The sequence below is a fragment of the Vipera berus genome (assembly GCF_964194415.1).
Source record: "Vipera berus genome assembly, chromosome: 2".
Classification (NCBI taxonomy): Eukaryota; Metazoa; Chordata; class Lepidosauria; order Squamata; family Viperidae; genus Vipera; species Vipera berus.
Window position 1 is genome coordinate 57,540,853 of NC_138203.1, and position 254,319 is coordinate 57,795,171.

General features: G+C 37.6%; 2 protein-coding genes and 1 long non-coding RNA gene across 11 annotated transcripts; 1 reads left to right on the top strand and 2 right to left on the bottom strand.

The window, feature by feature from the left end:
- Positions 1-10,605: 10,605 nt before the first annotated feature.
- On the bottom strand, positions 10,606-12,061 carry LOC308663675. Its single transcript, XR_014025464.1, has 3 exons — positions 11,528-12,061; positions 11,166-11,227; positions 10,606-10,670 (listed from the first exon to the last, which is right to left on the bottom strand). It is a non-coding gene; the product is annotated as an uncharacterized lncRNA (long non-coding RNA).
- A 3,998-nt stretch (positions 12,062-16,059) lies between these two features.
- On the top strand, positions 16,060-73,874 carry SLC12A2 (solute carrier family 12 member 2). Of its 9 annotated transcripts, XR_014025264.1 has the most exons (31): positions 16,065-16,966; positions 17,319-18,133; positions 31,133-31,252; positions 33,270-33,345; positions 35,416-35,511; positions 36,255-36,394; positions 37,251-37,361; positions 38,218-38,326; positions 40,060-40,187; positions 40,266-40,350; positions 42,887-43,038; positions 45,757-45,864; positions 47,610-47,733; positions 48,790-48,891; positions 49,254-49,409; positions 50,581-50,680; positions 51,631-51,742; positions 52,782-52,922; positions 54,495-54,601; positions 55,066-55,145; positions 59,658-59,783; positions 60,778-60,825; positions 61,528-61,650; positions 61,759-61,870; positions 63,269-63,355; positions 64,636-64,771; positions 64,874-64,941; positions 67,517-71,347; positions 72,905-73,029; positions 73,292-73,389; positions 73,539-73,874. XR_014025264.1 is itself a non-coding variant. In XM_081318743.1 (28 exons), exons 2-28 carry the CDS (start codon positions 17,408-17,410, stop codon positions 67,650-67,652), a joined length of 3,609 nt encoding a protein of 1,202 aa, XP_081174869.1. In that variant the 5' UTR covers positions 16,065-16,966; positions 17,319-17,407; the 3' UTR covers positions 67,653-73,874. The 9 variants fall into 9 exon arrangements, 2 of the variants coding, with proteins under 2 accessions (XP_081174870.1, XP_081174869.1); XR_014025262.1 differs by having other exon boundaries at positions 72,905-73,389; XR_014025263.1 differs by having other exon boundaries at positions 73,292-73,874.
- Positions 73,875-80,588: 6,714 nt separating this feature from the next.
- Positions 80,589-223,127, bottom strand: FBN2 (fibrillin 2). Its single transcript, XM_081320291.1, has 65 exons — positions 222,873-223,127; positions 220,392-220,474; positions 214,274-214,372; positions 211,943-212,038; positions 207,443-207,538; positions 199,307-199,504; positions 194,220-194,345; positions 186,934-187,059; positions 180,775-180,927; positions 177,970-178,176; positions 176,606-176,743; positions 169,637-169,756; positions 168,097-168,222; positions 167,610-167,732; positions 166,474-166,596; positions 165,832-165,984; positions 164,492-164,545; positions 163,632-163,757; positions 159,393-159,518; positions 154,322-154,441; positions 149,459-149,596; positions 146,915-146,965; positions 144,661-144,786; positions 142,050-142,277; positions 139,863-139,988; positions 136,969-137,097; positions 135,787-135,912; positions 126,651-126,776; positions 126,149-126,271; positions 123,183-123,308; positions 121,853-121,978; positions 120,510-120,632; positions 119,154-119,276; positions 118,725-118,850; positions 117,142-117,264; positions 116,177-116,299; positions 114,929-115,090; positions 114,638-114,706; positions 113,660-113,785; positions 112,275-112,400; positions 109,908-110,060; positions 108,089-108,157; positions 107,542-107,667; positions 106,420-106,545; positions 105,935-106,060; positions 104,590-104,706; positions 102,798-102,926; positions 101,963-102,082; positions 101,206-101,331; positions 100,508-100,660; positions 100,028-100,093; positions 99,172-99,297; positions 98,933-99,052; positions 98,191-98,313; positions 97,672-97,803; positions 96,378-96,503; positions 95,728-95,934; positions 94,066-94,191; positions 92,702-92,824; positions 91,591-91,707; positions 91,291-91,419; positions 90,130-90,249; positions 89,649-89,880; positions 84,004-84,169; positions 80,589-82,506 (listed from the first exon to the last, which is right to left on the bottom strand). Exons 1-65 carry the CDS (start codon positions 223,088-223,090, stop codon positions 82,141-82,143), a joined length of 8,661 nt encoding a protein of 2,886 aa, XP_081176417.1. The 5' UTR covers positions 223,091-223,127; the 3' UTR covers positions 80,589-82,140.
- Between the last annotated feature and the right edge of the window lie 31,192 nt (positions 223,128-254,319).

Below are 254,319 nucleotides of genomic sequence, written 5' to 3' on the forward strand. Positions count from 1 at the left end.
TCTCACTATAGTTTTATAAAGCGGTACTAATACTTCACATGATCTTGATTCTATGCCTCTGTTTATACAACCCAGGATTATATTAGCTTTTTTGGTTGCTGCTGCATACTGCTGGCTCATAGTCAAGTGATTGTCTACTAGGACTCCAAGGTCCCTCTCAGTGTTACTGTTTTTAAGCCAGGTCTCACCCAATCTGTACTTGTACCTTTGATTTTTCCTGCCCAAGTGTAAAATTTTGCTTTTCTCCTCATTTTGTTGGATAGGGCCCATTGTTCAAGTTTGTCTAGATCTTTTTGGATCCTGAGTTTGTCTTCTGGGGTGTTGGCTACTCCTGTCAGTTTGGTGTCATCTGCAAATTTGATAAGTTCCCCTTCAATTCCCTCATCTAAGTCATTGATGAAGATATTGAAGAGTACTGGGCCCAAGATGGAACCTTGTGGTACCCCACTGCTTACTTCGCTCCATGTGGATGTAGTGCCATTGAGGACTACTCGTTGAGTACAGTTTGTCAGCCAGCTACAGATCCATCTGGTGGTGATGTTGTCTATTCCACCTTTTTCTAGTTTACCAAGGAGTAGGTTGTGGTCTACTTTATCAGATGCCTTACTGAAATCTAAGTATACTACATCCACAACATTTCGCTGGTCTACTAGTTTAGTCACTTTATCAAAGAATGAAATAAGATTGGTTTAGCGTGATCTGTTTTTAACAAACCCATGCTGGCTACTGGTTATGACTTTGTTTGATTCTAGTTGTTCGCAGATCTGTTTTTTGATTATCTTTTCTAGAATCTTCCCAGGTATTAATGTTAGACTGATTGGTCTGTAGTTTCCTGGGTCTGTTTTTTTTTCTCCCTTTCTTGAAGATGGGAACCAAATCATCCCTTTTCCAATCCTCAGGTATTTCCCCGGTGCTCCAGGATTTTTTTTTTTAATTCCATTTATATCCCGCCCTTCTCCGAAGACTCAGGGCGGCTTACAATTTAAGCACAAACCAATGTGCTTAGCAATAGCCTTCATTCTATGTATATGCCTGCTTATTAGGGCTTTCGGGGGCCCCCAAGCAGCATTATTACAAAGTCAGCTTATTGCCCCCAACAATCTGGGTCATTTTACCTACCTCGGAAGGATGGAAGGCTGAGTCAACCTTGAGCCTGGTGGGATGCCAACCTGCACTAATTGCAGGCAGCTGGTGTTACTTAAGGAGGCATTAGCCCACTGCTCCACCAAGGCTTGAAATATATGGTGCAATGGTTCTGAGATAACATCTGCCAGCTCCTTCAGAACTCTGATATATAATCTGTCAGGTCCCAGTGATTTATATTCGTCAAGGTTGGATAGGTGTTCTCTTACCATTTTCTTGCTTATTTTTTGTTTCTAGTATGTCTTTCACAGTGGGTTTTTTTGGTATGTTGGGCTATAGTTTCTTTTTGTGTGAAGACTGATACAAAGTATGAGTTAAGCAGCTCTGCTTTCTCCCTGTTGCCTGTTATTTCCTTGCCATCTCTCTTTAGTGGGCCTACAGTTTCCTTGACTTTTTTCTTGTTGTTAATGTGTTGGAAGAAACTGTTTTTTATTGTCCTTGATTTCTGTTGCAACTCTTTGTTCGTTCTGAGCCTTTGCTTTCCTGACATCATCTTGGCATGTTCTGGCTGTCTGCTGATAATAGGCCTTAGTTATGTGCCCCTCTTTCTATTTTTTGTATTTGTCCTTTTTGTCTTTCAGTTTGTCGGAGAGATCTTTGTGCAGCCATGCTGGTTTCTTCTTGAATTTCTTGTTTTTCTTTCTCAATGGTATTGTGCTGGTCTGGGCTTTTATGATCACATTTTTCAGGGTTTCCCACACTTCTTGGATTGTTTTCCCCTGTAGGATTTTCGTCCATGGAATCTTTCCTAGGTTCTCTCTGAGTTTGTTAAAGTCAGCTCTTTTGAAATTTAAGACACTGGTTGGATTATTTTCTATTGCGGTGTTTGCATTATACTAAATTCCAGTATGATGTGGTCACTTTCACCCAAAGTTCTGGCAATTTCAATTCCCTCTATCATTTCTTCTCTATTTGTAAGAATTAAGTCTAGTATAGTATAAGCCACATTGAAATGAAGTGTTTAAACATGGAATATAGGCTGATAGTTTTTTAAAAATAAAGCTTCTGAATACTTTTTGCACATGCAATTCTAGCTAAAGTCTACTAATAATTTATGTGCATATATAAAATTCATTTTAATCTTACATGTATGATTATATTAATATGATAGCAAAAAAACCCTCTTAACAATTCAGGGCATATGCTTTGTTTCAGAATAGTGATAAGGATATAGAAATAACCTTGTTTAATTAGGTTCAAGATCCACCTTATTATTCTCTTTCCAGCAATGGTCAGAACAATACTTTTGGGAGCTCTTTAACAAAGTATGAAGGCAATAGTGCTCTGTTGTTGTTTGCCTGCAATGTTCCCTCATTTGAAATGACAGGAAGAATTTTGGAACTATAATTGCAGTACATGGAAATGAGAAAGATAAATTATAAAAAAGCTGTTCATCCTCAAAGACTTAATCTAAGTCAGGTTATTTTTTCTGCAAATCCCCCCCCTCCCCAGTCAACAACATGGTGAACTAAACCTCTTACAACTTTAATCAGAAATATTTAGAAATCAGAAAACTGAGGCAGTACCCAATATCTAGAACATATCTAAATTAATGAACATAATCTATAAATCTACAAATCATCAACCCCCTGCCAAAAAAATCAGTGACATAATCAAAACAAATAATATTGGAGTTTTCTCCTCTGACATGCTTCATCAACTAGACAATTTGACTAGTAAAACACAAATAGATGTACACATGAAAGTTACTAACAGTAAATTTTACCAGTAATAAAATTGGAACAATTTTAAGATTGTTTATCTTTGTTATTCGCATTGTGTGTAACTCAAACCTCTAGGATTGGCCCTATTGTGAAAAGTAAAGCATATTTTGGGTGATAAATTGTCCCAACAAATAGTTTCTGAATAGATAATTCTTTTGAAGAAACAGTATATTTATGTGAGGACCCATTATTCTATTAAATAAACATTATAGTGTTTATGATATACAAACCTAATTATTTAATCTTCAACTTCTCAGCATAAGAAAGAATTAGTAAATGCCTTTGTGATGGCATTTTCCAGTATGTTGTCTTGAATACATATTGGATTACTCTGGGCTACTATTCAGAATCTCTATGTTAAGAGCTTTCTTTTCCTTTAAAATGCCATTGATAATGAGGGAAGAAGGTCAAACATTGTAAGTTGCCATCCACTACTGAACATATTGCCCCAGTGAAACTTGTTTCTTGCTGTAACAAGTTCCCAGTTTTTCTAAGATGACTGGACCATGTTTACAACATTGTCTCATTCAGCATAAAACTTAAGAATTTGGTCCATGTCCTAAGTTCTCCTATTTGATGATACTAGGAATGTGAAATAAGACACACAGCAGAATAAAAACAGATGTAGAAGAGCTTTTGAATCGATAAAGATCAGCAAAAAATTGATTCCTATGTTGTACAGTTGCAGTTCTGTACAACAGTTGTATAGTTCTTCACGCTATTCCATACTGAAATTAGAAAAGTTCAAGCAGAAAATCAAGGGTGTGTTTTTGTATGGAAGACTGAATTCTGTTCAGCTGTAAAATTTCTGGGCTCAAAATTCATTTCCAAGTGTACCTTTTTACACCAGTTTTTCACAAGACAAGCTTAAGGGTTATTTTTAAAAAAGAGAAGTAGATTCCACAAGCTTGAAATCTGCTATTCCTGACTGAAGCTGCATCTTCTGCGAGTTCACCAAAACTTACTTCAGTCATGTCTCATGTGCCATTTTGTCCATGTGTGCTGACCCTAATCAAACTGACAAATTTTACATTATGGATTTAATTTATAAGACTGATTGCAGTTTCATCTCTGGATTTTATTTTTTCATTTTTTTTTGGGGGGGGGGGGAACCACCAGACTGAAAACTGTGAAAAGGAGTTTTTTGTTTTTGAAAATTCTCAGTCAAAAATAACATGAATCTCAGACCAGTAGTAAGGAAATATGCAAGACTTCTATTTATAAATCTTAGGGAAATTAATCAACAGAGGTTATAAGATATATGTCCTCCAGCATTCCAATTCTGAAGTTCTTGTTTTCAGAAAACAGTTGTCAACATTCCGAGGCATGGGCTTTTCAAGTGACTCTCAGGCATTGTTTACCTTAAAAGTCGTTTATTAGCCTAGTACACCGGCAAATGCTTACTCGAAGGAATCTGGAATCTGAAATCTCCTCCCCTTGCACAATATATTAAAACACAATTCTCCACCTTTCTAATTTTGTCATTAATCATATTCTCCAATTAATTTAAAGAATCAGCTTCCCTTCCGTTAGAAAACCCGCCAAGGTCTTATCTTCTCTAGTTAGAGATGGCCTTGAAAGGTGGAATCCTACTCGTCCCCCCTCCCAACCTTAAACTTAATTTCTTAAAGCAATACACAAGTTTAACATATGAAATGGCTACTTCTTCATCTTTTGTCAAGCAATAACATTAGATGTTAGCGGCGTTGACAACAGTTGTGTGTATTAAATATAATTGCCAGAATCTGGTGCTGCCTATTCAGCAACTGGTTGTTTACATCAACGTCTCAGGTAGGTGTGTAATATTTTAAATCCCTACAATAGAAGTGCATAACCCATGGCTTTCAGGGTAGCACTGAACAATAACTTTCAGCAATCCTGATAACTGACTGTGCTAAATGGTCTGGGAGGGAGTCAGTAATCCCTGAGGGTTATGATGTTCATATTCCTATAGACTTAATAGTTGATAAAACTTTTTTATTTTATAAAATAAGTGTTTTGAATTAACTACTCTCACATCACTGGAATTGCTATTGAATAAGATTCACCTCTCTCTCCTAGTTCTGATGTGCATATATACATTAAATATGTTTGCAATGCCATTAAAGAATCTTTTGTCAACTGAAAGTTGCTAAGTGTTTCTGCAGTTATGAAATTATCTTAAGTGCCAAACAAACCAACTTAATTTCAAATCCAAACTGTCCTTATAGGAAAACAGATTTCATCTTATAACTGAAAGGGGGACCAGAGAAAATCTTACCAAAGGGCGAAGTAAGAAAGAGACCCAGTGTTGGTGACTTAAAACTAAGAACATGCTGTTCCTGCTCCCTAGCCAAGCAAATTTAGGGAGCATTACTGTGAGCTGGTTTAATGAGAAGTACAGAAGTAAATATTTGAGGTTTATTTAAAACACAAATTATATTTCAAGGAAAATACAGGAAACATACTGTAGAGATACAGAACTGTTTTCTCCTCATAGAATAATAAATAAGTTTGTTTGGCACTTTAGTATTTTTGCATAGAAATCAGAACTTTAGTAAGAAAAGCTGAAGGTATTAGATGTCAGTTGTATAGGTCCAAAATTCAATCTAAATAGATAGTTGACATTATGGAGTTTCCATCTGATACCAATATTTTATAGCATTAAAAGCTGGAGTTGACACTGTTTTGAATGGAAGCCAATTTGCATTCATTAAAACAGGCGAAGCATCTATAGCTTTATTATAGGAAAAATCTATAAATAGAAGATGAAGAGGTACCAATTGAAAAATAATGTGAGACAGTACATTTGAATCAGGAAGGCCTAAATTTAAATCCCCCTCAGTGCTTATGTAATCACTTCATTTTTCAGAATAGACAATTTTAGAGGAAAGGAAGAAAGGAAGGAGGAAGGGTAAGATTTGGACAGCACTGGACATTAGCTTCATATAGTCATAACACAGAAGAAACAAATGTGTATACTACCGGTATCTATCCTCACCCATTAAACACACACACACACACACACACACACACACACACACACACAGAGAGAGAGAGAGAGAGAGAGAGAGAGAGAGAGAGAGAGAGAGGGAAGGAGGGAGGGAGGGAGGATACTGAAGATGCAATGGCATCACAGAAGAGCAGAAAATACCTACAAAATGCTTGCTCTTCTCCATGTTCTCGGGAATCAGCAATATCGAATCAGGCTCTTATTTCCAATATTTTCATGTTCCTGTTTCTGTGCTACTGAATATATGAATCAGAATTATAATGATAACAGTTAATAAGCCCTAATTATAGTTATTTATTAATTGCCAGATTTATACATTTTTCTTTTACCATGTTTTGTTTAATTGCTTTTGTATTTTTACAGTAATTGCTATAATGATTTCTATGCAAACTTCACTACAGAATATAATAGATATTTTGATGTAGTTTCTTTTGCAGTTATCGAATACTGCCTTGCATATTATATCATTATTATTTTTAAGAATGGGAACTCTATGGTCCAAAGGTAATGACTGCCAGTGAATCAAAATACACAATGGGGTTATTAGCTGCTTTCAATAAATTAGCAATGAGTATCATTACAGTCATCATCCATGTTTTATGATACTGTTGCTCATGATATTCCACTTATGGAAATCATATGTCAATATTAAGCGCTCTATGTTCCATCCAAAGAATGCACTTGCTGTCCTTATAATCTTACTTAACATAGCTAAACCCATATTGTGAAAGCATGGACAGATATTTTTAATTTCAAGTACCAAAGATACAGTAGGTAAGATTCAATAGATAAGTAGACACAGTCAACCTCTACATTCACTTTTATGAACCCCATTTCCTTGCAAGCATGGATTTTACTATCCCCATGTGGTATCTTATAACGAAAGGCATGAGATTGTGATTGTAGGAAATATCTCTGTGGAGAAATTTCTGAGAAAGCATAGGATGCCACTTGCACACCACAATTCCCCTGCAATACTTAATTTTACTCCTTGCGTTACTGGTTTCTGTCATTCACAGGCCAAGTTGCCTATTACTGATGCTATGCCAAGATTTATTCGGACTTTACCAACATAATGAAATTTTGTAGCAATCGTGTCCACACCCAGCAGGTTTAATTCAAGGATAGGATTAATAAAAGCTTTGTTAATGCTTATGAAAAAAAAACTCAGCACAAAGCACAATATTTAGCATTGTTCAAGGTTATTATAATTCTTATCTGTCTCCATGTCTTCAGAAATTATGCAAAAGATAAAGACATTAACACCAGCTATATGAGTATGTGAGATAAGGATTGAAAGTAATAAGAAACCATTTCCCCACATACTTTCAGATTTACCTTCTGTTGCGGGCAGCCAGGGATTTTACAGAATCTGACATAGCTAGAACCAGTGATAGGCTGCCAGGCCTCTGACCTTCTCCAACAAGAACTCACATATTTCCTCATCTTTTTGGAATGAGGCAGAAATATTCTTGTCAGTATTCTCCAGCTTTGGGGAATACAGTTTAGGCAGAGGTCCTCAAACCTTTGGGCGCCAGGGACTGGTTACCTGGAGACACATTTTCCACAGACTGGAGGGGGAATGGTTTTGTGTGCTGCCTGCATCCTGCGGATGAGGATTTGCTTGTTTGTCTGGACCAGTTGCTGGCATGGGGGGTTGGGGACCCCTGGTCTAAGGTGTTCTGTTTGGTAGATAGTATTAGGTTATTATGTGTTTTATAATTCTGTAACCCAGTAGTTCTCTTTTCTTCACCATGGACTCCCTTTAATTAACCTTTTGTGGTCACGTACCATGGTCACAGACTACCAAGACTTAACTCAAGATTTAAATCATAACATTTCTTCAAGCCTTCATGGACCCCGTGATGTCATGCAGACCACAGGTTGAGTTTCTGCCTTAGTATTACCTCCCCATGGAAAAACCTAATTAACTAGTTTTGATATTTATTCAGATTTTTTTCCTGTATTTCCAGGGGAGAAGTGAATACCCTGGTTTCGTGAGTACCAGTTTGAAATAATCACTGAGTTTAAGGCATGGAAACATGAATAAGCCCAGACATTAAAGATGTCATTGTTTTCAACTCAAAAGTGGCTGGAAAGCAATCCCATTCATTTGTTGAGTCAACAATAAAGAACTTGAGGCAGGAGATAAATTAATTTGGTAGGACTAATTCTGTAATTGAAAACTAAGCAGTTTGCTACTGAAGAGAAAGAGGAAGGATATAAATACCAAGGTGGGAACTTCTGGTGTATTCTCTGAAATATCTTCAGAGACAAACAACAGAATGGCAACTTGTAATAATACTTATGTGGCATAGCTTGGATTCTTGGCAACAGCTGCAGATTATATCCATTCAACACATTCTAGATTTTTGTTTTACATTTTGTAAAAATGTAGTTTATATTGATCAAAACTTTGTAACATAAATACAGCTCTCCAGATGTGGTGTTATTAAATTCCTAGAATCTTGGGTGGTTAATGGTAAGTTTATGTAAACTCCTGGAACTTTATCATGAATCTGCCGCCTTTTGGGGGGCTCATTTGGTGGTGTTTTTTTTAGACAGGTGGGTTTTGGGGTGGGTGGTTGCAGGTGTGTTTACCATGGAGGGGCCTCTTTTGCACGTGTTTTTCCTCCTGCTGGCTTCTGGGGGAGGGGGAGGCGGCAGGCAGCTGCTGGGGAAGCTGTGCTACCTCCCGCTGGAGAGGCCTGAGGCCCAAATGATGCAAGAGGGGACATGATAGCAGTGTTCCAATATCTCAGGGGCTGCTACAAAGAAGAGGGAGTCAACCTATTCTCCAAAGCACCTGAAAGCAGGACAAGAAGCAAGGGATGGAAACTAATCAAGGAGAGAAGCAACCTAGAACTAAGGAAAAACTTCCTGACAGTTAGAACAATTAACCAGTGGAACAACCTGCCTCCAGAAGTGGTGAATGCTCCAACACTGGAAGCTTTTAAGAAGAGACTGGACAGCCATTTATCTGAGCAGGGGGTTGGACTAGATGACCTCCAAGGTTCCTTCCAACTTTTTTATATGATGATGATGATGTATTCAGGCAGTGGTGGGATTCAAATATGTGAACAACCGGTTCTCTGAGTGGATGCTGCTACTGGAAGTCCATTCTGGGCTTGGGTAAGAAAAAAATTAGCTACTGGTTCTGCCAAACTGGCCGAATCCCACCATTGCATTCAGGACTATCTTCATGTAGATATAGGCTGGATTTACATTATAATTCCTGTATTACCTCAACAAATAGGCTTATGGCTGTAGTTTATCAGGTATTCCAGCCAAAGTTTTGACATTTACTTTAGATGCAGGAAAGCAGGCAATAGAGTGATAACCTTCTTAGAAGCAATTTTCCCACCCGAAGACTGAACTACTGTAGTAAGTTTAATAATAATAATAATAATAATAATAATAATAATAATAATAATAATAATAATAATAATAATAATAATAATGATGATGATGATGATGATGATGATGTTGGAAGGGAACTTGGAGGTCATCTAGTCCACCCCCCTGCTCAGGCAGGAAACCCTATACCATTTCAGACAAATGGCTGTCCAGTTTCTTCTTAAAAACTTCCAGTGTTGGAGCATTCACCACTTCTGGAGGCAGGTTGTTCCACTGGTTAATTGTTCTAACTGTCAGGAAGTTTCTCCTTAATTCTAGGTTGCTTCTCTCCTTGACTAGTTTCCATCCGTTGCTTCTTGTCCTGCTTTCAGGTGCTTTGGAGAATAGCTTGACTCCCTCTTCTTTGTGGCAGCCCCTGAGATATTGGAACACTGCTATCATGTCACCCCTCACCCTTCTCTTCGTTAAACTACACATACCCAATTCCAGCAACCGTTCCCTATATGTTTTAGCCTCCAGTCCCTTAATCATCGTTGTTGCTCTTCTCTGTACTCTTTCTAGAGTCTCAACATCTTTTTTACATCGTGGTGGATGCAGTATTCCAGGTGTGGCCTTACCAAGGCATTGTAAAGTGGTATTAGTACTTCACGTGATCTTGATTCTATCCCTCTGTTAATGCAGCCTAGCACTGTGTTGGCTTTTTTGGCAGCTGCAGCACACTGCTGGCTCATATTGAAGTGATTGCCCACTTCACAGTTTGTAGATTTTATATCATTTATTAGCATAGGTTTGGAGCATCAATATTTCCTTATTTTCCAGGACAGGAGGTTTCTTACAAATTGTAAGTTTTTCAATTTTATAAAGCTATCATGCTTTCCTCTAATTAGATGCCAGCTTACAAAGTCATGGACCAAACCTAGGTACGTGGCATTCCTGATTCATGTATGACAAAACTAGTTGCACCCATCTAAGCATTAATAATTAAGCTTGCAAGGAATATTTGATGTGAGAAAATATTACGTATAAACATCATGTTCTACAAAGATATTTTAAACAACAGTCTTTATTTAATAATTGTGTTCCTGATTCAAAACGTCAGCATAGATTTGGAAAGCAGAAGACACAGCAGCAAATATAAATATCACATCAGTACACTGAAAAAAGCTTTTTGGCCTCTGACTTAAAGTGTAAGTTGCTTTAAAAATTTTTGGCCAGAAAGGATTGATCATGGAATTTTCCTGGCAAAATTTCAGAAATCTACATCACTAAAAAACAACAACAAAATTGTGTTTTACTATACAAATGCATTCCATTAATGCACAATATTTACGGTACCTAATAATTTACCGTATCCATTATTCAAGAATAAACATAGCAGTTTCTAATGCAGACCTTTTGCTCAGCTCACATTGAGACAATGACAGTTCAGTGCCCATCCATGTACATTAATTGTGCTACAAAAGAGAAAAAAGTCATCAAAACTGAGTGAACATTTGAATGGAAAATATAAGCCTGGAATTATTTTTATATAAGTTTCACACAATTTTCTCAAGTCATAAAAGTTTTATGAAAAGAAATTCAAATTTTGAATATGACCTAAATACATGGTTTGTCATAATTTTTTATCTTAGGTAATGCAAAAGTCTCATAATATGACCAAATATATTGACTTTGAAGGTTACATTCTTATTCACATTTGTACAAAAGGGAACCCCATTATCCTTACTTGAATTATCTTCAAAAAAGCATAAAATTGTGTGGCTAGTATCACAATTAATGTCACTGTCCATATTATAGTATAGAAGTGCAATAAGACTACTTGTTGCTTATTATAAAAACAGGAATTACTATAAAAATTGCATTTATATTAAGTTTAATTTGAATTAAATTTCAATTAGTTTTTTAAAAAGGCATGTACCTTTGGTGTTTTCAGATACATAGATACATACTAGTTTGCAGACAAATGCACTCCCAGGTGAGATATACTTTCTCTCCAGCCTTTCCCTCATTGCTATAAAAAAATGTTTTTTCCATATTAGCCAGAAACAAGTGAAAATGGAAAATTCTGCATAAATATTTAATATTACTCAGTGTTATTCAGTGATAATTTTCTCCCAATGATTTATCTATTTATTTTCATTTAGAAAATGAATAGATTCATAAGATATTTTATAATATATATCCCATAAATTTGTTGAACATGCAAAACAACAGAAAAGCCTTGCAACTTTGTTGGAAACTTTCTGTCTTCATGGCAAATCGTGATAGCAATAAAAACACTTACAAGTGTTTACAAGTGCAAAACACTTACTATTACCACAGTCAACTTGTATTCACGTGTCTGTCTCTTCCTTAGATTCTAGTCCAAATATTCTGGTTTATATTTTCCATCTTCTTCACTTCTTGCTGTTGTTTTAACTTAATCCACATTATTTCTTCAGATTTGGCTTCTCAGATATATGATATATTTCATGTTCGGGAATCTTCAATGCAAGATATAGGTATATAATATGTGATTATATATTATATTAAATAGCTACATGTCTATGGAGATTCTCAGTCATCCAGATCATGGTTGTCCCAAAGGAGCTTTTTCAGACATTCTGAAGTGAAGAAGCTTCTTGGATGAGAGGTGAAACATCTTCAAGGAAAAACAAAATCCATTTGCCTTTTGAAAAAGCACCTTTGGGACATTATATTAAATAGTTACAGAGATCACAGATTAATTTACCAATCCAAATATCAGGAAACACAGTAGCAATGTAAAATAAAGTTTTAACAAATTTAGAACAAAACGTAATTTGTGATATTGTCCTAACAAATGTTACATGGATCTCATGCTGGCATTTTGTTAGATATGCCAGCTCATATTGTTACTAAGGAAGAACATTCTCCATGTCTGTAGGGAGCTTAGCATTGCCAGAAACAATCCAAGCCTTATGATTGCTTGTTGTTTCAATAAAGGCAAAGAGTTTCTTGAATTGTGATGCCCTTGTCAACTCTGTAGTCTGAGCTGAGGCATCTTTTGTTTATATACAAACCTGAACCTTGATTTTGTAGTGAAGAAGGTACTGAAATGCCTTGGCATAAAAAATAAGAACCATTAGAATAATATAAGAAAACATTTGGTATTTATATTAGCTGAATAAATATTAACAAAAGATGAAAGTATGCAATTAGTAATGGATTACATACAAATGTGCATGCAGGCAAGTTGACACAATATGTTGCAAATAAGCTTATATGACTGAAATCATGTTACACCCAGTTACATAGACCACACATCAACATTTCACACCCAAAAACATAAGCTCCCACAGTTCTTTCCTCATTGCATACACGTATAGCCTGGTTCACAAAATGTCTGGTTTATTTGGTTTTGGTTTGTTGTAAAAATCCATATTGTGATTTATAAAACAAACCATGGTTTAGCATGATCATGCTTATTATAATTTCATCAGTAAATGCCAATATGCTTTCTTAATACCATTTTGTAAAGAGAAAGCAGATTCTGCCATCAAATCTCAAATCTATCAAAAAATTATATGAATTGTTTCCAGATGACAGGTTTCTAATTCTACAAATAAAAAAAGTGCAAATACTCCTTTTACATGAATGTTCTGGAGAAACAGAAAAAAGAAAATCAAAGCAACCTTTGGGTCCCTAAAAATTATGTAAATAATGTATACTAATTACACATTAAAGTTTCTGTTCAATGAATGCAATATTTTCTATGTGTATTTTAGAAAGAAATATTGACTATATGTAGAAATACACAACATACTTTTACCAGTCAGATATTGTTTGCAATGTTTTTCCATTTTGCCATAACATCAGATGTATAAATATTATCAAATGCAGGACAACTAGTAATATGCTAGATTTTGTTAAAAAGCTATAAAACAGTCAGCTTTTAGGAAAATTTTATGAATTTCAATCTGAATATTCCTTACATGGTTGAGTCTTCTTGCCAAAGTTCCTACTTAAACAAACTGTTTTTCTCTTATAATAAACAGATTCAAATTGATAGCAGTTATGGATTGTTAGGTGCCTATCAATTTGGAAATCTTTTCCTGCATACTTGTTCAATTCACTCTTGTATAACTAAGCTATTTTGAAACTATTTACATGTACATATTGTTGATTACCTTTCCTTGAACCCACCTCAATTGTCCAATATTGGTAGAGTCCTTGATACTTCCTAAACTGAATGGGCACGTGACAAATGACCAAAAATAAAAATAAAGGACCCCAAAACAACAACAAAGTCAGTCAAAATCTTTATTAGAAGCAATCCAATTGGGAGCTGTTCAGGGGCTGCTCCAAGGCGTCAAAGCAGTAGACAAGAATCTCCTGCCTTTCAACAGATGCCACTAAAAAATACAAAAAATAATCCAGCTGTTTTAGCTACAGGATTTGCAAGTTAACACTGGTTGCAAGAGTGTAAACTATACACTGAATCATTAACTAGAGTAGGTATTACTGGTATTAATACCATAACAGACTACATCTCCCATTCAGGGACAAAATATATAACTGAATCACCCATTTCAGGAAACATAAAAGCAGGTAATTCTGAATCAGTATTTTGTACAATATATAGGATATATAAACTGGCTTAGCTTTACCACAAGACTCGCAGGAGTCTTCTCCAGAACCAGAGTTCAAAGGCCTCAATTCTTTGGTGCTCAGCCTTTCTTATGGTCCAACTTTCACTGCCATACATTGCAACTGGGAAGACCATAGCCTTGACTATACGCACTTTTGTTGACAGGGTGATGTCTCTGCTTTTTAGTGTGCTGTCTAGATTTGCCAAGACTTTCCTCCCAAGGAGCAAGCGTCTTTTAATTTCTTGGCTACAGTCCCCATCTGCAGTCCAAGGGACTTGCAGGAGTCTTCTCCAGCACCATAGTTCAAAGGCTTCAATTCTTAACAACCACAATTGGGACCAGAATTTCCACTGCTAAGCGAGGCAGTTGTTAAGTAAGCTGAGCCCAATTTACGATCTTTTGCCATAGTTAAGCGAATCACTGCAGTTGTTAAGTAAGTCATGCAGTGAATCTGCCATAACCCATTGACTTTGCTTGTCAGATTTCAGTCGGGAAGGTCCATATATGGCAATCACAGGACCCTACAATGCTGCAACCATCATAAATAGATGCTGGTTGCCAAGCTCTTGAATTTTTATCACATGAGGGCGGGGGATACTGCAATGGTCCTAAGCGTGGGATGTCATAAATCACCTTTCCAGTGCTATGGCAACTGTTCAGGTTTTCCAAGTTTACCTAAATTTACAAGTAATTTTATTGCTGTTGATATAGAGCAGGGGTCTTCAAACCTGGCCCTTTTATGACTTGTGGACTTCCCCTCCCAGAATTCCTCAGCTAGGCACGCTGAGGAATTCTGGGAGTTGAAGTCCACAAGTCATAAAAGGACCAAGTTTGAAAACCTCTGATAAAGAGATTGTCTTTTTTTTCTTTTACCCACAATTTGTACAAAGGGAACTTTATATATATTTTTAAGTCCCCTCAAAAAAACTACATGAATGTTTTTTGTCTTTGTAGGTAATTTAGAATCTTTGGAGAATGCTCATACTATGCCAGTCTGCAAATTTAATAATTATCCACCTTACCTAAAAAGGGAATCTATTACAGACATGGCTTCAACCTCATGGCTACACATTTATTGTATTAAAACAATACAACACAATAAAACCAAACCAGATGATATGCAAACCCATTCAACATCTCCTCCTGATTCCTTGGATGTCTTTTTAAGGTTTAGAAACAACTCCCATTCATGGTAAAGGAGTAACATCCTGGCTTCTAGCTTTCTACCACAATACTATTTGTGTAAGAGCATACTGTTTCCTACTAGAACAAAGTTGTTGGAAAATCCATGATGGCCCAGCTAAAAATGCCAGAGACAGGTGTGGGGACTTAGCCATTTCCCACCATTTTTATGCTACATGTAGGTGCAGAGACTAGAAGAGTCTTGGTTTTGTAGAGCTGCTCCACGTGTTATCTATTTCAGCAGGAAAAGAGTTAACTCGGAATAGATTCCTTCCATGTTCACGTGACACGGTTGATTTAGAGATACCCCCTCTGCTAAATAGGTTACAGAATTCACATGACATCAGCTAACCTTCCTTGACTCGGTTGAAAGTGCAAAAACAGGGCCCTTAACATAAATAGCGTCATAGCAGAAACTTCCTTAGATGCAAGGATATTACTCTTTTTCCCTGAACGGGAGTTGTTTCTAAACCTCGGGCTTTGAGGGAATAACTTCCACATCGTTTAGTCTGCCCAGGAATCCTTGTGCGCCCTTGGGATTCAGGGGAATTTTGGAGGATGCTCAATCCAAAGCAAGTATTCACTGCTACACACCACAAATGTTAAGTATTTGTGGTGTATAGCCGTGAATACTTGCTTTGAACTGAGCATCCTCCAAACTGAATTGAGCTCCTGTGCAGCAACTGCCACCAACTTACTTCTCAAGAGTTGTGGTAAGAGCAATAAGAACGGCTACGTTCATTAGGTTTTACATTATCACGGGTGGGCTGCTTTTGCGTAGGGAAGGTGTACTGTTTTTTTTCCTAACGTAGGACCATCTTCGACATCACAGGAAAGCAAGGGCATTATCTTTTAGCAATTTTTCTGGGAAGCGAACGGATATACTACCACCATCCCTTCCCCCCTCCCCCCCCCCGGAGCATGAGGAGATTGCTCCTTCCTTTTATAAACCGCCCGCCTCAACGTAAAGCTTGCCGGGCTTCTTGCAAGCTCAGTCGCGTCTGCGCGCCTGCTCGCGAGATCTCGGAAGCTTGGTTTTCTTCCTCCACAGCTGAAGAGTCGGGGAACTTTCCTAGCCGTCCACCTATCCGTCCGCCCACGGAGGAGCAGTGGCTTCGTAGGCCCGCCCATCCTCGCTTTGAGCCGAGCGTCAGTTTTATAACCCGCCATCTGCCTCAAAGCGCTTCTCCGTCGCGAGGAGGCGGAGGCAGCAGCAGCCCGCCGGGCGGATGCCTTCTTCTTCTTCTTCCTCTCCCTCCTCCCTGTAGACGACGCGAGGAGGACGCTGCTTCTGGCTGGGTCGCCCTGCAGGGGAAAGCGGCCTCGCTCTTTCTCTGAAAAGGCGCTTTAGCCAGCCGAGGCTCCCGGCTGCAACGCGGCAGACAACCTCTACCCCCGAAGCACGCCGGAGCCGAGCCAGCATCCGCGAGCTCCAGAAGCAGCGCCCGAACACTGCTCCGCCCTCGCCGGGCCAGATCCCTCCCTGCTCGGGCTTTCCTCCGCCTCCCCGCTCCCCTCGCAGCGGATGCTTTAAAGACTCGTCCCCGAGCCGCGCGGCTGTTAGGCGATTGGCTGCCGCCGGTCGGCTCTCGTTCGCTCCTCGGCACCCGGCTTTCGCTTGCCTCAGGGGAGCCCGGGGCGGGCGGGCGGGCGGGGGGGGGGGGAGAGAGGCATAAACGGAGGGCCCGGCGGTAGCTTTGCGCCTGACCGGCCCGAGAGCAGCAAGGCGTTACACACGTGTCGCGACCGCGTTGGCTTCTTCAGAAAGAGAAAGTGTAGTTCTGTGTAGGCTCGCTCAGCCGGCTTCCTCCTCCTCCTCCTCCTCCCCTCCGCGGTCCCCCAGGGAGCGCTGTCGCCTTGGCGGCAGAGATAACGAAGCGTGTGGCGTTGCTGCTTCCAGCCGTCCCTCAGACTTCGGGAGACGGACCGAGGGTGGTCCTTGTCTGTGGGGACGTGAGGTAAGAGAAAGCGGGAAGCGAGGGGACGGGGGGAGTAGCGGAGATGGAGACCCTCCCCGCCCGTGGCTCTTCCCTTGTCTCGGGTTTCGAGGAGCGGGACCCCGTAGGCGGAGGGGCCGGTAGCTGCGGAGCATCACCTGGTGCTGCGGAGGGGCTATAAGGACTGGGGCGGGGTGACCGGCAGGGAGGGGCAGGGCAGGGCCGCGCGGTTATCTGCCTAGAAAGTGCGGCGTGGTGCTGGCTTGCTTTTTCTCGAGGGCGGCGGAGTCGAGCCCTGCAGCGGCGGGGCGCCATTTGGTGGTTTAAAGCGCCCCGAGCGGCAGCCGACTGTCTTTCTTTGCTTGGTTCCCAGAAACCAAGGGACTTCGTCGAACCAAGCCAGAGCCGCAAGAAGGATCTATTCCGGCCCGCATTGTCGCCACGCGAGGAGAAGCGGAAGCCATGGAAGCAAAGCTTTCGCAGCAACCTTCCCGCGCTTCGTCGCCGCCGCCGCCACCCCGCTCTGGCTCGCCGAAGCTCCAAGCTGCAGCGGCAGGAGGAGGAGGCGGAGCCGCCGATGCAGCAGCATCCACGGGCGCGGAGGAAGTATCTCGTCTGCCGGCGAGTGACGGGGATGCGACGGCTGGCACGGGCGGCCCCTCGTCGGAGCCCGGGAGCGGATTGGCTCCTGCTTCTGCAGCCGCTGGAGATGGGCTCTGCAGACCTCTGGGTCCCACGCCCAGCCAGAGCCGCTTTCAGGTGGACCTGGTGGCAGAAAACCTGAGCCGTGCGGCTGGGGCAGAAGAGGCGAAGACCACTCCCGGTGATGGGCATAAGAAAAGCAGTGAGGAAGCAAAAGGTCGGTTCCGGGTGAATTTCGTGGACCCCTCCGCTGGAGATGACAGCTCTGATGAACTTGGAGGTGTGGGCCCAGAAGGCTGCGGCGTCAGCTTCCAGAATGGTGGTGACACAGTTCTGAGCGAAGGGAGCCTACATTCCGGGGGAGGCTCAGGAGGGCACCATCACTACTATTATGACACTCATACGAACACGTACTATCTGCGCACCTTCGGCCACAATACCATCGATGCCGTGCCAAGGATAGACTATTATCGGCATACCGCTTCTGGTCTAGGAGAGAAACTTATTCGACCCAGCCTTGCAGAGTTGCATGATGAGCTGGACAAGGTGAGTGATGGTGAGCAAGTAAAGAACATGTGGTAACCCCATTTGGAATTTTTTTTAAAAAAGGGGCATCAGGCTGACACAATGTTGTGCCGATAGTATAGAGGTAGAAAAAAATTGTGTTTTTTCTAAACTAGATGAGTTTTATCTAAAAACTATGAAAAGGCATGTTTTCTATGTTCTCTCTGCATGGACTTCAGCTTTATAGATATGCATTGCAAATATATTTGCTTTAGTCTGCCTTTCCTTATGTTGCATATTGTCTCATGTGAAGTAGCCGAAGGACCGTTCGGGACGACAGGCTAGTTTAACAACAAGTTTATTAGAGCAAGGCAAACAGAGAATAACTTGTCCGGCTTTAATAGCCGGCAGCTGGTAGCGAGGACCAATCAGATGTATTTATTTTGGCGCCGTGTCAGGCAGGGACCAATCGGCGTCGTCTTCTGTTGACAGCTCCGGCTTCCTCGTGGTGTGGTGTTTTGACAGCCGCGAGCTGTCAGTGGCTGCGCCTGCGCAGTGTGGCGGACGCTTTGACAGCTCAGTCTTCTTCACGGTCCGGAGTTTGACAGCCGCGAGCTGTCAGTGGAGGCGCCTGCGCAGTACGGGGAACTTTGACAGCTGTCAAAGTTCCCGCGTGTATTCCTGTCAGGCGGCTTCCCTATATATATGCTTTGACGATACTTTTGTGCTGTTAACATATACACTCTAGGGAATGTTTACATCATGTTACATCATATATAATACACCCCTTACCCCTCCCCTGGTGCGTTTCTTTCCTCTTGGATGTTTGACCCTGCCCACTGATAGTCCTTTAGGTAGGTGGGTGGTCTTCGATTCCTGGATGATCGGCGAAGGGGTGGTGGATGGTCTGGTTCTGGTTCTTCGTTTTGGTGTTCAACTTCCTGGTTTGGGATAGGCAGCATTTCCGGAGGGGGTTGTAAGTCGGCGTTGGTTGGTTGCTCGGAATTGTGTGGCGGTTGTCTGGGTCTGAGCTGGTCAATATGGCGGCGTATGTTGCCCTGTGCCTGCGTAGCTATGAGGTATGAGATGGGCCCTGTTTGTTTTATTACTGTCCCTTGAACCCATTTGTTTTTATCTGTGTATGATCTTGCCCATATTAATTGACCAGGTTTGAGTGTGCGGCCGGGGTGGGGGTGCTGTTTTTCTTCTGGGTATGTGTCGGGGTGCAGTCTGTCGAGACGTGTTATTAGCCTCCTCCCCCATCTTAATTCCGCCGGTGATTTGCCCGTTGTGGAGCATGGCATTGTGTGTTGTGATAAGAGGAACTGGCTGAGTCGCCTCTGCCAGTTCCCTTTAACGAATTTTTTTAATGCTTCTTTCGTGGATCGTACCATAATTTCAGCCATTCCGTTCGACGACGGGTGGAACGGCGCCGACGTGACCAGCCTAATACAATTCTTCGTAGCGAAGATCTGAAATTCACGAGAGGTGAATTGAGGTCCATTGTCGGAAACTATGGTATCAGGTAGGCCGTGCGTTGCGAATATTTTTCTTAAGGCTTGAATAGTGGCTGCGGACGTTGTTTTTCTAAGGGGCGTGACTTCCAGCCATTTGGAATAGCTGTCTACTGCTATTAAGAAACTTTGGCCCTGGATGGGTCCTGCAAAATCTATATGTATACGTGACCAAGGGTTCCTTGTAGTCTCCCATTTATGGATCGGTGCCTGGGGGGGTTCGCTCCTGGTCTCCTGACAGGTATAACACCCACCCACATACTTTTCAATTTGTTTATCTATGCCAGGCCACCATACATAACTTCTAGCCATTGCCTTCATTTTTACAATTCCAGGGTGCCCCTCATGTAAAATGTGTAATGTTTGGTCTATGTTTTTCTCTGGTATGATGACCCTATTTCCCCATAGCAGACATCCTCTATGTGTTGAAATCTCGTTTTTCGTGTTATAATAAGGTTGGAATTGGGGTTGTGGGTTTTGAGCTGGCCACCCTGTTGTGGCCCATTTGAGGACTCTGGCAAGTATTTTATCTTTTGCTGAATTATTAGCTATAATGTTTGCCGTCAGGGGGCATTCTGGAAGCTGAGAGATTGCTAAAATTAGGCTGGCTGGGGCTGGATCTGAGTCCCTGGTTTGTATGGGCAGTCTGCTGAGGCAGTCAGCATGTCCCAATTCCTTACCTGGTTTATGTATTAGTTGATAAGAATAGGCTGCTAGGAACGTTGACCATCTTAAGATTCTCGGGGAGAGAATTTGTGGTGTAATTTTATTCCAAGTAAATATGCCTAGCAGGGGTTTGTGATCTGTAAATATCGTAAATGGTCTTCCATACAGATAATCATGAAATTTTTTGACCCCTGCTACTATCGCTAGGGCTTCCCTGTCAATTTGTGCATAGTTTCTTTCAGCTTTGGTCAGAGTGCGAGAATAGAAGGCTATGGGTCTTTGTGTGCCGTCCTCGAGTAGGTGACTTAAGACTGCCCCAATTCCGTAGGGAGAGGCATCGCAAGCGATGCATATTGGGGTGTCTTCTCTGAAAAGGGTGATGGTTGAGCTTTGACAGATGATCTTTTTTAACGATTGGAAACTATTTTCATGTTCCTTGGTCCAGGACCAAGTTGTACCCTTGTCGAGGAGCCTATGGAGAGGCTCTGCAATAGTGGCTTTGTGGGGAATGAAAGCATGGTAAAAGTTTAACAGTCCCAAAAAGGATTGAAGCTCTTGCTTATTCCTAGGGCTGGGTGCGGTTTGAATAGCCCTTAGTTTCTCAGAGGTGGGGTGGATGCCCTGGCTATCGATTTTATACCCTAGGAATTCTGTAGAAGTGACTCCAATGGAGCACTTTTCCCTCTTAAGTTTGAGACCGGCTTCTCTGAGCCGGCTCAGCACAGCTGACAGCCTGTCAGCTAAATTAGCTTCATTTTCTCCGGCGATGAGAACATCGTCGAAATAGGGGCAGACCCCGGGTATTCCTTTCAGGGTCTTTTCCATGATACCCTGGAAGATACCCGGGGCTGCAGATATGCCGAACTGAAGCCTCTTAACTTTAAAAGCACCGCGGTGGGTGACAATAGTTTGCGCTTCCGCGGTGTCGTCTGTGACAGGCAGCTGTAAATACGCCTGCGAGAGGTCAAGCTTGGCGAAAATGGTGCCAGAGCGGATGGAAGCAAATACGTCCCTTACCGCTGGCACCGGGTAAGCATGGGGGCTGAGGGCTAGGTTGACTGTCGCCTTATAGTCAGCGCATACTCTCACTTCGCCATTAGGTTTGATTGGGGTGACAATAGGGGTCTCCCAGGTTCCCCCATCTGTTGGCTCTAGCACCCCTAGACTCACGAGTCGGTCAAGCTCGTTTTCAATTTTTTCTTTGAGGGCGAAAGGTACCCTCCTAGCTCTTATTTTAATTGGTTGGATTGCTGGATTTAATTGCAGGGAAATGGGGGGACCTGTATATTTCCCTAAAGTGCCCTCGAAAACGTCGGCGTACTTTTCGCAAACGGCTTCCAGGCTGGGTGTTTGAATGGTATTAACCCCTGATAAGGCGATGCCTAGTGGAGTGAACCAGTTAAGCCCAATCAAGTTGGTACGGTTCCCTGGCGTAACTAAAACCTCTAGGGTGCCTTTGAACCCCTTATACTGTACAAGGACCTTGGCTTTCCCTTCCAACGGAATAGGGGTTTTCTGGAAGTCTGCAAGGTGAACCTGAGTTTGTTTCAGGGGAATTTGTCTTCGGCCTTTCTGACAGATCTCCTGATAAGTAGTTAGCGAAATTAAGGAGACCGCTGACCCTGAATCCACCTCCATGTGGCAAGGCACCCCCTGAATTCTGACCCAGACCTTAACCTTGGAACTTATGCAGTTTACCCTATCGATTGTCTCAACCCGGTTGCCTGGTGGGGTTTCCCTGTTGGCCTGGGCAGCTGGCCTACCTGGGGGGTTTGCCTCCACCTCATTGACGTTGTCCCGGCCCTTGCTGCGGCACACCGGCTTGATGTGGCCAGTCTTCCCGCAGTTGTGGCATTTTGCGTTCCTAAAGCGGCAGTTTCCACGGGCATGGTTGCCCCCGCAGCTGGCACAGGCGGCTCGTTGCACGTAACGTGGGGGTGGCGGTGGAGGGTCCCTGGATCCTCGGCGGTCCGACGTTTTTCCCCTCCTCGGCTGTCGGTGCTCCATCCTGCGCTGTAGGGCTTCTCCATCGGTGAAATCTACCGACTCTCCGCTGTCGCTGAAGGTTGCGCTTTCCTGGTAGACGGTCGCCGGGGACTCTGGGGTCGTGTTCGTCGGCTTCTTTTTGTGGCTGTGTTCGTATGCCATGATCTCCCTGGTCAGCTCAGCCAGATTCATGTCGGGTTTGGACGTCAGTTTTTTTTGTAGCTTCTCGTCCCTCAGACCGATCACCACCTGATCTCTGATGCGGTCTTCCAGGTCGGGGAAGCAGCAGTTCCGCGCGGCGTGTCTGACCCCAGCGATGAACTCGTTGGCGGGCTCGTCCTGCCGTTGTTTCTTTTGTGCGAATTGCACCCGCCAGTACAGTTCCGAGCGAGCCGGCATGTAATACTTGTTCAGCTGGTCCACCAGGTCCGCGTAGGAGACTTCCGTGATGGGCACTGGGCTGAACAGCCCGACGGCTGCGTCGTACACCGGGGGCCCGCTGATGTACAGCAGGGCGGCGGCCTTTGCTCGGTCGTCAGTGATCTTACTGACGAGAAGAAATCCTTCAACTTGGCCGAGGTGTGATTGCCATCTCTCGGGATGGCGGGTATCAAACTCCCTCACACGGCCGAAGTTTGCCATGTCGTCCGGTCCTGGGTTGCTCCGATGGAAGTTAAAACTTCCGTGTCAGCTCTTGCCGGGAACTCTCTTCCTCGGCCGTGACTTCAGCTCCGGAGCGATCCCACCTTCGTCGCCAGTGAAGTAGCCGAAGGACCGTTCGGGACGACAGGCTAGTTTAACAACAAGTTTATTAGAGCAAGGCAAACAGAGAATAACTTGTCCGGCTTTAATAGCCGGCAGCTGGTAGCGAGGACCAATCAGATGTATTTATTTTGGCGCCGTGTCAGGCAGGGACCAATCGGCGTCGTCTTCTGTTGACAGCTCCGGCTTCCTCGTGGTGTGGTGTTTTGACAGCCGCGAGCTGTCAGTGGCTGCGCCTGCGCAGTGTGGCGGACGCTTTGACAGCTCAGTCTTCTTCACGGTCCGGAGTTTGACAGCCGCGAGCTGTCAGTGGAGGCGCCTGCGCAGTACGGGGAACTTTGACAGCTGTCAAAGTTCCCGCGTGTATTCCTGTCAGGCGGCTTCCCTATATATATGCTTTGACGATACTTTTGTGCTGTTAACATATACACTCTAGGGAATGTTTACATCATGTTACATCATATATAATACATCATGTTTGTGAACCTTTTATATGGAGGCAATATACTTTATAGGTCTGTAAAAGTTAATGGAACATTAGAGCAGTACTTGTTGTCTGGTCTGAGGTAATATGACTCTTCATTTCCCCCTCTCCCAAATTTCTTAAGTTCATTTTAGGGTAGGACATGGGATTAAGTAGTTGCCTAGTCTGAAGAGTGAAACAGTATAAAAGTGTCTACATGGTGTAACAACAACCAAAGGCCATCTTGAGATATGCCAGAAGAAATCCTTTTTATCTCCATTTTATATCAAGCATCCATATTAATAGTCTTCCCTGGTTTTCTGTGTGCTTTGATTATTTACTGATGCAAAGTTCTTGGCCAGACTTACTGCAATGTTCATGGATTTATAAGCTGTTTATAGATATATAAACTATGTTTGAGAGACTTGTTTTCAGAATAACATAACTCTTCAACTTTTGCATAAATAATTTAATAATACAGTCTGCTTGCATCTTCCCAGTAGGTCAGAATTAAACATCCATCTGTTATAATATGATGAAAGGAATTTAAACTCAGTAGCTTAAGTACTTCCAACTATGTGTAGATCTGAAACATTTAAAGAGTTATAATTTATTATGCATTTTTAGTGTTATTTATATCGTATTTGAAAGTTTTAATAACTTTCTGAGCTCTGTCTTTCTGAAAAGTGCAACATACCAGTTATATGGTGATACTAGCATTTAAAAAAAGAATTCTTGGTAAATCTATGTTATGAGCCATTGTTAATATTTCTGATTTTATTAAAGAATTAAGATTTCTCAAACTAAATTGCATATTGAAGCTAAACTATTGAAAATCTGTTTGATAAATTAGTATAAAGATTAGATGGCTGGTTGAAGCAATGTGTTAAATGGTAACAGGTGAATATACAGTGGAAATCTGGTTTCAACTTAATGGCATCAACAGCCTTTTGAAGATACAAACATCTGTAGCTGACAAGGAAAAAATCTGGCATGATGAATTATACTACCTTATCCAATAAAAGTTTGCTCCAAAATCAACCTATTGCCTAGTATAGTATGGAAGAATTATATTAGTAGAATATAAATGTTCTTTTCCTGTAATAGTGCAACTCTGTTAACTTCAGAATTCATTGAGTTGGCTTGGAGCTTAGGGTAGACGTATTAAAATCTTGAGGATTGTCTAAATTAGATTTCAGTTTTTTTCAGGAAGTATATTCTAAGCATCACAGTTTGAATCTAAATGCATAGTGTGTATTTATGGAAGAAGTAGAGTCCTAGAGGAGATCAACCCTGACTGCTCTTTAGAAGGCCAGATCCTGAAGTTGAAACTCAAATACTTTGGCCACCTAATGAGAAGGAAGGACTCACTGGAGAAGAGCCTAATGCTAGGAAAGGTTGAGGGCAAGAGAAGAAGGGATGACAGAGAATGAGGTGGCTGGATGGAGTCACTGAAGCAGTAGGCATGAGCTTAAATGGACTCCAGAAGATGGTAGAGGACAGGAAGGCCTGGAGAAACATTGTCCATGGGGTCGCGATGGGTCGGACACGACTTCACAACTAACAACAACAGAGTAGTTTAACAGTCTTAGATAAATGAGTATTGTCCATTAAAAATATATGATTGCTTTTTAGCAGAAAAATTCCTACACATTTATAAACAGTCTTAAGATGGGCAGAATATTCTACAAGAATGTAAATGTTTATTAGTTTAAAAATTGAAGTTAATGTAAATCATCCTGCTTAGAAAATGGTTATTTTTTTATCTTTCTGTGTGAAAGATTCATGTAGCTTTCGCATCAAGATATCTTCCAGTATTAAGAAATATTCTGGAGTTGTTGGTTATGTTGGTTGTGCAAGGGCAGCCTGCCCTATAGAACTACGTGCAAATGTGGCATGTTTGAGGATTACTGTCAGGTCAAGTGCTGAAATGTTAGCTGGATGGTTCATTAAAACTTGCTTACTCACCTGGCTATCTAGTAACTTAACATTAAAAGTAACCAATAGAAAATGTTAAAGAGCAATAGATATCCAAAGAAATATATCTAATGAAATCTTATGCCAAGCTGAAGAGCACCAATTCAGTTGGTCACATGAATTCTGCGTTATTTTATATCTTTTTAGAAATTGATTAAAGTGAGGAATTCCTTCTGAAATTGGTTATTCATATAGCACTAGTTCAGGTGCTTTATGATATCAAATCAGCTGATGTTATAACAAGGCTCAGCCAAAACTACTACATTCCCATCTCCCAGTAGCGGATGTGTTAATCATTCTGGCTGTGCTGTATTGCACTGAGTGTGATCTTGTCAATAACATTTTATGTTAAAATTTGAATAAAATATCAATTTCTCATTTCTTAGAACATTTTAAAGTCAATCTATATTATTTGGGCAGATGAAGAGTGGTCTACTTTTTGATTCAGATAGTATTATTTTGGTTATGTATTGTGTAAAACTAGTGAGTCAGGATTAAGAATAGAATGGCTTAATGTGTTAACATATTTACGGGTTGTGAAAACTATTCTGAAAGATAGATGCAGTTTAAAGATGTCATCATGTTGATTGTAACAAATGTACTTGGACTGAAAATACTGGTGCATAAAGGCTGGTTTGATGAAAACCATGAGACTGTTTCAGCAGCTCTCCAGGTTAAGAACTAGGCCTACACAGACTGGCAGAATGAACTGACATCTATCTCAAAGAAAGAAAGGTAAGTTTAAGCACCTACAGAAATGCAGTATGAATGGTGGCAGAGAAAGGCTGAGCAAGTGGAACATTGCCACCGAAATTCTTCATCATAAAGTCAATTTATGGCCCTTGTAAATCAAGATACTTCCCCTTGCTGTCATCTGATGAGCTGAGCTTGATCAAAGATCAGGAAGAATTGAAAACTCAATAGGCTGAACAATTTTCTAACCTACTCAATAGGCCATCCACAATTGATCCTGATGTCTTATAACAGATTCCTCAGCTGACAGTTTTGAATGCCCTAGACCTGCTTCCCCCTGGACGCGGTGGCTCAGTGGGTTAGGATGCTGAGCTTGTCGATCGGAAGGTCGGCAGTTTGGCGGGTCAAATCCCGAGTGCCGCGTAGCAGAGTGAGCGCCTGTTACTCGTCCCAGCTTCTGCCAACCTAGCAGTTCGAAAGCATGTAAAAATGCAAGTAGAAAAATAGGGACCACTACGGTGGGAAGGTAACAGCGTTCCGTGCGCCTTTGGCGTCTAGTCATGCCGGCTACATGACCACGGAGACGTCCTCGGACAAGCGCTGGCTCTTCGGCTTTGGAACGGAGATGAGCACCGGCCCCTAGAGTCGGAAACGACTAGCACGCATGTGCGGAGGAACCTTTACCTTTACCTTTACCTAGACCTGCTTCCCCCTACTAATGAGATCAAAGTGATCTTGCAGATGAACTCAAATAAAGCAACAGGACAGATGATGGTATTCCTGTTGAAATCTATAAAGCTCTTCACCTAAATACCTTACAGGTGTTCCAAGGAAGACATTTAGTTGGAAGGTTTAGTTCAAGGAGGAGATGCCTGATGACTTCTGTGATGCCCTCCTCATAGCTCTCTATAAAAATACGGGAAGTTAAATCAAATCATGGAAATTATAGGGGTGTCTCACTGCTGTCCATTGCAAGATTTCCCCCCCCCCACATTCTCTTGAGTATACTGGGCACTGGTTTGGAAAGGAACCTCCTGGAGGCATAATGTGGCCTTTGGCCAGAATGAAGTATAGTAGACCTGATATTTGCTGTGAGGCAAGTCCAAGAGAATTTCGCTTAGCAGAACAAACCTCTGTTGTCATTAACTTGACAAAGTCATTTGACACTGTAAACAGGGAGACTCTGGATCATCTTGAAACATTAAGAATGCCCAAAGAAATTTGTGGAATTGATTCAGCTACTCCACATCAGAATGACAGCAGGTCCTTTACAATGCTTTTAAGTAAGCTGCATTTACCATTTCCAATGGGGGTGAAGCTGGTTTTGTACAAGCCCCAATCTGTTCAATCTGTCCTTTGCTTGCATGTTATCCTGCCCAAGGTCTGAAGGAGGGAGTTATATCAGGTACCCACTGGACAATACTCTTTGACCCTTGTCCCTTGAACACATGGGCAAAAGGCATCTATACATTCAAAAATAATGATTGCATATGATTGTGTGCACTTGACACACAAAGGCAGTGATCTATAATGCTCTTTAGCATGACTTATCAACCTGAGTAAGACTGAAGACTTTACTACCCTGTGTCAAATATCAACTCTATAGAAAATCACTGTTGATAGCAGCTGACAAATGTAAACAGCTTCAAATCCCTAGGAAGTATCTTTTTGATATATAGGTCTTTGGACAAAGAAAATGACCCCAGGATCAGTAAGGCAAACCAGACTTTAGGGCAGTTGTAAACTAGAGTGTCCAATCCACACAATGTGCATATCTTCACAAAGCTGGATATGGATTCCCTTCTCTCCTATATGGACATGAGTCCAGATGCAGTGGATGAGCATTTATGTCTTGTCACTAACTGTATGGTGAATTGGAGACCAGAAAGAGATCTCAAGATTGTCCATGCAAGTGCCACAAAGACGCTGCCACCAAACATTGATAGAATATTATGAGCAGCAGCACAGAATAGCACCCACAATTATTGTAATAATGGACTTTGAGTGCCCCTATTTTCTAGACACTGTGTTTCCAGACTGGGAGTGCAGAGCCACCTCCGTGTTCATAGATGAACTGCAGAACATTTGTCTCCTTTGAACCCAAAGGACTACCTGTTATTGTGTGAACAAAGCTTAAAATAGTTTGCTTTTAACTCTCCTGGGGAGACAGCAAGTTTATAGTGAAATAATCATTTATTCTGCCTTGTATTCTTGGCTACTACATTGGATTAATTCTATTTCCCTATGATACCTTATGATATTTGGTTACATGGGTAAAGGCATTTCTTCTACCAGAAAGCATGCTTGAAGAAACTTTTAATCTACTTACTAATCTTACATTATCTGAGAATTACTAGTCTATCACATCAGAAGGTTTAATGAAAAGTAATGACTTTGATGTTACAAGTATTAACAGATGGAATTTGTAATAGAATTTTAGCCTAATGAAGTTCACTGTTAAATGTGGATTATTGATTTATTTATTTAAAACATTTATATAGCCTCCCTTTATACCAAATTCTGGGCACAAGAATTAAACTCATATAAAACTCTTAAAAATATAACACTCAAAACAAAACAAAAAACCTGACACCCAAGTTAAGCTTCCAACATTTTGTCTCCTTAACCTATCCCAGCGCTTGATGGAAAACCCAGGTATTTAGTGTCTTTCTGGAAGATTAGAAATGCTAATAAAGTTGACGGTTTGGCATATTGTGCATTGCTGAGCCAAATATATATGTGTGTGTGTGTGTGTGTGTGTGTGTGTGAAAACAGTGAACCAAATAGTGCTGATTTGTTGATTGAGAATGAAATGGATGACTTGAGAATGAAATGGATGACTTGAAAGCGCAGTTGACAAGTTCACATGAAAAAGATTAATGAACCTTATTCAGAGGTAAATTGCTGTCAAGCTTGCATTTCATAGGAATGCATGGGTCATGTAATTGAAGTTCTTCAATTTTGGAAGATTGATGCAAGTCTTCCTTACATCAAGGGTCAAAAATTGCCAGCAATTATTGTTATACTACTAGAATGAATGTGAGGAATTTCTTCACAATGTGAGAAATTGTGACAACCAACAAAATAAGACCCAGAAACAATGTCAGTCCATGGAATATTATAGTGAGAATTCAAAACATAGGGTTTGGCAGGAAAACTCGTTTTTGAGATGCAGATAGTGTTGTTCGCACAGATTTTCTTGAATCTGTCACTACTATTAACTCAGAGCACTATACTGCAACACAACAAGGTTCAGAAGGAAAAGAAAGAAATTTTGATTGCAAGCAGACAGTGCTAGGTCTCATATCTCACAAGACATCCAAAAGATATTTGTGAAATTCAATTTCACAACCTCATTCCATCTATCATATATAGTCCAAACTTTCTACCATACAACTTTCACCCTTTGCCAAATTTATGAATACTTTTATGGATATCCGTTGGACTCAAATGAAGAGGTAGAAAGGTCTGTGAAGACCTGGTGGAAAGTATGGAGTTCTTTCACAATGGACTTGAAAAATAGCTTGTCCATCATTGGCAGAAATGTAACAAATGGTGGGCATATATAGAATACATAGAAAATAGGAGGAAGGTGTGTTGGATATGTTCATTGCCATGAGTTATTTATAAAAATAATAAAGACAGGATATAAATAATGTGGAGAAGTAAATAGAAGTTTAAAAAATAGAGCTCATTTCAAGGATTATTTTTCTGTTTCATTTATTAAAATATCCATATAGATATTATGGAGATTAAGGCATTAATTAAACATCTTATAATAATTTTCTGTGCTTTTTTAAACATTAAAATCTATAGCAGCCATTCTTAACTGGGGTACCATGACAAGTTGTTTGGGGTCTGCGAGAGATCATGATTGAAAAAAAAGTTATACACACACACACACACACACACACACACACACACACACACACCAACACACATGGTGGGAATTTTTACTCACCTGACTCAATCCTGGCCTGCTGTTTTGCCAATGTTTTAAACGTAGACATGTTTTGTATAAACTAGAACTGAATTCTATTGTAAACTTTGTAGAGTGTTTTGTGATTTTATATAGGGATTCGTGAAATCTGAAAATTATTTCAAAGGCTCTTTTAGGGTAAAAAGGTTTAGAAAATCTGGTCTAGAACATTGATCCTTTTGACTAAATGTAAAAGGAGCTATGAATTATGTATACAGATAGTTTTTGCTTTAACCACCATAAATGGGGCCAGCAACTCTGTCACTAAATGATATCATTAAGCAAGTTTATGTGATAACAACAAACTTAAGTCCTCACTTCCACCACAATTGTTAAGCAAGTCAACCATGGTTGTTAAGGGAGACATCAGTGACCAAAACTTGCAGTTTTACTGCTGGCTTCCGTATTGACTGCTTGTCAGAAGCCAGCTGTGAAATGTGCAAATGGCAATTGTGATCACAGGATATTGTGACAGTTATAGAATACCCACCAGTGGTGAAGTGCCCAAATCTCTTTCATGTTATTACAGGGACACACTGACAGTTGTAAGTACAAGGACTGGTTGTAAAGTTACTTTTTCAGTGCTGTCATAACTTTGAACAATTACTAAACATGGCAGTTATTTAGCAAAGAATATATATAATATAATACGTGCTTTATATAATTGCCATGGAACTTTCTGTACTCTTTTGTGGAAGTTACTAATTTAACTATATTTTGTATATCATGTAATGCATATCTACATTAAAATCCATGTATTTAATAAATACATATGGATCATATAAAACATACAAAGCTTCACTAGCTTTATAATAAAAGATGTTATCATACAGTGGTAGACTACTTTTCTACAAAGAAAACATTTCCTGGCTTTCTGATATTAGTCAAAGTATTCTGCCATTTAATCTGTGTTAGTTACAACACTATCAACATTAAACAGATTTATTAGAGAGTCTTTCTTGGCAACCTCCCTTTCCCTTCTGATTGTTACTGTGTCTTAGGAGCTATTTGAAGATGGCTATGCAAATGGAGAAGAAGGAACTCCTACTGGAGAAGCCACTGCAGCATATACTGCTGATAGTAAAGGGATTGTCAAATTTGGTTGGATTAAAGGTGTATTGGTGAGTATAACTTTGGTATTTCAAGTAATTCTTGACTTCTGTTTAATGTTTTAAATCATATGTGGGGTTCTGTTCAATGTTTTAAATCATGCGGGGTGAGATTCAACATTTCATGAATGGTAAAAAAAACAACCTTAAGATAGAACAAAGCTACTTGTAAAATAGAAATATTTCAATTTGGTCAGTTAGCTCGCAGTATTTTTTGTTCACTAGAATACCAATATTTAGTTGTATCACTGGTTTGATATGTAATATTTTTCAAGTTCATATATAGGGTGAGATAATTTAGGATATCCATGTACTAAAAACTATGCAGACCCTGCATTTTTTCTTGTCTTTCTTGTCTTCAGTCATTTTCATATTTGTTGTCACGTCACATCTCCATTTTTGCCTAGCAGAGTTTTTCCTTCTCTTTGCCTGGCAGCAATATCTTTGGTTTGCTTGTTGCCTTTCTTCCTGCATGGTAGAGAGAGTGTGAGAGCAGGTGGGGGTTCTCAGGGAAGGGTGCTGCTCATGATGATATTTGTGGGATTGATAGTGTTCCCTATGCCTGAAAAATATGCTAGGCTGGTGTATTAAGACAAGTTGTGAGACTACCAGTTCCAGACTGCTCCTATTCCAGGCCTTTTCCTGTGGCCCTGCGTTCATGTCTGTAGAGCACTCATTGCCCTGCCCTTGGTGTTTAACATCCATGAAGTATCATTATAGGCCATAAAAAATGGCCTGGAAAGCCAGCATTTTGAGACCCTTGTCTGCTGGCAGTTTCACAATCATTACCCCAAAGATTCTTTTTTTAAAAGAAGAAAAAAGTAAAGTATCACTGAATAGAGAAAAGTAAGCTATGAAAATGTTTTCATTTGTGTATTTTCATTCTTGATTTTTTTTTCTTTGTTGGTTGGATTACTGTAATCCAGAGAATAGTTAGAAAAAACCCAAATCCCCTATAATTTATTAGTTCATTCTACCACAGGAATATTCTAGAGCAGGCATGTCAAACTGCTGGCCCGCGGGCCGGATGCGTCATACCAAAACCGCACCCACCCCATTGCTGGCAATGGCAAAACAGTCCCAGTACATTGCGCGACGCCATGTGACATCGCAAGTTTGACATGTCTGTTCTAGAGCTATATGGTTAATAGTAAAAGGCATACTGTTCATATTGTTCACTTTAAATTTGTAATAAGCAATATTATGCTTAATTATATGTAATTAGCATCTTTCTAATTTATTTAATTTGAGATTTCTGCCTTTATTTTCCATTCACTTATGCTGCCTTCAAGGATAGTGTTGTATCTTTTCTATGGTTTAAACACCCCTTACAAAACAGTTTCCAGTTCGACATGTTGGGAAACTACAACTCATACTCTTCCTATAACCATACAAAGCAAATAGCTCCAAAAATGGCTCTTTCAATAATATTCAACTAGCTTTTAAAAATTGTCATCTTGCAATCTTGTTTTCTAACTAGCTTTTTATATATAAATTAGAAACATTTGCCTCTGTATTAAAAATATAAGATAATGAACAGTTATTATAATGAGCTTTACTTGCTGAGAAATTCATCTATGCGCCATTAAAATTAGATGGGTTCCAAGTTGCATCTTGAAAAGAGTGCTGGAAAGCCTGAAATACTTGGTTCTCTTGCAAGAAACATTTAACTTCACTCCTTTCGTCGCGATCTCAAGACGTTTTTGTTTGTACAAGCCGGCCTAGCCTGATGGGGGATTGGTGGTTTGTTTTTTTTTTTTGTTTTTTTTCTTGTATTCTTAATATTATCTTTGGGGTTTTATAATTGTAATATATTAATTGTTTTAAAATCGGGCAATTATTTAATTTCCTTTTAATATTTGTAACTCTGTATTTTATTCTTTCCCTGTGAACCGCCCTGAGTCCTCAGGGAGAAGGGCGGTATAGAAATATTATTAAATTAAATTAAAATTAAATTAAACTTGAACTGTTACAATCACTTCAAAAATCTAATTTTAATATAAATGTTTTTACTTTGATGTTGGAATAGGTACGATGTATGTTGAATATCTGGGGGGTGATGCTCTTCATTCGACTATCCTGGATTGTAGGACAAGCTGGTATAGGTAAGTACACCACATTTCTATATTATTTTGGCTGTTGCTAAAAGACCTGTGACTTCTAATATCTGACAAAACCTGGATTATAGAGTAGGATTACTGCTGAATGTCCATAGTTTCTCAAAAAGAAAGAATTGAATGGTTAAATAACTGGGGTTTTTTTTTGCAGAATTTTCTAATTTTGAGGGAGGGTTGTTTCCATAGTAAAAACATAGCATACCTGAATGATTAACCCTGTGTTTGATTCCGAGAATATTATGTAGGTGGCTTTACTATTAAAAATTAATATGGTTTTTTACAAAAGCTTCATTTGAAAAAAATATAAAGCAATTGCTTATCAGTTGCTGTGAATTATACTCCCTAAACATGTTTTCATATTTGATGTTTATACTACTTTTGTTACTTTTATATATTGCAATCAGTTGTTAACCATGATTGACCAGATAAATGGATTGGATCTTCAATTCTTCCAATAGCATATCTGTTGCTGCTATAATTAAATCCTGTCACCTTGCTGATAGTTATTGTTATCTTCTCTTTTCCTGTACCTTTGCCAGCATTATGGACTTCTCAAGGGACCTTGTCCAAAATATGATAATTTGAGCCTGGTTATTTGTACCTCAAGTCAGAACTCTTGATTTATTTTTTTCATTTGTTTTCTTGGCTATTCATGGTATTTTCAAGAACCTTCCTCAACACCTGAGTTCAAAAACATCAATACTTTTCTTATTGTGTTTCAGAGTCCAACTTTCATTTCCATGACTGTCACAGCAAAGAATTTCTTTCTACATGATTCTGATTTTTATAGGTATAAATGTGTCACAGTATTTGAGGCCTTCATTACTAGGCTGCCAAGTGCTAGTCTGCAGCATATTTATTGATTGCTGGATCCTATACTGCAGGGGTGTCAAACTGCCGGCCCGCGGGCCAGATAAATCATCTGGAAGCTGCACCCACCCCATTGCCAGCAATGGCAAAACCGCTCTGATACATTGCGCGACATCATGTGACGTCGTGATCTTGACATGTCTGCTATACTGCTTGATAATCGTAACATGCAGAAATTATTCACCACTTAAATGTATTCAGTTTTAAGGCTGGATTACTCTATCTGTTTTTACTAATTTGGTTTTCTTTAATTGTAGCCTCATTTTCTCACTAAAGTTTTTGACTTTGATTACTAGAGCTCTCTAGTCATTTGTATCTTCACCTTTCAGACTAATATCACCAACATAGCCCAGTTTGATGTTTATTTTTCCACTTTTAAAATTACATTCATCATCTTCTGATCAAACTTCTTTTAGTATATATTTGACCCATAGACTAAATAAATAAGACAGAGAATTTAGTCTTCGCTGACCTGATCTGATCTACTTTGCTCTGTTCCACCTGGACTGCAGATTTCTGTTCTGTGTTGCTTTTGCATTTGAGAATGATCTGAGAATATCATTTGCCTAAAGACATATCACAGCTTGACAGAATTACAGGCCTTCCTGTAATCAATGACATATATAGTGAATTATTTTTGGTATTCTTTGGCATTTTCAATTATCCACAGAGCAGTGTTGCCTCTTGTTTTTAAAACTAGCTTGAACATAGTATTTTTCTTTCTGTATAGGATAATCTATTCAGCTTTGGATGATTCTAAGAATTATTTTGCTAATGATGAAATTCGAGATAAGGTGCAACAGTTTGCAGAGTCTTCTTTCTTTGGCACTGGCATTAAACTCATCTATTCCAATCATTTGGCCACATGTCTTTCTTCAGATTTGTTATTATAGGATAGAATCATCAATTTTTATTTTGTTGCTTTGCCACATTTCTGTAAATCCATCAAATCCTGTAGCTTTTAAACTTGATAGTGGATTGTTGACTTAAAGTTATCATTCAGTACTAAAGGTTCTTGTAAATAGGGATTATCTTCTAAGGTAATTTGGATGTTGACATTGCTGTTATTAAGAATTCAGTACATTTTTTCCCATCTTTCTTTGAATCAGTATTTTTTATTAAATGATATGCATTGTTTTAGGAAACATATAATTCTTACAAATCCTAACAGTTCTGATTTCCTTACAGGACTTGCTGTCTTGGTTATTGCAATGGCCACTGTTGTAACTACTATCACAGGCTTGTCTACATCAGCTATAGCTACCAATGGTTTTGTGAGAGGAGGTAAAACTTCATTAATACTTCAAATGTAGCTGGTATAAATAATTTTTAACCCTACATATATAATAAAAATGTATGTATGTAAATTCTTTGATGGAAGCATTTTTCATATAATTTAAAGAAAAGTTAAAAGACCATGAAATATATGATTAATGTGCATCCAGCAGTAATTTGACACTACCTGCAACAGCAACAACAAAATTTAAGCTAGCTTGTCAGTGTCAGTGGGTTTCAAAAAACATGTTTATGGTGACTTGTTATAAAAATCCTCTATTCATCATGAATGTTTTGCTTAACAAGCAGGACAATTACTTGCATGCAGTTTTATAGTTCTTTGGTTGTAAGGAAAGTTCTAGAAAATACATCAGTGCTTTATCCCTTGATCTTTTTCCATACAATTAGTAGCTGTAATTCTCTCTATCTTTCTGTCTGTAGTAGTCAGTAGGACAGGCTGTCTGTTAGGTGGTGTTTACTTCAGTATTAAACAGATGCAAACATTTTCTTACAAGTGAATAATATTGATAAAGATATTAATACTGTACTTCTTGTGCACATGAATATCAGAATTGACCTCAAATAGAAAAAAAGGGAAAAATCATCTTAAAATGTTGCCGTATGTTGCATACATTCTGTCCTTGTCATAACAGTTGGGAATGATCCTCAGTGCTTGTAGGACATAAGTATAAATTCTGTGTATAAAAATATAATTTGTATCATAACTTACATCTTACACTCTTCTTCTTTAGGAGGTGCATATTATCTCATTTCCAGAAGCTTGGGGCCAGAATTTGGCGGTGCTATAGGCTTGATCTTTGCATTTGCTAATGCTGTTGCCGTAGCCATGTATGTAGTTGGTTTTGCAGAGACTTTTGTTGATCTACTTAAGGTAAACTCATTCTTCTGGTGTGCTGTTTGTTATCTTTATGTTTCATAATCTGAACTTTACCAAATTTTCCTCAGTACAGTTCTACTTTGGAATAATTTATAAAAACTTTTTTTAGGGAGATGTGAGACAACTTGGATTTAATGGTGGTAGTAGTTCAGTGGACAAATATTTGCTCAGAACAGCCCAATATCAAATGCATTATTTAATTATGCTTACTGGAAAACCTAAGGAGGTCTATGATTCATCAAAAGAGTTTGATACTTCCAGTAGAAATGAACCTGTGTAAAGCCTACAATTTTGTAAAGTATCGCTTTTAAGGTTTGTGCAACTCTAGGAATAATCATTATGTGGGATTTGATGCTGTGACGATTACTCAGTCATTTAACATCTTTAATTTACTAATTATTGATAACTATAGCTTGTGCCCTGTATAATGTGTTTTCCTTCCAAACCAGAATTTGAAAAAAAAATATGGAAATTTGGATTAGAGGGCCAGAAGCAAGTTATACTTCATTGATGACCAGCCTAAGGGGAAATTAGGGCAACATGAAAATATGTAGTATACATACTTGTCATGTATTTCTAAATCACAACTTGAGTTTTTAAAAACTTAGTAATCAATTCAAATACATTACAGTTAGAAGAGTTTAACATTAATCTTTATGATTAGAGATAGTTTTTATAAAATAGAGCAAAATAAACTTAAGCATTTGTACAATCAGAAGTTTCTAAATTTAATTGTATATAACAAACTAAAATGAAGTTCTGTTTTCAAATATTCTTCCTGTATTTGTTAAAATATGATTTTCACTTGTTGCAATATTAACTATCACAATTATCTCATTTTGTTTTGTAGGAACATGAATTGCTTATGCTGGATCCAAATAATGATATCAGAATTATAGGAGCAATTACAATTGTTGTTTTATTAGGCATCTCGTTAGCAGGAATGGAATGGGAAGCTAAAGTAAGTAACTATGATTTTAAAAATGCTTTTATAAAAATGTAAGTAATTATGAAAAAATGTGAAAATAAGCATATATTACAAAAACACAACTAATAATCAGACATCAACAAGGAACATTCTTGCAATAACTTTTCATCATATAGTTACAATATAGAGATTATTTACATTTTGTGTTAACATAGCTTTTCCATTAGGGTAATGGGAGGGAAGGGTTCTTCAAATATGACTGTTGCAGTCCTTAAGAGCACAATTATCAGACTTTCATTGTGAATAAATAATCCAAACCAGTAGTAAGATTTGTGACAGTTCTGTGCCCCCCAAAAGAAAATGTATAATCCTATTGAAGCTTTTTCAGAAGTAAAGACTATTATTTTAATGCTGATGAAACTACACATAGGACTGCAGCATTGTAATTTTTTAAAAAAATATTGTATTCCAGTATGAAGCAGTTAAAAATAAGGTAGTATTTATCCAAGCTTAAAAGAATGCCATGGCCCAAACAGACCCTAATAAGGTACTTTTTTATAAAGATATATTAGTTTCATTCTATATAAATCTAACATTACTACCCTTATATTCCTTTTTAAAATATTTAAGATCTTAATATGATTTAGTTCAAAGAATTGCTATGCTTAAATGCTTTCATCAAGTAGAGTAAATTTCTAGGTGAATTATCTCTGTTACAAAACATTTTCAAGCACAAGCATTCCTACTTTGGGCTCAATTGAAGAGAAGTTGACATATCTAAACTGTATTTATAATGCTTATTTGACTGAGAGAGAGAGTGAGTGTTGGTCTTAATTTGGAGAATTTTTTTATATAAATGATGTTGATATTATCCACTTGAAAATTATAGGCACAGATTGTTCTGCTGGTGATATTACTAGTAGCTATTGTTGACTTCATCATAGGAACATTTATTCCATTCGAGAACAAAAAGCCTGAAGGATTTTTTGGTTACAAAGGTAAGACAAAATGATAAAACAAAAATCTTCCCAAATGTAGTCTAAAACCTGTTATTTCACATACTAAAATTGGCTATATTAATGTCAATATATATATATATATATATATATATATATATATATATATATATATATATATATATATATATATATATATATATATATATATATATATATATATATATATATATATATATATATATATATATATATACATATATACACACACACACACACACATATATATAAACATACATACATACACACACACACATTACTAAAACATATTCTAAGTAATATATCAACTATTTCTAGTTTTGAAATATTGTTTGACTTCAATATGGTATCCTTTGATACAGTATGCAACCCAGTTAGGTTTTCTACAGACTATTGAAACAAAGCATTCCAGTTCCTTTCCTGCAGTCCATTTTACTGTTCCAGATGATCCCTTAAACTTGAGGACTTACTTTTTGTAAATGCCTTATGTGTGAGGAAAACTACAATCTAGCTTTAGTAATTAATTTCCATTTTATATCTTGCAAGATTTTCAGACCCCAAATGGGAATGTGTAGATTTTCCCCCCCCACACACACACAATAGAAAACATTCTAGAAATCTTGGACCACTCATCACTCACTTGAGGATTATGAACATAATGATGGCTTGCATAGAATATGTGAAAGTAGATCCATTTTCCTCCACTTTAGATATAAAAGGGATACAGTATGTCATTCAATTTCTCCAAAATATGAATGTCTTATGCTCCTTACTTTTGAGATAGTTCTAACCAACTTTATTATTAGAATAAAAGTAGTTCTTACTTAACAACCTAATTGGGACTGACAACTCCACCACTAAGCATAACAGTTGCTAAGTGAGAAATCAGATGATTGTGACTGTGCTTTCCAACTGGAAAGAGACAAGTCTATTTAGTTTCACGCATTCTGCTTTGGCTTGCCTCATATTCACTCCCATGTCCTTTGAAATGCTCAAGTGCTCGCTTACTATTTTAGTTACATCAAAAGCAATGTGATTGTGCCATAGCATAATATGCAAACGGCTTAGTCTCTTTAAATCCCTTCCTCTCCAGACTCTCAGCTCTGCTGGATAGGGGTGGAGGAAAAAAGCAAGTAATTTCTCTAAGTAATCTCTCCTTTGCCTTTCCTACTTTCAGCACAATCACATTGCTTTCGATGTATAGAAGAGCAAACAGCTTTCTCTCTTGCAATCCCATCTCTCTTCTGCAAGGTGGGGGAAAAAAGAAAAAAAACCCCAAAGGTCAGACATAGCATATATAATGTCTGTAATGTAACGATCATGTGACTGAGGGATACTGCAAAAGTTATAAATGATCTAAGTCTGCTGTAAAGGTATTTTTTCCAGCACTATTCTAATTTTAAACAGTCATTCAATGAGTGAGGACTACCTGTATGTTTTTTCTAGTCAGTATGTCTACTGTAATCCTACAGGAATGTTTAATTGATATCTGTGTTTTAGTTAATAATGGGAGAAATATTACAGGTAGTACAAGACTGATTTGGTGGAAGATTATATTTGTATTTGTTAAAAAAACAGCAAATTTTTAAATATCCACCTTACAGATTATTTTTATTTTTTAAGTATTATGTATTTTTTGTAGCTTCATGGTAGTTTCTTCAGTGGAATAATAAATGCAAAGTATATTGGACAACACAATGTTAAAATAATTCTTCTTTAACATTCTTATTTCATAGCTGAAATATTTTCAGAAAACTTTGGACCAGATTTCAGAAAAGATGAAACTTTCTTTTCAGTATTTGCTATATTTTTCCCAGCTGCAACAGGCATTTTAGCTGGTGCAAATATCTCAGGTGATCTTGCGGTGAGTGATGTTTAGTTATTTTGTTGCTATTCAGTTCTTTGGAGTGCTGTTGTGGTTCATAATTTCCATTTTTTCCAGGATCCTCAATCAGCCATACCTAAAGGGACACTGCTAGCCATCTTAATCACTACAGTGGTTTACATGGGAGTAGCAGTATCAGTAGGTAAGCAAATTTCAAATTGTTTGGATGTTTCTTGATGTTTGTGTGGATAATTTTTTCTAGGTTGATTTTTACAATTTAATTATTGCTTATCCTTCATATAGAGACAATCATCTTATAATTTGCCAAATACAAAATCTACATACTATGCACCATCTTAGGCCAACCTTCTGTACTGTAGTCCACTTGGTATTACCAAGTATTTATACCTTTATGTACGTAGAAAAAGGAAAGGCGAGAATATTATAAATATTGTATATACTCTTAAAGGAGAACAAAAAGAACAAGAAAATCCAAACTGTAGTACAGATAAATTAGTTGTTTAAAGTTTTGTAAAAAAAGATTATAGGTGTTTTGAAGTTATATTTGTTTCTTTACAAAATATAACAGCCATTTCAGTAGAAATTCTCCCCAAAGCCAGACACTGCTTTTGCTTGTTATGGTATTTATGTTTTATATTACTTAGATTTTTATACTGCCAGTATAAGTTTATAGTGTATGTCATCCACCTGGGTTTCTGAAAAATCATTAGCTTTCCAGAATATCAGATTAGCAGTATAGGATACTGGAGCCAAGCATACAGAACAAATGTTAAGGAAGTTATTAAAAAGTTGAATCAGAAAGAAAGAAGAAGAGTCATTGCTGAAGTCCTATTTTTCTCCCTGATAACATATAAGACAAACATATTTTTTAAAAAATACTGTGTTAGATAAAACTAATTTTACCAGAGTTTAGTCAACGTTTTTTTTTATACTTATGAGAGTTAGGTTTAGTGATGTTTATATGGCATTTAAGAATCATATCATTCAAGAATAAGGTATTTTCACAATTCTGTTTCCTCAGTAGCATAGGAATTTATTTTAATAAAATAAAATAATTAGTAAAAAAATCATAATTTACAAATGTGATTTTTTTCAGAAGCTAAATTTGTGTGCAGTGTAATGGGCTATTATTTTTCTTTTCCTGCTTTTCTGGCTATCAGATGTTTGGAATCTTTTACTCCCAGACCTCATTTGTTGTTCCTAGGAAAGAATCTGTACATCAGCACAAACTAATGCCTGAGCAACATAATTTATATTTCTTTGCCTAAATAACATTTATTGATAGCCAGAGGCTTTTCATAAATGTGCAAGGCTAACACCATTGAATTGCTACAGGAAGTCCTTGACTTAACAACTGTTCAGTTAGCGACTGTTCAAAGTTACAACGGCATTGAAAAAACTGACTTATGATTGTTTTTCACACTTATGACCATTGCAAGCATCCGCATGGTCACCTGATCAAAATTCAAACACTTGGCAACTGAGAACTGGGATCATGTGACAACCTTTTGGAGTCTTCTGACAAGGAACGTCAATGGGGAACCCAGATTCACTTAACAACCAGTTTATGGCAAAAAAGTAAAATGGGGCAAAATTCACTTGACAAATGTCTCACTTTAGCACAGAAATTTTGGGCTCAATTGTGGTCCTAAGTCAAGACCTACCAGTATTTGGATACAAATTCAGTGGTATAAGTTACCACTTCAGTAGCATTCCTATGTGCACTAAACTTGACTTCTTAAATCAAGGAATAACCTTGAACCACATGTTGAATTGAAGGGTTTCTTCAAGATACTTTCAACCATAACTGTTAAACATCAGCATGGTTTTCAGTCATTTGGAAGCAGGAAATATAACCCAAACAAATCCTCCTGAACTATCTTCCAAACTCCAGCGAATTGAAATAGATATGCCCAAAACATTCCCTTCTTCCTACAAATCATACCACATTCCAGCATATTTTATATATATATAAATTATTGAAAATCTTGGCTCCACCTATATTTGAGAAAATGAACAGATCCACTTTAGGCCATGACTACTATGACAATTGCAGCATCCCCATGGTCACATGATCAAAATTCAGACGCCTGACAACTGGTTCATATTTATGACTGTTATTATGTCCTGTGGTCATATGATCCCCTTTTGTGAACTTTTGATAAGCGGAAAGCAGAAGTTGATGAGAACAACCAAAAAGATCAAAGGAAAAAAACCAGATAGAGTCCAGCAGGGGGTTAAACTAAATCAGCATTCAGCCAGCCAATTAACGTTTAAAGATAAAGAACAAAACAAAACTTGAAAAAGTGAAATTAAAGCCCAGACTTGCTTATGACAATGTTCTGCTGGTAGGAAGAGGTAGAGAAAATAATAATTTTCCAGCTGCTCCTTACAGGGAGCTGGAATCTTCAAGTTTCCCCCTCCCAGGTGGGTCCATAGCTGTCTAAAAGTCATCTTGGGTCATTGTTAGATGGCCCCCATTCAAATTCAGGAAACAACACTGCTAAAGAATCAGCTTTGGCAACAAACACAGCAGATCATCAGCAGGGGAGAAAAATTTCTCTAGTGAGTAGCGACCACCCTGGGGGAGGAGTAGCTGTTGATATGATTTATGAAGATCTTTAACAAAATCTAAATGGACCTTCTTTATAGGAATGGTTTAAGATAGCTGTGCTTTTCTACTTGATAAGTAATCTCTTCTTTATCTGCTTTTCTAGGTTCCTGTGTTGTTCGGGATGCCACCGGGAGCCTTAATGACACAATTGTTAATGAACTGACAAACTGTACATCAGCAGCTTGTAAACTGAATTTTGATTTCTCTTCCTGTGAAATGACAAAATGTTCTTATGGGCTAATGAATGATTTCCAGGTAAAGCACTATTTCCAATCCTGGGAATTCTTTGAGGGAGGGAATTTTCCATATCGTACATCAGAGCTCCCCAACCATTTCTGGTTGGTGGCCCGATGGGAAAGGGAGGAGCAGGGAAAAGTGTGTGCACGCGCGCATATGCAAACAGGTGCATGCATAGTGGCAGTGCTAGTGCCTGCATGCATGCACAAATGGGTGACTAGCACCCATGCGCATGCGCAAATACCACTATTGCCCATGTGACACTGGCAGTGCTAGCACTCCCGTGCATGTGCAAACGGGGCCATTAGTGCCCATGCGCGCACTCGCCAGCCATTCCTGTGTCCAACCAGGCCATGGCCTGGTACCGGTTGGAGACCCCTGCCATACATGATTTTACAAATGTGTGTAAACTTATAAAAGTGGAGAAAGATCTTTTTGTGTTAAAAGGATGTGAAATCAAATACTTAAAATGGAAAATGTTTCTTTCATTGGATATTTGATTGAAAGCCAGTTTTTGTGTTAGTGGTTACTTTTTAACTTTATATTTCTTCCTTTTAGCTTTGAATCTTATTCTTTTGTCCATTAAAACAATGTCGCAGAATTTTATTTCATTTCTTCTTTGTCCCTTCTCACAAGATTCATGAAAGCTTTAATAAGCTTTTTTGTCAATCCAACGTAGAAGAATTACTGAGGTCACTCTCGTGGTTTATTATTTTTATTTTCCTTTTGATTATTAAAACATCAGTTGGTTTTACATGTCCAGAGAGACATCCTTTTCCATGTCATTTTAGTAATGGTCATTTGTAAATCCATTTCTATCCATATCTGTCTTGTTCTTCACTTACCATTTCTTTCATAACATTTTTTGTACACAGTCTGTTGATAGAAGCAAACCTTGCTATTGACATTGTTGATATTAATTTCTAATTCCATGTTTCCAAAAGTGCCCTTCAGTTATCTGTCCCAGTTAATTAACTGTTAATTAAGCGTGTGTAATTTTCTCCTTTTAACTAAAATCTTTAGTTCTCTCTAGTGCCCAATTTTTAAAATTGATTTATTTTCTCTTGCAAAAGTCCAAACAAATTTCCGACAGGAAAGATTCTTTATAATTAATTCCCAAATCTCATTCTAAATTTATATGAACCCTTAATCCATTTATAAATCTTATTTAGCTTTTTTGCTGTTTATTTCATTTTTAAAAAAATATTAAGCTATGATTAAAATATTATTTCATTAAGGATTGAAGGGAAAGGCCTGCAGGGACGTGGTGGAACGGCAAAAAGCCTGCAGGGACCCAGGAGACGGGAAATGGTTCACAGGATGTTTGGGGCGTGGGGGGAAGCCTTGAGAGGCTCAGGGCATACGGGCCTGGGCCTATGCTAGGTCTCTCAAGGGCTTCCCTCTTGCCTGAGGCACCACATGCACTGCTTAAAGACCTATTCATTTAATGACTGCATCAGGGGAAGCAGGGAGTGGGGTCATTAAGCGAAGTCATCTTGCTTAATGGCCATCACAACATGCAACTATAATGGGCAAACTCCATTATGGTCGTATCTTGAGTAATATCTTTACTCCTTACTCTTTTTTTTTTAATTCCATTTATATCCCGCCCTTCTCTGAAGACTCAAGGCGGCTTACAAGCTTAGCAGTAGCCTTCATTCTATGTATATGCCTGCTTATTAGGGCTTTCACACACACCCCAAGCGGCATTATTCCAAAGTCAGCTTAATTGCCCCCAACAATCTGGGTCCTCATTTTACCTACCTCGGAAGGATGGAAGGATGGAAGGCTGAGTCAACCTTGAGCCTGGTGGGATGCGAACCTGCACTAATTGCAGGCAGCTGGTGTTACTTAAGGAGGCATTAGCCCACTGCTCCACCAAGGCTCATTTTCCCCACAACAAGCCTATGAGGTAGATTGAGCTGAGGGAGTGACTGAATCAAAGTCATCCAGCCAACTTTATTTGTTTTTCTTTTCTTTCCTTTTTTTCTTTTCTGTAATAATAATTTTAGGTTTAACCTTGGCAAACACTTTTCTCGTCTTCAGGTTTTCAGAGATTATGAGGGCATTGAGGCCAAACAGAATATGTAACAAATATTTTAATTAGAAATATTGTCACTCAACCTTTTTAGGAAGTTGCATTTCTTTTGTAAAATTTAAAGTTTTAAAGCTATAATTACCTAGTAGTTCTTTGAGGATAATAATCTCATTGATAGCCCATATATTACCGCACTATCTTGCAGCTGATTCAAAATAATTGCTCCGCAGTATTATTTTTTTCATCAGAAAAAATAAATGCGTTTACATTTTCTGCCCAATAAAGCTCAAATAAGTTTAGCTATCTTCAGTGTTGGAAAGTCAGTATTGTAATTAGAACCAAGAATGTGCCAGGATTAAAAGTGTATTAAATAGAAACCCATAATAGTGACACCATACTATTCATAGTCCAGACAAATAGTGTTAACAACTAACACAAAAGTATTGCTTAAAATAATAAAATTAAAACCACTGTTTTAAATGGAATATTATCTGTATCTGCTATCTGAATAATCTAGGTAATTTGAGTTTAGGTCCTTCCATAAAAAATTAACATTTCATTACACTTCATTTCAGTTTAAATGCAAGCAGCATGGGCCTTGCTTTCAAAATATAGATATCAGTCTTAATTCATATATCATTTTCCCAATGTTAATTCTTCCCTGCAAATTATTTTCTTATTTTCTATTCAATATACAGGTAATGAGCATGGTATCAGGATTTGCCCCGCTAATAACAGCTGGTATATTTTCTGCAACTCTTTCTTCAGCATTAGCGTCCCTTGTCAGTGCACCTAAAATCTTTCAGGTAAGAAGGATTGTTTTCATTGTTTTCTTCAAACATGCTCCATATATAATAATAACAACAACAACAACAAAACAATAATAATACAGATAATATAACAAAAACATAATATAATAAAACATAATATAATAATCAAAACAGATAATATAATAATAAAAAACAGATCTGTGAACATCTAGAAACAAAGATATAACTAATAGCACGGGTTTGTTAAAAACAGATCATACCAAACCAATCTTATTTCATTATTTGACAAAGTGACTAAATTACTAGACCAGCAAAATGCTATAGACATAGTATACTTAGACTTCAGCAAGACATTCAACAAAGTAGACCACAACCTACTTCTTGGTAAACTAGAAAAATGTGGGCTAGACAGCTTCAACATCAGATGGATTTGTAACTGAGTCACAGACAATACTCAACGAATAGTCCTTAATGGTACTACATTTACATGGGTGGAAGTAAGCAGTGGGGTACCACAAGATTCCATCTTAGGCCCAGTACTCTTCAATATCTTCACAAATGACTTAGATGAGGGAATAGAAGGAATTCATCAGATTTGCAGATGACACTAAGCTGGCAGGAATAGCTAATCCCCAGAAGACAAGCTTAAGATCCAAAAAGATCTTGACAGACTTGAATAATGATCTCTATCCAACAGCATAAAATTTAATGTGGAGAAAAACAAGGTTTTACACCTACGCAGGAAAAACCAAACAGATTGGACAAAATCTGGCTCAAAAACAGTAACTGAGAGGGACCTTGGAGTCCTAGTAGACAATCATTTAAACATGAGCTAGTAGTGTGCGGCAGCAGCCAGAAAAGCTAATACAATCCTTGGTTGTATAAACAGAGGCATAAAATCAAATTAATGTGAAATATTAGTACCACTTTACAAATCCTTAGTAAGATCACACCTGGGGTACTGCATCCAGTTTGGGTTATTACATTACAAAAAAGATGCTGCAACTTTGGAAAAAGTGCAAAGAAGAGCAACTAAGATGATTAAAGAGGTGGAGACAAAAATATATGAAGAATGGTTGCAGGAATTGGGTATGGCCAGTCTAGAGAAAAGAAGGACTGGGGGTGACATGATAGGAGTATTCCAGTATTTAAGGGGTTACCATAAAGAAGAGTGGGTCAACTTATTTTCCAAAGCACCAGAAGGCAAGACAAGAAACATTGGATGGAAACTAACCAAGGAGAAGAGGCAACTTGGAATTAAGGAGAAACTTCCTAACAGCAAGGACAATTAACCAATGGAACAGCTTGCCTTCAGAAGTTGTGGGCGCTTCATCACTGGAGGTTTTCAAGAAGAGATTGGACAACCACTTATTTGAAATGGTATATGGTCTCCTGCTTGAGCAGAGGGTTGGACTAAAAGACCTCCAAGGTCCCTTCCAAGCAAGTCAATATCAATATTGGCAGTAATATCAATCAATCAGAATAGATTGATTGATTGATATTAAAAAAAACACTTTTCTCAAATTGCTCATAATTTATCTAATATGTTTTTTCATTTTTAAAAAAGACTACAATATATCTAATAATGCTGCCTCCTCCATGGTCTATCAACTATATCTTCTTGTGCAAATCAGGCTAGATTGAGTTGATGATTTGTATAGTTTTAATGTTACTGAATTTTTTCTTACTGCAAATCTGTGCTTGGCCCTTGTCTTTAAGATTTAATGCCTTGAGTATTTTTCTATATGTTCATATTTTAATTGGTCATCTCTTGATTCTAGGCATTGTGCAAAGACAATATTTATCCAGGTTTCCTGATGTTTGCTAAAGGCTATGGGAAAAATAATGAACCTTTACGAGGGTATCTTCTCACTTTTTTGATTGCTCTTGGATTCATATTAATTGGTTAGTTTAAATCATATATATTTTTTAAAAATCTGAATTATGTGGCATGATCTGTGGAAATAAGATATGACAATACAATACCTGAACTGAGCTTACAATTTGTATATAGACTAATATTGTCAATCACATTAACTATTTAGACTTCAGAGGCTTGTAGCTAGAATTTCTCATTCTCTAAATATTTGAAGAATCTTTCTGTGTTAATCCAGTGTTCAACGTTACCAAATGCAAAGTTGTAGTTCTACCTAGGAATTACACTATGATAAAGCAGATAAAGATTCTTGTGAAAATTAACCTGCTTAACTGTGATAGTATGCAAAATATTATATTATTAAAATAAATAAGTTATTGAAATGGCCAGGTCTAAGCTCAAATACTTTTGTCTTATGATCAGAAATATCCCACTTTGAATTCAGAGCAGCTGTACAAACACTTATCCCAATATTATTCTATCCATTATAAGAGAATTCTAGATGCATAAGTTCCGGCACCTTTTTTGGATGGAACTTTGTAGGGTAGGCAAGGCGGGTTGTATGACACATGTGAGTTCTGGCACCTTTTTCTTTTACAAAAAAAGCACTGTGTGTGTGTGTGTGTGTGTGTGTGTGTATACACATACACACACACACACACACACACACACACACACACACATATATATATACATACATACATACATATATATACATATACATATATATATATATTAGACATTCTGTGCAGTTCTACATCTCATTATATCCTTAATAAATATATTTCAGCTTCATTTCAATTCTAGAGTTGTCTCATCCAACTATCCCAATTAATGCAAGAAGCTTTAGCAGAAAAGCACTTTTGCCACCCTAATCCAGATTGTATTTTTCTCCATATATAAAGAAAGTAGTCCTTTTGATCTCCCATACCACTTTTGGAAGTTCTGTTTGTAGTTCGTGTAAAAGCCTCATTAAGGCTACAAAGAATACAAAATCAAAAGAACCACCAATTCAAGTAAGGAGCTGTTTTTCCAAAGCACTCTGCTCTAAAAATCAATATGATTATGTGTTTCTGTCTTTACAGCTGAATTGAATGTAATTGCTCCAATTATCTCCAATTTCTTCTTGGCTTCCTATGCTTTAATTAATTTTTCCGTGTTCCATGCTTCACTGGCAAAATCACCAGGTATGAATTTTATATTGATCCTATGGGGTCTTTTTAAAAATATTTTTGAACACTAATTGTACATCCATTTTTAAAATATAAACACCAACAGCAATAAAAAAATAACTTCAAGCTTAATCAAATTGCAAAAGTTAGGGTGGGGAGAAGGTATAGTATTACTATACTATTTTCCTTCATTTTTGCTATTAAGTATATAGCAATTGTGTATTAAAATGTTGGCAAATTTATGTAAAGTTTTTGTATACAATATATTAACGTGGCAATTGAAGGATAAGTTTTATATATGTTACGTAACATAAGATATATACATATACACATTGCATGTATGTATGTTTTTTTAATTTTTATTTGCTTTTAAATAGGCTGGCGTCCTGCTTTTAAATACTACAACATGTGGATATCTTTACTTGGAGCAATTCTCTGCTGCATAGTGATGTTTGTTATTAACTGGTGGGCAGCACTGCTCACATATGTTATTGTTCTGGGACTCTACATTTATGTAACTTACAAGAAGCCAGGTGGGTACATCTTTTTGAGCCAGTTGCATATGCATGGTTTTCCCCTTTACTACTATTTTACACCAAGTCTAATGTTAACTTTAGGTGAAGTAAATTAAAATCTGGATTTGGCAATATAAAATTCAAATCTTTATTTTTTTTTCAGAATAATAGTTTGTCAAGGGAATCAGTAACAAAAGGAAATAAAGCACTATTTTTCAAATAATAATTTTGAATAGTTCAATCATTTTATTATATTTTATGTTTACACAGCAGTCTTATTTTGCAAGACTTTCTTAGCTAATATGCTTTGAATAGCTTTTCGTTCAGACTAGATTCCTTTAAGCTCCATCTTAGCAAAATTCACACAGCTTTGAAGAGAGGCAGTAAAGATTTTCTTGGCTACATCTGGATTTTCGAATCAATTCATTATCCATACCTTTTTCTTTACGTTTCCTTAGGTTTCTTTCTTTAAGTTTCTTTAGTCATATATCTGATATCTGATGCTCTTGCTTCATGCCTTGAAATTTCACTATTATCTCACAGTATAGCTTCTTGGCTTCTCATTCAGTACTTCTTTCCTCTGTGACTTTTTCAAATAGGGTTCTCTTTTTCTTGAACTCAGATTACCTCATCACTTTCTGAAACTGTTATTATCAGTCATTTTAATTTTCAATATATATTGTCTAGTTTGGCCAGAAATGCCATTCTAATAGTTTTTACCAATGAATATTTTACTTTAATTTCTTATAGTCATGTCATAGTCATTAATCTAAGACTCTTAGAATTTTAAATAGAGCTTTTTTTCTAATAAACATACCCATGGCAACTATCAACTATCCTATTAAAAATATTTAGCTATAAAAATATAAAGGGACCCTTAAGTTTGAAAAATGTGCATTTCTGATTATTCTTGGAACTCCTCTGAACAGAACATACTATGCCTGCATAAGATACTTTATTTGATTATAAAAACAAATTTTAGAGTCAAGTAAATTGCTACCTATGTAGTTTATTATTTTTCTTAATGAAGTGCTGAGATAATTTATCTTAATTTATAAATCTTGAGTCGTGTTGGGATGTGGCTTACATGATTAAGTAGAAGTATGAGTATAACGTTCAGTTATGTTTCCTTGAAATTAAGGTTGCTATAGGGCATTTTCTGTTTCAGCATTAAAGTTGTTTTTTGCAGATGTGAACTGGGGTTCCTCAACTCAAGCTTTGACTTATCTGAATGCTTTGCAGCATGCTGTCCGCCTTACTGGTGTGGAAGACCATGTAAAAAACTTCAGGTAACTTGGAAAATATTAATCAGCATATTGCTAGACTTGAAGTATAAGAACAGCAGTCTGGGGAGAAAACAACTAATATTTTTGAAGTCAGATGTTTGGAAAATTAGGGTCAGTTGACTGACACTGAATTGGAATGCTCAAAATGTGTCACTGTTGGTATTGGATGGTTATAGAAATGATTATAGCCTTATTGATCTTGTATATTAGTGTGTTTTACCGTTCACCTTAAGATCTTTTAAAATGACTTGATTGTTGATATGGTAAATACAGTTTGAAATATGCATAGATTACAAAATTCATTTAATGTACTTCCCTATTGCTGATTTGGACTAAGTGTTCTGCTGACAAAACATATAAGTGGCTAGTTTCTAGCTTCTCTGTGTGGTATTTTTATGGATAGCAGAAGAATTTTGAAACTTATTGCTATGTTTTTATTAATTACAATCTCCTAGCGCTGGTAACACCATGTAGAATATGTAAAGCCAATATGCAGCAAAAGTTCATAAGTCAGTTTTTATATGCAGCTGGGAATGAGATATTTTTTCCATGGGGAACTTGCTTAAATAGTAGTTGATAGCTTAACGATAACATCAAAATATTATTTAGTTCTCCTATCACAATATGTCCTTGGGTTGTATTTGTCTCCTTAGTTTTGATGTTCTTCAGCCTAGTCCCTGACCAATAGATTAGGTCAGAATCCGTGTCTTTATTTTAGTAAATGTATATGCAGGCCATCTTTTCTTCATTGGGACAACATTATTCAAGGTCAGTATAAGGAAGTCTTGATATTACAAATGAATAACAAGTGGTGATTCCAGTCACATGAAAAACATGGTGCTAATTCCATATTGTTTTCATGTGCAGATACTGCTTAATGGCAACATTTTAACAACAGTTCAGATTGGATTGCAAAAATGTACATGTTAACTGTTGTTTGAATCTAAAATTAGGCCACAATGCCTTGTCATGAGTGGTGCTCCAAACTCACGTCCAGCTTTGCTTCATCTGGTCCATGCCTTCACCAAAAATGTAGGATTGATGATCTGTGGTCACGTACATATGGTAAGTTTCTAGATAATTGGCTATACTTTAAAAATATATATATTTCTGTCCTGTTGTGATTTTTCCCTTTCCCCCATTTATGTAGAAGTCTATCTTAAGATAATGCAAATTGCATGAAATAGAAGAAAACAGTGATACTTTAGTAACCAGTATCAAATAAATATTTATTTAATAGTTTTAACTTTAAAACTGATAGCAGATCCTGACTCTTAATAATCATAAAGGAAGTAAAGATAAAGATGAACAGATTATCTTCCTTTCAGATAATTGCTCTTTTTCATAATGTAATTACAATGAACAAAGAATACTATTAATATAAAGATCTTGTCAGTCAGTCAGTGTTACAATTAACATCTGTAATATGATACAAGTTTATAATATTCAGGATATGGGCTGAATTCAATTTTTATTAAGTTCCGTTGCTGCCGGAGGTTACAATTTAATAGTGTGTCATAAAACACTAAAATGTTATTAAAGTTTTGTGTGTTGCCTATTCTTATATTATTTTTGTAAAATCAGTTTTGCTTGTATAGGGAGCAATGTTTGTCTTATGTAAGTTTTAGAATGTGATTGGCTGAATAGAAGCATGCAGATAAGATGATGTGTTCTTGGAGAATGAATTTTGTTTTTTAGCTACTGAAGAATAATTTGTGACAAGCCTAGTCTATCTAATATTCAGATATCACAGTACACAGAAATACTTGAAATGCACAAGGTTTTAGGTATGCAGATTCTGCATGAATTATATAAAGATCACCATGTATATGTTACCCATTCATAGGGTATGTGAGATTTCTAAATTGTTTGAAAGTAATTATCAGTAAAGGGATTTTTTTGTAGTTTGGCTTCTGTGTTAAAAAGGAATACTAATTTATGGTTCATATTTTCTTCTGCAATACTCTGTTCTAAATAATTTGTTTAGGATATTTTGTATCTAAGCAATATCATACCTTTTGATAGAGCAGTACATGGTCTTCAATGAGGAATGCACTTTTAAATTTCTTCCAAAATTTTTGATAAGGGGTTATGTCTCTTTTAGGGTCCCCGCAGGCAAGCCATGAAGGAATTGTCAGCTGACTTGGCTAGGTACCAACGATGGCTTATTAAAAACAAAATGAAAGCATTTTATGCTCCGGTACATGCAGAAGACCTAAGAGATGGTGCACAGTACTTAATGCAAGTAGGTGGTCTTTCTAAAATGGAGTCTTCTCTTTTGTAATTCTTTTCTGAAAATATAATTTGTATTATATAACATACATCCTTTTAGATGGGAAAGCTTCATAAAAGTGTTAAATAAATAAATTCTGTTTATAAATAAATATTATCTAAACATGTTTTAGAATTACATTATAGGAAAATTGATGTCCAGAAAATAAAAATGGTCAAGAATAGGTGAATTCTGTTTCTCATACATCAGAAATTGAAGCTTGCCTGTTTTTCATGTATTGGAAATAGACATTCTTTTGGTTTTGACTATCAAAAAGTAGAGGGAAGGAAACTAACAGCTGGATTTCATGCATCATGAAGCTGGATCACAATTAACTGTCTCTCACTTGCTGGAGACCCTTCTAAAAATTGCTATAGTTTATAGAGCTCCTCCTTCTACTCTGGGATGTACAGGTATTCAAGAAATGTGTATTTGAATATTCTCTTCATTAGACAGACATGACAATAGATTTGAAGTAAGTCTTAAAGCTATAAAATTCTGTGTGCTTATAAGATGACAAGACCACTCTCCTTCCTTTCAGAAAGAATTTCATCCAGACTAGAATGAAAGATATTAGGTCTTTGAACAGAGATAATTCTGTTGGGTTCCTTCACCTTTATAATTTTTTGAATTTCATTAGAAAGATTTAGAGCAGGGGTGTCAAACTGCTGGCCCACGGACTGGTTGTATCATATAGAGGCTGCCTCCACCACAGCTCAGGCAATGCAAAAAAAGTTGCAATATGTCGTGACGCGTCATGTGACATGGCGAGTTTGACACCCGTGATTTACAGGGTGGCTGAGTGATATCAGGAAACAACTGCAAACCCTGCACCAAAAGTACATGATTTCAGTAGGAAGATAGGTGGCATTCTCAGAATCTCTTTACAGCCTATTCTGTTTGTGTTTACTGGAATTAAGTATGGGAGAAATACTACTGTTCTTATGCTACCCATAGCCACTCTCATGGAGTACCTTTGAGTGACAGCGACTTCAAAAAGTGTGAGAATGTGGAAAAAATATTGATTAAATGTAATGGTTCATTATATATAGGTAGACGGATTACTCATGATATTAAGAATTTTATACTGGTGTTCTATTAAAAATCTTGGAAGAGTTTTGAAGACATTAACCTAGGCTTTGAGGAGATATATGCTATCTAAGACCATAGATAGTACATATCAACATTAATATCATGTTGTAGATCTTCAGTAAAAAGCAACAAAACTGCTCAAATCAACAGTTGAGAAGGGTCCTTCGGTTCTAGCAGAGGACAATGGTGATCCAGATGCTAACCTAGTCAGTGCTATGAGATAGAAAGTCACATGTTTGAGCTTAAATCTGCTTACAAGATTAGTTTTTACTTCATTCCTCATTTTGAGGTATTTAGAAGGCTTCTAAATTTCAGCCAAAATTGTCAAATGATACCCAGGAAAACACAGGACTAGGTAGGGTAGAAAAATCCCACTGTTTTTTATCTAATCTAAATAAAGCAAAGTTTAAAGATAGGCATACCATTCCAAAATGTTTTATATACTTTCCCTAGGCTGCAGGTTTAGGAAGAATGAGGCCAAATATTCTTGTTGCTGGATTCAAGAAGGATTGGCAGTCAGCTGATATGAATGATGTTGACATCTACATCAATTTATTACAGTAAGTAGAAGTAATAGTAATTAAGATATTGTACTTGTACCTGAATATCTATACTTACCAATTTATCAAAGTTTTCAGGAGAATTATAAACATCATTTTTCTGCTAATATATTCTGAAGTTGTGGGTAGTAAGTCAGTACAATACTGCCTTATAAACTGATCTAGGCATATTAATGGTTCTGAAGTAGATCTCATATTTCATTCAGAGTCCTTTTGATCATATGTGGGGAGAGTAAGTGCTTTATTTCCACTCTCCTGTTGTGAATGTTCTGAGAGTTCAATAAAACAGGATCCTGGATTGTACTGACAACTGTACATACAGTTGCCATACAGCTTTTTTGTTTTATAGGATAACCCTTGGAGACATTTGCTTTATTGATGCAACTTGCTTATCCTTTCAGATTAATTGTACTAATTAGTCAATTATGAATGCTTATTATTTTACCCACTTCATTTTATTACAGTGATGCTTTCGACTTTCAGTATGGAGTAGTTGTCATCCGTCTGAGGGAAGGTTTGGATATATCTCATCTTCAGGGACAAGGTAATCCTTAATATGACTTGGGATTTTCATAGTATTAGATTTATATCCTTCGTTTACAACAACAACAAGAAGAACCACTCTTCTGATTTTCTCTGTACTGTAATAGGTCTCCTAGATATTATTGTAATGTCTGCATCAGACACTTGAAAACCTGAGGGGAAAAACAAACCCAGCTCCTTACAACACTCTGTTAGTAGCACTGTACTTAATCCTGTTCTCTGCCCACTATAGGCAGTTGAGTTGAGTTCAATTCTATTTCACTCTTGAACATTGTATCACAGCCTCTAATGGCGGCTTCTTGGGAGTTTTGCCTTTTCTTTTAGCTAAAAATGATAAGAATAAGAAACATTTTTAAAAAGATCTTCCTTTCCATAATCACACAATTTTGGCACTAGTGAGTTCATTACTTAATAGCCTGTAGCTTACTGTTTCTTCTGCTGCATCTTCTCCAGCTTTGTATTGGCAATTTCTATTAATTTCATTTCTGCCATCCATCATTGCTAGTTTGATAAACTTGGCTCCAAGAATTAGTGAAATTAGTGCTACCTTCCCCTCCCTCCCCCCAAAAAATCTCTCAGGTTGAAAATAAATTACCTCTGTCACAGTCACCCCATGTTCAGCATGAAGATTATTGTATCTCCAGTGATCAAATATTTCATCAGACTTTCTTTACACAATATTATTGAAATGTTTTGCATCAAGAAATGCATCAGTGGTGTTCCTCTTTTTTCCTGTCTTAGAATTGAGAGCAATAGCAGCTGGAACATAATAACGTACGTGTTGTGACCTCAAAATGTGTACCACTCCTGCTTCTATGAATATGTTGGTTGCCCTATGCAGTTTTTCATCTTTCCTTCACTAGAGTACAGATTTGTTTTTTTGTTAAATTTATTTGCTGCCTATCTCACAATGGGGCTACTCTAGGCAGCTTACAACAATAAAACAATGAAAAAAGTGTAAACATAACAGTAGCAAAATAATAGAACAGTAGGAAAAACTGAGAATATAGCAATATGAAAACAGAGGATGGGTGGGTAGGAAAGCAGGGAGTGTGGGGAGCGATGGGGTTTGCTATCAATCTAGTAGCCACCTCCACTGTGGATATAAGTTACTTATATATTGTGTATGATTAATCTTATATAAACATTATTGATTGCAAGAGTAATCTGCTTAATCTAGTCAGGACTCAGTTATTTCAGTCTTTGGTTGAGTGCCAGTGGACTATATCATGGAATGCTTACCAGTCATTAAAACCTTACTTACCCTAGATTATTAGTTGGATTCTGCTAATGAGCATACTCCTGTGGTATTCAGAAGCATAGACACCTGTGGCCATTTTGATCTTAGTAATGTTTCTAAGAGGAGTTAGAAATGCTTGACGAAAAGCCTTCACGAGTTTCACTACTATAAATTAATATAGGATTTAAGAAGAGGTCACTGCCGGTTCATAAGGAGTGCACAGTTTTGGGTGCCCTTAGTTTGTCCATATTACATTGTACTCGCTCCTAGTTCTCTTCTGTATGTATCTCGAAGTCCTGACTTAACACCTTTAAAGCGCTGCATGGCACAGGATCAAGTTATTTCGAAAACAGAATCTCCCCAATGGTATCTGCCTATTCCGCCAGATGCAGATTCCTCACCTTAAACATGGTCTCCCAGTGAATCCTAGAAACTGCCTTTTCTACAGTGGCATCAAACTTGACCCCATGATCCAGCATGCCCTAATTCTCTTAACTAAAGCCCTTAAAAAACTGGTTGTTCCCTCAAGAGCCTTGGTGGAGCAGTGGGCTAATGCCTCCTTAAGTAACACCAGCTGCCTGCAATTATTGCAGGTTCGCATCCCACCAGGCTCAAGGTTGACTCAGCCTTCCATCCTTCCGAGGTAGGTAAAATGAGGACCCAGATTATTGGGGGCAATTAAGCTGACTTTGTAATAATGCCGCTTGGGGTGTGTGTGTGTGAAAGCCCTAATAAGCAGGCATATACATAGAATGAAGGCTACTGCTAAGATTGTAAGCCGCCCTGAGTCTTCGGAGAAGGGCGGGATATAAATGGAATTAAAATAAATAAATAAAAAAGTGTTGGATAAGGTAAGACTGGAACACTAATTGTTAATGGATTGAAGAGCACTGTTTATGGTTCTCAAACTTATTTTTTGGAACATCAGTTTTATTGGTTTTGTGAGCCACCCAGAGCTGTGACACATAAAGTGGGCCGCCCTGCCATTCTTTTGAATTAAATAAATAAAATAAAAGACATAAGTCAGCAAACCATATCAAACTAAAATTTTGTCCACTGCATGTAAAGTTCCCTGAATGGGTATCCATAAAACTTTGATTTTGCTCTGCAGTAACAGCACTACACTATTATAATGGGTATCAGAAAAAGCAGTAAGGTGGATCTGATTTTCTGTACTTCAGAATACATTTCTAATAGAAGGGTACCCCTCTAGTTTTGACAAGAAATTCCTTCAGTTGAAACTCCTTCATATGAATTGATGCTTCACCTAACTATACTTGGTGATCTTTTTCTGTTTTTTGAGAATCTCAGCCATCATCTTAATTGTCTCAGCAATAAAAACTTAAAGTCCAGATTCTGTAGCAAAGTAGGCAATAAATAGATCATTCAGGGACATGGATCTGCACAACTGCAGTGGGCCACGCTCTTAATATGCTTTTCCTTTAGTGTTATTAAAAAACATTTTCAGAGTGTTCTTAGATACCTTAGCCCTTTGTATTTGGTCACACTGTCAAAGCTGAAGCAGCTGTGATTCTCAATCCACTTGTTATTTCTAAAGAACTCGTTGTGCTTTCCAGCTAGAGATAGTCTTCTGATACAGAGTCAGTCTGATTGCATAATTTAGCTCAGCATTCTCTTTTGTCTGATAACCTGGTACTTTTCTAGCAGATATTTTCAGTAGATTTGGGAAATTTCCTAGGAACTGTATATAAACCTTCACTTGAAAAACCTATGGTTATTAATTGAATTCCTTAAGTGGAATTATATACATGCTTGCTAACTATTATTGAGAAGTTTTTCTGTTTTTAGTTTAAAGTTCTATTCTTTGTTTCATTAAAGTATTTTTACTGCTATTTCTGGTGTACCAGTCTCAGATTGCAATTCAGTCTCTTTCTCCTCGTATCTGAAGTCTTTAAGGATTTTCTCCTTATCCTTTGTTTTTACATTTCTTACAGGTAGTCCTTGTTTAGCCACTACAGTTGGGATCAGCAACTTGGTTGTTAAGTGAAATGGTCACTAAATGAAAAACAACTGTGCTTAAGATATTACTTTCACTTTCCTTTGCTTTACAGACCTGAAGAGATTGTAAGCACAAGGATTGGTCATACATTTTTTTTCATCTCCCTCATAATTCTGGCTTCTTAATGAGGCAGTTGCTAAACGAGAACTACTTATATTTCAGGTTGATTATTATGATGCCCTTGTGGCAACCACCAGAAACATGGACAGTTGCCCCAGAGTTATAAGCAGAGCTTTAGTGCTGACTATCCTTTCTTTATCTATTCAGAAGACTAACATAACTGTGACTGATGCTTCCATTTTATCTAAGCTAGTTTACAGGTTCTACCTAGTTCATTGTCTTATCCACCTTTGGACTTCTGTAGGCCAGGGTTCCCCAATCCCCAGTCTGCAGACTGGTACTGGTCCACACCTGTTAGGAACGGTCCGTGCAAGTGAGCGAAGCTTCATCTGCGCATGTGTAGGATCTAGGTAGTGCACCAAACCCTGGTGCCCAGAAAGCTGCTCTAGGCTATCTTTTGGTAGGTCCAAAATCTTTTCTTTATTATGCAGATTCTGGTCGAAAGATTGGTAAGTCTCTAACTCTTGCCCAGAGGGCTAATACAATGTAGATTGTCTTTGGTCATGGGAAACCTTTACTGAAATCCTAATACAGTTCTCTGCAAAGTGATCAGTATCACTTTGCATAGATTATCCACTATTGTTGCTGTTATAATATTTTAAGTACTATTATTCAAAGTAGTGTTTATTATTTTCAGAAAAATGTTTTGGGATCTTGACAAAGAAGTTGATGTGGTGAAGAGTTGGGGACACCTCCTTGTCTAATGTGACATAACCATCTTTATATGCTTATATGCTTTATATACTCATAAATTGATGCTTCTGAAACCTTTGGAAAAATTATTTTACATCCATTCTTTTGTAGCCTAGACCATTTCCAGTTATAAGCTTGCTAAATAATTATGTACTTATGTAGAGACCTTGAAGAATGAGGACAGGTTATTTTCCTGTGATTTTAGCTCTTCAGTTATATCACATTTACACAACCATGTTTTCTTGTGCAGATGCTTTCTTGAAAATTATTACTGTGCATTCTGAGCATGAACATTGAAACTTTCTAGTTACAGAGTTATAGTGGAATACCTATGCAGAATCCCTTTGTGCAAAAACTGAGATTATTTCTGGAAAAATCATGGCTTCAAATAGAAACCTATTCTTGCATAAATATTCAGTCATATATTTTATTATTCACAGAAGAATTATTGTCATCCCAAGAGAAATCGCCAGTAACCAAAGACATTATAGTAAATGTGGACTACAACAAGAAGACTGATGTGGTAACCTCTAAACCTGTTAGTGAAAAAGGACCTGTTCATAAAGGTAACTATGTATTTAGTACATGTATACTTCTTTTTTTCCTAGGAACTCAAGGTAGCAGGTATAGTTCTTTTCACATAGATGTATGTGTGCATATAGATGTACATCCACATAATTACTATTATATACCAACCCTACAATACCAATTTGACTCCAAATAGTAACTGAGCACAATGTCATAATTGTGCGGGTATGTTATATAATTGAATAATTGTGCAGACTCCTTGTTATATAATTGAATAATTGTGCAGATCTTTTATTAGTCATATATCTGATGAAGGGAATATATTAAGTCTTTTCCTTCCTATTACATTTTGTTCCATATTGCAAAGTTTAAAACCGGTGAGAGTTTCAGAACCAGCAGTTCTCAGTTCAGTTGGTTCGGTGTGTTACTGAAGGTTATTCATTACAAATTATATGAATGAATAAAAGCACATGGTACATTGAGGTACTGCATCAAAAGGGCTTCTGATACAATTATGGCACACTTGTTGACTATAGTGTGGATTAAACTTAATAGATAAATACATTGGCTCTGCCAAATCTAAAATATGTCCTTGTAGTCACTTGTAAACTTAGCCCATTTTATATATTTGCCTAGTAGTAATGCTTGTCTTGGGTTAAATGTGAGACTGATCATGGATTTTACTCATCCTCTTTCCATCTTAAGCTAATGCAGAATTTTAAATTATATCAATATTTTCTCCCTGGATAAAAAGATTTTTGTGTGTATGTATGTTTGAATCCATGCGTGCATTAGTATGTCTAGTGCAAAGAGAGAGGGATATTGTGGACATTTCAGGTATTCACATGTTTCTTTTTTTAAATAGTGTAGTGGTATAAAGAAAATATGTGAATATGCTAATTAATAACATTCATGAGGGCATGTATTAATTCATATTCGATTTTTACCATTGAATGGTAAACAATTGTTCATTATCATTAATATTGCAAATAACCTTTTTTCATTTTTTGTTTACTTTTAAAACATGTCCAGAAGAAGAAGAAGATATCAAGACTCCAACACAGCCACTTTTGAAAAAAGGCAGGCCATTTTCCATCTTCTTTTGTTTAATCCATTTTCCCTTTCTGTCACTGTCCATTTATTATTTCTTTCATATCTTATTTTGTATATTGTTTATCACAAGTAGAAGTTAACAATTCAGACTTCCTGTAGAACGTGGGCGGATGTTTTGGCTATGACAGCTTTAGTATTTTTTAATGAATTTCAGTAACTTATTTACGTAAATCATTTTTATTACTGTGCTAAAAATATAAGGATAACATTACAGTGTACGTCTTTCATTGAACCAAAGAGCTGATAACAGTGATGCTAATTATTTCAAGCCCTGACCAATTCGATGAGTGTTTCTCAAGCTTGGCAGCTTTAAACTGGATGGACTCTTAACTGGCTGGTTGAGGAATTCTGCGAAGTCCACACAGGCTAACGGTGCCGACATCGAGAAGCATTTAGATAGTGGAATCAAAAAGTGGTTGACCGCTCATTTATACCCCCACTCCTCTTAGCAGCCACCTACCCTAAATATTGGGAGTTTCAAAGGCATGCAATGTGATGATACTAAAAAAAATTAAAGTGTGATATTAGGTCTGTATATTTTAGAACATATCTTCTTTATCTCTTATTTTTTTCTGTTCCTTGTAAACCAGCTTCTGCATTTGAATGGAGATGGCTGATCGGATATTTTGGACTTCATTTTCTTCCAAATGTCACTTCTCAATTTTACAGATCCTAAGGGCCCGTCTGTTCCTCTGAACTTGGCTGATCAAAAGCTGCTTGATGCAAGTTTCCAATTTCAGAAAAAACAAGGCAAAAATTACATTGATGTTTGGTGGCTCTTTGATGATGGGGGTAAGACATTTTTTTAAAAAAAATTACAAAAAAAATTAGAAATGTTATCTGGTATTTCCTTTTCCAACATTGGCTCTAAATTAAGATTGGGTTTTTTCTCCCCTGTAGGCTTAACACTTTTGATTCCATATCTTCTGACAACCAAGAAAAAATGGAAAGACTGCAAGATCAGGGTATTCATTGGCGGAAAAATAAACAGAATTGACCATGACAGAAGAGCGTGAGTTTAATGAATTACAATGTTTCTATGGCTAAGTTTATTTTTTCTATTTTAACCAAATCAATTAATCAAATCCAGTCAGTGCATTGATATATTTATTATATTATTTATATTAAAATTCATAAATTGCTTTAGAGCAGACATGTCAAACTAGGGACGTTGCTAGACGTATCAGGACTATTTTTTCATTGCCAGCAATGGGGTGGACTTGGCTCCCAGATGACGCGTTCGGCCCGCGAGCCGGCAGTTTGACACCCCTGATTTAGAGCAATCACTGACGGTGCTCCAATGGATGAAAAGTTTTTATTTGTATGTGACTCCTGTGTTTTGTTGATTGCCTTCAAAGCACTTCAGCATTTATGAGGAATTGTGTATGAAATTAAAGTGGAATGAAGAACTAATTCAAATTATCTATTCTTTTACTGAATCATTAAATTTCTGACATACTAAAAACATCTCATGCAAAATATTTTACCCTAAACATTTCATAGCATGTAAAACTGGAAGAAATAATTTAGTCTAATCTCTGCACAGTGCAGAAATCTGCTACAGGTAGCCCTTAAACACATGATTTGTTGCTTAGCAACTGTTCAGATTACAGTGGACCTCCCCAGAGCCATTTACAACCCAGATTCAAAGTTCTGATGGCTCCCCCAGTCACATATTGGGCGCTTGGCAACCATGCTTCATTTATGGCTGTTTACAGTGTCCTGTAGTCATGTGACTGTGATTAATGACGGGTTTTGCCAGTAGCTGGCAGTTACTGTCAGTTTACAGCAAAAAAATGCTCATTGTGAACAATGGATTTGTTGAACAACCATGGCTATGCTCACTTAATGACCATGATGTTTGCTTTACAAACTGCACTTAATGACCACAAAAAGGTCATAAAATTAGGTGGGGATCACATGATGACCCATTTAACAACCAGCACAACCATAATTCTGAGCTCAATTATAGTCATAAGATGAGGGCTACCTAAATCAACAATATCCTTAACAGGGGCCCATTCAGTTTCTGTTTAAATGCCTTCTGTGAAAGAGGATCCATTTCATTGTTGACTGTTCTACCATCAAGATTTTCTTCCTGATGTCCACCTGTGCCTTGTCATTTAAAGCCATTGCTGCTGCTTCTGTCTTCTAAAGCAGTTTTATTGTTCAGCCCTATTTCCTACAAGATAGCCTTTCAGAGACTTGTAAGCAACCATTAGAGTTCCCCATCGCCTGCTCTTCAGGCTACCTGTACCCAGTACCTCTTAGCCTGTCTCATAATTTTTTTTATTGTGGCTGCTATCCTCTGGAACCATTCCAGCTTATCAATATCCTTAAATTATGAAGTTCAGAATTGGATGCGTATTCTGAATTTCCACTATTAATTATGGTCTCCTTTAACTTTCAGGATGGCAACATTACTTAGCAAATTTCGGATAGACTTTTCAGATATCATGGTCCTTGGTGATATCAATACAAAACCAAAGAAAGAAAAGTAAGTTGCACAGTAATTTCCAATATTAATTTCTATGTAATTTAAATGAGTTATTACATTAATATTTAGATTCTACTGTAAAATGATTATACAATGAGGTTCCGTTTTTAAAAATAATTTCAAATAATTATTAAGAAAAGCATAGATACTGGGTAAGAAATAGCTTTTTACAGCTCATGGACTGAATTGCTATTAAAAACAGAATAGTTAAGCATGACGTGAATGACATGCTGCTATTTAAATAGAATTTCCATGTGATAATTTATTTTATAGTTTTAAGTGTAGTACCTCAGTAATGAAAATAATGTCTTAGCATGATTTCTTAATTACCAAATAACCAATGCCATTTTCTCAACCCACAATCTGAAAACATAGTCCTTGCTTAACAGCTGGAACTGGAACCGGCAACTCCACCACTGACACAGTCGTTAACTGAAGTATCACATGACCATGCCAAATTTACAATGTCAGATGCATTGCAATATTAAATAAATCATCGTGGTTTGTTAAGGCAATGTCACATGACCACAACGTACAACCTACCACTGAGTTTTGATGTTGGAAGCTGACACTGAAGGTTGCAAATGGTAACCACATGTCTGTAGGATGCTGCAACCATTGCAATTCAGGTTGCAGAGTGCCTGAATTGTATCACGTGACCATGTGGATGCTGCAACTGCTGTTATTTCAAGGAGCAATTGTAAATTTATTTTTTCAGCACTATCATAAGTCTAAACACACGCTGAAGGGGCAGTTGGTAAACAAGGGCTATCTGTGATAATAATCCCCTGCCCTCTAAAATATTAATTTGTGAATCTTGTCCAGATGTTAGAAAAACAGGATTACAGTTTCAGTTAATGAAAAACCGAACCATACAATATTTAACAAACAGCCCCTACACACTACTGGGAAGACTTAGTGTCTTTAAATAGAGGTATATTGCAAAAGAAATTTGTGGAGTCCTTACTGCTCTCTCAGCTTGATTGTTTGCTCAGGTGCTGCACTGGAGATGTTAACTAGTTGAGGTAACAAAACATCCAAACTCAGAGAGCACCAAGGACTCCATCATTTAGGCCCAAGCTACACATATTCTCTTCTCTTGGAAATTTTGGTTTGCTAGGAAACATGACACTTCTGTGCAGTGATAAAGGAACTGTTCAATTCCAGTTAATTAGGCCTGCACATATCATTAGGATATGTGACATGCTAGTTGCATGTCTTACTGCAGATATCGATAAAACTGTTGATGCATTCTAACTCTGTGATCAAATAACTTTCAGCATTGCAGCCTTTGAAGAAATGATTGAACCATTCAGACTTCATGAAGATGATAAAGAGCAAGATGTTGCAGACAAAATGAAGGAAGATGAACCTTGGAGAATCACAGATAACGAAATTGAGCTATATAAAACCAAGGTATGTATGTACAAATACTTGAACTTTACAGCACTATTCCAAATTAATTTTAAAATGGTTATTAGCCTTTCAGACATCAGTAACGCTTTCATTTTTTTACAGAGTTACCGTCAGATTAGATTAAATGAATTACTGAAAGAACATTCAAGCACAGCTAATCTAATCGTTATGTAAGTATTTCTTTCTGTCATTCTTGGCATCCTTTCCAGAAAATATCTGAAATAACAAATCAGTCAAAATGTTCTTTGTTTAATGTCCTTTCATTCAATAACTATTCAAAATTAACAACAGTGGTGAAAAAATGGACTTCTGACTGATTCTTGAAGATGTAAGTTACTGCTTACTAGCAATATTTATAGATCTCCTCAGACACCCCCCCCAAATTCTGTAGAAAGTTGTGAGACCCTCACATCCTCACTTAACTATGGCAAAAAAATTGTTGTGTTTGCCATCACTAAGCAAATGTCATGTGAAGTTATGTTTTATGACCATCTCACTTAGTGATGGAAATTCTGGTCCCATTGCCATTGTTAACCGAGAATTACCTGTATGCTTAAAAAGAATGCTTAAAAAGAAGCTGTATTCCCAAGAGGTCTGATGCAGTTTAGTGACCTACTGGGAGAGAATTTATATATCATGCATGGTGGGTCTTTAATTCCTAGAATTTAGTAAGTCTGCAACTTTCAGTTTTGTATTTTCTAAATAAAATTAATGTTAGAATTTTTAGTAACATTAATACAATGTATTTTTTTCATGAAAAAGTAGCTGGGTTCCTGTTTTCAGAAATCCCATTTCTTTAAATGGATTCTGATCCTGCACGAGCCAGAATCCTGCTTTTTTCTATAGGCAATTCACTTATTACAATAATTCAAGAACAAGTATTTCATTTTTAAATATTTTCTGTGAATAAAAGCTTGTATGCTCAAAAGTAAATGTAGATTAGTGACCTGAGTTTTGAGTATATTGTTAAAAAATGAAAAAGGCAAAGTCAGAGAATCTCAGATTGGAAAGCGAAGTTATTTTTTGGGAAAAGTTGAAATTTGACAATTCATAAGAATGGATCCTGATTACTAGAAAATTTGAAAACAGTATTTTCACAAATAATAGTCAATGTGTGAAGTAAATGATAACTATCACAATAATAACCAAGGTAGAATAAAATCAAGCAGTAAAACACTTTTCCTCTGACATACAGGAACATAATTCTGAAAATGTTGTCCTGATGATACTTGTACATTGAATTTGAAATGTCATTGAAAGCTTGTACAGTGTCTGGAGAGACTAAGTGGGAATAAACAAGTTTAGATTACATTCTACCTAGATTACAGTTCACTATTAGTTAACAATTATCAGCTTTTATTGATCATGATATTTATTCTTGACATGGTTGGGTTTCCCCAGAAAGAGATGGTTTGTTATTTGGGCATCTTTCAGAGTTGCTCTGTGCAAGCAGTAGACAGAAACACTGGACGGGAGTGTCAGAGTCCTTACCAGTCCTGGTTCCACAAATGATAAATGATGGTCAACAAGGTAGCTGGCTAGGCAGGAACGTTCTGACCAGTGTTTATTGATGGGAAATAACAGCAATAGAGCAATAACAGCAATAAAGTCAGCACTGGGAGTGACTTGCTCCCAGTGCCTTATATACAGGCAATCCCCTTAGCTCCACCCCCCATCCAACCAGCCAGCATCCAGCGTACGTCCCTAAAACCAGCATAGCTGGCCTCCACGTCCCCCCTCCAGCATCATCTCCAGCATGCAGGCAGTAGCCTCAGCTGTTCAGCGGCTGGAGATAGAGCTGTCAGCATGCAGCCGGGAGCTCAGCCTCTCGGAGGTCAGGCAGAGGGATTCCCAGGCAAAGGGGGATTCCCTGGTCGTCAGGCAATGACATCAGCAGCTCGCCGTCCAACCGCAGGCTCCCTCGGCTGTCTCCCTTTCCCTTCCCTGAAGTGGCAAGCCCATGAGGCTTGACAGGGAGAACATTCTCCCACCTCCATTGGGAAATTAGTTCCGATCTAATCTTGATCACTCCTTGAGTGGACTACTTTAGATGCTTTCTAAGATGACTCAGGCTGCATCTACTGCAAACATGATAACTATCTCATTGGTAAGACATCATTGTAGAATAATGCCAATTATGTGGTTGTTGCCCTGGTTGGCAGTAGGCTTCTGGGACCAATTCATTTCCTTTAAAGCCAATGTTGTACCAGTATACATGATCAGAGACTTTCCTAGCTTGAATCTGCCTATCAGAGATGCCTGCTGTGAGTCGTTTCCCCCGTCCTCGTCGCCTCCCCCATTCTCATGACGTTCCTATGGAACAGACTTCCTGTGGAATCTTCATTTTTATACCGGCCCTGTTTTTGCTTTCTTTTAAAAAGAACAAAATTTGTGGGGTTTGAAGAGATCTATAAAGATTGCTAGTAAGCAGTAAATAATTAAAATAACCTTGATCAAGGTGAGCTTAAATGCATAAGAATTGAGTGATAATGGAAAGAACATAGTATGGTGGATTGCAGTAAAATTAATTATTTAATTGGGGGAATTCCTTCTTGAATAGAGGTCTTGCTGCTAAATAACTTGGTGGGTGATTAGTAGAGCAGAATTGTTTGTCAATACTACTCAACGAACACCATTGAGTAAAACCATTTCATGTAAAAAAATACTTTGGATAGCAGATCAGTTTAAATTAGATTACATAATGCAATTTTAATCCTGTCCATTAATCCTCTCTGTTTTTTATAGGAGTTTACCAGTTGCACGAAAAAGTGCTGTATCGAGTGCATTGTACATGGCCTGGATAGAAGCTCTTTCAAAAGACCTACCACCCATTCTCCTTGTCCGTGGAAATCATCAAAGTGTTCTTACCTTCTATTCATAAACTCTCTTGTGCAAAAATGCAACGGGGAAGAAATGGTACTTCAGTGCCTAGAGGAAAGGGTCTGGGACGTATGATTAAAATATTAACCTCACACAGAGGCAGAAAGTGATAACTTTCTCACTATTCCCCTGACCCAAAAGCACATAAGGAAAGTCACTATTCTCCTAATTGTGGAAGTTCCATTTTTTTCTAATTCTTCTGTAATTTAATCTTGCTAAATGGGGGAGGATTCCTTAGTAAAGAATAAATAAACAGGTTTTTCTTTGCTACTTGAAAAGCAGCAATAAAAGTGTTTATTTTTGATCAATGAAAGGGTTATAGATTTATAAAAACATTTTAGCCTTGAGGTGCCTTCTGAAGTTAACCAAATTTCATCCATATATTGTTTTGTAAATTTATGAAGTCAGTCTGCCATTGGTTAAAACTTTAGATCAAACTTTCTCTAGTTTCTAGACTCTTCCATCTTACAATAATAAAGATGCTGCATTCTGGTCTTCCATGAAGGTATTAGTTTGGATTGTTATATGTTTCTTATTGTTTGGAATGGTGTATGTATGTGTCTGTTTAAGAGACTTGTTAGTCCTAAAAGAGGTAAGTGGGATGACTTGGCTATGATAAAAGTCAAATTCATTCAGTTAGCATTGAGGACTTTGTAAAGTTTAATTTTTACTACTGAAACATGTACTAATTGGGAACTACTAATGTTCTCCAATTCCATCCCGTCCTTCGTGTTCCTTGGACTCCTATGATGGAAGATTAACCTGACAGATTTTATTGTGCAGTTCTGTTAACAAAGGGTGCTTTTGTCACAGGTTGCCATCAGTGTTGGGGCTGATTCAGTGTGTGCCCTTTTGGGGGGCACCATATAGATAAAAAGTAGTTCTGTGGGACCATGTTTTGTCCAAGGCATCCAAGGACATTTTATTTAAAATCTGCTAAAACTCTTGCTAAACACTCAGGTTTGGTTCTCTTGAGCTTGCTTTTTAATTTGATAAGATGGTGTATTCAAGAATTGCCCATTTGTGTGCCCTCTGTTTCTGGAAGGGTATATATTTCAATTGCTTTATATTTTTTTATTCTATGAACTGCTTCCTGAAGAATCTCTTGAAGCTTTATCTGATACTTGGTAATAACACTTATACCTGTTACCTGTTAGTTGCCTAAAAATGCGTTTCAACTTTTGGCTTTAATACAGAGCACCAGGTTAGATCAAAGATCTATAATTTCAGAGTTTCTAAGTGAACCACAGCATATAAAAAAACAGCTTTCTTGCTAAGTGAAATCAAAATCTGTGAACAAATTGTTTCAGGAGATCTGGTTAATGGGACAACAGGATTCTTGCATATTGTAATTACTTTCAGTAACCTACTGCTCTAATGCTGATTGTTGTTTTTTTTCCCCAGAAGTGCAATACACGTTGGCTGCCAGATAGAGTAATTCATTGTCAGGATATATTTTTCAAACGAAATTGGAAGTTTATAATAAAATAGTTTATTGTTACTTTTTTTTTAAAAAAATCACATTGCAAATAGAGTGTTAATTACTACCAGATTGGTTGATTGTTGCTGTGATGAAAGAAGATGTAAAATTACTCAGTGAGGCTGAATTTCCTTTCCTTTCTCTTGTTAAGTGCAGACTTAGAGTAGGATAGAAAACAGCATCACCCATCTGGAAGAAATGCACTTGGACAGTTAGCAGTTTGGCCCATTCAGGGCAGCCATTATTTGTGATGTGCAAAAGAAAGGAATTGCATTTCTGTCAGTGTGTGGTGGCTGAAGTAATTATTTTAACATTTGGATCTATTGATGGATACCAAATGTAGCCTGTGACTTAAATGTTCTTTATCTAATGAGAATTTCCAATATTAGAAATGCAAAATGCCAAATCCTGATTATAACATTATTAAAACTCTCTAGGTCATATATACTATTAACCTGTTAGCAAATTTAGCCATTCCAGTTTCTATTTACTATAAATTTAAATTTCTTTTGGATGCTTTTTAAAATTTTCAATCAGTAATAACTTGAAATAGTTTTCCATTGACACTCAGCAATATCATTTTTATAAATTTATTTTGTGAAATTCGGAAGTGTTTAGGAAATAGTTGAAGAAATTGATTATTTATTGTTTCATTATGTTTGCCTTTCCTTTTTACACAATTATTTTATATGCTATTTTGTTTATTTAAAAATGAACTACGGTCTTAATTTAAAGCTTGAGCTTTGGTTGGTACTATCCACAATCCAAAAATGTTATGTCATATTTTGATAATGTATTGTAACTGTTATCTACAGTTACGACTTTTCTAATGTTTTAACGACGTCGAGTATTGCAGCTACTATACTGTACTGAAGAAGGATCACTGCAATAAATGGAAGTGAATTAAATAGTTTGGTCTAAATCGTTTTATTTTTATTGACAGTGTTTCCCCTGCACCCCCCACCTCCATCCCAGTGGAGTTCTGACCATTTTCCTTCCATGTCATCTGTTTTTGCTATTGCAGATTTAATATTTCAAGCGGTCTTTCTGTTGTCTCCAGATAAAAGAACTTATAAGAGAGATAAGAGATCCGTCAGAGTTGACCTACTTCCTTCTCCAGGAGAATCTGCCTAAACAGCAACTTGCTTCTAACAGTCTGCACAAAGGACAAATATGAATTACTTGGCAGGATCAGCTTAGCCCAGCAGTCTTGGTTGTCAGAGATAAGAAAAATGCACACTTTTTTCCTGTTTATCTGTGAATGAACTCATTCTTAAGTTTGAAACTTGTATATTTAAGTTCAGAAACATCTAGTCCCATCCAAAGGTTATTGTGCCATTCTTCCCAGTCAACCACCTAACCATCCTGGCCACAGATGGTGTCTTTTTCCCCTCTTCCAGGCTGTGTCCTGCCCCCTGTTCTGCAAATTTCAGCAGCAAAACCCTCATTTATCTCAGAGGCCTTACAGCTGTAATGTTTCCCGAAATATTTCCTTGGCTTGGCATTTGCTGTTCTTTCAGTGTTGCTAGCACTTATCCTTAAGAAAAGAGCCAAAAGGAGCCAGGTTATTTACAAGACTGGGGGGGGGGGAAGGGGAACACTGATTTTGGCTTAGTTGAATTATGCTAGGTTTATCAGAAATGTGGCAAGCTCACTAAATGGGAATACTTTTAAAATGATCCTGGAGGAGTTCATGAGCAAGTGGAATTGAATAGGCTATCTGTCTTGGTTCTTAAATGTACTATATATATATATATATATATACACACACACACATACACACACACACACACACACACACACTGCCTCTCGTGAGGAAATAATTTATGCATATAAGTTCTCTTTGATAGACCTGTCCATGATTTTATCTAAACATTACAGTCATTGCCACAATTTCATAAACTAAATAGAATATAATGTTCCATATTCCAGTGTATATAATGAATATTCTTTTTTCCCCACAGCTTTTCTCCTGCATCTGATGCAGAGGACTGTGGTCCATAAAAATGTATGCATTGCTATTAAGATGCCACAGAATTCATTGTTCCTGCATAGATCTTTCCAAATCTTATCCCACTCAGTATCGGTACCTTAAATATGAAAAATCAGCTGTCTTTGGTATTGGCTGTATACATTTGAACACCATCCCAGGAACTCCATTCAGGCTGTCCCTGCTTCAAAATGTCATCTGCGGTGGCAGCTCAGTTGCAAACAAGGTTATTCTTATCTGCGTTGTCAATACAGGCAAACCCAGTCATGGTTTTACAACATCTAGAAATTGCTTGAAGCACTTTTTTGGGAGGGGGGAAGGGGAGTAGTTTTAATGGTTCATGGGTTGTGCCATCTGTGCTGTTTTGTAACATTATGGATGAGTGTCAATTGTTAAGAATTCAAAATAACTGTCCACACACAAAAATGGGAATAAGAAGCACTTGAGTCTTCTAGAGTTTATTTACAAGCCTATAAAGAAGCACATTCTTCAGCAAGCAACCAGTCCCAGGAAAATATTTTTCCAGCCATTATTGCACTTGCATCCTTCAATTTTATTTAATTGCATTTAAAAATCCTTTTTTCCTGACCTTATTTGGAGCTCCGCTATTCTTCCATTGGAGGGCCTCAGTTCTCTTGAGATAAGAGCTGGATAGTTATCCTGGCTTGTCTTTGATACAGTGGTATTGCATTGCAACCACCCCTTCTTCAACTCCCATGTTCAGCTTCACTGAACTGGAACTGGTGGTTAATTATGCAGTTTCTATAAAATTTTAATGCTTTTTAAAAATTCAATTGTCTATAATCATGCTTTATTTTATTGCAATACTTCTTGTGAAAATGAAACTTGGGTTGCTTTACATTCATTTTTTGTGTTGATTTTTTTCCTTTGTGAGACTTAATGAAAGACAAAATTATCTCTGCTTTTTCCCATTGTTCGTCATCATCTTCAGCTGATGTACTTAGCAGTTTTACAAAAACCCAGTTCTATTCATTAAGATGCAAAAGAATTCTGCATTTAATTTGCCCCAGAAGGAGTTCAGGAAAATATTCCAATGATTCACAAATCTATGCAGAATTACGAATAAGTGCCTTTTTAGTTCTAGTCTGGTTAGTGTTTGGTTTAACAGGTTTCAAGATAGATATTTTTCTGGTCATGAGCTCGAACCTAAAATTGCAAATCCTCTCATCCAAATATTAAGCTGGGCCACAGGGAAAATAAGCTGCTATTTATTTTATTTTTTTCACCTGCTTAGCAACATTGGCTGTAACTACCTGTATCTTGTTAGACTAAGGCTGAAGCTTTCTCTGTGGACTTGTGAGCATTCCTGAGGGTGAAAATGTTATTCTGAGCAACAATTAGCAAGGCAGGTTTTTAATTGTAACAGAAAATGCATTGTAAAATAGGCAACTGAGCACTAAGCTAACTACATTCCATGCTCCATGTGATTTGAGAAGAGGCAGGAGGAAATAACCTCATATTAGCTACCTCTTATAGCAGGCAGATAGCCAGTTTGAACTGGTGGTTAAAGCATCAGCCTAGAAACCAGGACACACGGAAGTTTAGTCCCACCTTAGGCATGAAAACCAGCTGGGTGACTTTGGGACAGTCATTCTCTTTCAGCCCGACACAAGGTTGTTATTGTGAGGAAAATAGGAGGAAGGTGTGTTGGATATGTTTGCTATCTTGAGTTATTTATAAAAATAAAGGCAAGATATTTTTTTTAAAAAAAATTATTCTGTTTGTGTACTTTGTCTGATTCGTTATGTCTTGTGGCCAATAGATCATGAAAATACTGAAGCATCATGCCATTGGAGTTTGAATCTTCAACAGATATTGGCACCTTCATTTCCTAGACTGCCTGTGACCCCAAACGACAGCATTCACAGCAACCTGGACATTTAGAAGGTCATCTACTGAGTAGCATACCTAGAAATCACTGCAGGGCTGGTTTGTTAATCCAAAACCGGAACACGAGCTAGACCATTTTCCCTGGGGAGGGGAGAGATTGTATGTGATTGATGGCATACAACCATTGGCTGGATAACCACACTATGGATACCAAAGTGATTAGACCATGCTAGTCCTCCCCTGGTACCTTGCCTTAGAATAAGGAAGGAGAGAAAGATAGTAATGATGGCTGAACTCCAATGTCCTGGTTCAAACCTAGATTTCCCTTTGGAGGAAGCTAGACTTACATTGGATTGGAATGTAGGCTCTCAAGTTAGCCTTCCATTGCATTTACTTTCCTCCAGGAAAAAGGAGCAGGTATGAACTTGCTACCTTTTGTTTTGTTTTAAATATGCAAATATTGTTTTGTCAATTTTTTTTGCAGAATTAGAAAATGATTCAGAAAAATATTTGTGAAGAATGATAGGAAAAGTCCTTATCTCCCTCCAATTTGTTTTCCCTTCCAGCAAGGTTGCTAGAAGCATCTCTCCACTGGCCTATCCATTCCCATCTATGCAATTTAGCAGTTTGAACTAAACCAGATAGTATGTCAAGTGGGAAACAGAAATCAAGAATGGTCATATGGAAGTTGTCAAACGCCATCTTGTGGTCAGAGAAAAATCCTACAAATCCTCTTCAGCTTTGAAACGGAGATGAGCACCGGCCCCTAGAGTTGGAAATGACTAGCAGGCATGTGCGGGGGAGTCTTTACCTTTATCTTTTTATAGACACCCAAAATGACTGCTGTGACTCACATTTTGTACCCTCCATGCACTGAATAAAACCTCAATATATCAATGCAATGAACCTCTGTTGGTTCAATGCCTAGACTTGTATTATAGCTTGTGTAAGGTTTTCAGCAAAGTCATCAAACTGAAATTATTCCTTTAGTTCCAGCACTACCTGTACATATTCACAAAAATTTTGTTAATTCTAATTCGATAGAGCAGGCAAGAAAGACTTTTGTGGTGTTTTCAGCAAAACATATATTGAAATATAAGCATTTAAAGTGTGACGGTTGCCCCCAAATCTCAGTTTTTAAGGCAACTTTTTTGTTCTAGAAGCTCTTCCTGAACCCATATGCATGTTTAACAACCAAAAGCTACAATTGAACTAAAATTATCAATGTGTACAAATTCAGACTAAAAAAGGTCTGAGGTCATATTAGAGGAGTTTCTGCCAGTGTTTTTAGATTAAGCACTGGGGAGAAGGATCATTGAACTAATATTAATAAATATTAAATATTTAACACAAAGCAAACATTCTCTCAGAACAGAACTTTCAAGATTATTTGTAGTGTAGATAACTTTGCACTGGTCATCCCACCTTCTCCAGCATTTGCTGATGATTCTTTGCCCTTAAAATTCCAAAGCCAGCATTTTTTCAACCTTTTTGTGCTGCTTTCAAAAGCAAAGGAGGCAGACATTTAAATAAAGGTAGGGCCGAGTGCAGCCAACTATTTTAACAGTCTTTGAAGAAGAGAAGAATGAAGTAGAACCTGATTCTGTGCATTACCAGGTACAACTTGAAAACTGAATTGATTGTAAGGAATGCACTTCCACACAGGTTGGCCTACATTTCCCACAATTCTTAGCCACTATGATAATTTGCCAGGTTAGCTGGCAATAATGGGCCTGGAAGTGCTGCAGATACTGATAACTACAATCAATTTGCTACCCTTTCTCATTCAGGCTTACTCAGTTCAATAAGGACAGGTATAAGAGTTCCAGCATAAGTGCACAACAGGTGTGGTTGAAATCCGGGTTTAATTCTTACAATCATTCTCACTAGCTTTCCATTTACTTGGCATGCAGCAGGTGGTCTGGACCCTGCCAGTCTGGTTCCTGGGCTCTACAAATTCCACTTGTCATTTGCCAGAGTACCTGCACTAAAAGGGGAAGCATCTTTTTAACATGTAGCTAACATGCCATATGGGGGAAAGGCGAAAGAGGAGTGATACTAAATTTTCCTCCATATTAGTGTTCCTTGCAATTGGGCCCCAGTCAGAAGAGTTGATTGGGGGAGTAGAAGAAAGTTCAAGGATTAAAAGATTGTCATTTGCTTTGTCTCATTCTGATTTCTGGAAAAGACTAGTGATCCAGTAAAGGAGAATACCGGTAGTTGTAGCTCAGGGATGAAATGTGGGGTCCTTAGTGTCTGAGTTTGGTTGTTTTCTTGCAGACATTTCATTATCCAAACTAGGTAAGTCATCAATGCACTGATGATCTTATCTAGTTGGAGTAATGAAACATCTGGATGGAAACAACCAAAACTCAGAGAGCACCAAGGACCCCTTAAGACTAAGGACCGATTCCTTACATTGCTTTGCCTCCAGGTGATCAGTTCATCTGCATAATTTCTTATAAACCTCCCTTCTTTCCAAATTGGCCTTTCAATTTATTTGTCTCCAATTTGTTTTCTCTGCGCTACTCTCAGAGTCAGCATCTGGGATGAGGGCGGTGTGCAGGGGCAGAAAGATGGAAAACCACATCAGGCCTTTGTGACACAAGACACACATTGACAATTGCATTGCTTTGCATGTACCTATGAAGGGGGGGAGTTCACAGCACAACAGTGCCACACTACTTAGCCATTTTGACAAAAGCAGCAATCCTGTAAACATCCAGGAGCACAGCAACTTTGGTCATATTCTGTTCCAAACAATAAAGTTAGAAGATCTTCAAAAATAAATAAATCAGGTATTTATTTATTTATTATTTATTTATTTTATTTAATTTCTATACCGCCCTTCTCCCTAAGGGACTCAGGGCGGTTCACAGGGCATATAGAAATAAGTATACAAAAATTAAAAGAAAATTAAACCATGCCCAAATTAAAATATAACAATAGTGAAATAAAAACCAATTAAAAACCCAAATACCCCTTCAGGCCAGACCAGCTAACTCAAACAAATGGGTGTTCAACCCGCGACGGAAGGATCGGAGGTCCGATGCCATCCGGAGCTCAACCGGCAGTTGGTTCCATAGTGCCGGGGCACCCACAGAGAAGGCCCTCCCCCTGGGGGCCACCAGACGACATTCCCTGACTGGAGGCACCCTGAGGAGGCCCTCTCTGTGGGCACGCACAGGGCGGAGGGGAGTTGACGCCGGCAGCAGGTGGTCCTCGAGGTATCCCGGACCCATGCCATGTAAGGACTTAAAGATCATAACCAAGACCTTGAACCTCACCCGGAAGACAACTGGCAACCAATGCAGCTCGCGGAGCAAAGGTGTAACATGGGAGTACCGGGAAACTCCTAAGACAACTCTCGCGGCCGCATTCTGTACCAGTTGGAGCCTCCGAGTGGTCTTCAAGGGAAGCCCCATGTAGAGAGCATTACAGTAGTCTAGGCAAGAGGTCACGAGCGCATGAGTGACCGTACACAGGGCATCCCAGTCCAGATAGGGCCGCAACTGGCGCACCAGGCGAACCTGGGCGAAAGCCCCCCTAGTCACGGCTACTACATGATCTTCCAGGGTAAGTCGTGAATCTAGGAGGACTCCCAAGTTGCGAGCCCTATCCACGGGGGGTAACAGCTCACCCCCCATAGAAAGGGATGGAACATTTTGAATGTCCCGGGATGCCGGAATGTACAGCCACTCAGTCTTGTCAGGGTTGAGTTGAAGTCTGTTCCTCCCCATCCAGACCCGAACCGCCTCCAGGCAACGGGACATCACAGCGAGGGCATCACTGGGGTGGTTTGGGGTCGAAATAAAAAGTTGGGTATCATCAGCATATTGATGATACCCAACTCCAAAACCACGAATGATCTCACCCAGCGGTTTCATGTAGATGTTGAACAGGAGAGGCGAGAGAACCGACCCCTGAGGAACTCCACAAACGAGAGACCTAGGGGCCGATCTCTGCCCCCCTGCCAACACCGACTGCGAGCGTCCCAGGAGATAGGAGGAGAACCACTGAAGAACTGTGCCTCCCACTCCCAATCCCCTGAGACACCGCAGCAAGATACCATGGTCGATGGTATCGAAAGCCGCTGAGAGGTCTAATAGGACTAGGACAGAGGAATGTCCCCTATCCCGAGCCCTCCAGAGATCATTCACCAGAGCGACCAATGCCGTCTCCGTGCTGTACCCGGGCCTGAAACCCGATTGGTAAGGGTCCAGATAATCCGCTTCCTCCAGGACCAGAGGGAGCTGACGCGCCACCACACTCCCAACAACCTTCGCAAGAAAGCGAAGGTTGGAGACTGGACGAAAGTTGTTCAATACAGCTGGGTCCAAGGCAGGCTTCTTGAGGAGAGGTCTCACCACCGCCTCCTTCAAGACGGTGGGGAAATAACCCTCACTCAAAGAAGCAGATATGACCGCCTGGAGCCAGCCTCGTGTCCTCTCCCTAGCTGCATAAACCAGCCAGGAAGGGCACGGATCCAATAAACATGTGGTGGAGCTCAGCTTCCCCATAATCCTGTCCACTTCATCAGGGGTCACAGAATCAAACTCCTCCCAGATAACATCGACAAGACCGCCCATGTCCTGATCGCCAGACTCTGCCCAGCTGGAGTCCAAACCGGTCCGAATCCGAGCGATTTTATCCGACAGATGTTGACTAAATTCCTCGGCACGACCCTGCAAGGGATCCTCCCTCACCTCCTGATTAAGAAGGGAGCGAGTCACCCTAAACAGGGCGGCCGGGCGATTATCTGCGGACGCGATGAGGGTGGAGAAGTAATTACACCTCGCCACCCTCATCGCTGCGAGATAAGACCTAATATGGGTTCTTAACCGCAACCGGTCGGATTCAGATCGGCTAGACCTCCAGCAGCTCTCTAGGCCCCGTTTCCGACGCTTCATCTCCCGGAGCTCCGCGGAGAACCATGGAGCTCGCTGGGATCTGCACCGGGTCAGGGGCCGCAAGGGTACAACCTGGTCAAGTGCCTCAGTGGCTGCCCTTTCCCAGGCTTCCACTAAGGCATCCGCCGAGTTGTGAGCAATGGAGGCAGGTGGGGACCCCAGCGCTGCTTGGAATCTATCAGGATCCATTAAGCGTCTGGGGCGGAACCATCTGATTGGCTCCGTACCCCCACAGCGGGGGGTGGCAAAACGGAAGACCATCCGCAGGAGGTGATGATCGGTCCATGACAGGGGCATAATAAATGGAGAGCCCCCACCAAGATCATCCAACCACCGTCCAGATAAAAAAAATCAGGTCAAGGGTGTGGCCTCCCTCATGAGTTGGTTCAGAAATTACTTGCGTCAGGTCCATGGCCATCATGGAAGCCATGAACTCCCGAGCTAGCTCAGATGAACCTCCCAGGGATGGTAGATTGAAGTCTCCCAAAACTATAAGTTTGGGAAACTCAACCACCAACCCCGAGAGGATATCGAGCAGCTCGGGCAGGGCTGCTGCTGCGCGACTAGGCGAAATGTACACCAGCAGCAAGCCCAACTGCGCCCCAAAACCAAATCTCACAAAGAGAGACTCACACCCGACTATCTGAGGAACGGTGGTCTCCCGCGGACATAAGGTCTCCCTAATAGTCACCACTTTAAAAAGTATAGCTTAGTATAGGGGTCCCCAACCCCCGGTCTGTGGCATGCCAGCAACTGGGCTGCACAAACAAGTAAAGCCCCATCCATGGGATGCAGGCAGCACACAAAACCACACACTCTCCAGTCCATGGAAAAGCCTTTCTCCATGGAACCGGTCCCTGGTGCTCAAAAGGTTGGGGACCTCTGGCTTAGTAAATCTCCAGCAATAGTTTCTAGCAAGTTGAAATATGTTTTTAAAATGTACATAAATTGGAAGTGTTAAATCATTAAAAGCACATTAAATCTGTTGTTGATAATTAAGGAAATATTTCCCTGCCAAACAGAGAACATTGGTGCAAGAAGATAACTGACCTTGAAGCCTGCTTTGTCTTGCCTCCTTCTCCAGAATACAAAGAATGTTTTTGTTCAGGAGAAGGCAGGGCTGTTATCTGTTATCACCATTTTTTTGAAATAATAAACATGGGGCCCCACATGACTTACATCTTTCTACCTGATTTGCTAGCCATCAGAATAGATAAGTACTAGCAGAATTTTTATGAATTGTCTAAAAATGCTTTGCCAGAAATAGTGATGTACGTATCGTATGCACTGATTTCTACATGACCTATTTTTCATAGTGCTCAAGGTTTAGAATCCTATGTAATAAAACAGAAGTATTATAAGGAGACCATTGGCACCCTGAATGATCTCACAACAAAAATCTGCTTCCTTCTTAAAAATCAGGTTGTGAGGACAGCCACCAAGAAGCAATCATGGGATGGGAATCATCAACTTTCTGTATGGGTGTGAGGGGACCAGAGCTATCATGCCACTAAATGCTGTGACCAAGGCATATTGAAACCCAACCAAGGCAGTGGGTTTCCCGGGTCAAGGACAACTTGCCATGTCCAACTCGCCACGGCCAATTTGCCACGGTCAACTTGCCATGCCTAAGTTGGCCAGGGTCAACTTGCTGGACGACTTGCCATGGCCAACTCACAGCGGGACAACTTGCTGCAGGACAAGTATTACATATTGAAGAATTGGTGGAATAGAATCATTATAAAAAGCATGTAAAAGGAGGGACAAAATGAAATGTGAATTAAATTGAATTTATTTATTTAATCCCATTTATTTTATTTTAATCCCATTTATACCCCGCCCTTCTCCGAAGACTCAGGGCGGCTTACACTCTAAGCACAAATCAATGTGCTTAGCAATAGCCTTCATTCTATGTATATGCCTGCTTATTAGGGCTTTTGCCCCCCCAAGCGGCATTATTACAAAGTCAGCTTATTGCCCCCAACAATCTGGGTCCTCATTTTACCTACCTCGGAAGGATGGAAGGCTGAGTCAACCTTGAGCCTGGTGGGATGCGAACCTGCACTGTTGAATTGTCGCACAGCAAGTTGTCCCGTGGTGAGTTGGCCAAAGTGAGTTGTTCTGTTTCATTCCCTTCCTTAGCCCTACTCCTACTCCTCTGTGCTCTGCAGGGAAAGAAAAGTTTTGAGACCTGGAAATTATTGCTCTTTTTACCTGTGTGGATTAGATCTCATAAGTCAGGGATCCCCAATCCCTGGTCCGTTGACTGGTACTGGGCTGCGGCATGCCAGCAACCGGGCTGCACAAACAAGCAAAGCCCGATCCATGGGATGCAGGCAGCACACAAAACCACACACTGTCCGGTCCATGGAAAAGCCTCTGTCATAAGTGATTAATTTAGAGGCAGCACTTAACACAGCCTGTTAAATAAAATTACCAAGTCATTAACTGAATGTATTGTTTAGATTCCCAGGATACTTTGACCTGCAATGTACAAACCCTTTTTTATACTTTCTACCTGTCCTATTTTTCACAATAACATTTTCAGTTGTGTCTCAGGAAAAGTGCTACAAATCACTTAGGAAACAATAATAGTCCTGTGCAGTTTTTGCAAAATTGAACCTAAGGAAAGAAAACACATCCTGTCATCATCATTCACTCCTAATGTCATAAGGTTGACCATCTCACCATATAAAAACCAAATAATGTAGCTACCGGAAAATAAGTTTTATTTCAGAAAAAGTGATGATGTATTAGTACAAAAGCCAAAAAAATAATACTGCTTCTTTTCAAAATGCACTTTACAAGGTTTTCTCTTTTTCATAAAAGAAAATACACAGAAAATACAGAGTATGAACCAAAACAGTGAGCATAATTTCTGGTAATTTTTGATCAGTAAAGGTTTAAAAAAAAAACCAGGAAAAGCAGGCATGGAATGTACTTTTGTGTTGGTTCACGTGAGGCTTTTTTATATGACCTGTAAGAAGTACCAGTTTTTATTTATAGCACCATGGTGACATACATTTATTAAATGACAAATTAAAACAAAATTAAAGAACACACTAAACTAAATGCCAACACATTGTACAAGGGTAACTTATAAAATAGGCTATGATAAAATGAGACATATTGTGTATAACTACAGCATTAATGAACATTCTTATTTTTCAATATGTGTTTTTTTCCCATGCAGTATGAATAGTGTACACATACAACAATTTTGCAATAGCTCAGCCATGTTTACTTCAGGATGAATTCAAGCCAGCACCACTTAGAATAAAACATCAAGTGTTCACTTCTAAGAATACATGATTTGTAATCAGCTGCCTACAGTTATGCAAATACTTCAAGCACCTTTTGTTGTAGTTAATGAGGTTTGTGTGATATAGTGAGGTTACCTGAAGGAAATACAGTACGGATTGGCCTGTAATACTAAGGATATCACAAGCATTTCCAGGTATTTTGTTACAGTGGTTGTGCATCATTTCCATGGTCTTCTCTGATAGAAAAATCTAGTATTTATGACGTGTATGTTGAGTATCAGCACCAAGTTTAAAGTTGAAATTCTGATCATGGTTATTTAAAATAAGGCATTACTTAAATATGTTGCCTAAGGGAAAATAAAGCCCTTGCATAGAGTATTACAGTGCTCATTTGAACATATGACATTTTTAATGCTTTATGGACAATAGGCACAAGACTGAGAGGAAACTTTTTCAATCTATGAGTTTCTGTTCTTTTTTCTAAAATACTTAATACATGTAATAGTTCAAATTCATAAAATTGCAAAGAAAAACAAGTGTTTTCTTTTTTTTCCTTTTAACACAGATCGTTAATTTCTCCATATATTATTGCATTAAAAATAAATAAAATCTCTATTTTTAATTTAGGAACTACAGCAAAATCATCAATATGCTAGAGTGCTTATAGGAAAAAAAATAGCTCACATTTTGTGCCATTTAGTGCCATATATGATCTTTTAAGCACATTTTCTTTTTTAAAAAATATATATTTAAAATTGATATTATATAGACAATATAGTAATCATGATTGTTGGCATTGTAATCAAGGTTTGGTAATAGAAAGGTTGAGGTCTGTTCTTCAGTCTTGTTCAGGACAGGAGGATGCAGAGTCACTATTTGCAATTTGGGGTCTTCTGGAAAAGTAAGTTACTGACCCCTTTAAAGCTTTCAGAACCAAAGTATGTGACACGATATGTGAACAGAATCCTTCATGATGGGAGTGAGGAAGGAAGGTTTTAATAGAGTTCAATCCAAAGTCTCATTTTAAGAGCTTCTCCAAGTTCTCCTACGAGGTAGTTGTCCTCATTGCTTTCTTCCAATTTCTTTAGCTCTTCCTTTTGGTACAGAGGGACGCTAACTATTTCCAGTGTATAAATACCAGCTGTGGCTTTTTTCTTAGCAACCTGAAGATAAGTGAGCCCATCTTTCTGGTGAATCCGGAAGGTGCTGTTGTGATTACCAAAGGAGATAATGTAGCGGTTGTGATTTGTGAGGGTCTGTATTGCAGGCATGAGATCTAATATATGTTCTTTATTGCCAAGGCCAGTTACGCTGAATCTCATCTTCAATGGAAGATCAATGTCCAAACTTTCCAAACTGATCTGTTAAGCCAGAAATAAAAGGTAGGGCAAAAGGCATAAGCAAACCTCAATATTTCTGTTTGGATTTTTTTTTGTTACCACAGATGATTAATTATTCTAATTTTCCATCATTGCTGCTTCCTTGCTACTGGCTCTAGAATGGTATTGAGACCTCGGGGCCAGAAAATGCATTGCAAAGCATGTATACAAAGCCACTGGACATCTGTCATTCTCCCAGAATATTTAATCCATCATGAAATTTACAGAAATAAGGGTAAATGCCATCTTTTTGTGCTCTGCTAATTTACTGGGTAATTTATTCAATAGGAAAACGTAGAATTTGCATAGGACTTGATCAGAAATGCTGATCAACACAGAAGCTGAAGAAGCTTCTTGGATGAGAAGCAAAACATTTTCAAGGAAAAAACAAAGAAAGTCCACTTGACTTTTGAAAAAAGCACCTTTGGGACAACCATGACTTGGATGATTGACAATCTCCACAGATCAACAACATACTTTTATCATACCACCAAAGCAGCCTTCCTCACACATAGGCCTTCAGATATGTGAGATTTCATTTCCTATGTTTTGTTAGCTAGTAGGAACAAAGCACCCATGTGAGGAAGTCCAGTTTGTCTAGAGGAAGATCAGCATGGAGTAATTCCCACCCATGATGAGAAAATTCATTTCACTGTCCTTTCATTTTAATAAAACAATTATGGGGAAAGCGTGGATATATCAACAAATATCTGATAAATTGGAAAGCCTATCACCATGGAGGTTTACATCATATGTGTGATGGCATAATCAAATGGCACAAAAACTTACTTTGCATCATTTGTGTGATGACCTCTGCACACATGAAGACATTTGTATCGTTACCATAATCATAATTAGGCAAATTATATAAACTGCAGTGAACATTGATTCATTGCGTGCAATCATTCCATTACGCATTGAAATTTCATTGCAATTATAATGACTAATGGTTAGAATAACTGAAGCATGAAAAAGGCAAGAATTGAGAGTGGGATTCAGTAGACGGGAACAAAATCATAGATTGGATTTATTTTAATTTAATTTCTGAGTCTCACTTGCCATAATTCTAAAATGAATCTGAGTGGCTTACATCAAGTTTAGTAATCATATGAACATTTAATTTGATAAGAGTTTTTCCAGGATTCCTCAATATTCAGTAGTAGAGTCTTTTCCTCTTGATGACTGATTACTCATCAATCCAATTTCAATTATTCCAATCCAATTATTTTGTTCTGTTTTTACATACAAAAATCTCTTTGAAATTGGAAGGGCAAAATTACTATGCATAACGATTACACATTCTACACTAGCTCTACGCAAACTCATGTAAGTGGGCAAAAGAATATCGCTCTTGATGCTAATAATCCAAGATTATAGTAGTTTCTTTTTAAAGCCCCGTAAGATTCTGATAAATTCAGTGGATGATATTGCTTAGATCTGGAACAGCAAGTGCGAATCAGTTGTGCAGTTTTTGCTTACCTCTGCAGGCTCCAATTGATTAAGGCTTCTTTTCTTCCTGCTATCTTTTTGGGAGTATCCATTAATTTTACACTCATAACAAGCTTCTGGGGACAAAGCATTCTCTTCTCCTTGATCCGCTGGTAGATACTGGCCTTTGCTAAATCCCATACTGGAGACACAGTGCCTGATGAATAATGTCATAATATTATCACCTGGGGAAATAAGCCTTTTTGTTGCCATGTTGTTAGTTCATAAGAGAAATGAGTGATTTGTTATGCAGATAAAAACACAAGTTGTAATGATTTCGTATTAACAAAATGCATTTGTTAATGTGCATTTACTTCTCAATGTTTTGAATCTTTTACCTTTCACCTTTGTCAGTAGCTTAGTTTTAGAAGGGATTTATTCCTATATATATATATATATAGGAATAAATCCCTTCGGTTTGGTTTGACTCGGTTTGGTTTGACTCGGTTTGGTTTGACTCGGAGCCAAACCAAAGCTCTGGAGGCCACTACACAGCCCACTCCTCAGGACACCAAATCACAACACTCAGGATATTACAACACAACAAAGAACCCCACCCATTCGGAACACACCCCACCCAGTCGGAGGACGGCCACGCCTCCAACCAATCAGGGGACAGCCACGCATCCACCCAATCAGAAGACAGCCACGCCTCCACTCAATCAGAAGACAACCACGCCTCCACCCAGCCGGAGGACACCCCCACCCAATCAGAAAGCAGCCACGCCTCCTCCCAGTCAGAACACAGCCCCACCGGCAGTTGGAAGGAAAGGAACAGCCAGACCACGCATTGCTCCTGGTAGCAGCAGGAGAAACACACCGGCCTGATGATGACGGATGGGATTCCGTCGAAACGTCGCCACAACTTTCTGAAGATGAAAGGAACGCGGGAAGAAACCCGAGACTCTAGATCTACATATATATATATATATATATATATATATATATATATATATATATAACATACTGTATTAAAACAAAATACCAAAAACAGTGGCAATGGAACAAAAGTTTATAAGGCAAAGGAATAAATTTCCATTTTTTTCTGTAGAGTGGCAAGTCACTCATACACATATACTTAAAAAGCTAATATAAATGAAATTAAATATATTTTTATTGTTGAAGTTCTCAATATACATTACTGCTATTTTTCTATATGAAAATCAGAAATTGTAGCCTAGTGTCTTCATTTGATGGTACCCCTTCAAGGTGATGTGATGACATAAACACCTCACTGGAACTATTAATGATATATTCCACCATTAGCTCTGGAATTACGGTCATAGTTATGGCAGTCATAAAACGGGTCACCACATGATCTGACTCAACTTTATGACTGCACCCTGCCTTTCCCACTTGCGGTTGTTAAGCAGACGAAGGAAAAGAACTGCCTGATCAAGGAGGACAGATAGCTCCCCGCTGTGCACAGAAGGGAATTTGCAACCTTCTCTTTTTTCCAAACCAGTGCTGCAGTTCCGCTCCTGTTTGCCAAAGAGACTTTGCCCCAGATGGGGTGGCATTTCTCCAACAAGCAGCACCATCAAGGAGACTGGCTGAAAAAGGTCTGTCCTGAAACCCACTCTTAGATGTTTGGATGGACCTTTTCCAGCCAGGAACCAACCAGCCAGCAATGGCTTGTGACTTTGTAGACTTTCTGGAAAAGCCAACAGGGAAGATTGCCAAAGGCGATCGCGTGATTGCAGGGCACTTGGCAACCCACTGTACGTGTGAATGATCTGTCAAGTGCTGTTATGACTCAGGTGGTCAAGGCAAGGCAGGCCTTTATTGCCCTCAGGAAGTGTTCAACAAATGGCCTTCCAATGAGTGGTAAGGCTCCACCCCACGCTACCCTGAAGGCAGCCACTCTCAGTCTCCCAACAGCAGCCCACAGATTATCAGGAAAGTCCACAAGGCAAAGTCCAGGCATAAGAAAAATGGCAGTCCCCGGGGCAAAGACAAGGTACAAAGCAAAGACAGTTCTGAAGGTAAAGCAAAGCAAAGGGCAAAAGCATCCACAAGGCCAGGGCAAGAGAAACGGGAGTCCTCAAGCAAAGACAAAAGCAGTCCTTGAAGCAGGCAAAAGGCACGAGTCAAAGCCGGGGGAGTGTAATCCAAGACAATAGCTCTGGGCAAAGACTAACTCCTCATGGCTTCTCCTTAAGTCACTCCACTCCAGGTATTCCTGGTGAGGAGGAGTGGAGTGACCTCCCAAGTAGCCTTGCAACCCTTCTCTGGGCTTGCCTATGCTCTCCTCTCTGTGCCTTTGGATCGAGTGGCAGCTGTTCCTCATCGGAGGAGATCTGCTACCTGTCAGCAGCCAATCCTCCCCTGTGTCTGTGAAGGCAGGCAGCTCTCTTGACTGGTCAACCTCGTCCCACAAAGCCTGAGGGACCAGGGACAGCATCGTCCTCAGCACCTGGCCTCTCCAAACATGCCAACGGAGAAGTGCCATCCTGGTTGGATGGTCCCGGTTCCAACTCCTCCTCCTCCACCAAACCAGGCTCTGATGGGGTAATAACAAGTGCCCAGATCACAATCATGTGTCCGCTTGGATGCTGCAGCAACTGTAGGTTTGGGTGCTGCTTAAAACTCTCTTTTTTCAGCACCATAGTAATTTTGAATGGTCACTGAATGAATGGTCATTAAGCGAGGACTATCTGTAATTATAAGCCAATTGCTAAGCACCAAAGTACGATCAGTTCACTGTGGGCATGCTGTAAGGGAAACAACTTCTAGGACCAGATCAGAATGATTCAACTCATGGAAAAATGGTGGAGAGGAGACATAGGATACCACAGAAAATAAGCATACTCTTGCATAATTTAGGTAACTGAAAAACTCTACTGATTAAATCTACTCCTCCTGAAAAAGGCTATTCTGTCAATGGTGGTTTTACTATGGATCTGATCCACATATTTAATTTTCATCCAATCTGCATTGCACATTGTAAACTGTGTATTGTTGTAAACACTACGGCTGCCATATTATTCAGTTTCATAAATAAAGCTATTTCATGGTTAAGCAACAGGATTATGATTTGCCTAACAAAAACTTAACTAGAACAGCATGCATTCAGTTCAAGTTGGAGAACACTGCAGCAAATGAATCTGTAACTGTCTGGTAGTATTGTTTTAAAAAGCCCCCACCGAACCGGTAAAGAAACTATATTTAAACAGTGATTTAGTAAACCCTAGAACTCCCCCCTTTGGCCACCAGTCTCATAAAAGGAGATACAGTCCATCATTAAAAGCTTAAAGAGCAATAAAGCCCCAGGCGAGGATTTTTTACCAGCAGAATTATTTAAGAAATTTCCCAATTGGTGGGGCCCTGTATTAGCAGGTCTTTTTACACACATAAATAACACCTGCTATATACCAGATGGGTGGAAGATGGCAATAGTTGTCCCTATATATAAAAAAGGGAATAAAAAGGATCCTAGTAACTACAGGCCCATCAACCTGATTGACATTGTAGCAAAAATATATGCTAGGTACCTTTTGAACAGAATAGAAATCTGGGTAGAGGAAAACAAATTGCCAAATATGCCTATAAGAGGAGAGCCCTGTTTGCTGCTTTCATAGACCTTACAGCAGCATTTGATATGGTAAATAGAGAAGTACTATGGAGTAAATTGACATCCCTTAAAATAGAACCCAGACTCCTGGCTTTGATTAAAGCCCTTTACACAAGTACCTGTTTGAGGGTGCGGTATGGGGTTAATGGGGCCCTGACTAACAGGATTTACACAAATAAAGGGATAAGGCAAGGGTGTATCCTGGCCCCATTATTATTTAATTTATACATCAATGACTTGCCTGGGTTAATGAAGGATACCATGGTACACATGCTGATGATCCTAAATATTTACTGTAACAGCTTGCTTTATGCTGATGATATGATTTTATTATCATACTCACAAGTAGGATTATGTAGGCTATTAAGAAGATTCAGCTCTTATTGCCAGGATAACTCCCTAATCATTAGCAAATCTAAATCAAAAATAATGGTGTTTGGAAGAAACCATCAGAGACATGTGGCAATTAAATGCTGAACCAATTGAACAAGTTAACACCTTTGTATATTTGGGTGTAACTTTTTCCAAGACGGGATCTTGGGCCTGCCAACATCAACGGAGCACATTTAGAGCAAAACCCGTTTGAATTTACTGCTCAAACTAAAGAACCATAGTTACCCAGGGTCCCTAGCCCCATTAATCAAGGTTTATAAGGCTAAGGTTACCACAATGCTCTTGCATGGAGCAGAAATTTGGGATCTTTACTCAACCACAGTCCTAGAACAAACACAGTCCCAGCATTTGAGATGTATTTTGGGTGTAGATCCAAGAACATCTACTGCAGCAGTTAGAGCTGAATTGGGAATTCATACAATTCAGGCATTATCTAAAATTAGAGCTTATAACTACTGGTGCAAAGTTAATGAAATGGAGACTGATAGACTCCCCAAGTTATGCCTACTAGAGCAAATAAAACTACAATCACAAATCTCCTGGATCATCAAACTAACAAATTTTGTAAGAAGCTGTAGCCTTCCCATCTCTTGCGTAACAGGAGAACAATCCAAAAAAAGAGTTGCCCAAAGAATTAAGGATATAGAAGCACAAACTGATATAGCTATCCTTGGTAAGGTGGGTAACTTGAAATGGCTGAGTAAATACAAATGTACTTTTCAAGTAGACAGTTATTTGAAGTCACAACTCCCAAAACATGTCAGGGAGATATTTATGCGAGCGAGATTCGAACAATGGTCAGATATGGGAGATTTCATGCTATACCCTACTGTATAATGAACGTCTCTGCATTTGTGGAGCAGCAGAAGTAGAAGACCTGGCTCACATCCTATTTGACTGTTGCCTGTATAAGAGGGTGAGAGACAGGTACCTTGGTCTATATACCAAACGAATGACCCATTGGGATCCCTATATCAAAACAACTTACCTTATGTCCAGCCAGAACTTGAAAATAACATTTAACGTAGCACAGTACCTAAACAAAATGGTCCAGTTGAGATCTGCATATGTGGGGCTGATTGGGGTAGATTGCAAGGGTGACTCCGAAATATAATTTTATCATATTTTATCTATATCTTAAATTTTTGTACATTATTACAATTTCATTTTAGATTGTATTTTATTACCATTTCATTTTAAATTGTATTTTATTCTAATTCCATTTTAAATTGCATTTTATCAAATTCCATTTTAAACTGCTTTTATCAAATTTTAGTAACAATTTGTGCTGGAACTTTGCACTTTGATATGGCCCAAGGGCTAATCAATAAAGTTGTTGTTGTTGTTTAAAAAAGGGATGATAATCGGCATTGACTTGGACAGATGTTACACATACATTCCTTTTTTGTGGAGGAATAGATTGTAACAAAATGAATATAGTTTGTCTCTATTCTGTTTTAAACATTCAGTCTCTCATGAAAGCATAATATGAATTCAGAGATCACAAACCAGAGATCAGAGATTCCACTCGTAGAAAACATTAACTTCTTATTAATGAACTGAGAGTTGACTCTTCCAAGATAGTAGAAACTTCTTCATAGTAAAATTTGTTAGTCGTTCACGGTTTTGTAAAAGATGCAGGTAGAGTCTGTCACCATCAACTACTCACCCTTGTCCTGCTCTGTAATACCCCGGAGGGCAGCCACAGAGGTATCCGCCTTCAGTATTGGAACAGCCATAATTGCACGGATTCTTAGTAGAGGAACATTCATTGACATCATGGCATGCGCTATTGAGCTGATCATAAGAGAATCCAGAGGGACACGCGCATTTGTAGCTTCCAAGAGTGTTGTAGCATGAAGCTGAACCACAAATGCTAGGATTTGAGCATTCATTTTCATCTGTTGAAAAACATACTTTTTTAAGCATACAGATTTTATCAAGGGAGAGGCTTGTTACAACAGTGACTAATTTCTAATATTAATAAATGTATTTCCTGGTTTTCTTTTTTAAGATTGGCATAGAGAAATAGATGTTATTTTAAAGAACACAGAATAACAGAATAAATATATTTCATTTTAATAGCAGGAGTTGGTATAACAATTAGCATCATGAAGGAACAAATGATATAAAATAAACATATTTCTTACCCACACACTGATTCCACTGGTAATGCTGGATATATCCTTGTGGGCAGCTGCATCTGTAGCCACCAAGAATATTTTGGCAGCCATGCTGACATCTGTGATTTCCTTCACATTCATCCACATCTATAAATAAAGATATTAAAATAAAGGAAAAAAAATGCAAGAATAAAATAGTAAACAATTTGCTAATTTTTGTATATATGTATAGAAAAACAACTCATGACATTCATTGAGATTTTCTTTTGAGTTAATATGCAAGATAATTATTATTAAAGTTTTTATTAGTAGAAAAGTAGATTCAAGCTGTAAAAATCCTCTGCAACCATTACAAGCCAGGGAAAATAGCACTTCAGTTTTCTTTTGCCTCCCACTTAAAGATCATTATGAATCAAAGGCCAAGAGGGCAGCCCTACCCTTAGAAATTCAGTTAAGTACTATTTATGAGAAGCAGCTGCTTTATTGGAGGTTGGGGTGTGAGTAACAACTGCATATGGTTAGTTAGAAACTTCAGTTTACTTGTTGGTTGTTGAGAAGAGGACAAGACTCAGGTAAATGAAAGGATGAAAGATTTATGATATATTTTGTACATTTCAGCCACACTCTTTTATTTTCTCTCTATTATTCATTTATTTGTTGAATTTGTAGGCCATCCCCTTCCAGAGGACTCTGGAAAGCTTTATGAAATTAAAATAACAGTAAAATACAAAACAACTGAAGCAATCAAAATAGCATCCATTCAGGAAGCAAAAACACTCTATGTTCCTCACAGTGTTCGGACCAACAACAATGTGGATGGACTCAGTTACAGTGACAACGGGCATGCTGTTGGAAGACCTGAAGGACCAGGATAGGGATAGATTGTCATCTATCTAGGTGGCACAGAAAATCTATCAATGTGGTAACTAGGTGTTGAAAACAACTTGATGGCACATAATCAATCAAAAATTCAAAATTGCCCTCCAATCTATATTTTAGTAGCTCTGCCACACATAAATGACAATTACACTATGAATTAAAAGAGTTCCAGTGAATAATAAAGATGCCAATAAGTACATGAATAAGCCTAACAGATATAAATATGATTATTAAATAATGACTGGCGATTTCCGGAAATACCTCTTCGGTATGTAACTTATGACACTGACAGTTTTCACAACTTATTACCTTCACAGTTCAATCCAGTGGAATCTAAAGAGAAACCTCTTTGGCATTCACAGGCAAAACTTCCAGGAGTATTTTGACAGATTCCTTTTGATCCACAAAGTGAAGGCTGTGATCCACATTCATTGTTATCTACAAAATGACATTTCATTTTTTTTATAAATCAGATACCAGAAGAAAAATAAAGAATGCTATCTTCTTAATATGATTATTAATCTTATTACTAGCCCTGTTTGTTGCTAAAGAGATCTGAGAAATGTTACATGTTTTCATGAAACAAAAACAACAAAATTAACCCCTTACCTATACAGGCCGTATGATGTTGTGTGAAACCTGGTGGACATTTACATGTGAATCCCCCCAAGGTATTGACACAAAGGAATTGACAGTTATGTTGTTTAGTCTGACACTCATCAAGATCTAGGAGTAAAAAAAATAAGGTGCTTATTTCTTTAACAATTAAGGGAACATGTTTATTTAATCCAATATTTAATAACACTGTTAGAGCAATCAAAATTGCTTTTAATTGCACAATGCCATAGTGTAAGTGCCACCCCTTGCAATCATGCATGCAGAATCTCAATGGATATACCCAAAGGGTAGAGCTTGTATTTACAATGGTAAGGCACTCATTGTATCATTTGAGTAGCCACCCCAACCCCACCATGGACATCTGGCTGTTTTGCCTAGAAAAATCCAATCTCTCTGGCTTTCTCATAAATTATCCCTTTTTTTGGAATTCTCAAGATCCTGATTTTGTTAATATCCCATCATATTCTGTGTTGCCCTGTATTGTTTTCAGAGAAGTGGATGCTGGCAACTGGCCTGTCCCACTGTCATTTGGGCAGATAGTGACTTTGGTGAAGGTTTCCTTTATAATAGGTCTGGGGTGAAGGGAATGGCGTCCCTGTAAAAGCACAAAAGATGCAGGGCTCCCTGAGCAATGCTTCCATAAGGATTTTTGTATAGAGAAGCATCTTTAAAAACCCACAGAAATGCTCACTAACAACGGAATAATGGCACAGTCTTTACACATTTGCCCATGGAACTGGAATATGTCAACAATCCAATACAGGTGTAATTGAATTCTATGATGTTATTATTTTTCAATGAAAGTATATGGCCAGCACTTCCTATTTTACCCTACATGCCTTGTAATCAAGCAGAAATTGTATTGTACTTTTTGCCATACCATTTCTTTTTTTAACATCATTACTATGATGTTCCACAAAGACAGAACTCCAGTATTGATCACGTTTATTTCTTCCTTAATTGCAACACGGATAAATTCCCTTGTAAGAACACTGAATCCAATGGGCCACATTTAATATTATTGTTTTGATTAGCTGACATAAGAACATGGTTGTATTAAGAAAATTGGTTAGAAAATCTACTAAGTTACTCATTCTTTTACCTCTACAGGATTTTCCATCATCTTGGAGGATATAGCCACGTGGACATGAACACTGGAAGCTTCCTTCAGAATTCTTGCAGATAAAATTGCATGGTTTGGGAGACTGGGAGCATTCGTCAAGATCTAATTACAAGAATAATTTATATTCAGGTTTTATTTATTCCATAGCATTGGATTCAAAATGAAACCAGGGGACGATGTCTAATAGACTAAAATTTATTTAAAAAATGTTTCAGCTCTAACCAAAGACAAGATTCATCATAGTGCAAAAAGGCCAAACAAGTTGGCAGTAAGATTTTTGAAGTTCTCACTTAGTAAAAAAAATGAAGGAAAAAAATCCTTCAGCTCAGTTCAGAGTTCAGCATTTGCAATCAAATTTTTAAAACGATTGAGAAAAAATATTTCAAGAAAATTTAAATTCACAATATCAAGTTTACAGTTCACATAGGAAGCTATGCAAGTTTCAATCCCAAACTATAACATTATAAACTAGAGTGATATTACTACTTGCCAATCTTCATAAAAACAGTATTTCCAGAGGCACTGGAAAAAGAAATCTACCTTGCTTAAAGTAATTTATGATGCCAACTCTACTTCCGAATTCCAACTTCACGAGAATCTTTTCTATGTTCACCAAACTTAAATAGTGAGGGTAAGGGGAAGTTGAGCTAAGTTATATTCCTCAAAAAAATCTCTATTCTGCATCTCTTTTTAATTTGAGCTGTGATATAGAAGAGAAAGAGAGAGTGAATGAGAGTTAAAATGTAAGAAAAAATAAAATTAAAGGACTTTTGTTAGGGCTTTCGATCTCTACAGAACAAGAACACTATTTTTGATCCTACTATAGGGTCTAAGTTAAAAGGCATCAAATTACTATTCCTGTTGATATGACACTGTTTTGAATCAGGAATATGATTGTAGAGAACTTTCTAAATCTGGAGAAAAATCCTGAGACTTTATAATATAAGATTTTAAATCACCCACAAAATGTAAAATGTAACAGGTGGAGCAGTGGGCTAATGCCTCCTTAAGTAACACCAGCTGCCTGCAATTAGTGCAGGTTCGCATCCCACCAGGCTCAAGGTTGACTCAGCCTTCCATCCTTCCGAGGTAGGTAAAATGAGGACCCAGATTGTTGGGGGCAATTAAGCTGACTTTGTAATAATGCCGCTTGGGGGTGTGTGTGTGAAAAAGCCCTAATAAGCAGGCATATACATAGAATGAAGGCTACTGCTAAGTTTGTAAGCCGCCCTGAGTCTTCGGAGAAGGGCGGGATATAAATGGAATTAAAATAAAATAAATAAAATAAATATAACAATATGATACAATATAAAAGTAACAGTTAAGGCTATGATAAAACTTACCCACACAAGAAGTTCCACTTATGTCAGTAGTATAGCCAACTTTACAAAAACATCTGAAGGAACCCATGGTGTTTATGCATTGGCCATGTCTACATAAGTTTGGCATGACCGTACACTCATCAATATCTATGGAATAAAAAATAAGATGCATTTTTAAAATTTTTTGGCACATAGCCATTTACAGATAATAATGCCATCAAACAAATACAAATTAATTAAGTAGCCATAATTCTATGAGTTTCTGAGTTTTTTGTAGATGTCAAGATGTAATGCCTTTCTGTCCATGGACAAAAAGATTCACCAGTAGAGAAGCCAACAGTGTTATAGCCAGATTGGAAATGAGGGCATACTAAGAATTAAAAACCATGGAAAAATTTAGGTTAATTTTTTTATATAAATGAATAAATAAAGTGAATCTCACTGTAACTGTCCCAAGAGTTTTGGAAGGGTAGAAACTTTTGTAATCATTGTTCTACCCACTGTTCTGAAATGGGAGAATTTTTTCCCCCATAAAAAAAGAACCTTTGAACCACCACCCTTCCCCATAAACCTCAGCAGAACTTTGCTACTTCTGTCTCACTCACAGCACAATAGTTCGTCCTAAATTGTTTAAGAATTTCACTTTACAGTATTTCAAAATGGTGCCCACTAGTTTTAATCACAACAGTTAGTAACAATTATTTCAATGCTACTAAAATATCATACTTGGTAAAGGTAAAGGTTTCCCCGCACATGCGTGCTAGTCGTTTCCGACTCTAGGGGCTCATCTCCATTTCAAAGCCGAAGAGCCAGCGCTTGTCCAAGGACATCTCCGTGGTCATGTGGCTGGCATGACTAGACGCCAAAGGCGCACGGAACACTTTTACCTTCCCACCATAGTGGTCCCTATTTTTCTACTTGCATTTTTATGTGCTTTCGAACTGCTAGGTTGGCAGAAGCTGGGACGAGTAACAGGCGCTCACTCTGTTACGCGGCACTCGGGATTCGACCCGCCAAACTGCCGACCTTCTGATCGACAAGCTCAGCGTCCTAACCCACTGAGCCACCGCGTCCCTTTCATACTTGGTAGCGATGTGCAAAAGAAGCGCCAATTTTTGGATGGTTCACTTCTATACAGAAACAGCATGTTTTAGGCAGAAGTGATTGAAGGGAAGGAAAGTAGAAAAAAGGCAAGACCAGTAGCAGCAGTCTACTGTCTAACCCAGGGGTAGGAAACCTTCACTCTTTTCTGACTTGTGGACTTCAACTCCCAGAATTCCTGAGCCAGCCATGCTGGCTCAGGAATTCTGGGAGTTGAAGTCCATGAGTCATAAAAGAGCGAAGGTTGTCTACTCCTGGTCTAACCTATAAACAGAGACTATGTTGTACGTTCTCTTGAGATTGGGAAGGTTGGACAATTTATTAACAATGAATTTTCTTGCTGTTTATCAATGAATAATCCGTATAATCTAAATCGATAGAAACAATCCATTTTAATCATTAGCTGCATAGGAAAATTTCACTGCAAATTGTTTGGTAAGCAATACAGCTAAATTACAATATTCTTCTTTTTTTCAAAGTCAAGGGTATCCTTAGTTTTAAGGGCAATATTATACATCTTCAACTTCCTACCACCCGATAGTTAGAAAAAAGAAACTTGTCTGAGGGTTCCATGAAGAATACCTTTCCCATCGGTGGTATATCCTGGACCATGTGGGCACAGCTTCTTGTACTGAGTTGTTACTAGGAGTGGGCAAATTTCACACTGATTGCCCCACCCTCTTCCACCATCACAACAGCATTCTGATTTGGTGACAAGATTACGGCTACTGGAGGCCATTTGACACATTGTCTGCAAGACTTCAGCAAAGCAGAAACCTTGTCGGTTGTCTGTGTAATGAATGTGGAGAAATAACACACACGTTTAACTAAGAAGCATTTCATTCTGTTAAAATAATTTCTCATTTTTCAATCATGATTCCTAGAGTAACTGTATTTTTGGAAAAAAATATTCTCATAAAAACAGCATCTAAATATATATTTCATGAAATAAAATGAGGATTTTTAGCTACGGTAACAACTTAGCACTTCACATATAATAATTTTAACTCAAAACATTTGATTGTTTATCCCAACACATTAGGTAATTTATATCTCTTACATCAAAGTAAATTTTTAAAAATGATTTTAGCATCCTAATAATAATAAAGTTAGTATAGGCTGATTTTTGTGAAAAACCCCTATTTTATGTTTCAAACAGATATCTTTACTTTATTCTTGTCAGAAGCACCTACAAACAAGACATAGAAACTAAGGAATATAAATTTACTTGCCGATGCATTCAGTTCCAGATGGGCTTGACTGGAAACCTTCATTACATTCACATATGTAACTTCCAATAATGTTTATACAGCGACCATTTTCACAGATACCTGGCTTACTGTGGCATTCATTTTCATCTTGATCACAAGAAAACAAAACAAAACAAAAAAATGAAATAGGACAAAAGCAAAAAGAGTAATTCCCACAATTCAAAATGAAAGCTACGCTTCTGATGATAGCAGATTGAAAAAAACTTCTAAAGCTAAAAAGTCCTAACTTCAGAAAGTCAGTTATATTGAGCGCCAAGAAAATATGATATGATTTTAGTTGTTATAAACTTGTATTTCTAAAAACATTTCAATGGAAGGGGGGGTTGGAAGAAGGGAAAGATAAGAATTACTGCATGACGGATCTGCATCTGCTTTGATACAAAGATGTGTAAAATTGCTGAAAATTTGAAATGGTAAATAGCCCGAGATTAGAACGGAAGTATGCACTTATTTGAATAACTATTTGAAACTCTAGCTGGATTGAACAAGTATAAATTTTGTTTTAGAATGCTAAGATGATATAATTTCTAATAAATATATTTTAAAACTCTTATTTTGTCATTGACAATTCTTCATAATATTTACAGCTATGTAGTTACAGTAGTGCATTTTACATATTACAAAATTTTCAGGTTCATTTTTTCCAGCTGTCTGAAACTACAAAGGTGCAAATCTACTAAGAGCCAATAAAACAGCTCAGTTTGCCTTTTACCAGCTTGATAATGTAATTATTATCCATTCTCATGTGGCAATTTATAATGACTCAACACATTCTAAGCATAATGTATGCAAGTCTGTTATTATGAGATTCCTTTGTGAAATATAGATTATTTATTTTTATGATTCTAAATTGATTTGGCAATGTTCTCCTCCTCAGTAGTCGTGGGAACTAAAATGCCAGGGATTGCCAGGCAGAGTTATATAAGGTCTTGGCATGAAACTCTGTATCAATGTGTTCAGTTATATGTTATTAAGTCCTTAAGGTCTGGCCTTAGTTTCTGGGATGCGGAAGGTCCTGTATTACCTGTAGAAGTCCTGTTACCAGCTACTGTCCATGAACAAGCCTTTTTTGCATTTGTATTACAAACGCTTCTTTGGATTCTTTAGCTGCTTCTCTAATAATCTGATGACAACTGTATACAATTATAGTGCCTAGCAATAAAATACACAATATCACAAACTACCACTGTCTAAGAATGAATTATTAAATCAAATTGTTTGCTTTTAATTCAATTACAGAGACCAAAGTACCTACCAATACAACCTTCTCCATCTGGTCTTCGAGTCATCCCGGGGGGACATATGCACATGAAGGTTCCAATCAGATTTTTGCACATCATGCCTCTAGATTCACAGTCATGTAGACCTTCTGCACATTCATCGAGATCTTTTCAGAAAGCAAAATAATATGTTAGAAAACGTACCTATTTTTTCTTAATACCAGTTAATTAGAAATTGAATGGGATCCCAACTCTTGCAACCTTATCAAAAGCCAAACTGAAATATAATCTAGCAATTCAATAATTTATGAACAATATTTTTAATCAACAGTACAAAGAGAACTCCATGTTTTATTATTTTATACATTCTGGATTATGTTCTTTAATGCTCAGTTCCATCTTTCATAAAAGATGACATAATTATAGCAGTAGCCTTTTCTTCTACAGTAAATTGTCATGCTTCAGATTCAGAAACTTTACAGAATACATTGTTCTGTAAAAATTGTATTGGCAAAAGTACTGTTAAGGTGTCAACATACTAAAAAGGTCCTTACCCCTGCACATTTTCTGGTCCTCTCTTAATTCATATCCCACTGGACAGGTGCATTCATAGAAACCATAAGTATTTATACAGCGAAAAGCACAAAGCAAAGGATTTTGTGCACATTCATTTATATCTACACAAGACAAAACAGAATACATATGCATTTAATAGTATACTTATAATTTATAATTAATCACTTTTGCACATTTTTTAAGGCTGTGTGTGTGTGGTGCAGTTATGCGTGGAAAGAGATTGGGATAAGAATGAATGAAGTCCTTTCTCAACAAACAAAATTTAGCACACTGGTCATACGTGGATTTTTGATTTCTAAAATAATGAATACATTCCCAAAATGATTATCATTATTATCTAACAATGCTATTTAAAACATTAAAAGAATAAAATTTAATTAGAACAAAGAAATAGTAGGCAAAAGGATGTTAATAATAATGGTGAACACCTCACCATTTCACCAGTGCCCTGCGGTCCCTTGGCCACCAGATGCACGTATTTTAGTTTCTCAAGCCCACCCTACATGCAGGAATGCACAGACAGGAGAGTCATTGCTGCTATTTATGTTCCTGCTATATTGTGATGCTTCTGGCCATCTTACGCTGAACTGATTGATTCCAAGCAGTTAACAGTTAATGAGAAATCTGTTATAGTCCTATCATCTTCTTTTTCTCTTTTGAATATGCTGTAAGTACCCAGAGCAGGTTAGCTGGTGTATATAAAAACATACCGAAACTTACCCTCACAATTCATCATTGGTCCAGGTTCAAATCCATCCAGGCAATTGCATTCAAAACTGCCAATCACATTGGAACATGTGCCATTTCCACAAGGATTACCAATGGAACATTCATCAGTATCTAAAATAGAGTAAGCCGAACAAATATTTTAAAACTGAAATTCAAACCAGGTTTATAAACTTTAAGGGTTACAAAACATGCAATCTATAAACAACCTGCAGTACAGAATCAGCACACACCTACACATTGCACTCCAGTATAGTCAAGGTTGTATCCCAAGGGACATTCACAACGGAATGATCCATCAGTGTTTATGCAGTGTCCATTGGAACAAATACCAGGATTCTCCAGACATTCATTGACATCTAAAAGAAAAAGATACGCCATCAAGATTTCAGTGTACCATTACTGAATAATAGAATTTCAGTTTTTTCAGTTAAAACTAGTGAGTAAAAAAGAAAAAAAGCTTTAACATAATGCACATTTTAAAATATAATATCTGCTCATTGTTTTCATTAAAATTTTCTTCATACAGTAGTTTCAAGAGCATACAAGAATATCTTTTAAGTAATTCACCAGACTTATTCTCATTGGACATTGTTGAAAATATTTTAAATTTGATTGGATGTTAACACAGGATGTACATGTGATTAGGTAACTTTTGGTGCATTGTTTTTATAGGTTTATATTTTAAAATGTGGAGTGCTAACTGTTTAGCATTTTGGTATCAACATTTTAACTACTTTATATATTTAAGTATTTATTAAATTTGTTTTTATACATTTTATTACACTTTAATTTTTTGTTAAGCAACTTTAATTTTTAATGCAGTAAATGGGATATAACAATTTACTTATTTATGAATGATATAAACCAGCATTAGCTATAATAATATTAAACAAATTGTATTATCTTATGATAATTCTGCATTTAAAGGCAGAGCAGCTTTCTTGAAATAAAATTTATATTCACTTCCCTTGGTTAAGAATATAAATCATATTTTTAAAAAGTTCCATCCAATAAACAATTTCGTTTCACTATTATATAAAACAAGAGTTGAATATTTAGTGGAGTGATAATGAAGGAAATTAGTACCTTCTCGTGTATCATCTATTCCAGGTATAGTTCCATGGCCAAATGGACATAGATCCTGAAAAGCAACTGTTAAAGAGAATTTTTGAAACACAACTACTAAGGAGAGAATATACAAAGCAATATTTTAAACTCTCTACTGTAATTTAAATAAAATTTTCAATAAATTCTATCAAGGGAATTTTCCAATTGCTCTTGTGTAAGGAATTCAGCTAAGAAGAGAGTATGTCCAAAATGTAATCAGTAATTGTCGCTGTAATACTACTCAGCATCTAGTATAAGATGATAATAAAAACAGATGAAGGAAGTTTTTCTATGGTAGGTTCCAACTCATGTTTTTCTACTTCTAATTTCATATGATGACTTGATGAGTGAGATCCAATATTTTAATTTAGGATGTGGTTTTATAAATGGAGACACTATGTATTGATTTCATGTTTCATTTTCTGTTTTTCTTGAAAAGCTTTGCAATGTTTTTACTACCTTCTTCTTCTTTAGGACACAGTTCACATGGATCACCCCAACCTTCTCCTGGCATCTTGCTGCAACAACATTTTGCCTTGGTGGTATTAAATGCTTTTGGCACAGAGCACTTCCCATTCTCAAAGTTAGTGAAACAGAAGCTCTGTCGAGTATCTGAGAGAAAGCAAAGTCATACCACTGTAATTAATCTCACATTAAGAATGAATTAATCCAGACTACTTATTTGGAAATATTCCAACTTAGACTCTTATCATCAGTAGGAAATAGTAATTCGCCATAGACTGCCATGTTTTTGATTAAGCCTTAGTATAAATTACCGATAACAATTTGCACTAATCACAATTCACTTTAGTCCTAGTTAGGGTTATTTAGTACATACTTAATTAGCAATTACTTTTATATCCAACCCTATATCATGAAGTCTACTGAGATTTCTTTTAAAGGTTTATTTGCTTAATTTTTTAAAAGGCACGTACAGCTGAATTTGTTACATTTACTTTTCATATCTACATAATTAATTACAAATTAATTAAATTTTTTTATTTTAATTATCCTTTTAACTGCTCTGACAAAATTTTAAATGGAAAGGGGAGATAGAAATGTTTATTCGATAAAAATCAAGATTCCATATTGTTCTTAATTTAACACTCATAATATTTGAGTTTATTATTATTGCCTGTTATAACCATTATACTTACCAAAACACCTCCTACCATTGTCAGATATTACAAAACCTGGAGGGCAGATGCACTGAAATCCTCCTGGAGTATTAGTGCAGGTCCCAAACAGGCAGATGTTAGGATCCTCATTACATTCATCAATATCTGAAAATGTAATTAAAATATTAAATTCTTCTTATTGCAACCCTTTATATCAGAGTGGATGGAAAATATTGTAATTGTCAAGATACCATACGTTAAAAGAAGTTTTAAAAGCACATGTATCTTAGATTAAAAATGTTTTGGTTTTATTTGTTTGCTTCAGATACTGTTTTGATAGATAATTAGCAAAGGTACTTTTTGCTGAATATAAAAATAGCATCCATATCAAATTAAAAAAAATGCAGGTCCTGTATTCAAGAGGAAAATTTGTTCATAGAAAACAATGTATAAAATATGTAGCTACAACCTCCTAACTTCCAAAAAGTCAGTATCAAGAAACAGGCCACCTGTAACTAATGTGAGTATAGACTAATTAGGAAATATGTGATGATCCAAGGCTTGCTGGCTACAATTTCCATAAGATTTATTCAGCATGGGAATAACATCTGAAAGATCATGTTACTAAAATATGAAGGTCAGTATGTTTCTGGTATCACAGATCACTCACTCACACACACACACACACACACACACACACACACACTTGTGTGTGTAGCACAATACTTAAAATTTTATTTCCATAAACAATTTTGCTACCATGCAAACTATTTCCAGAAAGAAAAGACAGCCTTACCAATGCAGCTTTCACTTTTTACTTCATATCCTGGTGGGCAGATACATCTGAATGATCCTTCCAAATTTTGACATGTCCCAGGAAAGCATGAGCCAGGAAGCACTACACATTCATTAATATCTCAATAGAATGGAGGAAAAAAAAGTGCCAATTTAAGGATTCTGAGTTGAATTTATTTCTTAAATTTATATTCTGTCTGTCATCCTAGAAAGCAAGATTCATTATTTATCCATAACAGAAGCAGAGGTAGATATAGCTGACAGACTGTCCCATAATCACTTAATGACTCTCATAGATATGGATAAATTTTAATTTCTAGTCATAGTTCAGTACTTTTACTGCTTGCACCATAAAATTTACAGGCCCAATAGGCAAATATTGTACACAAATTAATTGAACTTTCCCCAATTTCTATCACTAATTTGCTGGATTTTTTTTTATAGTAGCTTCATCTATATAGAACTGCTTTCTTCATGAAAGGGACATGGCTGAAAAAACTGTTAAATCTGCAGGTCAAAAAATTATATCTAATGTTAAAATCAGCCCCTACTGACAGTGCATAATCAAATCTCTTGCATGGAAATTTAATGGTATATTTATCCTACAGAAAACAAGCTACTTCAAATCTGCATCCAAAATAGCTAAATGTTGGGCATCCAATAAATTTAAATAAACAAATAAATAAAATAATTACACAGTTCTATGTGTGGTGCCTAAAAACCCAGAGGAATATTACAAAATATATGTAAAAGTAAATTCCACAATGTCCAATGCAGCTTATTAAATGTGCATTAGATTGTAGCATACGGCACTTGATAACTGTTTTTATACATACCAATACAATTTTTGCCATCTGGAGTAAGTTCATAACCTTCATTACATAAACATTTGAAAGAACCAATTTCATTAAAGCACCTTCCATTTCTGCACACCTGCCCAAAGAAGGAACTGCACTCATCAATATCTATAAATAACCAAGAAAAAGTTAGGTATTTCTCATAAGCTCAATGCAAAGAAAACACATATATAGACTGAGTTACCATATTAAGGTACAAACACATCTAATGGATAAAATCATGAAAATGGCAAAATCTGGTTGGTAAGGAATGAGGTCCGTGTGTGTGTGTGTGTGTTTGTGTGTGTGTGTGTGTGTGTGTGTATGAATCCTTCAAGCACTTTAAGGTATATGGATTAAAGAATAGGTATTACTAGACAGATTTTTATTTTTTAATATTTTTAATATTTCATACATCAAAGAAATCTATTCAGAAAGACCACAAATATTTGTATATAAATTTTGATCTTCATCTTTTGTGCATATATAAAAGCCAGTATGGCTGCAACACTTTATGACAAAACGACAAAGGGAGGCTGCTTTGACTGGGTTTTTGACTGAAGCAAAGGAATTATTCAAATCTTTGCACATAGCCCTAATAATTAGTACCAGCATCAGGTATGTTATCCAATTCAAGAAAATTCTAGGCACAAGAAGAGTTAAACTGAGTTGAAGCAGTCCACTCATATTCACCTACCCGGTAGTGGAAAATGAGAAGTGTGTTTCAGTTTAGCAGAGGAAAGAATATCTTCCAATATGGGGGGAGGCATTGGTTGAGCAAATGGATAGTACTATTACACTCTGGTTGATATTTTAACTGCCGGCTGGGAATATGCTGGAGGGATATGGCAGCAAATCAGAGGATAAGCACAATCACCTCGCCTAACTGGCTGGCCCAACTACTAACCAAGACATCTCTCTTTGGCAGTGATATTAAATAGATGCAACAGAGACAGGGCCTCACTGGCAATGGGGAGAACAAATATAGTTTATGTTGATATATGAAAAAGAGGTTAATACTGTAACTCAATAGTGGAGATAATACTCTGTGGAATTCTACAATACAGATGCCAAAATAGAAGTACAACCATGTAATTCTACTCTCTAAAACCATCCACGGTAAAACGTCAAAACCTCCACCACAGAAATGATTCCAAAGATTCTGTGCTTAGTGCTAAAAGGTTCAAGCAGAATCAGCACTGCACTCCTTCTATTTCTCTCCAACAAAAGGAAATCTATCAGGGCAATTAGGGCCAATTTTATTCTCAAATCTGTCTAAATCCAGACTGCAACAGTTTAGCAACCACATTCTTGGGTAATTTGTCCCTCTCCCATAAAGTAGAATTATTTGTATTTGATTACAAGTAAAACTCCAAATCCAGAAAAAAACATTTTTAGAAAGGAATAGAATATTTGTTGTTTCAAGTGTGAGCCAACTAGGGAACTTCTGTGTTTGACCTATGAGTTTGACTCATAAGAAAATTTGGTAGAATGTCCTCATATTATCTACCATTCTTATTAAGAGCTTTGTTTGACTACAAACTCATAGAATAGAAATATAACAATAGGCCACAACAAATAACTGAAATGACAACCAAAACTTATGAAAATTCTGATTAGTTAAAAGTATAATCATAATTACACTGCTCAATAAAACTTAAGAAATTGAAAGATTATCCTATTTTTTCTGATTGCAGAACTGAAATAAATATTATAGCATTTCCATGTTTCTCTTTGAATATATTATATCATCACTTTTTCTAAATGATTATATGTACATTCATTCTCTTACCCATACAGTCATTATTATGAGTTAACTCAAATCCTGGATAACACAGGCAGTTATATGATCCAACTGTATTTTTACAAGTTCCGTTCCCACAAGGATGTCTTTCACATTCATCTACATCTACAGATAGAAAACATTAATATCAAACAATTATTCACAATAAAATTAATTTTCTATTTCTTTATGTGTTTTACTAAGGCTTATATGGCTTTCAGAAAATTATTCTGAGCGGCTTACAGATCTCATTACAGTTTTGGGTTAAAAACCAATAAATGAACAACAAAACTATAGCAGCAATCATTATTATCATAATTTATCATATAACTATAGTCATCAATAGAGCAAGTATCTTATACCTCAGGCGCAACCACCCATTCCCAAAGGTCTTGTAGAACATCCACACTTTAATACTATTCTGAAATAGTAGTTACCAGGGAAGTCATCCTTATTTCCACGGGTAAGTTGTTTATGCAGTCATGGAATAGGCTGAAGCTCATAGTCCCTCTTAGTGACACTCTAGGAGTTGAGCCCCACATCAAGCAGATTCCATTGAGAGAAGGTGGTCCTACAGATATCCAAGTCCTCAGCCATTAAGGCTTTAAATTTGAACTGAATCACCCTAATATTATGAATCTGTAGGGCTTGCTAAAATGCTTTGTACTTCGCTGAGGTTTTAGCTTAATTCAAATCTACTGTATACAGTAAATGGGCTATATTAATTGCATATTTTTATTTACCTTATACCTTTATTTATATTTGCCTTATGTAGAACCTCTGGACTATCTGTGAGGTCATGTCTTCCAGACTAATTTATGGGTATTTATGGAAAGCAAATGATCTCAGCTGCCATTTTTGAATTTCAAGAATACTGACTAGTTGCTTCATATGAGAGAACACAAAATCACCCAGGACCAAAGAAGAAATGCTATTAGAAAATATTGATTTCTGCATCCATAGCCATCATAGGAATTGAGGATAAACCCATTCCTCCTCCCTTAAATCCTCCAAGGACTAAGACATAATTTCAGCTGGATTCATAGTTACATTAGAATGTGTAACTGGGTAATATCAATATACTACTCTTCCCATGCCAATTCATGTTCAGTTCCAATAGTGTTATTTGATTTTAACACCAATATTTGTCTATCTGGGAATTCTGACAGTTGTAATCTCCATATCCCTGTTAAGTAACAAAGCTTGGCATATTTAATTATTACATTAATTATTATATTTTATCTCTGCATATGAAACTGATACTACCCTATTATACTCTACTGTTGCCATCCAATCTTCAGCATAGCAATGCTTTAGATTTATAGTTTAAAATTTTATATATTTATTTACATACCCATGCACATAGTTTGATCACGAGATGCCTTAAAACCATTTTGACAGATGCAGTAGTAGCTCCCCTCTCTATCCACACACGTGCCATGACTACATACATTAGGTATTTCCAGGCATTCATTGCGATCTAAAATAAAACATATGATGCATATATTTATCTATGGTGTTATGATTTATCTCTAACTCATAATTCCACTTTTAGAATTTGCTAATTATTATTAGAGTTAACTTGCTGGACAAAATTGTTCTACGAAAAAGCTCTATTCTCTGAATCAGCAATCTTTGGACAAGCTTTATTTTCTGTGCATGTTAAAATGAATGTATTAGCTATACTGAAGGAAATTGCAGCACCTATTTCTCTGCTACATTTTTCTGTTTATGAATTTAAAAAAAGGGTGAATGAAATGCAAATTCAATATAGAAAATTGGAAAATATGTAACTCAAAGGAAAATTAAGCAACATGATGACCATAACTAACTCCTTACCAATGCAAGCACCATTGGGTGAAAGTTTGAAACCTGCAGCACATTCACAGCGGTAACTACCAGGGCTATTGATACAATCTGCATTTCGTTGACAGAGATTATCACCATTGCTACATTCATCAATATCTGTAACATCAATAATCCATGATTAAGAATCAATATATGTGTTTTATCACAATGAAACTTCAGATATTTTCTGTACTGAACAAGGAACAGTGAATATGAATCAGGCAAAGCATGTTTATATTCCATTAACTTTAATCAAACAATTGTAAACATGTATTTTACATTCCAGCTGAAATCTAAAACCTAAATGCATTTTGGGTCAATCTATCTGCCTAGTATTTTACAGTACCTGTAAGTTAATTAAGACATAAATAATATTTTGATTTACTTGTTAATTAAAATATTGCAACATCATCAGAAAAGTAATATACATGTTCCCAAATATATGTTTTAAATAATAAATAAAAACAGTAATAGAAAATTATCAAGATTAAAAATTATTGAATAAATCTATCATTAAATCTATAAATCTATATATAAATCTATAATATAACAAATAATAGGAAGTCAACACAACATTTCATAAGCAACACTGATGTTTATAATGAGAGTTATTATCCTTTTTTTTCCTAAGTAGGAAATCAAATTAACAAGATAAATATTACCTTGTAAAATAAAAAAAAATGTACAGACTGTCTTTATATTAGGTAAAGAATTGTAACTTATAACAAGGTTTAAAGCTTAACAATCTGAAGACTAATATTCTGGCAAAAACCAAGCCAGAAATTCAATGAAATGAAATATTTTTCAAAGACAAGCATCCTTTTATCTTTTCAACAAACATTAACATTCTTATATATTCTAACAATTTGACTGTTTTAAGGAAACATTCACAAAGGAATGGAGGAATATGCACTAACATTCCACAAATATTTCATCTTGTGCATTTTTTCTGCCCAACTCACACACAGTAGATGCTTGTGAGATAATGGTAATTTGGCAGTGCAAGTGTATAAAATCTGCAAACATTTGTCACTGCATACACCCAGTGATTTGCACCAACTTGAAATACATACAATTGCTGTAATGGTCAAGCTATACATGATAGTACGTCACCTTCACAGACCAAGAGCAGATCATTGTAGCTAAATCCTGTGGGGCATTCACAACGAAAACTTCCAATCTGGTTGATGCAAACACCATTTGCACAAATACCTGGAATCTCTTTACATTCATCAATATCTGAAAAATGAACATTCAATGTATTGGGTTCATAAGGCAATATGCTTTTATGTAAAAGCTTTAATAAAAATTATAAATAAAAAGTAAAAGTATAAGGAATCAGACTAGGTTTTCCTCTTTTAATAATAGTTTACATACATGCATAGAGGCATATATGTATTTTATTGCAAATGAGTGGCTCATTTTAATGGATACTAAGCTGGCAGATATGTGTGTATCTATGTATGTAAATATCAGAATGAGCTTCAGTGTATCTTTAAAACATAGTTTGGGGAAAGATTGTTGAGAAAACATTGTAATTTCTAAAACAGCAGAATTTTATTACTGACTTGATTTTTAAAAGGTAGTTAAAAATAGAAGAGGTTTGCTTATCACTGCCTTACATTATTATATAGTTTAAAAACACAGCTTTCAGACTTACCAACTGCTTTTCCGGTATGAATGTCAAAGGTGAAACCAGGAATATTTCCACATAATGTTTTGAATTCAACTTAAGTAACAAAAAAGGGAAAACCTATATTTATTGCAAGTCTTTTATAATTACTTCATAGTTTTATTTTATAATCCTTGTATTTAATTAATAACTATCAACTGGTATCAAAATTCTCCTGAGCCAACCCTGAGTACATATTCCAGAGACCTGTAGAAACTTATCTCAAATGAAAGCTCATCTTTAATCCTCAAGTTCTTCTCTAGACTGAATTTTTTTTCCTGTTCTTTTCCCTGCTATTGTATGGCTGTTCCACAAATACCATAACTCATGTCTGAGTTATTTGGTATGAGAAGAAACTTAGGTTACTTCCAGAATAATCCAAAGTGAATTAGAGAGAAATCACTTATTTTTGAGAATTGTGATGTTCCATATATGAATAAAGCAATAAGGACATTCTGACTGTACATGTATACTGTATTTATTAAATTATAAGTATATCTAATTTTTTAAAAATATTTTTGCACAATATATTATCTCATAAAACCACTGCAGAGGATTTCCATATTATTCTTATGGTAAGCCAAATTCACATCTGTATAATATTTTATTCCTTATCTTTGTCCAAGCCATTTTAATTCGTTTTTTTTTTGTTTATAATAAAAATGCTACAAACACTAACAAAGATAGGATTCCCCAGGTTAACATATTTAATACACTGGAAAAGAACATGCATATTGTAGAAAATAAATAAATTTCACTGCAAGACTTAGACAGATATACCATTATTTTCAAAAGTAGTACAATTATATTTCAGTATATTTTTTTTAAATGGTTTTTTCCTATCACTAAGGCTACTGCTAAGCTTGTAAGCCGCCCTGAGTCTTTGGAGAAGGGCGGGATATAAATGGAATTAAAATAAATAAAAATAAAACTAATCTAGTACTGTCCTGCCTTGGATTAGCAAAAGAAACACCAGAATTAGTAGGAAAGTAAATGTAAAAACCAGTAATTCTGAAGAAAATACTGCATTACAAACTGCACTCTTCTGCCTTCCATATAGGAATATTTCCTTCAGCCAAAATAATCCAGTTATTAACTACTGATTAGACACTGCAATATAGGATTGTAGAAAGAGATGGTAATTGTGAATTCCTACCTTTTTTGAATTATTCAGTTTTTCTATCAAAAGGCAGCAATGGAGAGGAAAGCATTTATTCTGCCCTCTGGAACATCCTATCCTCCATCCCAGGGTGAGATCTGCCTCTACCCCTCTTATCCTTCCGTAAGAGGATCTGGCTCTGCTAGTTGGCCTGAAAACCCAATGGGACTCTACTACATTGGAGGTAGCTACTAAATTTCCCACCTTCTCCCCTGCATTCCCTGATCCCATCCAGCCATCTTTTAATCTCATATTAGTGTATTTTTTACTGTTTTATTGTTTCTTTCATTTTATGGTTTCATTACTTTGCTACTGTTAGGTTTACACTTCTCTTCACTTCTCTGTTTTTACTGTTTTAAGCCACCTAGAGTAGCTCCCAAGCGAGATAAGCAAATAATTAAATAAATAACTGAAGGACAGCCTTCTTTCACTACTATCTACGAATTAGAACTTCTATTTTTAACAAGTTTAATTGCACATAGAGCGAAACACAATATTGGAGAGAGAGAAAGGTTTTAAAATTTACTTTCTTCCTTGCTGTGAAACTGAAAGTGAGGCTAACATGCTAAAGCCACCGTGATACCAAACTGAGATTCAAATATATCATTTAAATATAAATTGCTCAAGAAAATGTAAACAAATGGTTACCTGTCCCTGGAGCTGGGCATGGTTCACACTGCTTGTTCCAGGCTTTCCCAACATTGTAAGTGCAGCAACACATTCTCTTGGTAATATTAAAGGGCAGTTCATTATCACAAGATGTTCCATTATAGCTTCTATAACAAAAGCTCTTTCTCATATCTAAACATATAAAAATCACATGGTTTTAAAAAATATCCTGCAGAGTACAATAAACAAGAGCAACAAAGATGATCAGGGGACTGGAGGCTAAAACATATAAGGAACGGTTGCTGGAATTGGGTATGTCTAGTTTAATGAAGAGAAGGACGAAGGGGGACATGATAGCAGTGTTCCAATATCTCAGGGGCTGCCACAAAGAAGAGGGAGTCAAGCTATTCTCCAAAGCAACAAGAAGCAATGGATGGAAACTAACCAAAGAGAGAAGCAACCCAGAACTAAGGAGAAATTTCCTGACAATTAATCAGTGGAACAACCTGCCTCCAGAAGCTGTGAATGTTCCAACACTGGAAGTTTTTAAGAAGAAACTGGACAGCCATTTGTCTGAAATGGTATAGGGTTTCCTGCCTGAGCAGGGGGTTGGACTAGATGACCTTTAATGTACCTTCCAACTTTATTATTATTATTATTATTATTATTATTATTATTATTATTGTTAGCTGCGAAGTCGTGTCCGACCCATCGCGACCCTATGGACAACGTTCCTCCAGGCCTTCCTGTCCTCTACCATCTTCTGGAGTCCATTTAAGCTCACGCCTACTGCTTCAGTGACTCCATCCAGCCACCTCATTCTCTGTCGTCCCCTTCTTCTATTGCCCTCAATCTTTCCCAGCATTAGGCTCTTCTCCAGTGAGTCCTTCCTTCTCATCAGGTGGCCAAAGTATTTGAGTTTCAATTTCAGGATCTGGCCTTCTAAAGAGCAGTCAGGATTGATCTCCTCTAGGACTGACCGGTTTGATCGCCTTGCAGTCCAAGGGACTCGCAGGAGTCTTCTCCAGCACCATAGTTCAAAGGCCTCAATTCTTTGGCGCTCAGCCTTTCTTATGGTCCAACTTTCACTGCCATACATTGCAACTGGGAAGACCATAGCCTTGACTATACGCACTTTTGTTGACAGGGTGATGTCTCTGCTTTTTAGTGTGCTGTCTAGATTTGCCATGGCTTTCCTCCCCAGGAGCAAGCGTCTTTTAATTTCTTGGCTACAGTCCCCATCTGCAGTGATCTTGGAGCCCAGGAAAATAAAATCTGTCACTACCTCCATTTCTTCCCCATCTATTTGCCAGGAATTGAGAGGGCCGGATGCCATGATCTTGGTTTTCTTAATGTTAAGTTTCAACCCAAGTTTTGCACTCTCCTTCTTCACCCATTATTATTATTATTATTATTATTATTATTATTATTATTATTATTATTATTATTATTATTATTATTATTATTATTATTATTATTATATGTTTGGTTCTGAACTTATTATGCTAAGGGATTTTGATCTAACAAAGCTCAATTTTATTTGAAACAGAGCAGAATATATGCCAGCCATATTTATATCCCATGGTTTATTAAAGCGGATGAGGAAAAGAACTGGGTAGGAAACTTAGCCATGATAGAGGTACTGGTTAATTTTTAAGTGTTCTGAAATTTCTAGAAGAAAAACAAGATCAAGGAAGCTAAGATTCATGTAACTTTTCTTTTTATATTGGATCAATCTGACTACTTATAGCTCCAAAATTTGGCATAATTACAAAAACAAAGAAAGTAGGAATAAAGAATTAAAAATGCACCATTAATATTGAAGGGCAGTTTACATTATAGACCCTACTTTAAATGTGTTTCTTCCAATACTCATTGTTTCGAAAGTAATTTGGACAGAAGGAAGTATGGAATGTTTTAGTTTAGGTATAATTTATAGGTAGGATATCTAAAGCAGATATATAGTTTGGGGGATACCTGTATATGTGCATGTACATTTGTGCACTAATTAATAATAAATATGAATAACACTATAGTATATATAAACCTTTTATATACATACATACAAACACATACGTACATACCCTTACTACACAAGGAGACCATGGTTCTAATCTTGCCTGTGACCTTGGGCTAGCTAGCTCTCTCAGCCTGAGGAAACAGGCAATGGCAAAACATTTCTGAAATCTTCATGGATTTGTCCAGACAGTCCCCAGGAGTCCATGTCAATTCAAAGGCACAAAATAATAGTTTATCTGACCTTAAATAAGTTTTTCTATATGATGCTTCTACATAAATGTTGCTTTGATGCAAACCTTGCTCATAGTCTCTGCACATACAACATATGCCTTGAGTTGTTTTAAGAGTTTAAGAAAGTAAATATAGCACGTAAATGTGAAAACATACCCATACAGTTATGTCCTCCATTCACCTGCATATATTCTGAGGGGCAAATACAGGTATAGTTTCCTAAGGTGTTATAGCATGTCCCAGGACCACATACACCAGGATGTGCAACACACTCATCAATATCTGGAGGGAAAAACAACCATCAAAATTAATTTCAATAAGTAAAAATGTTGAATAACAACAAATCAGCAAAACGTAAAGATAGAATAGATTGAAGAAATGAAAACTTCAACACTCTATTACAAATAATGGATCTCTTAATCCTCTGTTTGAGATTTTACTCATCTTTTAAAAGTCAACATTAACTAAATAATCCACAAACTGCACCAATAGTGCAATGTTTTTCCTATGCTACATTCTCACTGAAAATCACTGTGTGAACCCAACAAATATGTGGTTATAAGAACATTGACTCAGGATACGACAGCTATCCTTTCCCTCTGTTACGGGCCCTATACAGGCAGTCCTCAACGTGCGACCATAATTGAGCCTGGAATTATGGTTGTTAAGTCGTGCTAATCTTTAAGCAGGTCACCGTATCACTGAACATATTCAGTGAATGCCACAATCGTTAAGTGACTCTATTGTCTGCAATGGCAACTTTTGCTGAAAACCAGCTAACCAATAAACACCAGTTTCCAACAACAATTTTATAAATCATGGTCACGTGTCCATAGGACACTGCAAATGGCTGTAAATGAGACTAATTGCTGAGTGCCTTAAATGCAATCATGTAACCATTGGGGGGGCAACTATTGAAACTGTGAATCTGGATCATAAGTAACTCTGGAGAGGTCTGTTGTAAGTTTGTATGAGTGCTAAGTGATCGATCATAAGTCAGGGCTAGCTATATAGATCAAGTTTCCATTATTTCAAAACAGAAAAAAGAAACCAACATGCTGAATTTGAACCAAATAAAACTAATTTAGAGTTTGTATATTCATAGCTTAAACTTGTATATCAATTGTGCTTTACAGTGAATTATACCGCAATTACTATAAATTAAGAATTTTAAGTCCTTTGAACCTTTTAAAATTATTTAAAATCTCTTTCTTTGTGTAAGACAGGGACATAAATACATTTTTGAACTTATTGCTTGAATCTATTTTTGAAGAAATGTTGTGGGAAAGGACAGAATTTGCATCCTATTGGGTTATTTGGGTTAATATCAGAATACAAAAAACCCAGGATTCAATTTCTATTATTTATGAGAAATTCAGTAATGGGATCTGCAGAATAGCTAGAACCCACAAGGTTTAATTTATAACTCCACATTAAATACATATACAATATTCTCAAGAGGAAAATGGTTGTGGGACAAAATATTGGTTAAGAATATTGTTTTTTCCATTCCTGCTATAAGGAAAAATAAGAATTTTCACCTTCACAGATACGTGTTTCTTCACTGAGATAGTACCCATGGGGACATTCACATTGGAAGCTGCCAAAAGTATTGATGCAGTTTCCACCTTGGCATAGACCAGGCAATTCTTGGCATTCATCAATGTCTGCAAAGAAAAAGAAGACCACTTTTTTGGCTGATAAAAATTACGTGAAAGACTACTTTTAAATCATTAACTTATGCTTTTAGTTTTGATTATAAATTTGTTTACTTTGTTATTACAGAGATCTAGGGGAAAAGCTGCAAATAAATTATTATCTATGCAAAATTAAGAGAATATTTAACTCTTATAATTTTGGATGGAAAAATATTAAGTAAAGTATTAAAATACTGAACACATATGATTCCCCTACTGAAATATTACAATTAATTCATACTTACTATTAATTTCTAGCTTTATTAATTTGATTTAACCAAACATAATAATTTTTGCAGTATATTTTAATATACAGTAACTTTTCCTTTTCAGCCTTTTTCTGTCTTCCAGCAGGAATTAATAATCAAGTACAGAGTAGCCAACTCACATTTCTAATTATTCTTTTTCTGAAGTGATGATGGAAATTCCTTAGAGATACCAAAAGTAATAAAATTTGGCAACTAATGTTACTGTCCTTGTTTCCTTTTAACAGTAAGACCTGCCAAATCCAACAAGAAATTCTGAGAACCTCAGCATTCCAAATGGAAATTGTGAATTGGTAGAAAAACTATATAAATGGAGAAGGTTGAATTATCACCAAGAACTAATTTTTATCAATTTTCCCATCTATATTTAAAATGTTTATTGTAGTTTATTCCACATTCTTTCAATAGGGATTGGTTCATTTGTATCCTCATTCTAAATTTGAAAGTACTTTTTCCTCTAACCTCAATTTACAAATCTTCCCTTTATAGATAATTTATTAAATCTGAGTACTATCAGCAAAACCTATGGTGGTTATACTGAAAGAAATAAAAATACCTTCTAAGATAATTGTTATGGGGTTTGGTCTGAAGCCTTCGCCTCCTGGACACAAGGTATTATATTCACCTAGGGGTTAAATAAAACAACCAAGAATAAAACAAAGTCCTGAGGATTAGTGTGACATGTGATAGAAGTATAGCAAAGAACTTTGACAAGTTGATGTATCACCTCTGAGAAATGTTTATTTCCTCATAAGCACTGGTTTATAGAAAAACCTATGGCTTATATGGCCACATTATCTGTTATATTAGTTATTTGATCTCCCATCTAACAGAGTCATTTCCTTACTGCTATTTACAGGTGGGCATGTCTCACAGGGATTCCCCCAGGCTTTTCCCAAAGAACAGCAACAAGAAGAACGACTGACTCCAACACCAATTTCAGTACTGCAGGACAGACTCCCATCACCCCTTGGTCCATATTTCAAGAAACAGTTGCCAACTCTGTTATCTGGATAGAACAAAAGAAAAAAAAGGACCGTTGATCAGTGTGTCATTTAAAATGACAGTATAAAGAGCAATGAACAAATTTAAACAAACAAACAAACAAAATATGACTCTGATAGCCAGTTCTAATTTCACCCTCATTATTACACTTAGGAAATCATTTCAGTTAAAATTCAATTAAGTTAAATTAAAACTTCTTAATAAGGCTGCTAATGGATGGATGGATGGATGGATGGATGGATGGATGGATGGATGGACAGACGAATGAATTCACATTTATTATATACTGTAGATACTGGCTATTTTCACAATGTGATATTGACAATGATAACGATATATTTTACTCCTACACTCCCTAGTGTGCTCCATTCATATTAAGATGCAATAAATTCCTTTCATTATTTCCATAAGCTTGTGAAACAAAGTTTAGGTTTCATAAATTAGCCTATGTTTATCAGCAAATTGTTGGAAAATGACTAGGGGAAATTCCTAGTTTGATTTGCACCCAACACATTCCCAATAAATCCCTAAATCAAAATAATGGCCTACAATTTCAGTATTCATGTATTTATCAAAAGGAACTTCCCATAGCCGTTGGAAGTAATACTGTTACTAATTAGCTCAACGAAAGCAACTTTTGGTTTTTCTAGTTTTAGTCCTAACAACACCAGAAGAGAGATGGAAAGTAGAACACTAGTTATGTCTCCTGTGTTCTGCACCATGAAAGAAACAACTTGGTGGTAGGGAGAGGTATTCAATATAGAAAGGTACTCCACAAATGTTTTTAGAGAACAATCAAAGAAGACTTACATAAACAAGCTAAAGTACAGGTTGTTTATTGTAATGGCTATGAAGCACTGACTATGACTATCAAGCTGTTTTTTCACCTAACCTAGCTACTAAACCTAAAAATATATTCTCTTTCAAGTAAAGTTACCAGGCATATCACAAAATACACCATGTACTAAAGCTGTGTTTATAACACAAACATACATAACATACCCCAATGCTTGTCTCCTACAACAGACATCCATATGGTAGTCTTCCCTTTCCATTTATATAAAATAATTATATGTATAATTCTACATACCAACACAGCCAACTCCTGTTGGGTTCAGCTGGAAATCTGGAGGACAGTTACATTCATATCTTCCAGGAGTATTTACACAAAAGCCATTGACACAATTTATAGGATCAGCACACTCATCAATATCTAAAGTAAGAAACATGCATCTGAAATTAAACTTAAGCCTTTATATTCATTTCATTAGTTCTTTCATAATAAAAAAATAAACATACTTCCTTCTTATCTGTTTACTTAACACAATCTATTAATCTCAGCCAGTTTCTGAAATACTGAATCAATCAACACTTCACTGTATTTTGATTTAATGGCTATATTCTAGCAACGATTTTTTTTTAAAAAAATTACAACCCTATAATCCCTTTTTTCGTGGTGGACTCAGAATGACTGAATGGAGCTGAGCTTTTACTGGCTGGATGCCCTTCCTGACACGTGTGCGGAGTTTGCAGCAGGTATTTTCTCTTTGTGTCCTGATAGAGAAACATCTGTCACTGCCTAGGACTGAATTCTCAACATTCTGAGTGAGAAATGAGTTTCTTCACCTCTAGGCCACTGCGCCACTCATATTCTAGCAATGATCAGTTTAATGAAAAAAGAAGTCAGAATTGTTTCTTTTAACCAAAATCTAATATAAAATATAATTGAATTTCATAGCTATTATAGTATTCTTTTAGCTTAAATATAATTATGCTTTAGTGTATATATCTTTTTTCCTGTTATTTTTCTTTTGAAGATTTTTTATAATTGTGCCTTTTACCTAATCTGTTCATAGGAAGAATATGTAATTTTGCATTTTTGGAAATATTTGCTGACAGTCCATATGAAAAAAAATATTATCAGTGAACAATAGTGCAGGTAATAACTTTCTGTTCGTGTCAGTAATGTTTCTGTTTTGACCTCTTTACACAGAGGATTGGTTATAAACATACTTCCACATACACACCTACCCACCCAAAGACATATTCTTTTACCTGTACAATTTCCTCCAGTTCTGTCCAGTTCATAGCCATCATCACAAATGCAGTGAAACATGCCAGGTAAGTTATTGCAAGTACCAAACACACATATATTCTGGAAGGCACATTCATCAATATCTGAAACAAAGGATAATACCGGAAATGATTAGTTACTATGTCTGAATAAAATACACACACCAAATCACTTATTTCCTAATAATTCATCAAATGCATATCTATATTTGAAAGGTCTAAACCTTATATGTATATGTTCCCCGTGGTTAAATGAGAGGGAGTTGGATACATTAATTTTGTTATACAAAATTAAGAAGAGAATGTCATGAATGAAGGCAAATATATGTGCCCTAGAATAATGTTGCAGGATCCAATCTGGGTTTGTTACCGGGACTGGAGATTTTGTCTTCCAAACTTTTGGACTCATGCTGGAGCCTATCCTTAGGGAACCTCACACTCTGCCAGAGAGATGTTCCCTGAGGATTGGCTCCACCCCTAGTCTGAAATCTCAGAAGGCAAAACTTCTGCTCCCAGTGACTGACTCAGATTGGATCCTGCAGAAGAAATTGTATTTGCATATGATGAGAACATTTAAAGGAGATTATTTGAAAATATTAGCATATCACATTTTATTCATATTGCATATTGTTTTCCATTCAAAACATCTAAAACAAAAAATGAAATAATTTAAATAATTATTTATAATAATTTGCACCAAAACAACCGATAAAATCTTAAGAACTGCTAAAATAAAACCTACAATAAAAACAATAAACCTGGAGCTGCAATAGTAAGTTTGAAATATCACAGCATGATGGATATGATGCATCTGCACCAAGAGAGATCACAGCCATGTCACTAAATTAAATCATATTATTTTGAAATCTACTGAAAAATATATTACCACAAATACAAAATTCTTATGCTTACTTCTCTAAGATTCCTTATTAATGTAATATATTTCCACATACATATAATGTTGTAACCAGAACATTTTTTTTCTATATGCTATTTGTTAATTGACAAAAATGGTCAATCCACTGTTTGATGCAACATTTTACGTGCAAAGCCATGAAAACTTCTAGTGCAAACTTCCAGTGCAAACCTTCACTAGAATGTCTAAAGCAAAGTCATTTTGCTTGAGAAAAATAGCTACCTTTATATATAAATCATACGGTATATATTCTGCATCACACAAAAATTCTGCTACTACTTAGAATTTACCTCCTCATATCCTATCCAAATTCTCAAAAAAAAAAAAAAGGGTGGTGGAGGGAAAGAATCCCTGTGGATTTTACGCCACTAATTGTTGCCATTGAGCCACTGCTGTCTGAAGATCTTTCTGCGGTCATGCGGCCAACATGATGTCATGGAATGTCCTTACTTATTTATCTACTTGTATTTGCATGCTTTCAAATTGCTAGGTTGGCAGGAGCTAGGGCGAGGGTTAGAGCTCATCCCAATCGCATGACGCTCAGGTCTCAAATCTGGGCTGACGGTTTTCCAAGCCACAAGTCCAGGGTCTTAACTACTGAGCCATCGCTCGGTTGCATTTCAGATACTCAAAATGAGGTTAGGGTTACCTTGGCAAGTTTGGCTATTGGAAGTTGAAGTGAAGCCCATCTCACACTCACAACGGTATCCACCAGGAATATTAAGGCATTGTCCATTGTCACACAAATTAGTATTTTCTGCACATTCATCAATATCTATTGAATTGAAAATGTTACAGCATTAAGCTTTTATAGATTAGAAATTCATTTTATTCACTTTTTCTTAAATTTATTAGGAGAAAAAAATCAATTTTATTCTTCAGGGAATATATACACCATTTTCAAAATAACGTGTATTTAGAAATAATATATGGGAAAAATTTAGGGCTTTGATGAAACTCCATATTCTGTTTCACATAAAAGTAAGTGCTGAATCAATCCACTGTCATATGAAGTACTGAATTCCACTTCTAAATTACATATAATTCTTTGATAAAATATGTTTCGACTTTCTCTCACCTGAACAAATAAATCCATCTCCAGTAAATCCTTCTGCACAGGTGCAATGATATGATCCAGGAGAATTCACACACTGAGCATTTATGCTACATTGGTGTGTTCCATTAGAACACTCATCAAGATCTATTAAAGCAATCAGTAAGAAAGAGAAAAATCATAAACATGTTAATAGTAACCATTGTTTGGCTTTACAGAATTCACAAAAGCAGACTGCTAGCAGAAGTTGGCTCAAAGGCTATTAGTATTGGTTTCAATCATTATGTTATAATTCCTGTGAAAAAGTAAAAAGTTTAGCTTGACATTTATTATTTTTTATAAAGATTTTTATTCACTTATAAAACATGAAAATACAAAAGCAAATAGTAAGGAATAATAATAGGGAAAGGGGGAAAATATGGAAAAGTGGGGGGGGGGAGAAAAGAAAAAGTGTTGACTCCCTTTGTTATATCAGAATAAGGCATTAACATCTAATCTCAACTTTTTACATTTCTATAGTGGTATGCACTATTCATTTCTACATCAACAAATCAATCTAATCAGTAAAGCCCCAAATCATAGTATCATGATTGATATTTTTTATTGAAACATCAGAAAATTGATGAATTGGTTAAATGCTATATCAGGTCTTCTAAAAAGGCCATAATTTTTTTTCCGTAAAATATGGGAATAGTTATGATCCCACAAGATGGTACCCTCTCAGGAAACACTAGAGATCATGCAAATTTCACTGACTACCTTGTGGATAATGGTTATGTTTGAATAGGTAAATACAGTGAAATGTACAGATGTACTTTAAAATATTGGTGAGGACATGAAAATTTGGAACCAAAAGAGCTTCTGAAATTGGAAAGAAGATTTTGTGAAAAGTGATGGATGTAACTGATTCCTAACTTGGGAGTGGGGAGATAATGTTTACTGAAATTCTCAGAGCTACAATTTAATTTTTGTATAAAATACACAGCCTAACATATATTCGGAATTGGGAATGAATTTACAGCTGACAGTGAAGATCATTCTTTTTGCAGCAGTTGTCTGAAATTATCTTTTGGAATAGGAAATCCTGATAAATTTAAAGTTCTAAATGATAGTTTATAAAGTTTGCTCTGACAATAATCAATATGTAAAATGGAAGCATTTGATTTAGCCTATATGGAGAAGAGAGATTCTATCTGAAATTTGTTGAAATTATTTTAGATCCATTTCCCAATAGTATATATACAACTGATTCTGTTACTGTGGTGTCAGTTAGCTAGTTATCTTATTCATCAACCTATAGAATCAATTTTAAAAATGTACACATAACTTACATTTCCCTTTTTATGAGGCAAACAACCATATCAATTTATCTTTACTCACCTATACACTTAATTCCATTTCCAATCCATCCTTCCTTACAGCTACATCTGAAGCTTCCCGGAACATTGAGACACAGACCATGCATGTCACAGTTGTGGGCACCAATTTCACATTCATCCACATCTAAACAACACAAATATTGAAACTTTTAACTAACTTGTTAAATATTAGCTAGGTTGGTAATAATTATAATGCCTTTAATGTAACACATACTATAAGTACCATGATTATTTCTTTTTTAAAATAATGCCTGCAACTGATAAAATAACTGTAAACAATTCCTCTAAATCATAACATATGGATTTAATATAGCTTTAAATATAATGGATATTAGCTTCATAAACCTAAGAAAAAAAATACAGTGACATAGGCAATTGTAAGCAATTCATCATAGAAAGGTAGCAAAATGTATAAAGGAACCAATATAATAATGAAAAGAAAACCTGCCACATCTCTCAGTGTTACATTTTCTTCAACAGAAGAAGTATAATTTAATTCCAATAAAAATATCAATACATTAAATACAAAAAACTCCAAAATAAACTAACTAAAAATCATGTGTCTTGAATTACATGCAAGAAAGGATTAATTAAAGGTATGGAAAGAAACCAATGTGCAAATTTCATAGAATGCATATTACATTCATCTGACTTCTACTGCTGTCATCATAACTATGAAAATTACAGCAAGCATGTGAAAATCATAAATTCTTTACAAGAGTTTTCTGATGAGCACACATTTGCTTTTAAAGAAAACAAAGTGCAGAAATTTCAATTGCTGGGATTTCAAATTCAGCTACATAAGTCATCAGTTAATGACCAGTCAGTTTGGATGCTTGGCAGTTGGCTCACACTTATAAAAGTTGCATCACTCACAGTGATGTGACTGAATTTGTGATTTTCCCTGCCAGCTCCCTACAAGAAAAGTGAATGGGGAAGCTGACAGGGAAGGACATAAGTTGCTCCAGCAAGTCGCTTGCATCCCCCCCAGCATTACTCACTACCCCAGCCCAGTCACATGGCACTGCACAAGCCACTTGTGTACCCTCCCCATTCTGGCATCAGTTATGTTCACATCAGCATATCCTCTTCCACCTGCCAGCTACCACTTATCTGCTGAATCACCCTTTTTTAGTAGCACGAGAAGTATTTTATTTTTATTTTTTATTTTAATCCCATTTATATCCCGCCCTTCTCCGAAGACTCAGGGCGGCTTACAATTTAAGCACAAACCAATGTGCTTAGCAAACCCAAATCAGTAACAATGAAAAATGTTCAGAACCTCTTTACAGAGGCAAATCTAAGTTTGTATGTTTTTTAAAAAATAGTATTGTAGTATCATACCTGTGCATCCTGTGGTTCCCTTCTTGACAGAATAACCCAGCTGACAATGGCAAATGAAGGATCCTTTGGTGTTCTCACATTCTCCAAACATGCAAATGTTCGAATTTAGATCACATTCATTCACATCTGTATAAAACAGTAAAATGTTTTCTATATTTTGACTAACGTCTAATAGAGCTTGATTAGCAAAAGCATTTAATAAATAATTGTTATATATTAATAAATTACAAGCATACAATCTCATGCAGAATTATAAAATTGGAAGAAGACATTTTAACCAATGAGTCCATTCTCCTACTTACTACAGGGATTCAAATTAAAGTATCCCCAACAGATGACTGTCCAGTCTTTGCCTGAATACACCTGAAGAAAGGAACCTGATCAACTTCCATTCTTATTGGCCACTGACCTTATTGTTTAGATGATTTTCTAAATATGTATCCACAAACTGCCTTAAGACCTTTATTCTGTGCTTTCCTCTCTGGAATGATGATTGAGACAAGCTTTTCTGTTGACAACCCTTTAGCTACCTTAAAAGTACTATCATACATCAAGGCTAAATATAGCCAGGTACATGATTACCAAAATTCTACTGCTCTAAACTTATGCTAGCTTCTTTGAATCTTTTTTAAATTTGGCATCTGAAAGCACTCTGTCAAATGGAGTATAAGCAGTACAGCATTGTAACTATTCCTTCATGATAACTGGAAGCTTTATTTGTACTGTTGCAATCTAAGATTGCATTTCTCTTTTACACCACGATTTACAATAGACCCAAATTCAGTTTCAACTCCCAAATACTTTTCAATAATATTATTATCATGTCTGATATGGAATAAAATGGGAGCTTTTATTTCATGAAGATTAGAGCAAAGCACCCCTTGAAGCGTCTTTTCAGCATATATATGTCTCTTAAGTATTAGCCATCTCACTAAGAGTTGTGTGAACTTCAAATCTGATGAATATTCCCTCTAGTTTTTCATCCAAATTGTAAATAAAAAGGTTAAATATACTAGGCTGAGCACTAGCTTCTATGCTATTCCACTTGATATCTTTATTCAATTTGATGAGGAAACTCAGACCAGCAATGAATCAACTTAACATATATGCCATCTTTCCATCCATAATTAGTTTATTCGAATATCATAGGTACAAAGTTGATATATTATATTCCCAGCATTTTGACTAACTGAAAGCAAATCTCTATCTTAACTAAAACTACATTTAAGTACAGAAAAATATCTAATTCATTTCCCCTATTTGAAAGTTACTATTTTAAAACATTAACTTATAAAAGGGAACCTCTGAAATCTGTAACTATTTTACATACCAATGCATATTTTCATGTCAACAGAAGCCATGAATCCATCATAACAAAGACAACGATATTCTCCTGGAATGTTAATGCACTGTCCACCATCACAGATATCTGGGTTACTGTCACATTCATCAATATCTAAAAAAAACCTCAGAATCATCACATTTGATCTTTCATTTGCCTAATAAATTTGATAGTCTTTTACACAGTAATAAAATTGAAAAAATTGTTCAGATGCATCATTTTATCTACTATGAAATACTCATCGGGGCACACATTTTTTTCAGCAAAATGGTAGAATATCAACATTTTGTAGTCTTTACCTATATTAAAGTGCCCAAAATTCCCTTGTTTCCAGGCATATTTTATTTTCTCAACTTGCTGCCTGGCCTATATTTCTGCATAGTGACTTTGCCATAGGATTTACTTATTCCCTTGGACTACTGTAAAACTCTTACTTGCCATCGTCTCTATTTTATTCTAATATCTAGGGATCTGATATCCTTTGCCCAGATCTAGCTATGCTAACCTGGAGTGATTTTTACAGTGTAAAAATACTTCCTTTGTTCCATTTATGAAGCAATCACTAATCCAGAAGCACCATACCAAAATCCTACACACATATATATCTTTATATATATACATCTTTATCTCCTGTGTCAGCCTATCCTGAAGGCCATCGACAGGCAGTAGTCACACTGGTGACAGCTCATATTTGTGTAAATTTTAAATTGCTAACAAAGAATTAAGGGAGACTGATATGCATTTCAAACTTATTAGTTTTCATCAGTCAGCCATACCCTTCTGAGAATCGAACCTGGGCTGATTGCACATTAGGCAGTTATTTTCACCTCTAGGCCACAGGATCTCTCTCGCTTTGTTAGCAGAGAAGCAAGGGGAGATATATGACAAATGCTTGTTAACTATTAGATTACCTTGCTAGGCCCCAAACATGGGGCAAATCTTTATCTCCTGTGTCAGCCTATCCTGAAGGCCATCGACAGGCAGTAGTCACACTGGTGACAGCTCATATTTGTGTAAATTTTAAATTGCTAACAAAGAATTAAGGGAGACTGATATGCATTTCAAACTTATTAGTTTTCATCAGTCAGCCATACCCTTCTGAGAATTGAACCTGGGCTGATTGCACATTAGGCAGTTATTTTCACCTCTAGGCCACAGGATCTCTCTCGCTTTTAAATTGCTAACAAATTAATAATTTGTGTAAAATTTACACAAAAATGAGCTGTCACCAGTGTGACTACTGCCTGTTGATGGCCTTCAGGATAGGCTGACACAGGAGATAAAGATTTGCCCCATGTTTGGGGCCTAGCAAGGTAATCTAATAGTTAACAAGCATTTGTCATATATCTCCCCTTGCTTCTCTGCTAACAAAGCGAGAGAGATCCTGTGGCCTAGAGGTGAAAATAACTGCCTAATGTGCAATCAGCCCAGGTTCGAATCTCAGAAGGGTATGGCTGACTGATGAAAACTAATAAGTTTGAAATGCATATCAGTCTCCCTTAATTCTTTGTTAGCAATTTAAAATTTACATACATACATACATACATACATATATATATATATATATATATATATATATATATATATATATATATATATATATATATTTGTTTTCTGAGGTTTTCGCGGGTGTTTTTATGTGGATCTTTGGTTATTCGGGTTTTTCCCCGCGTAGAACTAAAGGTGTAGGCGCAACGTTACGACGGAATCCCATCCGTCATCATCAGGCTGGTGGGTTTAGCTTCCTTCTTCTGGGAGAAGCATGTGGCTGTTTGTTCCTCTTTTTTAAACTGCCAGAGGGGGTGTGTTCTGTGGGTGGAGGTGTGCTCTGATTGGGTGGGGGACCAAGTGTGTTCTGATTGGGTGGGAGTGTGTTTTGAATGGTGAGTGTGTTCTGATTGGGTGGGGGTGTGTTCTGAGTGGATGGGCTGGTCTCAGCTGCCAGCCCCAGACCTGAGCTGGTGAGTTGTGCTGCTTTTGTTCGGCTTCGTGTTTGTGGTGGTGCCATGTTTTTATAGTGGGTGTCAGTTTGCTTATTGTGTGGTTTGGAGGGGTTTAAAGTGGCTGATGTTGCAGCTGTAGTTAGGTTTCTGTTTTGTGGTTGTGCCTCGTTATCATTGTGGGTTCGGATTTGCTTTTTGAATGGTTGTGTGGTGGTGATGTCATGTGATGTTATCATGAGTTTGGGTCTGGTATCATTCTTGGTGGTTGATTCCCTTATGAATAGTTCTATTGCTCAGACTGGAATGTGTGAGGAAACTATTACCTTAGATATTAAGCAAACTTTCCTTTTCAAAAGTTTAAAATCTTTCCTAATTTACAGGTTTTAAGAGAAAGAAACATATGTATACATATGAGTCTTGGACTTGCAAAGATTGTCTTTCCTTTCTGTATTTTTATTTTTTTAACCTGATATTTGCTGTATATAGACTTATACTGCTCCTTTGTTGTATTTTACTGGAACCATGTAGTTGTTATAATCATAATTCATACTAATTTTACTGTCAAAGCTAAAATCCTAGTATACCAGCTTAAAGGCAAATAAGTAATTTACTGAAAGAATTGGGCTGCACATCAAGGTTATACGTGATAAAAGAATATATAAGCATAATATTAATCTAATAAATGACCATTATTTATTTGATTTATACTTCCATTTTTCAATTAGGAGATCAAGCTAATGTACATAGCATGCCCTCATCCAGTTTTCCTCCAGAACAATTGCTCTGTGAGGTAGTTGGGCTGTGAGAGAGTGATTCACTGAGGTTCTATAATTTAGGGTGAGTTAGACCTTGCATCTACCCATTCCTAGTCCAGTATCTTTACCACTGCATCACTCTGGCTCTAATTTTGATGGTTCATGATTCGTTCTCTTTACTATAGAACTGTATTGACATTTTCTCATTGTTTGGTGGATGCAGCATAAGAAATAAAGTTAAACTTCATTATCTTACCTGCGCAGCTCCTCATATCTGGCATCAGAGCATATCCATCTCTGCAACTACATTCATAGCTGCCTTCTGAATTACTGCAGTGAGTGTCACAGCCTCCATTCATAATCATGCACTCATCAATATCTAAGAGAGTATATTTGGGACAGATGAGATAGGTATCTTATAACGCATCACTTTTTTTGTTTCTAATAGCTGCATTTTTATTCCCCAATTTTCACATTTCTTCCCTATCTCTATCAGCAGAGGAAAGTAAGCACTTTTAGGAGTCAATTATGTCAACATTTTGTGATATAACTTATCAAACAAAACTAAAATTAGAATGTAAAATATAGCTAAATTAACAAAAGTAACGGTGCAGTTTTTGTACTGAGGTGTACTCAGGGTGGGACACCTTTATAGATCTTGAAGCTACATCTTATTTTTTATGAAGTTGAAATTCCGAAAAGAACACATTAAAAAAAGTATTATAAAATTGACAGGTGTCAAAATTTCTAGTACTCACCAATGCAGCCTTGCTTATCTGGAGTTGCCTGGTACCCTGGATTACAGGAACACTGATACATTCCAATCACATTCACACATTTCCCATTTCTACATAAGTTATCACTAAGAGAACATTCATTGATATCTGAAAAAGAAAATTTGCTTGCCTCAGCTCTTGTCTGATATGATGTTAACCTTAAACTTTTCAACATCTAAGGGCCAATTCTTTTATGCTTTCTTACGAGAATGCTAATATTACAGCCATAGAAAATTAGAAAAAAATAATGATATAATGCAAATTCCAGTCCCTATAGACATCACACACAGAGAGATACACAGACACTGCATTTTACAACATCCAACCATAGGAAAGCAATTAGTCAGTGGCAGATTCAGACTTGGAGTCTGTTTACTGTCTAATGAAAAAGACAGACATTTTGCATAGCAAAGATTTGCACAATCTATTTAATTGTTTAAATATTTTTATTCCAACTTCTGTAAGAGGTTGGCTAAGAAAATCAGAAAATAATAAACATTCAGCACTTCAAGAATATGAACGAAAATAAAAATCAGCTTACGCACTCACAAAAAAAAACCAGAAGCAACAAGTACCTTTTTTCCAAATTAAAAATGTGTTAAGATAATGAATGAAAAAGAAATCTGTACATTACTGTACCTTACTTCAATGTGAGTTATCTTTAAAAAAGTAAACTAATTATAGTTTTCAAAGTGGAGAAATCAGAACTTTTTTGTTTGCCATCTACAACTTCTTTTTGTACACGGGCAATAGATTTGTTTAATAAATAAATGCCCCTTATTTGCAGTGTTGTCATCTTTAACATCATTTATAGGACCATATATAGTGATATGCAAATTGTCCTTGGCTCCAATTAGAAAATGTTCGCCCATATTGCAAGCTTTTCTAGCAAATATTTAGAAAACAATGTCTGTTTTCCTTTTCCAATTCCCTCCCAATTTGGGTATCTATCACCCTCCTTAATATGTCATCATTTTTAAAAATAAAATTGAGGCTAATCCTTGTATAAATTACCGTATATACTTGAGTATAAGCCGAATTTTTCAGCCCACTTTTTGGGCTGAAAAATTCCACTTCGGCTTATACTCCAGTCAACAAAAAAACTTACCGAGGACTTGTGCGCGGCCGAGGCTTTGGTGCTTCCGGGATCGCGCGCACCTCTCCCAAGCCACCGCCGTCCGGAGACCTGCCGACGTTTGGGGAGGTTTGGGGAGGTGCGCGCCTCCCCAAACCTCCCCAAACGTCGGCAGGTCTCCGGACCTCCGCGCCCTGCCTGCCTGCTTCTTTCCGCAGCGGAAAGAAGCAGGCAGGCAGGGCGCGGAGGTCCGGAGACCTGCCGACGTTTGGGGAGGTTTGGGGAGGTGCGCGCGCACCTCCCCAAACCTCCCCAAACTTCGGCAGGTCTCCGGACGGCGGCGGCTTGGGAGAGGTGCGCGCGATCCTGGAAGCACCGAAGCCTCGGCCGCGCGCAAGTCCTCGGTAAGCTCCGGGCGGTCACTTGCTTCGCGTCTCCTGAGGGAAGGGGGGGCGACTGGAGCGGGCGTTTCTTCGCCTGCTGGGCGCCGCGATTTGCCCGGGGAACGCGGGGCCCCGAATGGCAGCGTGGAGCGAGGAAGCGGACAGCCAGGGCTTCCCCGAGAGCCGCGGCCACACAGGGTATTCCTGTGTATTCAGGCTTGCAAAATGGCGGATCGAGCCTCTGCTGGCGGCAGAGGCTTGCAGAGCGCGGATCCAGCCTCCGCCGGTGGCGGAGGCTTGCAGAACGGCGGATCGGCTTATACTCGAGTCAATAACTTTTTCCAGTTTTTGGGGGTGAAATTGGGGGTCTCGGCTTATACTCGAGTCGGCTTATACTCAAGTATATACGGTATCTTTTCAGCCTAGTGATAAGAACCCTACCTCCATGTTCTAATTAGACACACTGTTTGTTAATGTCTGCTCAATAGCAAACAAACTGACAATAAATTCCTATTTATGTTGGGAAATTTAATGATTTTGGTCAGAGAATTTCAGGGTCTTCTAGTACTAGCTGCAACTATTTCTTAGAAATTTGAAAAATACTTATGCAGATAGGTTTGCACATATCTGACATAATTATTATCCAGCCTTTCCATAGGGAAAAAAATGCAAGTGCTCCTTTATTTTTATTAATTAACAAAGATAAATGTCAATGTTATCAAACATTAACTAAGTATTAATAGCTTAATGTTAACAACATTCACATGTATCTTCATGGCTGATTATTCAGAGTGATCTCTCAGTAAACGTGAAGAATTTCATATATCTAATTCAAAAAGTGAAAGGAAGAGAAAGGGGAAAGCTGTAGCAGATATCAATGAAAGTGGTCTGATCTTGCATACTTAAAGTACTGAATACAGACCTGAGTTTCATTATAATGAAATGGCTAAAACCATGAAAAATATGCTTGCTATCATTTTTGTTTTGGATTAATATAAAAGCAGGAAGTCATACATTTGTGACAGTTGCAAGTAGGAAGGATGAGTTTGGTGAAAAAAGTTGTGTAACATTCTGAATGAATGCAGTTTCAGAGACAAGCTATTATTTTGGGGGCATAAATAGATGGGTAGAAACAAGAGACGAGAGTAGACAAAAGGTGACAAGGCCATACGGTAAAGTAGGAAGAACTGAGAATAGCTGCATATGATTTTTTTTGGGGGGGATCACAGATCTGGGAGGAAAGGGAGCTTAGAATGAGTTGGCTTTCCCCCCCCCCCAGAATTATTCAGAATTATATCCCAATCATGACTTTTGTGCATTTTATCTTACTTTTGCTGTTTCTCCCACCACATTAAATTTGTTCGGGTTCTGTTCTATTTTCAGTTATCCCATTGACAAAGAAGTTACAATAGAAAAGAGGTAGACAGAAATCTGATATCCTTTATGTCTGAGAATAACATGATGGGAACTGATGTAAAAATGTTGCAAGTGTAGTTGGCATAACTGCAGAGGTGTTAAAATATGGATGCAGTTTGTTTATGCAATGACTATAACAATGGATTTGTTTTTGAGGATGTATCCTGATGATGGAACAAAGATTTAAAAGAATAAATTATGAATGAATGTAAAAACTGTATGTTATATTTCTAATTATAACTGGAAAGAAGTTGGGACAGAATTGTGATTAAATATACAAGGAATGACCAGACTAAACTTTGGAATTGCAATGAAACACTATACTGGGCAGATGTACTGTATACGTACGTGATTGTACTTTTCAGCAGGTCATTGTAAAATGTTTGTATAAATACAATTATACACAACCAGTTTAGGAAAATTATCATTAATTATTTAAGAAAAATAATTATATTTTTCTAGATTTAAGACAGGATGAAAAGCCTAAATTATAGAACAATATGGAGCAGAAGGTTGGTTAATGAATGGGGTAAAAGCAGTAAAGAATAAAAGTAAAGAATGTATGAGAGTAAATGGAATGCTTATTTCAAAAGTGCTTTTCAAAAGGCAACTGGACTGTTTTTTCCTTGAGGAGGAGGAAGAAGACATTTCCCTTCTCATCCAATAAGCTTCATCAGTTGTAACTGGATGGTGGGTTTAACAACTAATGCTGACGTAAATTACACTGAACTATAATCAGAAAACAAATATACAGTATTACAGAAAAGTAAATGAGTTAAGAATTACTAACTCTTAACTCATTCACTTTTCTTTAGTATATTTATTAGCCATGATGGTACAATGGTTAGAATGCAGTATTGCAGGCTAATTCTGCATTACTGTTCGAGTCTCACCGGCTGAATGTTGACTCAGCCTTCCATTCTTCTAAGGTTGGTAAAATGAGGACCCAGATATGCTGACTGTGTAAACCGCTTAGAGAGAGCTGTAAAGCACTGTGAAGCAGTATATAAGTCTAAGTGTTTTGGTATTTTATATATACCGTATATACTTGAGTATAAGCCGAATTTTTCAGCCCACTTTTTGGGCTGAAAAAATCCACTTCGGCTTATACTCCAGTCAACAAAAAAAAAGAACTTACCGAGGACTTGCGCGCGGCCGAGCTACTTTGCCTGATGCTGCTGGGGTCGCCCGGGCGCCTCTGCTCGCCCTCAGCAGCACCTGGCCCGGAATCACATGCGAAACAAGCCCGGCAGAGGAGCCGGAGCGGCGAGCAGAGGCACCCGGCCCAGATCCTGCAAGGCCCGGCCGAGACGCGCCCCCAGCAGCGGAGCTGCTCCGGCTCCTCTGCCGGGCTTGTTTTGCATGTGAGCTACTTTGCCTGATGCTGAGAAGACCCGCTTGGGCACTCGGGTTGGTGTCAGTCTCCGCAGGCCCTTCTCGTTTCCAGGAACGTCAAGCGCGCTTGGCTCTCCACCCCCACGGCAGGGCAGGGCAAGGCAGAGACTTGCTCGCCCTTCTGACGGCCCTGAAGAGAAACGAAGGGCTTGCAAACTCCCCGCGAGAAGCTGGGCGAAGCGCGCGGCTGGGCGAGTGTGTGCCTGCGCGCGTATTTACGAAAGAAACACTCCGAGAGTTCTTCTTTCTCCGCCCCCTTGGGGGGAACTCTAGCGACTGCTGTAGCCGCGCTTCTCTTCTCGGCTCCGAAAATAGGGATTTCTACTCTCTCTCTCTCTCTCTCTCTCCCCTCCCCACCCCGCATTCTCCTGCCTCTTCGATTGCGACAATAAAAGGGCGAAGGGTGCGCTGGTTTCTTCCTCCTTCCTCCCCCCCTCCCCTCCCCTCCCCGATTGTCAGGTGAGGCAGCTGGAGGTCTGGCCGGGAGATTGTAGCCGTTTTGAAACGCCGCGTCTTGAAACGCCCGATCAGCTGATTTTCGGGTGGAAGAGCCGCGGCTTGAATCTGTTTGCATCTGCCTGAATTAGACCGAAACGGCCTGAATTTGACCAGAGTTGCTTTGTAATGGCTGGAGGAACTGCAGAGAAACGCCGCGGCTTGAAACGCCCGATCAGCTGATTTTCGGGGCGGAAAGAGCCACTGCTTGAATCTGCTTGTATTTGTTTGAACTTAACCAGAAACGGCTCGTAATGGCTGGAGGAACTGCGGAGGGAGTGAATGCTCCAGCCTGGAATATTTGGAAAGGCTGGGGGAACCGGATGAACTGCAGCTTAAGCGACTGTTGCCGGAGGAGCCATGGCTTGAAACGCCCCAGTTTTGGGGCAGCGTTTGCTTGTTCCCTCCCTCCCTCCCTCCCTCCCTCCCTCCCCTCTAAATCCTTCCTTCCTTCCTTCCTTCCTCCCTCCCTCCCCTTTCCCTCCTCTCTAAATCCTTCCTTCCTTCCTTCCTTCCTTCCTTCCTTCCTTCCTTCCTTCCTTCCTTCCCCAGCCCTAATCCGGAAAGTGGAAGGAAAGAAGAGTAAAGGCTGGGCGGAGGAGGAGGGGAAGTTTAAAAAGGGGGCGGCGTTCCCTTTAAAAAGCCGCCCGCCGCGCTCCCTCGCAGCACTCGCGGCGGCTGGCTTCTTGGCTCCCGGTCTCCCCCAGGCTTCCCGGCTGTGATTGGCGAGCAAGCCTCCCGAGCTCCGGCGGCCGTGACATCAGCAGAAGCGGAGCAAGCAAAAGCGAAGGGGGAAGTCTCCCCTCGTCCCGGGAGACTCTCGCTTCCCCCCACCCCCCACCCTCCCTACATCCCGAGCCTTCCAGATCTTCGCCTGCCTACTCGCGAGCAGGCATGTTTTCCAGCCAATCCGGGCCTGGGAGCAGGGCGCCGGCGGCACGTCCACTTTCCCCGCACTCTCCGTTCAGACGGCGCCCTTTGAGCCTGGAGTGATGCGGACATCGGAAAAGGGCGCCGGGCGAAAGCAGCGAAGCGGGATCGCCGCGTGCCCCCCACTCCTCCTCCTCCTCCTCCTCTTCTTCTTCTTCCTCCTCCTGGTCGGCTTGACACCCCCATTTCGGCTGCTTCGCAAACTGCTTCCTCCACCCCACCCCACCCCACCTCACCCCTCCCCGCAAAAGATGCCGGGGTCGACAGCGTTTTTTCTACCCGGAACAAGCAAACACGCAGGCAACCCTGCACTATTCAGCTCAGTGAAGTCACGCTTGAAACGGCTTGAAACGCCCGATCAGCTGATTTTCGGGGCGGAAAGCGTGCGGTGTTGTTGTGTTTTTTTTCCTCCCCCCGAAAGTGAACGGCAGCTTTCCGTACTAGTGTATTGGCATGTCAAGACACCAGCACAAAGACCAAGGTACAAGGAGCCCTCCTTCAGTCATTATTGAAACATTTGATCAGCCCAACTTCTTCTTCTTATTATTATTATTATTAAATCTGTTTTTTAACCAAGCGTGACTTCACTGAGCTGAATAGATGCCGGGGTCGACAGCGTTTTTTCTACCCGGAACAAGCAAACACGCAGGCAACCCTGCACTATTCAGCTCAGTGAAGTCACGCTTGGTTAAAAAACAGATTTAATAATAATAATAAGAAGAAGAAGAAGTTGGGCTGATCAAATGTTTCAATAATGACTGAAGGAGGGCTCCTTGTACCTTGGTCTTTGTGCTGGTGTCTTGACATGCCAATACACTAGTACGGAAAGCTGCCGTTCACTTTCGGGGGGAGGGAAAAAAACACAACAACACCGCACGCTTTCCGCCCCGAAAATCAGCTGATCGGGCGTTTCAAGCCGTTTCAAGCGTGACTTCACTGAGCTGAATAGTGCAGGGTTGCCTGCGTGTTTGCTTGTTCCGGGTAGAAAAAACGCTGTCGACCCCGGCATCTTTTGCGGGGAGGGGTGAGGTGGGGTGGGGTGGGGTGGAGGAAGCAGTTTGCGAAGCAGCCGAAATGGGGGTGTCAAGCCGACCAGGAGGAGGAAGAAGAAGAAGAGGAGGAGGAGGAGGAGGAGTGGGGGGTACGCGGCGATCCCGCTTCGCTGCTTTCGCCCGGCGCCCTTTTCCGACGTCCGCATCACTCCAGGCTCAAAGGGCGCCGTCTGAACGGAGAGTGCGGGGAAAGTGGACGTGCCGCCGGCGCCCTGCTCCCAGGCCCGGATTGGCTGGAAAACATGCCTGCTCGCGAGTACGCAGGCGAAGATCTGGAAGGCTCGGGATGTAGGGAGGGTGGGGGGTGGGGGGAAGCGAGAGTCTCCCGGGACGAGGGGAGACTTCCCCCTTCGCTTTTGCTTGCTCCGCTTCTGCTGATGTCACGGCCGCCGGAGCTCGGGAGGCTCGCTCGCCAATCACAGCCGGGAAGCCTGGGGGAGACCGGGAGCCAAGAAGCCAGCCGCCGCGAGTGCTGCGAGGGAGCGCGGCGTGGCGGGCGGCTTTTTAAAGGGAACGCCGCCCCCTTTTTAAACTTCCCCTCCTCCTCCGCCCAGCCTTTACTCTTCTTTCCTTCCACTTTCCGGATTAGGGCTGGGGAAGGAAGGAAGGAAGGAAGGAAGGAAGGAAGGAAGGAAGGAAGGAAGGAAGGAAGGAAGGAAGGAAGGATTTAGAGAGGAGGGAAAGGGGAGGGAGGGAGGAAGGAAGGAAGGAAGGAAGGAAGGAAGGAAGGATTTAGAGGGGAGGGAGGGAGGGAGGGAGGGAGGGAACAAGCAAACGCTGCCCCAAAACTGGGGCGTTTCAAGCCATGGCTCCTCCGGCAACAGTCGCTTAAGCTGCAGTTCATCCGGTTCCCCCAGCCTTTCCAAATATTCCAGGCTGGAGCATTCACTCCCTCCGCAGTTCCTCCAGCCATTACGAGCCGTTTCTGGTTAAGTTCAAACAAATACAAGCAGATTCAAGCAGTGGCTCTTTCCGCCCCGAAAATCAGCTGATCGGGCGTTTCAAGCCGCGGCGTTTCTCTGCAGTTCCTCCAGCCATTACAAAGCAACTCTGGTCAAATTCAGGCCGTTTCGGTCTAATTCAGGCAGATGCAAACAGATTCAAGCCGCGGCTCTTCCACCCGAAAATCAGCTGATCGGGCGTTTCAAGACGCGGCGTTTCAAAACGGCTACAATCTCCCGGCCAGACCTCCAGCTGCCTCACCTGACAATCGGGGAGGGGAGGGGAGGGGGGGAGGAAGGAGGAAGAAACCAGCGCACCCTTCGCCCTTTTATTGTCGCAATCGAAGAGGCAGGAGAATGCGGGGTGGGGAGGGGAGAGAGAGAGAGAGAGAGAGAGTAGAAATCCCTATTTTCGGAGCCGAGAAGAGAAGCGCGGCTACAGCAGTCGCTAGAGTTCCCCCCAAGGGGGCGGAGAAAGAAGAACTCTCGGAGTGTTTCTTTCGTAAATACGCGCGCAGGCACACACTCGCCCAGCCGCGCGCTTCGCCCAGCTTCTCGCGGGGAGTTTGCAAGCCCTTCGTTTCTCTTCAGGGCCGTCAGAAGGGCGAGCAAGTCTCTGCCCTGCCCTGCCCTGCCGTGGGGGTGGAGAGCCAAGCGCGCTTGACGTTCCTGGAAACGAGAAGGGCCTGCGGAGACTGACACCAACCCGAGTGCCCAAGCGGGTCTTCTCAGCATCAGGCAAAGTAGCTCACATGCAAAACAAGCCCGGCAGAGGAGCCGGAGCAGCTCCGCTGGTGGGGGCGCGTCTCGGCCGGGCCTTGCAGGATCTGGGCCGGGCGCCTCTGCTCGCCGCTCCGGCTCCTCTGCCGGGCTTGTTTCGCGTGCGAGCTACTTTGCCGGCCGCTGCTGAGGGAAGATCTCTGGAGAGGAGCATAAGGTGAGCTGCTGCATTTCCCAGCCTCGGCTTATACTCGAGTCACCAACTTTTTCCATTTTTGGGGGGTAAAATTAGGGGTCTCGGCTTATATTCGAGTCGGCTTATATTCAAGTATATACGGTAGATTACATACTGCTTCACAGTGTTTTACAGTCCTCTCTCAGTGGAGGATTTGGTGGAAGCAAAGAATGGCATTAAGGGTAGAAAAGTATCGAAACTTATAGTGAATGGTGTTGGTGTAAGTTAGATTTAGTTAGTTTTATTTTCTTTTATATCTTGCTTTTATTTTCTTTTGTTTATTTGTTTCTTCTGTTCTGAAATTTGCATAACACTGCTTTCCCTAAAAGGAAACAATATGATGGGTATATAGGTAATCCAAATGTTCCAGACAAAACAATTTTTAATGCATTAGTGGACAAATTTATATTATGCTATTGCAACATCATAGGTTATTTATTCACAAAATAATTTATTCATAGATGCATGAAACTTACCCACACATTCTTCACGTGATGAAGATAATTCATGCCCAAGAGGACAGTCACACTGAAAGCTTCCTTCAGTATTCAAGCATTTCCCACCTCTACAAAGAAGGGGGTTACGTTCACATTCATCTATGTCTGAAAAGATTTTAAAGGACATGTTAATTGCCAATAAAGGGAAGCAACAAGAAACAATTACATTCTAAGACCCTGTTTATAAAAACAATAACAATGTATCTCATCTACATTTTGTAATAATAATAATAGATACTTTATTTGGCCAAGTGTGATTAAACACACAAAGAATTTGTCTCCAGTGCAGAAGCTCTCAGTGTACATGCAAAGCAAAGAATAATGATATTACAGGAATATGGGTAATTTGATGCTTACAAAATCCTATTTAGACTTTTAAAACACAATGTATTGAGATTTCCTTTACTGCTATTTCTGAGGTTCTTTTATATATTCTAATATATACAAAAGGATAATGTGCCACCTTTTTATAGATCTGTTTTAGACTATAAGCAGCAAAATAGGTGCTAAGACCCACATGCTTTTCACAAGTGGTATCTGAACTTTTGCTATTGCTGAAAAATCTTTTTCTGTAGATAAATCACTATTTAGTTTAATGGATTGCTAGTTGTTCTGAAAGAGAAAGAGTTTTATGTTTAGATTCCGATTCTATTAGTCCCATAACAGCTTACTTTGTACTATTATGGGATACCATTTCTCTGAGTAGTATACCAAATAAAAATGCAAAATAAAAATAGCACATATCACTAAAGCAAACTGAAGTAATTAATTGGCAATCAGGTTTCAAATACATGTAAAATCTAACATAGTATATAACATAACATGTGCATGCAGCTCCATTTGTGTGAGTGGTAGGCATGTGCACCCACCACAAGCACAAATGGAGTGCAAGTGCATGTGCTCGGCCTTTGCTTGGAGAAGTGGGAATGCGGGCACATGTGCTCGCCCACCACTTCCATAGCCCAATTCCAAATGGCTGAAGACTTGATAGTGGACCATGGCCACTATCAAATGGGGGGACCCATGTTACATAACGTTACATTACGTAATGTAACACAACATAATATATTAAATTGTTCCCCAATTGTAAGAATTCTCAGTCCAACGCATGTGGAGAATTTGAAGCTGGAAAAAAAGCTGCACAAAAACTCCACCACTCACCCATACAATTTTTCATCATCATAAATCCACTTTCATAGCCCTCAAAGCATTCACAGTCAAAGCTTCCTGGAGTGTTGACACAGGTGCCACTTCCACAAAGATCAGGTGAGATACGGCATTCATCAATATCTAGTTACAGAATAAAAAAGGAAACAATATGTTATTGTAACACAAGCATCAAATAAATTAGTTCTCCAAAGAACAGAGACAAGAATACAATTCAAATGCAGAGGCACTAGGAGCCTTACAATTATTGAAACTGATTAGAAGAATGATGACTGAAACAAGAAGGTGATATTTATATAATGAAAGGATGCACTGCTATAACTAGTAATTTCTACAATTATTGACAACCAATCATTCTTTATTCCTTCTCATTCTTCTCAAACTTCTCCATCTTTCTCCTGAAATTATTCATAAGCAAATGACCTATTTTCTTAAGGTGGGTAGAGGTTAACCTTTTTGGGGTCCTAGGATACTGTCTGCACTGTGGAAAATAATACCACAAGTATCCCAAATAGATATATCATGGAGTCTGCAGTAAGGGTGGTCTAGATCTATACTATGCCATCCATCTTTGTAGTGCATTCTTTATAGTACATTCTGAATCTGGAAACAGGTAATGTGAACTAGTGTTCATTCTGGAGGCCCTGTTAATGTTAATTAGCATTTGAATTTACAATAACCAGAACTAGATATATTTTATGTTGATATTCATAAACTTTTTGGTACTATCATATCTGTAATATGCATGTTAATTTTATAAGTTACTCTGTGTGGATGGATGGATGGATGGATGGATGGATAGTGGGGTGGGTGGACGGTTAGACAGACAGACAGATACTGCCAGGAGGAAAACCAAAGGCCTTATTGATTGATTGATATTGAAAGGCACCTCTTTCACATTGCTCTGTGATCTCCAGATAGTTGACTGTCAAGTATGGCAACCAATAAGCCTCCTTTTGCTGCATTTTCTTTTCTGCTTCAAACCCTTACTAATGAATGTAGAGGAGGGCAGGCACATAGTTTCTTCTCAAATTGGCTGGACTAGAAAGGAAGTGAAACGAGCCAATCTAAATTCTAAGACTGAAGGAAGGCTTCAAGTATACTCTTCCCAATCTAGCAGGCCGAACAGGAAGAAAAAATAACTAGCAGTCAGGAGGCCTCCCAGGAACAAGGCCTCTTCCTGACTTACTCAGTTGACATTCAAATCCCTCCCTACACATTATGAGAGAAAAGAAAGGAAGGAAAATATGTTGAGTATAATATAATAGCATGAGTATAATGTGGGCTCTATTTTTTTTTATTATTTAACTGGACTGGGAAACTGGCCTTGCTCCCCTAATGAGAGAATTGACCTTTCTTCTAGTGATGAGGTGACTTTATATCAGAGGAATAGGAACTCCTCCTGATTACGTGATAGGGTGTAAGAATTCAGGGCAACATTTTCTTTCCAAACTTTAAATGAAGGCAGGAACATTTTTATGAATGCAATCTTTATAAAAACAAGGAAAACAATCTTTATAAAAACAAGGAAAACAATCATTATATAAACAAGGAAATAACTGCTACAGCAATATTAATACCAAGAAAACCTTGATTTACATGTCTTGCCACACACATTTTAGATTACTCTGGTGATTTAATTTCCATCGTTCCAGAACAAACTTCTTTTCACTTTAAATGTGCAGCCACCCACAATGCAACCCACTATTCTTCACAGATGTATAAAGCCACTCACTAAATCTCAGATTTTTTTAGATGCTAAAGAATTATTTCTCCTTTCAGAACAATGTTGAACAGTGACTTATTTAGAAAGGTTGAAGCCATATTTAAACAAACTTAGCCAGTTGATGATAATTTAAATAACCTGCCTTTTTTTCTTGCCTCTGTGAAAGTTTTCTATTTTTTTTTTACATTAGTACTATTGTTATTTTAAATACAGTGGTACAACTATACTTTAAGAAATCTTTCTAAGCATTCTACTGTCAACAAGAGTCTTACCTATGCTTTTCTCCTTATATTAAAAAATATGAGATCTGTATTTTTAAAAAGACACACAGACTATATTAGTGACAGAACGTGGTGATCTAGGAGTACAGTGCAAAATGGGCTTAGCATTTTTAAATTGTGGCATTATGTAATAAAATAAATCGAGATAAATATCTTCTATAGGCATGCTTCATATTAGTATAATCTATCAAAGACAAAAAAACTGAAGAAAAATTTGTTGCTTTTGCATGTTCTCTCATTAACAGTTCTTGAAAGAGCAAAGAATTAACAACGCCTGCAAAGAGAAGACAGAGCTAGAAGGCCTCAGGGCTAGGGGCTAGCAACTATTGGAAAGTAAAAAGCTCCTTTACCTCTATTTGGAAGAAATTCTTTTCTGCTTTTCATTAAAGTAGCCCAACTTTTCTATTTTTAAAGCAGTATGCTCTCATGGGAGCCTGAAAAGTTAGCCTGCTTTAATGAATAGCAAACAGTTGTTTACATGAGAGGTCCAAAACACGTCTGAATCATTTTCAAAGCATGCACAATCTTACTTACAAACATTGAATTCACACAGTGTAGATCTTAAACACCTGTAGATAGGCCAGTGCATAAATATTTTTTCAAAATATTTTTAAAATGAAAAATAAACAAAAATTTATTAGTTTTAATAGAAAAATGGAAAGCGGGTAATTGTTCAACATTACATACCATCTAAATTTAGATTGGTAGGAATGTTGAGAAAAACAATGTTGTAGTTTTCTAATGAAGATTAGAGGCTGACATCAACGCTTTACAAACTTTATTTATTACAAAATCTCTGCACATGACCAGCAGTGAGAATCTAATGACAGCAATAAGAGTCTCTTAACTGATAAAGCAATGTAATCCCACCTCAAATTTACCTGTACAATTTCTCTCTTCCATATCAAGTGCAAATCCATTGTTACATCTACATTTGAAGCTTCCAATTGTATTTCTACATTTGCCATTTGTGCACAAGCCAGAGAACATTTTACATTCATTTATATCTGCAACAAGAAAATAAATGCATACTTTACAGGTACAAGAGATTATTTATCAAATAGAAAAATATACTCATACACCAAAGGAATACATCTGGATTGTTATAAATAAGTGATTAATGGTTTTAATGTTTCCATTCATTTGGATGTCTTGTATTTATTTCGTAGATCTTTTCATCACAAAATAATTCTCCAAAGAAAATTCAGACCACTGTGAATTTGTTATGAAACCATACTTCCTCAAAGTGCATAGTAAACTCTTTCATTTTTGCTTTAATATGATGAGCAAGGAAGATACCATTGTTTAAAATTAGGAATTGTGCTTCTTTGTGATTGGCAGTTAATAACGTATCACTTAGATTAAATAAGAAAAGGTATAGATTTATTCTGATGTGGGCAATTAAATAATTAAATTACCAAGCAAGTTTGTGAAGTCATCATTAAAGTAATAACATCCAGTATACAGAAGGGATGTTTTTGTACAAAAAATAATAATTCTCAAAATATTGCCTAGAAAACTGCTTCTCCACGTAGTTAGCAGGAGTTAAGATTAGTAAAATGCAAAAACAAAAGAAAACAAAAAGAAACAAACAAAATCCTAAGGAAAGGCAGCTTGGTTTAATGATTAAAGCACTAGATTTGAGTGGAGCTCTCAATTGGCTGCATTAGGTACAGAAGCCAAATGAGTGATTTTGACCTCTCAGCTGTAGAAAGACAGCAATGGCAAACAGTGTCTGAAAATGCTGCCTGTAAAAGGATAAAGGATAAAGGGATAGATAACATGGCCAAATCTTGCATTTCTAAGAGGGCCCCCTAATTATTCAGACAGTAGTCTGGGAATTATAAATGTGTATTACCAAATAATTTCATTCCTTCACAGAAAATTAGGCTCAATAATTCAGTTAACTGTATAAAGAAATATTATTGTATTTATGATTATACCTGCTTCAACAACCCAGAGATAAAAATACTGAATTGAACAAAATCTCTTTGGCTGCAATTCAATACATAAAGACTTGGATAAGTGCTACTGAATGCCATGTATAGGACTATATAATACTAGTATATTTCACAACTTTTGAAAGAACCTTTTGTCATCCTGAATACAGTGGTAAGATGTACTTTCCACAGTCGCCTTTCAATTACACAATGGTAAAACTAGACCTTATAAGGCAGATGTATTTAGTAGTTTCCTGACAACTGTAACGAAAAACATCTGTTAGGAATGCTGTGCTTAAATGTTTCTTCTCTAACCATTTTCCTAGTCAAAAACACTTTTCTCGGCTATTTCTCATTTGAGAGAGAAAATGTATGGTTTTGGAATATGATTTTGAGTGGAAAATATCTCTAGGGGAAAGAACTTTCATTCCTCACCAAATTCACAATCCTTTGTAGCTGTTTCAAAAGAAGAGAAAAGACAAAAGAAAATACTTATTTGTTTTTGCTTGAATAATTGCATCATGCACGGCATATAATATTTCATATGTTTTGGAGAAGATCCTCCAAGCATAGCAAAGGAAGGAAAAGACTGGGCCTATGTTGATTGTTTCAACAACTGTGTATCTCATAAAAGGACTTATCTGTTAAAATTATACAGGTAGTTCTCAATTTATGACCACAATTGAGAGCAAAATTTCTGTGTTAAGTAAGAAATTTGTTAAGTGAGTTTTGCCCCATTTCATGACTTTTCTTGCCAGAGTGAATCATTGCAGTTGTTAAGTAAGTAACATGGTTGTTAAGTGAATCTGGCTTCTCCACTGACTTTGCTTGTCAGAAGGTCACAAAAGATCACATAAACCAACGACAATGTAACCGTCATAAACATGAGTCAGCTGCCAAGCATCTGAATTTTGATCAAATGACTATGGGGATGCTGCAACGGTCATAAGTGTGAGAAATAGTCACAAGTCACTTTTTTCAGTGCTGTTGTAACTTTGAATGGTAACTAAATGAACTGTTGTAAGTTCAGAACTACCTGTAGTTGGTGGATTATGAGTCCTTGTTAATGGAATTTTTTAAAAAAATATTAATGAAGTACATAAGGTTTGTCTGAAAATTATTCCTTACCTTTGTAAAATGGCCTTCCAGTTAAAATGTCCCCACGATTGGAGAAGCCTGGACCTCTGGGGCATAAGTCTTCATATTCTTTTGTGCCTGGCTTGGGGCATTCCTCACAGTCTGAACCCCAAGCAGCACCTATAGCACAGCAACATGAGTCCATACGGAATTTTCCAGGTATAGGTTGAACACAGTCATCTTCATCCCATCTCAGATAACACTGCTCCATTCGGATATCTACATGTGTCATTAAAAGCATCATCACATGTGGAAGTGTTTCTGCTGTATTTATTTGTATATGCTGTAAGCCAAGGGTCTCCAACCCCTGTGACCCATTGGGAACATTAAAACTATATTCAAATGTGTTGATTAGTTTACTGCCAGTTAAAAGTAATAGAATGTTAATCAGCATGCGCATTCACACAACGGGTATATATGATGCTCATTATGTGAGCAGATATGAAAACTAATATGACAGATAAATATGATTTTCAATTGTACTTAAGTCAAATCTAATAAATATTAATTATAATTAATCCAAATTAAATATGAATTTTTAAAAATGCTAATTCTTCCACAACTATGTTTGAAAGTCTTTCTTATGGATTAATAATAATAATAAATTATAGGAGACTGTTAAATACTTCTTTAAAAAAGTATTTTCAATATTGTAGAATTTAATACAAAGCAGCATATAAACAAGGGGCAGAATTATGAAAACAGCATGGTAGATTTATGTTGTAAGACCTGACTTTTTGTATATGCATTATAACACTGCATGCATGTACAAAAGGAGCAGAACCTGCAGTTATAACATCACCATGCTGCTTTCTTCATCCTGACAAGACAGACCTGCAGAGGTATATCTTTTTAGAAGTAATTTTAGGTGTATTATGTATTCTGAATATATTTCTATATTACAACAGAATTAGAAGCCCGGGCGAGGCAGCGGGCGAGCGAGCGAGCGTGCTCCGCAGGGCAGGCTCTCTCCGCCGGGACGCGGGCGGCGGCGGCTGGCTGTAGCTTCGGGGCGGCACCGCTGGTCCCGGGCGAGGCAGCGGGCGAGCGCGCTCTGCAGGGCAGGCTCTCTCCGCCGGGACGCGGGCGGCGGTGGCGGGCTGTGGCTTCGGGGCGGCGCCGCTGGTCCCGGGCGAGGCAGCGGGCGAGCGAGCGAGCGTGCTCCGCAGGGCAGGCTCTCTCCGCCGGGACGCGGGCGGCGGCGGCTGGCTGTGGCTTCAGGGCGGCGCCGCTGGTCCCGGGCAAGGCAGCGGGCGAGCGAGCGAGCGCGCTCTGCAGGGCAGGCTCTCTCTGCCGGGACGCGGGCGGCGGCGGCTGGCTGTGGCTTCGGGGCGATGCCGCTGTTCCCGGGCGAGGCAGCGGGCGAGCGAGCGAGCGTGCTCCGCAGGGCAGGCTCTCTCCGCCGGGACGCGGGCGGCGGCGGCTGGCTGTGGCTTCGGGGCGGCGCCGCTGGTCCCGGGCAAGGCAGCGGGCGAGCGAGCGCGCTCCGCAGGGCAGGCTCTCTCCGCCGGGACGCGGGCGGCAGCGGCTGGCTGTGGCTTCGGGGCGGCGCTGAGATGAGGAGGGGAAACGCAGGACTGCCGCCACCTCTACCAGCCGTTCCCGCAGGTCTCACACACACACACAAACACACACACACACACACACACACGCACGAGGAGGGAAACAACGCTTGACTGCCGCCTCCCTAGCAGACCTTCCCTGCGGGATGTGCTGCCAGGAAGCCTGGCAGCCTGATGAGCGGACCCTGCGAACCATGGCCGAGCCAGCTCCGGGATGCTGCCAGAGTCAACGAGCGGCTCGTGGTGGCACAGAATATAGATAGGTATGTTGCTAAGAAGGGGACAAGCTTATACTTATACTCGGCTTATACTCGAGTCAATAACTTTTTTCAGTTTTTGGGGGTAAAATTAGGGGTCTCGGCTTATACTCGAGTCGGCTTATACTCAAGTATATACGGTATGTTATTTTGTGGTGAGAGACATAGCCCTGTTTTTAATTTTATTGTCATGTAGTTGTTTTGTAAAATTAATTCAATATGCATTGCAAAATGCTGGCATTTAACAAGTACAAATATAATGTGAAATTCTAAGAAGTGGGTGGAAAATATATCTGCAAATGAACCAGTAAAAACAAAACAGAGGCTATTGCATACTTTTTCCTGAGCATTTCGGTCATTCTATGATATTGAGAAGAGGTCTTTGGTGGAAGCAACTTCCATTTATTAACAGATTTCCTTTCCAATAAGTATGATCAATACATGTGAATTTAACTATGCATGTACGTGTGGGTGTATGTTTGTGTTTGTATGTGCGCATACTTCTAGCAGGTGCAATTCTTGTCTTTAGCCAATCTAAATCTGTAGTTAAACCTGAACATGTGCACAATAAATGCAAAAAAATACCTGTTCTATCTCATTTTTCTTCGGTTAACAAAGACATCTAAAATTCTCAGACTTGCAGCTCTTCGGCATTTGGATGATAATAGACTGGAAAAGGCTAACGTGCATGAGTGATAAAAATTGAGGATCTCTTTCACTGCGTAACTTGTAGTGGCTTCTGTAGGTAGATAGAAGCTTAAGGGAAATATCTTGAATACTCACCTAAACACACCCTGCCAGTTCCATCCAGTGTCAGACTGCTGGGACACTCACAGTGAAAAGAGCCTCTGCTGTTGATGCAGCGCCCATTGGGACACACCCCTGGAAAAACTTCACACTCATTTACATCTGATAGATAAGATAATAGAAGCAAGTTTACTATCTACTCTTATAGCCATACTGTATATCAGAAATATAAGATAGTACAGGTAGTCCTCAACTTAAGACCACAATTGAGCCCAAAATTTTTGCAGTTAAGTGAAACTTTTGTTAAATGAGTTCTGCCTCATTTTACGACTTTTCTTGCCACAGTTGTTAATGAATCACAGCAGCTGATTAGTTAGTAACCTGATTGTTAAGTGAATATGGCTTCCCCATTGACTTTGCTTGTCAGAAGGTTACAAAAGGTGATCATATGATCTTGGAACACATCAATGGTCATAAATATGAACCAGTTGCCAAGCTCTGAAGTTTGATCACATGATCATGGGGATGCTGGAAAGGTTGTAACTCTGAAAAATGGTCATAAGTCACTATTTTCAATGTTGTAACTTTGAATGGTCACTAAATGAACTGTTGTAAGTCAACGACTATCTGTATCTTTCTTACAAACAAGTTACATTTTATTTATGCGGCTATATTTTTTTGAAATAAGAAGGAAAGTACAAATAAGGGTACAATGCTTCACTGAGCAGTGAAACTTTATTTTGAATATTTAGTCAAAATTGAACTGGCTTATTTTTTAAAAAAATGAGAGATGATTGTGCAGATATCTGTTGAGATTAAACCTAAAATTTTATTGGATTCATAGTTTTTTGTTTTCTATAGACTGCAGCTAAAATCAGGATTCAAAATGGATTTTTCATATAACTTTTGAATTGCAAAGAATTTGATTACATACACTTAGGAAATATTTCTTAACCCTAAGAATAGGTAGCTAACATAGTTTTTTTTTTAATGGCAGTCATTTAGAAGATCTGGTCCCCTACCTGAAAGAAGAGGTTGATCAAAAGGTGAAAACCATGGATAGGGAGGGGGTCCTTTGACCAGCTTTGGCTGGTGTGTCACTTGTGGCTCTTTTTACAGCAAGAAATTTTTGCAACAGTGACTTTTCGCCTTACACCTTCATATTAGAATGTTACAACAACAGTCTGCCTTTCAAGATCATTCAGAAAGTACAAACAATAAAGAACGCAGTTGCTCCCTTGCTGACAGATGATAGCTGCATTAGCAGATTAAAAACAGTTTTGTGGGTAAAGCAGAATTCTGACAGCAATTCAAAGTGATAGGATACAACTATAAAGCTTTAATTCCTGGTTACTGTTGGAACCATCTCCTTTGAATAGAACAATTCTCTGCAATTCTTTAAGGGATGCTTCAGGTTCTGACCTTATAAGAAATATGGAGAGTAAATCCAGAGCCAATTGACCTACTCTCCATATATCGCTATGAAACAGCTCGCCCAGAAGTACAATTGACATTTATTCACTGAATTTTCAGAAAGTGATTTAAAAGGTTCTGTAACTGAATGTTTCTGGCTGCCTTAGACTAGTTTTGGAGAATATTTTTATATTTATATTTATTTAACTAGCTAGTTTAATAATTTGATTTAGTTGCTTTATTGTATGCTTTAATGCTTTTAGTACTCAAAGACTTGGGATAGAATAATATACAATTTCTTCAATAAACAAACACATAACTGAATAAATACATTCGCTGTAATGGTATTATTGCCTTAAGTCCTTCCACCTCTTCCAAAACAAAGACCTTTCTATAATGAAAACAATTAAGAGGGAAAATAGCTTTATTACTTCCAAAAGTAAGCTGGAAGAAAACAATACTATGGACTTCCATATTGCTAACAAGAAAACTTCATGGGTGTGCTTGAATAAGCCATCATGACTTCTTTAGTAAAGCAGCAGGATGTAGCCAACCATGGCTGATCTCAAAAATTAAGCAGGATTTGATCTGGTCCATAATTAAGTGGGATACAACCAAAAAATACCATAGCTCTAGGCTAGATTGGAAAGTTGGAAAATACTCCTAGAAGAACCATTTCTATTTTGTTGCCAGAAAATAACTGGAACCTGAAGGAGTTGAAATCAATTCAAAGGAAAGTTTGCAACAGTATTATTCTAAAATAAAAGAGAGTGTTCATTGGAGAACAATAAGTAGATTTCAAGAGCAATACGGATCATATAAAATACTTTCATTTTATTTTGTAAGTTAAAATAACTCAAATAGCTAACAAGTTTACCTTCACAAGAAACACCTTTGACTCTTGCAAATCCTCTAGGGCAGGCAGTATCTGTAGGAAAAAAGAAGAAACATTTAGAGAAATAGACACACAGACACACACAATTACATAAATTAATTTAGAAGAGGATAAACCACAGTTTTAAAAAGGGGGAAAGTTACTACTAGCAATATTAAGGAAAAATGTACTTAGAGAGTGATTGTTGGAATAGTAAAAAATAAGACTGATATTGCAAATGCCACTACCCTAGTAACAAAATATTTCATGCTCTATTAATTAAATATATATTAACAAATCCACGTCAGATTTGCATGTATTTACTCATTATCCCATATCTCCCATTTCAAAAGAAAAACTGGAAGTATACTCAGTATTTTTCCCTAATACATACACTTTATAGAACTTTACAAAACATACACTTTTATAAGTATGGGTGTATGTACATGCATACCTGTGCATATCCAGGTTAGGCAGGACTTCAGATTCGAAGAGAAAAAATATTTATTAAATTTATAAATATATAACATAGAGATATAATAATATCGTCTAGAGCACATGGCTGGTTTTTGCATCATCTGTCAATAACTCCTTAAAGCAGCTGTAAATTTTATCAGGATCATGCAGCTGCAGCTGCTGTACAATGTTAGGAGGATGTTTTTTATTTATGTAATGACTGACAAATGCCATTTTTCCCTTGAATGCAAAATTCTGTATATGTACACACACACACACACACACACACACACACAGAGAGAGAGAGAGAGAGAGAGAGAGAGAGAGAGAGAGAGAGAGAGAGAGAGAGAGAGAGAGAGAGAGAGAGAAGTTCTGGCAATGGTCACTCATGATCTTATCACCTCACCCACTACATACACTATGTGGGCCTGAAGGCTAGTCTGAAAATGGTAAATGTATACATGCGAGTGCATGAAGGCCATGTGGGACTCTTTAGTACAGAGGTCCCCAACCTTTTGGGCACCAGGGACCGGTTCTGTGGAGACAAGGTTTTTCCGCAGACTGGAAAGTGTGTGGTTTTGTGGGCTGTCTGCATCCTACGGATGGGACTTTGCTTGTTTGTGTGGACCGGATGCTGGCATGCCATGGCCCAGTACCAGTCCACGGACCGGGGGTTGGGGACCCCTGCTTTAGTATATCCATAAACCCCTGTAAAGGAGACATTTTCTTGGCTACAAATTGGTTCAATGTACAAGTGCCTTAAGACTTGGTTACCAGTGAGATCATTTACTCAGATAGAATCTGTCTGCCAAAGGCATGTCTGAAGAAAGCTTGCTGACATTTACCATATCCAGTGAGATACAGTGGAAAGAAGTTGAAGAAAAAAACTTTTCAGGAACACCCAAACATCAGAAATAAGACCTGTAGCTTCACTCCTGATACACAAGAAGCTGCCAAAAACAGCATTTTAGAAAAGCATTTGGGACTACAGAGTGAGGGACATTTTGGTATTGCTGTACTACAGATAGTCCTCGACTTATGACAAGTCACTTAGTGACCATTCAAACTTATGACAGAGCTCTCCAAAAACTACTTACAGACTAATTTCAAAGTTAGTGTCCTGTGATCACATGACTGTGATTTTTTAATTTATTTTTGCAAATTTCAGGTGTTTACTTCTGGTTTCCAGCAAAAAAAGGCCCATTGGGTAAAATGGATTTGCTTTATTATGTTCGATTAATGAGCACTACAAAAAAATGTAGTGACCTACCTAACAACCTCAATGACTTAATACAGTGATTCTGGCCTCAATTACAGTCATAGGTCAAGGACTTACTGTAAACTGTCAAAAGTCAGAATGATTAAAGCAGCATAAAGGCACTTTAAATAAAAAAAATATCAACACATAAAACTATAGGTAATCTTCAATGTATGACTGGTTACTTAACAACTATTGAAAATTACAATGGATACCCCCAGGTTACTTAAGACCCATTTTTGAATTATGATGGTTACCCCTGCCTCGGTCACATAATCAAATTTTGGGAACTTGGCAACCGGCTTATCTTTATGGCCATCTGCAGTGTCCCATGGTTATGTGAATGTGATTGGCAGGTTTATAGCTTTTTTTCTTTCTAGCATTTACTTCTGGTTACCAGTAAGGGAAACCTGATTCACTTAAGAACAGCAGTGTTCACTTAACAACCACTCCAAAGGATGTAAAAAAAAAAATCAAATCCAGTCACACAATGACTTCACTTACAACCACAATGACCTACAACCATAATTCCAGGCTCAATTATGGTCATAGGTCTTACATATAAATAAGTTTATTAAATTTATGTGCTACCTATTGCATCAGAGATGACTTTGGGTAGCCTACAAACATTAAAACTAGTGCATATTAAAATAATAAAACAAAAAAAATAACAAGAATAATTAATATATTAAAATTTCAACTTTTAACACCAAGTAAACTGTGTGGTATGAAGCTGAAATCTAATTAGACACACATACACACACAACTATGTATGTATGTATGTATGTATGTATGTATGTGATTTAGAGAACATCATGAAGTAGAAATCATACCAAATTCGCAACGCTCACAAGGGCTACCCCAAGCAGCTCCCAGAGTAGCACAGCATTCTGATTTCAGAGTAGCTCCGTTAAGGTTTACTTCACAGCGATTATCTTGGATGTTCAGCCAGCATGTTCCTTTCAGACTATCTACAGTAAATTAAAACACAGTAAGGCCTTCCTAATTCTTCTGTGGTAAAGCATATTCATTATAAATAAACACAGAATAACTACTGATATTGTAGAAATTTACTGCTAGAGCCTTTCAAACTGGCTTGTCAAATTTTGCTGCTATAGTATTGCTATAAATCAGGCAATGATTTATACCAAAAACATTTGGCAAAATACATCTAGCAATTTATCTTTTGAAATCCCACTTTCCCTTTACGATAACTTTCTTTCATTTCTTTTTCAGCATAATTACAAAAACATCTCCCTCTCTCCCAATTAGAACACAGAACATATATTATAATGGGAGAATATAAAAAATGCCTTTATGCCTTTGACACCAGGGCAAGGTCTTGAACTTTTACTTTTTTAATTTTCAATAATATTAAAACAACATTTGTTCATTGTCTAGCATATTAACACCTTAATATAATTATGAAATATCAAATACATAATACAGAAAGTTGGAAAGGATCTTGAAGGTCTTCTAGTCCAACCTCTTATCCAAGCAGAAGACCTATACAATTCTGGAGAAATGGCTGTCCAATCTCTTCTTAAAAACCTCCAATATTGGAGCACTCACAACTTCTGGAGGCTAGTCATTCCACTGATTCTCACTGTTCTCATTGTCAGAAAATTTCACCTTTGTTGGAGGTTGGATCAAATAGAATGAAGCAAGGAGGTCTCACTCTCTCACTAAAGGCCTCGTTGTTTACAATTCTTCTAAAGAACAGCAGAATGGAGATTTGGATGGCCTAACATTCTTCTGTTGTTTAGGAGAGCCATGAAGACCAGGGTCCTTACTCAGAACTTAGGCATGGGATAGGACAACCCCTTGCCTCATTCTATCCAGCCTGATCTTCATGCCATTTCTTCATATGATTTATTCCCTTTAATTGGTTCTTCTGATAATTTCTTGCTTTCAATTATTGTGAGTTATCTAAATGACACAGTTCATGAGGAGACCTTGTCAGTAATTAATTAAAATTAATTCTTCTATTAACAGCAAACAATGGAAATTTTTAATTAGGATTTTTCTAAATGTAATAAATGTATTAACTGCAAATTACATTGCATTTTTATCTGTGGTATATTTAAGATTCACTAAATAAAAGACAAATCCTTTTTGTATCATTATAATTTGAAACTTTTTTCTCAAGTTTGATAGCATTTTCTTGAAGAAAAAAGAATTTTAATCAGAATGTCACCAGGGTGGCTTCTGGTTATGTTGTCACAGCGAGGCAGATGCTTGAAGATGAGCTCTGTCTTCCGCGTTTGATTTTGCCCCACTGGGGGACCTTGAAAAGGGTCGAGAGCTGCCCCACAGAGGCAGCAAGCAAGGAGCCTTGTTTGATCATGGGGGTGTGTGGCAGCCCTCCTGTTTGATCTGAGGAAGCCCTCCAAACTGGCGGGGGAAAGACTGGCTACATTCGCGTAGCCAGTCAGAAGCTGCTGTCAACGGAAGACACCAAGCACTACTAAGCAAGTTTGCAGCAATGTGGATGAAACTGGGTGAGATCTAAGCTTCTCTTTATGAATTTAAGACCTTTTCCTGAAAATCTGCCCAAAGCACTCCTCCCGAAGAGAAGGGAAAGGGAACTTCCACCCCATTTCCTTAGGAAAGTGGCAAATTAATTACCTGGGGAAAAGGAGAAACCTAGAAGACTAACTTGGAACTAATACATAAATATGACTTGGAAATTTGGGGACTAAAAGTGTTTTCTAAGACTTTTTTTTAAAGGCTGGAAAAGTTTATAAGTTTTGGTTTTAAAAACTGAAAAATGGCATTCATGACATCTAGTGGTGAATGTATGGCACTACAATTTACTTTTGCCTAAAAGCAACCTGGCTTGAAGCCCAGAGTAAGATAAGACTTTGACTGGCCTTGAAGCTCTGTCTTTTGAGATTTGCTGCTGAGAAAATGGAACAGGCTTGGGACTGCTTATCTGTGTGGCAGAGACAATAATATCATTTTAAAATTGGCCTGTCTGAACTATGGACAAAAATATTGACTTCTAGAACTGTATTGTAGAACTATTCTCCTGAAGAAGACATATATACTATTGCCGGATATGATGAAACACTTTAGAATGCTTTGGATTAAAATCTTATTATTAAACAACTTGTAATGGTTCTTTTTTTCTCCCTGGACAGAAAGGATATCTTTCTCATTGGACAGAAAAAATTGAACTTTACCTATATCTGCTTAGGGAAGTTTTAAGAACAGCTAGTTGGTTGGATAAACTCATAAAGACTACTTACAAAATATAAAATGGATGTTTCCTAATTAACTTTAAATGGTAAAAAACCATCCTCCTGGATTCACGGCTCAATTTTGAAGATCACGTAGGAGCCGTGACCAGGGGGGCTTTTGCACAGGTTCGCCTGGTGCGCCAGTTGCGTCCCTATCTGGACCGAGACGCCCTACGCACAGTTACTCATGCGCTTGTGACCTCCCGTTTGGACTACTGTAACGCTCTCTACATGGGGCTGCCCTTGAAGACCACTCGGAGGCTTCAACTGGTGCAGAATGCGGCCGCGCGAGTTGTAATGGGGGTTTCCCGATACTCCCATGTAACACCTCTACTCCGCGAGCTGCATTGGCTTCCGGTTGCCCTCCGGGTGAAATTCAAGGTGCTGGTTATTACCTATAAAGCCCTACATGGCCTGGGTCCGGGGTATTTGAGGGAACACCTGCTGCCGGCTTCAAACGCCCTTCGCCCAGTGCGCTCCCACAGGGAGGGTCTGCTCAGGGTTCCGCCGGTAAGAGATTGCCGGCGGGTGACACCCAGGGATAGGGCCTTCTCAGTGGGAGTGCCTGCCCTCTGGAACCAGCTGCCGGTGGAGCTGAGGACTGCCCCCGACCTCCGATCATTCCGCCGGGGCCTGAAGACCTGGCTCTTTGAGCTCTCGGGCCCAGGCTGAGGAGAAAATTATTTTAATTGGGGTTTTTAATAGCACAGGGTTGATTTAATTTTTTTTTAACTTGGCTTTTAACTTTTGTATGTTTGATTTTTAACTTCCTGTAAACCGCCCTGAGTCCTCAGGGAAAGGGCGGTATATAAATGCAATAAAATAAAAATAAATAAATAAATATTACCAAGAAAATACTGATGAATCACAGAAAGAAATTTTCTCCATGTTGAAATCAATACAAGAAACAATCGCTTTAGGTCGTGATAAGTTTAAAAGAAGCACAGAGATAAAAGAATATTTTTTTTAATTTTAATCTACAAACCCAGAAAATAAATACAGAGAAGGAACCAGCAACAAAGAAAACAGAAGGAAAAATAGAAAATGCTGACACAAATTTTGAGGTTCTGAAGGAAGAAAACTGTGGCTAGACTCAGATAAGTGAAGACTTAGAAGACACAATGAGAATATTGGAAATGGAGCCGACATTCTACAAATCAAAGTGTCAGAAATTACTGGAGGATAAGGAAGAAGACCTGATGGAATGGAAGAGAAAGCTGTCAATAGAACTGTGGGGAATTGGAGAAGGAGGGAGGCTCTTTAATGAATAACAACGGGCTGGTTCTTCCAAAAATAACTAAATTGATTCTCTTATCTCAAATAATGTATACAAAAATGGAGGAAGAACTATTTGATGATCCAAATGTACTGACTTGGAAAGTTAGTTGGCAAAGGAAGAAAGCTAGAATAAGACTGAAAGAAACAGAAGCTTTGACCTGTTAGAGGGAATGTTACATTATCAATTCGATGTTTGAATATGGTTAAGAATAGATTGTTAGAAATAGAAGTATTATTATAATCTGATTTGTAATCAGAATATCATATCTTGGTATAAAAAGGGAAAGAAGAACATGTTAAGAATTTTGAATAGGGGAAACCTTTGGTTACCCAAATATAACTTGTTTTGAAATTATAAATGACTGGGATATTTTGAACATGGATGGGAATTAAAATTGTAAAAAGCGAAAACAGGATTTAGACTGAATAAATGGATATTGAATGCAAATGCAATTAAGATATGTTTTGGTTAGAAAAGCTATTTTAAACTGACTTTTTTAGAAAAATATAATATCATTAGGCAATTCTATATTTACTTACAATAATAAGAATTGTATTTGCTTAATGTGAAAAAATATTTATTACTAGAAGGGAATTAGAACTGAAAAAAGCAAAAATAGGATATAGATTGAATAAATGGATAATGAATGTAAATGCAATTAAGATATGCTTTGGTTAAAAGATATTTTAAACTGACATTATTGATACCTTTAGAAAAATATAAAAAATGTTGATAGGCAATTGGATATTTATTTACAACAGTAAGAATTGTATTTGCTTAGTGTGGAAAAATGTCTATTACCAGATGAAAAGAAGATGTATTGGAGGGTGTAATATTGGATTAAGTATGAAGAAGCTTACATGTACCATGAAATTACTAATGGACCCAGTCATCACATTGTTTAATTAGGTACTTGATTGTAAAAACAGAAAATCAATAAAATATTTTAGATGGATAGATAGATAGATAGATAGATAGATAGATAGATAGATAGATAGATAGATAGATAGATAGATAGAATGTCACCAGGTAAGATGTTGCCTATATGGAGCTACTGTTCATCTATATTATTTCTTGGACATTAGCATATACTCTTCTTTTCTCTTTTAAGGACTATTGTCTAAACACAAATTAAAGAATTCATATTTTTTTTAAAAAGAAAACATTATACTCACCAATACAAATGAAGCCCGTAGAGTCTAGTTTGCTGCCAGATAAACATTCACAGATGAAAGACCCAAGATTGTTCCTGCAAGCACCATTGACACAAGGACTGCTTTCACATTCGTTTATATCTATAATCCAGAAGGAAATAGGTCAGACGTATTGTATGTTTCTGGAAAATATTATAATGTATGAATGTTGCCATGAACACATTATGCCAGAATGTCTGGAAAATGTGTTCACTGATCTAAGAAAAGTGTTAAATGTCTGTAATGCAAAGAATGTATGGCAGGCAGATAACAGTGCCTGCATAATTTTGTAAGTGATAATTAATTGGTTACCTCAAATAACCTAGAAGTATATAAGAATTTCAACTGAAACAGTTTTTCCAGAATGACTGTCTTGTGAGAAATCCAGAATACTTTTTAATGGAAGCAGCATGTTCTATGCAGTAATATGTCCAAAAAATTGTTTTTTCATTTATGGCTCCATAAAACTTTAAGATATTTTTTAAAACTATAGAAACTAAATGTAATTGTGTTGTGACTCCACTGACTCAGCCAGTTTGGAAAATAATACTCTATAAGTTGGGGGGGGGATGAAGGCAGTAATCTATATTTTCTTTTTCACATTGTCCTCTATTTTTTCCACAATGTTTTTAAGTAGTTCCATGTGAAGACATATCAACTGACAGTTGATACTAATTGTAGTAAAAGATAAATAAGGGAAGTTCTTAGTGACTTTATGGAGATTGCATAAAGGGTGGAGAAACAGACTCAGAAGACACTCTCCCAAACCTCTCAGGCTTCAAAAGAAACAGTGGAGATTTATACATTCAGAATTGCAAGATTCTGTTAACTAGCATTACAATATAGTGGTAGCTCATTTGGTCTGTTTCACATTTGGTATAAATGAGAAGGTTGACACACTGTTATATGATTTTATTGGCAAGAATACCTATACCCTTTTCCAGTATGTTTTTCTGACCTCTAAGCAGAACATGTCCAGACCAGTCTACATGATTAAATGATACAATGGACATGCTTCAGACATTCAAACTGGGGACAATCTGTAATGATATGTGAGAATATGTTTGATAGATGAGGGAAGGAAATGTTGCCTAAGGAAAAATCAGACAAGACAAGGAAGAGTCCCCAATGGCCTAATGGCCAGAGGAAGAAACTTAGAAAGGACCTCCACTGCTTTTAACTGCCTGATCCCATCCCATTTTATCTTGAGCTTGTATGAAATTCTAGACTAAGGAGGAGGGGGATTTCTGAGCTTAAAAATCTTGAAACTACCATTTTGAGTTCAGAATATTTTGGTGTACCTAAAATTACAAAGAAAATGAAATACAACCAATTTATGATTTAATGCACCAGACATTAACACAACCAGAATCTGTCCATCTGTCCATCCCTAAATTTTATCAGCAATTCAATCTGGAGAAGTATCAGCTTGGACAAGGTGCTGAAAACTTTCAATATTAACTAATCTAAATAAATCTAAGTTCCTCTAAAGTATATCAGTTTAATGCTGGCAAATTTCTCAAGAGGGTATGTGGGAATGGGGAATCCGTATTTTTTTTTTAATCCCATTTATATCCCGCCCTTCTCTGAAGACTCAGGGCGGCTTACAATCTAAGAAGCACAAACCAATGTGCTTAGCAATAGCCTTCATTCTATGTATATGCCTGCTTATTAGGGCTTTCGCCCCCCCCCAGCGGCATTATTACAAAGTCAGCTTATTGCCCCCAACAATCTGGGTCCTCATTTTACCTACCTCGGAAGGATGGAAGGCTGAGTCAACCTTGAGCCTGGTGGGACTCGAACCTGCACTAATTGCAGGCAGCTGGTGTTACTTAAGGAGGCATTAGCCCACTGCTCCACCAAGGCTCTTTATGTCCTGTAGTCACATCTAATAATTAGAAAGTGAGTCTTGTGACTTTGGCCAAGTAGCCTTTTTTGGGTGCCAAATGAATAGAGGTTTTTTCAGTCTTTTCCTCCTTCCTCTCTCTTCTGCTAACTTCACACACGTTTAGTGTTTAGAAACTCTCATAAATTTTAAAAATTGCCAGGGGTGTGGAGAAAATTTGCCCTTTTAAAATATGTCCATTGTTTAAGTGAACTGTAAATGTCTGTGTTCTTATAACTTTATATTTCTAGGCATATTATTAATGATAGTAAACCTGTCAAGCTCAACTGGCTGATGGTGTTAGAACCACCCAGATCTGGCAATATTCCATCTTTAGCACTTTCAAGGGTGGTCAGACAAGACTTTTGCATAGTTTTAAATGATTTCTAAACCCAGATATGCTGGGAGTTAGGTGGCATATAAATTTGATAAATTATGGTTCATCACAGTCAGCCAAATCTTTGGACTGGATTTGAGTACCAATATTGTTGGGTACACGATTTGTAAACACTATGGAGCAATATATAAGTCCAAGTGCTATTGCTATTTGCCACTTTTATCCATGAATTGAGTCCTTCCCAAGGGCCTGGGATAGGCAGATGTTGATGTCTGATGGTTAGAAGTATCATTGCAGGATGTAAGTGTTCCAAATAGAGCTACTATTATTATTATTTACTAAGGGCAATTGTATACAAACGTTTTTAAGACAAGCCCTATTCTTATATGGTTTGGACTATACTGTTGCATTTTTCAATACTCTTATTTTCTATGTTTTAATGTGCCCTTGAATATTTTAAATATTTGCTTCATCAGATTAAGTAAGAACTAAATAACATTATTTAAAAAAAATTATAACTTTCATTTCTACTTCTCATAGATTTAAGCCCAGATTATTCGATATTTTAATATTCTTATAGGAGTTTACAATCATCAGGATTTAACTTTGTTTAGAACAGGTTTTGGGGGAATTTATTACTTAATAAAATGTTAAAGGAAAAAAAAGATTATAAACAACCTGTTTTCCACTGTAATTTCTACATTAAAAACTTAGTTTAGCTGAATTTTCTTCTTCTATAAAAGTAACTTGTGTTATTTTCTTCTTGAGAATCAAAGCTAACATCTGAAATGTTTCTTGTGATTACATTACAATGATTTATGTATTGTTGTTTGTGTTCTGGATTCATGTATAACAGCGTGAACATGTTTATAGCTACAGCTGTTCTTTGAAGCTAAATATCAAGATAAACAGATACAGTTAGCATCTCTTTGTTGTAGTATTTCAGCCTTTAGTTTTTAATAAATTCTCCATAGTACTAAAATATTAAAACACATACACAACCATTTGAACTCCCGACAAAGGGCAACTTCAAATATCCTGCAAACTGATTTCTCTTAGCTCTTCTCCCTATTGTCTTCTACATGCATCAAATCTACCCTGGAAGTTTTCCCCAACTCTCTGAACCAGATTTCAGGGTCCATAAAGAGAAAATTAACCATCTGGTTGACAGCTTTTAAAACATGACATGCAGTACAATACTAAGCATGTTTATTTAATGCAAGTTCTCCCAGAGTTCAATATAATCTACGTTCATTTGAACAGAATTATGTTACATAAAATAACCCTGTTGCAATGTTGCAACAATCTTATTGTGTACAAAACATATCATATATCTTTTTACACAAATATATTTATGTTTCCCAATTATACAATAGAAATGTGATTTTTAAAAGATTGTAAAGATTTTCAGTTAGTGTTCAAATGATTTTGACTATGATGGAAACTGGTTGTTTAGAATAAACCAAAATGTAGACATGTATAAGGAGTATATGTTAATCATAAGGTATGTAGAAATCAGGAGCGAAGTTTTCACTGAACTTTTGGAAAAGCTCTGAGAAGGGCTGCTTCATTGGGACACTGATATTGAAGTATCCCTAGAAATAAATTGTGAATTTCTATTGGCAACAATATGTCACTGCTAAACAGACTGTTCTTTATTAATAAGAAGGTAGATTCCAATTAGACATTTTCAATTTGTTGTAAGGTGGTATATAAGATTATGATTCCATTGGCTATCATAAAGTCATTTCAGAACAAGAAACCATGTCCTTTATAAATGTGGATAATCTTGTGAGTTCCTGCTCAGCTGTACAAAGTACTACTCAACTTTTAGCTGTTCAACAAAATTGCTATGCCACCATTTCATTGAGCTCACCACTTCAGATTTTGCTGGTTTTCTTCACATTCGTCTGAATGCACAGAACACACTTCTGAAACTGGGCAGTGGGCAAAGTGAAGGCATTCATCTCACCATTATCAACCAGAGGTGCCTTACTTTTCCATAGCAATATACTACCTCATAGTAGATCAGTTCATCAACTGGAATTGACGTAGAACTTTTCTACCATTATTGCTATGTATATCTATGTACAATGCAAATCACATTTTGCTTTGCATGCAGATTTTACAGGTTGTAAAAGTTCAGCAGATATTAATGTTAGATAATAGTTTAGAAAGCTATCTAGATCAGGCTAACTTTGTAGTACGTGATAATATTTCCAAAATATTAATTGCCTGAAATTCAAACCCAGTAATGCAGTTATTGTTGAATAGAATAAACACACTTCCAGAATATTTAAATCAGGAGTGTCAAACTGCCGGCCCACGGGCCGGATGCGTCATCCAGAAGCTGCACCCACCCCATTGCCGGCAATGGTGAAAAGACTCCAATACGTTGCGTGACGTCACATGACATCGCGAGTTTGACATGTCTGACTTAGATAAATATGGCATGTCCCACCTTCACAAACAGCATTCAGAGGAATAATTGCTCGGTAAAACAATCTGCCCATAACAACTAAAAAACTGATGTAACTTTACAAGTTAACTCCCAATTTAGTTCCAGATACAGTATGTCCTGCTTGTCCAAAAAAGTTATATTAGTATTTAGTCAATCAGACTGAGATTGTTCAATTTTAATGTCTCAAAAATTAAAAAATTAGCTTACAATTGGAGTTGAAAAATTAAGAATGAACAGCTTTGGCACTTTACATTTTTTAAAAGAAAGAAGTCAGATTGTAATCAAATATTTTATCTCTACTAATACTATCAATTTAAATGAGAGAATGATTAAACAACAAAATCCCTATTTTTCAATTACAAATTATTACCTTCGCATGTGTCAGTTTCACTGCTGAATATATATCCTTTTGGGCACACACAGCTGTAACTTCCAGGTGTATTTCGACAAAGGCCATTATCACATAATAATCGATTTACAAAACATTCATCAATGTCTAGAAAAGAAATGAATAGTTCCAATTAGTTTATATGCTAAAAAATCTGTTCTTCTAAGAGCAAGCAAGCTACATCTTCATCTAGTACTAAGTTTTTCAATAATTGATTGTCTTACTTTAGAATATAATTGTGAAAAGTGTATGTTTTAATCTAATTAATTTATGATATGCAAAGTTAGGATTATTATTTGTATTATACAGTACATATTACCAAACTAGCTTTTATTGAAACAGATATTATATAAATATAGAAGCCGAACAATTTTTCATGAATAGGGTTCATGAGTTCAAAATGTAAAAAATATGACACACAACAACCATAAGCTTTCCACTAAATATAGTTGACAAATAGTCTGTTTAATATATTATGCAAATTAAAGGAGGAATTCTGTTTGGAAAACTAGAAATCATATTCACTGAAGGATAATAAAATTTTGTGCTAGTATGGTGATATAGAAGTATGGAGACTCCTGCATATAACTATAATAGATTTTGGGTGATACATATCTCAATTTTTTTAAAAAAGTCAGGGCAGAGGAAGAAGTTGGGCATTTCAAAAATAATTCCACGCCTGAGGAGATCCTGAAAACCCCATGAATAAAATGAAGCCTCAAGACTATTGCAGGTGGTTTAAAAAAAAAGACATGGATGGGTATTTTAAAAAGAATAAACATATAGAAATAAATAGAAAACAGAATATTTAAATATAACGTGGACCCCTCCCTCAAATCTTGAACTTTGACATGGTTTGACTTTCCTCCCATTCTGTTATCATAGCATTAGAACTTAATATAAACAGGACAGCCTGAACACCCATTTCTACAACACTCTGTTAGAGAGAATGGAAATCAAAGGTTGCATTGAATTAGAAGAAATATATATATATATTCACATGATAATGTTATATGTAAATAGTTCTTCAGTCCATACAGAAAATAACATCTGGAGTCAATTATTTACAATAGCACGGTCCTCAATAATTATAGCTAAGTGAAACTTCTAAGTAGCTATGTACCTGAGAAAAATTCAAGATAAATATAATTGCTATAGACATAAACAAAAATATTAGATAACAGAAAATTATATAAGGCATGAAAGTCATTTCCACAGTTCAGCTAAAGCAAGTAGGTACCTTATTTGGTAGCAGTGATATAAGAAGATGCAGGAGGCATTTTAGGGACAATATTGAAGCATCAATTCGTACTGCGCAGAAAATTATTTATGATTTTTACTAAGAAAACCACATGGATATTATTTATTTATTTATTTATTTATTTATTTATTTATTTATTTATTTATTTATTTATTTTATTTGTATACCGCCCTTCTCCCGAAGGACTCAGGGTGGTGAACAGGGCAGTGCATGTTAAAAGACAAAATACAAAAATTAAAAGAGATTAAACAAAATGCCCACAACTCTTACAATAAGTTAAAACACATTAAAAATAAGTTAAAACACATTAATAAAACCCAACCCCATCCCATCAGGCCAGGCCAGCTTGTTCAAAGAGGTAAGTCTTTAGATCGCGCCGGAAGGAGCGGAGGTCGGGCGCCATCCGGAGCTCAACCGGAAGATGGTTCCATAAATCTGGTGCGCCCACAGAGAACGCCGTCCCCCTGGGGGCCACCAGTCGACATTCTTTGACCGGTGGCACCCTGAGGAGGCCCTCTCTGTGGGAGCGCACTGGGCGGAGGGAAGTTGATGCCGGCCGCAGGTGCTCCCTAAGGTATTCTGGACCCATGCCATGTAGGGCTTTGTAGGTCATTACCAACACCTTGAATCTCACCCAGAAGACAACTGGAAGCCAATGCAGCTCGCGGAGCAGAGGTGTAACATGGGAGTATCGGGAAACTCCCAACACAACTCTCGCGGCTGCATTCTGTACCAGTTGGAGCCTCCGAGTGGTCTTCAAGGGCAGCTCCATGTAGAAAGCGTTGCAGTAGTCCAAACGAGAGGTCACGAGCGCATGAGTGACCGTACGTAAGGCATCGCGGTCTAGATAGGGCCGCAACTGGTGCACCAGGCGGACCTGGGCGAAGGCCCCCCTAGTCACAGCTACTATATGGTCTTCTAAAGAAAGCTGTGAATCTAGGAGGACTCCCAAGTTGCGCGCCCTATCTACGGGGGGAAATAACTCACCCCCCCATAGAAAGAGATGGGATATCCTGAATATCCCGAGATGCCGGTACGCACAGCCACTCAGTCTTGTCAGGGTTGAGTTGAAGCCTGTTCCTCCCCATCCAGACCCGAACCTCCTCCAGGCAACGGGACATCACGTCGAGGGCATCACTGGGGTGGTTTGGGGTCGAAATGAAAAGCTGGGTATCATCAGCATACTGATGATACCCAACTCCAAAACCACGAATGATCTCACCCAGCGGTTTCATGTAGATGTTGAACAGGAGAGGTGAGAGGACCGACCCCTGAGGGACTCCACAAGCTAGAGGCCTCGAGGTCGACCTCTGCCCCCCTGCCAACACCGACTGCGAACATCCCAGGAGGTAGGAGGAGAACCACTGAAAAACCGTGCCTCCCACTCCCAATCCCCTGAGACGCCGCAGCAAGATACCATGGTCGATGGTATCGAAAGCCGCTGAGAGGTCTAATAGGACTAGGACAGAGGAATATCCCCTGTCCCGAGCCCTCCAGAGATCATTCACCAGCGCGACCAATGCCGTCTCCATGCTGTACCCGGGCCTGAAGCCCGATTGGTACGGGTCTAGATAATCCGCTTCATCCAGAACCAGAGGGAGCTGATGCGCCACCACGCTCTCAACAACCTTTGCAAGAAAGCGAAGGTTGGACACTGGACAAAAGTTATTTAACACAGCTGGGTCCAAGGCAGGCTTCTTGAGGAGAGGTCTCACCACCGCCTCCTTCAAGGCGGCGGGGAAACTACCCTCACTCAAAGAGGCAGATATAACCGCCTGGAACCAGCCTCGTGTCCCCTCCCGGGCTGCATAGACCAGCCAGGAAGGGCACGGGTCCAATAAACATGTGGTGGAGCTCAGCCTCCCCATAATCCTGTCCACTTCCTCCGGAGTTACAGGATCGAACTCCTCCTTTATTTTATAGAAAATATAAAATGTAAAATGTAAAATAAATGACAATATATTGTTGGATGGTACTCAATAGGCTACTGAGGGAGAGCTGAGGATTTTTCAAAGAACTAATGGTATGGCTAAATTAAAGCCTTCAAGATGTCTAGTTGCCATATAATAGGCATGAAAGATGAATGAGATTTTAAAATTTAGAGAAAGAAACATCAATAACCTGTGTTATGTTGATGACACTAATGTGACAGCCAAAATGCAAAGCATCAGCACATCTGGTAATAAAAAAAAAGGAAGACAGTGAAAAGATGAAACTAAAATTAAACCTAAAGAAGACAATGGATACAACAATGTGCTTTAGAACTGACAAGGTAGATATCAAAATGGATGATAGCTTCTGTGTTTTAGGATCAACTTATCCATAATAAAATAACAAATAGTCAAGAAATATGCTGTAAACTAGAACTTAATAGAGGAGCCATGAAGGCCTTGGAAAATAAATTCGGATGCCGTGCTGCATCTACCTTTACAGTATTTAGAATAATGCAAGCAATGGTATCTCCTATAACACTTTGTGGAAATGAAAGTTGGACTGTGAAGAAACAAGTTAGGAAGAGTTCTAAAACTTTTCAACTTTGATGTTGGGAGACTCCTGAGAATACAATGGACAGCCAAGAAAGCAAAGAAGTGGATCATCGAAAAAAATCAACCCAGAATAGGGCGGTATACAAATCAAATCAAATCAAATCAAATCAAATCAAATCAAATCAATAAATCAATAAATCAATAAATCAATCAATAAATAAATCAATAAATAAATAAATAAATAAATAAGTAAGTAAGTTTCAAATTATTGTATTTTAGACACATTGTGTGAGGACTTACCCCTCTGGAAAATATCAAGGAGAAAGATGATCCCATTTGTTCATAATTGTTATATGATACATAGTCAATAATTTATTGATAGTGATGACGTAGTAGAGTCACTATTCTTTCTGTGTATGCAAAATCTTAAGGTATTATAACAGTTTCAGAATGAATACTATTCATGTAACATACCAACACAATTTTGTCCTGAAACATCTGATTCATATCCACTGTTGCAGTTACAACGATAGCTGCCACGTAGGTTTTCACAAATCCCGTTAGAGCAAATATCAGGATCTAAAGCACATTCATTTATATCTGCAATAATAATATAATCTGTCAAGAGTATATCTTGCAATATTTTTATGAAATACCAATGATGTATTTATTATTCATGAAGTCAGCACAGGTTTATATTTTATATGAACATTAACAGATAAAATAAAAAAAATCTTGGCTAGAAATCTAGAGACATATGTATTGTTATTTAAAAATGGCATAATCAAAACTTCCAATATATTACAATGTATTAAAACAGAATGAAACCAATATGAAAGAAAAGAAAAGCTAAACTAAAGAACTAAACTAACTAAAGAAACGAAACTAACTAAAGAAAAATCTATAGTTATTATAACAGTTTACATGCACAAGAATACAGGTAGCCCTTGACTTATCACCAGTCGCTTAGTGACCATTCAAAGTTAGGATAAGATAGACCCCCACCAAAAGGTACTTATGACCTGAATACAAAGTTTTGATGCCCCCCCGCCTGTGGTCACATGATCGCATTTTGTGCACTCGTCCACTAGATCACATTTGCAGCTGTTTGTAGCGTTTTACAACATATTTTTTCTGGAAGCCAGCATTTACTTTCCATTTCCAGCAAAAAGTCCATTGCACACAATGGGTCTACTCTATGTAATAACCATTAACAATTACCGCAAGCCAAAAAATCACACGATGATCCGCTTAATGACCATTATGACTGTAATTTGAAGTTTTAAGTCAAAGACTAGATTTACTTAATATATTTTTGTATGTGCATATTTTACCTCTTCCATCCACAGTAATTCCTACTCCTCCACTACAAAGGCCATGGAACTCAGCTTCACATGAGAAAATAAAAATAGTGAAACACAATATAATTAGAGCAACTATATTAAGTTTTAATATTTTTCAATATTTTACTAAAGTTAAATTCCTTGAAAATTCTACTCTTGTTCTTACACACTTCAACGTAATTAATCCTATTCACTTATAAATAAAATAACATCAGAAACTTCCTAAAATAACAGTAACATAATTTTAGTTTTAATTTCCTACAGTTATTCTAAATTAGATAAATGTAGTCAAGTTTACACAAATTACTTAGATGGAAACAAACCTTCTATTACAATCAATAGATTATATCTTCATTTACACTGTAAATGGGGGTGGCCAGCTTGTTCATCTTCAGAATATTAGCATGTGCTAAATACCACCCCAGCTCCACAGATTCCAAAATTTCTGGACAGCTACACTACACTGTAATAGAGCAGTATCTCAACGAATAATTTACCATTGGCAAATTGGTAAAATATGCTTCTCTGAAATGTAAGTATTACTGTCATAAAAACAAGTTGCAAAGTATTAGTTTTATATTCAATATGCTCTATTTTTATATTTAAAAAATTAACAGTCATTACTATTAACTTCCAAAATGTTTTCTTACCAAAATACTTAACTAGAATCCGAGCAATTGATCTACGATAAAGAAATACACAGCATTTGCACACACCATTTGCACGTTATGGAATATGAGCAAGTAAGTTTTTTGGAACAGAATCCAGCTCAACATTTAGATCCAATTCAATTCAACTGCATTTAATGTTTGGATTAATTTATTATGAATGTCCTGTGTACATGCAGTTTGCTTTCCACATTCTTATTTTGTGCTATATTGTGTAATATTTTTGTTTACTAAAATTGAATTCAATCCAAGCAAGTTTCTTGTATATAAGCAGTGTGTAATGCTCTCAAGAACATAAATCTTGAAGGAGAACAGAGATCTATATTACTAGTGGTTTAAAGACAAATAATTTTTCCTAAGAAAAACACACATAAATATTAAAACTCCCACTAAAAAAGAGATATACTTTGATCTGAAACTGATATGAAACAGCACTAAAAGCCCAGCAGAAAACAAATGTCTTAGACACATAATATAGTATTTTGGGAGAAAGAAAAAGAAGGCCTTCCCTCTCTTTGTTTGCAATGCTAACAAAAATGGTAGTAGGTTCTTCATAATAAAAAAACCTGCTTTTAAAAAATACTGAACAAGATTTATAATCCATCATTTATTTGCAATTTATTATTCATACCAGGTATGAAGTTCAAAATGATATCCCATTACCTGAATTCTTGGCAGGACATGGGTGGCATGGTTCACCAAAGCCATAGTCTAAATTGGCACAGCAACATTCAGATTTTGTCACTGCTCCAGGAAAAGGGCGAACACATACCCCCTTTTTGATTCCACCATAACATGTGCTTCGCATATGAGTGTCTAAGAAAAGATGGGAAAAACAATACATAAATTGTCTTATTCCATCATGATATAAATAAGCATTCTCATTTAAAAATGAATCCAATTTTTACATCTAAAATTTATGGATTCATATGGAATTCAAGACTTAATTTCTGTAAAATTATATACCAGTCAAATATTAACATCCAGCTGTGGTTTATGTAATTACTGTTTCTAAGTGGGCATTCTATCTATGTTGCAAGTTTTTTCTTAAGTCGCATACTAAAGTTTATCAATTAATTTCCTGGAGAAAAACATGCTATTTCAGATATGAATGAATCCATGGTACTGCTATATGTAACTTATTACTTTCTTGTTAATCAAAGAAATATTTGTTGCAACAGATGATAATATTTAAGCAGGGTTCGACCCAATTAGCACTTGAATGTAAAACCACTAGTAAATCTCAAGGCTATAGGTTAAACGTAAAACGTTTTAGTGGAAAAAAAGTGAGGAAAAAATACTTACCTACACAAACTCGTCCATCAACTCCAACAGCTAGTCCAGATGGACAATCACAACGAAATGATCCTTCTGTATTAATGCAGTGACCATTCATGCAAATACCTGGAGTCTTGCATTCATCAATATCTATTATAAAAAGAAGAAAATTGTACACATAATTAAATTTAGTATTCCCTATGTGAAAGCCAATAGATCGTATTGCTTAAAAAAATCAAGAATCCTATTAAGTAATACAGGATTGCTTGATAAACAGTTAATATGGCTTTTTTCAGTCAATGAATATTTCCTACCATTTTTAAAAATGTTCACTATGCTACATTCATAATCATATAACCCAGTGGTCCCCAACCTTTCTGGCTTCATAGACCAGCAGCAGCGGTAGCAGGTAGGAAGTAGTTTTCGCACATGTAACCTAGATCCTGCACATGCACAAATGAAGCTTTGCATGCTTGCCTCCGCTTGCATGGTCCAGTTCCCAACAGCCATGAATTAGTACCGGTCCATGGCCCAAGGGTTGGGGACCCCTGATATAATCTATACCCTAATGCAGTTGAGCACTTGGGGACAACTTTTTAAAAAAACTATTTTCTGCAGCCAAGAATAAGTCCATATTGTCATAAAGGAATTAGAAGTGAATGGAGCCATTTTTCTCTCTTTCTTTTATTTGATATTTAAACTTATCCAACATCTTAATGAATGAAAGAAAAAAAGTATTGATTTTCTATTGAATTTTATCAGTGCAAATAAAATTGGTGGGATCCCAGATAGTCCACAAAAAGATTGTCTCTATGAAGTATTCTTACTTATGTGATAAATGACTATTATGTGTAATTAATTCTCCATGATTGTTCAACAACTGTTATTGAAAACAATCTGGCTTAATATTATGTGTAGCTCCAGTGATGTTATCTGGTTTTAATTTGGCAATTTCATTAAACCTTTTAACAACAAAAAGACAGCACATGCATGCTATAAAAAATAAATATTTTCATTACACTTTCAAAAGCAGAAAACACATCACAAATAAGAGTTTCTGGGAGTTAAGCGGCACAAAAATTTAAATTTAGTATTGTTGTTATATCAGTATAGAACTTTTCATACAAATACTGGTCTCATCAAGATAAGTATAATATATATACCAGTACAGTAACGTCCATTAGGAGCCAGGACAAACCCAGGTTTACAGATGCACTTGAAACTGCCATCCTCGTTGATACACATTCCATTTAAACACATGTTGGTAGTTGTACATTCATCATGATCTGAAAAATAAAGCATTAGAGATTACAATTGAAATAATATCTGAAATTCTAAATCCCAGAAGATTTTTTTTCTACTCAGAAATAGGGTTCTGATCTAATGGAAACTCCTGATGCAGGACAAAAAGATAGGCCTTTTTTAAATTAATTTTCCTCCTCTTGCCAATCCCATTACTCCACACTTCAAAACTTGACAGTATCCAATATAATTTTCTAATCCATGGAGTGCATCTTTAACTAGGCAATTTGCAAGCTTTTCTCAGGAAATTTGCATTTCTCATTAGCAATAAATGTGAGCAATTATGATAAAGCAAAGCTATTAATTCAGAGCTCACCTAAAATATAAAATAAAATAAGAAATGCATACCAACACAGTTTTTCCCATCAGTTGTCAGTTCAAAGCCAGCATTGCAAATGCACTGGAAGCTTCCATCAGTGTTCACACAACGACCATTCTTACAAAGGACACCATTCTGGATACACTCATCAATGTCTGAGAAAAACAAATAAAAGTAAATATTTCAATAACCAGCTCTTATTTTATTTGCAAGAGTTTTAAGGCTACCTTCGTCATCTATAAATCATGGGGACCCAATTATTTTGTGACTCAAGAGCCAGAGGCGAGAGGTGGAGCAGCAAGAAATAAAATGGATTTGGCAAAGCATAAAATGGGTATTTAATATAAAAAACACATGTTTTAAACCCCTTAAATTTTCCAAATAAATTTATTCCTTATGTCCGCCACTTTGTCACTATCTTTAAAACCAAAAATTTTGAAACCACTGACCAAAAGTTACTGGCAGATTAAGAAAGAGCACAAGTAAGTTTTTCTAACACAAATAAAGTTAACTGCAAAACTAAGCCATGACTCTGACCAAGGATTAAAACAATCAAGATTCTGTTCTCCACATATCAGTTGCCTTCATTGCATTAAAAATAATGCATGAGACACCATTAAATCAGTACTCTTTAATCCATACCCATATTGAGGCCCTAACTTGGATTATTACATTTTCCCCAAAATCATTCCCACTCCCAGTGGTATAGTAGGTTAGGGCCTATTTTGAATAAGTGTTCTTGTCTTGAACAGGAACTTCTGCTGAACTTTGCTGAGTATGAATTCCCCTCTGGCTACTGTATGAAAAGTTCTGGAATAAAACAGATAACCATATTTTTGTTCTAGTAACCATAAGCTTGCATTGCATACACACCTATGAGAAATTATACTAATTGCAAACTTCCACAATTAAGCATGACTGAAGAAAAAAAAAGCTGGATATGCAGACATATTATCATTAATTTTCATTAACTAAATGGAGCACTCAAGGCAGCAAGAGTGTTACAGGCTTTCAAGTTTAAAGCCTCAGGACATCCTGGATACATCTGAGATCATATTGAAATCTAAGCTCTCCTGATCAGTAGAATACTCTTTATCACTTGAGTCCAATATATGCTAAGAATCACTAGGACTGTTGACAATAATTTTAATGCATCAAGATCAAAATAGGTCTAGAAGCTTCTTCAGATTTTTTTAGTGCTTTTCTGGCAAACATTAATTAGAAAAAAAATGGAAACTATGGTTGGAAAAAAGGATCACTGAAATCTTATTAACAGAACCAGTAACTGTTTTATTACAACTGTACATATGGAATGTTGCTTTACTTTTTCATGGTTCATTCTCAAAATGAGATACATGTGTGTAGAATCACTGGAGTTAAACATGATACATTTTGTCAGATTTTGCTTCATTATACCATAAATTTAATTAAATATCTGCAAACATTAAATCATTGTCATGGTTTATTGAACAGACAAAATAATCTTGCTTTCAGAGTTGAATAAGGATCAGACTCAAATCAAAGATAAGCATACGTTGAATTGATAATGTGCAAATAACATTTTCATACCAATGCAAGCCTGCTTAGTAGGTGTTCTTTGGAAACCTATATGGCATTTGCAATAATAAGAGCCAGGTGTGTTCACACAGTCTCCATTAGAGCATGGATTTGATATACACTCATCAACATCTGTTGGCATCAGAAAAGAATGCAATCAGATTTCATAATTTATACATAATAGGTTTTTTTTATAAAATACAGCATTTCATAAACAAATACAATTAGCTTACATCAATCACATACTAATTCAGTGCATCATTTTAAAAATAAGAGAATAATTCTCAAAGTAAAGCAAATTTAATATAAACTATTTTAAAAATAGAAAATATTTAATTCCATGCAAATAAAATCTTCAAAAAGAAAATAATCAAATACAGACCTTTACATAAACTAATTATTAACACTGATTACATTCTCTTTTTTTCTGTTGTTGACTCTAGCGATCTTGTCATAGAGATTTAAATATACTGATTTTTAAAAAATATAAAATGATTAACAAAGCAAAATACAGTATCATATAAGTCAAGTAACATTAAAGTATTCCCTAGTCATAGATCTTTATTCTATAGGAAAGCTAATGCTGAAATAATTATGAGCTGCACTGTGCTTGGAGACACTTCCTTATGTTACTGTCAGATTTCCTGTTCCACTTGATTTTAAAAAATTAAGCTACTTCATTTTTTTTAAAAAGTGAATGAAGCGACTAGCTTTCTGCAGAGCAAACTGCAATTATTAGAGAATCCAGCACTTTCTTTTCCCAACAGTACTTTTGCCAAGAAGCTCTGTGGAACAAAAAATAATGGCTCCTTAGATATACTTTGAAAGTAAAGATTACATGCGACTAGCACAATGCTTTGTTTGGCAATGTGCCCATTTCTAAATTTCTAAAGTGTGCTTAGAAAAAAATAATATGTTTGCTAAGTCCAAAAAGGCACACACATCTGTGAGAGAACCCAAAGCATCTTCTCAAAACGTTAGATATATGCATCTGGCCAGAAAAGGACACATACCCAATCTCATGCTTTTTATACACATTAGTTTAAATGAATACACATTTATACATTGTTTTTGAATGAAACGCATTAAAAGATTGAACATACTGTATAATTTTGAACATATAAAAACATTTACAATATAAGCTTTTGTTTAAGGCAGAGATATTTATACAACAAAATGAGGATCATTCCTGATTAAACCAAGATCAAGTATAAACCAAGTATAGATTCCTACTTAAAATGGGAGGAAGTTGTAAAATTAAAAAGCAATTATCCTTCATTGTAGATTTCAAACTAGCCAACAGATTAAAACTTCCTTATCAATTTGCAACAGTGGTATTTGAGATGCAGGATAAAAGTTCAATACTCAATTAAATAATAATGGTCAAATTCACAAGGGTGGTTTCATTTGAGCTACTGGATCTGGATCACAAAGACCTAATTAACACTGGATAGTGGCAAAAAGTGAATCAGCTTTTGATGCCATGTCATGATTATCCAGATTTTTGGCAGCAGAATCTGGTAATCCTAATTTCATTACAGATGTGAAACAAATCAAGGCGTCTTAAACCCTTCAAAAATAATTGAAAATTGAAATTAATTATCTTGAACACTTTTTTTTAACCAAATGGCAATAATATTTGAACACTATCACTAGTGTCTACCTTTTCTGAAATGGAAATAAGCGATTTCTAGCAGCTAAATATAGCACAATATGCCACATAACATCTCATTCAACAATCACAATCCCAGCTCCCTGTTGCAATTGTTAGGCAACTGCATGGGTTGTTGCGCAGATAGAACAAAAGAGCTGTCTGCCTAAGGAAAGGCACGCAGCATGCCTCTATGAGCAGAAGGGAATTGCAGCGTTTTCTCCAGACCCACGTACAGAAAGGTATTAAAATTAGGTATTAAAAGGTATTAAAATTCAACAAAGCTAAACATAATATTAGAAAGCTTGACAGCGTCTATTTCTATTAAGTCTGGTTTGTCACAAATAAGATACATGTTGTATCTAATAAGAATGGCATAAATAAAATTTTATAATTGCTATTGTTTGACTTGTAATATACTGGTGGGCATGAAGTATTTATGAAACATAAATGTTATCTGGCATAAGCCTCCTAGCAGGTGCAATATACACAAGAGTATGGTGGTTTTCAAGGTAGATTCTGTAGAAGAGATGCCATAGAGAGCGTGAGCATGCTTGAAGTTAAACTGTGCCTCGATTGCTATTGTGGCTTATATGCCAAAGTGTACCCAGATTATCACCAGGGCTTTTTTTGTCATAGAATGCACTGGAACAGACTTCTGGCACCTTTTTCTTTATTTTCCAGAGTTGCATTCTTTTCCTATTGTTTCCCTTCCTATCCTCGTTTTGTTTTTGAAAATGCCCCGCTGGTGGTACGGTGCGAGCTAGAAGGAGCCATGGGGTGCCAGAGCAACACAGCCAGCATAGCTTGATTGGCTGGGTCGGACCATGTGGTGTGGAAGCCGATGGTGGCGGTGGGAGACACATAAACATAAAGGCCATCTTTCACAAGAAGGTGAGTGAGCCTTTTGCCTTTCCTTACAGAAGGTGGGATGTCAGGTAAAAAAGAGGCAAAGTGAGAGGAAAGAAAGGCGACTGGTGTGGAAGCTTGCCTGACAGCGAAACTTTGCTGTTTTGGTTCCTTGGGTAGTTCAAAGGCTGGGATGTCTACGAAAATCTCTTTTTAGTCTTTTATACTTTATATTCAAACTGCAGAGGGGTAGAATAAGAATAAAGCCAATGTCTTGTGATTTGGAGGTATTATTATTATTAATAATATATATTAATTATGTATTGGTCAGATGTAAAGGTAGACAGTATGAGGTTTAATCAGGTCTATTTATTAAATTGGGTTTAACATAAAGGTAAATTAAAAGTAATCTGTTCACTGACAAAGTTTCAACTTTAATTTGTTTCAAGTCAATATCCATATTAAACTTCAAATGTAAATTTTTCCACCTTCTTAAAAATAATTCAATCTTTTACAAGCAACCAAATTTTGTTTTATTGGGCCAATTCATTCCACATAGAAAGCTGACGTTTCCACTCATTAAATTAAATGGGTATGCCAGTGGTAAATGTCCCAAAAGATTAATAAAATGCCTTCTTGTAATGTAAAGCCACATAGTGCATGGTAACATTAATAGTATTAACTTACCTTGAACAAAATCCTAGTCTTTTAGATACACTAAAAATTGAAGGGTTGTTTTTTTAACTACAAAGGTAAACCTTGTAGGATGGCAAGGCGGGTTGTATGATGTGTGAGTTCCGGCACCTTTTTTTTTCCCCCAAAAAAATGATTATCACTATTCTATTAGCATGAAATGCTACATAAACAAGAGAATTTTATTATAGTCACTGACCAGAATAGAATACAGTTATGTATACAGTTATGTCTAAGTCCAGTAACTTACTTTATATCTTTTCTTTGGAGAATAAAATGGATTTACAAATAAAAATGAAAAAAAATAAAGTTAAAGAATAACTACAGGAAGAGAAGGGACTTCAGGAAGAGAAGAATATTGTTGTTGTTAGCTGCGAAGTTGTGTCCGACCCATCGCGACCCTATGGACAACGTTCCTCCAGGCCTTCCTGTCCTCTACCATCTTCTGGAGTCCATTTAAGCTCATGCCTACTGCTTCAGTGACTCCATCCAGCCACCTCATTCTCTGTCGTCCCCTTCTTCTATTGCCCTCAATCTTTCCCAGCATTACGCTCTTCTCCAGTGAGTCCTTCCTTCTCATTAGGTGGCCAAAGTATTTGAGTTTTAGCTTCAGGATCTGGCCTTCGAAAGAGCAGTCAGGGTTGATCTCCTCTAGGACTGACCGGTTTGATCGCCTTGCAGTCCAAGGGACTCGCAGGAGTCTTCTCCAGCACCATAGTTCAAAGGCCTCAATTCTTTGGCGCTCAGTCTTTTTTATGGTCCAACTTTCACTGCCATACATTGCAACCGGGAAGACCATAGCCTTGACTATACGTACTTTTGTTGGCAGGGTGACGTCTCTGCTTTTTAGTGTACTGTCTAGATTTGCCATGGCTTTCCTCCCCAGGAGCAAGCATCTTTTAATTTCTTAGCTACAGTCCCCATCTGCAATGATCTTGGAGCCCAGGAAAATAAAATCTGTCACTACCTCCATTTCTTCCCCATCTATTTGCCAAGAATTGAGAGGGCCGGATGCCATGATCTTGGTTTTCTTAATGTTAAGTTTCAACCCAACTTTTGCACTCTCCTTCTTCACCCGCAACAAGAGGCTCTTTAGTTCTTCTTCACTTTCTGCCATTAGAGTGGTATCATCTGCATATCTTAGGTTGTTGATATTTCTTCTGGCAATCTTAGTTCCAACTTTTGATTCATCTAGCCCTGCCTTTCTCATGATGTTCTCTGCATATAAGTTAAATAGGCAGGGTGACAGTATACAGCCTTGCCGATTCCTTTCCCAATTTTGAACCAATCGGTGCTTCCGTGTCCAGTTCTCACTGTTGCTTCTTGGCCCACATATAGGTTTCTCAAGAGACAAATAAGATGGTCTGGTACGCCCATCTTGTATAGTTCTTGTATAGTTCTTCTGTGTAATTTTGCCACCTCTTCTTAATCTCTTCTGCCGCTGTTAGGTCCCTGCCATTTTGGTCCTTTATCATGCCCATTTTTGCATGAAACGTTCCCATCATCTCTCCAATTTTCTTGAAGAGATCTCTAGTCATCCCTATTCTATTGTTTTCTTCTATTTCTTTGCACTGTTCATTTAAGAAGGCATTCTTATCTCTTCTAGTTATTCTCTGGAATTCTGCATTCAATTGGGCATATCTTTCTTTTTCTCCCTTGCCTTTTACTTCCCTCCTTTCCTCAGCTATTTGCAAAGCTTCCTCAGACAGCCATTTTGCTTTCTTGCATTTCTTCTTTTGGGATGGTTTTGGTTGCTACCTGTTGTACAATGTTGCGAACCTCTGTCCATAGTTCTCCAGGCACTCTGTCTATCAGATCTAATTCCTTAAATCTATTTGTCACCTCTACTGTATATTCAACAGGGATATGATTTAATTCATACCTGAGTGGCCTAGTGCTTTTCCCTACTTTCTTCAATTTAAGCCTAAACTTTGCAATGAGAAGCTCATGGTCTGAGCCACAGTCAGCTCCTGGTCTTGTTTTTACTGACTTTATAGAGCTTCTCCATCTTTGGCTGCAGAGCATATAGTCAATCTGATTTCTGTGTTGACCGTCTGGTGATGTCCATGTGTAGAGCCGTCTCTTGGGTTGTTGGAAAAGTGTTTGCTATGACCATCGTATTCTCTTGACAAAATTCTATCAGCCTGTGCCCTGCTTCATTTTGTACTCCAAGGCCAAACTTGCCTGTTATTCTGGTTATCTTTTGGCTTCCTATTTTAGCATTCCAATCCCCCATGATGATAAGGACATCATTTTTGGTGTTAGTTTTATAAGGTGCTGTAGGGCTTCATAGAACCGCTCAATTTCATCCTCCTCAGCACTGGTGGTTGGGGCATAGACATGGCCTACTGTGATATTGAATGGTTTGCCTTGGATTCGAACTGAGATCACAGAATGATCTCAGAAGAATATTAGAAAATAGATAAATCCTCCAACAGAATGAAAGGAAAATGGATGTAAGGCAAAAATATATAAGCATCGCTTGTATCTAATAAAAAGCATTAGTTTGCAGTCTGCTATAGAAGTATGTGGAACTGTTATTTTATTTTATATTTTTTATATTTTCTTGTCATATTTTTTATATTCAGATCAATGAATACAGAATACGATCAAACCTTCCTTGTCTTTCAAGTAAAAAAAAAAACTACCCAGAAAAAGTTATATGAAATCACATTGTGCTTTGACATCTTTATAATTTCCCCACCATGCTACTCAAACTATCCTATTACTGTTCAGTGTTTTCTGAACACTTTCCTACCAAGCGTTTTTATATTCTAACTTATATGGGTATTTATTACAAAATATGTTATTTTGTTCTCTCCAGACAATCCAGTTACTTCAGAACCAATATTTCTATGGAGCTTTATAAATCAATTCATAAATATGGAGTTGGAAATTTGGAGATAGTAACTGAACTGTGTATTAGGAGTTGCTTCTAAGCATATTCCTGTAGTTCAGAATATACTTCCTTTATGAATTTGTTCAACTATCTGATTACCTAGATCAGTGATGGTGAACCTTTTAGAGACCGAGTGCCCAAACTGCAACCCAAAACCCACTTATGTATCATCGGGTGCCAGGTGGGCATGGTCCATTGGGTGGGTGTGGCCAATTGGGAGCGTGGCCCATTGGGTGGGCGTAGCTGCGGTGGTAACGGCAGATTGGGTGGGACTAAAAAGTTCAATCAATCAATTCCAACTTTGCGAGATCTTTTTTTTTTCATGAGAAGTTGAAATTGATTGATTGATTGAACCTGTGGGGTTTTTTGCACATGGCGGCAGAGGTCGAAAGCAAAAAGGGTTTATAAAACCCAGCTGAAGGCCTAAGACTGGGGCGATGGCACGTGCGCCCACAGAGAGGGCTCTGCGTGCCACCTGTGGCACACGTGCCATAGGTTTGCCACCACGGACCTAGATACTGCAAAGGCTTTCCTGTCATTTTTCCTCTAAAAAGTCTTGAGAAGCAAAGGGCTAGTGAAGATTTTTATATTCTACTTATTTTTACCTATCAATTTTGTTACTAATTTATATACATTTTATAAAAGACCTTCTCTAACAGAAAACATTTCTTGATTGATATGTCTTTTAAAGGCTTTATGTTGGTGAGATATGTACAAATAAAGATCTTTCTATTGTTTTCAGTTCATCTGAAACCTATCGATCTACATTTCAGACAGATCAGAGCTTGCAAAAGTGCACTAGAATTAGAAACAAGGGATTTATAGAAGTCTCCTTTTTAAAGGATATAAGACATATAAGAAAAAAGATGAAATTGGAAGTTGCACTCACCAGTACAGTCTCCATTGGCATCCTGCTTATATCCCATATTGCACTCACATCGGTAACTGGATACTGTTGGGATGCACCGCCCATTTAAACATAAATTTGGATGATGTTTACAGATATCTATTGTCTGATTGAGTATAGCTATGAAAAGATGTGAGATCAGAAGTCTGGTTATTACCTCTGAAGTTTTTTATTTTTTTAAAAAACAGTACTTTAATATTAAATAAAAAATGTTTAGGGTATTTGAAGTCAGCTACACTGGTGGAATCCGTCTTAGAATGGAATGGAGGAAGATGCTGGAAACATTTCAAATTAAACTTGACCAGAGAAGTGTTTCAAACAGCTCAGCCAAGGTTATGGCTTGTTACTTATTTCAGAAATTCTTTTTGATGAAAATGGTATTTCCTCATGAAAGCAAGTGTTATTCTCACAATCCTATAGGGGATTCCATTTCTTCATGTTAAGGAGACTCCATTGCTCTTAAAAATGGAGGCTTCCAAAAGATTTCAAGAAAACCACCTGCTTGGAGAATAACGGGAGGCTACTACATGGCTGCCTCTGTAGGAAAGCCGAGCTTCACAACTGCTGGGTGCCTCTCTCAGAAGTTGCAAAAAAAGAAAGATCAGTTGAGTGCTGCTGAGTCCTGAAACTGGCTGAAGAAGAGGCCAGGTCCTTTTCTTTTGCTTGGTTTCTTCCCTTAATTTAAGCAGAATTGCAGATTTCTCTCGCATAACATTGAGATTCATCCATTTTCATTTGTTGTACAACAATGAAGAAATCTAGAGTTTTGGAAATGAAAATCAGGTTCTAGTGGCATCCACCAGTGGGGATTGATGAACACAATACTGCAATGCAAGTGTTATCTGTGTTTTCCCAGATGCCCAAAAGAGGTACCACTTTCATTGGGATACTTCTTTTATCAATCAAAGGAAAACAGCTAGAGATTGTGGATGCCACTATCAGCCCAGCATGAAAATATGGAAAGACCAAATGTAGATCAATTAATGTTTTTTATCAGAAATTAGTTAGATAGAATATATAATAAATTTGAAATTTTACATAAGATTAAATTACTCCTTGGTTATGGGTATAGGCTTAAAATGTAAGAAGAATTTTTTTAAAAATTGAGGAAGCATAATACTGCACATACTGAATGGCTCATAAGTGCAATTGTAGTATGCTGGAAATGTAATGCAACTTGAGAAGCAATGGAGTGAACTAAAAAAAATCAATTTTATATTGTTAGCAATATTTTACTGGCAGACATAAAATAACTTATTGGTTTTAAGGATGAAGTAGAAAAGGAGCTTTAAAAATGTTTACTATAAGAGCCTTCAGTTTCAGAATTATACAATCAAGCAACTTACTCAGTCCTGTAATGACGGGGCCATTTCCTGTGGGACTTTGGCCACCGGTCCCTATTCCAGTTCCATGCACACCTGGGGAAAACCCATTTCCACCAGGAATAGGGATGAATCCTGTTCCTCTTGGGCCAAAGCCATTTCCTCCTGTGCCACCATGCCTGGAACCACCTATAACAGGAATGCCATCTATGCAAAGACCACGATATTCATCTACAAAAATAAAAACAATATTTATAAGCATCTTTTTCCAAAAGATGCAAAGCTTATGATCAAATATCTTTCAAAATGCATTGATTTGAAAAACAGCATTTTACTATTAAGATTTACTATTCTTCACATACAAAACTGTGTAACTATTGAGTAGATCTAGTGTAAAACTATTGTATATTAGTTCACAATTTAGTTCTAATTATTATGATAAATATTGGTGATAACTGAACATTTAGATAAAATTTAAGTCACCTGCAATATAATCACATTCTAAGACAGCATTTCTCAGGAAGTGATGTAGGCTTTTAGTAAGGGAAAGATTATTCTAATCAAAATAAATGAAATAACCAAAAGAAACAATCAAATCTAGTAGAAATCTTCATTAGATGCAGATAATAGAGGCAACATTAAAACGAAGAATAACTGAATTATTTTCCAAATCAATATTCTACATCAGATGTTGTCCTATTCAGCAAGTCAATGAGCTATTAACCAAAGATGCTGTATTTCAATTATCTTAAAGGAAAAGAAAAACCTATATACAGAACAATTCTTGCATATATAGCGCAATGTAGGAAATTATCATTTTTCTATTCAGACAAGCAGTTCATATAAATACATCTTCTTGCTGCTGTTTTATTTCAGAAACATTCTACAGATTGAAGCTTTCTGTACAGTTGCAAGAAAAAAGTATGTGAACCCTTTGGGATTACGTGGAGTTTTGCATGAATTGGCCATAAAATGCACTCTAAACGTCATGTAAATCACAACAATAGAAAAACACAGTCTGCTTAAAATAATACTCCACAAACATTAGCTGTTGTCATGTTTTAATTGAACATAAGATGGAAACATTCACAGTGCAGGGATGAAAAAGAATGTGAACCTTTGGACTTAATAACTGGTTGACCCTCCTTTGGCAGCAATAACCTCAACCAAACGTTTCCTGTAGTTGCAGATCAGACCTGCACAATGATCTGGAGTAATTTTGGACCACTCCTCTGCACAAAACTGTTTCAGTGTAGCAATATTCTTGGGGTGTCTGGTGTGAATCGCTCTCTTAAGGTCATGCCACAGCATTTCAATCGGGTTGAGGTCAGGACTCTGACTGGGCCACTCCAGAAGGCGTATTCTGTTCTGTTGAAGCCATTGTTTTGTTGAATTACTTGTATACTTTGGGTCATTGTCCTGTTGCATCACCCATTCTCTGCAGAGCTTCAGTTGGCGGACAGATGGTCGTACATTTTCCTGCAAAATGTCCTGATAAACTCTGGAATTCATTTTCCCATCAATGACAACAATCCGTCCAGGCCCTGAGGCAGCAAAGCAGCCCCAAACCATGATGCTCCCTCCGCCATGTTTTACAGTGGGGATGAGGTTTTGATGTTGGTGTGCTGTGCCTTTTTTTCTCCACACATAGTGTTGTGTTTTTCCCAAACAACTCAATTTTGGTTTCATCTGTCCACAGTATATTTTGCCAGTAGTGCTGTGGAACATCCAGGTGCTCTTTTGCAAACTTCAAACGTGCTGCAATATTTTTTTTGGACAGCAATGGCTTCCTCCGTGGTGTCCTCCCATGTACTCCATTCTTGTTTAATGTTTTCCTTATTGTAGATGTGTCAACAAAAATGTTAGCATGTGCCAGAGATTTCTGTAGGTCTTTAGCTGACACTCTAGGATTCTTCTTTACCTCATTAAGCATTATGCTCTGTGCTCTTGCAGTCATTTTTACAGGATGGCCATGCCTAGGGAGAGTAGCAACAGTGCTAAACTTTCTCCATTTGTAGACAGTCTGTCTTACCATGGACACATGAACATCAAGGCTTTTGGAGATACTTTTGTAACCCTTTCCAGCTTCATGCAAGTCAACAATTCTTGATCGTAGGTCTTCTGAGAGCTCTTTTCTGCGAGGCATGGTTCACATCAGACAGTGCTTCTTGAGACCAGTAAACCCAAAATAGGTGTGTGTTTTTAAAGGGCAGGACAGCTGTCAGAAACACATCCAATATCATCACACTGGTTGGAGTCAAGGTTGGCTCACTCCTGGCTCCAATTAGCTCTTGGAGAACTCATTAGGCTAGGGGTTCACATACTTTTTCCACCCTGCACTGTGAATGTTTCCATCTTATGTTCAATTAAAACATGACAACAGCTAATGTTTATGTAGTATTATTTTAAGCAGACTGTGTTTTTCTACTGTTGTGACTTACATGACGTTTAGAGTGCATTTTATGGCCAATTCATGCAAAACTCCACGTAATCCCAAAGGGTTCACATACTTTTTTTTGCAACTGTATGTAACCTCATCCTTCAAGATCCCACAAAATGAAGATATAATAATTTGTTATCGTTTTAATTTAACAATCTAATGAAATGAAAGTTGCTTCATTAAATATTCATTGAATACAGCAATTCCTTGAAATAAACTTTATTTTGATGAATTATTTCAAATAATAATAGGAAAAAATGGCACAGTCAATAACAAATCAGAAGCAGTGGGGCATAACTTGATAAATACTTTAAAGTAAGTCTTTTCATTGTTTCAGGATTGATATTAAAATGAGATTTCTAGTAATTTTAACACTCTAAGATATTTACCAGAGCCTCTAACAGGACACATTTCTGGAATGGATCCAAGAGCCCAACACCGCCCAGACTCACAGCAGCATTGCATCTTCATAAACCTGCCCGGAAGCTCTTGTGCACAGCGACCATTAAGCAGACTGGAGAAACAAGTACCTGCTCTTTGATCTGGATATTAATTTTTAAAAATTATTAATGGAGCACTTAGTAAAAACATTTTCTTAACCATTATAAATATAAATATAATCAGTGAAACAGGACAGCACTGTCGTACTGTGTTTCCCCAAAAATAAGACCCGGTCTTATTTTTAGTTTTTTTTGGGGGGGTTGCCTCCAAAAGAGGCACCAGGTCTTATTTTCGGAGGGGGGTGTCTTTTCCACTTACCTCCAACACTGACAGCCACACCCAGCCAGCCCACTTCTGCAGTTGAAGGAGCAGCTTCATTTTGCAGCTCAAAATGGAGCTCCGATCTGTATTTTGCAGTCAGAGGCCTCTCTGGAAGGCCTTTGCATCTGATAACCGAGCAATGGATTCAATCCATAGCTTGGTTCTCAGCTGCAGAGGCCTTGCAGAACCAAACTATGGACTGAATCCATAGCTCAGTTCCCGGCTGTTGTGGGCCTTCCAGAAATGCCTCTGACTGTGAAATGCAGACCTGCAGATGCTGCAGAAAAAGAGGATCAGCCAGGAGAGGCCTGGCTGCAAGGTAAGTGGGTGTGGGCCGTGTGGGGCAGCTCCACCTCCCCACCCTAGCTTGATTTTTAGGTGTGTGCCTCACCCCAAAACTAGGGCTGATTTTTGGGGTAGGGCTTATATTAGGCCCGGACCCAAAAATCAAGCTAGGGCTTATTTTCAGGGTAGGTCTTACTTTCGGGAAATCACGAAAGTGTGGCCTCCCTCTTTCAACAAAGTGATCCTGAATGATATAGAAAAGTCAATTATAAATACAAATCCTCCCCTTTTCCTCCAAAACCCCAGCACAATACTTTAAAAACTAACTAAAACCATTAAATGTATTTATTTATTTTTCAAATTTATACAGCTATCCATCTCCAAAAACAAACAACTTCAGGCAGTGTACAATAACGTTAAAAACAATAGCTCACAAATAACAATAACTATTATTATTAAAACTTTAAAAACTAATGGATACTAGTTAAAATAGTGACTAGGCTAAAATATGCTGCAACTTAACAATTGAGACTTCAACCATTTGGACTCAAAGGCATGAGGAAATTACTGTAAGCTGTCAAAATAACCCACTGTTAGCTAGGGAATTCTGGGAGTTGAAGACAGGAATCTTAAAGCTGTCACAGTGAAAAATATTAAAATAGTCATTAGCAAATTAGCCACATTTTATAAATTATTGATTTGTGAAAAGTGTCATGGGTTTAAATTGGCAAGTCTTGGGGGAGGAATGAGCCTGGTCAGAACAGAACATGCATATGCCTAGAGTAAAAAAAACAACATTAATGTTTACCCTCTCACTTTTTATAAATTGATTCTTCACCCAATACATTTATCCTCTTCTGTCTTATTCAAATTTAGATCACAATTTAATCTGAACTTTCTAAATGAAAATCAATGATGGTTGAGGCAGGTGCCATAGACTTATTTTCAATCAAGAAAACTAAAGAATTACATATTCGGATCTTTACTTTAAAGAGACATATGAATGCATCTCCATAATATTTTTAACTAATTATCTTTTAGTAATTTGCATGCTAATATACTTCTATTTTGAATATCTTTAATTGACTTAGACCAGACATGTCAAACACAAGGCCCGGGGGCCGGATCCGGCCCGCGAAGTGGTTTCATGTGGCCCGCGAAACCATCCTGGAAACAGTGAGGGAACGGCCCCCACTGCCTTGGCCCTGGTCCAGAGACCCTCCTTTTGCCAGAGACCCACAGATCTGCCCCACTCCTGCCCAGGCCCCCATAGGCACCCTTGATGCAAACGATGTAGAGCTGGCCATGCCCACCCAGTAGGCCATATGCACTCTAGCCACGCCCACCCACTAGGCCACGCCCACCCGCCCCCCTGAGGGCAACCGCAATGCTGATGCGGCCCTCAGTGAAATTGAGTTTGACACCCCTGACTTAGACTATCTGGTTTGTCAGCTGGATTTTTCCAGAAATTGTGTGACTAGAAGTTACCGTATTTTTCGGACCATAAGACGCACCCAGTTTTTAGAGCAGGAAAACAAGAAAAAAAATATTCTGAACCAAATAGTACCAGTATACTAAAACAGGGCTTTTCAACCTTTTCATCCATTGTACCACTTTTAGGACAAGGCAATGTCCGAGTACCACCAGTCACCCAGCAACGTGTCAAAAACTTGACCCCCCCTAAAAAAGGAAAAAATGATAAAGTACAGGTAGTCCTCGACTTACAATGATTCACTTAGTGACGACACTGAAAAAAGTGACTTATGACCATTTTTCACACTTATGACCGTTGCAGCATCCCCAGGGTCATGTGATTTACATTTGGATGCTTGGCAATCGATTCATATTTATGATGGTCACATTGTTACAGGGTCATGTGATTGCCTTTTGCAACCTTCTGACAAGCAAAGTTAGTGGGGAAACCAGATTCACTTAACAATCATGTTACTAATTTAATTTCTCTCTCTCCTTCTCTTTCTCTCCCTCTCCCTCTTTCTTTCTCCTCTCCTTCTTTCTCTCTCTCCCTTTCCTTCTTTCTCTCCCTATTTTTCTCTTTCCCTCTATTTCTCCCTTTCTCTCTCTCCGTTTCCCTCCCTTTCTTTCTCCTTCTCCCTATTTTTCTCTTTCCCTCTATTTCTCCCTCTTCCTCTATTTCCCTCCCTCTTTCTTTCTCCTTGTCTCTCTCTCCCTTTCTTTCTCTCCCTCTTTCCCTCTCTCCCTCTATTTCACTCCCTTTCTTTCTCCTTCTGTCTCCCTCTTTCTCTCCCTCTCTATTTTTTCTCTTTCCCTCTATTTCTCCCTCTTCCTCTATTTCCCTCCCTCTTTCTTTCTCCTTGTCTCTCTCTCCTTTTCTCTCCCTCTTTCCCTCTCCCTTTCTCTCCCTCTATTTCCCTCCCTTTCTTTCTCCTTTTCTTTCTCCCTCTTTCTCTCCCTCTCTATTTTTCTCTTTCCCTCTATTTCTCCCTCTTCTTCTATTTCCCTCCCTCTTTTTCTCCTTCTCTCTCTTTCCCTCTTTCTCTCCCTCTCTATTTTTCTTTCTCTCTATTTCTCCCTCTCTCTCTCTCTTTCTCTCTCTCCCTCCCTCTCCCATTGTCCCTTCCTTCTTTCCTTCCTTCCTTCTTTCTTCCTTTCCTCCCTCTTTGTCCTTCCCTCTTCGCGTTAGAGCAGTACCCACGGAGGCGGCCCTGCGTCCCGGCTTTCTCTTGCAGAAGGCAGGCTGAAACGGAGCAAGGGAGATTGCCAGGAATGCGAATCGGCCGATCTCGTGCTCCTGCAATCTCCTTCGCTCGGTTTCAGCTTCTCTTGCTACAAGAGAAAGCAGGCTGAAATGGAGCGAAGGAGATTGCAGCAGCGTGCATTCCTGGCAATCTCCCTTGCTTTGTTTCAGCCTGCTTTCTCTTGTAGCAAGAGAAGCTGAAACCGAGCGAAGGAGATTGCAGGAGCGCGAGATCGGCCAATGCGCATTCCTGGCAATCTCCCTTGCTCCGTTTCAGCCTGCCTTCTGCAAGAGAAAGCCGGGCCGCAGGGAGATTGCAGGAGCCAATTGCAATCTCCCTTGCTTTCACTTGTGGAGGTTGGGGCTGGCCATATGGATCACCTTCGGACCATAAGACGCACCCTTGTTTTTCCCCCCACTTTGGGGGAAAAAAAGTGCGTCTTATGGTCCGAAAAATACGGTAATTCAGGGTTGTGAATTTGCTACTTTGTATTTGCATCTAGAAGTTCACTTGGTTGAATTAGCAGGCATCTCTAATAGAAAGTCTGGGGCACCCTTCCATAAGGTTTTTGTACATAGAAATTTGCTTGGGATAAATAATGTAATTGTGCCTTCTAGGCTCCTAGTGAAAGCATGATGAATGTGGCCAAAAGTATATCTTTATTGTTCAGCAGAAATGACAACCATATAAGATAGACTGCAGTGTCTGAGGAATAGTACCATAGAATAATGCCTCAGAATTTAGTCTCAAGTGTTTCTGTTCCCTCTTGAAGAATCACCCTTTCAGAAGAGAAGCTTTGGATTTTGTCTCTTAACCTCCACAATATCTGTTGGATGGATGATGGATACTTGTTTACATTCACAGAATTTCTGCTTTTAATGCAGAAAATCTCACCGTATTATACTTAAGACTTTGAGCTACTAACTTACTACCCGGCATAACTGCTGTTGAATTGGTTTTCAGATACAGGGTCAAGAGGTCAAAATGATCTCTTACAAAAAAAAAGATGTGGAAAAAAGCAAAAGTGCATAAGACCATAACCTTTCCTCTTCCCAAAATAATTGGGAACTCAATACCATCCGATACAATGTTTTCTGAACAAGATCTTCAGAATCAAGTAACTACAGAATAGGGCAGGGGTCGGCAACCTAAAAAAGAAAAAGAGCCACTGGGAACCGGTTCCATCACAAATTAAAAAAAGAGGGAGCCGCGTGCGTGTGTCCATGCACGCGCATGCGCAAAAAGGTTTTTTTGCGCATGCGCGGACGCACGCGGCTGCCATTTTTTAAAAAATGAGATGGAACCGGTTCCCGGTTGCCCGATGGCGACGGCCCGTCTGCAAAGCTGCCGCTTTCGGCAGCTTTGCAGACGGGCCGTGGCAGCTTCCTCAAAGAGCGGCGCCCCTGCCCATTCCGAGGTGCGCGCGCACCTCTCCGAACGACCGGAGGTGCGCGCGTACCTCCGCGCGAATGGGAAGCGGTGCCGCTCTTTCAGGAAGCCCGCCGCGGCCCGTCTGTGAAGCTGCCGAAAGCGGCAGCTTAGCAGACGGGCCGCGGCAGCTTCCTCAAAGAGCGGCGCCCCTGCCCATTCCGAGAGGTGCGCGCGCACCTCTCCGAACGACCGGAGGTGCGCGCGTACCTCCGCGCGAATGGGCAGCGGTGCCGCTCTTTCAGGAAGCCCGCCGCGGCCCGTCTGTGAAGCTGCCGAAAGCGGCAGCTTAGCAGACGGGCCGCGGCAGCTTCCTCAAAGAGTGGCGCCCCTGCCCATTCAGAGAGGTGCGCGCGCACCTCTCCGAACGACCGGAGTTGCGCGCGCACCTCCCCAAACCTTTGGGGAGGTGCGCGCGTACCTCCGTGCGAAGGGGCAGCGGCGCCGCTCTTTGAGGAAGCTGCCGAAAGCGGCAGCTTCCTCAAAGAGCGGCACCGCTGCCCGTTCGCGCGGAGGTACGCGCGCACCTGCGGTCGTTCGGAGAGGTGCGCGCGCACCTCTCGGAATGGGCAGGGGCGCCGCTCTTTGAAGAAGCTGCCGCGGCCCGTCTGCTAAGCTGCCGCTTTCGGCAGCTTCACAGACGGGCCGCGGCGGGCTTCCTGAAAGAGCGGCACCGCTGCCCATTCGCGCGGAGGTACGCGCGCACCTCCGGTCGTTCGGAGAGGTGCGCGCGCACCTCTCTGAATGGGCAGGGGCGCCGCTCTTTGAGGAAGCTGCCGCGGCCCGTCTGCTAAGCTGCCGCTTTCGGCAGCTTCACAGACGGGCCGCGGCGGGCTTCCTGAAAGAGCGGCACCGCTGCCCATTCGCGCGGAGGTACGCGCGCACCTCCGGTCGTTCGGAGAGGTGCGCGCGCACCTCTCGGAATGGGCAGGGGCGCCGCTCTTTGAGGAAGCTGCCGCGGCCCGTCTGCTAAGCTGCCGCTTTCGGCAGCTTCACAGACGGGCCGCGGCAGCTTCCTCAAAGAGCGGCACCGCTGCCCGTTTGGGGAGGTGCGCGCGCACCTCCGCCCATTCGGGGAGGTGCGCGTGCACCTCTCCAAACGGGCGGTGCCACTCTCCATTTGGAGAGGTGCGCGCGCACCACTGCCCGTTGGAAGAGGTGCGCGCGCACCGGGCGGCTGGGAGCCGCAAGAGACGGCTCAAAGAGCCGCATGCGGCTCCGGAGCCGCAGGTTGCCGACCTGTGGAATAGGGAAAAGAAGAGAAAGTTACTCTAGAAACTAGTAACAAATAAAATGAAAATGAAAAATCCACAGAAAGAATAGTATTTTTTTTTACTTTTGAATAAGGTAACTTACCAATGCAATGAGAGCCATCTGTGGTTGTCAGAAAGCCACGTGGACAAAGACAAATATAACTTCCAACAGTATTGGAACATTCACCAGCATCACAGATTCCTGGGATGAGACTGCATTCATTAATATCTAGAGATTTAAACAAATGAAGAATGATTCTCCACAAAATATAATTATTTTAAAGCTATTTTAATAATATTTAATATGTATTAAATATGATATCCATGAATGTACTATCTTGGGCTCTGGAATTCTGATTATTTGATGTAATCTACAAATATTGAATTCTCCTGCACTTTTACAGCTGATTTCTAGAATTAATATTAGCAAGCATATTTAAAATATGCTCAATAGAGTATAGGAAATCCAAAGCAATTTGTGGTCTGCAACTGTAACCAAATGTCATTATACTATAGAAAATGTATACAAGGTAAAGCTAAAGTGTGTGTATGTGGGGGAGACAAGACACTTCTTCAACATGAAAATGGATATTAAATCTCATCAACAAAAAGTGCATTTCATCTATGTAAAAATCCTACACTGATATAAAATATCTCTACAGGCATGGGTGGGGGAGCCTGTCTTCTTTCACAAAAAACTAAAACACGGTGTTTTGTTTCATCAGCCAAGTGTAGAAACAACAATGTGGCTGCAATTTTCAAAAGACAAGGAGGCATAATTCAGCTAAGAGGCTCAAAACACCATAGCTTTCTTGAAAATAATGCCTTCAATGTATTTATATTTTTTATCCTCTATGTTTTAAAAGATTTTCAAACTACAGAAATCTCACAGGCATATATCAAAAAGAATAAAGTAAAAAAGGAAAGGCAATGTAGTGAAAATCTGTCAAGAAAGAAGACTTATCTATGAATCTCAGAACAGAGAATCATACCAAATTCCTAACAGCATTTTAGACACTGAAATTTTCCTAAGAAAGTATATCAGGGCAGCTGTTAGATTCATATCACATTGTGTTAGCTATATCACACATTTTGGAAGTGTAGGTCATTACTCAGAAGGGACCAGTGCTAGAGAGGATGCTTTTGTGTAATACAAGGTAAGGACCTGTACTGTTACATGTTTCTGTGGCTGTCAAATCTTGTGCTGAACAGCCATTTTTAATACTATTATCTATATACAGAAAATTATACCTGCGTAGAATTTTCTGGAAATCTAGATTCTTCCTTTGGGAGGGGGGGATAGTCATGCTGGATACTATAAATATGCCTATGTCAGTTTCAAACATATTATTTTTCTGATGAGGAGGACTTCTTGTTTGTAATCGAGCTAATCAAGTAAATACTTCAGATCTCTCTAATTACTCCTATTTTCTTTTCTTACACTCAGTATTATACAATATGTATATGTTCCACTCAGCAGTACAGTGTACACAGCACCTTATCCCTGTGCCCAAATTAATAGGACAGTATATATTTCTTTAAATTATTATACCATATTGAAAGCAAATCCATACTTTTTTGTAAGATCCAGAGCTCATGTCCAAGATCACTTCAGGTAATAAAGCAGATAATCACATTTCTTTGACTTCAGTTATGTTCATTTCAAGTACAAAAAATGGTAATGGAGTATGATGAAAGCATGTATTTGAAAGCATGTTTCACAATTATTTGAGGCCAAGTAGGAATAACAGTTTTTCTATACCCATCCCACCCCAATATGCAATTTATAGGAAGGTAGAGGACTACCATACTTCAATGTATCATAATGCTCAGAACTCTAATCTTGAGTAGTATTACTAGTATATCATTTCTAAAGCAATAATACTAAAGAATACCGCACATTATAAATCATGAACATAGATTTATTAAATCTAATATTACATCTCCATTATAGTAGATAAGGAGTAAGTACCGGTACATTCTATATAAGTGTAAAAATAGCCATGAATTTGAAGTTCACCTCAGAGACAAAGATTTCAATAAAATAGTGGATGTCCCACTCCAAATTTTGACCCAACTATCCAAATTACGTTTCCTTATGTTTTGAAAATTGCAGCCACCTTATGCATTTAAACAATCTAGTGCCATACATGCATTGTTGATTTGGTAGCTGGATGATGAAAGGAAACAACAAGCAGCTGTACAATTTGGAAACGAAGCTGAGAAAAAATATTTAATATTTCTGCAATACAAACTGCTTCTATTTCCTTCTTCAGGAAGTACATACAATCCTGAGCACACTATTGAATCAATGAAATGATTCCATGAGAGTAAACGTATAGAGTCTTGTCCTCCATCCCAATCTTATTCTTTTTAAGATAATATATATATTTCTATTATTTTGCTCCTTTAAAAATGAGAGAAATCATATATAATTAGCCAGTAAGTTAACATGTGAGGTAGAGTTCAGGAGGGAATATTTTTACTTAACAGTATTTTTGAACCACCAGTAAACATAGTATCAAATACACTTAAGAATTTTAAACTTTAAAACAATAAATTACAAAAACAAAAATAAAGAAATTATAATCTTTAATAAAAAATACAATAAAACAATAAATTAAATAACTGAAACATCTATACATCTATAAAAATTAATAAGGAGAAATTCTTAAAAATGGTGTTCAAATATTTAACATCACTTAAAAGATTAAACTCTTTATAAAATAAAGGATGTAAAGGATGTAAAACCAAAAAAGAACCTTACTCCATGTTCCCATAAGCCTAGCTTCCTTAATGGCAGAATATATAGAAGAATGAGCAATACAGATCTAATTTAAGGCAATTCAAACAGAAGACTGCTTCAATTGTTAATTATAGTCTATTAATACATGAAAATAAAATTTGAATTATAAATATGTAGAAAGTATATTTAAAGAAACTTCAGACAAATATATCTTTCTAGATGCAGTTTTTAAATTTTACACTTCTCTCTTTCAAAGATTGCAGTGTTCACTTAAAATGCATGATGTATAAATAGTAAATCCATTAGCTACACTAGAAGTGGCCCCTAGCAGATGGTATGATTTTTCTGCATCTCTGCAGTACCTCCAAAGTAAATGTATATGGAACTATTTATTAAAGATTAACAAAGATACAGAAACTTCTTAATGGAAAAAACATAGTGGTGTCATTGTTCTAAGTTCTAACAAGGCCAGGGATGTAAGAACTGATATTTAAGGACCAGGCATCAAAAACAGGAGTAGACACAGCTATAAAACTGATTGCCAATTCCCAGCTATGGAATAAGTTAATAAAAATCCAGCCTGCCAGGAAAAAAAAGTTTTCCTCCTTGTAAGTAAGGAGGAAAGGCAAGAATATAAGTAAGAATGCATGTTTTTGTTAAAATACTATCATGGAATAAGTATCTAATAAATAATTCCAGCAATAAAGCAGAACAATTTTGTAGATGCATACAAATGAATACATGTTACTTTTTACTATTATCAGCACTGGTATTAATAATAATAATATTTGGAAGCATCTAAAAAGTCTATTCTTATAGTTATATGCATTAATAAAATCAGAAAAAGAGCCAGCCAACATTCTCAACCTGGTTGCCCCTACCGTTGTGTACTAATAATTCATAAGGGAGTTCCAAAAGTTTGGAAGCCATTACTGGTAAAGGTCTATGGTTGTCTCAAAGGTGCTTTTTCTAAAGGTAACTGGACTTTGTTTTACAACAAAGTTCAGTTGCCTTTTGAAAAAGCACCTTTGGGATTACTGGTAAAGATTAGATTGAACTACAAAATGAGGATTACTCTTCCATCATTATAATCAATATTTTTAGATTAACTAAAATTAATGGATAATTTGTGGTAGAGTGCTGTTGCTCACTGTTCAACAATTATTGAACCTTAATCTAGAAAGAGGAGTATTTCTCTTTAATATTTTTTGCCATTAACAATATTTTTTGCCATTAACATTAACATCCCACCAGGCTCAAGGTTGACTCAGCCTTCCATCCTTCCCAGGTAGGTAAAATGAGGACCCAGATTGTTGGGGGCAATTAAGCTGACTTTGTAATAATGCCGCTTGGGGTATGTGTGAAAGCCCTAATAAGCAGGCATATACATAGAATGAAGGCTACTGCTAAGCTTGTAAGCCGCCCTGAGTCTTCGGAGAAGGGCGGGATATAAATGGGATTAAAATAAAAAAATAAAAAAATGAAGTGCCATAATCCAGAATAATGTTTCCTCCACTTCTGATCTCAAATCAAATGGCGATAACTCAAAAGTCGCTGTGAGCAAGTAGGGAGCTATATAAATGTTCTAAAATAAATAAATCTAAATACAATTAAAACTCTCGTTTCTATAAACTTAACTGGGTGAAAAAGTACATTAGACAGCAACAGTTTTTGAACTAAGGTACCTCAAATGGGCTAACTTATTCAATTAAGCCAAAATCTAGGATCCATGACTCCAGAGGGTATGAAATTTGGAAAAGTTGTGGCTGCTTCAGTATCAGACCTCTACTGCAGTCATGTGATCCTCGTTTTCAACATTCTCGAACAGTTTCCCAACTGCTCTTGCAATCCCTTGCTCCCCCCCACTTCACTTAGCAGCAGCCACTTAGATGCAGGAAGGGAAGGGAAAGGATAGGGGAGGGAGGGGAGGGAACAACCCTGCACACAGTTCCCAGCTCAAATGGCTCCCACAAGCCTTTTCCGACCTGTGCCACACCCCACCCACATTCCCTGACCCAAGTAATAGTTTTGCATCACCCCCATACCCTCCCTGACTAGCACTGCCCCACAAACACTTGCCCCAAGCCAAGGGACAAGTGAGGTTCCAAGCAGCTCCAGAATTTCATGGCTTTTGTCATACCCAGGGAAGTTTTAGCAAGCACCAGCAAGCGTCCATTCATCTAGCCCCACAAAACTCAGCCTGCTCCAGCAAGCAAGCCAAGTGCCAGAAAACATTCATTCACCCAGCTGCGTTCTCTCCCAGTCCCCACATCAACCTTTCACCTTTTTCGCCCAGGGCTTTGCTGCCTTTGCTGTCTCCTATTCAGACTTAGTTTCTCCAACAAATGCTTCCACATGCTTAGAGCTACGTAGCCTTCGAACTTCCCACCCCATTTCCAAAGTGGCTAAAACTACTGTGCGGTCTTTGGAAACTTCCCAAAGACAATGCAGCTTATGAACATTCCAGTTTGACATGGTCAAGAAAGTGAAATGGCTTCATATAAATAATAACGTATTTTTTATAGAACTGAAAGAATATATAGATTTAGTTGAAATAATGAAGCAAATTTTGAATGCTTTTTGTATATGTTTTATACCTATTTTTTAAAGCTAACAAAACTTTTCATTATTACTGGAAGTAAGATACTAAAATCAATTGAAGTTATGTCTGAATAATACTGGGAATCACATAATAGATTGAAGATCTGATGTCACTTGAATTTAGGAATAAATTGCTTATAGAGGCAATGAAGACTTATGTGGTCACTGCTTACTGAAATGTTTGTGTAAAACTGTATAAATATATAATGCATGTCAAACCTTCCACCTCTCTCTGTGTACGTGTGTGTATGTATATACAGTATGTGTATACACACATACATATGCACACACATACATACATACATGTATGTGTGTGCGGTCTATTTAAAGACAATAAGAAATTATGCCAACAGTACATAGAATGTAAGATAAGAGACTATTAACAATTCTTTAAGAGTCTATAGTTTTCCTGCAATACTACTACTGTATATAACTACACTAAATAGCTTTCAATAATAAAAAGGAAAATTAATATATAATTGCATACAATTACAAAAGAAGTACAATACAGACTTTGTACTTTTAGGTAAATTAACTTATAGTAAATGTTGTGCTTTTTAAAGGAATTTTAGTTAGCAAACTTGTGAAAGTGTAATAACAATACATTCAGATTATTGATAGGCAAAAATATTTTAAGCATGCTAAAACATAATTGAAACTACAGGCCTCCCAGTTAAGAAACATGGATCATTAATGTCAAAGTCATATGTTAAAAAGCCCAGTCTAGCACAATACCAACAAAGAGGAAAAATAACAGCTCTCAAAAGAAACCAGCATGGCTGCATAAAGAACTCTCTGATAAATTGAAAGATAAAAAGGACAAGTATAGAAAGTGGAAAGAGGGGCACATAACTAAGTCAGAATATCAGCAAATAGCCCGAGCCTGCAAAGATGAAGTGAGGAAAGCTAAGGCTCAAAATGAACTAACGCTTGCGACCAAAGTCAAAAATAACAAAAAAAACTTCTTTCAACATGTAAAATACAAGAAAAAAGTGAAGGAAATGATTGGTCCATTAGTGGGTGAAAGTGGCAAGAAGGTGACAAGCAACAGGGAGAAAGCAGAACTCTTTAACTCGTTTTTTGCATCTGTCTTTATACAAAGGAAAAAAAACAGACCAACCTATCAGAAATAGTGCCATAAAAAACAGAATAAAAACACAAGTTAAGATAGGCAAGAAAATGGTAAGTGAGCACCTGTCCAACCTAGACAAGTTCAAATCACCAGGACCAGATGGATTACACCCCAAGGTTCTCAAGGAACTGGCGGATATGATCTCAGAACCACTGAAATATATTTTTCAAAGATCCTGGAGCACTGGGGAACTACCAGCGGACTGGAAAAGAGCTGATGTAGTTCCCATCTTCAAAAAAGGGATCCAGGAAATTACAAACCTATCAGCCTGACCTCAATACCTGGGAAGATTCTGGAAAAGATAATCAAACAACGAATCAGCGAGCATCTAGAGGCAAACAAAATCATTACTAAAAGCCAACAGGGGTTTGTCAAAAACAGATCATGCCAGACAAATCTTATTGCATTCTTTGACTAAGTGACAAAATTAATGGACCAGAGGAATGCTGTGGATATAATTTACTTGGATTTCAGTAAGGCATTTGATAAAGTAGATCACAACCTACTACTTGATAAGATAGAAAAATGTGGGTTAGACAGCATCACCACCAGATTAAATAAATATACATCTATTGACTAAATACTTCTCTCACCCTTCTCTTCCTCTCTGAAAAAGGGAGATCCACTTAAAAATGATTTTTTCTTAACCTCAGTCTCTAATTATGTCAATGTTATATTTTCAAATTTGAAAATAACTATTTTTAAGCAAATGACATTTTTGTTTGAAGAGTGTGATATGCATTAAAAAGATGCATTTCTTTATTATTTTTATTTAACATTAGGAATCCCACAATTGCTATTTGGGCACAGTCCAAGTAACATGAAAATTGTAGGTTTTCCACCGTCTATCCTTTCGAAAGGCAGTGTATACCACCTACTGTATATTATTTTTTTAAGTCATTACACTTACCTTCACACTTCTGAGTTGCTTCATTCTGTTTATGACCAGCAGGGCATTTGCATTCATATGATCCAACTGCATTGATGCAAGTTCCCCCCTGACAGATTCCAGGGATAGCCTGACATTCGTCTATATCTGTAAATTAAGTAAGAAAAATTCTAAACATTTATCTTCCATTGTTTTTCAAAATAAGTCTTTCTAGATAGAGGATTTTTCTGCTGGTAATAATTAGTATACAGAACTCAAACAGAAATTTCTGCAAAGGTCATTGGAAAATTTCTCCCGTTTTATGACCTGTAATCTCTAAATTCGGGGTAGACCTGGGAAAATTGGACGAAGCTGAGTATTTACTGGCCAGATGCTGTTCTTGAAGCCACACAGAGTTTGCAGAAGATATTTTTTCTTTGTGCCCTGGGAGAGAAACATCTGCCACTACCTAGGATTGAACTCTCAACCTTCCAAGTGGGAGGCGAGCATTTTCACCACTAGGCCACCACACTGCCAAAGTTCTTAGAAAACATACCCTTGCAAGCTTTTTTTTTTAGTTTTAAAAAATGCTATTTGTTTTAAAGTTCTGTGCACATGTATCCTGAAATGTATATTTGGATTGATCCAACTCACTTTCACTCAGTTACTAAATTTTAATATTAAATTAACACATTTATGTAAAATAATAATATAGAAATATTTTCAGACCCAGCAGTCTGAAAGAAATGTACAATGTATGCTAGATGTTCCAAAAAGAGTTTGGAACATCTAGCATAGCAATGAATACCAAGCTTTAGTTTTTAGTATAATTGCAGGAAGTGTTTATGAATTTATTTAAAATACTTTTAAGCCTCCATAATATATCATTTAGATTAAAACTGAGATAAAGCCACGTTCATATCCTGTTTTCTTAAGGCTTACCATTTTAATATATTTTCATTTGCTGCACAGTCTAGGCTGTTTAAGATGCTTCACAGTAGATCAATATAATTAATATTCTTTCTAAGAAGAGAATTTTATACATGGAAGTGGTCTACAACAGAATTATCTGGAAAAGCTCAATGTTTCTTCAGTTGAGTTTTTATCATTTAGTAGTTGCAACAGTAATAATTTGTAAACATTGTTTCTACCATAAGATATATAGACATATTGCTAACAAAGTTTTCCAAAATGTCAGTAATATAGTAATTTAATAATTAACAGTGAACCCATCAAGCACCTATGAAGAGCTCCATTTTACTCTATTGTGTCTGAAAATTGAATGGAGTTTCACATATTGTGCAATTTGTCAAAGTAGATATAGTGCAGTATGCTAGTATCAATACCATATTGGACCATTATTTCCCTGGATTGCTTTCAGTTGTTCTATATATCAACAAACTGGAAACAAGATAAAATCATAACCAAATTTCTATGATTCCAAAAATGCATGCTTGTTTACCATTCAAAAATTAACAAAGTGTAAGTTGATTCACATGTATTAATAAATATCAGATAGTAAATGCATAAATAGAATTTTCCTGCCACCTTCAAATTTAATGTTTTAATGGATGGAAAATCATTGAAATACATTCTATTTCAGGTAAAACAATGAATAGTGACACAGCATTAAACAACAAAATGGTAAGAAAGCAAGTGATCTTTGTGCATTTAAAATAGTATAAAATACGATCCAGCCAAACTCGATCCTATCTGAAGCACAGTATTTGTAACCATTTCAATATTCCCAATAACCTTTTTTTTTTTCATTTCTTAACTATGTTTGGTTTTGGACTCATGTTTCAATGGGCACTTAATACATTTAGTTACTGAGTATAAGGACATTCTTTATCTGCCACTGTTATTGTTCAATTTAGCCAAGTGCGTCAGGAAAGCACTAAGTAGTACTAACAATTTACAGATGTTTTTAAGTAGCAAATTAATGTGCAAACAGCAATACATGAATTCTCTAGTGACAATTACCGTACTTTACAAAGAAGTCTCTGTGTGACTCCCTCACAAGAAGCTGTTTCACAGTTGAATGAAATGAAGTTATTAAGTAATTAAAAGGAATTCTTGTACTTATGGCCTTGAAACAGAGAGCACCGCCCCCTATAGCCAGCAATGAGTAGCATAGTAAAATCTGCTTGCATTATGTTAAGGCTGATCTATTGAAAAGAGATCAAGAAATTTTTAAAAAAGTTTTCCTATATTTTGACTTGAAGTTAGAAAATATCTTACTAGACATGGAGATAAACTAAGTCTGAAGTATATCTGCGTATATCAGACAGACTTACACAATGATATATTCACAATAGCTGTTACAGAAAAGCATTTCCAGAAAATATAAATGAAAAAGCACATTTCCCCTTGTATAGTTATCTCCTTCTATAGTCCTTTTATTAAATCTGTTCTGATTTTCTCTCCACTATAGCTGAACTCCTTGGCAACACGACTGTAACAACTTTCATCTAATGTAAGACAGATGTCAAATTATTGTCCTATGGTTTTCTACCTTCCAAGGCTAATGATTGTTCAGTGCCAAATACAAACAAATTGTGGATTTTTTTGTTTCTTTAATTCAATTTTATTTTTATTCTTACTTTATTCTTGCTACTTTATTTCCTTTTAAGATCTGACTATTGCACTTTTGAGAGTGCTAATCTTGTGACTGTTATAAAAGAAATTGAAATATTTTCCATTTTTATAAATACAACTAGCCCTCTGGTTAAGACAGCAATTTGGACCAGGATAGCCATCACTTAGCAATGCAGTAGCAAAGCGCAATATCACATGACTGTATTGTTTAGCAACAGCAATCCCAAGCAGTTCTGGTTATCACTGTAGCAGCAAGATTCATGGGTATTTAAGCAGGAAGGGGTGGGAGTTCCAGGTAAGGAGTGCGGAGATCAGGGGAAGGCAAGCTGCCATAGGGGGCAATTAGATTTCAGCTTTTTGTACTATCTTCTAGAGATATCACATTTTCTTCTTATACCACTCAGGTTCACTTCTTAGTTAAATACAAAATCATTGATATAACTGAAAAGAAATGGTATTACTCAGTATGGGCTACTACATATTTTAAGAAATTTCTAATGTGTATATTTTCCAAAATGCTTTTATTTGTTTTTATATGTTTAGGTTTGTTGGGTCTCACTGGCTAAAGCAGGCATGTCAAACTGCCGGCCCACGGGCCGGATACGTCACACCGAAACCACGCCCACCCCATTGCCAGCAATGGAGGGAAAGTCGCTATACGTCATGCGACATCACGTGACGTCGCGAGTTTGGCCTGCCTGGTCTAAAGCATTTGAGACATATAACTATATTACACAAATAAGGGAGTTTTGTGTTGCTCTCTTCTGTACCTCCACTGCCAACTCCACTCCTGAAATCAAGAAAGATTTAAAATCTTTAAAAAAAATTTACCATTTGTTACAACTTATTCATGTAGATATACTGTAAATATGTTTGCAGTTCTCCTTTCCAATTTGTTGAACATGGTCTTTATGTTCAATAATCATTAACCTTGTAACACTTTTATTATGATAATATTTTAAAATGAAAGAATGCTGTATAGTCATTCAGAATAGCAAAACAAACCACAAATAATTGGAGGGGTTTTTTTTGGTACTAGGAGCTTCATGTATGTTAAATTGTACAGTAGTAGTAATGTTAAAGAACAGATTAAAAATATCCTGTCAAAACATAAAGCAAAAGAATATGCCACATTTTATATAGGAGTCAGTTTGGTCTACTATTAAGGCAGAAACTGAAAGATTAGAAACTGAAAGACTGAGCTCTGGTCCTGCCTTAGGAATGAAAGCAGCTGCGTGACTTTGGGCCAGTCACTCTCCCTCAGCCCAACTCACCTCACAGGGTTGTTGTGGGGAAAATAGGAGGAGGAAGAATGTTAGAAATGTTCTCCCCCCCCCTTGAGTCAGTGGTGGGATTCAGCCGGTTCGCACCACTTCAGCAGAACCCGTAGCTAATTTTTTGTTGCCCAGACCCAGAATGGACTTCCAGAAGTGGCATCCACACAGAGAACCGGTTGTTCACATATTTGAATCCCACCACTGCCTTGAGTTATTTATAAAAATAATAGAGGTATGATATAAATAAATACTCATCTACTACTAGTTCTAATCACTGCTAGTTAAGTCTGCCAAATATTATGCTATCCTGTGAAAGTATTAATGATGCACTTAAAAGGGAATAATATCTGTGGAATCCTACTGATTTGCCTTTTTCTTGAAATGACAACATTCTTCACTAGTGATAGGCATTTGTTAACTTTATAAATAAGCAGTCAGTTGCTACCCTGTATTTGCTGTTATGTTTAGAATAAAATATAGCAAAAAATATTCCTCAAAGGGACAATATCTGTGTTGGACTTTTTAGCCCTGTTAAGGCTAATAATAATAATAATAATAATAATAATAATAATAATAATAATAATAATAATAATAATAATAATAATAATAATAATGATGGAGTTATGATTGCATAATAAATTTCACTAAGGAATCATCTTTTAATTTGCCCATCTATCTTACTTACTTAAGAGAACATGAACTACTCTGATACAAGTGTAATGTTCTATTTCAAACTGCTTAAAAGAAAATAAAAACCTATTTTAAGTTCAAAATAGTTGCTCCAGTTTCCTAATTTTAGAAATTCAAAATAGAGTTGAAGCTTATCCAAAATGATTGAGACAATCTATTCAAATGCAAAAAGTTGGTTCAAACTCAAAAACATAGGTAAAACATGAAATGGATCATTTGAATTTGTAACATTTTAACATCCCTAATAATTAATATCGAAGAAAACTGCACTTTTTACTGTAGAAATTAAACCTGTACCATAATTAACAAATGCACAATACAGTTCTTTTTGCTTTATGTTTTCTTCGTAGTATGTGGATCTAATTTCATTCTTTCCCAAAGACATTAATTTCATTGTAACATAATGCAACGTAGTAACTATTTGGATACTTGGACAAATATTTGCTATTTTGAACATACAGTAAATGTGTACACAAAGGAATAAATTTCATCTGGCTTGAATAATTTATTCTAAGATATTTCACAGCAGAGAAATGTTTAATGTTAGTAAACTACTTTGCTCACCTTGACATGCTCCAGTGCGGATGTTTGGAATGAAACCACGACGACATGGTTGGGGTTGAGCAGGGCACATTTCACAAGGATGGCCCCACGCACGTCCAATAGTTGCACAACAAAGTGTCTTTGTGCAAACAATACCAGCTAGCTGACCTTGACACATCTGATTGTTGACTTGAATAAAACAAGGGCCTGTTCTATAATCTGGAAATTAAAAGGAAACAGTTTAATGCACAGGCAGTGTTCCTCCATCCCATCTGTTTAAACACACAAGAATTTTTCAATCTAGTTCTGTTATCTGATGCAATAATCTGTTCCCCATTAATGCTCTTTTCCCAATAAACCACTGATCTCTAAGGTCCAAGGGCATGGGTTTTTTTAATATATTTTCATAACCACCAAAAAATTAAACTGAAACTCTAGTCTTAGCATACCTTGTCTATCTTTTCAAATAATAGAATTTAATAAAAATCTCTACTATAAAATATCCTATTATGATAGATATTATACAATTTACAGTATGCCAAATTTCAGAATGTTGCTTTTTATTATTTTAATTTTCAGAAAATACACACAAATGTAAGCAGATTAAAGATAATCCAGGTAAAGAAGGTATTTGAGAAAATGACCATGTGCAAAAAGTTATCACCTGAGGGGGAAAAATACAGTATAGCCATAATATTATTCAAATATTTGCAAGATCACAAATTTAACAAATAAAGGATTATATCTTTACTTGTGTAATTAAAGGAGAAAATCTGTTTTACAGTTATAATTAGATTATTTTAACCTTCTATCCTATTCTTGTTTTTAAAAAGAGTTAAATTCAGTTAATAACATAAGGAAATACATTCTCCTCCATGGATATATTTCCCAGGATCATATCTCCCATGGTTAAGCTTATAATAAACTGAAGGTCACATTATCAGATTGGGTTATTCAGTCTGAATTTCCCATTTTGGTGGTTATTTATTTTACTGAATGATACCATTTGAATAATCTGCATTTATCTTTGAATAACTAGCTAAGTGTCAAGACTTGTAAAGTTCCATATAGAGTCCTGGTAAGCTGAGGATGTGACTGTGATTTCCTAACATTATTCTCTTTAGCTTTTCATTTGAAAAACTATACTGAAATATACATTTTTAAAAATAATATATTAAAGTTTTGTAAATGTAAAATTTTGGAAAAAGATAGCAATGTAAGTTATAGTTGGGAACTAGTTAGTATACTAGTATACTGACAATTTATGTCATGGCCCCCTCAGAGTCTGGTTCGGAGGACGAGGAGGAAGAGTTGGAGCTGAGACCATCCCACAGGGAAAGCACGCCAGGGGCTGAGGACGATGCTGTCCTGGGCCCCTCAGGCATTGGGGGAGGTGGTCCACCAGACAGAGAGCTGCCTGCCTGCACAGTCACAGGGGAGGATTGGCTACTGACTGGCAGTCATCCTGACAGGCAGCCAATCTCCTTGGATAAGGAACAGCTGCCTACTGCACTCGATCCAAGGGCAAGGAGAGTGGAGCATAGGCAAGCCCAGAGAAAGGCTGCAAGGCTGCTCAGGAAGAGGTCGCCCCACCCCTCCTCACAAGGAACACCTGGAGGGGAGTAACTTAAGGAGAAACTGTGGGGAGTTAGTCTTTGCCAGGAACAATTGTTTGCTTTGGCTTACCCTCCCCTGGCTTTTACTCGTGCCTGTTGCTGTTTGCCTTGCCTTACTTGGAAAATTGCTCTTCACAGTTTGTTTTGGCCTCCGCCCTTCTCTTGTGGCCTACGTTTGGACTTTGCTCCACTGGGGCTTTGGAATTGCTTCTTTTCTGGGACCTGTTTTCTTGTCTTGAGGACTGTCCTTGTATTGGGCCTGGACCCTGCCTGGTGGATTGGATTTGGAACCCTGGATCTTGCCCTGTGAGCACGCTCCTACTCTGTGGGCTTTCCTTGTATTATAGAGGCTGTTGTTTGCGGGACTGAGGGTGTCTGTTTTCAGGATAGTGTGAGAGTGGACCCGGACCAGTTATTGGAGGGCCATTGGCTGGAACGCTGTTTAAGAGAAATAAAGAACTCTTTAGAGGCCTGTCTTGCCTTGACCACCTGGGTCGCAAAAATTACTGACTTTTTAACTAGATAGTGCTTTATTTAATGCAGCAACTCTGGGTAGCACTCATACGTATGTCTTATAACTTACTCTGCTGGTTATCCCTGGAATTTAAGGAATATATATTTTGTCTCCAATGGCAGAAAGTGAAGAACTAAAGAGCCTCTTGTTGTGGGTGAAGGAGAGTGCAAAACTTGGGTTGAAACTTAACATTAAGAAAACCAAGATCGTGGCATCCGGCCCTCTCAATTCCTGGCAAATAGATGGGGAAGAAATGGAGGTAGTGACAGATTTTATTTTCCTGGGCTCCAAGATCACTGCAGATGGGGACTGTAGCCAAGAAATTAAAAGACGCTTGCTCCTGGGGAGGAAAGCCATGGCAAATCTAGACAGCACACTAAAAAGCAGAGACATCACCCTGTCAACAAAAGTGCTTATAGTGAAGGCTATGGTCTTCCCAGTTGCAATGTATGGCAGCGAAAGTTGGACCATAAAAAAGGCTGAGCGCCAAAGAATTGAGGCCTTTCAACTATGGTACTGGAGAAGACTCCTGCGAGTCCCTTGGACTGCAAGGCGATCAAACCGGTCAGTCCTAGAGGAGATCAACCCTGACTGCTCTTTAGAAGGCCAGATCCTGAAGCTAAAACTCAAATACTTTGGCCACCTAATGAGAAGGAAGGACTCACTGGAGAAGAGCCTAATGCTGGGAAAGATTGAGGGCAAGAGAAGAAGAGACGACAGAGAATGAGGTGGCTGGATGGAGTCACTGAAGCAGTAGGTGTGAGCTTAAATGGACTCCAGAAGATGGTAGAGGACAGGAAGGCCTGGAGGAACGTTGTCCATAGGGTTGCGATGGGTTGGACACGACTTCGCAGCTAATAACAACAAATTTTGTCCATATGTAAAACTGATTAGGGGAAAGGAAGGGTTCTGACTGGAACTCTTTGTGTCCATCTGTCAAAATAAACAAACCATAAAGGACAAAAGCCAGAAGAATTGAAAAAAGGCTCCTCACAATACTGATCAATTCCAAGAGTCAATATATGGCAATAAAAAAATAAAATAAAATAATAAAATCACCATTGGCCAAATGTGACACTATTTTCTTGGAAGCATAGAAATCTAGGATTTGAAAGCTGTGACCTATTGTGAAAAGGCTTAACAATATTATTTGTGACAAGGATCTCAGAACTATAGTAAATATATTATGAATCAGCAATATGGTTGTGAAAATGGAAATCAGTTTAGGCTGTATTAAAACATAGGTACATGATGTGTGTGTGTGTGTGTATAATTTCAAAATAATAGGACATTTTACTCTACTCAACTTGTGCAGACCCCACTAAGCACTGTCCTCAGTTTTATCATAAGGAGTGGGATCGCTTTACAAAAGGTAAATAAAGATGATTAGAGGATTATAAATAAATAATTGGCTCAGCCAATCTCAATGTATACATGGTTGTACTTTGACAATAAAGGTTCATTCATTCATTCAATAATTATGGATATAGATAATAGAACTTGAGGAACAAAAATGTGGCAAGTTCAAGCATTCGTTTTCTAGAAATTCTAGGTTGTGACATTGTCGCAAAAGGATAATTATTTTACTCATTAAACTATGTTCATGTACAGTTCTTAAATATTTATTGTGAAATACAGTTTCCTTCATTTTGTTAAAACATAAGTTATTTTGATAAAAAATATGTTATGAGTAGAAAAGTCAATAAAGGGTACTGAATATCTGTATTTTAAATTCAGAAAATCCTATTTATTTAAAAATGATACATAGAAACACACATATAGAGAGTATATATGCTCACAAGCATTGGGAAAACAAAATGATAAAGAAATATTGCACAACCTTTAATGATTGTATTGGGGTGTATATGGTGACTTATACATAGCTGGGATGAATTATACTGAAGCATAAGCAGCCAATATAAGTAAATGCAAGAAAAGGCTGACATTTGGACACAGTCTTCCTTACTGAAAACAAGCCAAGAAACAACTAAAGAAAAAGCTTTTGAGGGTGACTTCCCACTTGTGGAATGTCTTCCCTAAAGAAATGTATCTGGCATCTCTATTACAATCTTTCTGGCACCCATTTAAAACCTTCACTTTCCCAAGCAAATTTTAAAAAAATGTCATTATCTTTTGTGTTTTCTCATGATTTAAATGAAATTTACACCTTATAAATTTATATTTATAAGAGACATTTTGTTTAAAAAGAATATTTCCATTTTGTTCTAGGTTTTATTCTAAAGAAGCAGAATCTACGTCTTTTATGCCACAGCCAACAGTTCAATAAGTAATATAAATATAAATATTTATATAGAAAATTAGACCTAGGAAAGTCCCCAGAAAACTACTTTCTTGTAGCATGACAAATATATTGTAATAATTTCAATGATTAGTTACTTTTTACCCTTCTGTCTTCAGCCTGGAAACCAAGATAGTTGTATAAGCAGTCATGCTTTATCATTCTAGAGCAGGGTTGTCAAACTGCAGGCCCGTAAAACGATTGCATCATACGGAGGCCACGCTCTGGCAATGCAAAAAAAGTCACGATACGCCGTGACACATCACATGATGTGGCGGGTTTGACACCGTGTTCTAGAGGCTATCGTGAAAGAAAACTACATATATTATGTATTAAGTAAAATACTTAATTCCAATTACCTTATAAAATACATAAGTTCAAAATTTAAATAGAACACAAAAATGTTGGTATGATAAATTATTTAAATTTACAATTCTCAATACAGATATTAAGAAGTAAGCAGAGCATCTTATAAAATATACAAAATTATACTGTACACATTTCAATGTACATTACTGAATTATAATAATATAGTTAAGTTACCAGCATAGATTTACTGTCTGTTTAGCACTTAGCTTCTCTGCTTTGTGTAATCTAAAACAGTGGCCTCTAGTCTTTAGGGTGCAAGGCACCAGTTCTGTGGAGGGCGATTTTTCTACAGACCGGGAGGGCGTGGTTTCACGAACTGCCTGGATCCCACACATGCCTCACTTGCACGGACTGGTTCCTGGGGCCCATGGACTGGTGCCAGTCCACAGGCCGGGGGTTGGGGATCCTTCATCTAAAACATACATCTTTCTTTAGGATAATGCACAAATTATTGTTCAACTTCATTACCAGACATACCATTCTTCTTTGCAACTTAGTAAGACTGCAAACGTAATTCAAAGATATGCTGGTTGTAAAGAATTAGAGTGAGGACAAAATTCCCTTCTGTCAGCATGTAGCAATTTTCCTTTTTTTAATCCCAAAGATGTATCAATGAAGAGTTTTGCTAACATAGATATGAGCCTCCCAATCTTCTGTTGACTTTACAGTAACATAATTGGAACAAATGTAGCTGGGTTTTTCTTTGGTTTGGTATGGTGTAGAATTTTTAACACTGACTATGGAAATGAGGACCAACTATAAGGAAAACCATTGCCATGATTGACTTTAAGAAACCTCTCAACCATCTAGAACATGGGTCGGCAACCCGCAGCTCCGGAGCCGCATGCGGCTCTTTGAGCCGTCTCCTGCGGCTCCCAGCTGCCCGGTGCGTGCGCTGGGAGCCGCAGAAGATGGCTCAAAGAAAGCGGCAGCTTTGCAGACGGGCCGCGGCAGCTTTCTCAAAGAGCGGTGCCGCTGCCCGTTCGCGCGGAGGTACGCGCGCACCTCTCCAAAGGTTTGGGGAGGTGCGCATGCACCTCTGGTCGTTCGGAGAGGTGCGCGCGCACCTCTCGGAATGGGCAGTGGCGCCGCTTCTTGGGAAAGCTTTCGGCAGCGTTTTCGGGCAGCGGCGCCGCTCTTTGAGAAAGCTGCCGCGGCACGTTTGCAGACTGCCGAAAGTGGCAGCTTTGCAGACGGGCCGTCGCCGTCGGGCAACCGGTTCTATCTCACTTAAAAAAAATGGCAGCCGCGCGTGTTTTTTTGCGCATGCGCGTGCATGGACGCACACACGCGGCTCCCACTTTTTTTAATGTGTAATGGAACCGGTTCCCAGTGGCTCTTTTCCTTTTTCAGGTTGCCGACCCCTGATCTAGAATAACACACAGCCTTTTTTTTTTACTTGAACTATGACCCCCCCCTCCCTGAAATAACCCAGTTTGGAGTAGAATAAAACTTCATTTAGCCTCCTGTTGGCTCAACAAACACTAGGGCAGGGTAGAACAAGGGAAGGAAGGGAAGGAAAAATTTATTAAGAATGACAAATAAGTGACTGTATAATTCACTCAAAAATATGTTCAAAAGTATATCATAATTGTTTCTTTTAACACTGAACCAAAAGGAATTGGTGGAATGCATATATGGATAAATAAACTGAGGGGAGATAATCAAGAAGGATACTACAACGTCTAGTATTTGGCTTTTAACAGTCAACATTTTTATTAATTACAGGTAATCTTTGACTTACAACAGTTTGTTTAACGACTGTTCAAAGTTACAATGGGACTGAAAAAAGTGACATGACTGCTTTTCACATTTACAAAAATTGCAGCATTCCCATAGTCATGTGTTAAAAATTTAGACACTGGGCAATTGACACATATTTATGATGGTTACAGTGTCCTGGGGTCATGTCAATCAAAATCAATGGGGAAGCCAGATTCACTTATCAACTATGTTACTAAATTAACAGTTGCAGTGATTCACTTAACATTGTGACAAGAAAAGTAGTGAAATGAGGCAAAATTCACTTAACAAATGTCTCACTTAGCAACATAAATTTTGGGCTCAATTGTGGTTGTAAGTTGAGGATTATCTATATTTAGATGAGATAAAAACAGTTACAAAATTTGCAGTTAACACAATATTGGGTGTTAGATGGTAGAAGACAAATAGAATTCAATAACCAATTTTGAAGAGAAATAAGACTGAAAACAGTAGAATGAAATTTGGCAGTCAACACTATAAAATTATCCATGTAAAAAACAGAAATCAAATAATAAGCATGGAACAGGTAATAGCTAGCTTTACAAAAGTTACTTTGAAAAAGATCTCAGAACAATAATTGATTATGAAACTAAGTATAAATGAACAGAGCACAAAAAAGAGGCAAATGCCGATTTTGGTTGTATTTAGAGAATTCTAATTTGCATCTACTTTATTCTATATTGATAAGACTCTACATTAAACGATCAGTTTGAAGACCATATTATTAAGGAGAATTCAGACAAACTGAAACTATTTCAGAGAATGGGAATAGAAACCATCAGGAGACCATACATTAAATTCTCTTAAGAGAAATTGATGGACTAGGAATATTTATGGTGCATGATAACACTATTCAAGGAATGTCACAAAAAGCTAAGACCTCTTCTTTATTATCCTGGAATATAATATGTGAAACTGCAGACTTAACTTACTGCAAAAAAGCAGATTCCATTTGAACAGGATGAAAGACTTTCTGGTAGCAAGAGAAGTTCAGCACTGGAATCAATTATACAAAAATTGAGTTGTGCTCCCCAGAAAGATATCTTCAAGCATAAGTAATCATTTGTCAGGAATTTTTTTAGTTTGGATTGCTGCATGGGGCACAATACACTGAACCATAAACTAACCAAGCACAAAGAGTTCTGATTCAGTTATATTTTTACTAATACAAGTAGTCCTCAACTGAGCCAAAACAATTTTGTTGCTAAATGGCACATTGGCTAGGTGGATTTTGCCCCGTTTTATGACTTTTCTTGCTACACATGTTAAGTGAATCACTGCAGTTGTTAAGTTAGTAACATGGTTATTAAGTGAATTGGCTTTCCCATTGACTTTGCTTATCAGAAGGTTGCAAAAAGTCATCACGGCTCTTATGTTTAATGGCTTTTTAATTTTTGTATTCGATTTTTATTGTGTATTGCCCTGTTCACCGCCCTGAGTCCTTCGGGAGAAGGGCGGTATAGAAATCAAATTATTAAATTAAATTAAATTAAATTATTTAGTTCCTCATACCTCTTATTTAGCACTAATGGGAAACATTAGTGGGAAACATTCACATTTTGGGTACATTTCATTTTAATGCTGTTATTTCTTACCTCTTTCACATTGAGGGCCTGTGAATCCATATACACATGCACAACGATTGGGCCCAATGCAGCGACCTCCATTCTGGCATCCATGTTCACAGACAGCTGTGTTTTGAATAAAAATATTAAAATGAATTAGGAAAATTTGCCTGTATTAATTAATCAGTTAGCTAAATCATACAATTTTAAGCCTAGGACAAGGCTTAAATTCTTTGCCAAGTCTTTAATTCTTGAACATTATCAGATTGGGAGCCATCTAGGTCACTGGTCAGTTCTCATTCCAGAGGAAAGGTGCTGCAACAGAAAAGGGATGATTCCTGGATCCCACTAGATAACACAGCTTCACTGATGAGTCCAAAATATGCTACAATACCTCGTACTTGCCGTCAACCAATACAAGTGTCATTTGCAGTACATGCTGACAAGACATAACTGAAAATGTAAAATGGATTTTTGAGGAATACCTAAATTAAGGTTCCTCTTCATGACCACTTTAAGATGACTGGCAGATGTTATTGTCCCTACAATTTTAATTTGGGACAAATGGAAAAAAAGCAATTAATGGATTACCCCGGCTTTCTGTCCACTCACACTAAGCATCACTTCCTTAAGGGAAAAGTAATCACCAACTGCTCTGAAGGATGGGTGGGTGGAACTCAATTGCTTTAATGATAAGTTTAGTTATATAAATTGTGCCTAAAGCTTTGAAAGAATAAAGATCATACTTTACTGCTGGAGAAATTGGAAGGTATTTGACTGTTATATAGACATTGAAAACCTAAACACAAAACATGAACACAATGCCTTAAAAACATTTAGGTAAATGGCATTACTTACTCAAGGTTAGTTATATAGTCAAAGAAAAGTGGAGGAAGACAGTTTTAAACCAATCATTAATTGTAGCAAAAAAGAAAGAAATGAATGTTATGCTACATTAAAATATTCTGTTTTCAATATTAAAATGTCAAAATACAGTTTCACTGAAAATCATATTCAAATATATCACTTTTAAAATATAAAATATTAGAAATTACATGTGCCAAGTACAGCCTGAAAGAATTTTCTGTAATAATGAATTTCACACATCTGTCTGAAGTAAGAATTTCTACCATACAACGATTAAGGCACCATTTGTTATGCTTTCTATATTCCCTAAGATTTTTGACCTGGCCTCTAAGAAAACAAGCATTTATATTCAGCAGAACCCACTCCCTTCTCTTGCAGATCTAGACATCTCAGGGGACATGACATTTGTTTGCAGTGCCACAGTGTCTGGGAAAAGAAGCAGAAAAAAAACCATAGATCCAGATAGTTAGAGGAGACAAGTAATACTCAAAGTGAGAGAACTAAGGAAAAGATTGTGTTGAAAAGATCAAAATGTGAAAAAAGCAACATAATTCATCTACAATGTTGAAAAAATAATGGCAACAGCTTAAAGATATTTCTATCAAGGTTCATATAATGTTATGAGGCTACAAAACCTTGAGATTATGTATCTCATCTGTAAAAAAGTGCTTGTAAAAAGTGAGTGAAAAATTATACTGTCTATACTATATACTTGGATAGTTGCATTTATATATTTTATTTCATGTTTTTGTATCACGGTGATTGCATTATTTTAATGCTTCATTTATTCAACTGGTTATCTACTAATAAAATAAATATATTTTATAGCTTACTGTATTGTGTTAATATATTTACTCTTCTATAATATGCTAATCAACCGGAAAAACTGTTGTCATGAATGGATAAAAATATAATAAATACCTTTCTTCTCTTATTGGCACAATGTATTCATTAATAACTAAGACAAAATCTTCCAAAGCAAGAGTGAGTAAGACTAATGACTATTCAGAAGTCTAAAAACATAGACTTACAAACAGTCCAACGTATATGTAGCAACCACTGGTAAAATGGTCAACACATTTTCATTCACAGACATTCACCATAGTCTGGGTAATTGTGTGAATTTTTAAAAATACAAGTTTTGAACAGGCATCAGTTTTTCCCCCCAAGTGTATATATGTTAGCTTATTTAAACTTGAATAAGAGAACTAGACAAATTTGTATTACTTCTATAGTAGACATATGTTGTATTCTAAGAGATTTTGAAAAAAGATAATACTTTCCTATAAATTCAAAATTAATCCACTGCAGTATGCACAATTGCTCTAATATTGTACAAAGTATGAAAAAATGATGCATACATAATAGTTGTATTTCACTGTTACAAAACTACATTTATAAGAAGTTAATAATTTCCTTAAGAAAAAGCTAAAGGTTATTTGGTTTGAATATATTAGGCAATTTTCCCAACTAAAGGCTCCAACAGCATATGGTCAGCTATTGAAAGCATTCATTCTCTTGTGCCAAAAAGGACAAGATAAGTAGGGGGGGGGGATTTAAGCATGGAAAGAGTCAAGAAACAATGTAGCAGAAACTATTATTTCAAGTAAACATATATGTATGTATGTATGCATTTATGCATGTGTGTATATCAGGTTTTCCTTACTTTACCTTACATTAAATGAAATATTGCTGTTCAGTAATTACCATGCAATTTTTTTATATACAGTAGGACAGTGAACTATGGCAGCAACTGAACAAATAACTATATTGTCATAATCTAAAGAGTATCTCTCCAAATTCTTGTGAACTGAAATTCAATGACTCCAAATGGGACTTGCCACAAAATGTTACAGTGTAATTTTATCCTGATCTCATTTTAATCAGTCATACCCTTCTTGAGGATATCCCATTCTCCTGTACCACCACTGTAACAAAATTTTAAAGATAAACCATATTCATTCCTAACTGAGTTCTCTTCCCTTAAATAAACTCCTTGGAGTCCACAAAGCCCATAAGAGCTGGCTCTGTTCCCAGGCCTGGGTTAATGTTTTTGTTAATGCATATGTGGGGGCCTTGTTGTATTGTATGGTTTATTGTTCTGGTTGATTTAGTCTGGGCGCTCTTTTTATATATGTTTTTACTGTTGAGTTTTTTGAGAATTCTGCAAGCTGTCCTGTCTAATAGTGTAGAACAGAGGTCTCCAACCTGGATCGGAGGGAAAGGGAGGGGGAAGCAATTTACGTGCACATGTGTGCGCACACAAAACAGGGCCACAAGCATGTGCGATGCAAACAGGGCAATGTTATCACCCGCGTGACACTCACTAGTACTGCCTCGTTTTTGCCACGCAGGTGCTACACTGCTCAGTTTCCGCCACACAGCACCCCGTTTTCATAGCAGAGGCAGCGCTAGCACAAGTGGGAGTGAGTGCGCGCACACATGCATGCATTGCCCAGCCTGTTCCGTGGCCTGATGGCCAGCAGGCCACAGCCTGATAGTGGGCTGTGGCTCACAGGTAGGGAACCCTTGGTATAAAAGGTCATAATCAATTTAGTAAATTAAATTAATGACAAGACCATATTTGTGCAATTTTGGTACATTTTTTTAAAAAAAAGAAATGGTACTGAAAAGAGCAAAATGGCTCTGAAAAGAGCAAAAATAGGATACAACAGTGGGAAACTGAATGTAATGAAGTGCAGTTTAATCAGAACCAAGGAACTAGTAGAGAAACATAGCATGAAACAACTAAAATAAAACAAGTGGGAATACAAATATTATGCCTAGGAAAAGGAAAGAAAGAAGGCTGAAAAAAGAGCAACGGATATGAAAAACATGATACGGGATCTTCCGAGACAAGAAATAGATAACTGTATTTTTCTTTCATCTTATATTTCCATTCTTATAACTAAGGAACAAATTACCAACAACACTAAACCATTAATTGCTTTTTTTTCAGGAACAAAATCAAGCCTTTGATTTAAAAACCAGTTCCATCCCCCAGTGCCGTAAGCTTAACATTTGGGGTATTTTAATACAATTCACATGCCAAATCTTTCCCAAAGGAAAAGCCTATTAGATAGACTTTACAGTGCCATATTGATAGAACCAAACCATCAGGGCTTATTTCCAAGATCATTATTCTGAAAAACACCAGAATGTGAACTTGATAACAAGCAAGGCTGTAGTGTTTGAAGTGAACAGCAGAAATTAAGATGAAATACGTACATAAAATGCAAAATATATAACAATGTTATTGTTTTTACATATAAACTAAAAAAATCTGCTTACTCAACAACTCCTTGAAATGTAAAAATTCATTCAAAACGTTCCTGCTTACTGACAGTACTTTACTTCACAAATCTAATGGTGCTTAAACTAATTAATACTGTTACTACTTATAGTTACATCTCTGTATTATCTTTATAATAATTACAGCTCTCTAAGAGAAATATGTCTTCCCTGTAACTACCCTATCTATACAATGCATGTTTTGTTCATGACCATCCCTGAACCTAATAGGCAAAAAATGCACTGAATTCACAATCCCCATATCCAGATGAAATAGCAGCTACTGAAAAATATCAAAGACTATGCAACACCTATGCTACATCCATGACAGGAATCATTCAAATAAATCATGGCTGCCAAACATCTACTTACGTTGCCCACAGTAAGTGCCAATATATCCTTTTTGACACTGGCATTGGTCATCTAGACAGGTACCACCATTCAGACATCTGACGTTACACTGTTGTACTACAGCAAAATGCAGATAATTAGTTGTGCTTAAATTGTCATTTTATATTAGATAGCAAAAGACACAAACTTTGGGAAATAATGCAGTAACATAGACATAACATGCCACTAAAATAGATCACATAAAATATATAACATATAACATTCTCCAAGCTTGTGGGTTGGTTTCTGAACTTTTCATTACCAGGCTAGTTAACATATATAACAATTTTAGCATTTTGTGGCTTAAGGTTTCACTTTAAACTGATTTATGGTTCTAATATAAGTGACCCATAGTTAGTAATTAAAGCACCAGGCTAGAAATCAGGAGACTGTGAATTCCATTCCTGCCTTAGCCATGAAAGCCTGCTGGATGACTTTGGGCCAGTCACTGAAATCCACCTCAAAGGGTTTATGTTGTGGGGAAAATAGGAAGAAGAAGGAGCATTATGAATGTTCTATGCCTTGAGTTATTTATAAAAACAATAGAGGCAGAATGTAAATAAATAAATGCTTCTTTATAAATGCTACTGTACATATAATTTTGAGGACTATCTAATTCAGATTTTTTTGTGCAGTTTTCCTATGTCTTTGTCTTACTCTTACTCTTTCCTATTAATGTAATTTTCTTACTCTTCATCAGCACACACGCATGCTTCATCTATTTCCTTGCTCCTCAAATGCTGTTTCAATGTTTCATTTCTTTGCCAAAATAATACATAGGGTGTCTGAATTCTGTATTAATAAACTCAACCCAACAATATTTTTTCTTCTATATTTAGAATATGGTTTCCTCCACTTTCCTTTGACTACATTACCTTGATCTCTAAACATCTCTAATTGGTTCTCTAGTAATGCTTTGAAGCTTTTTTATCTTTATTACACTCATTTTATCTTAAAACTCTATCAATCTGATTTCAATTAATTTCCACTTTAATTTTTCAATTAACTTCATTCCAACATACATCTAAATTCATGTTATTGCTATTTTAAATATACAAGTTACATATTTTAGTTATTTACCACATAACACAGTTGATATCTTATTTTTCAATCAAAAAGACTTTTCCCACAATATGTCTTTGTCTTACTCTTACTCTTTCCTATTAATGTAATTTTCTTACTCTTCATCAGCACACACGCATGCTTCATCTATTTCCTTGCTCCTCAAATGCTGTTTCAATGTTTCATTTCTTTGCCAAAATAATACATAGGGTGTCTGAATTCTGTATTAATAAACTCAACCCAACAATATTTTTTCTTCTATATTTAGAATATGGTTTCCTCCACTTTCCTTTGACTACATTACCTTGATCTCTAAACATCTCTAATTGGTTCTCTAGTAATGCTTTGAAGCTTTTTTATCTTTATTACACTCATTTTATCTTAAAACTCTATCAATCTGATTTCAATTAATTTCCACTTTAATTTTTCAATTAACTTCATTCCAACATACATCTAAATTCATGTTATTGCTATTTTAAATATACAAGTTACATATTTTAGTTATTTACCACATAACACAGTTGATATCTTATTTTTCAATCAAAAAGACTTTTCCCACAATGTGGCTCATAAAAATTATAAACCAATATAAAAATGCAGTAAAACAATGGGATATTTTTAAATGATCACAAGCAAAAATGAATGGGTTCAAAACAACAGGAAGAAAAACTATGTGGATATTTTACTTCACTTTGCTTTAAGAAGGGGGAAGGGGATATAGTCCTTCATGAAATAACTTCAAAAGGGTGCTTCATACAAGCTATCAAAACAAAGTATGTGTTTGAAACTTTGCACAGCCCTAATATTTTGGTAGTTAAACATAGGCAAAGTCAACAATGGTTGCAATGGTTCTTTACAATCAAACATACAGATGTGGAAAGAAACTAGGTAATCAGTGAAATTAGAATTAGAATCAGACCATGTTCATCCATGTTTACATACTACATTGTTTGCTTCTGACTTGGTGAATCCACAATCTCAATCATAATTTAATGAGTACCATATAGTACAAACATAGCTATTTAAAATTTTCAATAAACTAATATTATATCCTGACCCAGCATGATCTGTGAACAACTGCAGGGTAGGAAATCTCTAGACAGATACCAGAACTTTCAAAAGATGATAACTGGATTTACTATTTATCTATTTTTAAACCCAATTCCAGAGTAAATGCAATCCCTCTAAACTTAAACAGCAAATATCTTCATTACATATAATAAAATGAAAAGGATGCTATTCAAGCCTTACTAGATTTTGGTCCACAGCTTGGTAATATCTGTCCATTGGAGCAAGTGCACATATTAGGACGAGAACAAAATCCATCGCCACAACTATTTCTACAAATTGCTATGGAAAAAATAATATATTAGATGACGTCCAATATTACATTGTTCAACAAACAATAAAAACATGTTTAAAAGTTTCAAAACTATAGGATGTAGGCATTTTCCTATATATTGAAACTAAATCAGGAATTTTTATTATTTTGCTTTCATTTATAATTTATTTATTGTTCCAACAAACAGAATGACAACAACAGTCTTCATTCAATATCTTTACAATGTTCACTATGGGACAAAGCACACAAAATTCTACTCTGTGCAAACTATATATATGTATTACAAAGTCAGTATAGAAATCAATATCATCTAGATCATCTATATGGATAAAAATAGAGTTTTTACTCTCAAAATAATATGTGAATGGGAGATATGGGGATCAGCAGAAAAGGGATGTCTACAAATAAGCCATCCTAAGATGCTACTGTAATCACTGATAAGCAATGGAAGTTTCCCACTGAACACCTTCACAAGAAAAATATTTCTATCAGAAGTATGATATGAAAGGGGAAGACAACTGAAACCAGTTCCCTTTTATCTGAATTCTACTTCTATTTCTCCACACAAACTCATGATTGTTAATTTGATATATTAATACATTCTTGCATTTAGCATATCTGTATAAGCCTTGCAAGATTAAACTATTGCTGATGCTATCTTTTTTTAAAAAAAACCTTCAGTAATGTTATTTTCCTAACAAAAGCATGTTAACAGCTTCTTTTCGAGATATGCTAGATTTAGACATTATGTAGAAGCACTAATTGCAAATGTATTTCTAACTTCATTTCAAAGAACAATATTTTTTTTCTTGGTTAACAGGCTACACTTACCAAAATAGCATAATAAGATTTTATTCTACTTTAACTGCCCCTTTGCAAACTATAAACTATCAGAGCTAAAGTAATATGTAAATGAATGCATATTACAGATACATCTTTTCTTTCATGGTTGATTTCTTTTTTACTTTCTTCAAAAGAAGTTTATGAGTTCAAAGGGGTTTATTTGAAAATACCCCCATGACAGGAATATTTTCACTAAATGCTATGTGCAACGAGAGCCACATTAAGCAGAGTAATCACATCAAAGAAGTTAGCAAGGTTGGCATTTTGGGAGAAAGAAATTATGGATATTTATGGAAAGGCTGTGCTTCAAACCTATTCTGAGATAGTAGTTAAGACACGAGGTTAGAAACCAGCAGACCATGAGTTCTAGTCCCTGCTTATAGATAAAGCCAGCTGGATGACCTTGGGCCAGTCACTCTCTCTCAGCCTTAGGAAGAAGACAATGGCAAGCCACATTCAAAAAAAAAAGATTAGTTCAGGTAGTTGCCAGAAATCAACACTCATTTGAATGCACATAAAAAAACCCTATCCTAAAATTCCACTTTTTTTGTTGTGGTGGTCCTATGCTAAAAAACATAGACCCAAACTACCTCTATGTTTTAGAATCCAATTTCTGATGAGGCAGAGCCTGAAAAAAGAAAAAATGCAGAATACATATTGCAGTCCCTTGTGTAAACATGTTAGCTTCAATTGACAAATTATCATTTAACATTAAAAAAAGGAAAACAGAAAAAGAAGTATGTATTGTCTAAATACATCCAATGTGTATATAACTAATTGATGGTCTTGATGGTCTTTATTAACACTGATTTATCTCTATTTCAGGCATATTCTACAGATGAATTGTTTATTGTGTATCACAAAATATGCTGTGCTTCCTTATTTGCAAATTGTTATCATTTTTTGGTATTTTGATATATGCACTTATATAATTGCTATGAAATCTTGAGATAAATCTCAATTTATCATTCCTGATATTTGGAATATTATTTAATATTATTACAGGTAGTCCCTGACTTATGAAAGCAATTGGGACCAGAATTTTAGTCACTAAATAATGCAGTCATTAAAAAAGTATCATGAGATCAGGCCCAACTTTATGACCACTTTCACCATAGTTGCTAAATGAATAATGTGTTTATGAAGTGATTCATATGGTCTTGACTTCCCCAGTTGACTTTGCCATAAGCTGACTGAGAAACTCACAAATCCTGATCATATTACCATAAAATGCTGCAACAGTCATAAATGTGAGTTGGTTTCCAAGTATCCTAATCATGATAACGTGACTGCAAGTGTAATACAGCAGTTGTAACTTCAAAAACTTTTTAAAAAACCATTTTCCTAGTCTGCCCTAATTTTGAACCATTGTTAAATGAACAATCATAAGTGTAATCTGTAAGTGTAACCTATAATCTTAAATATCTGATTAATATTTGATATTAAGATCAAAAAAGTATTAGATAATGTATTTAAAGTGCATATTTTAAGACAGGCATTGTTGAGAGTTTGGAAGAAGTATAGACATAAGTTAGACTGCAAGATGCCGTTGTGGGCAATTCCAAAACACGCAATAGAAAACATAAATGTTGGTTTCAAACATGATGTGACCACGTATAAGGAGATTTTAAGCTTGGAAAGAAGTGTCTGGTGTTTAAAGCCGTATAACCTCTTGTGAGATGAGAAGATTGTTCAAACTTGGTTTCAATATACTCAGTTACGGGCCAGGTGGAAAGAAGATCAGAAAACTGGTTTTGCAATGACTGACGAAAATTTGATAAAGCAAATTAGAAATCAGGGTCCAGCACATATCAAATGAATATATCTTGCATTGATAGAAATTGATTCAGAAACAGAACTTGTTAAAGATTGTATGATAAAATGGGCCCAGAATATCCAAGAAGTTATTACAATGGACACGTGGGAAAAGATCTGGGTGAGGAACGTAAAATTTACACAAGCTCAAAACCTAAGAGAGAACTTTTATAAAATGTTTTATAGATGGCATTTAGATCCTAAAAAGCTTGCAAGTATGTATCCGAATTATCAGCCAAAATGCTGGAGGTGTGGTGGCGAAGATGCAACATATTTTCATATATGGTGGACCTGCAAAAAGGTTAAGGCTTTTTGGATAAAAATTTGGTGGAATATGCAGAAGATCTTCAAGCAAAGGATAAAGTTTAGTCCGCAATTGTTTTTGTTGGGTATAATTACAGATGCTACTGTTGTGGACACTAAGTTGATGTTGAATTTAATTACAGCAGCAAGACTTTTAATAGGTCAATAGGGAGGGATAGGTAGGGGTGGGGGGAGGGGGGGATTGTTAAAGATAAAATGTATTCTAAAACTTTTCAATTAAAAAAAAATATTTGATATTAAGATCAAAAAAGTATTATGATAAACAAAAAAGTGAAACATGAGGTACGCCAAAATGATATCTGTAGATTTCCTTATAACTGAGAATACAATTCTTCTGTAACAATTGTCTAAGTGCATGGAACATCAAAATGTGAGATATAATAATGTGAGATATAATTATGCCTACAAAGAGTGTAATTCTAGGGTTTCTCAAGAGTTGTTAGAAATATTTAAACTGAGTATCATTATTGTATCTTGGTGAAAGAAATGACTGGCTGGGAAGAACAAAGTTAAAATCCACCTTCATTGATTTATTTGAGGCCATGTCTTATCCCTCTGTCCAACTAATCTCACAAGATTACTAGAGGATAAAATACAATAAGCTTCTGGAAGAAAGGATATATATGTATGTGTGTATGTATGTATGTGTGTGTGTGTGTATACACACACACACACATGTATATTTATTTATTTATTAATTCGGTTTACATACCGCCCTGTTCCCGAAGGACTCAGGGCAGTTTACAGGGCAGAATTTAAAAACAATACAATATAAAATTAAAATAAAATTAAATTTAAAAAGTCAAAATCACAATTAAAAAGTCAAAATCACAATTAGTCAAAATCACAATTAAAAGTCAAAATCACAATTAAAATCATTAAAACCCCTCAGTCCAGGCCAGATAGCTCAAAGAGCCAGGTATGTGTGTGTGTGTATATATGTGTGTGTATAGAGGATAAAATACAATAAGCTTCTGGAAGAAAGGATATATATGTATGTGTGTATGTATGTATGCGTGTGTGTGTGTGTATATATAATTTAGTGTGTGTATAATTTATTTATTTATCACATTACGCATCTAAGTCAATTTGTTGCGTTTAATTTTTTTAAAAAAGAGCAACCACATATTCATAAGAGTCTGTGTGTGTGTGTGTGTGTGTGTGTGTGTGTGTGTATAATTTATTTATTTATCACATTAAAAGTGCCCATCTCCCTCACAGAGTGACTCTGGGCAGTGTTAAGAGGAATTCTGAGCAAAAATGAATGAATGATTTAAATTTGTTTCTGTACCTGGAATATAATGTTCACAGGCATAAGTATGCTCATAGATAGTCTTCTTGGCAACCATCAGGTTCCATGTCCCTCATTTTTCTATTTTTATTTTTTTTTAACTGGGAGGCTCTCAATGCATCCTTTATCTCAACTCTGGGTGGGATCTAGAAGTATTGTTAGAAAAAACAATTGGTGTTCAATACTTGGTGTTCAATACCTTCTTCTGAATGCCTATGGAGATTCTCAGTCATCCAGGCCATGGATGTCCCAAAGGTGGTTTTTCAAGAGGCAACTGGACTTTCTTGGTTTTTTCCTTGACGGTATTTTGCTTCTCATCCAACAACCTTCTTGGATGAGAAATGTCTTCAAGGAAAAAACAAAGAAAGTCCAGTTGCCTCTTGAAAAAGCACCTTTGGGACACATTCTTTTGAAGCATACCCAGATGCCTGAAGGGGAATGAGAAACTAAAGTGGGATGATAGGATGCAAGCAGATGAACACAACTTAAGATGGAGAGCACTTTTAGTAGATTAGAGGCTATTATGTGGCATTGCACTGGGCTGTATCTTTTCCTTTCCTGGTAATGGATCTCTTATATTGACTGACATTGTAAGGTTCTTTGGGATTAATGCACAACTGTACATTGTTAGATATTTGATTTAGGATAATATTAGGATGTTGTAGTATATGAGTTTAGTATTTGCTTCATGAACTGTTATTATATTGGGTGAAATAACTGGTAGGCCTTTCTGATAATCACAACAACAATGAACCATAAAAGCAGGCTAATTATACAATGTGTTAATTGGGTAGCCGACAAATGCCTTTGGGATTTTTAGTTCTCAAACAGAAAATAGCACCATATAAAAAGACTCATCTTCTCAAACTCTACATTTCTGAAAATTCACTTTTGTATATGCACACATGGAGGTGAGAAGTTTCACAGGAACCAAGGGAGTCTTTTATTTTAATCTCCATGAGAAGAGTAAAGGTAGCTGTGGGAAAAAGTTCCCTCAACCCATGCAATGGCCTTGATCTAAGTCAATTTATTGCATTTATTTTTTTTAAAAAAGGAGAGCAACCACATATTCATAATTTAATATACTCCATTGTTTGCCCCTCAGGCATAAGCCCTATTGTATTTAATAAGAATTACTTGTAAATAAACATACATAGGATTTCACTGCTAATATATAAAATCCAATTTACCCCCAAATAGATATAATTTCTATATCATCTATAGATAGTACATAAACAGAAAAATCAGAATCAAATATCAAAAATATTCTGTCCTGGTTTTGCCCAAGACTTTTTATCATTTTTCAAATGTTCTAGAGCTGAAAGCTGATCTCAAGAGGTCTGGCTTGGTGAATCCCAGAGCGCAACTAAATTCCATTTGCCAAGACAAATCAATAATCACATTTCTCAGGACAAAGATAATATTGACCAAACAAGATTGCTAAGCTATTAAAATACTTGTCACATCTAATCTAAATCTATTATAACTTAAGTACAACAAAAATACAAATATCCTAAATAATTCATATTATTTGTGCACTATATTATTTATGAATTTCAAAAATGAGTTTTTATCAAATTATTTTAACTATAGTATTTTGATTTAAAAACTGTCAAGCAATTGCTATTTCTTAAATTCCAAGGTGAAGCCTAAAATTAGCAATTCAACTATGGTAGTGTAAATGCATATTTTTGTTTAAATGTAAGTATCTGTTAAAAAATCAATATTGCAAACTCTGAAACCAGAACACTTACGAACAATACACTGATTTCCCCCGGGGAGTGTTTTCCATCCAGGGCAACAGTAGGAGTGGAACCTGGAGCCACATACATTTGGTCTGTTGCATGCAAACAAATACATACACAAAAACACATGTCATTTGGAACAGCCATTCAAATATTTGCTCCATAGAATAAAAAAATTATGGGCAAGACAGAATCATATAGGTTTTATATTTCTAAACAAAAGTTTCCTACAAATCCTTTAAAAAAAATTAATAACCTGCTTCTTAGCACGAAAAAAGGGGGAGATGAGCAATGAGCTTTCTATTTTAAACCATACTGTGAGTAGTGAACAATGGACAAATTCATGCACAATTTTTATTAAGAGTGAAACATCAGAGACATCTGACATAACATTTCTATCTTAAGAGAAAGAATTACAGTGTTTATCAAACTGGTATACAAATATGCCATTACAAGGACTTAAAATGGAAAGGATTTGTCACATATTGGCACTTCTGTTTCTCCCCTTAAATTTGAAAAAGCATGTATCTTTATCAGGTTTTAACTGAAATGTTTCTTCAACTTTGCTATACCAAAACCCTTTAAAACTTGATAACGTCTGCTACATTTGGCACTGTTCTTAGTATCACATTATATATGTTTACTTTTCTAAAAGCCAATTGTTTTTTCAACTGGCTTTTAGAAAAGTAACTGATGATGTTACCTAGTTTGGGTAATGAAACATCTGCAAGAAAACAACTAACTCAGGGAGCACCAAGGACCCCTCAGTTGTTTTTTGTTTTATTTTTACACCAGACCCTCAAGCCATGTGAAAACTTTCCCACAAGGACCAACCATTAAAATTTAAAAGAATAACAACTATAAATAGGGGAAAGGACACATTGCAGTGTTCAAAAGGAAAACTGAGATACTTGCCAAGTATTTAGACTAAAAGTTTATAAAGGGAATATATTAAGGTATGATGCATTTTACCTGAGAAAACAAGTAAAACAAAAAGGAGTGGCTGTTGTAACATAATTAAAATGAACACAACAAGCAAACAGGAATAAAATAAAGGAAATTATATACGGAATTTCCAATTTAAACATGTGAGCAAGCTTTCTACTTAAGTACTTTTAAAACAAGGAATTGGGCTTATTGTATGTAATTCTATGAAACAGTGAAATAAGGAGGAAATAATTATTTTTAATGATTAGGATTCTTTCATAAAATCACACAAATACGGAGTGTTGCCAATGTTATGGCAATACTTCAAACAATTAACTGTTTAAAACCTAAGTGCAATTCAGTTTTGGATATACAGATTTGTTAGAGAAGCAAGGTGGAAGTGTATTTTAAACAATTTGGTTTTGTCCTAGAATTGATGCCACCTGTGGGTAAATGAATTGCTTGGATACAGGCTGCTGAAGTAGTTAGGTACATAGACATTCCTGCATCATGTAGGCCTAGCTATGGTCTTGAACAGGTTTATAATCAAATCAAAGAAAGACAATGGGTTTAGAAATAAAAAAATAATTTGGCAGAAAAATGACATCAAAACAGGCTTATGAACTGTAAGTCTGTAACTATTTCAGGACTGCTTTACTCTTTAAGGATAAAATAAGAATAAAATAGTATGCTGTGTCTTTAAAGGCTACAATCTTGAAATGGCATTTTAGCCAATGAGGATATACCTGAAACACAAAGTTGGTCAATGGCCAACAGGCTACATGGTTAAAAATAAATATGGTCATTGTATTTAAAGCAGAATTACCAGCCCAAAGCTACGAAAAGTTAAAGAAAAGTTTTGGAAAAGTGGAAATAGATGAATGAAACGAGACTGAGTAAACTGGAATTCTGTAATTTTTAGAGGTAGTAAAGTTTGCAGGCCATAAGGGACTAAGGAGAAAGTGTCTGTCTATACTACAATTTATGTCACAAGGAGTTTAAGGAGGAACAAAATTAATACCTGCGTTATTTTGATATTAGTATTGTGGATGGCTAGTTGTAGGTGTTACAGAAACAGAAAAATGACAGCATCATTTTTATCTGTGAGTTACCTTCAGATATTAAGGCCCATATAGTTCATATCTAAACTTGAAAGATGTGGTTCACTGCATAATTTCTGTTGTGTAATTATACACCCCGTGGCCTCTTTTTCCTCCAACAGCAGCTGAGGAAGAAAACCTGTGGCTGAATTGTACCACTTCAGACGACCCTTTCAGAGATGGAGGGTCACATTAAGCGGAAGGGTGACAGCAGAGCCAAGAAATTCCTGCGCACAGCAGCAGAGCCAAGAAGGGCAGGTAGACTCCAGGTCTTCGTCCCCTCACCTTTGATCCGGGATTAGTCGATTTAATCCCTAGGAAGGCACATCACAGCATGCCCTTCCCCTACCTGCCGTCTGTAGTGATCCCATCCAGGCGTAGGTTTATCCTACCTCCACTGCTGTCTGCAGGAAACAGGCCTACCTGTGGCGGACGTGGGTGCGAGCAAAGGTTGCTTTCCTACCCCCTGAGCACGTCCTGCTGGCCTCTCCTGCGGACGCGGTTGGCGGCGGCGGCCGCTGTGCCTCCTTCCAGGCTCCCCAAGATAGAGTAGCGGCTATTTTCTGCACCCTCCGCCGGACGACCCTGCCGCTGCTGCCCAGCGGATCCGTGCGCCCAGAGCGCCACGCACCCCAGCCAAAGGAAGTAAGGCTGCAGGCAAAGCGCCCGCCGTCTCCCCATCGCGGACGGCAGGAATTCCTGAGGGGGTCGGCACCGAGTCCGACTTGTTCCTAGGGGAGCGTCCGCTGCTGCTGCTCCTCCTCCTCCTCGCCCGCTGCCCTCCTCGGCGAGGCGAGCGTCGCTCCTGCTGCTGGCCCTCGCCCCCTCCTCAGCGAGACGCCCGGCGGGTCGCGGCGGTCAAGGGCACTGCTGCTCGCCTTCCACGAAGCATCTTCCTCCCCCCCTCCCCCCCTTTTTCCTCCTGAGCAACTGGAAAGCTCGCAAATTTCACACACGCGCGCGCACACACACGCACGCACACAAACCCCTGGTCAGAGCAACAAGTGAGGCTTCCAGTTTCTGTCGGGGAGGGGGAGACCGGGGGGGGGGGAGGGAAAGGAAAAGGGGAGGAAGGCGGGAAACGTTTTCGGAACCAGTCTTTTTACACTAACTGAAAAGAATCCTCAGGGGGCCGAAATGATTCTGTGCAAAGAAAAAAAAAGAAAAAGGGGGTTTTCTGCCTCAAAAAAAAAAATAAGTTATTAATGACGACAGCGCACGCAAGCCAACTTCATCCGGACGGCGAACCCGGGGACCAAAAAATAAATAAAAACAAAAACGCAGGGACTCCTGCTACGCCGCTGCCGCCCGAGTAGCTAGGAAAGGCGGCGATCCGGTGCACGGCAAGAAGAATGAGGGGAGGAGGAGGAAAGCGCGGCTCGGAGAGGGAGGAAAGAAAGGGCAAGGGGGAGGCGATGGCCTGCCTGTCAGCGGAGAGCAGCGGCGGCGCGCCAAACACGTGGGAAAGGAGCCCACTGGAGGCTGGCGGGAGGCTGCGCCAAGGGGGCGCCGAGAGTCGGGTAGGGGTGGAGGATGGAAAAGGAAAGCCCGCGCGGCGCTGGTAATTGGCTGAAGGAGGGGGAAAGTTTTGGAAGCCGAGAGGAGAGAAGGAGCTGGGGGCCGGGAAGTTGGGAAGGGGGCGCTGGAGAAAACTGACGGAGGAGGAGGTGGGCGCCAGTCAATCAGTCCCTTCGTCCCAGGAGTACCACATCGTTGTGCCTTCTCCGGTGGCTCTTGGCATCCTCTTTGTACCCAACGAAGGAGGCTTTCACCCGCTGCCGCCGTTTCCTATCGCAATTCCTTTTTTTTTTGACCCTCGGGTAGCAGCTGCCATAAAAACAAAAAGACGGATCGGGTTGATTGCCAGTAAAACTTGTGTTGCCTTTCACTTCCTGAGTTTGAAAGAAATATATTTAGGCTACGCAAGTAGCTTGTGGTAGTTTTGTCAGCGTCTATGTGTCTGACGTGCACAAGGGGATTTTGTAACAATTCCTTCAGTAACCTGACAGGCTCGAGAGATATCGTCGTCCCATACTGAGCATGAAACCAATCCATAGCCACTGATGTCAATAAGAGCACTGGGTCAGCTTTGATCAGTGAAACAAGGGAGGGTTTTTATGTTTTGGGTTGTTTTGCAATGTTTCAGAAATATCCATGTCCAGAACTCGGTTGTTGGCAAAATGATCTTGGAAATGGAACAATAACTCCTTGAAAAAGAAGGGTATTAAAATATTTGGCCACTCCCTTTGGTCCAACTTAAAGTTCAAGAAAGCAATATAGGAGGAGGGTGTTATTTCCCCCAAAATGGATGTTTTGCTATTCCAGCAGAGATAGCTTCCAGAATGCTTTTGAGGAATCTTTTTTCAGCAGTCATGCTCTAGCCCTGACCAATCTCTGGAATATGAGATATCTAGGTCACTTTAAGCTATTATTCCTAAGCATCCCCTTCTCTTTAACAGAGCAAAAGTGCTTAACAGGAAGCAGAGAACAACGAAGAAAATAAAAGGCTGAACAAAAATTAGAAACTTTCAGGATGGGTCAAATCAGAAAGAGGTCTTTTGTAAGACTTCTCTAAAGTCTCATGGCAATGGATGCAATGAAGAGAGATGACCTTTCTCTTCGCACCATTGCCAGCAACATTTTTCCATTCTGAATAGAATTTATTTCTCATGCCATTTATACAATTTAGTGCTTCCATCCTCTTGAATTCTAGATAGTTTAGAGATATTAAAACAGTTATAACAATAGAATATTTTAAAATTCTAGTAATAAGGGGATAAAATAATACAAACACAAATAGGTTATTGTAGCTCTACAGTCATCTGAAGCCTTCTGGAAAAAAACAAGCTTTTATTTCTTCTGGGAGGAGAGATAAATAAATACAGGCTATTTTCATCTTGTTTTCTGGAGAAAGTGGATAAAGCAGGTGGAGAGGAGCAACATCTGCTTGCTCAACTTTTCTTCTCCAGATGATTACATCTGGGACTGGCCTTATATATTATGACTTATGATTTGCTAGACTGACTATTGCAACAGGTGGGGAGCCTCAGCAATCAGCTATTTGAAATTAATTTAGGAAGCAACCAACACCTGCAGACATGGATGTGTGTGTTAAATGATGAGGAATCCAATCCTAGCATATTATTCTTTTTTAGGAAGCATTGGGAGTTTCAGAAAACCAGACAGAAGCACTTCCCTCAAAAAGAAAACCCCGCCAAGTAGCTCTTCCTGCACCCATTGCTACCGCAGTTCCTTTATGGTTGCTAGCTGATCTTCTGCCACTCCTCACAGAGCAACTCAGTTCCTCCAGCATTATCAGGACTTAGACTGGATGGGAAGGATGCAACCCTGCTAATTCTCCTGGACCTCTTAGGGGTCTCTTTATTTATCTCATTTTGGAATTGCCCATTTCCCTCAACGATGACTCCTAATAAGGAATTACTGCATCTTAAAATATATTTATTGGGAGGATTCCATAAGCTGGTTGGTTTATAAAAATGCTACAAATATAGACATCACTTTTGAAGAAGTCCAACAGTGCCTACTGGAATTTATAGAATATCCTAAAATTACTTTTAATAGTATGACCTAACAACCTTAGCTGATCTTTGGAATGGAAACAAGAAAGATATATCTGGCTACTGTGCCAAGATTAAACTTCCCATAGCATTTGACTGTTACTTATTCTTATTCTATACTTACGATTATGGTTACCTGTGATTATATATATTACACACACACACACACACACACACACACACACACACACACACTTCTGTTTTCTTTCCTGCCATTCTTTTACTTTAAAGTCACTAACACCATTTATGGGAGAAGGGGCCAAAATCAGGGAAGAAAGCAATAAAATGTTAGATTACACAATACTGAGTAGAGCCATTGGAGGAAGGCTTTTCCATTTAATCTACAGCTGTCTTAAATGAAAAAAGTGTCTATGTGCCAAGCAATGCACACTGAATCTATTATCCCATGGATATGTTAAAAGAAATGTCATGAGACAGATGAAATGAAACCAAAATAGAATGACAAATTCATATAAGCAGGGAAGAAGAGAGCAAAGCAAAAGTTCTAACAGAACACTCGTAAATAAGAAAAAAAAATCAGAAATAAGAAAAAAAAATCAGAAAAAACATCAATAAGGAAAAATATGAGAATGCCAGAAACATTCCAGAAAAATGTCAGTATATAACAAAAGCACCAACTTTAATGGCAAAAGTAGACAGAGATTGATCAAGAGGTAGATAATGTCTCAAATACCCATCCTGTGGAAGGCATACTATGAAAGTTATACAAAAAAAGTGAAGTAAACACCATCCATAGTTTGGTTTGGGAAGGATAAAAACCATGCAGAGCCAACTGTCATTACTGCATGGACTATGACCAATCACTGAAGAGAAAGACCCAAAAAACTCAATAAACAGGTTCATTTTTTGTGAAAAAAATAATATAAATTCCTTGAAGTAAATGTAGCTCCCAAAATAATTGAAATTAAAGAAAATATTTCATAAAATTCTATAATAAAAATACAAAATATAAAATAGTGTTAAAAGCAGTCAAATTAAAACTGAAGTCAGTAGAATTTACCTCAATAGCTATGGAACTTTTATCATTATTGTCTATATAGAAATACCAACTATATAGTTAACTTTTAGAAGTAATTAGCTATATTTGGGATAATATGTTGAAACAGAAAGCTAATAAAAATTGCTAATAGAAAAAAAATGTGATCTGTTTAGGTCTTTTTTAAATGTCTGTGTAAGAAAAATTATTTATATCATTTAAACACATAATTTTAGCTGTCCTATGAGCATTCTAGTGTGATAGACCTTTTTGTCTTTGTAGATTAAATTTTTATGGTGTCAAAAATATCATTTTATTCCTGTAGAATAGAAAATTAAAAACCCCAAATATAGCATGTTCTAGGGCCTGCCACATTTAAAAAATCCTAGATCTAAAAGATGCTACAAATACTTGCACTCTGGTATGACACTAAAACCACTACAGATTGTACAAAGGGAATCATGGTATACTGAATTAAGATTTTTTTTAACGTTAGGTAAAATTTTAAATTGCCATCTTTTCACTTTACAGCAAATCTATGCAGACCTTAGAAATAAAGGAAAATAACAAAGGATCAATGGGTCGGTTATTTCTTCCCCACCTCTACCATAAATCATGCAAGTGCCATTTTGGGTTTATTAGCAGAAGCATTGAGTTCACCTCAAAAGAAGTGATGTCCCAATCTGTTTTGTCTTAGCCAAGCCAAGTTTGGAGTCTTGGGTCCAGGTCTGCAATCTAAAAATGTTATTGAGAAGTAAAGAGACAAGAGGACTGCAAATGAAAAACAGCTGAAACAAAAGAGTCTGATCAGCTTACGATAGCAACCTTCAAATAACGAAGGGGCAGCCATATAGAGAGAAAGTAAAGATATAATTGGTTGTCTGCAGGGCAGTTCAGAACCAACAGGCTAAAACTGTGGAGAATCAGATTCAGATTACATATTAGGAGGAATTGCCCTCTACTGTAGTAAACAATGTCAATAAGTGAAATAAGATTTCTGAGACTGAATAGCCATTTGGTGAAATGCTTTAGCATATCTCTCCCTGGACAAATTTCAACTAAATGACCTATAAAGTCCCTTCCGGTCTACGATTTTGATTGCATTCCTGTATACATATCAAACTCCAGGGATGACAACATAATATTTTAAGCATTTTTAACACATGTGTAGTGGGTTTGTATATGTGAGCTGCTTTAAGATTCTTTCCATGGGATTCCAACAAAATGTTATTGTTGCTCAGAAAGAAGAAAGTCTGATTCGTTGATGTTGCTATTCTGTTTGATGCTAGGATTGAGGAAAACAATTAGAGAAAAAATAGAAAATACTGGGACTTGCAGATCGAAGTTGAGGACTTACGGAAAAAGAAATCTATTATATTAATCACAACTGAGGCTCTTGAAGTGATACCTAAAGGATTTCTTCAAAATCTGGAAATATTGAATTTATCAGAATTCCTGAATCCAAATCCATAATTTTACAAAACACTTACCCTATTTGGAGCTCTCCATATAGTTAGATGCTACTTAATCATTTTAGGTTGTTGGTTAAGACTTGAATTATTAAGTTTCTATCAGTCTTAGACTGTGAATCTGTCAATTATACCAATATATTAACATATAATAATAACATAATAATATAATACAATAACAGCAGTAATGGTGGCAAAAAGGGCAAGGAAGATCAAGAATTAGTCAGCACCAGGTGAAGATGAACTGCATGGTTTTTGATTGAAACATCTAACTGGCCTATGCCCACTCCACTGCTAATCAATTTAACAATATACTGCAAAAAGGTGAAATTGAAGATTGGTTAATATCTAATGTATCTGATAATGAAAGATCCAGCAAAAGGCTTACTTGAGTACTGGAGAGACCAAACTGGCCTACAAGATAGAACAAATGAAGAACAAAAAGAGACATGGCAATACAGAGTATTACACAGCTACATAAAAAATAGCAAAATAACAAGACCTGGCAATGGCTAAGAGCAGGAAAATTGAAGAAAGAGAGGAGCTAGTTCTGTCTGCACAGGACCAAACCTTAAGAACAAATGCATATAAAGCCAGAAATGAGAAGACAGCAACAGACATCAAATGCCAACTCTGTGTTGTAGCTGAAGAAACAGTGGACCATCTATTAACTGCTGTAAGACATCCTCACAGACTGACTACAATGACATGACAAAGTAGCAATGGTTCATTGGAAGATCTGCAAGAATACCATTTGCCTGTAAGCAAGAGCAGTGGGATTACAAAACAAAGTAACAGAAAATGAAGAAGCTAAATTGCTCTGGGACTTCAGAATTCAAACAGATAGGCACCTGCCATGTAACACCCAGACTTAACAATTGTCAAAAAGACAAAAAAGGTCTGAACATTATAATCTTCTAAGCTACTCAGAATCATCCTACAGTTGTTTCTGTTTTGACTAGGGAGACCAATTTCTTGTCCATACATATCCACAGAAGCTAATTGGATGATTTTGGGTCAATCTATCCCTCTCAGCTCAACCTACTTCACAGAGTTTCTCTTAGGAAAAGTTAAGATGAAGTGCAATGTACTTAGCTCTGAGCTCTTGGATGAAAGGTAGGATGGTAATCTAATAAATAAATAAACAAACCTGTCCCTCTGACTTATTTACATTCAAACTCAAACAAATGGTGGATTCAAAATGTCTGCAGTTTACCCAGCACACTCTGGAATACTGTGAAGGCAGGCTACTTTCACAACAAATCTATTTCACCAATAATTTTATTTCAAGAGAGTTAAAAAGTGCCCCCCAGCAAGATCGCTCCAAAATAAATCAGCAAGATTTTGTTTCAAGTTTAATTAGGAAAACTGTTAAAAATGGCTCAGCAACCAAATGCCTTATAACTTGAAACAGTCTTATTGATTCTGAGCTTACAATGGAGATCTTTCTAGCTAAGAGATTTATCACTGCAGAACATTTTGTAAATAGTAACATTTTTTATTATATTGTTGCAAAACTTAATACATTATATTGTTTTGATACAGTTATATACGGTATATATATAAAACATAAACTTTGGTTGTTTGACTTGGTTGCAATCCTGACTTTTTTGACCTCCCCTGCAAATATCTCAGACTTCAAGTGAGAATTAACTTCAAATTCATTACTTTTAAAGGAGTTGCAGCAACATATATTCTTGAAAAATGACTGTGAAAGAAGACTTGGACTATAGGGCTGAGAAAAAAAATGAAAAGAGGTTTAGAATCAGATGATGATAAGATTATTATTTGTTTAGCTTTATTGCACTAAGATTAATGTATTACAATACTATTTTGTACAGAAAAAAGAACTTTATGTATCCTTACAATGCCAGCTATTAGCCCACATATAACAGGCATAAAGAGCATTATGTATTCTTTTAACTTCCTCCTCATTATTTATAAATCATTATAATGGTTATATATTAGGCATTTGATTATGTGCCCATTATTAATTTTTCCAGATAAAACAAAAATTGGCAGAACCCAATTTTTAGTTCATGTCCCAGTTTTCCATAATAATATGCTTGATTTTGCAGCATACTGAGTTTTGTTCCCATACTTTTTATATTAAAATTCTTTAAATTCTACATCTGTGTTTGAAGATGATCATAATTCAAACAAAAAGAAATACCCGGAATTCTTTTACTTACACAGTAAATTGCTGTTACAGATAGGGTCCATGCAGATGAGTTGCCTCTCAATATATATTAAAAAGCAAATAAAAATATTTCCAAATCTAAATAAACTAAGCCAGATAACCTCTTTTTAATGCAAAATTCTATTACCTTATATATATGTCCTGTAAAAAAATCAAATTCATGATAATGTGTTTCTTCTTTTTTTTCTGCACTTGTGATATCTGGAGTGGTACCTACAGTTTTCTTGGCAAGTATTTTTGGGAGTGGTTTGCCATTGCCATTTTCTTGGTGAAATAACAGCATTCCTCTTTACAGATTGGAGTAGATGTGGAGAATGATCAATCAAATGTGAAGTACTTTAGTAAAATTGACAATAAATTAAACAAACAAGAAGATTTAAGATTTAAGATTTATTGAGATTTTTATACCGCCCTTCTCCCAAAGGGACTCAGGGCGGTTCACAGGGCATAAATATAAACAACAGTACAAACATTAAAAGATAATTAAATTAATGCCCAAGTTAAAACCAGAATAATAAAACAAACCTATAAACAACCCAAGTACCCCCATCAGGCCAGACCCGCTAGTTCGAATAAATGGGTCTTCAACCCGCGACGGAAGGATCGGAGGTCTGAAGGATTCTTCCAGCAGGTGCTTTTATCCAGATGCTAGTTTTGATTACAACATTATGTTGCTTCGTTCTTTTGTTTCATTTCCAATTATTACATTTTTCTGTGTATCATTTTCATTTCTTCTGTTGGCTTCCAAAATCTTCTATAATGGTCTATTTTTCCAGGGAAATTTCCATCAATACTGTGTATATTTTGCCCTTTAATGCTCTTTTCCTTATACAACCTTCAGTTTAAAAACCTAGGTGGATTTCACAGCTTGATTGGGTTTGAATCACTTAATCCATTCTTCTATTCTCATATTGAATATGGGCATCTGTGTGTTTGGGGGGGGGCAATGGCCTCAAAATGACAGCTGCAACCAGGCAATTGAAGTCCCACCTCTTTTTAAAATGGGTCATCTGCATTGCATGCATGTAAAAAGAGGCAGAACTTCAATTACTACTGCTAGCTTGTAAGCCGCCGTGAGTCTTCGGAGAAGGGCGGGATATAAATGGAATTAAAATAAAAAAAAATTGTCCGATTGCACCAAATATTTGACACTGTTAACGCCTCACCCATGGTGCCACTAGTCTTTAATTATTTTAAGATAAGGAATGTGAAAAGCTTCTATTGGTATTTATGAGTGTATGCTATTCACAAGGAATTAACTCACAAATTTTAGAGAACTGGTAATGATAATGACCAATAAAAATCATTTGCATGCATAGAGTTGTATAGAATCAGAATCAATACTGTGTTCTCCTGTCAGCGGAGTTACCTCATAGTGTTTAACTGGTTAATAACATTTATACATACATATTTACATACATTACACCCCTTACCCCTCCCCCGGATTGTTTCTACCCTCTTGTTGTTGGTTGTTGGAGCCGGCCCATTCATAGTCCTGTAAGTATGCTGGTGCTCTTCTGTTCCGGGTAGATCGTCTTGGGGGCGGTGCGTTTCCGTGTTCCAGGGGAGGTATGTTTTCTTGTTCCCCTTCCTCCTGTGGTGGTGCAGGTAGTATGTCCACGGGGGGTGGGGGCTGGCTGTTTGGCGGAGGAAGGTCTGGGTGGTGTTCCGGTTGCCTTGGTCTGAGCTGGTCTATGTGACGTCGTAAGTTGCCGTCCGTTGTCGTATGTATTAAATAGGAAATGGGTCCTGTTTGCTGTAAAACTGTCCCTTGAACCCATTTGTTTTTGGACGTGTATGTTCGTGCCCAGACCCTTTGCCCAGGTTTTAATGTGCGGGGTGGGGGGGTGATCCGGTTCTGATGTATAAGTGTCGGGATGCAGTCTGTCGAGACGCGTTATTAGCCTCCTTCCCCACCTTAGCTCCGCTGGTGTTTTGCCGGTTGCCATGCAAGGTGTGGTGTGTTGTGCCATGAGGAACTGGCTGAGCCGCCGCTGCCAGTTCCCTTTTACAAATTTTTTTAATGCTTCTTTGGTTGAGCGCACCATAATTTCAGCCATCCCGTTCGTCGATAGGTGGAACGGTGCTGACGTGACCAGCCTAATACAGTTCCTCGTAGCGAACATCTGAAATTCACAAGAAGTGAATTGTGGTCCATTATCTGAGACTATGGTGTCTGGAAGGCCATGGGTGGCGAAGACCTTTCTAAGGGCTTGTATAGTGGCTCCTGAAGTGGTTTTTCTAAGGGGCAGTACTTCTAGCCATTTTAAGTAGCTGTCAACTATTACTAGGAAGCTCTGGCCTTGGATTGGTCCTGCAAAATCTAGGTGTATGCGTGACCATGGGTTTCTTGTTTTCTCCCATCTATGTACTGGGGCCTGGGGTGGTTCGCTTCTTATTGCTTGGCAGGGGTAGCATCCTCCCACATGTCTTTCTATATCCTTATCTATCCCTGGCCACCATACATAACTCCTGGCTAGTGCTTTCATTTTAACTATGCCTGGATGTCCTTCATGAAGGGTGTCTAGGGTGTGTTCTATGTTTTCATCTGGTATTACTACTCTGTTCCCCCACAGAAGGCATCCCAAGTGTGATGACATTTCGTGTTGTCTGTTATAGAATGGCTGAAATTGTGGGTGTGGGCTTTTGGCTGGCCAACCCGTGGTTGTCCACCTGAGAACCCTGCTTAGGACTTTGTCCTTGGCTGAATTTTTTGCTATGATTTTAGCGGAAAGGGGGCAGTCTGAAAGTTGGGATATTGCTAGTATGAGTCCTGCAGGAGCTGGGTCTGTGTCGTTGGTTTGAATGGGCAGTCTGCTAAGGCAGTCTGCATGTCCCAATTCTTTCCCTGGTTTGTGTATTAATTTATATGAATACGCTGACAAGAAGGTGGACCAGCGCAATATTCTTGGTGATAGAATTTGGGGGGTTGTTTTGTCCCACGTGAATATTCCTAGAAGGGGCTTGTGATCTGTGAATATGGTAAAGGGTCTCCCATAGAGATAGTCATGGAACTTTTTTACCCCTGCGACTATTGCTAGTGCTTCTCTGTCAATCTGCGCATAGTTTCTTTCCGTTTTGGAAAGTGTGCGGGAATAGAAGGCTATGGGTCTTTGGGTGCCATCCCTGTACAGGTGGCTTAGTACCGCCCCGATTCCATAGGGTGAGGCATCGCAAGCGATGCACACAGGTATGTCTTCTCTAAAGAGTGTGACAGTTGAACTGTTGCAAATAATTTTTTTCAGTGACTGAAAACTATTTTCGTGCGTCCTGGTCCAAGACCAGGCGGTGCCCTTGTCCAGAAGCCTGTGGAGGGGTTCTGCTATAGTGGCTTTGTGTGGGAGGAATGCGTGATAGAAGTTTAGCAATCCCAAAAAGGCTTGGAGTTCTTGCTTATTTTTTGGACTGGGGGCTGTTTGAATAGCTTTTAATTTTTCTGTAGTGGGGTGGATGCCCTGGGCATCTATTTTATAGCCTAGGAATTCTGTGGCAGTGACTCCAATGGAGCACTTTTCTCGTTTTAATTTGAGACCGGCTTCCCTGAGCCGGTTCAGCACAGCTGACAGTCTGTCAGCTAAGTTTGCCTCGTTTTCTCCGGCGATGAGGACATCGTCAAAATAGGGGCAGACCCCGGGTATTCCCTTTAAGGTTTTCTCCATGATACCTTGGAAGATACCCAGGGCTGCCGAAATGCCAAATTAAGTCTTTTTACTTTGAAAGCCCCGCAGTGCGTGACAATTGTTTGGGCTTCCGCAGTTTCATTGGTTACAGGCAATTGCAAGTACGCCTGCGTGAGGTCAAGTTTTGCGAAGATGGCGCCGGAGTGGATGGAAGCGAGGACGTCTCTCACCGCTGGAACCGGGTAAGCGTGGGGGCTTAGAGCTAGGTTAAGGGTCGCTTTATAGTCAGCACATAGTCTAATTTCCCCGTTAGGTTTTACCGGGGTGACTATTGGGGTCTCCCAGCTTCCCCCTTCGGTAGGTTCCAGTACCCCTAGTTTTACGAGGCGTTCCAGTTCGTCCTCAATTTTTTTCTTTGATGGCGAATGGGACCCTCCTAGCCCTTATCTTAATGGGTTGGATGGTTGGATTTAATTTTAGGGAGATGGGTGGGCCGGTGTATGTCCCTAGTGTGCCTTCAAAGACGTCTGCATACTTGTTGCAGACGGCATCGAGGCTTGCGGCCTGCACTAAGTTTACCCCGGTAATGGCAATGCCCAGGGGGCTGAACCAGTTCAGCCCAATTAAATTGGTGCGGTTTCCTGGAGTCACTAGGACTTCTAGGGGTCCCTTAAATTTTTTGTATTCTACTGTGACTTTAGCCTTTCCTTCCAGTGGAATGGGGGTCTTTTGGAAGTCTGCTAGGTGGACCTGGTTTTTTTTAAGAGGGATTTCCCTGTTACTCTGTTGGCAGATTTCCTGATACGTTTTAAACGATATTAGGGAGACTGCTGACCCGGAGTCAACCTCCATGTTGCAGGTGACTCCTTGTATTTTTACCCTGATTTTTACTTTTGGGCTTAAACTGTGTACCTTGTCTATGGTTTCCACTAGGCCCCCCGGTGTTCCTTCCCTGTTGTCGTGGGTGGTGTTCCTACCTGGGGGGTTGGCCTTCAGTTCGTGCACATTGTCGCGGGGACGGCTTCGGCATACAGGCTTGATGTGGCCGGTTTTACCGCAATTGTGGCATTTTGCGTTTCGGAACCGGCAGCTGCCCCTGGCATGGTTGCCCCCGCAGCTGGCACAGGTGGGCCGTTGATTGTGTCACGGTGGCAGGGGGTTTCTGGTTTTTTGGCGGTCTGAGGCGTCGTTTCTTCGGTGTTGTCGTCGTTCCATCCTGCGTTGTAGGGCGTCCCCGTCGGTGAAGTCTACGGACTCGTTGTCATCACTAAAGGTTGTGTTTTCTTGGTACACGGTTGCATGACTTTCCGGTGTAGACGTGGTCGATTTTTTCCTATGGTTGTCTTCATAGGCCATTATTTCTCGGGTAAGTTCGGCTAGGCTCATATCGGGCTTCGATGTGAGTTTTTTTTGGAGGCGTTCGTCCTTTAAGCCTATTACCACTTGGTCCCGGATGCGGTCTTCCAAATCTGGAAAGCTGCAGTTGCGGGCGGCGTGCCGGACCCCTGCGATAAAGTCGTTCGCGGGCTCATCCGGCCGCTGCTTCTTTTGGGCGAATTGTACTCGCCAATACAGCTCTGAGCGGGCTGGCATGTAATGTTTGTTGAGCTGGTCGACCAGGTCCGCGTAGGAGACTTCGGTGATGGGCACTGGGCTGAACAGCCCGACGGTGGCGTCGTATACCGGGGGCCCACTGATGTACAGGAGGGCTGCGGCCTTTGCTCGGTCGTCGGTAATTTTACTGACGAGGAGGAAGCCCTCGACCTGCCCCAGGTGTGACTGCCATCGTTCCGGATGGCGGGTGTCAAATTCCCTCACACGCCCGAAGTTGGCCATGTCGTCCGGTCCTAGTCTCGCTCCGTTCGGAAGTTAAAACTTCCAGTGACTGCTCTTTGGCCGGAATTTCCTTCCTCGGCCGTGACTTCAGCTCCGGAGCGATCCCACCTTCATCGCCAGTGAAGTGGCTGAAGGACCACGCAGGACGACAGGTTAACTAACTGGGATTTATTTAGAACAAGGCAAAGAACGGTACAACTTGTTCGGCTTTTATAGCCGGCTTCTGTCAGGTTAGACCAATCAGGTTCGTGTCTTTTGGCGCCGCGTCTTGTAGTCCAATCACCGCTGTCGCGTCTTGACAGCTCTTCTCTCCGCGTGGTAAGCCGGCCTCTGTGTTTTGACAGCTGCGAGCTGTCAGATGGCTGCGCCTGCACTCTGGCGGGGAACTTTGACAGCTGTCAAAGTTCCCGCGTGTTCTCCTGTCAGCGGAGTTACCTCATAGTGTTTAACTGGTTAATAACATTTATACATACATATTTACATACATTACAAATACCAATAATTGCCTACATGCCATGGCAAGATTTATGTCTGATTATTTTTCTATCTAAAACCAGTTTGCTAACGAGTGGATTGCTTCAGTACATGCAATCAACAATGATAATTTGTGCTTGGAAGAAGATCAGGCATGGTGACTTCATCTTCCATATGCACTTCCCCTCATCTTGAACCCAGTGATTTTAAAGCCACTCATATAAAATCACTTGGCAAATACCAAGAGATTAATATAGATATTTTACATAATTACCATAGTGACTAGTGAACAGATATAATGGTGGTCCAGATCTAAAGGGACCAACCCCATTGCAAATCTCTGAACTATTTGTGATGGCGTTCTCTCAAATTCAGAATGAATTATAGTAGTATTGAAGTTTAATGTGGGAAAAAGGCAAAACTTCCACCTACAGCATTTCTACTTATTTAATATAAATTAGCTTTTCAGCCTAAGGTCCAGAAAGGGTAAAATAATTTTTCAGTAAAACTAATCTATACATGGGTATTTGGCTACCTTGAGAAACAGAGCTTCAAATTCCTGTACAATCTGTCATGACTTTAAATGCTTAGCTAGTAACATTACTTTGGCCGAAAGCTGTAAAATTTCAATTAGGATAAATACAAATATACTACCAACAATAGATACTTAATATCAGGGCTTTTTTTCTCATAGAACACTCAGAACGGAGTTCCGGCACCTTTTTTGGATGGAACCCTGTAGGGTAGGCAAGGTGGGTTGTATGACATGTGTGAGTTCCGACACCTTTTTCTTTTACAAAAAAAGCACTGCTTAATATATACTAAAAATAGTTACAAAGATTTGGGGGGGGGGAGAGAGAGAGGGAGAGGGAGAGGGAAAGAGAGAATGATCCAGTCATATAGCCAGTATTCATGCTTAAGGAAAGACTAATAAGATACTGCCAAGCAGAAAGGCAATCATAAGAAAGGCTTACTCAAGTGGCTTCTCAAAATGCCACACTTTTTGCTACTTATACGAGAGTCTCTGCAATAAAGAGCTTTATAAGAAAGAAAATGCAAATAAACTAGAAGACAATGGAGATGGCATACTTAACATAATATCCAGTTCCAGTCAGATTCTAGGTCTCATATTTTACATTAATAAGAATTTTGCAACCTCATTGTAACACATTGCAGTAATTTAAACAACAAGTTGTTATGACATGGATGACTAAAGCCTGGCTATGTCTATCCAAGAATGGTTGCATTCTTGATACAATTTGGTGCAAGTTTGTAAACAACTATTTATACCACAAAGAACACTTTTCTTCCAATGACAAAAAAGAAAAAAAAATCTAGAGACTCTCCCTAGTATATGGAATTTGTTAGTCTCTGCTTTATAGCATCTTAACCACCCCTCATTCCAACAGAGAAAAATAAATGTTACAAGCATAAGATAAAGAAAAATAAAGAGATGAATTTTAGTACAAATTAATTAATTAGTATACGCTCTTATATCTTCACAGAGTACTCCTGAATCAAAGGATAAACAAATCAAGCAGTGTTTGGCACCCCCAAAACTAACATTGAGATATAAAATTATGCAGGGTGGCTTGAGATAAGTAATTACTGTACACCAGATGTGCAGATTAAGTTGGATTAATTTATATGCACTAACAGACTTAGAGGAAAAGCAAATTGTATTTGTAATAAAAAAAATCATAACTGTTATACATATAGAGTGAAAAGAGCTGAGATGTACAGTTACTCCTTATTCCTTTTTTCCTTTATCAGCCTTGTCTATTTTAAGAGTTGAACATAAGTATCTGACATGAGAGCAGAAGTATTTATGATTTCATACATTTTTTTTAACATAATGGAGTTTTACTATGACAGATTGTTGTTTACACGTTAAAAATAACTTTTCTGCCAATATTAACAACACAATTTTACAGCTGGCAAATATTTATTTTTCAAACAAAATATTGTTTCTTATTTATTAAAGGTATACAATACCCTTGCTTTCCTATTTGAAATTATTATGGGCCAGAACAAATGGTAATTATGGCTATTCTTGAAGTTATGGCTACTGCTGTGCCTTTGTGGTCATGTGAACAAAATCTGGCACTTGGCAGTCCAGTCCTATTTATGACCATAACATGAGCTTGCACTGCCTTGCCCATCTTGCTCCCATCTCTATCCATTTGGCTGCCCTGCGCTCTGCCACCACCTACATCTGCTGCCTCTTGTCAGCCTCAGCTGATTCTCATCAATTCTTCCTCCCATTGTCAAGGGGCACCTGGCCAAGGAAGCTGCTGGCCGTTCCTGAGGCTTGCATGGCCTCAGGGTGGCCTCCTGAAGAGCCAGCAGCTGCCTTGCTCAGCACACCTCATCTTTAACATAAAGAAGACAGTAATGGTCAGCTGGTGCCATGAGAGTGGTAGGGGTAGGTTATTATTATTATTATTATTAATTTTATTTGTATACCGCCCTTCTCCCGAAGGACTCAGGGCGGTTGCAGAAAAGTGAAGGGCAAGCAAAAGATAGAGGGGAGATAGGTGGGTGGAGAGAATTGAAACGGAGGTGTCAGGGCAGGAGAAGCATCAGCTCCTTGACTTATGATGGCAACTAACAACTCAACTAACAACTGCACCAGCAGATGGGATTAGCAGGCCTGCCATCACTAACACATATTTTTGATTCTGGTTTGTTCAAGGAGAAATAATCCAGAGCTCCCATTTGCACATAAAGTTAACATAACAAATCACATACTTGAGTAGGGTTTTGGACTAGAAGACCTCCAAAGTCCCTTCCAACTCTGCTGTTATGTTTTGTTGTTCTTTTCTGCCTGAGTAGGATTTACTGCGCCCGCTTGCAAAGATAATGCTGCTCATTCACAATTAAATTTCACTTAATATTTTGTCTGACCAAAACAAAAAGTGGAGCAGAAATGTTCTCTTAAAATCTGCCATGAACTATAATAATAAAAAGTGGACAATAGTGACTATGGTTGATTTCTGACTTTCACATGTTTAACTGAAGCAAGCAACTATATACAGTATCTTAAAAGGTAAAGGTAAAGGTTCCACCACACATGCATTCTAGTCGTTTCCGACTCTAGGGGCCGGTGCTCATCTCCGTTTCAAAGCTGAAGAGCCAGCGCTTGTCCGAGGACATCTCCGTGGTCATGTGGCCGGCATAACTAGACGCCAAAGGCGCATGGAACACTGTTACCTTCCCACCGTAGTGGTCCCTATTTTTCTACTTGCATTTTTACGTGCTTTCGAACTGCTAGGTTGGCAGAAGCTGGGACGAGTAACAGGTGCTCACTCTGTTATGCAGCACTCGGGATTCGACCCGCCAAACTGCCAACCTTCTGATCGACAAGCTCAGTGTCCTAACCCCCTGAGCCACTGCGTCCCTATACAGTATCTTGCTTATATCTAAATTAGGGTGTCAAAATGAAGAAAGCTTGAAGTAAGATGGACAGGAAAATTTCTGAGTAAAAATGAGAGTTAAAAAATATCTGTTTGGTAAAGCAAACAGATTCAGAATATGTTCAGTAAGCTTTTGTTCTTCAACTCTAGTAATTGCCTACAGGATGTTGGGCTTCTAGTTAAAAAAAGATAGACTTGAGACCTAACCATCTGTGATCTACATTACACCTAGGCTTGCAATATACAGCGCAGATTAGATGACAGACAAAAGTGCAGCTGTACAAATGTAACTTATCCACTCAGCATTTCTAGTTAAAAAAAAAGATACCAGAATATAAAAGATAAGGCCAATATACATAAATATGTATTTTTAATATTTTTTAAAAAAACACCCTACTCAACCCTACGAGTGGTAAGTGTCCTCTACCAGAGGCATGGAATTTTGGGGGGTTTCCACAGTATCTAAACAGTTCCTAGCACTGTACTCTTTTGGACAGAAAACTCTGATGTTGTTCTTGGAATATGTTGGAGCCACTTTCCCAACATAGAAGTCACAGCCTCAAGTGCTCCTACCGCCACTGGCACAACTTTAGAAATAAAAGATTAGCTTGAAGTCTGATCTTAAACACAATTGAGCAATTGTGTTGTTGTTGTTAGTTGCAAAGTCATGTCTGACCCATTGTGACCCCATGGACAACGTTCCTCCAGGCCTTCCTGTCCTCTACCATCCTCTGGAGTCCATTTAGGATCATGCCTACTGCTTCAGTGACTCCATCCAGCCACTTCATTCTCTGTCGTCCCCTTCTTCTATTGCCCTCAATCTTTCCCAGCATTAGGCTCTTCTCCAGTGAGTCCTTCCTTCTCATTAGGTGGCCAAAGTATTTGAGTTTTAGCTTCAGGATCTGGCCTTCTAAAGAGCAGTCAGGGTTGATCTCCTCTAGGACTGACCGGTTTGATCACCTTGCAGTCCAAGGGACTCACAGGAGTCTTCTCCAGCACCATAGTTCAAAGGCCTCAATTCTTTGGCACTCAGCCTTTCTTATGGTACAACTTTCACAGAGTACATTGCAATTGGGAAGACCATAGCCTTGACTATACGCGCTTTTGTTGACAGGGTGATGTCTCTGCTTTTTAGTGTGCTGTCTAGATTTGCCATGGCTTTCCTCCCCAGGAGCAAGCGTCTTTTAATTTCTGGGCTACAGTCCCCATCTGCGGTAGTCTTGGAGCCCAGGAAAATAAAATCTGTCACTACCTCCATTTCTTCCCCATCTATTTGCCAGGAATTGAGAGGGCCGGATGCCATGATCTTGGTTTTCTTAATGTTAAGTTTCAACCGAACTTTTGCACTCTCCTTCTTCACTCGCAACAAGAGGCTCTTTAGTTCCTCTTCACTTTCTGCCATTAGAGTGGTATCATCTACATATCTTAGGTTGTTGATATTTCTCCCAGCAATCTTAATTCAAACTTTTGATTCATCTAGCCCTGTGTTTTTCATGATGTGCTCTGCATATATGTTAAACAGGCAGGGCAACAGTATACAGCCTTGCTGGACTCCTTTCCCAATTTTGAGCCAATCAGTGGTTCCATGTCCAATTCTCACTGTTGCTTTTTGACCTGCATATAAGTTTCTCAAGAGACAAATAAGATGGTCTGGTACTCCCATCTCTTTAAGAACTTGCCACAATTCGTTGTGATCCATGCAACCAAATGCGTATGTTGGCAATTTGATCTCTAGTTCCTCTGCCTCTTCGAAATCCTGCCTGTACTCCTGGTAGTTCTTGATCCACATACTGCTGGAGTCTAGCTTGTAGGATTTTAAGCATAACTTTACTAGCATGTGAAATGAGTGCAATGGTGCAATAGTTTGAACATTCTTTGGCACTGCCTTTCTCTGGAATTTGAATGTAAACCGATCTTTTCCAATCCTGTGGCCACTGTTGAGTTTTCCAAATTTGCTGGCAAATTGAGTGTGGCATTTTTACTGCATCATCATTTAATATTTTGAATAGCTCAGCTGGAATACTGTCACCTCCACTAGCTTTGTTGTTGCTCAGCTTTCCTAAGGCCCACTTCACTTCATATTCTAGCATGTCTGGCTCGAGGTCAGTGACCATCTCATCATGGTTATCAGGGGTGTTAAGTTTGTTCTTGTATAGTTCTTCTGTGTAATTTTGCCACCTCTTCTTAATCTGCCATTTTGTTCCTTTATTATGCCCATTTTTGCATGAAATGTTCCCTTCATCTCTCCAATTTTCTTTTTCTTTTTTTTACTGTATTTTATTAAATAGAAATCTAGTGACAAATAGATTTAAGGAATTAGATCTGATAGACAGAGTGCCTGAAGAACTATGGAGGAAGGTTCGCAACATTGTACAAGAGGTAGCAACTAAAATCATCCCAAAGAAAAAGAAATGCAAGAAAGCAAAATGGCTGTCTGAGGAAGCTTTGCAAATAGCTGAGGAAAGCAGAGAAGTGAAAGGCAAGGCAGAAAAATAAAGATACACCCAATTGAATGCAGAATTCCAGAGAATAGCTAGAAGAGATAAGAATGCCTTCTTAAATGAACAGTGCAAAGAAATAGAAGAAAACAATAGAATAGGGAGGACCAGAAGTCTCTTCAAGAAAATTGGAGAAATGAAGGGAACATTTCATGCAAAAATGGGCATGATAAAAGACCAAAATGGCAGGGACCTAACAGAGGCAAAAGAGATTAAGAAGAGGTAGCAAAATTACACAGAAGAAGTATACAAGAATGAGCTTAACATCCCGGATAACCATGATGAGGTGGTCACTGACCTCAAGCCAGACATACTAGAATGTGAAGTGAAGTGTGTCTTAGGAAAGCTTAAAATCCTACAAGCTAGACTCCAGCAGTATGTGGATTGATAACTACCAGAAGTACAGGTAGGATTTCAAAGAGGCAGAGGAACTAGAGATCAAATTGCCAACATATGGTGGATTGTGGAGAAAGCTAGGGAGTTCCAGAAAAATATCTACTTCTGCTTCATTGACTATGCTAAAGCCTTTAATTGTGTGGATCATAACAAACTGTGGCAAGTTCTTAAAGAGATGGGCGTACCAGACCATCTTATTTGTCTCTTGAGAAACCTATATGCGGGTCAAGAAGCAACAGTGAGAACTGGACACGGAACCACTGATTGGTTCAAAATTGGGAAAGGAGTCCGGCAAGGCTGTATACTGTTGCCCTGCCTATTTAACTTATATGCAGAGCACATCATGAGAAAGGCAGGGCTAGATGAATCAAAAGTTGGAATTAAGATTGCTGGGAGAAATATCAACAACCTAAGATATGCAGATGATACCACTCTAATGGCAGAAAGTGAAGAGGAACTAAAGAGCCTCTTGTTGCGAGTGAAGAAGGAGAGTGCAAATGTTCGGTTGAAACTTAACATTAAGAAAACCAAGATCATGGCATCCGGCCCTCTCAATTCCTGGCAAATAGATGGGGAAGAAATGGAGGTAGTGACAGATTTTATTTTCCTGGGCTCCAAGACCACCGCAGATGGGGACTGTAGCCCAGAAATTAAAAGACGCTTGCTCCTGGGGAGGAAAGCCATGGCAAATCTAGACAGCACACTAAAAAGCAGAGACATCACCCTGTCAACAAAAGTGCATATAGTCAAGGCTATGGTCTTCCCAATTGCAATGTATGGCAGTGAACGTTGTACCATAAGAAAGGCTGAGCACCAAAGAATTGAGGCCTTTGAACTATGTTGCTGGAGAAAACTCTTGCGAGTCCCTTGGACTGCAAGGCAATCAAACTGGTCAGTCCTAGAGGAGATCAACCCTGACTGTTCTTTAGAAGGCCAGATCCCGAAGCTAAAACTCAAATATTTTGGCCACCTAATGAGAAGGAAGGAGTCACTGGAGAAGAGCCTAATGCTGGGAAAGATTGAGGGCAATAGAAGAAGGGGACGACAGAGAATGAAGTGGCTGGATGGAGACACTGAAGCAGTAGGTATAAGCTTACATGGAGTCCAGAGGATGGTAGAGGACAGGAAGGCCTGGAGGAACATTGTCCATGGGGTCGCGATGGGTCGGACATGACTTCACAGCTAACAACAACAATAACAATTAAGTACAAAAGTTTAAAAACATTGAACATAGTGTATCATTTTTGACATAAATCCTTGTCTGAACATTCCATATTGGTAACATTGCATGTGGTACATAAGAAAGTAACTATTACATATTTATATAAAGCTATACATTCCCAGTTAATCTTTTCCTACTTATATCCATTCTATCAACTTCCTTCTTTTTCCCCTCCATTTGTAAAATTTATTCCATACTGTGTAATATTCTGTTTCATCCTGTTTTGTCATTTTGTCCAGTTCTGTGCAATACAAGATTTTCCTTATTAGCGCATCTCTGCTAGGAGCCACAGCTACTTTCCAGGTTTGAGCAAACAAAATTCTTGCCGCCGTTATGGTATGTATGATTAAATATGTATCGGCTTTGTTTATGTTCTTTTCTAATATTCCTAATAATAGCATCTCTGGTTTGTATTTAATTTTTTGACCCGTCATTTCCGTTATCCATTTCCAAACCTAAGCCAATAAATCTGTATTTCTTTGCAAGCCCACCAAACATGAAAATATGTACCCTTTTCCTTCTTACATTTCCCACAGGTTGGTGAGTAACCACTCTACATTCTTGCAAGTCTGGCCGGTGGCAGGTGCCACCTTCTCTGGAATTCTGCATTCAATTGGGCGTATCTTTCTTTTTCTCCCTTGCCTTTCGCTTCCCTCCTTTCCTCAGCTATTTGCAAAGCTTCCTCAGACAGCCATTTTGCTTTCTTGCATTTCTTTTTCTTTGGGATGATTTTAGTTGCTACCTCTTGTGCAATGTTGCAAACTTCCATCCATAGTTCTTCAGGCACTCTGTGTATCAGATCTAATTCCTTAAATCTATTTGTCACCTCTATTGTATATTTATCAGGGACATGATTTAGTTTATACCTGGGTGGCCTAGTGCTTTTCCCTACTTTCTTCAGTTTAAGCCTAAACTTTGCAACGAGAAGCTCATGGTCTGAGCAACAGTCAGCTCCTGGTCTTGTTTTTACTGACTGTATAGAGCTTCTCCATCTTTGGCTGTAGAGCACATAGTCAATCTGATTTCTGTGTTGACCATTTGGTGATGTCCATGTGTAGAGCTGTCTCTTGGGTTGTTGGAAAAGAGTGTTTGCTATGACCATCGTATTCTCTTGACAAAATTCTATCAGCCTGTACCCTACTTCATTTTGTACTCCAAGGCCAAACCTGGACACCTTCCGACCTGAGGCGCTCATCTTCCAGTGTCATATCTTTTTGTCTTTTGGTACTGTCCATAGGGTTTTCATGGCAAAAATACTGGAGTGGGTTGCCATTTCCTTCTCCAGTGGATCACGTTTTGTCAGAACTCTCTGCTATGACCTGTCCATCTTGGCTGGCCCTGCACGGCATAGCTCATAGCTTCAATGAATTATGCAAGTCCCTTCGCCACGACATCATTTTTTTTAAAAAAACCAACAACTTTCAATAAACCAGAAGGAGTCACCAACATGCTTGGAAGTTCTATCGCATACCTTTTAGAGGAACTTGAAAACTTTTGGGATGTATGTGGAAAAAAAGTCCTTTTGAACTCTGTAATTTCTTTCCACAATAAATTATTGGAAGACACAAAAAATGTTTTGTTATTGGCAAATAAAGTGAAAAATAGGAAGAAGCTTTGTGAGCATAAGACAGTTCGCATATAATCAGGAGAAATAATATCTTTGTAACTCAGACTGCTATTAGGATTTTTGATATTTAAGATTTGCAACAGCCATGATGGAAAGAGAGCAGGGCCATGTTATGCAGATGGATGCAGTAGAATTGGATTCATTTTGATAGTATTTGTTTGCTGAGATTTCTGATAGGTATTTTATTCAATTTTTCCATTCCAGTTTTGAATGTATACATATGGGAAATGCTATGCCTCTCTTCCTCAACTGAAGGCATACAAAATGCTAATTGGGTAAGCTTACTACTTTCTCTTTTCTCCTTTTATTGGTGAAATTATAGACTTCAGTTGCCACTATGGTCTGAATGGTTTCCCTTTTCAGAGTGAAAGAAGCTTCTTTCAGTTGAAACTGACATGAAACTAATCTTTTGAAACAGATACTCAAAAAATAAATACAATTTGAATCCAACCTACCATTTCTACAATTAGACCTCATTCAATTTTTTTCCTAGCGTTTTCCCATAAGTGCAGGACCTCTTTTTTCCCCCCAGATAAACCAAGTGTTGATCCATTAATTGCAAAGGAATTGACCAACTGGCTTGTTGCCCGAGCCTGATGCTGTGGATTGAGACAGGCTGATTGGCCCAAAGTCACCCAGCTGGCTTTCCTTCCTAAGACTACACAAATAAGACTAGAACTCACTGTCTCCTGGTTGTTATACTAGTGCCTTAATTACTAGACCAAACTGATTTTCTTTAGACATACAAAACTGGCTGATTATTTGTAGTCTCTGTTTTGAAAACATGTCTCTGTTTTGAAATAAACGTCACAATCTAACATTTTACTTAACTCACAAAATAATTAAGCTACCACAGACTAGTGTAACTAGCATCAGAAAACATATTCTCTGTGTTAAAGCAAAGGTTAGACAAAATCTACATGTCAGGGGCATTTAAGCAAAAGTTCACATTACAAGTATAATTAAATAATATTCTTGCATCATATCCAACAAAGGGTACCTGTTATAAATGTAAGTCTGGAGATAGGGTTCAGGCTTTCCTCTCAACAATATTTTAATTGTTCTTTAAAAACAAGTTTTAGTTATAATTTTAGTAACCTTTAGTAAGTTATTAAGTTTATTAAGCAGCCAACAGTATATAGAAATGCTCTAAGCAAGAGTTTTATTGACAAACAATTTCTTAAATTTATACTCAGTCTGCCTCCTTTCCTCATACCAACACTGGAATAAGTTAAGTGTGGTTTTTATCTCCATAAATTGACAGTTTTCTGAGTGTTTCATCCAACTAAATAAAACAGCTACATTAAGAAGCCATTCAGTCTGGCACACAGGTTCCATCTTCTTAGTTGCCAGACTGATCACAATCTGATATTTTAATTCATGGTTCTGAAAATAGTGAATTTGCTTTGCTTTGCTTTGCTTTGCTTTCTACTGTAAGCCCTTTTTTGCCCCAGCATGATCTTGGCATTCAAGCTACAGTTGAACTAAGCAGACATTCCTAAAGTGTCCTGCCAAAAATAATGGAAAGCTTGATACAATGGAATAGCACCTGAAATGCTTAGGAAGCCATAATGTTTAATGTTGCACAGCTCTTCCACTGGTGCCAACTATTGAATACAGCTGCTGAAATGGTCTATAGTGGAGATATTTTTGCTTATTTTAAAAAATGTGCAGCACGCAATAGACATTTAAAATTCACTTGTGTATACGGTAGTACATGCAACAATGATTTTCAGTGTGATTGTTTGAAGAAAAAAAACAATTGCAAAATTGCAAAATGCCATCCATAAGTTACTGGGGTGGAAAAATAACAAAATAACATTAAATTATTTTAATATGTTAATGTAATATTGCCAAGTGCTGTTTAACAGGAACTTCGTAAGCATACAATAAGCCATTGTAATACTGTTTTAGGTCAGCAGATGCTCCAGTCAAACTTTTCTTTACGAAAAAGAAGCAAGCAAGCAAGAACTCATTGTTTAGCATTAGAGAGAAAGAAAATGATAAAACAAATATTTTTAATTAAACATCAGTATTATTTCACATATTTCTCAGTTATGCATTTCAACTCAGCATTCCTCATATAGTTAATCTGTATCTCCACTTATCTTAATTATCCAGTCTTACTCTCCTACATCTATCATTTTCTACTTCCAGTTCCTCTCAGTCATTCTCTCTTCTTGATTATAGTTCAATTGTTCATTTTAGCTAACAACTTCAGCAATTCCTCTACCAAGTAAATGTTTCTAAATTTTTGTATAGATAAAATATTTCTGAAGCAGATATTCAAATGCTTTGCAGTTTTATCTATAAAGAGATTCCAATTTTTTAAATAAGGGTAGAAAAAAAATGAGCCAGTTGATTACATCCAGTCTCTTAAACACTATCGGTGAGAAAAAAAAATCTATGCCAGGGATTTGTACTGGAAGTTGTTAGACTGGCTGAACACAGACCCAAACAGGAAGGCTTGTTGCTACTGTATATAATGATCCAGGGTCTGAAACTATCTTGCTGGTGGAAAATATATTGCAATATTTAAATGAGTGTTTGAAGCTTTGATTTCATTTCTAGTGTAAATCTATAGCAGAAGTTAATGGCATCATCAGCAGTGCTTTGTTATTTATTAAGTATACCTACATCAGAACTAGCTTGAGTTTAAAATGCACCCCAGTAGGGCACTTGTCTAAAGTGATATCCACTAGGAAGGCAAAAAAACAAAAGATGCACCCTTGCATACTATTCTATCATATTCTTTATAAAAAATGCAACATTTACTGCAGCAAAATGTTCCATATTTTTTGTTTATTGTTGCTTTTCAGTCTCTTCATAAGCCCTGACAACTACCTGGAAACAAAGTGGTTTGCCATTTCCTTATTGGTAGAGCTAGGAGGTATGACTGGCCAAAGTTCATTCAGCTGGCTTTGTGTCAAGACAGGACTAGAACATATGGTCTCCCAGTTCTGGAATTAAGGTACAGAATTAAAGTGAAAGGATATATACTGCTCATTGTGATCACAGTAGGCTTTCATATGCCTGGGGACTGTTAATAAACCTGGAAAAAATGGTTTGTGTATGTGTGTGTCCAGCAGCTGCTCCAGTGGTGAGATTCAGCTGGTGCTCACCACTTTGGCAGAACTGATAGCTAATTTTTTGTTGCCCAGGCCCAGAATGGACTTCAGAAAACCGATTGTTCACATATTTGAATCCCACCACTGAGCTGCCCCCTATAAAGGCATACAAATTGATTTATTATTTTCATAAAAAATGAAGTTGTACAAAGAGCTAGCCCTCCACTGCATATCAAGTTTGTTCTGTACCAGCCTGCTACCGGCCCTGCAGAAAAGGCAGGGACAACCCCTCTACAAACGGCAAGAGGCTGGAATTACGCCTGCCAAATTTATTGCAACAAAAACAAACGGAACAAGACAAACCAAGAAACAGGAGCTTAAAGAAACATGAACTATCCGAGCAGTTGCCTTCAGCAAACCAGCCCTCCCCACACATTCCCCTTATATAGAGTTCAGGGCGTGGCTTCTCTCTGCCTCCTTCCGAGAAGCCCCATTGCCTTCCTCTGTTTACTCCTAATTGACTGCCTCCTGCGTCGGGCGTCCTTGAACAGGGCCAGCTGTGGGTCATCTTCATCCACGCTGTCAGGCTCACACAGCTGGGTCTCCGTGGTGACCAAGTGGGAGGGGCCTGGCTGAGGGCTCTCATCAAGCTGTCCAATCCCCTCAGCAAGCTCTTCAACACCCCCCTCCTCCTCCTCTGAGTCATCCGACCCAACTGCCGAACCCACAGGCTGACCCTGAATCACAACAAAGTTATTATAAAAGCAGCTTTATATTTAAGATAGCAAATGATTTCACAATATAAGCAATACTAGATAATTATAAAGTGGAAGGATAGATGGATGAATCCTATGTTGGAAGATTTTTTTTTTGGCATTTTAACTACTGAAAATGCAGCATTCGTTGTCACCCAGTATAAGTTTTGTACATAACTTTCTTTCTAGGTATGCTTTCATAGCTGTGTATATTGTATGCTTCTTAAAACACTCATAATATACAAAACTTTGTATACAATATTCTCAAATATTTGCTTACATTGGTTAAGTGAGAATCTGTTCTCATGTTCCACACTCCTTAATATTTCTGTTTGTACTTAATAGTATCTTTCTAATTTTGGTAATTTTAAAAACATGTACTGCCAAACATCAGTAAACAGACTTCATATACAGGGAACCAAATTTCCTCTGTTCTTTATATTATTTGTTTACCAATGGCATGAATTACATATTATGCAGCAATTCACATAAGTAGCGTCATCATGGTACCAATTGCTATGACAATATAATGGACATTCTAAATAATAAGTACTTCTGCCACCAATTAGTAAAAAAAAAACAAGGTTTCCTCATATTGTTAAAAATGTTGCCATTAAACTTTCTGATAAAGGACATTAGCACTAATGAAGGTAGATTTTTCCAAAGATTGGGAAGGATTCATGAGTATGAAATGCAAGATTAAAAAGCAAGCCCTTTAGTATTCTCATGCATTTCTACACAGTTTTACAGTTTAATCATAGCCTTTAAAAGAGAAATTGAGTTAGGCATAGCAGTAAGATTTTGTTGGCACTTCTTTGGAAATGTTTACCATACATGGCTTCATTATCCACAACTTAGTTGGATGTAATTGGTTCATGTACTATAAATTATTAATGCAAGCACAGGTGTGAGAAATGTGTGGTGGGACATATAAGTGAAGTTAAGAAGATTTTTTTTTTAATATTTTGGCATTTTATATCAAAAGGATGAAAAGTTACTACCGGTAAATATTATCCAAAAGTCATTTAAAAGGTCACTTTTGTAGATGTAAAAAAAAATTCTATAAAAAATTAGCTTGCAGATAATTTTTCATAGAAGCATCTCTCAACATAGCAAAATAGTAATTGTTACCAAAATCATTTAAATAATATCTAAAGCTCTTCTTTAGCGGAATAATAACATCTGTTCTTCACACAGTGTTGGTATTTTCTGTACAACTCTGATGCAAGTTATATTTTGTGTGATCTGTATCAGTACTTTGCATTACTGTTCTGGTCTAATAGGATCAAATAACAAATTACAGTATAGGATAAATGATCTACATTATGAAAGGCAACACATTCCATAGGGTGAAATTCTAGCAGTAAAACTCTTGAGTTTTATAAAAGCATTCAGTTCATCTGGCATTTTGAAAAAGTCAGAGGACGATGCCAAGTCTGCAATTATAGTATGTTGGCAACTCAGAAATGTAAGGAAATAGTTTAGCTTGTTCAGATAAAATTATACTTTCTAAATCAGACATTGACAATATTGGGTAATTCCATTAAGCTAACATGCCAAAATTTATGTTTAAATTGTTATTCAAAATAAATGTAATAAGAAAGGGTAACAGGTTTGCCAACTCTCAAGGGTAGCCACAAAAAAGAGGAGCTCAACCTATTCTCCAAAGCACCTGAAGGCAGGACAGGAAGCAACAGATGGAAACTAATCAAACAGAGAAGCAACCTAGAACTAAGGAGAAATTTCCTGACAGTCAGAACAATTAATCAGTGGAATAACCTGCCTCCAAAACCTGTGAATGCTCCAACACTGGAAGTTTTTAAGAAGAAAAATTCTAGTCTATGGTATAGAGCAGACATTTCAAACTCGCGATGTCACGTGACATCACATGATGTATCGGAACTTTTTCCCCATTGCCGGCAATGGGGTGGGCATGGTTTCTTCGTGATGCATCCGGGCCACGGGCCAGCAGTTTGACACCCCTGGTATAGAGTTTCCTGCCTGAGCAGGGGTTGGACTAGAAGACCTCCAAAGTCTCTTCCAACTCTGTTATTGTTGTTATTGTTATTATCTTGAGTTATTTATAAAAATAATAAAGGCAGGATATAAATAAATAACTAAACATGATATAAGATAACTTGCATTAATGCTATCCTTCTATACTCTGGTTATGCTGCATGACTGTACTATGCTGTGCTTTTCACATTTCATAGTAATTTTTTTTAAAAAAAGAAGCTTTGAAAGGGAAAATTAAAAGTTGTCAAGGAACAATTTTCCCTATCAATCCATAAACAGATATTCCAGAATCTTAGTAATAAAAAAGTGAATACCCGAGATAATGAAGTCTAAATTATCTACTCAACTTCAGCTGATTAGTCCCACTGAATCGGGCATAAATCCATACCTTCCAGTTAGTCTTGTTTCTAGTTTGAATTGAAAACTTAGTAGATGGTAGTCTTGCTCATATTTCATCCGCATTATTTCATCCACATTAGTTGGAAATACAGTTTGCTTAATTGCTTATGGTTTTTATTACCATATTTTCTGTTGCAAAATATTTGATGTGTGCTAAGAGCTACGTGACACAATGAATTCATGTGTTTCCCATTGTTGTGAAAACAGAGAACATAAAATGTAATTTTGGTCAAATTAAATTTTGCCAAAAAAAATGAAGCAGAAAACCTTTTTCAGTACTAAGCAAACTTACAACTTTGCTCCCAAGCATTTGTATCAAATCTCTATAATATACATATGGCCATTCAGAAACAAAACTATATGCTACTTTTTTGTAGTAAAATCATATAAGGTACAAAAAAGCATTAAAATGCTTTTGTGAATTAAACAATAAGATATGTATATTATGAGCAACAACAATAATAACAACAAAAAGTATGTGATCCAGTGCCCAGTATTCCTCATCTCAGTGCAAGGGATTTCACATGCATTAACTGGAAGTTGTCTCATTGACATGTGGTTTTTTTAATATATAAAGGTTTTATTGATTTTTAAGAATTACAGTCTTTAGTGCTTAGTAAACAATGTGTTGTCTGGGTTCACATATTTAACATTAACTTCTTCAATATAAATCTGCTCAGTACTACACAATCCAGGATTTTTTCCCTGATGTTTTTTTCCATTTTCCTCTCATTGCACAGTTACAATTTTTGGTATTATTGATGTATACAAAGTTAGATATAAGCATCTTCATCATATTTTACTAATATTAGACAAAATATTATCAATTCATAAATCAATATCCTATTTTTCATGCTCTTGATAAGATTTAATTTCCCATCAGTATTTGAAATATCTTTGTCAGTTATGATTTTCTCAATATTAATGACATTTATATAACTAAAAGTTTTATTCATACCAATCCTCTTATTTTCATATTTCCCATATCAAAAAAGAAAGAAAGAAAAAAATGCTATTTTAGTTCTAAATCATATCTTTCATTATAAAAGTCTAATTATATCTAAGGGTCATCCTTTCTTTTAATCTTATTCAAACAAGCATTTAAAAGGTTAAATTTTCTGTTTTTAAATCTAACTCTCACTTTCTTTCTTTGCCAAGTAGCTTTCCAAGGCAGGGCAATTAAATAACCCAGGAATTTTCTTTCTATTTTTGTGAAAATTACTTGGCATGAGAAAGACAATTTAGGTAAGGTATTTTTTTGGGGGGGGGATTCTGCCCATTTATATTCCATAAGCAACTCCCAGTTTCATTCTCCCTCAATTTCTCTTTTCATTCCCTGTCTCCCAAGTTGTGACATTTCCCCTAGCAGCTCTATATTCCATTTTTTAAAATCTTCTTCCTTGCCATCAGATGTATTTTGCAGACCAAGGGGGTAAAGGGTCTTTTGCATTTTCATTGCTATGGCTAAGACTTGCAGTATTTTGTTTGTATATGGTCATTTATATTTCCTTCTTTTACTGTATCTCTTCTGTCTCTAAATCCATTTTCTCTGCTTCATCTTCTGATTTCTGGTTTATTTGTTTACACTTTGTAGTCATTGTTTGGGAACTTTCTAGTTGTAGATTTAATTTGGAGATTTGTTCATTTATTTTAGCTAAATTGTTCTTAGTCTCACTAAGGTTTATTTGTGTCCTCTTTGTATGCAACAATTGGTTGATGACTTAGTTGTAGTGTAGATATATTTCCTTCTGAAAGATGTTTGTTTTTTCTTGAGGCATCATTCCTGGAGATCCTCTACTATCACCAGTCTCAGTAAGGGTGGTTCAAAGTTTCATCTAGTTTTCTGGTCTTTATATGTAGCCATTACATGTCCAATAGGTTCCACAGTATAGGTCCAGTCCTGAAAGGAATATTTTATAGTGAACCTTTATCTCAGGTATCCAAAAATTGTCAGTCAGGCAAGGTTGTAGTCCACAATGTTCAAAATGTTCAAAATGTTCAACCTCCCTGAAAACAGCTCAATAGTCTCTCCCAGCCAGGCCTAGTCCAAAGTCATTTTTTTCTTTCTCTCCCACTAACTCTTGAGATGAAAAATCCAAGGTCAGTAGGTATTTATAATCCAAGAAGGTCAGGGTGATAAGTATGCCAAAATATTTTCCTTTATTGCCAGCTGTTCTCCTTTAAGCTAGGAGTCACCAAGCAGCCAGGAAGCAAGTTATAGTGCTGTGCACAAATCTACCACTAGATGTCACTCAAAGTCCATTTTCCACTCTTAAGACAAAGGATTGATTTCTTATATTTTACCTCAATATATTTTTTCTGTTCACATTTGGAGGTTT

Coding starts and splice junctions, on each gene's coding strand:
- SLC12A2 (XM_081318743.1), top strand. CDS start 17,408: ATGGAAGCAAAGCTTTCGCAGCAACCTTCCCGCGCTTCGTCGCCGCCG. Junction 45,865..47,609: donor GTGCACCTAAAATCTTTCAG/GTAAGAAGGATT, acceptor TCTTGATTCTAG/GCATTGTGCAAAGACAATAT. Junction 59,784..60,777: donor AAAAGGACCTGTTCATAAAG/GTAACTATGTAT, acceptor AAACATGTCCAG/AAGAAGAAGAAGATATCAAG.
- FBN2 (XM_081320291.1), bottom strand. CDS start 223,090: ATGGGGAGACGGCGGGCGCTTTGCCTGCAGCCTTACTTCCTTTGGCTG. Junction 214,373..220,391: donor GGGAAATCAGTGTATTGTTC/GTAAGTGTTCTG, acceptor TTTTTTCCATAG/CAATTTGTAGAAATAGTTGT. Junction 139,989..142,049: donor TGGAAGGCCATTTTACAAAG/GTAAGGAATAAT, acceptor TTCTTGTTGCAG/ATATAAATGAATGTAAAATG.